Here is a 284,758-nt window from a genome sequence, read left to right on the forward strand (position 1 = left end):
ATGATGCTGAGCAACAGCCGCCTGGATCACAGGGGATTAGGAGGAGGTTAGAGGTCAGGGTGTTTGACGGCGAATGCTCATTCGAAGCGGAGGAAGTATGGGCAAAACGCAGCAGCTTGAGCAACTCACGTCTCCTTTATATTCCTAAAATAGTCCAAAACTGAAAAACAAAAGGCATCTTATAGAAAATAACAATTTAATTAAATGCAAAAATGGGTGATTTTTGCATTTAATATTCACTGAATTTACGTTTAACAGCTTCAAATGTGACTCATGTCAACATAAAAAGATTCTCACACTCCAGATGTGTTAAAATGGACATGTAATGATCCTACTCGTGTGATGATTAACAGTTAAAACTGAGTAAAAGATGGGAAGGAGCACAGAAATAAGAATCCTTCAAATATATGAAGAAATGTGTTAAATGTATAAAAAGTGCTTGCCAAAGGTTTTTGGGAGGTAGCTTATTGAAATAATTTTTCACATCATCTACATATTTTTTTAATGAATTTGTTGGATGTAGTGAAGAGGTATTTCAAGAAAAGGAGGAAGATAGGGTAACACATCATATGGATGGATGTTATCTCATGGTGGTGCCAGCTGAGAACGAGACAGGGTCTGGATGGTGGGGAACAGTTACCAGATGATTGGGAAAGAACAGACTCGCTAAAGGAGTCTCGGAGAGTAAGAAGAGGATGGAGGGAATGGAGATCAAGTGTACCGGTACAAGTTATTAAAGAACAGGGGAGCTGCAGTAACCACAGTGGGATAAGGTTATTGGAGACCATGAAGATGTGGGAAAGACTCTGGGGTGACTGTCAGTGATTTTTGCTTTGAGAGTGTTGATTGAGATGTATACAGGAGGTCAGAAGGAGTTGCATCTAGGAGGAATCCTGGAGAATTTTTTTTAAATATCTGCAACTTACTGGTGCCTTAGCAGCAGCAGCACTTGAAATGTCGCGTGGACTGATAATATTTTCTGTGAGCGTGGTGGGATTGCTCCTCCTGTCGGGCAGCAAACGAGCCCCCAACCCGTCCAGAATGGAGAACTCATGATTTTATTCATTTGACTCATAGGATGTATATCTACCTCCAGTTTCTGAAGTTTAAAGGTGTAGTCTGAGAATTTGGGAGTTATGCTTATTATGTTATCTCAGCTGAGCATAAAGACAGGAAATGGAAAGTAACAGCTCGCCTGCTCTCGCTATAAGGAAACCAAAATCACCTAAATTCACCCTAAAAACACACTCTGTAATGCCAAAGCTGAAGATGGTCACAATTTTGTAAGTTATGACATCATTACAGCTACATGTTCACAGAATAACCAGTTACTAATACTACTAACATGTTAAATTCAAAGTAGTGTAATGTTACTTTATCAAAAGTAACATTTTTACATTGTAAGTGTAACATATACACAACATTGTTCTGTAACACTGCAGTGACTCAGTGTGGGTTAGAAATAAGTGACTTGATATTTCAGCAGATGTAAGATGTTATCTGTGTGGGTGATATCTTCTGAAGATCAGTAACACATTTGTTTCTTTTATACAGTGTAAAAGATAAACATTTCTAGGCCTGTTGCAGACGGGAGTAATTTATTTCATCGGTGAGAATTAAAGTAAGAAATATGGTCCTGGGTGAATCCTGAAATGAATCCTGAATTACAGGAAAATTCTACAACAGCAAATATGGCATCAGAAACTTAACTTCCGGGAAAGGAAAAAGCTTTTTAAGGAAAGCTTTTTAACCCATTTTCATCAGATTGGACTGCTGATTGCAAACATGTAGTTTTTAATCCCGCCACTACCTTTAAAATTAAAGCTCATTTTAATTTTGCATTGCAATAACTGCATGAACAGGTGGCCAGAGGCATTTCAAGATAACTGTTGAGCCCTGAGAGAGCATACAGAGCAGGACAGCTGTTTTCAATCTTCATGGTAAGCTAAGCATCCAAATAGTAGTAGTGTTTAAATGATTGATCATTTTTTAACAGTAAATCCAACATTGTGCAGGACTTGTTCCGTCAAGGCGTGATGTATTTTTTAGTTTAATCTGTTGTTCCACATTTCTGAGTATTATCAATTGCAACTAAAAGAGTCAGTGAGTCCGTGTGAATGTGAATTTTACTGTCTTTTTTTCTAGTATGTTGACCATGTAAAACCTTTCCTGTAAATAAAAAAAGTGAGTCATGTCTTACTTTCATAAGACGTATGTGGAAAAAATGTTCAGTTGTTGCAGTTGAAGGTATGTAATTAGTTTCTAATTTGTTTAATTAAGGTAGCAGTTTTTTATTCATTTATTTCTCATCCTTATTATTTAAGAGCAAACATAAAACTCAAAATTTCCCTTGCAATCAATGGCAATTCTAGAAACCTTTGTCATTACTAAATGCTTTATTTTCTTTCTGCTCGGCCTATAGTTGCTGTTTGCTTGTGGGTCTCTCTGCTTTCAGTTTTGTATTTAATACCTGAAAAAACAGCTTCATTGGGTTGAGTTCAGGTGATTGACTTTGCCATTGAAGAATATCTCATTTTCTGCATTGTTTGGGTTATTGTTCATGTATACCTATCAGCTGTCACATTATCAGTAAACACCAGTTTCCACTGGTTCCACTGGCAGCCATACGTGCCCATGCCATAACATTACCTCTACAATGTTTGACAGACAACATGCTTTTCTTCGGATCATGGGCTGTTTTTTCTCCTCCCCCTCTTTCCTTTTTCCATCATAAAGGTACAAGGTAACTTTGATTTCTTCTGTCCAAACACTGTTTTTTGTTTTTTTGTTTTTTCCAGAGTTCTGCAGTTTCTTCTAGATGTTTTCTGGCAAAGTCCAATTTGACCTTCTTGTTCTTGTGGTTTGCACCTTTTTGAAAACTGGCTCCTTAGATGACTGTCGATTTTATAATAACATACCTAACTCCACAAGAGTTTTCTTGAGTTGTGAAGCTGATTTTAAACCTGGAAAGAATTCAGTTATTATTTCTTCTTTTTAAGACTTTACCAAGTAGCTAATTTCGCCACTCCTCAAATTTTTACATTTACCCTGTTAGGTTAGTTTTGTTTTTCCAGCCTAATGGTGGCCTCCATTACTTGGTCCTCATACTGAGGATTCCAGTGAAAAGCTACTAAATGAAACTTCAACACATGGAATCCACTCCAGATCTTTTATCTTCTTATCTTCCTAAGAACCAATAGAAAGGACACAATGAAAAGGATGGGTCTCATGTCTCTAGTCCACTAAGATAAAGTTCTTGTATAATTTAATACACTTTATTTTTTTTACTTGCATACTAGAAAGTAAAAATAGTCAAATCATATTATAGTTTTTAAACGATTGACTGAGTTCACAGAATCACCAGCAGGGGGCACAACAGACTAGAGTACAGCTTTTCCTGCACTGCTCGGCTTCTCAGGACTGAAGAAAAGTGGTCACTATTTAAGAGACAGGTGATTAACACAAGAGTAGGAGTCATTAGTTGGGAAAGCAAACAATGTTGGGATTAAAAGCTAACACACCCTGAAGTTGAGCTGCAGCAGCAAACAGTGAATTTTTGTGGTTTCACTCGCATTATCTCCCTGAGCCCTTAAAGCCAGGGCTGTAGCTTTCTGCTCTTTTAAGTGGGTGGATTTTCAAACAGGTCCAGAGCTGCCTGAAGTTTCACAAAACAAAGTGTACACGTTTTACCTGGAGGAGGACAATTTGGTTTTGTTTTTTGCCTTTTTTGCACAATGTTGCTGGTAATTAGACACACCTGTTCAACTCGGTGCATTCAGGTAAAGACTGCAGTCATCGTCGAGAAGTTCAAAATGAGCATGAAAGTGAGGCAGAAAGGCGATTTAAGTGACTTCTGGGATTTTCCTGCACAACCGTCACTACGGTTTACAGGAAATGATCACGAAAAAGAGGAAATATCCAATGAGCAGCAGTTCTGTGGGTAAACATTAAAATGAAAGAACGGGAAACTGGTTTGCTTTCACCTCTGGGCTGGAAAAATTGTACAAAAAAAAAGAAAGAAAGAAAAGAAATCAGCTGAGGTGGGAGTCACAGAATGATTTTGTGATCGATTTACATCATTTCCACAAGGGATCAATAAAGTATTCTGATTCTGATTTTTCATAGAAATAACTCATAATAAAAATGTATGGAATATATTTTGTTAATTAGAAAACAAACGTAGCGTTAGAATAATATATTTCTGTTTTTTAAATGTGTAAGCATCTTTAAAAGTCCTATGAAGCGTTGTATTAGGTTCATACTGTGAATAGTAAAATCTTAAAATGGGAGAAATAGATGTTCAGCACTCAACGCTTATATTCCTTGTGTAGTTTTAAGGGATGATCTTGACCACCATGAGCGATTGTGGCAAATGCTGAACATGTGATTGAAAGTCATGCAGCTGGTTGTGGAGCTTGTTTACAGTCTGTACAGTCCGCACTTTCTCCAATCACATGAAGAACTGTAGAAGTTCTCCAGGACAGAGGAGCAGAGGTGTGGACTCGAGTCACATGACTTGGACTCGAGTCAGACTCGAGTCATTAATTTTATGACTTTAGACTTGACTTGAAAAAATGTTCTAAGACTTGTGACTTGACTTGGACTTTTACACCAATGACTTGGGACTTGAATTGGACTTGAACCGGTTTACTTGAAAAGACTTGATATTTTACCCCAAATATAAAATTTAACATGCATATTATATAGAGATTGAAAATGTGACGTCATTCACGGGTAGAACCGCAAAGGATTCTGGGAACTCGTGGCAAGCGGTCAAGCGGTACAAGCGCACGCAGGCTTTCAATTAAAATCAGTTATACAGCGATAAAAAGAAACACAAAAATGTCAAGAAGCTGTTGTATTATTAACTGCAATAGCCGGTCGCATGACAGCCACGGGAAGCCGACGGGTAAAGAGATCGGTTGTTATCGGATTACGTCGAGCCATGTTTCCGAAGTAACAAAGAGGCGACTGGATTGCAGCCATTCAAAGATCAAATATAACGTCCTAGAACACTCCAGCTCACAGGTTAGTCTGCTCCAAGCATTTACACGAAGGTCAGTGTTTTTTAGTAGTTAATACGTCATTTTCATAACATAATTGGTGATATAGGTTACAAGCAAGTCTGGCGCTGAACAGAAATTGTCGCGCTATGCTCCTTTATTTATTGTGCATAAATAGTGAATTGTCCTGACACAATATTGCGTTTCGCTTCTGTTATTATGGTACATTGACAAAAACATATACTTTTATTCACAGGATAAAACAGGTTTTTTGTATCACTAATTGCCCAGTACGATTACAGCATACAATATTATTGTCACTGCTACATTTCTGTGATGCTACCAGAAATTATTTCCACTGCTAATTAATTACCATTGAGCTCAAAGGTCCTATTAATAAACGGTTAACGAATGTGTATTTATGACGACAATTTGTGAGACTGGTAAACTTATGATACGTACGATGGTCTTTCGTTCTACACGGTGCATTTCAAGGTCCTGCACCCATCCGTCGGTAAACTGTACCTGGGCTTGTTGCAGTGACCTGAAGTTACTAAACTTCATGAGTGTATGCACTCACTCCAAGAAGCGTATAATTATAAATATGCATATAAATATGCTAAGATGAGATAGCTGACTTCATCTAACTAGCAAATGTTGTCCAGGCTACGTTGGTGATACAGTTTTTTTTAATGTGTATGATATTTTTGTCATGCGATTTTAAAGCCGGTCCTACAACCGCATCCAAGAATAACATGCAGCTTATCTCAGAACTGTCGGTGAAAATTATTCTTGGAGCTAGGTTTAATTGAGCTGCATTTTAAAGAGGTGCAATTTCACAATTTGTGTATATTTTCTAAGTTCACTATTTTGTCATGTGTTGAGAAAAACACAGATTTAAAAATTACATGGTCTAATATTTACATTTAGCATAACTGCAACATGCTTTTTTTCGGGGTTTTTTAAAGACTCGAAAGGACTTGAAATTCAAAGTTTAAGACTTGTGACTTGACTCGGACTTTTACACCAGTGACTTGAGACTCGACTCGGACTTGCCTGACATTACTTGAGACTTGACTTGAGACTTGAGGATAAAGACTTGAGACTTACTTGAGACTTGCAAAACAATGACTTGGTCCCACCTCTGCAGAGGAGCCTACAAAAGCTTCTCCTGTTTTAAAGGATGGTCACGCCCAGTATTGGTTAACTTTGGTTTTCACTGTAAAAACATGTGAGTGATGACGTTATCCTGTAATCGCAATTTTAAACATTTTAAAACATTATCCACTCCCCCAGAGACTGAGACTGAATGGTACCACCACCAATCCCAACACAGAGACCCTCTAACTAATGGGACAAAGCAGAAAGCAGTTAGACCCAGTTTTCCCAGAGTATTGTTCACAGTCTGCAGGTGGTCTTACAGTTGAAAAGCTTCTGGAGCTCTGGCCTAATGCACCATGTGAAAGAAAGACTCACAGTTTGATGGAGCATGTAGTGACGGGTGAGGTCGGCATGACAGATTTGCAGGTGGTTGACTATACTTTTAAGTAATAGTTAGTAACGGACACTTCGGTGTAGTTTCAAGTAATCCTAATATATCTGTCTAAACCCCCACACCATTACGCCACCACCAGCACAAAAACTCTGACCCTACCGTCTGAATGTTGCGGCAGAAGTTGAGATTTTTCACAAACAGTGTCCAGTTTTGGCGAGACTGTGTGAATTGTAGCATCAGTAGTGGCACCAGGTGTGGTCCTCTGCTTCTGTGTGTTCAGAAATGCTCGTCTGCATACTTTGGTTGTCACTATTGGTAATTTGAGTTACTGTTACCTTCCTATAAACTCAAAGCAGTAAAACCATTCTCTTCATCAACAAGGCGTTTTCACCCAGACAGTTGTCGCTCATTGGATATTTTCTCTTTTTCTAAATGATCATGTAGGAAAATTCCCGATCACTTTCCCTTCCCTTTCTGCTCAGTTTGAACTCAGGAGGCCGTCTTGACCATGTCTACTTGCCCAAATGGATTAACAGATAACAGATAGACCCAGTTTTGTGGGTTTCCAAGAAATGAGTCACCGAATAAACACTTTAATCAAAAACACCGAGTGTAACTGTAATTCAGCGGCTCACAGCTTTTGTTTTAATTCAGAAAGAAATTTTAGAGTCAAAACCAAAACTCAATTCACCAATTCCACAATCGGAGTATTCATCAGATTTTGCCAGTGTAGACTGTTTCTACACAGAACATTTCATGGTTTGTCCTTGATGTCTCACTGGTGTTTAATCTCTGGAGTGTTTAAACATTTCATTCTTTTTATTCTTCAATGAAGTAAAAAAAAAAAAAAAAAACACCACACAAGTAAAATTAAACGTACACTAGCAACTTTTTAAACTCTAGATGTGCAAACTGTCACTTAAAAGTATCTTCTTTTATATTGATGTTCTCTCGTGGTTCACTTTCTTACTTTCTTTTTAAAATGTGTCTTTGCTCTGCTCGCTAACCTTTATCTTAATTGATGTTTTTAACAAATAGTGAAAACTGTTATCACTTTTCTTTGAAGTTCAATGAAAACATGCATGTTTTTGTTATAGCCAATTGTTGGAACTATTTTTACAGGCTATATAGTTCAAAAACAAAACAAGGAAACTTTAAAAGTAATTTGGAATCACAGAAACGTACATAATTTGGAATAAAATCAGAGTACAAGTAAAGAAACTGTGGTTTCTTATATTTTGGGTTGATAAAGAGACAAGAAGTGTAGGTTTTACACTCAGTTGCTTTATGTATTTGGAGCTAAACAACGGCATCACTTAATCAGGAGTCCAGAGGATAATCTCAACTCTACTGAAGGTCAGTCAAGTCTTAAAAATGTAAATAATTAACATTTAATTTACCCGCTGAAAGAGAAAATGCGCTGACCCTGTGGACCCTGAAATGATCCCCTTGAAGGCAGAAATATATGATGTAAATTCTCAGAAGAGCTCAGGGAGAGGGAGCCGCCCCGAGGCCGTCAACACAAGGCTGCTGTGTGTACACATGCCATGTCCTCGCGGATTTGTAGATTTGTCTGTGATACAGGTTGACATGAAGGATAAACATGTAACAATATTTCTTTAATGAGTGCTGCTGCATTTAATTCGAAGTTACGCTAAACAGAAAAGTAGAAAGCTCCAAGTTGGAGATTTTCAAAAGATTTTTAGAAGATTAAAAGTTTAAAACATCATTTTAAGAGGAAACAGGTTGTGTGATCGTTTTTGCAGCTGGGATTTAGTTTATTGCTGCAGTTTATGATCAAGTTTTGTTTGGAAAAAAACACAGGTCCAGTTAAACTGAAATTAATCTTCACTTTTCTTCCTTTTAGGTCAACACATTTATGATTTTTGCATGCTTTTGTGGACTCTCCAGGGCATGTAATTATTTGGAATTTAATGGTGATTCAGACCAAACATTAGCAATAATTTAAAAAGCATTATTTGCAGGTAAATTTTTAAAAGAAAATGTTTTGGGAACACATTAGCTAGTTTTAGGGGGAAAAGGTGTTGTCAATAATTGTTCATTGTATTTAACTTTTTGTAAAGAATTGAAACATTGTTACCACCTATATGTTCAAAATCTTTACTCATATTCTAGCATATGTGTGTTATGTGTGGAAGCTGGTCCTCTGGAAATGGTTGTAAATGTCAGTCTGTGAGGACGTTTAATTGACTTCTTGCTTTTGATCTATGCTTATAGATATTACAGTTGTCTTTATTTAGCAAGGCTACATTTGTTTCAAGCTTGTGGTCGCCTAGTTGAAGAAAATGGTGTGAGGTTATGATGAATGTGTTCTTTTCTCCGAATTTTGACTGCAGTCGTTGTCCATGGTGCTGATCAAAAGCTGGAAGGCTGCTGTTGATATTAAAGATTATTGGTGTATGCTATTATTTTTGCAGCACTCTGTGTTGTGTGTGTGTTTGTGTATGTGTTTACAAGTAAGACAGTACTGGTAAAGGATTCAGGGTTACCTGATCCAGCCCCAACTATAAGCTTTATGAATAGAAAAAGTTCAAAATTCCAATTGATAAACAACCCACAAAAACATGTCTCTGTGTGTGTTTTAGCTTAAAAGTAGTTACTGAGAGCATAAAGTGCTTACTGGCTTATTTGTTATTTAAATAAAACCATTTGCTTGTGAAAAAAGAACAACTGACTAGTTAAGTCATAAGTTATTACAGTTTTTTTGTTTTTGTCTATTATCACAGTAAAACAACATGAAACTCCAACTTTAGGCCACTACTTAAATATTAATAAGGAGACATCTCAAGACTTTAACCTGGTTTATTCAGACACGCAACACTAAACTTGTTCTAGAGGTAGGGAAATGTGGAAATTCCTTTTTAAAACAATGATTGAGGGCTAACTCATAACTTCAGTTTTAAGTTCAGTTCAATATTTTCTGTATTAGGATATAAGAAAAGAGAAAAAAACCCTGGTCCTTATTATTTTAATCTGCAATAACTTTAAATGTTTTTGCATGACTGTCTCTCACAACATTATGGTCGAGTTTTGACCTGCTCTTCTTTACAGCGTTGCTTCAGTTCATTGAAGTTTGAGCATTCATTTATGCACAGCTCTGCTAAAAATCCAGCATTTCAATCAGGTTGAAGTCCGGACTTTGACTGGACCGTTGCAACACTTTGATTTTCTTTTTAAGCCATCCTGTTATAGATTTGCTGATGTGCTTGGGATCATTGTCCTGTTGCCTAACCTAGTTTCAGCCAGGCTTTAGCTGTCAGACAGGAGGCCTCAAATTTGCCGCTAAAATCAAAAACACAGATCCATCCTGGCTTGCAGTAGTAGTTCACAACTATGTTTTTGCTAATAAGCACAAGTGGCATGTACATGAGTGCAATCTTTAAATTAACCAATATTCAGGTTTTGTTCTCAGTCTTAAATTCTGATCAATAAATTTGAGAAATTCAATATTTAGGCTTAATTTAAAATCTGAATATTTGAGCCAAATCCAAACTGCATCAACACAAAGATGAGCCTCATAGCTATACTGCTTCATCTTAGACGTTTAAACAAAAGACATAAGACAGTGTAAACTTTACACTTTTATTTTTTTTGGAAATACACTAGAAATGTTTACAAAAGCACTGTAGAAACATCTGTGCAGTGTAAATTATCAAAAACTAAAAATGAATATTACTTTGAAATCATTTTGCACCTAACATGACAAGGGAGATTGTCATTTTCAGCAGCAAAACAAATTAGTATATCTATAAAGGAAGTGTCTGTTAGTGACTTCAGGATATTGAAATGGTGAAAAAAAACAAAAACCTGTAACAACAAAAAGGATGGTATGGCACTAGTGCTCATCCCTGAAGGAGGGCTTCATTCATCTAGATATGTTACACAATATCGCCGCTTTACTAGGTCAAGATAATCAGCCTTCCAGTAAAAATCACTCCAGTTTGACAGAAATAATTCATTATTCCACAAGCACAAGTTCTCATACTCATCAAACACAAACACCCAAAACTTAAACCACGCCCAACATCGTTACAGACTCTTTGTTCCCAGTATGGCATACTGGGCCATCTTTTATACCTAAGTGTTTTTCAGTGTGGGGAAGGGAAAAAAAAAAAAAAAAAAAAAAAAAAGGCTAAATACAAAATGAATTACTATATTACAATACTAATAAAAAAAGAAAAGGAAAACAACATAAATATTGAAATATTCTGTGGCCACTTGCAAACATCCAGTTTATTTTACACAGCTTTGTATTGCTTTGTCTTATAATACTGAGATTTTTTTTTTTCTCTGCCCACAAAGAGCATTGATCACTTTTGTTTGTATCGCACTGGGTGAAAATAAAACTAATACCATTAAACATGAAAAATTTCCTTTTTTCCCCCCTCTCTTTACTCTTGCCTTGATGTAAAAGGCACATACACTCATTCAAGCTCCTGCAACAATGCTCAGATACTTTCACAAAAGTTGTGGCACATGTTTAAGGAAGGAGGGGAGGAAAAAAAAAAAAAAAAAAGTAGGTTTTGTAACATTATCGCGGAGAGTAAACACAGTGCCGGGGCAGATCTATAGGGGTTATCTTTGGTCAAGTTGGAATGAGCCAATGGGCTTAAAGGACCGGACTCAAAGGTCAGTATAGTACAGTGGAATGAGAGTGATGGGTCAAACACACAAACGCGATCCTCTGGATTAAGGTCTTTCAGGTTCAAGTCGATACATTTTTAAAAAGCTGAACAACGATGAACCGCGAGTTTGCACAGGGTGGAGGTCGCATGCGTGTGGACTTTTTTTTTTTTCTTAAAGGCCTTGAGTGAATTGATTTCACTTCAGAATGAGACTTCAACACTGTTGGAAATATTTGCTTTTGTGAACTGATACCACTATCTGTCCGTTGAGTCTATAGCGAGAAAGATGGTTAGTCTGACTCGGTGCTGAAACTGAAAATAAAGGGAAAAAGCTGACATGCGAAGGATCCTGACATTTGCCGAATTATTTTAATTTTTTAAATTACTTTTGCAAGGTAAATCTTGGATACCACAAATTAAAGCTGGATACAGGTGTTTTATATACTAAATCAGCCCATCAGCATTGTAAGTGGTTACCTTGGACAACTTTTCTGGAGACTTAGAAGGCTACAGCTACTCAGAAAGCATGACCAAGAAAGATTACACAACTAAATAGCAACAAGCATGGATTATAACTAATGTGGCTTTTCTTCATTGGACAGCGCAGAAAGGACCAACTGAGGGCTTAAGTGCTCTTAGAGTAGATATTCAGTCTGTGTTATCTAAATAATGACCGAAATGGATCACCGTCTTAGAAATGCTGAATTGGTTTTGTTACTGCTGGAAAAGCAAGACAAGCTTTTTTCTGTTTCCTAGCTTCAAGCTAAGTTATGCTAACTGGCAGCAGGCCATAGTCTGAAAGGACAGAGTGGCATTTAAATGTTCACCAGAAAGCAAATGTGTGTCTTTTCCAAACTTGCATTAAAGGACTCTCGACCACAGTGTTATTAAACCCAAACTCCGACTCCGGCCCCCTTCCAGGTGACAATGAAGTGGCTCGGCCCTTTTGAGAACCTCCAGCGAACTGTCTGCTAATAAAACCCTCAAAGATACATGTGATATGGTCATATCACCTGCCAATAGATGAAAGAGAGGTTACAAAATATCTCTACTCATAACTGTAACTGCTCTAATTCCAATAAATGGCAGCAAACTGTGCTCAGGTGTCAGAGGGTCGGTTTAAAAAAAAAAAAAAAAAAAAGCCCCTGTGGTTCAACCCGAAATTTCATGTGAGCACATGTGGACCCACATACAGATACATGTTCATAGGTTATGGCATTTTTAGCAGCAATAACAAATACAAAAGTATATCAAAAAAAAGAAGACACTCCTTGTGCTGAACACAAGTAACACAGAGGCATGGATGTCCGCTGTTCATTTACAACAACATCCATCAGAAACAATACTAGCCAGGACAAACTGTTGAAATGTTCTTAACATATGGACCACTTTGCATTGTCAGGACAAAACATGACAAAAAACACAAACAAAAAGACAAGAAGTGAAAATATACAGGGCACAATTTCCAGGCAAAGTGCAGGGAACTTTTCCACGCAGACAGTATTATGGCCTTAAATTCACTTCCCCACTGGCTTCCATCGCCTGTGGGCTGGAAGGCGTGCCTGACGTGAAACGTGAAATGTAAGACAGACAGTGATTCGAGCGCTGCGTGCCGAGTTTGCCTTCCGTGTCTATAGCTCCTTGGCAAACTGAATGAACAGCGAGTGGTCACGGCACACGACAGTGTCTTTGACAGATCAGGTGTAAATACATTTACATAACAGGACCAAAGGGGAAAAAAATACAACCCTCCCCCTCCCAAAAAAACCCCCAAAACGGTAGGCTTGTGTGAGGACTGGTTTTAGCAATCCAAATTGTGCTTTCTCTAATATGTAACAGTGTAGACGTGCAGGAGCGCGAACACCAGAGCAAGATTAGTGTCTTTCAGCACACCGAGAAGGACTGCTTGCTGGATTTGGTCAGAGGTATTTCATCAGTTCCCCTTTACATATGTACAAGATTTTTCCAGCTTATTTGAACGATGCACGAAAATAAAGAACACGCTGAACCATTGTAAGGCAGAAAACTGGTTCAAGACTCCCTCGTAAGTTCTGTGGGTGTTCATTTTTTTCTTCCTTTTTGTTTTGAAGTGTTCAGTGATGCTCAGTGCCATTTGTCCTATCGGTTTTACAGCTAACGAGTGAAGGTCTCAACCGAGGACTCGGATATAGCTGACGTCTGAATAATTCCATTTTTAAACCAGTGTTTTTTCTTCTGGGAAAGACAAATAAAAATGAGTCAAGGAGGAAGCAATTACAAAAAAACCATTTCCGGTGTTTCACTTTATCACGCTTATGTTAGGGGGAAAAAAAAATATTTGCACGTTGTCCATGAAAACAGGACACTGAAGTGTAAGATAAGGTCCACACACACGTTCACTGACTGATACTAGAAGTCCTGTGTGTGTGTGTTCGTGTGTCTCTGTACTATTCCATTATCTTAGGAAAAAAGGCAAATGGTTTGGCTCAGTCTGTTCCACGTATAAAAGAAAATACCAGGCTAGGAAAACCGTCAAGTCTTCTGAGCTCAGACTTTACTCTGCAGGGATTTTCTAATCTGTTGGCTTAAAGTTTTCTCCTCGGACAACACTGACTGACAGGATAGAGAAGGAATGCGACAGTAGCAACACCCCCACTGTTGTTCGCGTGTATGCAAAATGCTCTGCGTGTCTTGTTAACCGTTAAATTTTTGCTCAGAAGGTCATGCGTCAGAGTGCTAGAGTGACACCTATGTATGCTACCATGTTCCCTCAGAAGAATTACAGGAAATAAAGAAAGCCGCGTCCTGGCTGAGCCCACCCGGCCAGTCCCTTTATCTTTTAGGGCCAACCAGGACAGAAATGAGGATTAGAGTGCAGGGTTGTTGGTTGTGCTGCAGCAGGCATAGAGGGCCATGCTCAGCAGGTAGAGTGGAGGAGGACAGACAGTCTTAAGAAGGCTCAGTGAGAGGAGCAATGTCTTTGTTGACTAAACAATTACTGGGGTTTGTGTCCAACTGCTTTCCCCAACCCCCAAAGTGAAGTGAAAATGAGCCCACTGTTTATGCAACCCCCCCCGCCCGCCCGTTATAACGTGAAACCCTCGTTCTGCTTCCTCAGCCCCCTTCCTGAGGGGATCCTCGATCAACACTTCTGTGCCTCCACTGGAGACATGGCAATGTAGGAACCGTTCTTCATTGGCTGGCTGGCCGGCGTCTCTGACGATTCGTCTGTTTTGTCGCTGACCGGAGTGTAGGCCGTGTCATCTTTCGCCGTCTGCGCGTGGAGAATCGAGGATAGACGTCGTCAGTACAAACAACAGAAGTGGCAAAAAGTCTGCTCATTAACATTAAAGATATGAATAAATGCTCTGAAATGTTTACACTACAATGCAAATGTGCACCAGTAGTACAAAAACAAAGCCACCACAGAAACATTAACTTAAATTAGGGATAATAATAATAATAATAATAATAATAATAATAATGACAATGACAACTACTGTGAGGTGAGAAAATGTCCCATAATGATAATTAAAATGATAACAATGAGAGATGGTGGATAACAAATTAAAAAGGAGAACAGAAAACAAGGCAAAACTGAAGACTTACAGCAAAAGAATGAAAAGCTTCAGCAAAATCAATACGTTTTACTTCATTCTAAAACAGAAAAGGAAAAAAGGGGGGTTACAGAAAATTAAAATTAGAACATGGTTAATACAACATTTCTTCACATTGCAATTAAGCATCAACATCCTCTTTGTGCCGACATATAAACTTGGATGCACATGCGCATGTTCAGGAACAGCTCTTGGAAATATTTGCTTTTGTAGATGAGACAGTGCTCGGCTTAGCACAGGGGTGCACAGCTGGCCTGGCTCCATCTCCAAATCTCTCAGATCATTTATATTGTGTAATCAAAAGCCAGAGAAGTAGGTGCCTGCAGGTAAATTTCTGCTTCTATTTTTTTCTGCTAAGCTAGGCAAGCTGTCCTCATGATTAAGTTTCATATGTGGCCACGCAGAGACGCACACAGTGGTATCAATCTCATTTAAGAGATTAGCAACAGAAGCAAATAGTTCTTCAAGCTATTCCTGTAACATGTAGCAGGCCTCCTTCTGCACACAGAATAGCAAACTGTAATAATCTGAGAGCTGGGGCTTCAAACTAGCAGTCCTGCACTGTTAGAGATAACAGGGGGAACATGTGTTGTACATCATCTCTAGGCTACTATCGTTCAATGAACTGCAGCTACTACGCTACATTCATGTCTGGTCTGACTGAAAGGAAATGTTGGACAACTTTTGCTTCCTGAATTCAAACATGCATCAGCTGTTAGGGAACGTTCAACAAGGGAAAAAAAAAAAAAAAATCCCAACCCGCATCACGTGATCCATTCGTATTGTGGAAAACTGCTCATGCTGACTTTGCTGCACAGATATCATGCAATGTGTTAGTTAACATGCACGCAGCTGTGGGTTAAACTTGCAGCTCCTCAGGGTCAATGGTAGAGGAAGTTGTTGTCCATGCAAGAACCAAATGATCAAAACCTTTAAGACTAGTGTTTACTGCAACTTATGACTAACGTCTAACTACCAGACTTAGTTATACTGTGAGATAATGTCAGTGGGCAGCAAACACACCTCAAAACAGAGTAACTATCATTACTGCAGATTAGTTCACGGCAGAATGTGGCAGTCCCTACCTTCTTCTGGCGGTTTCGGCAGAACAAGACGAGAAACACGAGCAGCAGGATGATGCCCAAGCCCACGATGAGGACGGGGAAGTTGGACACAAGAGTCACGATGAGGAGCAGTGACCTCATCTGGGCTGCTGACTCATCGTCAATAGTCGCCGTCTAGAGTTGTGAAAGATGACAGTACTGACTAAGCAGTTCACTCACGGTTAGTCAAACACGTTAAGCTATGCTAAAAGATTAGATCCTCACCTCATTGACGAACATGATGGGGAAAATGGTCTCGGTGATGTTCTTCGTTTTGCTGCGGGGCAGAAAGACAAGCACGGCGAGGTCAGGGGGAGACATCTGGCTCAACATGTGGCTGAAATGGTGTCACAGTGCATGTGGCAACAGTAAACAGTGGATCAGAGTTCAACAAAGCCTGACTTACGGAAAGCCTTGGACTCTCTTCAGAATGATGTTGAGCTGAGCTCTCTTACAGGCACGAATGGGAACTCCTGCCGTCTACGAAGAGGAGAGCAAAGACAAAAATTGGGGAAGAAGTTTAATTTTCTCTTTTTCTTTTAAGAAAAACTGCAGCAACAAGCATGAAAACCCCCGAAAAACTAAACAACAGAATTTAGAGGCCAAGTTAGACAGTATCAGAGAAATATGTGTTTATAATTCCCAAACTATGAGATACTTTAGCTATTGTTTGAAAACTTTCTTTTCCTTGTTTGGATTACTGTACGCATGATATCACATAGATATTCTTCTCCCCCCATCGTCAGAAGAATGCGATCGCTGTCGTCTTTCCATCTTTGTGTATTATTTGAATCTTTATTTAACCAGGAAGTGAAACTCTTAGCCACCAAGTCACAATGCTACCGCAAGTATGTGCTCTGAGCATTTCTCAGCAGAAACAAGGAGGGTGGTGGGACCATTCTGATGCAAAAGTAGATCACAAAAAAAAAAAAAAGCTAAATCTGTTATTTTAACATCACGTGCAATTTGAAAAGTGACTTGTGCAAACACTCAAGTAAAAGACTTAATTTAACTCACTCAATGTTAAAGTGATGCCCTGTTTATGTGGTAGGGATGATCAGTACAATAGCAATAACAATTCAGACTATAATAATTATAGTAGTAATAATAATAATAATAATAATAATAATAATAATAAAGCTGAACATTATTATTATTTTTTTTTTTTCATAGGAGTGAAAAACAAAAAAATAATGTTGCATGCGTGTTGAGCACTGATCAGTAAAAATACTTACAATGAGCCGGACACAAAATAAAATGAAGTCCGAACAAAAACAAATAGAGGGATTAACCCCCCCTCAAAAACAAAAAACAAAAAAAAACATTTATAAAGCAACCACTCTAATTTGGAAGGACAGATCGAAGTCCATTACACACCCATTAGTCATGATAACAGCACTGAGTGTTCAACATACCGGCTGCAGATCAAGATACGTCTCGTGCTCCTCCTTGTTGGGGTTAAGGCCATCAATGGCGTTGATGTAAGCGGGGTCAGCCTGATAAAAGTGTGGGAAGGACACCACGATGGGAGCGCCTTGAGGGAAACAAATCAGAGTCATATTTCTATCTAAAGATTAAAACAGCAAGGGTCAAGGAAAAAACGATAAAAGTAGTAACTTAAGATAACAGCCAGTGCTTTGTGTGACGGAAACATGCACTCGTGACTAAACGATATAATAGAAATGATAGCTAATGAATGTGTGTTTTAGGTTTTATTGAGCGTTGGTAATGATTAGCTGAGAACGCTGCTTTTCTTTAAAAACAAGAAAACTAATGTGATCAGTCGTTTAGCAAAGAAGACGTTACTCCTTAAAATGACGCATTAGCAAAACAGAAACACGAAGATGCTCTGTCATAGGAGTAAAGTATAAATAGTAGTTTTCATTTAGTCAATCAAAACGAAACTTTGATTTTTTTTCCCCCTTTTTTCTTTAAAACATATTTAGATTTTAGAAAGTGTTGAGCACTAAATATTTCTCCACATCAGATCAAAAAAAACATTTAGATGTGGTTTGAAATGCAACATCCTCATCTTTTCGTCTTAGTCTGGACCCTCTGGCAGACAAAGTGTCGGTACAAGAAATGCTGGAAGAAAAGTCACGTTGGAAAGCCGAGTCTCCAATTATGGAGATGGGTCGGTGAAGTCTGCATGCACAAATCTTGAACACTTGCAGCATGGACAGTCTGTGCTAAAGATTTGATTTGAGAATTTAATCTCATTTGATTGTAGCCTAAACAAATTTCCTTTAATTATATTAATTCAACCTTTGAAAGCTGCTGTTTCTAAAAAAAAAAAAAGAAAAAAAAAAAAAAAAGGTGGGTGCAGGTTGTAACTGTCACATCACTGCTACAGTGAATAATGTTTTTTTTCTTGTGGTTACAGCACTCAGACAGTTTCAGGATGACACCACTTTGCATATCACAGCAGGCCTTGATGTTGATTTGCTGAAATGTCACACCACAACAGAGTTTCCTTTACATTTGAATTGCAGGAAGTGATGCCAACAGCCAATTGTGTTCGATTACGGCTGAGTTTAATCAGCAGCAGCCTAATATAAAACCATAAAACATTTCCTATTTAAGACTTACAGTGTGGATTTTTTCACTCAAATGTAATAAAACTATAAAAGTAATTAATCAAATGAACAAACAGGAAAGTTTAGAGGTTACGGTATAGCATCTTTCCTTAAAGCCCAGTTAAGATCATGTTATCAGAACAACTGTACTTCCCTTAATAACCACCATAAAATAGTTCAATATTTTAACTGTGCCGACTGCAATCTCAGTCGGCACAGTTAATTATTGAACCACTGAGTAAAATCTGGCCTGCTCAAACAGTGGGAATGTCAGATAGCAGCCAGGGCACAGGGTTGCTGAGTGGAAGGACCTTTTTTTTGAGGGGTGGGGGAAATGAGGAGAAAAACAAAAATGTGTCATGGGGCCAGTGTGTGGGGGAATTGGGTAATTGGGGCAAGGGAGAGGCTGATGGTGGGATGGCTCGGTGCTCCTACCTTCTCGACAAACGCTGACTTTAAGCACTCCGGTGCCGAGACAGTCACCAGCTGGCACACAGAAGCCCGCGTTGGCGGGGTTGTTTTTGGGGCTCATGAGGACGTCATTAGGGGGTGCAAAGCGGTACGCTTGAATCCCTTTCACCTCCACGTCTTCCACATAGGCTAAATGAATAGACCTGAGGAGAGAAAGAAAGCACTCATCACTTAAGGACTTCAGGATGGGTTTAATAAAGACCTCAAGTGCCATTCAAGAAGGAAATAGTTCTCTTTATATTTATAAATCTTCTAAACAGAATAAAGAATGACAACGCTCATTTCCTGTTCAATCTTGGCATGTCTGGGCCTAACTCTTTCCAACTGAGTTTCTACTGGATGCCTTCTCAGAAGTTGCCCTTATCAGTGTGTTTGTAAGCACACACTGTGCGACTCAGTTGGCATTTCCTTTCATTAACCTCGGTTGAAGTTCTTGTCCTCACCCCACCAGGTGCTTTGCCTGTAAACAAATTTAAAGCCACATAAGGATGCACACCTGCAGAGATCAGCAGCGAAGATGTAGAGCAACTCGTTCCTGTTTATCAGCGGGTGGAAAACTGCGCCATCGGTGCCGTTGATCATGTTGCTCTGATTGGATGACCACCACGACATTTCCCTGTTGATCAAGAAGAACCAGATATTAATTTGTACAAAAAAAACAAACAAACAAGTATTAGTACTGCTCTAGTTTGCAATTCCACAAAAAAGCAAATATTAAAAGAAATTATACTCATTTAACCCCCCCCCCCCCCCCCCCCCCCCAATTCTCCCTCCGAATTATTTTGCAACTCGTTCTCAGCCTTCACCTTCTACAACAATACAATCTTCCTGAAAGCTGAAATAAACAGGGGAAACCCATAAATATTTCACATCTCTCACAGCTGAGAGACATTATGTTTTTGGCATTTGGCCTTACTCACATTTCCGGTATTATACGACAAGTGAATAGAAAGCAGGGAATTATCAAGGTCTCTCAAGCTGAAAAATCAAACTGCTGACTGCGATTACACCCATACCGCCACTGTGCTACAGAGTCACTACAACAGCAGCCATTTTGTACCAACAAGGAATTTCAGTATAGTTTGACCGTTTTTGTGTCAGAAACCGAGTATTTCTGTATTGCTTCATCAAAGTGAGTACTTTTTTCAGCACACACAGTACTCTAAACACACATTCAAAGTGCAAGGTTGATGTACATATCCAAATATCCATTTTGCAACCCCTCTCCCCCTAAAGCCAGGGAGCAAAGACTTTCCCCTCTGGACTTTCGGATGAACATTGCATAACGTAGTAAATGCTATTAAGGTGCGTGGAAGGAAGAGGAAGCCATTTGCCGGCTAGAAAGTGTTTCCTACCATTCAAGAAACAATGAAAATAAAAGAGTTTATATAAAGACAATTGAAAGTGGCCTGTATGAGTTTTTACCTCAGGCCGTTCCACGTGTCGATCTTCCCATAATCCAAGTAATTCTGCTCACCGGTGTGGAACACAAACTCTCCTTCATGGGTGCCGTTTTTCTGTTGAACAGACAATAAAACTGCTGTCAGCTGCTGTGATAGAAAACTGTGCAGGATGGTAAACAGATATTCTGCTGCTATAAGAACATCAGCAAAAAAAAATGTGATTCAGCTTTTGTATTTGTCAGCGCAACCACAAGTAACCAAGTGAAGATTAAACTTCAGTTTAAATCAATATTTTGAACAACAAACTGATCAGAAATCAGTTCAAACACAAAAAGGCCAAATACATAAATTTTCTGTTACCAAAAAAAACAAAACAAACAAACAGACTAACAAATTAGTAATTGTCTTTAAGTCACTCTAAATGCTACACTCAGGATCACGTGGTTGTGGCGTCGCTAAGATGCGAACAATACTCTATAAACAGGAAATAAAAATGTCATCCATCAGCATGTGAGCATTCAGAATTTTCTTACATGACATTACCACAGACTTCCTCTTGTGTGACTAACCCCTAAGAACAAGAGAAACAAAAAAATCTCTGGAAACAACAAAGTGAGTAAAACTTAAATGGCAGCTGAGCTTACCTTCCACATTAGCCCAAAATATTCATCTACTTCAGGCTTCATGGAGTGGACTTTTGTGAGAAGAGGGTCTTTAAAGCCCCACAGAACCTCGTGCACAGTGCGGGTCATGAACAGTTCAACACCCAGGCTGTTTATGTACATGGAAACAATAGTTCGCAAGAAGAAGGAGTAGGAGTTCAGCTCGTTCATTATTGCCTAAGGAAGACGGACAAAGAGAACAATGCTACCATCAGAAGGCTGGAGGCAAAAGGTGAGAGTGCTCCCATCACACACAGTGGAAAAGATCACCGAGTCATTAGTTGCATCTTCCTTGGCCTGCTGCCTTCTGTTTATCCGTTCAAAAAAATGAAAATGCTACAATGAAAATTTTGGGAACATGCGTTTGGATGTCATCCAAAATCTATATGACCTTTCTGCTTCTAGTCATAGAAATCCATTCGCTCACCACAAACGGGATGTTGACAGTCCTGACGATGTCAACCTGTGGGTCTCCGACGGACTTCTCAGGCACAAAGACAAAAGTCTTTGGGTTCAAGGCGTAAACCTTGGTGCCATTTTCCAGGAAGGTTACATTTTCCCGTGGCCTGTACTCCCTGGTGTGGACAGGACATTTGTCAGTTATTCCAAGTTTCTTTTGTTTTGATTTCACACATCAAAATAACTTCAGATGAGTTTCCTTAAACAGGGCTTTTGCAAACCTGGCTAAAATATTTCACTTTTCCAACATTACATATTACAGACGCATTTAAATTTCTTCACAAACTAACCTGTAAGTATAAGGTCCGATCTGTTTAACAGATGCCTTCCCACCTGCCATGAACACCTCTGGATTGGTGACGTTGAAGAAGTAATACTCCATATAAACAGGTGGAGGTGGATTCTTCCATGACTCGAACACTTGGCTCTTCTCTGTTAAAGTAATTTCCTATCAACAAAAGAAAAGAAAAAAAACATTCAAAAAACAGGAATAATATCTCCCAAAGCATGAAGTGATGAGAATGTTGCTGCGCTGCATTTGATATTAGGAGTGCTTTCTTTTTCTAGTCTCAAAGAGGGCCATCTGAAAGAACACACGGCACCTTTCAGCAAGGAGCTGGTGACGGGCCAACACCTCAAAACCCAGAGGGAAGCAGAGGAAAGTCCTTCACAGCTGAAAAACCATCAGCACAGCCAGCCAGTCTTAGCAAAAACTGAGCACAGTCTTCCAACTTCAGCAAGCCTAGGCAAGAATCTGACAGTGGGTTTTCAGTCCGCCCACGGTACTCGCATATTGGAATGAGAAAACATTGCACTTAGTGGCGTTAGCCATCATACTGGATGCAGGATGTCAGGTAAGATTTGTAGCCAAAATACAGAAAAACAAAATGACCACAAAAATGCTGAAAACAGCTTCAGACATTTCCCAGATTCTTTGGCTAAACTCCTATGGGAAAAAACCTAAACAAAAATGAAGGGCTCTAGTACATAAACCGTCTGTAAGATTAACCTGGACACCACATGGCTGAACATGAGGAACGGTAACAATTAACTTGAACTGCCAGCTGTAAAAAGAAAATTAAAGACCTTCAAGTATGTTGACCATTCGTTGACCAGAAAAAACAAGAAAACACTTTTTTTCCCCTCCCATTCCTGCCAGTTTTCTAAACTTAGTGTGGAGAAACGACCCTCTTCCGTCTGTGTCTTTCATTCCTCAAATGATTTGTCGGCTGAGCGGTGCTCTTTAGAGATCCTATACATAGTCCTCTATGGCTTCTCACGGGCACTTACTGTTGTGAAACTATAGCTTAAGGTGTGGCTGCACTTCCTGTTTGGGTTAACATCTTGTTTTACTTAAAGCTATTGTTTTCCGAGCTTTGTTACATCAGTTCCTCTTTTCCTGCTTAAGAAAACCACATATCAGATTATCACAGGGGTCAGCTAAAATATCTACTTTGATCAAGTTAGACAACTGATTAAAGAGGGGAACATAAGATTAAAGCAAACTACAACTGAGTGAAAAAGACAAAATTTAGCTGATTTAGTGTTGATGAGATTAAAGATTTTACCCTTTTTGTCTTCTGTTCATACCTGACTACAATCAGCAATTAGTTTCTTTGCCGATTAGTATTTATTCTGTGAAAAATAGTGCAATGTAAATTATTCAGAGACCGAAATTGTGAATAATTACTTTCAGCCTGACATCCCAGGCAGATGACTATCCAGTATGTGGAAGAACAGAACTTGAGGTACTTAAGAAGTGAGACTCTCTTGAGTTTTGAAGATCCTGTTTCTTAATTAAGAGCTCGAATAACACTGCATGAAGTGAGAAAGAGTGCTACCATCATAAGATGTGTCCACGCGCTAAACAACAAGCAAAAATGACCCAATTTGTTCCCTTTTAAAAGAAAGCGTCTCACTTTCGAAACAGGTTTGAGTCAACGTCTGGCTTTTTCTGTGTGACAGCCCGCATGGCTCCCTGTGTTTGCCAAACCTTGAACAAAGGTCTTTGGAAAGTCCTTCATGAAAGTTGTATTAACATAATTTATCTCCAGAAAAACCTTGAAAAAAAAAAAAAAAAAAAAAAAAGATAGCCAAGGGACAAAGCAGGGAGGTTTTTCAGTGCACACAGACACACTGCGGTGGAATTTGCTAGTGGAAAAATTGAAATGAACTGGACCTTTGCCAAGCAACTTCAGGTACAACTAAGGTGTGGCGTCACAAGCTCCTGCTTTGATCAGCAAAAGAAGAAAAACAAACATTGTAGGCATTGTGAAAATAAAAGCTTTTGTAAATTTCTCTTTGTGCTTCCACAATGTTGAAGCTTTAACATTTAAACTGTGCCACATTTTGAGTTTTACCAACACGACCTTGGTCTTGGAGGCTTTTATGCTACAGTGAAAACACAGCTGAGGAGTGGCGTGAGTGGGTGTTCTCTTCTTTTCAGTTTCGTCATCTGAGCTCAACGACTTGGGCTAGGCCAAGCCCGGAACAACAGCAAGGAATTAGGAGAGGTTGCTCCTAAACAAAAATCATACCCCTGGGGGCAAGACGTCTGTCAAATTCCTCACATGGCTTTTATGACTCTTCCTCCACATCCGGCTTAACTCAAGAGTTTGTGCCTGGAGGTAACGCAGACTTGCCCCAAACACATCGGCTGCTTCTTATTACAAAGAGACGAATTTAAAGTCAGATTAGATAGATTTGTTTGGAGTTGGTTCAACGCGTACAAGACAGCCTAACTCAACGGGAAGACTGTGGTGAAAGAGGATTAGCTATGCTGTCATTTCATGTAATCGCCAGCCACATCAGAATTAGGTCCCCTGTTGATGAACTTTGACTAACTCTCTTAATTTGGGTCCCCTGGGATGGTGCCGTGACTGCAAATGAGAGAAAAAAAAATGCGACCCCGACCTAAATTTAACCCCAGGAAGGGGAAACCATGTCAGTGAGGCAGCTGTTATTGAGCCACCAACTTGAAACAAATAGAATGTTAAACCTTTCTGCTGAGCTGATTTTAGCCTTTTCCTCCTTAACATGAAGATGCAATTTTTTTTGAAGCAGGAAAGAAAAGGCAGAAAGGTTTTAAAGTACTGATGAGGATTTGCAGATGGCATTCAACACAATTTGTGTCAGTAAGAGGAATGTGAGGCATTTTAAAGGGCAGAGAGCAGCAGGTTTATCTGAGAGAGGGTGTCAACTGGCAGCACCCCTGCTCCATCACCCCATTCATGTCCTAAACTACAATAAAAAGCAGACATTCATGGTTCAGGCTGACCCACCCCTAATGCCCCACCAGTCCGCAAGCATGCAGACACTTAACTGCAAAAGTGCAATGGTGAAAGCAGGTTTTTGAAGCAAAAGCTGTTTCTGTCTAAATTTGAATCCAAATACAGTAAAACACAAATGTTTAGCCTGAGTTATTTCTCAAGTGAATGTTATTTTGTAAAATCACTACACAAAACTGAAACCCACTAAAATTAAGCATTTATGTTGAGTAATTTTTACCCAGATAAAATTGCACAAGAAAAATTTTGCTCACAGCAAAGACACAAAATAAAGCAGTGCTGCAATTTAAGAAATGTACAGGATTGGACTGCGTGCAGCTGTATTTTAAGGACCTACTTCACCAAAGAGCCAATTATCTTTGGCAAGATGTGAGGATTTATCAATCAAATAGATGCAGATTTGCCTGATTTATACAAGTTGGATGCTTGATTTTCAGAAAGAATGACAAGTTCTACAATATGCAAAGAGAGATATAGATCCACCACTCTCAGTCTCTCCTGCCCGCTCACTCGACTCCCTTCCCCCCATATCCCTCCAGACCTGCAGACCACCCCCCAAAACTAGATTTCTACTACTACTACTACTACTACTACCACTGATGATCCCTCTCAGAAACCTAACACCTGAAAAAGACAGTGCATGGTGCCTGTATGAATAGAAATGTGCCATCAGGTCATTGACTGGTACTGGAAAGGTTATGAAATGATATACTGATGATAGATTATATATTTCTCTCATTTCACCCAAAAATCAGCCGCATCTAATATAAGCAAACTGATGCAAAAAAAAAAAAACAAAAAAAAAAAACTGTTCAAGGTAGCCAACAAATAAGAGGAATCATTATGAAATGAGATAAGGTCATGACAAGCTCACCTCATCATATTCCCCCTCACTGTGAGAGTTACAGGGGATTTCTACCTACAGCGGTCTTTGTGTAAAACGTTAAAACAAACCGAAACACGTTAAATGGCCTGTCTTAATTGAAGCTTGTAAAAAACAAAACCCTCGAAATCACAGAGCATTATAAGGAGACTTAAACAAAGTATAAGCCTCGGATCCTGCGGATTCGTGAAGGTGGGCAGGCTCTGGGTTCATCCCGCATCGCTGGAGGGACAGAATGCAGCAAAAAACAGCCCATAATAACGTGAACAGTTGAATCTATACAATTTACTCGGTCGTGTGACCCTGCATGTGCCATCACAGGTGAGATGCTGTAGGTGCATGATTGGCTACTGCAGACGAAACGCTAACATTTGAACCCCTCGTGTGTGACATATGTGAAGAGTGGCAAATGAACCGAAAACGTAAAGAAATCTTCTTTTTTAAGAGATTCAACTCACCTTTTTTAAGCGGCTGTGGATCATGGTTTGGAAGACTTGAGCCACGACCAGGGCGATTCCCACTATCAGGAGATGAGCGCAGATGAAGCCGGTGGCGTAAATGGCACAGGATCTCCGAGTCATGCTGCCGGGCGTCTTTTGCTGTCCTCTTGGCACACAGGAAAAAAAAGAAACGAAAACTTTTGGACGGTATTCTCCAAAAATCTTCAACTAGAGACGGCGAAGGGGAGGTGTGGGACGGTGTAACCCCAGTCTCCTGAGCAGCAGCTAGGGTTTAAACTTCTCTCTTAACGGCTCCGGCGTGAGCTCCAGTCAGGCAGAGGCGAGGTGGAAATATGTATCAAAAATGTTGGCACTTCTTCATTAAAATACCAGATACTACTAAAATCTGGTACCTAGAAAGAGAGAAAACGGAGCTGCTCGGAGGCGGTGATGAAATGAAACGGCAGCTCTCGGTACACCGGGACACAGAAAAGGAGCTGACCTCCTCCTCCCCTTGCTCTACGTATTAATGTACCCGGTCAGGCGACAGGCGAACAGCGTCGTTTGGGTAGGCTGCAGGGGCGGTGGGCGTGTGCAAAGAGAAAGAAACGGCGGTGATGATGTTTTTCTTACAAGACCGAAGTCACATAAAAACACAGCAAAACACGTACACACCAAAAACAGTCTATTTTGTCTTTCTTTTTTATGTTTTTATATTTCTCTATATATCGATTTTTTTGTGCGTCTTAGCGCACACTTTGTTTGCTTTTGTTGTAGCCAGATGACCCCAGACAGCTTGTCTTTGAGTTAATGCTTAACAACTGTGATTATATTTTAAGTCACAGTGAAACACGAGCTGGCAGTAGTACACCCAGTGCTACCAGGGTTATGAATGATTTGGCAGCAGCGTGCACATCCACACGCCGCCGGTAGTGTGACACCCGGTGACTTTTTAACAAGCTTACTGGGACCGAGCTGCACCGCACATACTGACGGTAACCGTTTTTGGGAAAAGTGACGTTGGGAAGGAAACACCTTCAGCTCGCTTCGTGGCACATCACATCAACTGTGCAGACAGCTAGGACCCGTTACTTTTTATACGGAAACCGCTAGCTCGCCTCATCTTACCTCCTTAAATACGAACCGCGTGGATATGAATAATGTCCCATTCAAGCAACCAACGATTGTTGACGCGAGCCCTTTGTCCGACCAGCACACGTTTTCATTGGTTATCGTCCTCCCGGACCACCGTCTCGAGACCACCCCCTCGAGGCGCTGATTGGTCAGACGCTGGTGAGTACGATGTTGAATTCATCGACTGATTTCTGGGCGGGGCTTCTATAAAGGGGGAACCGGACGATGTGACGCTCTCCGCCGGGAGGAAAGTGGATTCTCAGCGGCTTGTGAGGACACGGCTGAGCCCACGCATGATGCTGTGGAGAACAAGAAGAATGTGGAAGATTTATTGCTTGTATTGCACAGTTATCGTGAGGCAAAGTACGATTAAATACCGGCAAAAGTGTAATATTTTAGGTCTTTTATACAAGCAAAAAAATATCGTGTTGAAAAATTTATGTTTTTACTTTATTAACTACACTAAAAGCACGTATGAATGACCTTTATAGAGCACGTACAGGAAAGTACAGCTGTTTTCAAAACAAAACAATGAATAATGTTTGGTTTAGTTACATGCGGATGTGCAAGAGCTGTAAAGCCTTGATTTCACACACACTGGGGCATCTAAATAGATCAGTGTATTTGTGTAGTTGGGAAATTATTTGAGTAGGAGCTTCCTGGATTCATATTGTTTTTTGTCTGAGGTTCTTCTTGTAAGTTATATATCTATATATAGAGACTTGAAAACGAACAATTAAAATGACTGGCATGCAAGCCATTGTCAGTTTTAACTTCCCGAGGAAACACATCAGTTTTGTTTGGTATTTTTTGTTTGTAGACATGTTTCATTAAACATAACAACACCAGGACTATACAAGTTGTTTTTTTTTAATGATTTAAAAATGTGTTCCCTGAAGTTCCTTGTTTGTAAGTTTATTTGTGTAGTTTAACTAATTAAAAGTAATAAAATGTTTGAAAAAATAGCTGTGTGGAAGTAAAAAATTAAAGAGTTATTTCTTCATACCTCCTTCTTGATGCATAATGGATTATTGCCCATTTTATAAATGTGCAGGCCCACTTCATGCTTGTTCTAACAGTTAAGATGTTAGAGCTCGATAACCACCCATCATGAGAAGCTGTCCTGGCATCGTCTCTTGCTATTTACCTAATGTAGTACTGTTTACACTCTGTGATCAGCCTCGTACATGTGAAGTTTATTGTCACACCCTTTTTCTCTGAACAGGAATGTAAGGGGACCATGACATTATACTTATGCTTATGTGTGTGCAGTTCCACAAACAGGGTAATTGAGCAACTTTTCATCAAAAGGCCCTGAAGGCCTATTTTCTCAGTAAGCTCCTTCCAGTAAAGGCACACTACATGTACTGGTATTTTACAGAATACATTTTTAGTTGGTTTTACACAAGGTCATGTTGTTTTTAAGTATGCAGGGCTTTGCACCAATTACTATTTTTAAACATTCAAAATATGATGACATTTGTGGGGACACTGATCACTTTCCAGGGCCATGAACTTTGCAGCTGCACTTGAATAATTTGGGTCAGCACTTTAAAACCCTTTTCTACTGCTGTACATGTATTCACATGACATCTGTTCATGTGAATGCTGATTCTGTATGTATGTATGAATTAGTCCTGGAAGTAGGGACAGAGATAAACAGGTAGCACTTGTTGCAAAACAATGCCAGGAGGGTTGACTAATCTCACTTTAAATATGTTAAACTTTCAGCCATGTGTTATGACCAGATGAAATTCGTGAAAATAAGATTCTTCTCAACGTTTTCCTGAAGTTTTCTGTAGTTTTTCTAATGTTTGTCTTTTGGTATTTTACAACGTTCTTCTCAAAATGGACCTTGTGCTAGCAGAGTCTGTATGAAATGTGATGATGTTTTTAATCAGAAAAGGTCAGAGATGACATTTCTTTAGTATGAAAACAGCATGAGGCTGAAACAGGACTGGCCAGTGTGAGCCACCATCACCCTTATTTACAGGCAACACCAGCTGTAAAGGAGATACCAGTGCAGACACCAGTTTACACATTAAAAAGAAAAACCTGGCTAAATCTGACTCTGCTTCCCAGCTCAATCACCCATTCACAAATTTATCCCAGTGGTTGCAGCTCTTCTCTGCAATAAATGTGAAATCTGAATGACCCCTGTGAAAGAGATCCAATCTCTTGAGTAATCTGTTTGTTATTGATTAGATGTTATTTGATGTTTGGTCGGTGGCCAACAGGTTAGGATTCACCCTGCTATAAAAGGCTGTCTATGCAGTAATGGACAGCCTGTAAGGTGAGCAAGGTCATGCAGCGGCCTTTTTCATAATCCATTCATAAATAAAACAGGACAAAAGAGCACAGGTTTTTCTTAGGAAGAGATATACATTGTTTGATGTTTGTTAGTGGAAGGAACTTACTGGACCGGACTCTCACCATTAATGAAATTGAGTGTTACCTCATTGTGCTGAGCCTCATGGCAATCCCAGAGGATGGGGGCTACAGGAGGGGGCAGCATCTGTTCAAACAAGCGGAGTAAAAAATGCTACAGAAAATCATCAGGGGGGAAGGATAACAAGTAATGCTGCAACATTGTTTCTGCCAAAAGAAAGGCTGGGAGGGTGAAGCGGGGTAAAACAGTTCAACCTTTGTAATGGTCTCTTTTTATGTTCGGTCAGCAGAGCGACACTGATGTCTTTTTTTTTTCTTGCTGGACTTGTTGGAGGCAGAAGACATCAAACTTTGAAAGCTGACAAAAAACTGTTTTATGCAAATAATGGGGCTTATGGTAAGATAAAGGAAACTATTTATACATGCCCCAACAAGAAGCCTCTTATCTGTAGGGTAAATAATTTCAGACAAGTTCTTCAAACTAGTGTCTGTTGCCCACATAGATCATTCACTGTATTCTGACACATTTTTGAGCCCCCCCCCCCCAATCCACAGGGCTACACCAATAGCTTTTGGTTTGTGCTTTGAAGACATGGCTAAAGTTCAAATGTGGTTGAACAGCAAGCCCTATTATTTTTAAACAAATGGCCATTCATGACTTTGGAAAAGAAAGTCTTCTATGAACGTATCTGTCATTCTGCAGAGGCAGCTTGGTCTGTGATTACATGGTGAAACGGGACTTCACTTCACATTGTTTCCTGGGAACAACTTCAGGTCACCAACCTCACACGCCCAACAATTATAATGAGTCAGTCAGTTTAGAGTCAGTCACTCTTTGGCCCCTGTTTAGTCTCATATTGTGAACAGAAAGTTGTTATTAAGTGTGGTTCTATTGCAAGTATGGGCACCGCTGAAGAGTAAATCCTGTCTCATATTTGTTCACAGGCCAATTGTAAACACATCTTAGCCGATAAAGAAGGTGTCAGATAACACAGGCGGTATGCAAACAATGATTCACGTCTTTAGACTGAATTTTATTTTCAGTGTATTCATCAGCAGCACTGTACGAATAATACAGCCAACACCCTCACAACTTCACAAAAGTAGCTGCAGGTTATATCTTCACGTGTAAACAGGGACAAAGAGGTGTGTCTGAACTAAGACCGTTGTAAATGGAAAACTAAGACTGTCCTAAATGCCAACATCAGCATGCTAACATCCTCATAACTTTAGCTAACATGCTGACGTTTACTGTGTTCCTGTTAGTTCAGTATGGTAGCCTTGTATGGTTTTATGTGCTAATTATTGCGTCTTGCAACCCTGAACTTGATAAGCAGCTAAGACAATGGGCGGATGGATGAATTGAGCTGATGTAAATGCTTTTGGTTATGTTGCAGATATTACACATTGGAAAAAAAAATGGAAATGTGACTTGATGATTGAGCTTGATGTGAAATCAGAGGACCAGTAGTTGTCAGTATATTGTACCGAATAAAACTAGGAAAACTGGGGGAGATTACCAAAGCTATTTATGCTATGGGTGCCACGAATGTAAACTTAATTAAATTGCTGGGATATTTCAGTCTACCATACACTGAAGTCTCTAAACTAGTCATGCTAGCATGAGTAAAATGACAGTTTAACTGTTCAAGTAATCTAAATGTTTTAGAATACTTGAAGGTCTAAAGACTTTAGGTTTAATTTGCTTCATATGCAACATTTGAGAAAGTGTGATTTTGAGTTTGGAAAGAATTTTAAAGGAATCTTATTTGCTTTCCTTGTTTTTATTCATCTTCAGTTTTCCTCTCAGAAGATGGAGTAATATCCCCCAGACTCTCATTTGGAATGGAGTAAAATGTCAAATCTAAAATGATAAACTCCGTTATAATAACTGTAAACAAAGCTGTGGCAGTTTGTTTAAAAACACAACATTGTTACGCTGTGAGAACCATCAGGGACTTCTTAAACACTACAGCAGCATGGTCTACATCACCCTTTAAACATAATCTTAAAAAAAAAAAAAGATAACTTGAGCTTTTAGATGGTTAGATGGTTAACCGTTTAGTTAACCCAGGCAATGTTAAAGCTGCTTGGTAATAAAACAAAATGAAGGCAGCTTTTCTTAATTATTAAAAAAAATAGAAGCACGGTATAGTTTTACTTGACAGAAACGATGTACTTTCTGTAGATTCAAAAAGTAAAAACCAACCACACCATCCACCAGGCACATCTTATCATCTGTGTTCTGCACCTCCCTCCTTAAAACTACACAACAGAAACACCATTAACTCCTTCTGTAAATACTGCTTGACATAAGCTGACATAGGGCCGCACCATAGTGGAGCCTGGTACCAAACATTAAGTCATGATACTAGCGAGGCAGAGACAGCCTTTGTAAGGCTCGAGCCGTGATATACAGGCATAGTTGTGGGCATGGGGTCTTGTGAGGAGTGCTGGGAAAATTTCGCTGGAGGTAATTTAATGCAAACAGAGCCATAAAGTACTATGGGAAGAGGACTGAACACTAAATTTATTTCATCCATTCCTCGTTCTCTTTGTACGGACTCACAGTGACTGAAAGTGCGCTGTATCAGGAAAAATAAATGTTAGGTAATCGGAGAAGAAATCCAATAACTGCTGAAGAAGCAACACAGAGATCAAAGACAATGTCCTGTACAGCAGTGAAAGCACACAATTTTGAAGTATTTTAGGTGCTTTCTGCAACTTAATACTCTGACTCGACTATTTTTCAGATAGAAATACTGTTCAACATGGACCTAGTAGTTCCTAAATGTGTGTACTGGTGAGTATACAGCTTTAGCAATTCCACCAAAGACTCAGTTTCATTTAAACTTCTCATGAGATTTCATGTTCACAGCAGGAAAGGTCAGGCAACACAATTCCAATCAAACATCAATAGTCTATTGATTAAGTGAGTAGTTTTTGAGTCTCTGAAGAGCGCCACACTTCTAGGTTAAAAACCACAGGACTAGCTCCACCTTAAAAAGTGACAAATTAATGCAGTTTTACATTTTTTTTAAAGTAATTAAAAAAAAATGTAATGAAAGTACTTTTACTTTACTAGGTAGTGCAACCTAAGAGACAATCTTCCTTTCTCACTGTATGAATGCGTGTTCTCATGGTATGTTACCATAGTTTATTTACTCATCTGAGTTTAAGTGATGGACTGACCACAGTATTTCTTTGTCTGCCTAGGTGTGGCTAATTTCCCACCATTCAGCTTAATGTGTTTTGTTAACTGGAGCCAGTGACTCTTTGTTCCAGAGCGTTAATTTAAGAATTCAAGGTGGCGCTTCTCTCACATTACATCACAATGGCTGAGAAATAATCAGTGAGTTTTCACCTGGTTTAAACATATACTGAGTTGACCCGGCTTAGTCTCTGGGCTTTAGAGGAAAGTCATGCAACAATGTATGCATTGTGCTTTAGGCATAGTCTGACAAATCCAGCCCACAATCTGTTTCACTCAGTAAAAGTTGCAGGACTGCAGGATGGCTTGGAAAGGCAGCGGAAAATGATAGTTGTTTTGTAGGGGTGATAAGAAATTATTTAATACCAGGCAAAATGAACAACTTGATTAATATAAGGACATTTATTATTTCAGCTTGTTGATCAGCAATTTGCTAATGCCTCTCTGCGATTTGGGACTGTGATGAATAATTGTCCTATTACAATTTATTGACTGAATTTATGAATTTATTAGCAACTTATGGAAAGTGAATTCCAGTGTTTATCCATGCTGAAACTAACTGTCATTTGCACCCTGAATTATGTATTCTCTTAGATACAGCCTAACTGGAAACAGGTGTCATTAAAAACAATATAAAAATGAATACAAAAATATTTATATAGAAAAATAGCATGGTCAGTGTTTTTTTCCCATTAAAAAGCAGTAACCACTGCTTTAAAAGCATTACTTTAGATGTGGAGGTGGTTATATGACAAAGTGTGAGTAAAGTTCAGAGAAATTCACTCCCTCAAAGGCTGACAGGACCTTGACCACAGGACCCTGAAGATGAGCGATGACCTATCGTGCAACAGATGTATTGTACTCCTTACAAAGAGCATGTTGGGAGGTTTGCACATCCTCTTTGGTGTATTGTTTTGTACGGTTGCTCAACATCCTAAAGGCTGTAAAACATTGTTAAAATTGGCAGCAAAGACTTTATAACTGGAAAGCCAGCATGCTGGCAACCCCTCTGATTTCACTGTAAACAACAACATTTCCTATTTATTGTAATAGTTTCCCTCAATTGTACTTTTCCGATTCCCGTTGATGAAAAATAGAAACTCTCTGGAGGAAAGTTAATGTTGACCTGTTGTTTTTTAAATTTTATTTTATTGTGCATTTGTGCAATAAACAAAATAAATATAAATGCATGCAATCGAACAAATAATAAAATCAGTTCTTTTTACTTTTGACATATCTGGCCAAGATAACCCCCCTCCTCCCAAAAAATAAAGAAAATTAAGCAATTCATCTGAATTATTACTTCACCATTGTATTGGATTTGTTTATAGATAAATTTATGAAAGTAGGATTTGTTTCAGTAATGTAATAACAAATGACTCTTTCACAGATCACAGCACACACAGTATCTTAAAGATTGAATGTGTAAATACTGTAGACACACTGGTCCACATCCCAGTGTTTGCTCCAAGACGTTTTGTTTTTTTTCCAAATGGGGCTGAACTTTCTAAAGTCAGGCCATCTCCGTCCAACCATTTAGAGAGCTCTTTGCAGACAATGTCCACTCACGCCAGTGCAATTGGTCATTGTCAAACAACTTGATAAGTTCGAGTGCATGGGAAGGAAATTCTTCTGGAGAATAAAGGTGCAGCATGTAAAACTTAGAGTGCATATGGTTTCAAGAATTTCCTCACTGCCGGCAAAAGATTAAACAAGAAAATATGTTCCCAGTTAAGAAAGAAAGAAAGAAAGAAAGAAAGAAATCAGTATTCAGTGACTTTGCAGCCCCTAAAAGCAGCACTAGAAACTAAATAAGACATAAAACTTTCAAAGAAGTAAAAGGCAGCCTAAAAAGGCAGAGATGACTGAATTTTCCTGCCCTTGAGACAGACAGGTAGTGCTTCAAGTCTGAGATAGGAACATGGAAAATATTCTGATGCCAACTACAGTTAGCTTGGTTGCACTTACAGACAAAAGTAAAAAACACATTTTAGGTAAATGCCAACAGCAGGTCAAAGCTGTCAGTGTCACAGTGATGCCACACACAAACTGGAAAGTTCAAAAGTCAACAACTATGCTAAAAATTAGTAAGGGTGACAATTTTGTTGTATGCAACAAAAGGGCGTAGATTTGGCATGGACGGAAGGGACATGTCCCCACCAATAATTTAATCTCTTCGAGTAAAGAAAAAGAAAACAGATAGAAATTAAAAAAAAAAAAAAAAGGCGATCTGTCAACGTCTCATTCACCCAGCGGTGCAGAAAGAGTTAAATTACGTTCTCTACTGGAGTCCTATATCATGTGACAAATATGGCCAATGTGATTGGCTGTGCATTTCAGGGAGCTCTGTTTAGTTTTAGCAGCGGCAATCCTGCGCTGCGAGCAGGGGAGGAGGATGGCAGCAAAAAGAACCTGGATATAAGAAAGTATTTTTCAAAGAAACCTGTAAGTCACTTAAAGTCAAGTTCACTCATAAAACCTGTCCATCATAATAACGTTACAGGCAATGCAAGGCAATACATGCCAACCCTCCCGTTTTTCAGTGCCCCTCTTATTACTCTTTCTGGGTTGCAAAATAAACTTTAAAAAATTTTCAGGCGAGAATGTAGCTGTGCAAACTTCAAATATCTGAACCGGGGAGAACAGCAAACTTCCGGCACATCGTTTTAGGCTTTGGCCCACATCAGTCTAAAATTGTATGTAACCATGAATAACGTGTTACCATGTGCACCAGGAGAGACTGGACAGTATAGATGTAAAACAAATATGCCAGCAGTTTATCTCAGTTAATGAGAGGAGAAGGCATGTGTTTGGCTCCTTCACATAGTGGACATTGAGTTGTTGTATGGGACACCAGTAGTCCATGTCTGTTGCTGTAACAGTAGTTCATGTTTAGAGTAAAACACCCCAGCTCACTGACTTGATAGGGGCAATAGTGTGCCTAAAATGTTGCATAATTTTGCTAAGAGATCTTTTACTTTGTGGTAATCTTAGATGAGTAGTTTTATGGACAAAAACCACCAGGTCATTCAGTGTTCCCTTAGTGCTAATGTATCAGAGATGTTGGTGTAATATAACTGAAGTAATGTTGTTAAGTCCTTAAAGTCATATTCTTTTATTGTCATGACTGTATTTTAAGCTATTTTTATTTTTGTATGATATCTGATTTATATGAAATATGGTTGAAGTAAACTAAAGTATAAAATACTTAGTCATTTGTTTAATAGTAACTTAACATTATATAATTCACATATAAAACTATGAATTGTAATTTTAAATGGTTTAAAAGCACGTAGAATAGCATATGTAGGCAAGTATATTTCTCCTTTTTTTTTATTATCAAAAAGCAAAGACGAAAAGGAAAAAAAAAAGAAACAGGGCAGGGTTCGGTGGTTGAATCGTCCGTCCCCACCAATGCCAAAACCAAATCTACGCCCTTGATGCAACAGAAAACTCAGGTCATAAGCACGAAGGAAGAGGACACTCTGACCTGACACTTGACCTTTGCAGTCCACTGAATGCCACTCAATCTGACTGATGTATGCAGAAAAAGCTTTTAGGACACCTTCTGGGTGGAGCAGAGTTGCAAAAGTGAAACTTTACCTACGGCTATAACTCTAGGCATAAGATGTTTATGACCAACCACTTACTGATCAGTGTTGCTGCTGATGCATCGTGTCTAAAGTGACAAACAACCCATTCACAGTCTGTATCAGCTCCAACACTGGTCTTACTGAACGCTATACTTGCTGACATTTAAATTCCAGCACAGTTTTTAAATGCTAAGAATTTGTTCCAGTCTAGTGGTTGCCTTTTCCATCAGCTGATGGTACATAGCTCCAGCCAAAAGGTCTATGGAGAAGTACTTGCTTTCAGCACCAAATTTAATTTAGTATGAGCACACCAGGTGCTGCTCCATCAGCAAAGGGGCCATGTACTGTATGCACCTGTGTACATTTTAACATAGGCAGGTTTCTGGTGTCACTGTCACATGGCTGCATTCAAGCGGACTGTGTTGCTGGCAAAGAAAACTGAAACTGCGCATTAGACAGTTCACTGACTGCATTTGAACAGCTTACTAACTCAGTTTGTTTCTATAAATAGGGATCATCAGAGCTCAAAGAGGGGAAACAGAAGTCTCTCTGTCCCAGCAGTCTTTTCCCTGATGTTTAAACAGCAGGAGAGTCCGGGGACCTAAACTGGAGCTAATTAGCTAATTCATGAGGCCTGAAGGGAGCAACATGTGATTTAATGCAGTCGGCAGCAACAGCCATGTTTCTAAACAACAGGTTTTGTCATTAATTTCTATACAATCTGAACAATTTCTCACATTAGCAGAAAAATATGGAAAGTATGCTTTAAGAGTCAAGTACAAATGTATCCTGGGAAACACAGAAGGATTTTAGGCAACTTATCTCTACTGGAGATGTGTGTTGTATCTAAAGATATGTTTGACTTTGTAGTTGCAGTAGCACATATGAAAACAACATCTACTGATCCACACTGAGGGGACATAGGTTTGTTTTAAATCAACACCTTTGATTAGGCATGGCTTGTTACACACCCACATTATGTTGATATGTAGATTAGTTACACTGGCATTCTTACTGGGACAAGTGACATTTCTTTTTCTGAATAAGGCAGCGACTTGGCTTATAAGATGTCAGTGCAAACTGAAGACAATGGTGAAGAGGACTGTCAATCAGTGAACAATGACAGCTGCTTTTTTTTTTTATCGAGTTTGTACGTGAAAAGCTTGATTCACATGTGTATGTCGACCCAAACATAACGAGCATGACGACTACTACTTTCTTAATGTTAGGAAACTGGTGGGTGTTGACATCAGTCCAAAACTCGTCAGTGGAAGGGCTCACCGCAAAGCCCCCCACTGTTACAACACCACGAGTCCATGTAACCGACCAGAAAGCTTCTCTTTCAACTTCGCTATGAAATCAGTCATCACATCCACGACTTGGGCCGGTGATGAGATGCATTTGCGGAGTGTCGGAAAATGCACCCTCTGCTCAACTCAGTCGAAAAGAAGGTTAAGCTTGACTTTAGATGTACACAGTGTTAATGACAGTTTTGGCTCTGTAGTAAAACATTTAGGTTATTCAGTTATTATTTCTGTCGTACAGAAAGCAGACATTGGCCATAAAGCTGTTGTCCAGAATGTGATTCAAGTGTTTCTGATTTTTATCTTTTTTTTGCCTGCTACTGGGGAACAAAGTTGTGATCTCCTCCCTTTGAACACCGCAACACGCTCACTGCAAATTAAACACATAGGTTGGGTATTTGGATTTGGCGGTAAAATAAACAAATACTCGTCGGTACTTGTTTGCTGTACACCTTAAATGTGACACAGCGGAGACATAATGAAAGCAAAAGTTATTTTAACCTGGGTTCCTTTCATATGAAAATTAGCAGTTTTAGCAAATTAACTAGAGTTTTTGCGGCTTCCGCTGTTACCATAGTTACTGAGTAACAAACCGCCGTCGAACGTCACGAGTCAGCAAACGTAACGCTTGTTTTTCGTGGGGTTTTCCAAAACTCATTAACAGATAATATTTACGAAGATGGAGTCTAAAACCAAACAACCAGTTTTTCCTTGGTAAGTCACTTAATTTTTTTTTTTTACTGTACTTTTTCTTTTATTTACAAGAAAATATTTGCATTCGCCCTTTTTAACCACTGCTAAGAGAAGTGTCATTGCACTGTCTAAAAAGATGTACTTGTAATGTAATAGTGTTAACTAATGTTACTTGTAAATAGAAATCGAACTAATACATAACATCCCCTTTCAGACTGCTTTATTTCTGGCAAACAGCAATAAATGCATTTACTCATCTACAAGTAAAATTATTTCAGCTTTATGCTAATGTTGTATTGCAGTGCAGCAGGCCTGCATGCTCCAGTTAATTTATATGCTGAGTAACCTTATGCGTATAAAACACCGTATAAGTAACATAAGGGCTTATCTAATGAATTTAACTCCATCTCACATAGGTTCAACAATAAAATATAATATTATAAAATGGCTACAATAGGACAGTTACATAAAATACTAATTTCCTACTCATATTTTGCTTCTACGCTTGAGGGACAATTTGCTTCAAAGAGCATTTTTCCTAGTTGTATTATTGGCAGTATTTTATGTGTGCATTTCTAATACCTATTTCATTTTTACTTTTCAGACCATTGCACTGGTTTAACCTCCTAATTTCTCTTTGCTATTTGGGTTGATTGGGACCTGATGAATGTAAAAACAAAGAATTACCAGATTCTTTTTTAACCTGATTTTTGTATCTGAGAAAAATTTGATCCACATATGAGGACATTCGTTTTAAATTTTGATAGAACAGTAGCAGTATACGGTCCTTGTGAGTGGATATCAGGTCCTTGTAGAGCAAAATTTAGTATTTTGGTCTAGACAACCCAAAATATGATGTCCACATATTGTTCACCATCACTGATGCTGCCTCTTAGACCTACTTCCTGTGTTTGCCCACCTAACCTGAACAAGTATGAGGGCAGGGATGAGGAGACTTGAGAAATACATAGAATTCAGATGAGGAAGAGGAAAAGGGAGAGGCAGGACTAGAGAAGACAAACATGGTACTCTACATCACCGCACGCATGGAAAGAGTGCTATTTAAAATTGTCACTGAGCTGCTTTATTTATATCTTTATTTATATTCTAAAGGATGAGAGATGTGCATGTAAGTGGGGGGGGGGGTTGATGTATGCCATTATGCTGCTGAGAGAGAGGCGACACAGCTGGACGCTTTACCCTGGTTAAGAATTTCAATATCTCTGAAGGGAACTAGAGAAACACAAATAACAAAATATAATGCCACTGTTCTTAAGCGGGTAAAAGGATTAAATGCTGGCATGCCACAAGAATTAATAAATAAACAATAACATTTTTTCAAGTTAGATAGAGAGTGCTTGAAAAGTTTGCTGGCTATGTCCCAAAATAAGATTTTTAATCCCCAACAAGATATACTAACACCGTCTTTGTTGATAGATTTTCGCATATATTGTCTCTGTAGACATCATGCAAATGTTATGGCACATTAACTCGGACACTCCTCACCTGAATTTTTCATAAAGATCTGAACAACCAAGGAGACTCTTAGTTAACAAAGGTGATGAATACAGTTGTCATACAACTAATAATACCCATGGAAAGCTTATAAAGGTCACACTACCAGAAGTAAACATTGCTTTCTTTGCAGACTGTAGCATAATATATCTGAAACTGGTAAAAGTCATACACCAGACTACTCCAATTTCCCTCAGTAAGAATCTGAAACTTGAACTTGCTTTAAACTGCGCTATGCTACAAAATATGATATTGCTACTGCCAAAAGTTTGGAAAGACAGATAAGGGTGTTCATGTAGGAGAATGTTTTTGCAGTATCAAAAAGTCTAAACACAAGAACATTTTGTTGAATTCCATTCCAGCAAATAATAATAATAATTAAATAAATAAATAAACTATCAAGCCTTTTTAAAAAATAAACCATTTTATCATTTGAGCAGATAAAGAAGGACATGGGAGTTAGTACAGACTACATAAGTGTCTAGCTGGCAGAGGTAAATATAAAGACAACTCAGAGAACAGAGTGCAAGTATGTGAAGCAGAAGCATGTTACCTTTTCAAATACACAAAAAGTGTCTGCTTACATGATGAGACACTTTAATTAAAAAAAAAAAAAGTTTCATTCCTGAAGGACCAGGCTCCATGACATATTAAAGACTTCACATTACCAAACTTTAGAAAAGCTCCTAAAAGTAGAATGGGAGGCAGAGCCTTCACTTGCCACGCTCCTTTCCTGTGGAACGAGCTATCTGTCTATGATCAGGAGACAGACGTTACCTACTTTTAGTTTTTGTTTTAAAGCTTATAGGTAGGGCTAGATTAAGTGAGTCTGAACCATGCCTTAGTTAGGCTTCTATACAGTCAGGCTGCTGGGAGATTTCCCACGATGCACTGCATGTCTTTTATTCTCCACTCCCACTACAGCATTCTCTCATAAACTATGAGAGTGTTTTATACATTGTGTCTTTCCATTCACTTCCTCCTTCTGCTTGATGTTTCTTCCTGTTAAAAAGAGCATCTTCCTCTCCACCATCACTTCCTGATTTCCTATTTTTTGTATGTTTGTCACACAAAAATGTTTCAAATTATCCAAAATATTTAAATATTAGACAAAGACAACACAAGTACCGTAATTAAAATATTCAATTTCTGAATGACAGTATTAAGGGAGAAAACAATATCTAAACCTACATGCCCCCCAAATCTAGTAACTGGTTGGGCCAACTTAGCAGCAACAACTGTGAAAGAGTCTTTTTCAGCACTGAGAAGGAATTTTGGCCCACTTATCTCTGCAGAATTGTTGTAATTCAGCCATGATGGAGGGTTTTCAAGCATGAACCGCCTTTTTAAGGTCATGCCACAGTATCTCAGTTGCATTCAGGTCAGGACTTTGACTTTAATTTCTCTTTGCTATTTGGGCTGACTGGGACCTGATGAATATAAAAACAAAGAGTTACGCGATTTTTTTTTTTTTTTTTACCTGATTTTTGTTTCTGAGAAAAATAAGATCCACATATGAGGACATTCGCTTTAAATTTCGATAGGACATTGGCAGTATAATGTCCTTGTAAGTGGATATCAGGCCCTTGTAGAGCAAAATTTAGTATTTTGTTCTAGACAACCCAAAATGTGATGTCCACCTATGTGGACACCAGGTCATAGGAGGTTAATGATAAACACCGCGATTTAGAAACTGCATTTTGTGTTTACTTGTGCTATCTTTGTCCAATATTTAAATTCTATGATTTGAAACATTTAATTGTGACAAACATACAAAAAAATAGGAAAGGGGCAAACACTTCTGTCACAACTGCTGTTGTGATATATATAAATTGCACATTTTCAACCTTCTTCTTAACAGAATATGAAAAACAGCTTCTAGAAAAATATCTGTGTTGTTCAGCAGGAAATGCACAATGAGTGTCTGCTTTGATATATCTGCTTTTGTTTCTCTGAACAACACAAATTCGCTTTTACTGGGTTGTATTCATGTTGTTTCACAAAGTTTTTACGTTTCTCTAAATCCCCAGGTACAGGGAAAGGTTGCAAGCAAAGTATCTTAAAGCCCCGGATAACAAGCTGTCATCTATCAGGTGTTGGCGTTTCACAAACACCAGTATCTGCTCATCAGTGACACCTGGGGTCTACACAGGAGTCTCACCTCTTATTTTCCCGGGGACTCAAGAGCACAACTCCAGTCAAACGCCTAGAAAGAGCATCTCTAAAGAGCATGCCTGCTTCTCAAAGCAGATGATCCAGAAGCAGATTCGCAGTACGTATGTCGCTTCTGTAGAGGAAAAACTCAAGCAGCACCCTCTGGCTATGTACCCTCACTATAAGGATCACCTGACTCCTGAAGTAAGCTCCTCTATGCCAGAATGACATAGCTTCAGGTTAGGCAGATAAATGATGCCTGAATGAAGGCAAATACCTTCACACTGTGTTAAAACATATTTACATTGTCTTATTGTTCTCTAGTTATTTAATCGGGTGGTGGCTGTTTTGGACCCAGATTTGAGTGTGAGCAATGCCTCTGCACTTCCTGCACCTTCAGAAGACCTCGCAGAGGAGGAGGTCAAAACAGGAAACAGCCAAACTTAAAATGTAGGTACACACGCAGCTTAGAAATACCTGGCTATTTTAGTAATGCCCAACATGACTTCTCTGCTTAAATGCAGAGAAGTCACGATGTCCAAAATCCAACTCCAAGAAACCCTTCTATATAATAAAAAAACACATATAAAGAGTATCAAGAGAGACCAGTTGGTCTCAGTAAAACTGAACACAATTAAGGACATCAAAGTATAGTTTTCAGGAGATAGTCTGCCTTCCTGGTAAAAGGTTTGTTATCTCAAACTTTTCAGTTTGAGATAACAAACTAACAAGAGAGCACATTACTGTTTCGCAGAAGTTACAAAATAACTATTATAATGACATGATACTTATGTTTGACTTTTGCAGGATGAATGCTTCTGATGGTGCTCCTCCTTCAAGTCTGTTTGCCACCAATTGTGCCCATTCAAGCACACAGCAACTTCTCAGGTTTTTGTATAAAATCCCAACCAGGAAGGCTATTCATATTTCCAAAGCAAGAACAAAATTCAGTACAGATCACAAATATAAGTGAAATATAAATTTTGATATCTTTTACTTGGGGAGGAAAAAAACAGTTATGTGCAAAAATAAACAAATTCAAGAGTCTGGCAACAGGTCCAAGTAGCTGAACTAAAATGTAAACAAGAGATAGAATGGGGACTTGGATCTGGCACAAATCTCAAGAAAACCCATCGTCCTTTCCCGTCTAACGTAACAAACAGCTGGTTTCATGGCAAGTAACACAAACCATCAAGAGTGAAGAGGATACAAAATATTTGGATTTAAAGACCTCTGTGTGGTAGGTCCACATCGTTTGTATATGGAAAAAGCTCAAGAGGATACAAAGGACAAGGGTGTTTAAGTATGACTTTATTTCTAAAGAATCTCCTTTTTTTGAAGAGTAAGATAAAGATCAATAACAAGAGGTGTGTATATTTGTTATCATATAAAGGAAATATGGATAATTAAGTAGTGCTTATAAACAAAGGATGGCAGAAGATTTCCAGAGTCCCTAAAAGCAGCCGGAACTGTACTAGATGTACTGTATGGGCAGCATGTGTCCCAACTACTTGAATCACAGCTTTTATTGTAAATTTATTATAAATCTATGCTATGAATAAAATAATTATTAAGAGACTTCACATTTTTCAAGCACTTTATTTAAACATGATAATACAGCTGATTGTTTTTTCAAATCAATCAAATCAAATCAAATCACTTTTATTGTCACATCACATGTGGAGGTACACTGGTACAGTACATGTGAGTGAAATTCTTGTTTTTTCAAAACTTTCTGCTGTCAGAGTTCATTCTTGTGACCTTTGAAAAATGAGGCATCTGTAAGACAAAAAAGAAAAAAACATAAAGGTATGATATTTGACAGATTATGATCAATCAGAAACACAATGGAATGTTAAGCATGAGATGCTGTGAGATGCTAAAGGACAAGTGTAATAGCCTTTAACGCAGAACTGGATTTCAGCTGCTGTCACACCTAAAAGTCTTTTCATCTGTTACTGACTTACCTTTAACTACATGACTCTTTTTGTTGATGTTATTCAGCCTTTCCTACACATTCAAAGACTCTGAAATGGTTGCCTTGATCTCTCCAGTAAAAGAATAAACTATAAATGACTCAATCTGTACAAACAGTTGACTCATGTCATGATATCGATGTAGAGTGAACAATGCTTGTAACATGTTTTTTAAAACAATGTAACTGTAACTATCATCAACAGCAGGAAACAGTTTTCAAAGTAAAAGTGTTCAAATCAGTTTGGTTTGTTCCTGACTACTGTCTGAATGACCTCAGTTTTGCTCAGTTGTGATCATTAAGAACTTTAAGAACTTACTGATAAAAGAAGAGGGGTTCAGAAGCATTTTGACGTGTCTCTGTTAGTTGTTGGGGTCAGAGGTCAGGAGAGAGTGGACTGGTGACCTGCGACCCAGTGAGAGTAGCGGTGGTGAGGAAGTATCCCTCACTGCAGTCTCTGGTATTAATATAAAATTGCCTAAAAAGCAGAGTGTCTGTTACAGATTTAAACCAAATCTTATTTTATTAAACTGCTCTATCTTGCATTATCTAGAGTTATCTATTAAACTATCTATTAAATATTTTCTTGATGATTTTCTTGTTCAGTAACTTAAAAAAACCTGCGTATTTAACCAAACAACAACCAAGACCAATTAATAGTGATAAGAAACTGTTGCAGGTCTAAAATTAAATTAAAATAAAATTAATTAATGCTTAGTAATAAGAAATTAGATATATTAAATAAAAACTGCTTATGAAACTCACTCTGACTGAAGGACTTGATTATTTTCTCATCTGGTTCAGCTGTCTTCAGGAAACATAGCTCGCTGTACACAGTGTGTGTGCAAACAGAGATTCATTACATTGCTTTACAGGCCTGTAGCACACTGCAGGACCTTTCATGAGAGGTAACAGGTCACATGGCTATATGGTGGGATCATCTCACAGCCTTAGGGCAAGTCACACTCACAAAGTCATGCAAAATATTTAGAAAAACAAAAACAAGGGGCACTTTCCCTACCTGCTGAAGGTATTTCTCCTCAGTTTGTAGCCAGTATCGCAATGATCAGTTCTGCGTCACAGACAAAAGAAATATTACAATATGGGTAAAGTGAGATATAACAAGAGCGTATGAGAGTACAGCAGAAATTTGGGTACATACAAGCATTTGAATGATAAAAGGCAATTTTTTTACATTTTATATTACAACATAGACTTTGAAACTGTGTGGTCAGTGAAAGCACTCACCACGTAGGGCTCATCTATGATTTCTTGCTCACTTAGAAATATCACATGATTTCCATATGTGACCTAAGTCGGCCTAAGAATAAAGCTAATGCTTGGGGTGTGTGGGAACTGAGCCAGACGTACAATGCGGTTCTGTGTACTCTCTCTGGTGCAGACCTCCTCCTGTGGAAGCTGCTGCCAGTGGTGCTGTTATCGGTGTGTGGTCCAGGGTTCTCCAAAATCCCTCCTCTCAGGATTTTGTCAAGAGATCTGAGCTCACAAGTGGGGCTCTCCAGCTGCCTCCTTGACTTCAGCAGCCAAAAAGATGTGCATGACAATGTAAATGAAGTGATATTTGGTAATATATTTATTAAAATGTTCATTTTTAACAGTGAAATCAAAATATATGGGACAGTCTTCTTTTATCTGAATTAAATCAATAAAAACACATAAAACTGTCTCCGCAGTCCAACACAAATAGCATTTCAACCCTGTGTTGAAATTATTTACAGTCTGTTTTCTTTCCCAGCTCCAGGAATGCAATTCAAAGGCTGAGCAGATGTCTCGTGTCTGTACAGCCAAATAAAATGATTCACACTAGCACTTGACAGACTGAAAGCAGGAGGGATAGGCGAGATATAGGGAGTTTCTCACTGTACCTTGATCTTGGCGTTGAAGGCATGCTGGGAGGAAGGTGGAGCAGTGTGTGCAGATGGGATCAGGGAGTCCAGATCAGGTGGACACACTTTCAGAGCTGTGTGCAGATTTTGACCTTGGAGCTCCTACAGAAAACAAATGTGGTCATGTCTCCCACTGAAAGATGTGCAATATTTAAAAATTATAGCCTAGCCTAACACACAGCTGAGAACCTTAGCATTGAGCACTTATTGTGTTTTTTTCTATACACAGACATAGAATACAGCATATTCTTGATTATAAAAAAGCTCTGTCCTACTAATTATGTAGAACAGCTTTACCTTCAAGTGGAGGGCATGGTGGAGTTTTAAGCGGAAATATTCCTGCTCCCGCAGCTGGATAAAATCCTGACAGTTTGCAAAGCTCTCCGACATCTTTTGAAATACAAAAAGAAACTGCGGTCACACTGGGACACAAACAGAGATACAAGAGGACTGACAAAGTTCCTTTTTATACTTGTCTCTATAAAATTTTGAACTTTTAATTCAAAAGGAACACAATTATTCTTTGGGAAACAGGAAAGTATGATGCTACCAATTGTAGAATCTTTTAATTAATTTTTATTTAAAAAGGATAATGAACATTAACAGAAGCATGTGGGCCCATCATGTAAATGGGGAAGATTATGTACTGCTTCCATAAGAGTCAGCCAGGTGCTACTAATCAAAATGCACTGGATTTTCTAATCATCAGACTTGAACACCTGTATAAAACCAGAATTTTGGCAGCTTGGTCTGGTGCATTCAGCTGTTTAATTAACACAATGCCAAAATCGTCCCATGAATGGATACCCCAGCAACATCAGACTGCGCATTGCTCAGAGAATTAGGAAAAAACCCAAAAGCTACCTCTCCAACTCTACAGGCCAGTTAGCATGTTAAATGTTCCGGTGCATGACTATTGAAGAAAGCTGAACAAGTATGGCTTGCTTGGAAGGGTTTCCAGGAGAAAGCTTCCTCTCTCTCTAAAAAGAACAGGCTACACAGCTTAAGTGAAATCTGAACAAACCACAGGACCTCTAGAACGATGTTCTTCAAAGTCAAAGTGGAAACATTTGGCCATAATGCACAGCCACAAAACCAAACAGAGCATTATCAGCTTAAATACTTCATGCCAAGTCAAAGGGATGAAATGGGCTTGTTTTGCAGCCATGGGACCTGTAGTCATTAAGTCGACCATGAACTCCTCTGTATGTTAAAGTATTCTAAAATCAAATATGTGGTCATATATGTGTCAGCTGACGCTTGGCCGTAACTGTGTCACGGAACAGGACAATGATCACAAGCACAGCAGCAAATCTACATCAGGATGGCCGAAAAGAAAAGAATCAAGGTGTTACAATGGTCCAGTAAAGTTCAGGCCATAATTAGAAGAGTAAAGAGCATTTTATGATTTTATTAAACAGTGTCAGCAAAGGAAAAAAAAGCAAACAGGGGAAACTGTTAAAAAAGAAAACAGTTACCCCCTGAGGAGAAAGTGTATTTTAAAACATTTATTCTTCACCGCACACTGCTTACACTCAAACCTCTGCATGTTTCAGGCAGTCACCAACATATTCACGCTTCTAAAAATTGCAGGTGTCAAAAATTGTGTCATGACTAAAATGAAGTGTAAATGAATGCCACCTTGTGAAGGATTGCCTCCAGCTCACTGATCCTATCTGTTAACTGCTGATCTTTGGAGCGAAGCACCTCCAGCTCGTTAGCAAGTTGTCTCTTCTCCTCCCTGACGAAGGTTAGTTCCTGGAGCTGACGCTCGGTCTCCAAGTTCTGGCAGTCTTTCTCCTGGACAAGAAGAGAACATGGAGTAATGCCTATCTCACTTCAGATGAATGTGAAGAACTGGAAAAAGTATGAAAAATTAACTGCCAAAAAAGCAACAAAACCCCCCCCCAAAAAAACAGTTGTATAGTGTTGCATATTTGAAGACTACTGATTAAGACATTTTGACTGCTATGTCATCAAGAGCTAACTTGTCAAAAGTTAACATGGTAAAAGCTCACGTGATGCAGCTTCTCCACTTTCTCCTCCAGATGTTGAATTTTGCTCTGCATCAAGTCCACCTGCTCTCTCCTGCCAGTGATCTCCTTCTGCATGTCCAAGGCTACCTGGAGGCCTGAAGTGGAGTCAAACCATGGGACAGAAAGATGGCAACATAAATAATCACAGAGCTCTTCTTTAGGATGGATTACAGGGTAGGGAATTACAGATTACATCTCTCAGACTGAAATGAAGCACAGGAGGTCAGAAAGTGAATTGAATACATTTCACTAATATTAAATTTTTTGTTCTCTGAAATGCAAAATGTCTCTGTGATACTAAAGGTCGCTAACGTGAAAGTACTTCACTGTAATCTGTGCACCTGACCAAATATATATGAAAATCACAAGCAGTTCCTCAGAGTTTTATTTGTTCATGAAGACTTTTAATTAAGTTGCATTTTAAATTATAAACATTGATCAAACCATGTCTGTCAGCCCCTTTGAGGGTCCCCAAGGTGCTCTGGATCTGATCTAGCTCATCGTGGGCGTTCCTTATCTGACTCTGAAGATTCAGCACCACACCCTCATGCTCCTCGTTCTTACAGCTGTGCAGCCGTTGCAGCTCCTTGTGCTCCTCTGAAATCGTGCCCGGACAAACACGTGTTACGTCCAGAGAGAGAAATAGACGGTAACACATAAGCAAACACACACCACAACAGAAGGGCTTGGTTAACAGTGTAAACATACCAAACATAATTCTTTGCTTTCTTAACACAGCAGGACAAGAAGATAATTTGATTAGACTAAAAGCCAGGAGAGCTAAAGTTTTTCGAGAAACGCCTCCATGGTCTACACAGTAATTCCTGGTAAATGGAAGGCTTGACTTCAGCAGTTTATTGATTAGAGGTATCAGACGACCCAAAGATGGATGCTTAGCTTATGTTATACAGGGTTTACACAGTGTTCTTACACTTAACAAAACGTTTTGCATTCTCCTGTCGTTGTTGTCCATTTGATAAGAAATAATGTGTTTTAAAATTGAGAAAATTAAGCTGTCTTCAGTGAGGGTCGTTGATATGTGCAGGAAAACCCTGAATACAGTAAAAATGTACTTTGCCAGCTTACTATTCTAGGCAGCACATTTCAGACATGTCTATATTAACCTGGACACTGATACTTAGGTTAGTACTGTAATGAGGGCAAGGGAACAAGGTCACCCTGGTAAAAGAGATTTAATTTCAACAGGAATTCCTCTTAAAATGAAAGATAAAAACAAACAAACACATAAATAACTATCCATGTCTCCACTCAGTAACAGAACAGAGTCAGGGTCTATCATTCAAGGTAATCAAGCACAAAACTTCAAACACTTCTCTGTGCTTACTATGAAGGTATTTTTGAGTGTTATCTAAATTAAATTCAATTTCATTGGTTAACACCTGAATGTAACTGTAATAACTTTAATCTATTTGCTGGCTTTTCCCAAAGAGAAGTTTTTAAACAGCTTTTTTTCTCCCTGGAAATCAGACTCTTACCAAGATTACAATGCTTTTGCTAAATTCTCCTCAAAGTCTGAGTGTCTGAGTGGAATGCCTCTCTTACAAAACCTAAAGCCTTTTTTAAGATATTCTATTGCATAGTGTGAGACAAACTGCATGTCACAGACAGTAAGGGTGTAAACAATTCTCCTAAACCACAATTTGGTTAATTACACAGTTTTCTTTAAAGGGAATGAATAACAAGAGAAATGGCAGATTTGTGTTAACCACAGATCACTTAAACATTACTGTCAACAGAATCATCATTAATCAGCTGAACAGCATCTTTAAACTTTCATCAGACTACGCTTTAACCAGTCACCTTATTTCACTGATTGTGAAACAGGGTACATTCAACTCACTAGTAAGGCTAACTAACTGCACACGTCGCAGTTCCAGCTGGGTGGTAAGCTGCTGTTTCTCCAGAGTCTCCTCCCGGATGCGCTGGCTCTGCTCAGCCACAGAGGCCTCGAGCTGTCGTCTCTCATGCTCTACAGCAGCCAGGTGGGACTTATGGCGATCTACCTCAGCCTTACCGGCAAATGGTAATAGAAAAAAGAGAAAAGGTGGCATTAGGACAGGGGTGGGCAACTCCAGGCCTTGAGGGCCGGTGTCCCTGCAGGTTTTAGATGTGTCCTTGAACCAACACAGCTGATTTAAATGGCTAAATTAGCTCCTCAACATGTCCTGAAGTTCTCCAGAGGCCTGGTAACAAACTAATCATGTGATTCAGGTGTGTTGACCCAAAGTGAGATCTAAAACCTGCAGGACACTGGCCCTCGGGGCCTGGAATTGCCCACCCCTGCATTAGGACATGTCAACAGGAAAAAAGAAAGGGAAAAATGTGTTTTGACCTAATACTTGCTTCTGACCCTTAGCTGCTGCATCTCCAGCTTGTGCTGGTTGAGCTGGTTGCTGAGGAGGCTGTTCTCCTGTTGAAGATCATCGATGGTGCAGCTTTGTTGGACTGTCATCTGGATGCTGCTCTCGATCTGGAACTTTAGAAGATCTATCGTCTTCTCTCTGTCACTCAGCTTCAGCTTCAATGTCTCTTGTTCTATCTGCAGGGTCTGGCACTGACTCTGAGCCTCTTTTAACCTGTTAAGATGCTAAAAAAATATTTAAGCCTGAATTCACTGAAAATGGTGATCTCTCCCCCCACAAAAAAATTTATAAAAAACATTAAAAAATATTCTCTCTAAAGAAAAAAAAGCACCTGACACAAACACATTTTCTTAAGTGTATTACTTGATGAGTTTCTTGTTGCTTTAAGTGGAATTCTTTGTCTTTCTCCCACAGGAGTTCCTGGGATTTCCTTCCCTCGTGGTCCCTCTGCTCCAGCAGGGCCTCTAGGCGGGTTTTCTCCTCCCCAGCTTGGTGAAGCTGCTCCTTAGTCACCTTCAGCTGCCCTCGAAGGACCTTTAATCCCTCCTGGAGCTCACACTGCTGCTGGTCACAGCACCTCTGGATAAAGCAGGAAGCACAGTGAGTTGCCTGCACTGGAATGGGCAAAAATTATAATCTTTTGGAATTTTACACATTAAGGCAACCCTCTCTGAACGTTGAATCAGAATCAGAATCAGAATGGGGTTTATTGCCAAATGTTGAGCAGGTTTACAACATTAGGAAATTGCTGCGGTGCTTCAGTGCAAACATAGTGTCATAAATAGCACTTAAATAGACATGGAAAAAAATAAAAGTAGGGATAAGAATTAAAAGTGCTACGTGGAAAGATATGTGCATGAGATATACATGAGATATATACATGAGAATAAGAATTAAGAGTGCTACGTTGAAAGATATATACATGAGTGCAGGTGGTGATCAGTGCCAAACATGGAATGATGCAGTGAACACAGCGTAGGGTCATGTGTTAGTGGTGGGAACAGTCATATGGTTATTGTTCATGTGTCCAACAGCAGAGGGGAAGAAACTGTTCTTATGGCGAGAGGTTCTGGTGCGAATGGACCGGAGCCTCCTGCCTGAGGGGAGCAGGTCAAACAGACTGTGTCCAGGGTGAGAAGGGTCAGCTGAGATCCGAGCTGCACGCCGCAATGTCCTGGAGGTGTACAGGTCCTGCAAAGATGGGAGTCTGCAGCCAATCACCTTCTCAGCAGAGCGCACAACACGCTGCAGTCTCTGTTTGTCCCTGATAGTGGCTCCAGCGTACCACACGGTGATGGAGGAGGTGAGGATGGACTCGATGATTGCGGTGTAGAACTGCATCATCGTCCGTGTTGGCAGGTTGAATTTCTTCAGCTGCCTCAGGAAGTACATCCTCTGCTGGGCTTTCTTGATGACGGAGGTGATGGTGGGCTCCCACTTCAGGTCCTGGGTGATGGTGGTACCCAGGAAGCGGAATGAGTCCACAGAGGTGATGGGGGTGTCAGTCAGGATGATGGGGGGGAGTGGAGCTGTGTGCTTCCTGAAGTCCACAATAATCTCCACTGTCTTCTGGGCATTCAGCACCAGGTTGTTGTGGCTGCACCAGGACACCAGACGTTCAACCTCTCTCCTGTAGGCAGACTCGTCCCCGTCCGAGATGAGTCCAATAACGGTGGTGTCATCTGCAAACTTGATTAGCTTGACAGACTGGTGGGTGGAGGTGCAGCAGTTGGTGTACAGGGAGAAGAGCAGAGGAGAAAGAACACAGCCCTGAGGGGAGCCGGTGCTGATGGTCCGGGAGTCCGAGACATTCTTTCCCAGCCTCACATGCTGCTTCCTGTCCGTCAGGAAGTCAGTGATCCACCGGCAGATGGGATCAGGCACATTCATCTGGGAAAGCTTGTCTCGGAGATGGTCTGGAAGGATGGTGTTGAAGGCAGAGCTGAAGTCCACAAACAGGATCCTGGCGTAGGTTCCTGGGGAGTCCAGATGCTGCAGGATGAAGTGTAGGGCCATGTTGATGGCGTCGTCTACAGACCTGTTGGCTCTATATGCAAACTGCAGGGGGTCCAGGAGGGGGGCCGTGAGGGTCCTGAGATGGGAGAGAACTAGGCGCTCAAAAGACTTCATGACCACAGATGTCAGAGCCACGGGTCTGTAGTCATTTAGTCCAGTGATCCTAGGTTTCTTGGGGACAGGGATTATGGTGGTGAGAACTGCTCCTTACATAGTAAGATTGTGAGTATAGTAAATCATGAGGCCAAAATTAACAGCAACCTTGTTGAATCCACATGGGCTAAATAGCCAACTGGAAATGACAACTACTGAGTCCAATTAGCTTTTGTGTCTTTAGATGGAATGTGGGAAAAAACTTTATTCGTTACACAACACTAATGCCAAGCGGGAGATAGCAGTTGCCCAGTGTATGACCAGTGTATGCCTAAATAGCTTGTTTGGGTGACTGAAAAATCACCAGAGTTGTATAAAAAACACTGTATTTCCTTTCCTCAGCCTTTGGCAACACATTTTATTTATCAAATAACAGGAAAATACACAGACTTCGTTTAACTGAGGTAACACAGGCTCATTACCTCAATGATCATGCTTCCATCCTTAGCTAATGCCCAAAGGCTAACTTTAAGACAGAAAAAAACCCAGGTCTCTTGGATAGTGTTGTTGCTTTGTAATTTGCATGCCCAGTTACATTGTTTTTTACATATTGCCTCACAGCAACAATGAACTCCAGCCTTCTAGTGTTGGCATTACAGAAAGACCTGATCAGTCAGGATGTTCAAACTTCAGTTGCTATAAAGGAAATTGTTGCCCTATTGTATAGATGGCGGTGCAGTACATAAGAACAGTATGAAAATATTAGTTATTACAAGAGGGGTGGTACAGGCTCAGTTTATACTGCCTTAGTAACCTTAAAACCCATCCATTTATAAAAAGCCTCCTTCTGGTTTTGCTAATTGTCTTTGACCACTCCCACCTACAGCTAAAGAAGTTTCACAAGCAGATTAAATAAATTACATAATTTTACCTAAACTTGACACAAAGTTTAATCCGGCATAACCACTGTACTTTAATACACCGACATAACAGTTTATGCACAGAAGCAAAACTGTGGTACCACACCTTATGTTGTTTAAGCTGAGAATGAAGTTCCATTGCCTGTTGCAATGATTTGTCTTTTTCTTGCTGAGCACTCAAGAGCTGCGTCTGAGCCTCACTTAGCTGCTGCTCTAGACCACAAACCTACAACATGACAAAACACATTCACAAACCACATAAAAAAGACGCACATACTGGCCATTTACTGGTGCTGCTTCTCCACATCCAAGCAGCACAGTTCAGAGAAGCGAATTTATATGTGCCTTACTTAATAACTTCATCTTTTCAACATCATCTTTACCTTATCTTTAAGGCTGGAAAAGGTTGACTCCAATTCTCTGGCCTGATACTCGTGCAGTGAGGGCGGTCTCACGGTGAATTTTCTGGGTATACAAATCATGAGTGAATACTTCTCATATTGTCTGACAGGTTTACAGTAATACAGAAACCAGCAGGGAGTTATCACTGCAAACTATCTGATGAATAATAAAAAGAAGACATTTTTTCACAGCCACTTACTTGAGCAATTCCACTTTGGCACACAAGTTGAAGCTGTTGTCTTTCGATGAGCTCAGTATATCAGTCAACATCGCCATCTCCTGGCCAAGAGTTGAAATGAGGTGTTCCAGTCTAAGTTGACACATTTTGCACAGGGTTTATTTACACGGTTAAGGTAGGGCACAGCAACTTTTTAAGTTTACTTTGTTTCTTTGATGTAAATTTGCTGCTTTACTTTGTACTTCGTGTGAGTGAATGGAAAATCTTTAGCTTTTGTACAACAGGTTTGACAAACCCAGCTCTAAGAATCTGTGATGGGCAGTTGTTGCCATTCAGTAAATGACAGAATTCACTGATTAGTTAGGAAAATGATATACCTTTCTTGTTCAATTGCTCCACTGTATTCCTTGTTCCCCATCTGTTCTTCTGACTGATATGAAACAGAAAGAAAAAAATCATGAGAGTCATATTTTTTTTGCAAAATACACCCATTATTGTACTCTACTGAATGCTATCACTTACCAAAAAAGGCCTCCCCTGTAGCTTGTCATTGAGATCCACATTTGCCTTATTAGGAATAAATTGCTGCGTTTTGCGATTCTCATGTTTAGTGCTGGTAACTGAGTGCTCAGATTGTTTCCCATCCAATGTATGATACACCTCCTTTATGGTCTGCTCCAATGTTTCAACTTTCCTATTAAGCGCGACTGCCTCATTCTCCATCTCCTGCAGCTTCTTGTCCCTCGACCTTTTGAGTTTCTGAAGCTCTTCCAACAAGCACAGCATCTTTTCCATCTGATCAACGTGTTTCCTCGAATCCTTTAATCTATAAATCAAAAGATTTGTGGGTCAAAGTGATTCAGGCATTTTATTTTATATATGTAGAACTGTATCTGTGTTTTCACCTCAGGTCAGACAGGGCATCATTCTCCATCTGGACTTTATGCAGCTCAGTTTTCAGGTTTGTGATGGCTTTCTGAGGACAGCATGTTTCTTGTTCAGCTTGATTAACTGTCTGTGTTTGGGGAGATGAAACATAAAAGATACATAATGCAGAGAGTGCACTACCCTCCTCTGCTATTAACATCACACATGACCAAACTATTACATAAGATTTCATGGCTGCAATAAAATATGAACCTTGTTGAGCTGCAAGTCTGACAGCTGCTGAAGGCAGTCATCCATTGCATTTTCTAACACCTGCTTTCCAGGAGAGCTGATGTCCCTTTGGGCTACTTCCTGGTTTAAAATATCCAGACCAAAGACCAAAGGCTGAGTCACTGCCTGCTGGTGGGTTGGAAGAAAGGAGGAATCTCCAGGAGAGTCATCTGCCAAAACAGCAACAGATGTTTAAAACACTCAGAGCGTACACTGTCACTGTTAAGCTAGGGTGTTTGTTTATGTTGAATTCTTTCCCTTCATATCTGTGTATGCATGCTAGTTATTTGGATTTAAACATTTTCTGAGACCCAAATAGCTTAGAAGAATTTGAGCTTCAGTACTTCTGTGCCTTTAGTTTTCAGCCATTTTATTCTACTCTGGATTTTGTAAAACAATAATAAATAAGCCATTAGATAACACATTTCCCCCCCATCTTTCAAGTTAGAGCGGCATAAACAAGATGTGTGGAAACACTTGTACTTACAGATATGAGGTTTAATATCATGGCAGCTTTGTCCAGGTGACCTACAGCTGCCGCCAAATCTCTCCAGAACCACCTTAGTTGCATTTTCCACCTCTTCTTGTAGTCTCTGGGTTTCTTTGGTGCGGCGATCAAGCTCATCACTGTCAATACATAGAAGCTCAGGCTTAGACTAACTCATACAGTGAATTCAGTTCAGATTTGTTTACTAATGGTACCCACTGCAGCACAGCCTGATTTATTTTCTTTGATCAAAACAGAATGTTTTAAGCCTAATCGTTAAAGCTGTGAGGAAGACTGCCATGCATCAAAACCAGGACCTGGCTCCACAGGAGAGGATAGCTGAAGGCTCTGCCTCCCACTTTACTTAAAGCACAGTGAACCACAAGTAAGCCTGACAGGGCAGTCTTACAATGAAGTGCTCTGTTAGGATAATATGGTACTATGAGGTCTCTAAGATATTCAATTTTGGCTTCAACAGGGAGCCAACACGGGACAAATGCGATCTCTCTTTCCAGTCCCTGTTAATACTCTTGCTGCTGTGACTTGGATGGCGATTTGATGATTTGGATGCTTTTTCAGGGAGCTTTTAGAACAGCCGGATTAATAGGAATTATAACAGTCCATCCAAGAGTGGCACATGCATGATCTACCTTTCAGTTCACTGTGAGACAGGACATTTTTAATCTTGACAATACAGTGCAATAGAGTGAAAGAAGCAAGTCTAAGTTCTTTTTTTTAATGTTTATCTTTCATTGGGTCTGTCCTTTAGCATCTTTGGGACAAAAAACGTAGTGCGCGTCATTTTTTCAGTGCAAAAGCTGTTAAGTTATGGTGAGGAACCTTACCTCAGCTCCTCCAGTGTCACACTGTTGAATCTCAACGGAAGAGGGCCATCATGGGGATCTGTAAAGTAAATAGGAACCGTCCAAGTTACTGAAACAAAGTTTAGCATACTAACAGGCAATACTTTGCTTATTTAGCTTACCAGCGGTTCCAGTTCCTGCCGCTGTTGCTGTTCTATCTTTCGCTGTGTAATGATATCGTAAAACGTTAGTGGCACTATTGATGGAAAGCCTATAGCTCTGGGGCTCAGAGGGCTGGGACCCCGTGGAAGACATCTCATTTTTTATGTCAAGTCATTGATTAAGACATTTACAAGAACCTGGAAATGACAACTGCTAACGAGTTGCTAGAGCGCGCAGTTTCATCACCATGGAAACAGCATCGGTGGTAGTGACGTGTCATGCGCAAAAGCATCGGCTCTAATTGGAAGAGCCAACTCCCATCATATTTGCCAAATAAAGATAAAATATGAGGCTACAGATGGTAATATATTAAGAGCAATTGGGAGCCAAAAGAGCCAGCTCTTCTTTGGGAGCCGTGCCACAAGAGCCATCACTAATCCGTAGCTAATTTGGTCGACGTAGTTGAGCGGTCTTTGAGTGTAACCGTTAAAATATAATGACAGACTTGTATGTGAAAGTCAGAACCGATGAACTGCAAGTTTATCGGTTAAGTGACCGTAAACCGTAAACATAAGTACTGCCGACGACTGTCACCGCCAACAGGCGCCTTTTTGTGCCACTTTGTGACGCCAACAGGCAAGACGTTGCGTTTCTAGAGATGCATGATGGTTAAAGTAGTTTTCCCCAGCAGGTCCGGAGCTGCTTGTTTATTACGGGCGGCGGGGAGGGGGTCGTCGCTCTTCGACGGTGATCGAGGTCTTATTTTATTATTTCTCGTCAATCATCCCAATCAAAATGGAAACATGGAGGAGTGAAATCTAAATTGAAGTCACGGAGCTGTTACTATCCTGCACGCCTTCCGCTCCTGGGCAAGGTAAAACGACTGCTTGATTAGCGCTAGCTAAGTTAGCTTACGCTGGAGTACTTTGTGTGGGTGACGCCCCCGAATGTTTTTTGGGGTTTTTTTTGGCAATTATTGATGTTTTTGTTTTTCAAAACACAATTTCTAAAACCCAAAAGAAGGAAATAGCCTAGCTCTATTAACTCTGTAATATGAAATCATCTCCCTGTTTGGATTAGCCCGGTGACCTAGTTTCAGGTCAGTGGTCATTTAGCTCAAATATCTACATCTACTTCGATTTGGTGGTGGTTTAGTAGTTGTGCTTCGGCATATTTTATGCATTCACTTAATAAATCACTTATAATATTGTAACGATCGTCAGGTTATATACCAGATTAGTTATTTATTTATTTTTTCGTAGGGATACCGGACAGCCTGTAGGTGTGGTTTAGGAGGCAACAGTTACAGTCAACATAGGGTTACTCTGACAGTCTCTTGGATACAAATATTACACTGTGTTGTTTTCCAGATGAGGGATCTTCAGGACGTTGACAGTTTGCTCTTGAAAGAGTTGAAGTCATGCTGTGCGACAGAGTACAACTTTCTTCCCAGGGAGACTGGCCTGAAGTTGATGGAGTCTGCCTCCACAGAGGTAGCCCACTGACCTACTTTTGTTTTTGTGGAGTTTTTTTTAAAGCTGTGTTTGCAGGCATATGTGTTTGCTAAAATGACTGCTATTTTCAGTGATGCCTTTCTAATATATAGTGGTACATTTGTAGAATCACAGCGGAGTATCTGCAAAATGCAGAGACACCAGAGTGGAAGAACTGTGGAGCCTGACCAGCTTCTTTGGCTACTGCACCCAAACTTTTGTTCAAGCTGTCAATTTACTTGATAGATTTCTCACCATTATGAAAGTAAGAATTCCAAGTTAAACGCCAAGACTGCAACTGTGCATGTTTAATGCCCTTTAGTCTCCTTTGACTTTGATTCATTGGATTTTGGCTCATTTCTGTTGATGATAGGTGCAGCCTAAGCATTTGCCCTGTATTGGAGTTTGCTGTCTTCACATTGCTGCCAAAATGGTTGAGGAGGAAAGCAATGTCTCACCCACTCATGAGCTTATTCGCATCAGCCAAAGCAAGTTCACCGTGTCAGACCTGTGTCGTATGGAGAAGATCATCTCAGAGAAGCTCAGTGTGGAGCCCAAAGCAGTGACAGCCTTAACCTTTCTACACCTCTACTACTCCGCCTTCACATCCCTGTCTGCTGGAAGGTAAATATTTTTTTGTATTTACTTTTTCTTGTTGCTAATGCTGCTCCAGACTGATTGGAGCTGGTCAAATAGTTACTGCTGACTGAGGCTTGTACTAGCAGATCACATTAGGATTCCCTCTATATTTTAAGGGAGGAGATCCCAAGCATTGGGAGACTGGAAGCCCAGCTAAAAGCCTGCTTATGCCGGCTTGTTTTCTCTAAAGCAAAAGTAAGCAAGGTGACACTTTTACAGCATAGCAGCATTAGTTTGGAGTATCAGGACTAATTAATCTGTTCTTCTTCACAGCCATCCGTGCTGGCGCTGGCCCTCATTGCTCAGGAATTTGAAGCCCCCCAGTCAGTCATGTTGTTGAAGACTGTCCAGCAGTTCCAAAGACATGTAAAGGTATGAAGAGAATAGGGTGCAGCAGCTAAATCCTCTCTCAAACAGTCAGTATTATTCCATCATAATATATTAGTAACAAGGGTATTATCAGGGTATTATCATATTAGTTTTTAGTTTTTATAGTGTACTTTTCACAAGAAAAATTTTGTTTGATGATATTTTAGCTCATCGAGCTGAAGGTTTAATGTACTTATGAGTCAGGAGTCCGTCATCCATCCATGCATCTGTTCACAGTTCACAAGAATTGCGACTCCTGCTACAATATTGGTCATTATTTAATCAGGATTGCACATAATTATCACCTAATGCGTCTTCACCCAACTTTTGCCCAAGGTCAAGGTCACATTTTTAATTCTTTTCTTTCTTTCTTTTTCTTTCAATGGGAAGCAACTCGGGAATTGTGATGGAGCCAGATGAGCTTCCACATCCCTGATGTTGTGGTTTTTAATGTTTTGGCAGTTTCACTGTAGTCTTATCATAGCTGTGAAATGAGAATTTGAAGCTATTTATATTTAGACTTTTTCTTCCAACTCGTTTGGCACCAACTTTTCTGTCTCCAGCCAAAAACATGTTGTCTTTGTTTCACCTATCCCTGTGTTTGGAGGAGCTGTCTCACCCCACTCAACATGAAAGTCCAAACAGAAAAGGTGCGACCAGACATGACTGCAAAACAAGTCTAATTTTTATTAAAACTGAAAAATTTACAAGCAGCAGACAAAGTCTCTCCCTTAGAGACATGGTGACCACTAATATGCTTTTAAAACCCTTAAAAATCCAGTCTAAAGTCAAGAGTAAATGTTACTCCCCCAGATGAAGCACCTGTATCTGGTGTGTAAACGTAGCCTGTTATATTTTTAAAGATAATTGTGTTCATAAAACTTGTTTGCAGTTTGGCCGGTGTAATCCCGCGGAGACTGTAAAATGTGTAAAATTACTTATTGTTGCCTGGCCAAATGCATGTAGAGTGCATGGGAAAACTGTTAAAAAATATATATTTTAAGGCCATTCCTGTTTGTAACCTCTCAGATGTTTCCTGTTTTTCTTCTTCTCTTCAGATCAGTGACAGTGAGCTACTCCACTGGAAGGAACATGTGGCCAAGTGCATGGTGGAGTACCGCTCGAGCGAATGCAACAAACCAGACAACAAAAAGCTTGTTTGGATCGTGTCAAGGAGGACGGCTCAGAATCTCCAAACTAGTCACTTCAGTGTGCCCGGTCTGCCAACTATTCCCGAGAGAAGCTGGGATGAAAGCGAGAGGTTAATAGTTAATCTTTTCTACTTTCTTTGTGTTATAATGATTTCTCGGGTGTGCTGGGCTCCTTGGAAAACTAAATGGGATAATTATGGTAAAATCAGGTCAGAATATTTTCCACAGCTCATGTGTAGCACACAGCAAATGTATTCACATTAATGGAATGCAGTGGTTTAGAAGAGGTAACTACAGGAAACAGCACAGTCGATAGCAATGAACGCTTAGGAGTTTTAGCCGATCTCTTCTCATATCAGTGCAATCTAACATCGCACGGACTTTATACTAGGATACAGTTTATGTTAGACTGCTATGTTTATCCTTTGATCCTCTGTCCTGCATATTGACTCTCTCTAGTGTACATAATTTGACACAAATTTCTCACAATAAAACATGCCCTAAAAAAGAGATGTGTGCTCTATGGATGCAACTGTATTAAAAAGTGATGATAAGATGGATCAGCAGGTGAAAAAATAGATTCGCCTTTTATTTTGCCACCTAGCCTCCATACATGCTTATTGTATTTACTTTGTAAGAGGATCTGTAAAGCTGCATTCAGATAACACAAATTTGTCCTTCACATATTAGTACTAACATGCATACTTTGTATGTGTGTGTGTTTTGTTTTGTTTTTTCAAGATCCAGCAGGTTAGAGCCTGCAGAACTGCTGTGTACAAATGGCTTAAGAAAAGTCAAAACGTCATTTTTCAAGTTCTAATTTTACAGCAGAATTGTAAAAATGATTGGTTAAATATGTGCTGAAGAAGAATTATTCTCAATTAACTTTCAATTAGGTTATGGTTAGCATTAATAGAACTCTGGACTCATTATTCCCTTAGTTGATTTCACTACTAAACCAAAACCAGAAACATTAAAAGAGTGAGGCGTGGCTCTTGGAGAGCAAAGATGGTGGTAGAAATGTAGAAACTTCCAGAGGAAAATAAAAACAAAGACTAACTTTACTCTGTGAGTTAGGACTCTGCATTTTGAACCTGAATTCTAAGGGTTTTAGCAACCGCTGTATCAAATATGTTTTCTCTTTTATTCCTTTTTGAATGTTTTTTGCTCACACTAGCAGGGAAGCTACATCTACAAACTGTAGACAGAAACACACACCCAAAAATCTTATTATTAGTAGAAGGTCACCTACAAATATGATAAAACATCAGTCCCAGAAAGTTAATTCTGTTCATCTGGACGTAATGTTTTCTGACGCCGTGTCCAGATGAACAGATTCAACTTTCTGGGATTGCTTTATCTGACTGGCTGAGCATGCATCAAAATGTAGAACATTACTCACTAAAATTGAACAGTGAAGACTCCACTTCACTGAGTCACATTAACCAAAGTGAGGCAGAGCGATTGGCTAAAGCTGCTTATGATGGGACACTGTCCTATTGTGTGAGGCAGCCACACCCATAATTCCACCATCAGCTTCACGCAGCCACGAGAGGCACTTCAGTTTTTCTGCTGCGGAGGTTGCTGCTTGTTTAAAACCTTATTTTAGGTCAAATCAGGAAAGCTTCTAGGTGTTTTTCTATCAGATATAACAGATTCTGTTCAAGATTAAGATTTTATCTAGCAGTAACCAATGAAATCAAAGTCAATTTGGAAAATGCTATAAAAATAACGGTGCTGGTGCTGTTTCGAGTGGGACTTTGCTTAAATCCCATTCAAAATGACTGTAAGTAGGGTTGTAACGATTAAACAAAGGAAACATTGAGTATTAATGCTGTCTTGTCTCATAGCGAGGACTCCTGTGAGGACATGAGCTGCGAAGAGGACAGCCCATGCGGCTCATTAGGAAGCGACGGTGAAGGAGCCTTCTTCCCTTCCACTTTTCTCAACTGCAGAGAATAACGACTCCCAGTTGTGCAGTAACACCAGATGTGTATTTGTCCCCTGAACTGTAACAGATTTCAGGGCAGACCTGTGTGTTTCACTTGTGTATCGTGTATCGTATGTATGCCAAGTGACGGGTTTGGATTATTAAGTGCCTGTGTTAATTCATTTTACTGTTATTCTGATGTAAAACAAACTAAAAAACAAAAACATATCATAATAGTGCAAAATAGAAATTTGCAATATCTCGGCAGCTCAATGGCAATACATGTGAATGTCTTCTGTTTGTGTCTAAACTCGACACATTCCAGGAAAACTAGTGAGGCACAAGTAACAACTTTAGGATGTCAGTAATTAGACACCTTCACTGTTGAGTACCAGCTAACACACTAGCACATCCACATCCTTTTATTGTTTCTTAATATATATTATATGCCACACATACTCACAGTATTCTGCAGATGTCAGTGTGCTAACTAACAAATGTTATTCTAATGTGAAATATATGACGTTGTGGTGGGAAAATACCAGCCTGTAAATGCATGGATGATTTTTAATATGTGACAGTGAATGTTTTCATGTTTACCAAGATAAGCTTACTGAAAAAAACATTTTAAAAAAATGTACATAACATGTAAAAAAATAAGAAAAAAACATGGTGCTCAATGTGTATTGTATTAAGATATAATGTGAAATATGTTGGAAGGTCAGTAATAATCCCTCCAATTAAAAAAATACTTTTTAAGTGTTTTGTTCTGTTTTTATTTTCTTACTTTTTGAGGTTTTGTCAAGTCTTATCATTTTGACCTCTAAGATTAATTCAGTTAGATTTGTTTTTGTCTCAAAGTGTATTATGAAGACCCTACAACCCTTATAATGGCAAAAAAAAAAAATCCCCCAACCCAACATTCAAATGATCACCTTTGAGCAGCACTTTCGGACAGTGGGGAAGAAGAACTCTCTTTTAACAGGAAGAGAGCTGCTGTCTTGGGCTAGTAGGTGAGGGGAAAGAGAAGAGACAAAATAGAAGAACAAAGCTATAGGAGAGAGTAGACATGCAACGCATGACATGGAGAAGTGGCAGATAACTGAAAGACTGAGAAAAGGGTTTTAATTTAATCTTTTAAATTTTTAAGAATATTGAAAGAAAGCAGTTCTACATATTTGTTTAATGTGGATGTGAAGATTCTACACCGGGAACAGGCTCAGTATTGTCCAAATTTAGACGTAACCCTGAACTGCTGGTTTGTTTATTTGCGTGTTTAAAAGTGGAATCACGGCCCTTGAGGGGAGTTTTCTGTATTTTTAGCTTTTTTTTCTTTTTATTTTGTGTTTACTGTGTTTTGTGTCACAGAATCACGTGATGCCTTCAGATTCCATAGTTTAGGGTGACATCAATAAGGGGGTATAGCTCAGTGGTAGAGCATTTGACTGCAGATCAAGAGGTCTCCGGTTCAAATCCGGATGCCCCCTTCTTCTAGCAAAATAGATGTTGCTATGGGAAATAATCTGTGACAAATTAGTATTTTGGCTTGCTGATATTACAAATAGATATATCTATTATAAATAATAATGCACTACAAAACTTAGCCTGAGCACCCCAAAAAGTTAATTCTGTTTAGCTGGCATGACTGAAACTAGCCCACAGAATGATCAAGAAACTGACCTCACAGCTAGTTTCAGTCATTGTGCAAAGGTACTGTTTATAAGGTTGGGGGCACCTGCAGTCAGCTGAGACTGATGAAGTCACTTGGATGAGTGACGAAACGTTTCTCCCACTGAAAACGCTACGTCCAGATGAACAGAATCAACCTTTGGAGATTTACTTACCTGGATGATTGAGAATGCATCAAGACAGTTCAACACCTCCAAATTTAGAATTATGTTCTTTAAAGCTTGAATTTGACATGGAGTTTTGTCCTTCTTACCACTGACGTCAAAAGTAATTTAAGATTAATTTTAGAAGTATGTACCTTGAGGAGCTTCAAATAGTATGAAACCCATGCTATCCCTCTACTGCACAGCGTTGCCCTGAGGCAACAAACCACATTTTCATGCTTTACACTGGCCCTTCAAAAAAACCCTTCTTTTTTTCAAATAATGCCACCAGGCACATGTCTTTCCAATAAAATGATGAGTTGAAGGTGGTGTGACTTTTAATTGGGGGGGGGCAAGCTGCACTACATGAAAGCGGAACCGGCTGTTCAAACCCCCACAAGGCTGCCCGCTGGATTCGAAGCGACGGGACGAGGTGCGACCTCTCACAACGAACGTAATATGGTCAACACCTTGGAGACGCTTACAGCTGCTGTGAAGGCTCAAAACAACAACATTGAGCGTATGAGGGGAAACATCAGAGAGAGGCCTGCTCAAAATGAGACCCTTGAGCGACAGTTGGAAAACATCGCGGAACGGATCACTGCAGTTGTGAGGTCTCAGAATCAAAAGACTGACAACACCACGGAACAGAAGTTTGATACCATCATGGGGAGGCTCGCAGCTCTTCAACGGGAGATCGAGAGACCAGCCTCGGAGTGCTAGAATTCGAGCTGCTCACAAAGAGAAATCAACAATATTCAACATTTGGACACCACGGCCCCAGCTGCAGGCCCAAGGCTGGAGCCCACCAAAACAACTCCCTGATAACGACTGTGTGATGACTATTCTTCCCGCCCCATGAAGGACACCTGGATTGGCTGGAGGACTGTTTACTTAGCCTGATAGGCCGAAGGACACTGTCTTAGCTAAACTATGGACACGCACACACACACACTTACACTGATAAGCACTCACTCATCCCCCTCCCTTTCCAACGCCTTCGATGCTTGTGCCCTACCGGGGATGATAGCAGTCAACTGGACCAGCACAGATGCTGCAGGACCGGATGCGCTGTCTACGCCGGCTCTCTCTTACCCTTTACCCACCCCTGTTGCTTGTCTCGTGTTTCTATGGTGTATTGATAGTCATGTGCTTTTGTGCTGAGGTGTTTTTTCTTTTATCAAACTGTTCTCCCACTAGGAGCTCAGTCTGAGTGGAGTTTTTTTTCTCCTCCTCTTACCTCATGTAGTGTATTTTCGTTGTTTTTTTCCTATCAGCCTACCTTCTGACATGTCTGCCCAATGTGATGTTTGTGTAAAGTTGGTCAGAAGGTTCCTTTGTGAGTGCGCATGCGCCATTAGCGTGCTGCCTGCTGTAACCCCTAATTTCCCTCGGGATGAATAAAGTATTCTGATTCTGATTCTGATGAGAGACATCTCTATTAGGAGGCAAAGATAAAGATCACTATTTTACATGTTTATAGTGAAATAAATGTATATTAAAAAATACTTGTATGTGCACGAATATGTAAAGAACCATATTTGATTGTTTGTTCTACTTTTTAAAATGTATTTATACTGTGAAAATGTTAATTTTCATTCGTTGCCTCAAGGCAACACTGCGCAGTTAGCCCAATTTTTTCAGGCAATATAATGCATTTGCATATGTGTGTAGAGATGTGTTTGTGTGCATTTATATGATCATAGTCAATGTTTTTTACTTTACAATCTACTCATAATTACAGGACATGGATGTGAATACCTTTTATGGAAGGAAACCAAGGGAATGTGCACTTTCTGTCCTCAGAAAGTGAGGACAGTGAGCTTTCAGGGAGTGACAGTGAAGTAAAGGAGTGGATCCCTGAATGAGGTTTGAGGGACACTTAGGAGCTCAGGGGTCCGTTGGTAAAGTAACTGTGTCTGTGTGTGTGTTAGTGGCCACATGGCAAGCAGGTCTGGCCCGGATCTAGTATCAAGTGGCACTGCTGGCTGACTTCTGGCATGATAAGACGTATATCATCCACATATGGGCCAGGCCTGGCATAGATGGCACTGTCTATGTGATGGCATGCCATATCTGGCTTGGTTGTGGTTTGGTTTATGAGGCCCAGGCCTACAGAAAACAGGTCTGGCTCAGATCTGGCATCAAGCTGGCATTTCTGACTGACTGGTGTTTTGGCTGAGTGTATATCAACCAGATGTGTGCCAGGTCTGGCAATGATGCCACTGTTTATGCGATGGCATGCCATATCTCAGGTGGTAGAGCAGGTTACAAACTGATTGAAGGTTAGTGGTTTGATCCCTGGCTCCTCCAGTCTGCATGTCAAGAGTGTGAATGTGTATGAATGTAGTTAGGAAGCACTCAGTTAAGCGAAAGTCGGTGAATGTGACATGTTGTATAGAGCACTTTAAGTAATCTGGGAGAGTACAAAAGCGCTATATAAAAATCAGTCTATTCACTGTCTGAACAGAACAACTGTCTGTTTGGGGTGTAGCTCAGTGGTAGAGCATTTGACTATAGGTCAAGAGGTCTCCGGTTCAAATCTGGATGCCACCTTTTTTTTTAATATCACTTTTTAAGTATTAGGTTGGTACTACAGGAACTCTTTAGCTTAAACTATATATCTATATCTATCTATGTATTTATCTATATAGTTCCTGTAGTACAAATCTGATACTGTTTGTTAAACAGTGATACATGGTGCATATACATGGTCAATAAACGCAATTCTGATATTAAAAAAAAAGGGGGCATCCGGACTTGAACCAGAGACCTCTTGATCTGCAGTCAAATGCTCTACCACTGAGCTATACCCCCAAAATCCCTGTTAAGCACTGCTATTGTAGAGAGTCATTGAGAGGCACACACTATAGGTCACTGCAGATCAAGAGTTCTCCTTTAGAAGACTGCCTAGATGACAAAAACCACACTCTGCAGATTCATTAATCTAATAGCACTTAGGTCTCTCTATAAAAGAGTAAAAGTAAATCCTTCCTGCCTGTCAACCTGTAAAAACATCTCTGAAAGGCAGATAAAATTCTTAATGTCAGCTGCTGTCCAACAGTGTGCCAGTGTGCTAACACTGGCTAAAGAAGCAGGACATGCAGAGGCTTTATTGTGACAATAAGGATATGATGAGATGTGAGCAGGTGATCTGCTCCTCCCACACATTTTAGCATTTATTTTTTGTTCTAAATTCTGACCTGTGCTTGCTTTTGTTTTGTGTACTTTTCAGCCCCAAAAAGACAGTAAAGGAAATTCAATCAGTTAAAACCCAGTATATAAAACCCATTAACTTTATTTGTATGACCGCAGATTGTTTTCACCCTAATAAATTACTCAGCTTTTACCTGCTTTTCATTTGAGCTTCAGTGTTGAGATTAAATATCAGAATGCATTAGAAAACAAGCCCAGAGCGCCACAACTGAAAGATGAGACCTCAAGTTCCACACTGTGTGCAGTCATACACAGGGGGGATAACTCAGTGGAAGAGCACTGCAGCTTAGATTGTCTCCAGTTCAAATCCAGATGCTGTTGTTTGTGTTACTGTTTAACAAACAATCAAAATCGACAGTATCAGGTTTGTACTACAGGAATACGTTAGACTGGATAAACAGTATATATGTATATAAACAAACAATTTAAACACGTGAAAGGGAATAGGGGGTATAGCTCACTGGTAGAGCATTTGACTGCAGATCAAGAGGTCTCTGGTTTAAGTCCGGATGCCCCCTGTGTTAAATGCATGCTGCAGTCTATTTACCGCTCTATTTACTTAGAGGCTGTTAGGCATTTACCATCTGACAGCAATACCTGTACATAGTAAGTGAATTGATGAAGTAACACAGGTGGCCCAGAAAGTCTTGTACAGTAAGAAAACTCCATAAAACGAAAATACAGTTAAATACTAAAATGTATGCCCTGCCGGGATATCGAGATTAAATTCCAGTGCGCATGACTTAACATATTAGACTGATGCTCGGAACTTTTAAATCTTCTGCCAGCCCCATTCAACTAATTACCGAACAAGCGTCTCTTTGTGCCGAAAGCTGCATCAGCGTGAGTGTGAGGGGGTGGGATTGGAGGTGGTGATGCTGCTGGTGCAGCTGGTGCTGCTGAAGTACGCGGCTTGCGGTGGAGCTGTCTGGGATGTGTTGACACGCATTTCTGCTCCCATCTCCTTGATTAACCCGGCAGCCTGGATGGTTTCGAGCCGCAGAGGAGAGGAAGAGGAATGAGCGCGGACCGAGCAGCGGCATCCTTATCATGCAGCCGCAGAAAATCACCACCCGTCCATTTTACACGATTATATGAGCCGATGAGCGCCAGTTTATGTGTGCTTTTCAGACGGGCGGCAGCGCTGTGCAGACCCGGGAATAACAACACAGGCCAACACCTCGCTGCAGCTACATACAAGGAATGAAAACGCTCCCAAGATGGTCCGCATCGCCAAGGCCCTGGGTTTGGTTATTCTGTGCGTCGCCGTGCTCATTTTATCCCTCATCAGCTACGTGTCTCTGAGAAAAGACAGCCTCTTCTCCTCCTCCAAATACTACATGGGAGGCCCGAGGATTATGTTTCATGCAGGCTTTCGGTGAGTGAGATTTTTTTTTTCATCACAATGAGGATGGATGATCAGATGCAGAATTGGGTTGATGTAAACAGTGTGGCCTTTTGTGCACGACTCCAGACTTCATACTTTACCTTCTATATATACTTGCTGTCTAGGTTCAAACTTTAAGTGGGCCTCAGCTTCCAATCATAATGTCATTCACGCAGTACCTTGTAATTAATGTTAATGGAGTATGCTGTTTCCAAATGTAATCAATCCTTTTCACATTTGCAAACCTCCATTTAATTGAATAAACATTACAACGTTACTTTCAAAAGCAACCCAATTAATTGGATGACCTATTATAGTGTCTAAGTGTAGTGTCTAAGAATGAATAATTTAGAGTTATTGATCAGATTTTAATCGAATCCACCCGTTTTTAAGGCGGACTCTTTAGTTATCAAACTCAGGCAAAGGCTCTGTCATGGTCCCGGGACTTCTGACCCAGTGTTTTGAGTTTTGTGAGTTTTGTCATTCTGTATTAAGTTCATTTGCATTCTTAAGATCCCTAAGTTGTCTGTTCAGCAGCCTATGGTTGATCAGATTTCCCCTTATGTCTTTGCCCTCAGTCTCCCTTTGTGTGTTTGTGTTTATTTAAGTGTGAATTCGTGTGCCCTTTTCCCCTTGTGTTTTATTCCATCATGTTTATCGTGTTTCCCCAGCCTGTTATGTCTGTGATCTCCCCGTGATCTCTCTCCCCCCTCCTGTCTGCGTCTCTGTGTCCTTCCTGTGTTGCGTTTAAGGTCCGCGTCTTGGGTCAGTATTGTCAGTTCCGTGTCCTCCCTGTCTTGTTATGTGTAACCCTCATCATCTGTGCTCCCCGTGTGTTCCCACGTCCCTCATTACCTTCTGTGTATTTATGTCAGAATCTCCCTATGTTCCATGTCGCACCGTCCCTCATGCTGTGTGATCCCTTGTGTGCCTTTCGGTAAAGTTTAGTTTATATTTTCCCAGTCTAGTTTAGTTTGATATCTTTCCTTTGAGTCAGTAAATAAAGCTGTATTTTGTGTGTTGTGGGTCCTGCATTTTGGGTCCAATCTCCTGCCTGTACACAGAGATTCATGACACACTCAATAACGGAGAAACATGCACAACATTATTTCAGTTCACCAAATCATCAAGCATTTAAAGTATCATTATTCAGTACAGACACTAGAAAATCACACAAAACAAACTGATAATAGAGTTCTTTTATGTAAAGGTTTCTGAATTCATACAATACAAACTCTCTTTTTTAAGTGTGCTACTGGAAAGCACAACAGCCTCCATGAAGAGCTGGGAGTTCGCCTTGTAATCGGAAGGTTGCCGGTTCAAGCCCCAGCTTGGACAGTCTTGGTCGTTGTGTCCTTGGCAAGACACTTCACTCATTGCCTACTGGTGGTGGTCAGAGGGCCCGGTGGCGCCAGTGTCCGGCAGCCTCGCCTCTGCCAGTGCGCCCAAGGGTGGCTGTGGCTACAATGTAGCTTGCCATCAGCAGTGTGTGAATGGGTGGATGACTGGTTGTGTAAAGCACTTTGGGGTCCTTAGGGACTAGTAAAGCGCTATACAAATACAGGCCATTTACCATTTACATGAAAAACTGCATATGAAAAATAACTTTTGTTTTTCCAGCTACCTTGACTATTTGCTCCCTCCTTTTTACTTTTCTTGTAGGATCTCTCTGTCCTCCCCCTCGCTCTCCATCCCCCTCACTCAAATAGAAACTGGAAAATGACAAAAATATAATAATATAATAATTATTATAAGAGGGTTAGGGGGTTAGGGTTAGTTGTCGACAAAAAGACAACACACTGCTTAGTTATGCGAATGTGGGTAAAACAGAAGCTACAGCTTTATCATTTTTGGTGAATTGTTATAGTGAATGAAAGACAAACTGATCCATATCATTTTATAGCAATATTCAAACTGAATACAGGCTGCTGCAGGACATAGACAGGTAACATCCTTTTGACTTGCTGCCACCTGGATCTGGAGCATATCGTAAACAAACACTGAAACCCAATTTAATCAGAATAGGAATCGAAATTTTTAACAAACTAAAATAATAATGCACATGGGTTTTATAAGTCATGGCAATGTTTTGTTGTATTTCAGTTAAAGTGTGTTTTAATTCTGCATCACTGATTTGTGTCACGTAATTATCTCTTCGTGTTCTTTCTGCTGCAGCAACAAAAGTCTTATTATTCTTGAGAAGCCACGAGCCACGCCTGTGTGTGAGCGCTCTGTAACATCATGACATCAACAACACTGGACATAAAACCTGTTTTCATTCTTTCCTGTACTGCTGTCAATAGAAAAGTTAGGAAAACAAACCATTAGAAAATAATTCCAGAAAATAATAATAAAATACACCACAATTAATACTAATAATAGTTTTTAGGGGCTGTCTACAAAATAAATAAATAAAATAAAAACCCAAAGGGGTCTAAACTCATTTATGCCTCCTTTAAATCAAACATAAAGCTGTCCAAGGTGCTGGACTTGTTGACCATATACTACGTATACAGAAAAATAACTCAAGGTAACTTACATAAAGGGAATGGAAATGTATTAAGTGTGATTTCCACATTTCCTTTATTAATACAAAACTAGTGCCCAAGTCTTAACATGAATCCAAGTTTTAACTAGAAAAATATCTAAATATTTTCATTTTTCCCACTCTCCTCTTTAAAGAGAAAAAACAAAAAAACAGTTGAATCATTTGAACATTTTTAACTGTAATTATTCTAAACATGAAAGTCTTTTGAGGGACTGATATGAAAAGCAGATTGACCAAAGTGTGCCAGGAGCAGATCTGATTGGATCTTTCTAAACCGCAGCCAGTATAGCTGCTGCTGTTATTACATGATGACTCAGCTTCCAATGTTTTGTGGACATTAATTTCAGGTCTCAGTTCGCCATGAATTTCCTGGACCCCTCTTTCATCCCCTTAACTAATGCCCTAAACGAAGAGCTCCAAGGAAAACCGTCCAAATGGAAGTTCAACAAGACAGCTTTTTATCATCAGAGGTAAAAGATTTGACTCCTAACTGAATTCTGCTTGTCTTCTTTGTGAAACTTGAGTATTTTCTGGTCTGGAAATCAGACAGCATAAAACATCCTTCCTCTTCATTTTGTCTTCTGTTTGCTTGTGTTGTCCAACCAACATTCAAAACCAACAAGTGAATTGTTTGTGTGTCTAATTTTGCATATTTGTTATATGGGATATATGTGTACACATATATATGTATGCATGTATGTATGTATGTATGTATGTATGTGCCTGTAACATTCTGTAAATAAAAAAAGGGATGTAGTCGCTGTGATTGGTTTTGGACTTTTTTTTAACATCTTTTTTTTTTTCAGGAAAGATATCTTCAACTACATCGACATTCCCAACAACTTTTCCCTTACGAAGAACAGCGTGCGTGTTGGCCAGCTGATGCACTTTGACTACTCCAGCCACAAGTATGTTTTCTCCATCAGTAACAACTTCAAATCCCTGCTTCCCGACACCTCTCCCATCCTCAATAAGCACTACAGCATGTGTGCCGTGGTGGGAAATAGTGGCATTCTTACCGGCAGCCACTGTGGCCCTGAAATTGACCAAGCCGATTTTGTCTTCCGCTGCAACTTTGCCCCCACCGACATCTACTCCAAGGATGTAGGCAAGAAGACCAACCTGACCACCTTTAACCCCAGCATCCTGGAGAGGTATTACAATAACCTGCTGACCATTCAAGACAGAAATAATTTCTTCCTCAACCTAAAGAAACTGGAGGGAGCCATCCTGTGGATCCCTGCCTTCTTCCTTCATACCTCAGCTACAGTAACTCGGACCTTGGTGGATTTCTTTGTGGAGCACAAGGGACAGCTGAAGATTGAACTGGCCTGGCCAGGAAATATCATGCACGACGTGAACAAGTAAGATCTGATTCTGTTGAGCTTTGCAGGGATGGAGGATTTTTTAGGCAAACCTGGAAACCAATGTGATTTTTCCATAGGCTTTTTAATTATCACAGAAAATGAAACATTTCCGCAATAAAGAATTTTTTATTATGCTTAATAATCATCAGAATTCACAATTTACTGCAGCCTTTATAAAGACTATCATGCTACTGTACTGCAATACTGTACTGTAAGTCTATGAATAAATGACAGTAGACTATAGACCTATCATAGGTCTGTAGTTTTAAATTTTATACTATGGGACACAATGTTAAAATAGCTAAAGCTTCTGTTAACCAAAAACCTTATTTCCTTATTTCAAACCACACATCCACTGAAAAATCCCAGGTCAACCAGTCATGCAAAATCCTCAATCAGTTCCAGGTTCCTGCAGCTCTTTATATTCACATTCCTTGTCACCCAGTTTCTGCTCTCCACCTGTTGCTCAGAGAAATGTTTATCGGTTAGGTGTAGAAATGCTTTCTAACTTTATTGACTGAACAGAGAGGTTTATGTCACACTGAAGAAAAAGAAACAAAACAAAATAAAACAGGCTGCTTCTATTGGCAGCCAAAAAGCCTAAAAACAACTTAAATCCATGAAGAAACATCTCAAAATGAGAAACTAACATAAATCCCAAACACAGAAATCTAGCAGAGAAAACACAGGGTTTGCAAAAACTATAATCTTACTAAAACCAAAAGGAAAGACAGCAACTAAATACACAGTACGAGTGAAGGGACACTAACAAAGCTGGGAAAAGAACAGAGGAAGGCAGTAAAAAACACACACACACACACACACACACACACACACACACACAGACAACCACCTGAGGATATGACCTTCAAAATAAAACAAGAAATAAGTGAAGGAGGGACCAGGACAAAACTCATGCAGACAAAGAAGTGCACACAGGAACACAGGATGCACATGGAAAAGGAAAAAACAGGATAACAATAACTGGAATGCCAGTGATGTTTTAGCTCATCCGACTCATGATCCATCACAATTGACAGGTTATTGTAATATGTGAATCACAGAACCTATAAGTTTTGTTGTTATTGTTTGGCTGTATTACACAAACTAATGAGAACTGAAATCCACTGAGAAGTCAGGGAGGCTCCTAAACAGGACAAATGAATCGTGTTTCACTAAAATGTGACCAATACTCTGGGAGCAAGTAAGTGATTCTTTGAAAATGCATGTGATCTTGACCTTGATCACATTCAATTGTTGATCATTGCGCAATCTCACAAAAACCTGCGTGGTAATCTTGAAGGAATAATAATTATTATGAACTATGAAATGGACAGATGGAAAGACACCTGGCCGCTGTCCTTTGGCCAGATGAGCTAAAAATCAGAGAATTATTGGATGTCTTGTTAATATGTAACAAGTAAAACTGAACCACAGGCAGTACAAAGACCAATTTAATCCACCGCTAATATGAAAGCATTGATATGACACCACCGACTGATGTAAATGTGGGCATATTGTGGGAGTATTTCTGAAACCCTGGTGTCACCAACATGGTAGTTTTATTTAAAGTGTGGCAAACACTAAAACCATGACCACACAGGCCTATAATTAGTTGGTGAATGACTGGTTGTACTTTAGTTACATCAATACTTTTGTTAAACCGCTTGATTTAAAATGGAAAATCTGCACCTCCATCACATCTTGACTATTTGATTTAAAACTCATTGTGGTGGTGAACAGACACAAAATCACAAAAATTGTATCACCATCCAAACATGTATGTGCTTAATTGTACATCACATGATAAAATGTTGAACAGACAACACAAAGTTACAGTCAATTTGTGATCTATTTGTTTTCTTCTCAGATACTGGAAGACTAAAAACCTCTCTCCCAAGCGTCTCAGCACTGGTATTCTCATGTACACCCTGGCCTCAGCAATATGTGACGAGATCCACCTCTACGGCTTCTGGCCCTTTGGCTGGGACCCCAACACAGGCAAGGATCTGCCGTACCACTACTACGACAAGAAAGGGACCAAATTCACCACTAAGTGGCAGGAAACCCACCAGCTGCCCAGCGAGTTCAAGCTGCTCTACAAGCTGCACAGGGAAGGCGTGATCAAACTCAGCTTGACGCACTGCTCTTAGACATTCGATGAGTCCGGGATGGTTTAAGACGTGACTCCAGAGACCATTACCAACATACATCAGCTCAGTTCAAACTTCTGTTGTGGCACACATGATAAGCATGATAAGTGTTTAGGCAGTTTATGATCATCCTGCAAACACACACTCGTGTCACGTTGTAATTTTACATGAAGATGTCAGGCTCACTCGAGCTGCAGATCCCAGCGTTGTTATTCATTCAACATGTTGTGTTCAGCACCACAGTTAGGGGCTTTCATGCAGCTCAGTTGCTTTCATTATTCTCCTTTGCATGACTGCTGGCTAAATAGTTTGAGCCAAACAGACATCTATTTTAACTGGAGTCTACGGGGGATTCAGCTGTGGGGACGCAGTAAATTTCCAATTCTGCTTGAAACAGATCGATTAATCACCTTTACAACAGTATACCAATTCTGTACACTGAAATCACTGCCTAATCTCAGGGAAGGAGTTAGATCAGTGTTTTTTGTAATCAGATTTAATGCCTCCAGAGAGGTGCAGTTCCTGTTTTCAGGCCTTTTCCCCCACGAGGTGTCAGACAATCTGCACTGCTCTAGAAGATGGTATTTGTTTACAAGATTGTACTCTATATAAATATATGTGTGTCTTTTTTCTCTGTAGACAGCCTGACTGTCCACTTCAAAATTTTTGGAATAATAATCAACATTCCAACAATAAGCCATAAATTCATGGAGAGGTGTTTTGTGATCATTAGATCAGAACTGCAGAACGTGTTACCGGCCTTCATTACGTAGGTGTTGAGAAAATGAGACATTTCCAAAATCTACCAAAAAGACTAGGAGGATAATTTTCCATCAGTAACAATGAAAATATACAGTGGGGCAAAAAAGTATTTAGTCAGCCACCGATTGTGCAAGTTCCCCCACCTAAAATGATGACAGAGGTCAGTAATTTGCACCAGAGGTACACTTCAACTGTGAGAGACAGAATGTGAAAAAAAAAAAATCCATGAATCCACATGGTAGGATTTGTAAAGAATTTATTCGTAAATCAGGGTGGAAAATAAGTACTTGGTCAATAAGAAAAATACAACTCAATACTTTGTAACATAACCTTTGTTGGCAATAACAGAGGTCAAACGTTTACTATAGGTCTTTACCAGGTTTGCACACACAGTAGCTGGTATTTTGGCCGATTCCTCCATGCAGATCTTCTCGAGAGCAGTGATGTTTTGGGACTGTCGCCGAGCAACACGGACTTTCAACTCCCGCCACAGATTTTCTATGGGGTTGAGGTCTGGAGACTGGCTAGGCCACTCCAGGACTTTCAAATGCTTCTTACGGAGCCACTCCTTTGTTGCCCGGGCGGTGTGTTTTGGATCATTGTCATGTTGGAAGACCCAGCCTCGTTTCATCGTCAAAGTTCTCACTGATGGAAGGAGGTTTTGGCTCAAACTCTCACGATACATGGCCCCATTCATTCTGTCCTTAACACGGATCAGTCGTCCTGTCCCCTTGGCAGAAAAACAGCCCCATAGCATGATGTTTCCACCCCCATGCTTCACAGTAGGTATGGTGTTCTTGGGATGCAACTCAGTATTCTTCTTCCTCCAAACACGACGAGTTGAGTTTATACCAAAAAGTTCTACTTTGGTTTCATCTGACCACATGACATTCTCCCAATCCTCTGCTGTATCATCCATGTGCTCTCTGGCAAACTTCAGACGGGCCTGGACATGCACTGGCTTCAGCAGCGGAACACGTCTGGCACTGCGGGATTTGATTCCCTGCCGTTGTAGTGTGTTACTGATGGTGACCTTTGTTACTTTGGTCCCAGCTCTCTGCAGGTCATTCACCAGGTCCCCCCGTGTGGTTCTGGGATCGTTGCTCACCGTTCTCATGATCATTTTGACCCCACGGGATGAGATCTTGCGTGGAGCCCCAGATCGAGGGAGATTATCAGTGGTCTTGTATGTCTTCCATTTTCTGATGATTGCTCCCACAGTTGATTTTTTTCACACCAGGCTGCTTGCCTATTGTAGATTCACTCTTCCCAGTCTGGTGCAGGTCTACAATACTTTTCCTGGTGTCCTTCGAAAGCTCTTTGGTCTTGGCCATGGCGGAGTTTGGAGTCTGACTGTTTGAGGCTGTGGACAGGTATCTTTTATACAGATGATGAGTTCAAACAGGAGCCATTCATACAGGTAACGAGTGGGGGACAGAAAAGCTTCTTACAGAAGACGTTACAGGTCTGTGAGAGCCAGAGATCTTCCTTGTTTGAGGTGACCAAATACTTATTTTCCACCCTGATTTACGAATAAATTCTTTACAAATCCTACCATGTGGATTCATGGATTTTTTTTTCACATTCTGTCTCTCACAGTTGAAGTGTACCTCTGGTGCAAATTACTGACCTCTGTCATCATTTTAAGTGGGGGAACTTGCACAATCGGTGGCTGACTAAATACTTTTTTGCCCCACTGTATGTAATGGTAAACTTACTTGATTTAGGATCAAATTTAGCCAAGTAATTTCTGATAAGAGATCATCAAGTTTTGTTATCATCATGTATAAAAGAACCAATGTTTACAATTAAAATATTATCAAAATACATGACAGACTGGAGCAACAGCTCCATCGTTTTGCCAATTCATGATTAAATCCCAGATTTCTCATTTGTGGGATAATAAAGGTTTATTCTAGGTTTATTCTATTCTATTACCAAGTTTGAATATCGTACCTAAGCTAGTTTAAAACTTAGCTTACTAAATTGGGACCTCAGGAAGCCACTGGTCAAACCCAAAACATGGTAATCCCTGACCTAACCACTCTGTAAAACTGCAAATCTTTCACACATTGTCTAAAAATATTTACCCGTGCAGATGCAAGATGCTATTTTGTGAGTTTTAAAAGATCTGCCAACCAAAATTTATGATCCTTCAGAAGAGCCAAGCTATTTATTTCCGCTCTTTCACCACTCTTAATCAAACCTAAGTTATTAGGTAAAAATATTTATTTCACAGTTAAAGGCACGAGTGTTGCCAGAGTGGGTTTTTCACACAGTTTTAAGCTTAACCTTGATGGTTAAAATAATGTCGGACAAAATTTAGGCTGTTTTGGGATCCTTTTTGATGATTTAAAAAATATGCATTTTAAGTGATAGTTCACAACAAAACCCAAGAGTGTACGTATTTGACCTAATCCGAAATTGTCATGGCGGACTGTCTGCCATGACGTGAAATACTAAGACTGTATGTTCCAGTTGCTGCTATGTTATGTCAGATATCAGTGAGAAGATGCTGCCACAGTGGGTTAAATGTATACATATATAAACTACAGAAAGGAGTGGGAGAGTGAGGTGAAGCATCTAAATCAAAGCTTATATGAAAAATAGTCAGTCATGCTATTTTTAAATAAACAGTCTGAAATATAAAGTAAGTATAAATGCACCTACTATATAAGTGGGTAGAGTGTGTGGATGCCTGGGTGCGCTAAATTGACTATGGGTATGTGCAAAATGGAGCACAGATGTGCATGGATTGTTACTTTGGTTGGTTTTAAGTGATACGTGATAATTGTTTGTGGTTGACAGCAAGTGTTTCCCTGCAAACTGACAGGAAGAATAGTAAAAGAGGCTTCTGCTTCTCTCCCTCACACTCTCTTGTTTGCGTTTGTGTGTTGATATAAGGATTTCTGTTGGGAGCCATTGGGCACCAGCATGCATTGCTCTTGAATGTGGTGCAGTGCAGTGTTGGATTGCTACTTACTCCCAGAGTATTGGTGAGATTTTAGTGAAACAAGGTTAATTACCCCTGTTCAGGAGCCCTGCTGACTTCTAAGTGGATAAATGAGTACTTGGTAAATACTTCAGAGGGTTAATTACACCAGCGGTTCGCAACCTTTGGGCCACGGACCGGTCTCCGAGTCGTTTGGTATCGGGCCGCAAAAGTTGAGGCTTGGGTGTGATTTATGGAATTTATGGTTTTCAGGGTTTTTTATCGGTTTTATTGTTAACTCGGTTTCCTTGGGTCTTTTCCCGTGTGTTATGAATAAATCTTCTTGTTTTTTTGGTACCAGTACTGGTTTTATTTTGTTGTATTTATCCGCAACCCCTGAAAGACTGGTCCGTGAAAATATTGTCGGCCATAAACCGGTCCATGGCGCAAAAAAGGTTGGGGACCACTGACCTACACAACCAAATGCCTGAAGTGTTCATGAGCAACCAACCAACTGCTAAAAAAATGCTCAGTGAGGAAGTTGTATGTCTACCTTAAGTGTACCAGGAATTGAACTCTTGAGATTAAGAATCGCTTTTGCGAGGGTGTCCTAGGCCAAAATAGAAAGCACTGACCTAGCAACCTTGTGGAAATATGTGAAAATGTTGGTCGTTTCCAAACAGAAAAACCCCAAATCATCATTAGTAAAGACTTTATTATTGAGCTGTAACATATCTTCCAAATCTGAACGGTTTCGTGGTTAGCACACTGTTAGCTTAAAGGGAGTTGTGCATAGTTGATTATGCTAGCCTACTTAATGCTGTTTAGTGGAATGTAGTTTTGCTTTTACATGATATAATTTCAGATCTTGTAAGTTTATGTTTACACATTCAGATTGTTTCTTTTTCTCCTGCCTAAATGGAAACATTAGGGAGCTAATGTTAGCTAGCTAGTTACATGAGAGAGTCTAAGTGGGTTATGATATTTATTATTTACTAACAACATATTTATGCAACATGCTTCAATATGTATGCTTAAATTCTCACTTAGTAAACACAAGCTTGGTTTAAGCATACAAACAAATGTCAAAAATCATTTTTGACCAGGGGCTACCAGACTCGGACCACCTTGTGATGTAAATCATGGCTCAAGTGTGGCTTAAAACATCAGGAAATAAAACTTTTTTTAAATAATAACCGATCTTGAGGTTTCCCACTATGTCCCAAACGACGATTGAACTTCACTATTTTGTTGACTGAAGAAATTTTCTTTATTCCGACCGTAACTGTATCAAATTCAATATTCGTGATGCAAGATAAAATGAATGAATGTTATATGGCTTATTGCATCTTGTACAAACAGCATGAAATATTTAAGTGGTAATGCATGTGAGGCACTAACAGATCTTTTAGGCTAGTTTTATACAACCTTTTTGAAGGGTAAAATTTAGTCATTTGCTATTGTTTGTATTCCTGGTGGTGTATTCCTTAAGAATATCACTGGTGTCTTTGTATGAGAGCTGTTTGAAGGCTAAAAAGAACGCTGTATTCCACATGGGACCAAACTTCTACAGATCAACTTAAAAATGAACAAGCTTTATTTTTTATAACTGTAGATAGTCCTGGGGTCTTAAACAGTCCACCTTATCGTGCCAGACTGAAACAGACTGGTGGATATGGGGGTGAGGAAGACTGGACCCAAACAATAAAAGCTGGCCACATGACCATCCCATGACTCTGCAACATGTGCTCCTTGTTGCAAATTCCAGCTTAGGCTGAGGTTTAACACACAGAGAAATGCAGTCATGCACATTTACCATATGTAGTGTCTGTTCTTTCGTCTTGTTCAAACGAACTAATTCAAATCGTTAACTTGTGTGTCTAACCTTTAAATCACAGTGCAGTCACGACATTAAAAGCAACAACCATGAAACTGCACATCTTGTAAAAAGACAGCCAAATTTTAGGACTTTGATTGTTATAGATGTGTAAGAATAATTTAAGCAGTCCCTTCACTGAATGTTTTGTAGGTACACCAAAGACCATGTGCTTAAAAGAAATAATGGAAACTGATTTGTGAAAGCTCTATGAAAACTAATGGCAGTAGACAGTATAAAAAATGAAAGTGGCAGCCCTGCACACCTCCACTGATTTGTAAAGTCTGAATATGAAGCCTCAAGCTAAGTGTTTTCGCCGTGACCACCTTGGTGTTTTGAGACTGCCTGTGGCAAGTGAGGGCTGGATCTGGCTGCGTACATGTATTCTCATTGGCTAACGACTTGCAATATCCTGATCATGACTTACAAAACTAAACTATTGAGTTGATTAAGTAATGATAAAAATGTTTATAAATGTCACAGACTGAAGGAGCGAAGGGTGTTTTTCCATATTTCTATGTAATAGGACAGGAAGTCAAGGGAGTCGCCCCCTGCTGGATGCAAAAGGAATACAAGTTTGAGGCACTTTGGCTTCAGAACACTAGGGTAACCCCACAAACATTTGAGGTTTTTAGGGCTGACACTTGCCTAATGGCCACTGCTTTGCAGAGATTTCCCTAATTAACTACATTTGTAGAATTTCCTTGTAAAGCTATGAATGTCCTCCTTCAGAGTTATTTGTTGGAAATATCCAGTGGTATACTGCTGGGCACTTCCTCCTCTAAGAAAATTTCTCGTAACATTAAAAATCAATGTGCAGAATGTGTGTAAAATATGCTGATGCCAAGAAACTCTGTGATGATTGTATTCCAGTCAGAGTAATATATATTTTTTGTGCATTACAGTATGTTTAAATGACCAGACAGTGATGTGCATTACCTAAACATTAAATGTGTTTATTCCAAATTGAGCACTATACAGGATTTGTTCTTTAACAACCCTTTAACATTTCTGTACTTGTGTTTGATCTGCATGGCGATTTTGTTCCATTATGCTGCTTATGTACATGTTGTATAAAAGTCATAAATCATGTAAGTGACTGTACTATCCTGGTTGTTCGATCAACAGCAATCATCCAAGTAAGAAACCATGTCCTACAGTAAATGTTTTTTGATTATATTCCATGATAAATATACATTATGTGCCTGCATATTCCTTCCATCAATGCCTCAACGTGTCAAATAAACAGTATTTTTCTCTGGTATGACCCATTTGGAGATTAAAATATTTTTTTTAAAAAGTAAACTAACAACAACTACATAAACTAAATGAAATTGCTGGCTTTGCAATATATTTACACACACAAAAATCTTATTCTGCTTGAAATAGTGGCTACACATAAAGTCACATATACTTTACATGTAGAGACATTTTTATTGTCCCCGAATTTCAGCTTCTTGCGTTTTTACTACTGTTCCATGCAAGATTCCTCTATTTGCAAGATGCTAAAATGCTCAAAAGTTTTATTGCATAGACTATTTCACACTGTTATTAACCCTCCAACCGTTCCTGAGTGGATTTGCAGTGGTGCTTAGGACACACATAGACTGTATGTAAGTGGCTAGTGAAGTCCTCTTGTGAAGCCCCACACTGGGTATTTTCACCATTGCCATCACACCTTTTTAAAACTACACCTTACCAGCCCAGTGTTGGATCTGACTACAACAGGATCTACAGTTTGTAAATCAAAAATCTTTAATCACAAATGTTACATTTTAACATATGAACTTCTGGGTGTGTTTAATATAACTGGAAACTGCCACAAGCCCATAAATTAATCAAGAAAATGTTTATTGAAAGCCAAGGGCCTTTTCCCCCCAAAACGTCTTTGGAAGGGGAAGTCTTTTGGAATTGGCATTCAGAGCCAGAGACTATGTCCATCTTTTATATACAGTTAGTGGATTTGGATAATTTTAACTTCCACTTTTAGACAACTTTCCTCATATTATCTGTGACTGAGTGGAATCATTGACTACCAGCTACCTGAGGCAGCAAAGCAACCCCAGACCAGATAATTTCCAACATCATGCATCACACTTGGTATGACTTTCCTCTGGAAAGCACCCTTTGGTCTTCTCTTTCCTAGATTTTGTATGCCCAGAGAAGGCTTTTGTCTTTATCAGCATTCTGAGCCTCTTTGGAGAGTAGACATGTACGCACTGGCACCAACAGTTACCTGCACATACTACGACTGAGTTTTGGGGACTATATTTGCCACTGGTATATGATTTACTTTACAGTGGAATGATTATTTCAAAAGATTTCACAGGATTCTGTAGAAAGTCTGAGAGTTCTTCAGATACTCACACTGCACATTTCAATGACAAAAAGAACAACACACCCAAGATGTCAAAGGTTTAAATAAGACAGACCACATGTTTAAATATCACTGCATAAAGTTCTTCAAAACACTAGCAACCCAGCCACCTAATTTTACACTTAAAGAAAGATAAATGTATCAGTGTGTACTTACTTTTTCTATCTGTCTTGTATCTATCTATATTTTTAATCATTTTATTGAATTATAAAAATTACTCTGGGGCATTTGTTTGAACCCATATCTTTATCTGTGGTGTGTTTGTACAAACATGTCAAAAGAGCCAATATTCGACCTGTTCACAGAGCTGTGTAAGTCTTTGGACCACTACTTTACTTGAAAATGGGAATAAGGGCCAGGAATGTTTTTCAAACAGACATGTATGGAAATGCAGTTTAAAAAGTAAGAAATTGAGTTTTCAATCGTAAAGAAAGAACTTGAAAGACACGGGTATTGACTGGTTATTTGCCAAGTTGTTTCCTATGTGTAGACACAATACTGGCTCATCTGTTGAGTTGCATATTTTCCGGTGAATGATTATAAGTCAGGCTAAAGTGGCTTAAATAAACATTCTTCAGATAATGTGTTAAAAACAGCCAGTGTCCAAAGAAAAACTTTGAATGACCTTCAGAAAGTAAAGACCAACATAATAAGAAAGTTTGGCTCCTTGGATGCAAAATATAAAGAAATAAGGGGTTCAAGACTTTTACATAGTACTGCAGTTTTTTATAAGTGGACATACAGTTGTTTCATTTTGCAGTTTTCTTTTATGTTGTTTCTGACAATACAAAGTGTGTGAATAAATAACACTAGAAGACGAATTTATACTGTAACAATAATAACGCTTTAAATGAAACTTTCCAAAGCTCTTCTCCTTTCATGTACAGTATGGGCTTATATTTTGCTTGGTTTTAGGATCTCAAATGTCTCATTTCACAGGCTGTTGTAGATCTCGAGAAAATGGTAGGATCTCAAAATGCAGTGATATATGGTGTAAAAGAGAAAAGAGGAGCTGATGGTTGCAACATCAGCAGGCACACCTGCTCCTCACAGATGCCTCCTCCACTTCATGGCTGGAGACGGGGCTGCCATTGGGTTCTGAGCCTTGGCCCCCGTATGTGCTCTGCTCCATCCTCTTCATCACCAAATTCAGCAGGGTGGTCACCGCCAGGTCCACATCAGCACCCGTCACTGCACTCGTCTCAAAGTACGGGATGCTTAGGAGAATGTGGAACAAAAAAAAACAAAAACATTAGCTGATCTTAAAAATGATTGTTTTACAATCCAAAATAAGTCTTTGCTGTAAAAGTTTTTTTTACAGATCCAAGATCAGGGAAAACTGTTGACCAGCACCATCTTATGGTGACAGAATTAAAACTAGATTTCCATCATCTTCAAGGAAAAGAGAAAATAATTTCTAATCTGAACTCATTAACTCATCATGAACCTGTGGAAAACACAAACTTCTAAGTCACAGTTACCAGATGAAGCTATATAAATATAAAATGATATTAAATTTAAAATTTAAAATGGCACCAGAGTAGTGATAGAAAACAATTTTAATAAAGTGTCATTTCGTTTTGGTTTGGCTAATAATGTCTTTCTCAGCAATTAGGCTATAAAAATATAATGATCCCACTGTCAGTTTGTATTTGTAGGTCATGCTGAAAAGCCCCTTTGGGCTCCAGCTTGGAAAATGGGGTCTCGTTTGGGATAATTCACACTTCTGGCTCAAATGAACTCATCAGTTCAGGCAACCACTTTCATCTATTCATAATAATGGATATTGTGTACAAATCAGCAAAAAGTCCAAAAGTCATCCCCTTCTCATCTGTCATTTATAAATCTGTAGGAAATCTAGTAGGACACACTGGATGTCTTTTTTATGTTGTACACTTGGCATCGTTACTAGAATCAGGTGATAATGTATGAAGGCCAAGAGAAAGTTTTTTGAGAGACCTACTAAAATTGGAGAAGCTAAAATGAGTAAAAACAATTCATAAAATAATAATTTACCACAAAACAATAGCAATAAAAAGGTTACAGTAACCTTATATTTAATGTGGTAGAACGTCAGGTTTAATAAGTCTTCTGAATATTAAAAAAATAAAACAGGACATAAGATCAATAAAAGTCATACACAAAACTGTAAACTGTTGTCACATGAAGTTTGGTTATTAATTTAATACCATGGCAGTATTGATAAACAAACAAACAGCAGCCATAATTATGTTTGCGCAGAGGAAAGAAAAATGAAAAAACAAGTATGAAAGTACACTACTATGTCTCTTTATGGGTACAGACATATTTTTATGATTAATACAGTGTTTGTAAGGCCTTACCCATATCTGTCTGCCAGATCTCTGGCTTGCCTGGCGTGAACACTTCTCATGTCTCTGACGTCTGCCTTGGTACCCACCAACACCACATCTGGACTCTCACAGTACGCGTTGGCCTGCAGCTGACCTGAAACACAGAGGAAGTCACGTAAAGCCTCAGCATACATGAGAAGAAACTCAGAATCAGTCGAGATTATTATCTGTGCAGCAACATAAAACTAAATATATTGATTGGAAGCAGAACAGGGGGCTCAGTGGAAACATACTCATCCAGTTTCTGACATTGAGGAAACTTTGCTGATTGGTCAAGTCAAACATCAACAGGAAGCCCATGGCATCTCGGAAGAAAGCTGTGGTGAGGCTGCGGAACCTAAAGAAAAAGCAGATTTTTTAGAAAGCAGATGTCAAACTGACATGTCTAAGCACCTGCTGAATGGATTTAAATACAATACAACATTCATGGTCCCAAGAATCCTACTGCCGTTTGGGATTTCTGTAACTGCATCCCCAGCAGACCCACAAGGCTAAAATTGTTTTTTCTTAGCACAGACTGTATATAAAGGATGGAAGATGTTACTTGCATTGTTTCTAGGAGGTAACTACTCTGGTTCCAAGAAGAGAAAATAGCTTTCAGTTTGGTTTTTCAGTGGCCTCAGCAAAAGTTATTTCAGTTTATGGTCTTTATCACTAGTTTCAAGTCTTAGCGTAATATTACGTATGATGATAAAAGCAGAGTATGCTTTAGCCACTACCTTATGAACGTGTGGGTTACTTGATAAAGTCTGTGCCACCTTGTACACATGGTGTCTGGTTTCATAAAGCTATGATGGAGAGGGCTCAAAGAAATAGGACTTCAGTAACAAGTGGGTGACATCAGAGTGGCTACACTAAAGTAAGAACTATGCAGTCCTGATTACACCTTTAGTGCTTCTACAGGAAGGTAAGTAGCAGCAGGGGGCTGCTAATCAAATACATTTAATCAACTGATCATCAGCAAGTGTGAGGATCTCTTTAAATGCAGAATCTATTGCATTTTGCTTGTCTGGAGCATTGAAGGGTGAGTTAGCACAATCCTACAACCTTTCTCAGATCAAACAACAAATTCAGACAAGCGCCAAATTTCAGACTCTACAGGCCTCAGTTAGCATGCTAAGGTTTACAGCGTTGGGAAGGTTACTTTTAAAATGTATTCCACAACAGATTACGGAATACCAGCCCCAAAATGTATATTGTAACGTATTCCGTTTCATTACTCAATGAGAGTAACGTATTCGGAATACTTTGGATTACTTAATATATTATCATGCTTTTTACAACTACATGAATGTACTATTGCTGTGTGATTTATTACTATTACTGAAGGCTACTCGCCATACCAATACTAACTAGATTTTTAAATCTTAATATAAAATGAGAAACAGTAGGGTGGACATTAGGTAAGGCTGCATTTTTTGCAGCGATCTCATATAGAAAACTATAAAACAGGTCAGCGGCTCCGAACCGTAGTAAAGGGACCTCTGGCTAATTTGTTGGGTTCTGTGTCGGGCTCATAGCCGAAAACTAGCTTTACTTTGTTTTCTGGGTGAACTTTGCGAGAGACAGAGAGAGGCGTTGAAACGCGGCTCCAACTGAACTTATTGTTGTTTCGGAGGAAAACACGAACACAGTGTACAGTCGAGCCTTAATAGCTTACTTACAACTGGGCTCGTCAGGCACTCTATTTGGCTGCAGTGGTTATTTTTATATTTACATGCTTCCAGCTCCTGTTTCTGGTCGGTGACAACTTGTACTTTTCCACTCTTCTTTTTCTCCCTCCCTTGCACACAGACAGATAATGAGTATGGCAGTCCATTCTCCCTGCAGCACGGACTACACTGCCCATGAGGCTACATTCTTTAGGGCTATGCCTGTAACACTCTGCCTGTTGCCTTCATATTAAATAATGTTTTGAATAATAAAGATATTCCTTCACATCGTTGTATGGGGCTGCAAGTAGGGGTGACATGGGTCGTGAGATTGAGACACAGACAGAGTCTCTTAATGTGATTTGTTTGGGTTCCCACCAGTGTGGAATTACCAAAAATAGAGAGGGCATAGCTTAACATATAAAGCAGGAAAAGACCGCTGTGTAATCCATTTATTTCAACAAAGTAACTGTATTCTGAATACCGGCACATGTATTCCGTTACTCCCCAACACTGAAAGTTTGTGACAATACAATTAGCAAAAGACTGAACAAGAGTTGTTCTCTCTAAAAAGAACATGTCAGAACAAATGACAAGATGTCAGGAACAATATCTTTTGGACAGATGACACCAAAGCAGAGATGTTTGTCCATAATGCACAATATAGTGTTTAGCTTGGAGGAAACCAAACACAGTATATCAAGGCAAACACCTTATACCACCTGTCAAGACTGTTAGTGGAGGGTGAAGAATTAAGCTGGTTTTGCAACCACATCATGTATCATGTGCCTGACAGCTAAATTTGGACATTCCGGACTACATAAACCAGGTGTGAGGAATTAATTATCAGGTGCAAAGAGTTTTAAAATGATAAATAATGCTTCGATCCTCCACACACACACACTTATTTATGAAATATTAACTATGAATTATGAAACAAAGAAAAATTTCATGATTACCTCTCTTGTCCTGCTGTGTCCCAGAGCTGAAGGTGAACTTTGAAGTTCTTCTCAGTTGCCCCATCTACACCTGTCCCCGTATAAACCTAAAGCAATACACAGAGCCCAGTAATCAACTCAAAAAGTTCAAAATGCTCCACATGCAAACCAAATTACACGATTTCTATTTTACGTTTTGTGTCATTTCTTTGGATTAGCAGGATGCGTGGACGGATGCAACACAGTTACACTTGTGATAGGGATCAAGCAAAATAGATAATTTGATATAACAGGTCTACTTTATGGACAAAACTCAACGTGACCATAGCTGTACTGGCAACATAATACCACACTAATGTTTTAGTTTCATATAAGCAGCTAATAGAGACGTCTTTTTTCTCTTGGCTACAGACTTGACTACAGAGATTTTCATATAACATAAAAACCTAGCATTTTCAGTATAGCTGATTACATCAGGAAAAATACATTTAGGGTTGCTACTTCAGCTTCAAAATCGTGGTTTTACTCACTAAGGATTTACAGGATTTCATTTTGTTCTTTGTTATATTTTTTCAAGAAGAAAGTATTAAACTTTTGGTCTGTAATTCTCTACTTTGTTTTAATTATTTCCCTAAGACGAGTTTGGCATGTCTAAGTGTTTATTAGACATTTAGTTAGATTTTCTTCAATAGATTATTACCATGTTACTAACAACCTGAGTTAACACATTTTTTCTAACAGACGATGAAGCCAGAAAATAATTTTACCCTCTATATGCATACTTTTTCTTTATTATTGTTTTAAGTAAGAAGAACACTCTCAGATTGAGATAGTTTTTTAGTCCAGTGAGTATTTGCAGATTTTTCTTTGTCTTTCTTGTAAAATTTAAAATAGTTTCAATAAATGTGAAAAGTTCTACTAAAATAGAGCAACCTGAACGCCTCAATTTATTGTGACTTGCTGCAAGAAGTCAGTGAAACAAACAAACAAACTAACTAACAAAAAAAGACCACATATGACTGTTAACACAAAGACAACAAAAACATTTTAAATAACATTTGATATTAAAGATGCAGATTTCACTGGTGGGGATCAATATTGGAGGGAGTCTGGGGGTCATCCCTTCAAACATATCTTTGCTTCTTTTATATTTCCTACAATATATCTCCACTAGAATGCTTTCTTGACTCTAGTGATCCCACATTAACCTGACAAATAATAATTTGTTGTGTACTCTATTAAAAGTTAATGGCCACTTATTTCTGTATCAAACATTATCTGCCAATTATTATAAAATACTTAAAAAGATAAATGTGTAAAAGGCTTACCTGGCCTTACTGAGTTTTTGAAATGTTTTTTTCCCTATAATTTAAATACCATTAACATGTACTCACCACTCTCTTTTCCCTGAAGTCGATGCCCACTGTGGTTGTGAATTTGCGGTTGAACTTGTTGTCAGTGTACCTGTAGAGGAAGGTGGTCTTTCCCACTCCTGAGTCCCCCAGAGCCAGCAGCTTGATCAGATAGTCATAGTCCCAGTTAGCCATTGTACAGCTGAGTGCCGAACCTGCCACAGAGTTTAGCTCACAGTACAACACTTTGCTGGTTTTCACATGTCCCAAACCATGAGAGCTGAGACACATGTGGGAAAATAACAACTTATAAGGTTAAATTCTTCAACCTAAGCTGCAGTTCTCAGTCTGAGGCTGTAGGACCATCACACAGGCTTAGCAGGACGTCATAACTCCCCACTCATTAGGCACTGATCAGAGAAGGACTAGCACATGACTGGAGCTGGCTTCCACATGAGCAGTCAAATGCCTCTCCAGAGTTTTCTCTAACTTTGCTTAGCAAAACCCAGCTTGTTTGGCACACAGAAGTCCTTTTATTGACTTAAAGAGCTATGGGCAGACAGCTCAGCAGTGCATGACGCAACTATGTCATCGCAATGCTTTGCTTACACTGTCAGCTGGGGCTAGTCCAGTAAAGGCAGGATGGGAAATCCCATTTAATGATGCCAAATAGTTAAAAGTATTTTTCTTACTCCCTTATGTACTTAAAAAAAACTACATTAAAAGAGATATTACTATATCTTACTCTGTGCAATCAAGTGACAAGGATGCTGCTTAATTAACCCTCTAATGATTAACAAAAAGACTGACTAGATTAACACAAAACATTACTTTAGTAATTTTCTAAATAGTCCAAACATCAATACTACACCCTCAGCACACACAAACCATTAAAACTTTAAAATCTTACCAGTCTACGTGGAGAAAATGAAAACATCCGTTCACAAGTTGCACCGCTTGTTCTTATTAAATAACCACTATCATCATTTGATGGTACATTGCATAGCCTGAACCTTTCCCCTGTGCTACATGTGATCCAGGGAGGAGTTTAATACCAGCTTCTGCTGTGTTTACAGACCCTTGTGTTTTCCGCTGTTATTTACGAGGAAAAAGGGCTCTTTGAACACTGGATCGTCTGTGGATTTAAGTGGAAATGGTCCAACCAAAAAAACGGGCCTCACGTCTGGAGGCTCAGTGAAGTAATCCTGCTTCTAAAAACAAAGCGGCCTGTAGACGTTTTTAAGTTCTATAAAAGGTTTTATTTCTAAAAAGGAAAACTATGTCACTTATATGTGCTGTGGTACAAAAAAAAGAACTTTAAATATATATCAATTGTCAGCACTGTCAGGTTAATCAGTAATGTCTGAAGTGAGGCTTTCTGCTCATACTCATTTTTAAGGTTATAGTTTAGTTATTCCATTATTGAGCTTAACTACTGATCATTGATGGAATCAGTTAATTTCCTCCTTTATTGCTGGGCAGGTTCTGTATCTTTTCTATATATACTTAAACAGTTAAAAGCAGGATTAAAAGCTTAGTATACCCCTCCTTTTAAAGTCCCCCTTCCTTTACGTGAACTACATACAGATTGGTTGCCTCTCACAAAAAATGGTTTGACCATGTTTAATATGAACATCTACCATTATAATATGTTGTATGATAGAAAATATATTTTATACACACGGTAAAGATATCACACAGTATTAGATATCAATTATTTAATGCTTAAGAAAAACAAACTTTCTGACATTCAAGGTCATCTGAGTCAATTTAGGTTATAAATTACTTAAGAAAAGTTGCTCAGTTTGTTCAACAACCCAACATCAAGAAAACTTTCATTTATCTTCGTGACATAGTTTCTAACTGGGTTTGAAATACTTGAACAAGTTGTTGGCCTGGCTGCCTTTTCCTGGAGCCTTTCTGTCTTTGGACATCAAGCTTTTTCCTGGTTTCTTAGATGAGGAAGTCTTCAGAATTGGCTTCTGCTGTTTCCACTCAGACATCAGCTCCCTTTGAACATCTGGCGGAAGCTCAGAAAACACCTTAGGGTCCACATTTCCCGGGAACTCGCAGTCAGATAACCGGGGGAATGACAGACCCCCTTCTTCCATGACTTCTTCTTCTGGGAATGCGCTTGTACCTGCCTTCCCCTGGTGATTGACGGTGGTCACTCTGTTGGAAGAGTTCAACTTGTTTGCAGCATCTTTTGTGTCACTAATACTTTCTGAGTCTGTAAGTGTCTCAGGAAGTTTGCTTTTTGATGTGCTGGGGACATCAGTGCCTGACTGGCTGCTAGAAGTGCTGTACAGGGAGCTCACATAAGCAGGAGATAACAGCTCCTTCTGGATGTCCTCTGGAAGAAGCTTGAACACCTCCGGGTCAACATTGGGAGGCAACCGTGTCACAGCGTTAGCAGTTTCGTCAGGGTCGCACCCAGCTGTACTGCAGGATGCATTTCGAGTCTCTTCTACAATGACAGCAGAGTTCTGTTTCCATCTTAACCCGTGTAATGGTGCCTCAGAGCTAGAAGAACTAGAAGAGCTTTGTATGGCGGGTTGTTTATTGTGTTGAGTAATCATGCCATCTGTGCCAAACTGATGATCCATATCAATACCCTGAGAGGAATCAACACACTGGAGAATGAAAGAGGAACAAAAGTGAAGTGAGGAAATTCAGAGTACTAGCACATTCCTTCCAGGAAAGAAAAATCCTGCATTAGGTAACTGGGCAGTGTGAAAGAACAGCCTTTCTACTGACCAACATTAATTATTTCTTAAGAACCCTTCTAATACCACTTTGACTTTAATTTAATACCTATTTCATGATCATGATGTTCAAAGTAGAGCCAATATGGCCTTAAATACATTTTTCAGGACTTCCCACTGCTAACACAAAGCAGCGTTTTCATGGAGTTTGGTTACATATGAAGTCCACTCAAGTTAAACATGTTTCATGAAAGCCCATCAGCTCAGACCACATGATCTGGATAAATTATGTCTTTAATGACATTTTGAGGCAGAACATGAAGGAAAGTTTCAGCTGTCATTACTTATTTAAACACAGTTCAGTTTTTCTTCGGAATAATAAATTTGGCACCTAACAAAGACGTTTTGTTGCTACCTAAAAAGAAAATCGCAGGGGTTGTAATATTTTAAGTGGGCTTTCATTTCCTCAAGCATGGCCAGAAATAATGTGCGGACCTCTCTTACGTATGGTTACACACACTTATTGCCTCAAGAATATGATGACTAGTTGTGCTTACGTCCATACTTGACCCTGAAAGGCTAATTTTAAGTCAGGAAAAACTCCTGAAGTTGCTCTGGAGTGTTTTTAGAAACCCACAAATATTTGCCCCTAACAGCCAAATAAGAAAGAGGAATACTGCCAATGGTGGTAATCAGGTTACAGTAGCATATTTTTAGAACAGGAAATCCAATGATTTCATTACATCAATTTGCCTATAGTGATGTGCCATGGTTTCCATGGCTGGCTCAATATCTCTGACCCATCAGAGTATGGACAAAAATCCTCTGGGTGTCTATAACATTAGGATGCTGGCAGTGGATCCTCAGTGATCCAGCTACTGCAAATCGTAGTATTGAAATTGTCGAGTGCAACTCTAATGGCGCTTAGTAATAGGAATGAAAGAAAATGATAAATAATTCCTGCCATTCAGACAAAATTAAGAAACTGTACAAATGGTCAAGTCCTAGCTTCTCCTTGTCACAAAGAAAGGTAAAATTAATTTCTTTGGGCTGTTGAGACAAAATAAGACATATTAAGAGTGACTGATTTGTTTTTTTTCCATTATGGTTTGACATTTTATAATTAATTAATTCATTCATATACTAATATGATAGAAAATAAAGTTATTTGCAGCCCTAATCAGACAGAAATCAGATCCAACAGTTTTTATGAGTGATTCTGAAGGCCTTAGCGGGCAATCCAAAAAAATTCACTTTTATAGGCTACAGTTAAAAGATTTTACTATGTTTTTTATTACAACCCCTTTCATTTTCCTTTTTATGGAAAAATCAAACTAAGATTATCTAACAGTGTTGACAAGCCACGTTACATTTTACCTGGCACTGCGATAAGACGGCCTGGGATTTTTTGGGAGATGTGCTCTGTGAAAAGAACGATGTTATCGAGCCCTTCCCGGTGACGGCAGCTGCTCTGGTCTGCAGATTACTGAAGCAGACGTTAATGAGGGTGAGGTGGAAGGGGGCGCCGCAGTCCACCATCCTGTAGAAGAGTTTCATGGCCAACGGGAGCAGCTGCATCACAGCATCATCACTGCTGCCTATAGACGCATTAGAGAAAAACTGTTTTAATGGAAAGAGTTTTCCTAACTGAGCTGATTTTAACTGCTTTCATTAACCAACTAATTAACTGATTAATTTAAATTAACATGATTGAAGACATTACCAGATATTACAAAGGCTCAGTAGATATGGTACATCTAGACTTCTAGTTATAGTCAGACCTGGATGACTAAAGCTTTTCATTATGTTTTTGTTTAGCGAAAAAGCAAGAAATCACTGTAAACCGACTTAAACTCAAAATCAAAAAAGTTTATTTATGCTCTGATTTTGACTTGAGAAATCAACTTTAGCAACTAAAGTCTGCAAGGTTAAGCTCCTTCCCAGCATAGCCTGTTTGTGTTGGGTAAAGGCGCACAGTGAGTGCTTGACATTTTTGTCTGAAACTAGGAATATTCATTTATAGTTAGCCTGAGGGGAAACTGCTGAATGCTGACAAAATCTCGGGGAAAAGGATGTAGTTTTCAAAGGCAGAGAGCCAGGACAAATATATTTTTAAAAAATGTATACATTGTTTAATATTTTGGCTACGTTTTATTTTTTGACTCTATTAGAGAAGTTTTGCATGCTTCACAGTTCAAACTAAACCTTATTTTTTCCTCTAAAAGGAGGCGCTTTGTTAAGCAGAAGGAGGAGGAGCCTCCTGTGTGATGACCATTTATAGAGATATCTGCTCAGAGTGACATTGTAAAACTCTAAGTGGATGATAAACAGCTTTTAACAGAGCATTTGGAGCAATCTGAAATCTGAAATGTTGGATCAAAGGGCTCATCTAGAAATGATCTTATTTTGAGGATCTACCATTTAGCAGTACATGTGTGACAGAACATAAGAAAAGGATCTGTAAAACATTTATGAGAGAAGATTTTTGAAAAAACAAAATTTAATTATTGACAAGGGATAGACAGAGTGGGTAACTCTTGCTCTTTAGGCAAATGTGTAAACCACTATAGTGTGGAAGCACATTTTTCAAAAATTTATACACACAGAAAATTAAAAACCTGATAAAACCTCTACAGATATCATTCTGAGCTCTCCCTGACACGTGAGCATACCAGAGCTGATCTTCTGTCCAATGTGGTTGGGGATCGGACACTGCCGGCTCTCCCGACTGAACCACTTGTTGGTCGTTGTGTATTTACGGATTGTGAGCCTGAAGGTTTGAGGCTGCCTGCCGTCTTTGCGCATCCTGCTTTCAAATATAAAACCAAAGGTAAGATTAAGGAAGCCATCCCCCTGTGGCGATTCAGCTTTGAGCTGGTAAAACAGACCTTTCAACCAGACTGCTCAGAAGTTGTTGTGTCTTCTCTGAAACTTCTTTTGTTGAGGACATTTTTTTGAAAGAGTCTTCATCACTGAGAGACTGAAACATAAAGAGGAGAGCAATGCAGCCAAGAAATGTAAAATCGTTTCCCATCAAACATGACTAGAATTAAAGGATTTCTACGGCAATTTACATATTAAAAACACAGGAATCAATATTATTTATGAACTTCCATTTTTACTCTTCATCTGCTTCCTTAAAGGTCACTTCTGGATTTTTTTCCTATATTTTAAAACTAAATAACTATGGTTCACTAAACTGAACTGGATTGCTTAAACTCAAAACGCCAAATTAAAACCAAGTCACTGATGTTTTGTTTGAATACTACTAAAACTTATTTATCAGTGAAGTGTTTAAAAACATACAACCTCACACTATATAAGCTGTAGATAGCAGTAATTAAGTTCCAATAGTTTCTTATCTTGTAGTACTGCAAGAATGGGGGCCTGAATAAATGGAGCAAACACCCATTTATTCATAAATCTTTATACTGCAGCCGCTCCCTGCTGATCATCAGAAAAAATGCAGGTTGTAGCTACAAAAAAGAAAAACTCATACAGCTTCCCGACCTTAGCTTTCTTAGATACCGGGAATCTCAGATGTCGCATCCTACCTGAGGGGCCCCAGTACAAGTAACAGGTGAGTCATCAACACCGAGGGACAGATTCTTCAAACGCTGAGCAGTGGGACTTCCAAACTCCTTCGCCAGGTCATTCAGAGGACACAGCTGCAGGTCTTTTACGCTGACCAATCCTAGGGCTTGAAGTCTCTTAGCAGTTTGGTGACCCACCCCTGAGAATACAAGATGGCACCACAAAATATATTGTCAGGCATATTTAACACATGTGACACACAACAAAAATGCATCAGTGAGTTTTGGATAAAAGCATCTTTAATTAAAAATGCTCCAAATGTTAAGGACAACAGTGTAACAACTATACTTCATTAAAACTCAATCTCGATGCATATCATGTTATGCATTTCTGTTCACCTACCTGCCATCTACTGATGATTAACTATCTTTTAGAGCATCTATACCTGGCACTTTGCGGACACTGCTTAGGCAGCCCATGATGTCACTGATGTTTTCTGGGAGCAGAGTGGTTTGCTGGTTGGGTTTGAAGGTGCCTGAAACCAGTTTGGCTAGCAGCTTGTTTGTGGCGATGCCAGCACAGCCGGTCAGGCCCAGTTTGCTGTGGACGGCTTCTCTGAGCTCTGCTGCAATGTGTGAACCTAAAGCCAACCTTGGGTAGTTACTGGCTTTAACATCTGCACCTGAACAGGAAGGGGAAAAACTGTGGGTATGAGCACACGCGATACAGTTTAGGATCTGCAGGTGAGTTGTTCATGAAGAACAAAACTGAAAGCACTATGCAAATATCTCACGAGTTTGAGCTATTTTTACGAGCCATTTCCCAGTTTCAGTGGGCCAGATGTACATCTACACTTGAGAAGCACAAATGTGACTTACTTGGATGATTGTAGACGTGTCCTTTAAATGAAAAGTCTTCAGACTTCACTAGCTGTGCAAGCCTTTGTTCTACCATCTCAGTGACGTCCATGAAGTTTTCATCAAATCCAAGCCTTTCCACGAGAGGACAATAAGACATCAGCAGCTCTGGATGGCAAACAAGAAAAGGTAAATATATACAAACGGTTATCAGATGAAAACATCAATTCCATTTAGTTTCTAATAACCAACAAGGAACACCAGCAGGGTGGTGAACCAAACAGTGGGTTAAAAACAGTTTACATTCTTGAGTAAAACAATTGCTGAAATGTAGGAATTAGAGATTTTAGCAGTTTAGTCAAAAAGGGTTGTTTTCATTATGAATTGTGGAATTTAAAAGTTGACCAAATCATGATTTTCTTTAAGAGACCGACTCCAAAATTTGATATCTTGTTGCTTTAAGCAGCTCACTATCTAATTTGCTTGCTACAAGCTGAAAATAAATCCATGTCATAGAAACAAACACTAGTCACCGGAGAAAAACGGCATCCCAGATAAACTTTAAGGGTCACGTCACCATCTGGCATAAATGGCTAGTCAAAAGAAGTTACAGCAAGGCCCTCTTGTTACCCACATCTTTCAGTCATGTGAAAGGTTTTTACAGGACTGCAAATCAAATGCAGCTGATTATTTTTTCATCACTAAGTGTGACAACCTCTATAAAAAGCATTCGGCACAAATCAAGGATGACTATTTTTTTCCAAAGCGGAAATATTTGGCTGTAAATCACAGAAACAGCATATTAGCACAAACATCTTATACCAGCTGTCAAGCATGGTGCTAATCTGGGCTTGTTTTGCAGCCACAGAACCTGGACATCTTGGAGTCACTGAGCTGACCACGAACATCTCTGTATACCAAAGTATTTTAGAGTAAAATATAGCATACACAGCAAAATACAGCAAAAGCCTGGCTAAAACTGGGTTATCAACATCATAATAATTCCAAGCACAAATCTACAGCAGAATGGCTGAAAAAGAAAAGAATTAAGATGCTGCAGTGGACCAAAGTCCAACCTGATTGCTATGGTGCGACCTTAATCTCCATGTTTAGCCTGACCTTCCAAGCTTCTTTTATTGCAGCAACTACAATTTCATTTTCTCAGAGTGCACCTTAATATCATACTGCACACTACGACAAAAATTACTTTATTTACTACAGAGCACTATTTTCATGTCACACTGGTGTGATACACTGCTTACCTGTCATTTTATATGACATCTCTCTGTAGTGTGTGAGGTCTTCTCCTTTAACCAGCACCAGCTCAGGACATTTCTCCTTAGCATCAGTCACAGACATCAGCTTGTTGACACCCCTCTCCCTTGCCACATAGTTACAGGTGACTATGATGTACTTCTGCTGTATACCTGATGATATGAGAGTCATTTGGAAGCTTTGGCACAAATGTTTTTTTTTACACTTTTTTCTTTTGCAGCTTTTATAGCATGCAAGTTTACCTAACGGGACTTCTCTCAGTGCAGGGTTTCTGATCATTTCCACCTGAGCATAGAAGCAGTCCAGGTCAAAATGCAAAATGACTTTGTGTGCAGGTACTCGCGTTTTACTGATGCTTGGTCCTGAAACACACATTATATGTACAACAGTTACCATATCTCGAACTCTGAAAGTCACATGAAAGCAAAGAGCAACTGTCAGATTTCAGTTTCAGACTGCCTAGCTTAAGTTTCCAAGTTTACCTGAAGCAGCAGCAGCAGGGGGGCTATGTGTCGGTGAATCCACGAAACTGTTCCTCCACTCGTTTTCATCCTCCTCATCCTCGCTGTTTTCCATCTCAAAGCTCGTAAATGTAATACATTTTGCTGAAATATAGACTGCTACAACTACTGCTGCTGTTGTTGTCGTAATAGTTCTTTCATTGTAGGTCCCAATTCAGTTACGTGCAACGTTGCCATCTCTCGACATGGAGGGGTTACTGCAACGCAGCAACTACCAAAAAAAGTTTCTATAAATGCATTTTTTTTTTTAAATTTACAAACACAATAAATAAAATTAAAATTTTAAATGTTACGGAATACTGTGTTATTTGAAGGTATTAAAATTGGTTTTTCGACAGTCGTCACGCGACCTGACCACAACGTATATAAACAAGGCTGACGTCACCTGATGTCGGAGGCTTCAACTGCTAACGTCCGTTTGTTAATTATAAAAAAATCTGAGGAAAAAAAGTGCGGAAAGTAGCTAATGTTTCCTTCTTCGGGCTTTTTTGCTGATATAAACTGTCCCTTCTCACAACATGGGCGTTGTGAGCGGCCTCACTGTTTATACAAACATCCTACAAAGCAGGCGCGGGACTGGTTTGCTGTCTCATTTGAATCATCCAAAGTGGACTTCACAGGTCAGTGCTTCAACTATGCCAACTGACTTCGAACAGCTTGTGCATTAGCTTGCCGTTTTACCTGTTAAAAAGGTTTAATTGTTTAAGAAAAACCCCATAAACCCTGGGAATTATAAGAAGCTTTTAAATCGATTAAAAGGGTTTTAACGTTACAGGTGTAAGGACAAGTGTTTTCTTAAAAAAAAAAAAAAAACTTCTACCATCTACCTTGTGTTCTTTAAAAGTTCTATTTTGTCACTAAAGGGGCACGATAGGATCTTCACACATCAAATAGCACAAAAACTAAATGGCAAATTATCAAGCTGTCACTTACATTTAAGTAAATACTTATCCTGTTTCATATTCACGTTGAACAGAAGAACAGAGGCCTTATACGGGCTGTGGAGATGACTGCCTTCATGAGCTGGAGCGGATCAACAAGGAGATTGAATCTGTAAGGCATGAGGTGGAGCAAGAGCGGATGCGACTGTCACGTTACCAGACTGTACAAGCAGACCGCATAAACAACAAGCCTGCTTCCAAGCGTGAGAGTAAAACTGTAGACAGAAAAGCTTATGGGCCATCGTCTCGCACAGATTTTACTAAAGCACACCAGCGAGGAAAGAAGTATGTGGTTGACAACTCAAAACCGAGGACTGATTTGGAGTATGACCCACTGTCCAACTTTTCTGCAGACTTGCTCTCTTTCAGCTCATTGACAAAGGACCAGAAGTTGAAAAGTAGACAAGTAAAAGACAAAAGTCCAAAAAACACTGCCCCATGTATTGATAAAGAACCATTTGCGTATCAGGCTCCGATTTCCCGATCACCATCTCCGGAGGCACTTGATGTTTCTTCTGAAGGTGAAGACCTAATTATTGATGTTCCTCCTTCTCCTGACAAAACTGGTCAGAGAACTGCTAAGTCTGTAGCAGGTAAATCCTCTCAGGTGACAGCAGTGGAGGTAACGGAGGAAAAAAAAGAACCTAATTTACCTGATTCTCCATCACGACACTATAAAATACCTCTGTCTTCATCAGATTCAAATAAAACTCATCATTATGTTGAAAACAGTCAAGCTTTACTAACTATACTTGCTGACAAAGAGTCTGAAGATCTAAAAAATGGTGGCAATGTAGTGGACTTAGCAGAAAGTCCAGAAGACCTTGTAAATGAATGTCAAAAAATTACCAAATCTGTATTGGAGAAGATCCCCGAACAACAAGATCACAACCTGAACAATCCTCAGTGTGACCTGCTCAGTATCTTTGAGAAAATTAATCAGCAGGAGACACCCAGGAATTTACTTTTTTGTAAATCTCCAGCCTCTAACTCATCACGCAGGCAAGTGCCTCAGGACAGAGTTCAAAGTCACAGCTGTTCTGAAAAAAGTACACCGTCAGCAGTGATAGGAAACCAGAAAAAGTCAAGCAAAATGTCAGGACAGACACAGGGAATAGCTGCTGACGGTCCTAACCTGCCTCTAGAGCAAGCAGAACAAGGGTCGGAGAACAGCGAGTTTGAGGGTCGGCATGTTTTGTCAACTTCTGTCAGCTCACAACTCGGAGCCGAACCGTGTTCTGAGCAGAATTTGGTGACGGTAAATACTGAAGAGATCATATTAATCAACTCCAGCTCTGATGAAGAGGAGGAGGAAGGGCTCAACCATTCAGGAATGGAGCTCTCAGACAGCGACCCAATGGAGGAATGCTACAGGATCTTCATGGAGGCAAACAATGAGGAAAAAGGAACTGAAGAGACTCCTGGTGCACATGTAAGTAGCCTGTAGAGACTGCAAATTCATTATGAAGAAATTCTTTTGAGAATATAAAGATTTTTTTTCTCTCCCCTTGTATTTCTTAGTTAGGGGCTGTGGATGCAGAGAAGATGGAGGTAAATGTCACACCCAAGGGATTACCAGGAAGGAAAAGAGTGGCTCATGAAGCCAAACAAACAGAGGTAGGTACAGTCCAGTCTCATAGCAAAATGTGTTTTTTAAAGACAGGAGATGTCTTTTTTTAAAATCCAAAACACTGTTTTTATTGCCTAAACAGTATTTTAATACCCAAGCCTAACCTAGTAGTTTTTAATAATGATAACAAATTTTAATTGAATAACGTATTAAAAATAATATGACAGAAATGTGGGGGAAAAAAATCACCATGCTTGGCAGATGAAAGGTCACACTCAGGAACATTAAAAAGTAGGGTTGGCCATTTATGTCCATAATGACTCACTAGAAGTCGTGGCCTTTTTCTTAAGATCTGTTGTGACATGATGTAAGTTGACTAATCTTTACCCAGGATTGCATAATCAAAGTTAAGCATGTGTTTTGAATGACCTCCTCTGTGCAGCAGCCAGTAGCTAAGAGCAGGCCTCAGCCGCAGGTTTTGGTTCCACTCTGTGAGCCAGTAACTTCAGGATTTGGCTCTAGACCCTCTGTCAGTTCCAAAACCCAGCAGGTTCAGCAGAGAGCCTCCACTCCGACTGTTTCAGTTAAAGGTGGGCAGGCTTTTGTTTCCTCCACCTCTCAGAAGAAACCAGAGACCCAGTTTACACCTTCTGTTTTAACTCAAAACCCTGCAACCCTCCAGCCTGTGCGCAATGGTAAGTATCTGTTGGCAGTAGTAGTGATGATTGTTTAGTTCTTAGACACATTAAGAATAAAAAATGCAAGAGCATGATAACGTGTAAATTAGATTAGATCCAGATTACTGTCATTGAGATAGTATAACTCAAAAGATGAAATGCAGTTTGGCATCTAATCTGAAGTGCAAACAATGTAGGTACATATGTATATACAATAATGTATACAAAAACCATTCCAATAAACAAATGAAAGCACTTCATTGAAATTGTATTTTTGTGTTTGATATAGAAAGTTTTATCACTAAAGCATACTTGCATTGCTCTGTGTAGCTCTATCATCCTTTCTTAAACTTCTGTGCAAGTTGTGTATTTTTTTTTTTTAAATTATTGGCACAGTACAAGTAAACCATGTCTAGTATGAGTATGCTCTTACTAGCTTTTCCTCAGTACACATTTTTTCTGTTCCATAGCTTTTGTGAACTATATACCTTTGGGACCAGCTGTTATTGAAGTGGGCAACAACTTGCATTTGATCCTTCCAGACGGTGCCTTCCCTGTGCCCATTTCTTCCAATTCCAATCCAGTTACTCCAGTTTTAACTCCAATAAATCAGGTTCACACAAGGGCCCTTGCTATAAAACAAACATACCATCCACATGCAGTTACTCCTATGCATCCTATGCAGCGATGCCGCCTGGCAGCACCAGTGCTCATTCCTGCTGTTGCACGCAAACCTTTACTAAACTCTACTTTTACATCTGCATCTTTACGTTCAAGTTCAACTATTTCTACTGTTCCTCAAAATTCTGGTCAAGCTTCTGCAAAGGTAAGAACTTCAACTAAACCTGGATCGTCAGTACAAGTTAGAAATGCTTAACCCACTTAATAAATATTATGTGGTTCTGTCCCCACAGCCGTTGCCTGCTAAACGAAAACTGAAGCAGCAGTGTGAGGCTGCCAAAGACAAAGTGCCCCATGATGTCAGACAGCGGTATGTCAACATGTTTACGGAGGAGTTCCTCAAAACGACACCCAATGTTAATGATGCCTTTGAAAAGGTGAGCATATGTCACAATCCTCCTCAGTAACAAACTCTAGTGTGGAAAGAGAGAGACATATGTATGTATTTTTTTTTTTCTCTGATCTTTCTGTTGATAGGCTCTTGCTGAAGAGAAGACCGTGTACAATCGGAGTGTGAACAAGCTCAAGTATATGAGTGTTGCAGTGAATGCACTCAAGAGGCTGAAGAGTCAAAGCACTGTTGCTGCTAAAGGTGAGCACTTCATGGAAAAAGCTGTAGGAAATTACCTGTTTGTAAAATATCTCCAGAATCTCTGTAGATGTTGGGCATACAATTCATTCACTGTACAATTATTGTACTTTTTGTTCACCGAATTACATAAAATAGTCAAAATGTTCAACTCATTGATAATTCATTCAGTGTTACAGACTTTTTGGGATAATTTATTTTAAATTCTTATCCAGGGCTTTAAATAAGGAAATTCCCTGTTGCTTTCTAACTGTACTTGTTTAGAGCAGATGGACCGACATCTCCCCATTCACAGTACTAGCAAGAAAATTATACTACACTCCTGAAATCTAAAAATACTTGAAACATTTGATAGGTGGCCTCGGAATAAGGACATGTACTACGGGGGGGACTGGATACAGTTCCTCAAGTAGGGTCTTTCAGAAATCAATTACCTGTCTGATTAGAGTGTTAAAAGGGATGAATGGGCTACTAGATAAACCACATTATAATTGGTATGAATATCTCGTAATTGTAATTTTGTGCTTATTGTTTTTGATATATCTTGAGTTTTTTTGACTTAAAAAAAGATAATAATAAACAGATGTTTTGATCTGGTATATAACGGACATTTAAATATTTGTTTTGCAGATGAAAACAAAGTCTACAGTCAAAAACGGAAAGGGAACATGCCTCTTAACCCAACAAAGTTTAAAGGAAATTGTGAGCATTAGTTTCCTTTGTACAAATGTAGACTTTATAATTATTAAATATTTTGACAGTTTATGAGTGTTTTTATTATTCCAGCAGATGACATGGCATTGTATGAGAGTCTGAAGGATTATATTTTGACTGATGAAAAGCTAATTGAGAGTAACTATCCTGTTCAACACCCAGAGAAATGTGGTTCTGCAGTTCTTTTTGCTGAAAAGAAAGTTAGTCCAGATGGTAAGTGGAAATATCCAACCATGCTCCCTGGTATTCCTATATTATTTCACTAGAGGGCGTGCTTGACTAAAGTATTTGGACTCTGGGTTGGTTCTCTCTGTTAAGTGTTGTATTTTATTTGTTAAAAGCACTGAAGAGGATCTGTTGTCGCTGTGGTGCTACATACTCTGTGAGCCAAAGTGGCAAACACATTCGCAAGGAGGAATGCAACTACCATTATGGGAAAGGAGTTGAGAATAGAGGTTAGAAACCATTACCAGGTTATTCTTGACTATTTTATAAAATATTTTGACTGGTGTCTTTTCACCATCTTAATGTTAAATCTATGTGCTATATAAACATGCTTGAAGGTGCGCACCGTCCTAGTAGACCATCTTTTTAGGAGCACCATACTGATACTAGTTCAAAGCTCTCCTTTTGTAAGCAGCAGCCTCAAAACAACCTGAAGACTTGAGGGCTGTGCAGTAACAGTTTTTAAGCATTGGTACATTTTTAAAACTTTAATAAAATTTTCCAGTGCCCGGTGGAGTGGAAACTCGCTACAGCTGCTGTCAGGGAGTCATGGGAGCCCCTGGATGTCAAGTGTTTAAGGTAAAAAGGAGGAAGGAAAAGTCCTCTGAGTTAAAGGAATTCTTGTCAAATATTTCATATGTACCAGGACCACTTTGTTTTGTCAACCAGTTACATGTCCATGATGCCCTCAGCCTGGATGGGTTTGTGTCTACCATCTCCCGGGGTCCCTCAGACAGGAGCTGTCCTGGTGTCTATTCCTTGGATTGTGAAATGGTGATGTTGGATTTGGGGATTTACATGTGGCTTTATTAAAATGTGCAGTTAAATAGATAGTTTTATAAGCTACACTAACAGAATAAACAGCCTCACCTCACTATATACTCTACCTTTAACTCTTGTGCCCATGGGCTTTATGTCAGAATTTGTTAGTGTGGAAAAAGATTTCTGAAGTTTGATTTTTGTTTTTAATCAGTTTGCAATGAAAACATGTTTGCTTTTGTAGTGCTACACTGTTCATGGTTTGGAGTTATCCAGAGTGACAGTGGTCAACTCGAGTCTGGAAGTTGTATACGACACCTTTGTTAAACCTGAAAATGAGGTCATTGACTATAACACCAGGTAATGTGATAATATATCTCTGTGCACTACATAAACTATACGAACTCGCTCTGTTATTACAGAAGTGTGGCAGCAGTCTGAAAATTGTTCTGTATAATGGAAATTTAGTCAATGCTAAGTTCAAGGTTTAGCCATTATTTCAAAGATGGGGAAGATGTTTTGCTTTATGACACACATGATGAGGATGATGGAATGAAGCTAACAAGACCAGTGCAGCTGTGCTTAGAGCCCATGTGACACCTTACTTGTCCAGATTTTCAGGTGTTAGTGAGGAAGATGTGAAGGGTCACCATGCTTCTCTAAGAGATGTCCAGGAGACCTTGTTGAGCTTCATAAATGCTGACACCGTTCTGGTTGGACACTGCCTGGAAACAGACCTCTGTTTACTCAAGGTGACTTCTTGACTTCCCTTTTCACACATATTCTTGTTTATTTTTATTTTTTTAAGTGCACAGCGTATTCCACATTTTACAGCTGCAGTCCTTATAGTTATAGTTTATTTATTTATATAGCACATTTAATTACAACAGGAATGTTGACTAAAGTCCTGTACAAGAATACAAAATGCCTAGTAAAATACCTGATAATATTGATACCAAACATCAAATATAAATGAACAAATAACTCACATTTGTATTTACTGGCTTTTAATACAGCATGAGTTTTAAGATAAGATTTAAAAAGATTGACAGTAGGAGCCTGTCTGATGTGTAGGGGTAAATTATTCCACAGCTTAGGCGCTACGACTGCAAATGCTCAATCGCCTCTATGAACCAGCCTCGACCTTGGTATGGCTAAAACAAAAGATCACTTGATCCTAAGAGATCTAAAGGGCGCATAAGGCTGCAAGAGGTCAAACAAATACCCGGGAGCCTGTCCATTCAGGGCTTTGTAAGTCAACAATAAAATTTTAAAATCAATTCTGAAGTGGACAGGGAGTCAGTGAAGAGAGGCATGCACCGGGGAAGTATGTTCACGCCTTTTAGTGCGTGTCAGAAGACGAGCTGCAGCATTTTGGACAAACTGCAGTCTTGCAAGGCAGGTCTGGCTAACTCCTACATATAAGGAGTTACAATAGTCCAGCTGGGATGTAATAAAAGCATGAATCGCCAGTTCAAAGCTTTTAAAACATAAAAGTGATCTCACCTTAGATAAAAGCCTCAGTTTGAAGAAAGACTGCTGTACAACTGAGCTTATCTGTTTTTCAAAGGTGAAATTGCTGTCAAATATAAGACCAAATTTTTGGCATGCGATTTGATAAAAGGGGTTGCCACTTGGTCCAAAAATTATCACTTCGATTTTGTTCTCATTGAAGTTAAGAAAGTTAGAGGCCATCCAGGATTTAACTTCACCGAGACACTGATGTAATGGTTCTAGTGAGTTCATTGAGGGTTCATCTGGATAGCTTTTTGTTTTAAACCAGAACCATGGAAGAAGTTTGTAGCAACTGTTATTGAGAGAATCTCAATTAGACTCCCCTTTGTGCAGCACATGGGGACTGCAAGGACTCCCTTTGTCGCTTTAGATTAATCAATGAAAGATTTTTAGAACACTTATTGAATGAACAACTCTGTAACTACATAAGGCATTTCTTACCACCCAGGCGGTTTTATAAAAATAAAAAAAGTGATGGGGTATTTTCAACACCCTGCTGGACAGGCAGCGTGGACACAGTTTGTGAATTGAGTAATTCAAGATTGAGGCAACGTAGGAGTTTGAAATTGATACCCTAGGTGTAGCTATTTAAAAATCTGAATGTTTGAATCCCAGTGACCTTAACATCAGATTTTCTGAAAATCTTGTAAATGTTATAAATCAAGAAAGAAGTCACCTGGGGTTTTCAAATACATGCATAGGTGAATTTGTTAATAATATTTTAAGACTTTGAAACCCCGTGGCCTCAACATTAAGGTCAGAGGTCAGCTATTATGAAAAGACCTAGGATTTTCAAGTTTTTAGAAAAATGTTACCTTTACAACCTTCCGAGCTATTCGATTGGATAAGATGCTATACACTACTGGGTGTTCTTAAAAAAACAAAAAAAAACAAACCTATTGGTTTTACAATACTAATTTCAGGGTTTTTAAAAAAAAAAAATTTTTTATTGACAATTATGCAGTTTAATGTCTCATTGCCATCTGAAATGAAAGCATAGTAGAAACAAACAATTGGAGTCAAAAAAGAAATCAAGGAATAAATTATTAGACCCAAATGTATTCTAAATTTTTGACTCATCAAAGTAGCCACTTTTGGGAGATATAACAGCTGAACACACCCATTGCGTTCTTTCTAGAGATGGACCGATCCGATATTGCGTATCGGTACCTAAATTACTGGATCGGATATCGGAGAGAAATAAAAAATGTAATCCGATCCATTAAATATCACAAAAGCACCTCAGAAAACTTGCGACATGGCGTAACTCGTCGGAGCAGTATGCGTCATGTGATAGAGCGGCTGTAGCGTGTGAGACCTGTCTGTGGTCAGGTTGAGCATTTGGAGCCTCGCTACCAAACCGGCATTTCATTTCCGAGAAAGTTATCCCAGAGAGAAGTAAAGCAAGTGTGTAAGTTCATCTCTGGATGTTTGTAAAGCATTCCCACGTTAAGCTTAACAACCGAAATATGGAGCGACTGCCTCTCTTCAATCATGAAACTGATCAATAATCAGCTGATCGGCTTTTCTGTCGCGAGTTCGTCTCTCTTGTAAGTTTATCGCCCACTTTGTACCAGAAAGAGGAAACCAGCACCAGGATCCTTTTCTACTGTGCAGGGGCGGGTCTAGCAAAGTTTAGCCGGGGGGGCCAGGTAGGGCATTAACAGGGAAAGGGCACAAAGAAATACTTTTCTTTCTTATTCTCATTTAAAATGTCTCGCTTTAATAAATAATTATCTGAATCTTACAACCAAAGTTTTAATCTGATGTAAAATGTATAGAAGTCCATTACTGTATATAGTAACTATTAAGTCTAATATACCCTAGTAAGCTAGTACTTTTTCCTTCAGAAATGTACCATCTGTGCAGTCTGCAATTCTGTTGAAGTAAGATGTTGAAGCTATTTAATTATTGTGGAAAAATAATCTATTTCTGAGCTTTTTATTTTTTTATTTTTTTATGCGTGAGTTAAATTAAAGTTGATTATGTCGATTAAGCATCACGAGACGGAGGGTGCTTAATATTTCTGAGTACTCTTTAAAATACCAGAATGGGGAGGTGGTTGCAGGTTTAAGTGTATTAGATTGATCAGTTTTGCTGAACTATGAAATATTTGGGGTGCAGTGTATGTTTTGCATACAGGTTTAACAGAATAGCTTTAGTTAAAACTTGAGTATGAACTTATACAAAATGCAGCAAGATATTTAAAAAAATAGTTTTATTGATTAAGAAATACACTATTGGATTCATATCGGTATCGGCAGATATTCAAATTTATGATATCGGTATCGGACATTAAAAAAAAAAAAAAAAAAAAAAAAAAAAAGTGGTATCGTTCCATAAATGTGTGGCACTTGTAGGTTGCTTTGCTTTCACCCTTTTGTCCAGTTCATCCCAAACCAGCTTGATGGGGTTTAAGTCTGGAGGCTGTGCTGGCCACTCCATGTTTTCAAGCTTACAACCTTGTTCGTTCTCCTGAGGTACTTCTAGCGTAGCTTGGAACTATGTTTTGGGTCATTATCTTGCTGTAGGATGAACCCCTGACCAACTAGGCACATACCAGAGGGTACTGCATGGTGCTGCAGAACGCTGTGGTAGCTGTTTTGGTTCTGGGTGCAAAAAGTCCCAGACCTTCACACTTCCTCCATGTTTGACAGTTGATGCCACCACTGTGGAACGATCCTTGCACCTACTTAATGGTGTACAAAGATCCTGTGTGATGAAGCCAAGATTTCAAATCCATTTTCATCAATCCATTATACTTTCTTCCAGTCTTCAGTAGTCCAATGTCAGTGTTTCATGGTCCAGCCAAGCCTCTTTGTCTTATTCTGAAATCTCAGCAATGGCTTTCTTGTTGCAATTGGTCCTGTCAAACGTGCAGCTTGAAGTCTTCTCTTCACAGTTGCAACTGAGACTTAAATACTACGACCACTATTAAGCTGTGTTTGAAGCTGATGTCCTTTGAGCAGCCTATCAGCTGTTAACACTCAGAAACTTGTCCTCTGATTCAGTTGTGGACTTTGGGTCTGCTAGACCTCTTTCTGCCAGTTTTCTCCAGTTTCTGAGTGCCTTTTGATGGTAAAGGAAACTGTACGCACTGAAATTTTGACTTTCCTTGCAACTTCTCTGTAGGAAAGACCTACATTTTTAAGTGTTATGATGGTCTGTCCCTCTTCCATTGTTAATTGCCTTTTTCTCACCATTTTTGTAGAAACAGAGTACTTTCTGCAGCACAAAACTGTTCAGCTGATGCTCACGAGGGTATGGTATCACAGTGTGTTCCAACACTGCTTTTATGCAGACAGGATAGTTGTAACTAATCCAGAAAAGTTGGAACACCTCTAGCTTTCAAGGCCTGATCAACCTCCACTGCTGTAGAACAGCTTTAAATTATTAACCCATTTTGTGGTCTCGGATAGCCGGCCCGTCGTGACTTTTTGTAGAATTCTGAAATGGACATTATTTTTCAGTTTTGGGAAACCTTTCTTCCTTTTTTTTTTTAAATTTTTTTATAAATTTTATTTAAAACCTTTGGCAGTTCAACACTTACCTTTGTACCATTTCAACCTGTTCATTGGACTTGAACAACATAAATTGCAGTAAATAATAGAGAAATTTGGGTGTTCTAAACTTTTGACCGGCAACGTATTTCAAACACATAATTGACAGAGACCAACCGATATTGAAACTACATCATGGTCTGGTTGTCTTGTATACCCTAGATTTAATTTTTTGTATGACATTTGGACAAAAGGGTCCAAATGTCATAATACAGTAATTTCACTTCATTTCTCTCAGATGTCCTCCAAAAGTATTTTATTTTGACCATCTTAATTGCACTATAGTGGTCCCTCATTTATTGCGGCAGTTACATTATAGGTGAAATCTGCGACATAGCCAACTTTAATTTTTACAATTATTATAGATGTTTTAAGGCTGTAAAACCCCTCACTACACACTTTATACACTTTTCTTAGACAGGCATGAACATTTTCACTTTTTCCTCTTGTTTAAACACTCTGAAACTTAAAACCTTTGTAGAAAAATAAGTCCAGTATTATAGAATGAAACCAACGGCCCCTGCAGGTGCCTTTGACAGTGCAAAACATTTCATTGATATTATGTTTGTAAGTTTTCTCCCCAGCAAACAACAAAGTACAGCACTTTAGTCACACTGGTAGAAATTGAAGACTTATGTAAATTTGACAAGCTGAACGCATTCTCTACTGGACAGCAGACACGGCACGGGATTGACAATGGTCTACAGCTAATCAGGACGCGGAACACAAAGTGCTGTTTAAATGTAATAAAAAAAATAAATAAATAAAAAAAGCCCGCAAAATTGCACACAAAAAAAATCCGCAAAACAGGTGTTATAGCGAGGGACCACTGTATTTCTAATTAGATAAAAATTTGGTTTGGGTAAAGTTTTCACCAGCAGGTGGCAGCACATTACTGGAAAGTCTTAATGTAATGTAGCTCCCAACCCCTCTCAAGTTGGGAGCTACATACAAAAAAAGTCACCATTTGCCCTGACTTAAGCAAATCATATAAAGGAATTGTTTTTGTATGAAAAGTTTCTCACAAAAAGCTACCTTAGCAAACATATATGAACTGGTAGAAACGGGAAGTAGTCTCATTTAAAAAAAACTAAACAAAACAAAAAACGACAAACTCTGTAAAGCTGCTCTGAAAGCTGCTCCAGAGTTATTTTCTCCTGAACGGAGCATGGTGTCGTTCTGGGAGGATCTAGTGGTGATGACGGGGCCACCAACCTGTCCCTTTGACTAGAAGGCCAGTACTTCCTCTGACTCTCCATTATATTTCCTACACCTTTCAGGGCAGAGAGCATGCTACATTGAGTCACTGCACCATTTTATGGCACAAAGTGGTATTACATGAAAGTACTGCTGGGCCCCATTTCAGCTTCAGCTTATATATCCTCTTTAAGTGTTTTGGGCAGTAAGATTCACTGGTTACTTCTCCAGATTTTATTCATATTCTGTAGCTATAGTTCATGTTGAAAGTAAAACAGAGTAATTTATCAAGTTTGAACCTATAAGAAAAGCTTGAGATATCTTCCTGTTTACTGCAGCTGCTCCACGGGATGGTGGTGGATACATCGGTAGTCTTTCCCCACCGCCTGGGCCCCCCTCACAAACTGACCCTCAACAAGCTCACAGCTGAATACCTCAGAAGGATCATTCAAGAGAGTGGTGGGTTACCACTATGCAAATGGTTTCTGTCACTATAATATCATTACATTCCAAATAAAGATGACTTATTAATATGACTTATTATAACATTAAATGCCACCGACTCATGCAGCAGATATCAGATTTATTCCTGAAGATACTGACTTCAGTTGCATTGATTTTTTTTTTTTTTAAAGATTATTTTTTTCCCCTTAGTTTGTGGCCATGACACTGCAGAAGATGCTACTGCCTGTATGGAGCTGATGCTGTGGAAAGTCAAAGAAGATGGAAAATTGAAAAAATGATGGAAATAAAATTATTCCTGTACACTTCATGTGGGGGGAGGGGGGACAAATACTAGCAGTGATTCAAATGTATTATTTTGTGTAAACCTCGTTCAGGACACGGAAGGCAGTTTTTTGTTAGTGTGATTTATGTTAATGTGTTCTGTATGTAAAATTTCAATTTGGAGCCCATCTTCCATATATGTATAAATGTTGACCACATGTAGTGCCAAGAGGACCCACAGTGGTGACTTTTCATGAGCAGTACTCAAGTAAAGGCATAGAATGAATTTTGTGTTTTCCTTTCTTAAAAAAGCAAAACTCAACAGCCAATCAGCATTCTGTTTTTAATGTGAGATTAACTTCAGGTACACTTCTGCAAATCATTACACCTGTCTTCAGTTAAAGTAATCAGTGGTGATGCATAAAGAATAAGATGGTGGGAAACTCAACATACATGAAAGAAAGTCTCATGTAGGTAACAAATATTGCCCCGGCACAACACACTCAGCACCTTTTTCAGTTGTTATTCAGCCTTCCTTTTGGTCTTTCCTCTCCTGACACAGCACTTGTGCAGACAGAAACTGCAGGTCTTTATGAAGATGAATATGAGGAGTAAAACTATAGTGAGGATGAAGCCCAGGACATCCAGGCTGTGATACTGGTACCAGGTGAGCTCATGGGCCTGGACCCTCAAGTGCTTGGCCCCTTTGTTTTTCAGTGTGAACTCGATCCAGAATACTGCCTCTTCCAAAGCACTCATGGGTCTGTCGTGGTGGATGCTGGACAACCGCATAGCATTTTCTTTGTACCTGTGAATGTGTATAAATTAGAAAAAACATTGTAAAAATGAATATCATTCATTATGGGGCGATCGTGGCTCAAGAGTTGGGCGTTCGCCTAGTAATTGGAAGGTTGCCAGTTCGAGCCCCGGCTCGGACATTCTCGGTCGTTGTGTCCTTGGGCAAGACACTTCACCCGTTGCCTACTGGTGGTGGTCAGAGGGCCCGGCAGCCTCGCCTCTGTCAGTGCGCCCCAGGGTGGCTGTGGCTACAATGTAGCTTGCCATCACCAGTGTGTGAATGGGTGCATGAATGGATGTGTAAAGCGCTTTGGGGTCCTTAGGGACTAGTAAAGCGCTATACAAATACAGGCTATTTACCATTTCTTTGCTTTTTCATTAATGAAAAAGCCATAAAACTCCAGACCATAAAAACTCCAGAAATTTGTATACAGAGGTCATTAAAGTTCTTCTCTCGCCACATCCGGTCGCAGCAGATGGCTCCGCCCCTCCCTGGACCTGGTTCTGCCGGAGGTTTCTTCCTGTTAAAAGGGAGTTTTTCCTTCCCACTGTCGCCAAAGTGCTTGCTCATAGGGGGTCATATGATTGTTGTTGTTTTTTTCTCTGTATCTATTATTGTACGATCTATTGTACAATATAAAGCGCCTTGAGGCGACTGCTGTTGTGACTTGGCGCTATATAAATAAAATTGAATTGAAAGTTCAGCTCAGCAGGGCTTTTTTGTGTTAGCTGGCTTCAAGAAAAAATAGTTTAAGGTAGATTCTTCACGTTTCATACTCTGAGCCTGCTCCATTTTTTTCCTTTTAAAGCCTGTTTTCAGTGCCTAATTTAAAGTGCAGATAGTTCAGAGAACTCACGATTTGTCATCGATGACGGTGTTGACTGCATCTCTTAGGTCGTCAGCTGTCATGAAGTTCAAATTGAGAATAACTGCAGTTCCTTTTTCCTTCATGTGGATCATGTTGTCTGGCTGGTCACTGAACACGGGTATGCCCACCATGGGAACTCCGTGGTAGATGGCTTCATAAATCCCATTTGTGCCTCCGTGAGTGATGAAAGCTCTAGTTTTAGGGTGACCTAACACATGCCAAATAACCGTGTGACATTGAAAGTTAGTTTTTCACATGTGAAAAAAAGGAGAATTTCAAGAACCTGGAACAAGTTTTTTGAGCCAAGATTGATTTGCACGTTCTAATACCTCTGTGCATTCAACTAATCTTTAGTGCAACCTCTTGGAGAAAAAGAATTAGCCAGGGTAGTTTTGCACAGGGTAATGTAATCAAGATCACATCTGCTAGAAAAGTAGTAATATAATATAATTTCCTTTTGTTAATAAACAGAATACTAACAACTTGCATTTAATGTTGAATGCATGTTTAATTTATGTCATTGCAGATTTAAGAAAGTCTGTGTTTGGTACCACGTTTGCGTACCTAGGAGGTCATTCTGAGGGATCCAGTCATATATTCTAGTGTTGGCACTCAAGGTTTCTGGTTTTTCTCCTTTGTACCTCCACAGCACCTGTAAAAATAACATTTCTTACTTTACAGTTTTTCTTTTGTAGTATACTGACAGCCCAGTATATTTAAGTAATATATCACAACGTATTATAGAAAAACTAGAGAATGTGTAAATAACCCTGAATGCCTTTCCTTGCAACTTATTTTGGCACTCATTGCTGTCTTCTACTACCAACTTCCTGTTCGGGTGTAGAAGCTTTTATTTTGATGGGACGATTTCCTGTAAAACTGTTTTTGGCGCAGTTTTCAGCGGTAGTCGCGGGAGTTTTGAAATGTGATGGCTTAACGGAGCCTATGGAGATTTCTTTTGTCATTAGCAGCCCCCTTGATAGAGGCACAAGGTATGGTTATGATATAAATAAGGACACGTTTAGATGTTTTTGTGACAGTCGCTACATTTGTTAAATGTTACGTTGAAACGAACTTCATGTTATAAGGTTTACGATTGTAAGAGTGTGGATTATTTTTGCTTACACGCTGTTTCTATGTATACATCCCCAGCTCTTACGGTGAGATTGATGGTTTACTGCCATTAAACCTTCAAAACGTCATCAGTAAAGTGTCATCCTTCATTCGGGGGGGTTCGCTACAGAATGCATTTCCTGAAGAAAATGCAGTGTGAATGCTGATAGTTGAATGTTTTGAGCTGGATTGTGATGATTCCTGAATGTTAAGTTAAAAATGCTGAATGAGCTGAAGAAGAGAATTTTTCACCTGAAAATAAAAGTGCTAAACAGTTGAAAGCTGACACAGAAGAAGTTTCAAAATTGAAAGGTAGCTCAACATGTTTAAATACACATTAGAAAAAGCTGAGTAATGACAAAAGAAAATTTAGAGTCAGAAAACATCTGAATGAATATTGAAATCTGATATTCTTTAAATGACTTGGAAGTACATATGTGAAATGTCAAAAAAAATTGAATCAGAACAAATCTAGATGAGTGTTGACAGCTTATATTCCTTAAAAAGTAGAAGAGTGGAATTATGTATTTTAAATGTCTAAAATCAAGAATCACAAATGGCAAAAAATGTTTCTGCATCTGTGCACATATCTGTCTCTGTGTTCGTGTGTGTCTGTGTGCGTTTATGCACGTGTGTCAAAGTAATAACAGAGATATTAAATTAGGTTAGATGAGTTTAATTGTGGGTGAATCCACTACAGACAGGTAAATAGTTTCATGTCTGATCATCCAGTCAGAAAAGATGATTCTAAACTCGATCAACTGACTCCAACTGCCCAGATTTGAACCACCTGTCTGCTGTAAAGAAATCCTCCAATGAACAACAAGCTTGGATTTAACAGGCCAATCAGAATGCTCTATCCAGTTGGCCTGCACTAACTACTGGAATACTATTACTCTATAGCAAAACCAAGTCAAATCTCCCTGACCGCACCTGTTGAAAAACTGCTTCTAAATCCAAAACCGTAACTCCTATCAAAAAGACCCTTTGAACCGTGAGGACATGTCTACACAACAGTGTGTTTTTATGTTCCTGGTGTCAAAAATGGGTTCACAGGAGCAATTTAAAAAGTGGGGTCATTCCTGCTGTTGATACAAATTTCTGACAGACTGATTAATTTCTTACTTTGGACAGAAAAGCCCACAAATAGTAACTGAAAGTCGCTGCAGTAAAGGCCTGACTAGGGATGGGTATCAAAAACCGGTTCTTGTTGAGAACCGGTTCCCACTGTTTCAATTCCTTGGAATTGTTTGACATTTTTGCAAACGATTCCCTTATCGATTCCAGTCGCCCCGAATGAAGTCACCACGTTGCGGAGCGTCATTTACCTGGCAGGAAACACGGCGCGTAAGCGGCTCAAATGCTCAAAAGTTTACGAGAACGGATGACAACAGGGCAACTTGCAATACTTGCAAAGTAGATACTTAATTTAAGGGAGGAAACACTACGAATATGCAAAAGCATTTGCTCACAAAACACGTGATAACCTTAAATGAATGTCATGTTTTTAATTCCGCTCCGGACCCGTGAATCTCAACCCAGCAGCAGCGGTAACGTTTGCACGTCCTCTCCCGTTAATGCGGCAGGTAAATAATCAACTAACAGTGCATATTATGTTAGCGCGATCTGCCTTATTACAAAACCATTACTGTGCATTTAGGTGACCATGATGAGACAGACAGACAGAGTCTGGCTGGCTCAGATGCTGGCAGTTCTCGCTGCAGTCTACCGGTAGCGTCTCCTTTCAGGCCAGGATAGACGAATGTCACCGAGCAGTGACTAAGTTTGTGGTAAAAGGCTTGAACCAGTGTTGCCAACTCCTCAGTAAGGAAAATCGCTATTGGTTGTCCTAGAAGTCGCTAGAAGTCGCTAAATGACGTCATCGCCTAATTTGCATAATTGGTCATGCTAATCTAATTGTAACCTATGTTGTTGGAGAGAGAAATAACATCGTGGAAGAGACATAAAGTGAGTAAAAAACTTCCTAAATGCATTTAGAGTTTATTTAGAACTACAAATTAAATTTATTTTAGCAATTATTGTTTTTTTTAATGTCACAATTCCAACCCTGCTCCTTTACCCGGGCTTGGACCGGCAAAAGTGACCTGAAATAGGCACTCTGGTGGAGTTACTTTGTGTGTGTGTTTATAAGTAGTTTTAAACCTTGTGATCCACAAAACAGCATAAGAGTAAAAGAAGAACTGACTGCGTTACAGCACCCGCTGCTTGTTGAGAGTAAAAGTGATACGCGCTTTCACGTCTTTTTTTAGCAACTTTTTTTCTAAAAAAAGTCGCTAAGGGGTCTGAAAACTCGCTAAATATAGCGACAAAGTCGCTAAGTTGGCAACACTGGCTTGAACCCATTTGCCACAGCAGATGCCCCCAATTTTAGGTAAGTGAATGTGTTTAATTGTAGGCAGGGACATTACTGGATATTCTTGTGTAATTGCTACTGAATAATTTATGTTATGCTTTGTTATTGCTACAGAAGAATATTTATTTTATTATTTTACATTTACAATTTTTTTTCCTGGGGACCCTGTGACACCCCATTGAAGAGCCGTAGGCTGGATCTCTTAAGATCTCACTGTTGGGTTTGTAAGGCCATGTTACTCCTAAATTTCTATCTTGTTCAAAGAGAAGATATAAAACAAAGTTCTAAGCTAATCGAACTTAGTGTTCTCCTTTTTTAAAAAGAATCGATAAGAGAATCGATAAAGAATCGAATCGTTAAACAGAATCGAAAATGGAATCGGAATCGTGAAAATCTTATCAATACCCATCCCTAGGCCTGACAGAGCATTAAAAAGGAGGTAACCCACTATCTTGTGATTTTCTTGACTTCAAGACTTCAGGCTGTCATTGCCAGCAAATGGTTTTCAAACAGGTATTAGAAATGAACATTTTATTTTCATTTTTATTCAATGAAATTTGTCCAATTACTTTTGAGCCCCTGAAATGAAGGGATTGTGTGTTTTCTTTTCTTTTTTCCTTTTTTTAAATGCTTTAGTTCCTCACATTTTCATGCAAGGTATTTGCATTAAAGCTGAAAGTCTGCACTACAATGGCATCCGAGTTATATCATTTAAAATTACAAAAGCCAAATTAGAAAAAAGATGTCTCTGTCCAAATATTAATAGACCTAACTGTATATTGAAGCGTGAGGTTAACCTGTCATTGGAAATCATCAGCTGTTGACAAAGTCTGATTTTTCGCACTCTGTATTAGGAAAACGAACATAAATATTGTGGAAATAACATGGAAATTGAACACTTGCACGTTGAAATGTCCACAGTCTGCAATGTAATTTAAAAAAATTTTTTAGTTTTTGTAGTTCTGGTAGTCAGAGGTAGAGCACTCTGAAACTGGTTATCTGAAACATGTAAAACTACTCCATGCTTTCAGGGTTTGCACAAATTGATTACAGCTAGCACAAAGATTATCCTCTGACCTTTTGTGGGATCTGAGCGAGGCCTGAGGCTATCATGTTTGCCTTCTCCTTGGTGACGTTGTTGATCATGGATCCTAAAGTGAAGATCACAATGCCATCATCTCCAGAACTCTGCACAAATTCCTCCAGATCCTGTAACAAGTCAAATATTATCCCACCACCAGCCAACCAGCTGTTTTCTCATTTTTGTTCAACATTTTGATGGCTTCACTGCTCCTGGCAGGAATATTCTGTGATGTAATGATTAATCAGATGGTAATAGTTGAGTGTCCTTACCTCTGGTAAAGGTTTAGCAGGTCTGCAGTGGATCCCACCAACATATTTGAAGTTGGGGAGGAAAGGACGAGGGAATTCAAAATCCCAGGAGGTTCGAATTAACCAGATGTCTGCTTTACTCATCAACTCACAGGCACTGGTGGGAGTTCCTGTTGCAATGCATAAGTAATGGACATCAATGTATCACCAATAGTTTATGCAAGAGATCATATTTTCTTAATTAGATCTGATGGGATATTAAAAAACTGTGCTTGTATTATTAGCAGATTTCAAATAGTTTAAGTCAGTGCTTCACGCCTATTTGCTCACCTTTGACATCAGAGTAATATCTGTCTAATACGTTCCAAAAAGTGTGATCAATCACGATGTCTTGGAGAGCGTAGAAGAGAAAGTTCCACACTCTCTCTGAGAAGTCCATGTTATCTGTGAGTTTGCTCATGGCACCGGGAACAAAGGATGGTGGAGCAGGCATCTGACCACAATGCCTCTCCCAGTTATTAACTGGGGAGCTGCGAAAGGACAAGACGAGTGGGATCCCCCAAAATATCTGCTACTAAGTCACTGCCAGCTTTGACGGGGTCCGCCAAGAGAAGATCGTAATTTCCCTCTTTCAACTTCTTCATGATGACTTCTGATTTCACCACACCATCCAAATACTGAAAAGAAATCTGAATTTGTGTGTTCACATATTTAACGGATCTGGTGAAGATCTCCCAGTAGCTCATATAATCCAACTCGTATAATACGAATTGGAGGAGCTCTTCCAAAAAATCTTCTATAGTCTCCAATGAGAAAGAGGCGTTGAAGGGCTCATAGTGAAAGCGGGCAGGTTCATTGGTTTTCATGTACATTGATGAGCTTGGGACCAGTACAGTTACCTGGTGTCCTCTGTCAACCAGCGTCTCTAGAACAGGCTTCATGTTTATCCAGTGGCTGCCATCAGTGTACCACACCAAAATATTTCCTCCATTTGCACTCCATGTCGCACAAAGTACCAGCAGGATGCAGGCAGAGAAACGCAGATTCATGGTGTCTGAATGTCAGCAGGAAAACTACCCGTGGTCTGATTCTTTGGTGAAAGTATATCAGGAAAGATAATTATTAACTCAATTAATCTGAACTCTGACTCATATCTGTCTGTGCTATCACAATGGGTTAAAAGGTAGTCACAGTAAAGTTGACTGTACTGAGAAACAAGACTGATTTCTAACCTAGTACCCTAGGGTGGCTGCGGATGACCCAGGTCTTTCTCTGTCTGCCTCTGGTTCCGGGAGGCATTATTAATTAAGTATAATATTAAGTATATCTTGTGACACATGCACAACACAGCAGGATTGTTGATGTGTGTAGGATTGCTGTATGACACTTCAGCTCACCTCATTATATACTCTACCTTTAACTCTTGTGCCCATGGGCTTTATGTCAGAACTTGTTGGTGTGGAAAAAGATGTCTGAAGTTTGATTTTTGTTTTAATCAGTTTGCAATGAAAACATATGTTTACCTTTGTAGTTTTAAACCATTCATGGTTTGGAGTTATCCAGAGTAACGGTCAACTCGAGTCAGCTAATTCTATATGACACCTTGGATTAAACCTGAAAATGATGTCATTGACTATAGCACCAGGTAATGTGATAATATACCCCTCATCTTTCTCTGTGCACTACATAAACTATACCAACTCGCTCTGTCACTACAGAAGTGTGGCAGAAGTCTGAAAATCTTTCTGTCTATTGAAAATTTGGTCAACACCAAGTGCAAGGTTTAGTCAGTATTTCAAAGATGGTAAGGTTTTGCTTTATAACGCATATTATGCAGCTCTGCTTAGAACCCGTGTGACAACTTACTTGGGCAGATTTTCAGGTGTTAGTGAGGAGGGTGTGAAGGGTCACCATGGTTCTCTAAGAGATGTCCAGGAGATGCTGTTGGGCTTCAGAAATGCTGACACGATTCTAATTGGACACTGCCTGGAAAAAGAACTCTGTTTACTCAAGGTGACTTCTTCACTTCCTTTTTTAAAAATGTATTCTTTTTTCTTTTTAAGTTTTTCACAGCTTATTTCACATCTTCCAGTTGCAGTCCTCAGTAGACTTTAATGTGCAAATAATTAACACAAAATCATCTGGATGTCTGTTTTGAACCAGAACCATGGAAGGCTTTTACAAACGTAAAATAAAGTACAAAACATCTGATTGGTTGTGAACATACCATTTGGGACCTTTTTGTTTTTTGTTACACTTATTTTTTTAAATGTTATGTTTTCTATTTATCATATACTCAAAGTATTCAACAGGATTCGTCTAGAAATTTTGCAGCTTATACAAGTTCACGGCAACGGGTATTGAATCCCAATAATCAGACCCCTATGAGCAGCACATGGGGACTGCAAGGACTTCCTTTGTCTTTTTAGATTAATCAATGAAAGATTTTTAAAACACGCATTTTTACCCCAGTGCCCTCAGCATTAAGGTCAGAGGTCAGCTGTTGTGAAAATACAAAAATGTTAGCTATACAAACTTCTGAGGCATTCGATTTGATGAGATACTATACACCACTGTGTCTTCTTAAAAAACTACCAGTTTTAGAACACCCCAATTATTCCAGTTTTCTATTGAAAATCATGCTGTTTAATGTCACATTGCAGTCTGAAATGAAAGCATAGTAGAAACAAACAATTGAAGTCAAAAAAGAGATCAAGGGAAACCTTTCTTCCTTTTTTTTTTAACCTTTGGCAGTTCAACACTTACCTTTGTACCATTTCAACCTATTCATTGGATTTGAATTACATAAATTGGAATAAATAGCTGGACAATTGAGGTGTTTCAAAACTTTTGATGGGTAGTGTCCCATATAGAAAAGATATATATAAATCTTATAAAGTTTGTATCTGTCTTGTGTGAAACTTGTATGAAAAGCATACAAGAGTGAAAACAGATATAAGATGCCTTGAAAAATTATATAAATGAAACTTGTATGTTTTGGATACTTACTAAACCAATATAACATATAAATCATAAGTTTTTACTATTTCTTTTCCATATGGTGTATTTCAAACACATAGTTGACAGAGACCAACAGATATTGAAAATTCGTCATGGTCTGCTTGTCTTGTCTTGTATACCCTGAATTTAATTTGTCATAAGTCATTTTTGGACAAAAGGGTTGAAATGTCATGATACAGTAATCTCACTTTATTTCTCTCTGATGTCCTCTAAAAGTATTTTATTTTTTCCATCTTAATTATACTATTTGTAATTACCTGAACCAAATTTTTATCTAAAGCTTTTACCACCAGGTGGCAGCACATTACCGTAAAGTCTCAGTGTAATGTAACTACCAATCCCTGTCTTGAAGTAGAAATAAAAAGTCACTATTTGCTGTGACCTAATTAAGCAAATCACATACAGCAATTGTTTTGTATATAAAGTCTCTCACAAAAAGCTACCTTAGAAAACATATATGAACAGTTATTAACAGGTAGCAGTCAAAAAAGATCTATTATTCAAGGATCATTGATTCATTTTATTCTTGAAGAGCTGTGTGCAGTGATGGAAAGCTGCTCCAGTGTTATTTTCTCCTGAACTGAACATGGTGTCGTTCTGGGAGGATCTAGTGGTGATGACGGGGCTACCATAAAGGTGTTTCATCCACTGTTTGCTGTCCCTTTGAATAGAAGGCCAGTACTTCTTCTGACTCTCCATTATATTTCCTACACCTTTCAGGGCAGAGAGCATGCTACATTGAGTCACTCACCAATAAAAGATTATTTTTATACCCCTTAGTTTGTGGCCATGACACTGCAGAAGATGCTACTGCCTGTATGGAGCTGATGTTGTGGAAAGTCAAAGAAGATGGAAAATTGAAAAAATGATGGAAATAAAATTATTCCTGTACAGTTCATGTGGGGGGAGGGGGAACAAATACTAGCTGTGATTCAAATGTATTATTTTGTGTAAACCTCGTTCAGGACACGGAGGGCAGTTTGTTTTTTGTTAATATAAATGGTAAATGGCCTGTATTTGTATAGCGCTTTACTAGTCCCTAAGGACCCCAAAGCGCTTTACACATCCATTCATCCACCCCTTCACGCACACATTCACACACTGGTGATGGCAAACTACATTGTAGCCACAGCCACCCTGGGGCGCACTGACAGGGGCGAGGCTGCCGGACATTGGCGCCACCGGGCCCTCTGACCACCACCAGTAGGCAACGGGTGAAGCGTCTTGCCCAAAGACACAAACACCGAAACTGTCCCAGCCAGGGCTCGAACCGGCAACCTTCCAATTACAAGATGACCTCCCAACTCTTGAGCCACAATCACATTAACATTTATGTTAATGAGTTCTGTATGTTAAAGTTCAATTTGGAGCCCATCTTCCATATTTGTATAAATGTTGACCACATGTAGTGCCAAGAGGACCCACAGTGGTGACTTTTCATGAGCAGTACTCAAGTAAAGGCATAGAATGAATTTTGTGTTTTCCTTTCTTAAAAAAGCAAAACTCAACAGCCAATCAGCATTCTGTTTTTAATGTGAGATTAACTTCAGGTACACTTCTGCAAATCGGTACACCTGTCTTCAGTTAAAGTAATCAGTGGTGATGCATAAAGAATAAGATGGTGGGAAACTCAACATACATGAAAGAAAGTCTCATGTAGGTAACAAATATTGCCCTGGCACAACACACTCAGCACCTTTTTCAGTTGTTATTCAGCCTTCCTTTTGGTCTTTCCTCTCCTGACACAGCACCTGTGCAGACAGAAACTGCAGGTCTTTATGAAGATGAATATGAGGAGTAGAGCTATAGTGAGGATGAAGCCCAAGACATCCAGGCTGTGATACTGGTACCAGGTGAGCTCATGGGCCTGGACCCTCAAGTGCTTGGCCCCTTTGTTTCTCAGTGTGAACTCAATCCAGAATACTGCCTCTTCCAAAGCACTCATGGGTCTGTCGTGGTGGATGCTGGACAACCGCATAGCATTTTCTTTGTACCTGTGAATGTGTATATAAATGAGAAAAAAAATTGTAAAAATGAATATCATGCAGTATTAATCAAAAAGCTATGAGACCATAAAAAATTGTTTACACAGGTCATTAAAGTTCAGCTCAGCAAGGCTTTCTTGTGTTAGCTGGCTCCAAGAAAAAGGGGTTCAAGGTAAATTCTTCACGTTTCATACTCTGACCCTGCTACATTTTTTCCCTTTAAAGCCTGTTTCCAGTGCCTAATTTAAAGTGCAGATAGTTCAGAGAACTCACGATTTATCATCGATGACTGTGTTGACTGCATCTCTTAGATCCTCAGCTGTCACGTAGTTCAAATTGAGAATAACTGCAGCTCCTTTTTCCTTCATATGGATCATGTTGTGTGGCTGGTCAACAAACATGGGTATGCCCACCATGGGTACTCCGTGGTAGATGGCTTCATAAATCCCATTTGTGCCTCCATGAGTGATGAAAGCTCTAGTTTTAGGGTGACCTAACACATGCCAAATAACCATGTGACATTGAAAGTTAGTTTTTCACGTGAACAACAGGAGAATTTCAATAACCCGGCATAAGTGCTGAGTTGAAATTGATTTGCACGTTCTAATACTTATGTGCATTCAACTAATCTTTTAGTGCAACAGATTAGATTTGCACAGGGTGTCTGTTAGAAAAGTATAATTGATCAATTTTTCCTTTTGTTAATAAACAGAATGCTCACAGCTTGCATTTCATGTTGAATGTGCGTTTAATTTATGTCATTGCAGTTTTAAGAAAATCTGTGTTTAGTGCCAAGTTTACGTACCCAGGAGGTCGTTCTGAGGGATCCAGTCATATATTCTAGTGTTGGCACTCAAGGTTTCTGGTTTTTCTCCTATGTACCTCCACACCACCTATAAAAGGTAACATATTTCTTAGCTTACATGATTTGTTTGTTTTCTGTTGTAGTATACTTACAGCCACACTTTAGGCAATATATCACAAAATATTATGGGAAAATAAAACTGCAGTATGTGTTTCTAGTCAGCTGTTTTCTACCTGTCATCTAAAGCTGCATAATCGGAGTGATTTGGGTATAAAACTCTTTGAATGCTAATTTTAGATTTTATTTTAAAGTTAGATTTATATATGTATTTACAAGATTGATGCAAGTTTTTTTTTCTTTTTACCTGTTTACTGAAACCTGTTCTATTTGTAGTTATATCATTTACATCGACATAATCTGTAGACTCTCAGATAGGTATCTACATTCAAATTGGATGAAGGTTTTAGGAGTGTTTAGCTCCTTAACATGTGCCATGCTCTTTTTTTAAGGGGACCAAAAGTAATTGGACTAAAGGGCCATTTCATCATGAGGTGTGGGCAATTCCTTTGTTATGTCATAATCAATTAAGCAGATAAAAGGCCTGGAGTTAAATTTAAGGGTGGTGCTTGCATTTAGAAGATTTTGCTGTGAACAGTCAAAGGAATTGTCACGGTCCCGGTGTCTCTCTGGCTGGCCCACACTGGTTACAGGTTGGGTTTTTGTTTCTCTCTCTCTTTCCTCCCTACTGTCTCCTGCTTGCCTGGGCAGAGTTCAGAGTTACTGGGCTCTTGCCTTTGGCTCGCACCTTTCACACCTGGGTTTATTGCCACCACCTCCTGCTGATCTGTCCTGATCACTCTGGCGCTATTTAAGGGTAGGGCTCTGAGCACCTCATCGCTGAAACGTTGAACCCGCATAGTTCATGCTCTCTGCTCTGTTTTAAAGTTGTCTGTCTTTAACTAACCGTTGTTTCTTTAAATAGATTTCCCGGACCTGTTGGTGGACCCTTCCTGAGATTCCTGTGTGTGGCAGCGTGAGTGGAATTTGAGAGTGAGTGGTCGAAGAGGAGCGAGTGTGAGTAGAGTTTGAGCGGCAGTGCGTGATGGATGTAAAATTGGAGATGGCTGATTCTCACAAACATGCAGCCTAAAATGTCCAAAGTCTGCAATCTCATTAAAACATGTAGTTTTTGTAGTTCTGGTAGTCAGAAGTAGAGCACTCTGAAACATGAAAAACGACTCCATGCTTTGCAGAAAATTAATTACAGCTGAAACAAAGATTATCCTCTGACCTTTTGTGGGATCTGAGCGAGGCCTGAGGCTATCATGTTTGCCTTCTCCTTGGTGACGTTGTTGATCATGGATCCTAAAGTGAAGATCACAATGCCATCATCTCCAGAACTCTGCACAAATTCCTCCAGATCCTGTAACAAGTCGAATATTATCCCACAGCCAACAACCAGCTGTTTTTTTTAAAATTATTTTTGTTCAACATTTTGATGGTTTCACTGCTCCTGGCACAAATATTCTGTAATGATTAATTAGTTGGTAATAGTTGAGTGTCCTTACCTCTGGTAAAGGTTTAGCAGGTCTGCAGTGGATCCCACCAACATATTTGAAGTTGGGGAGGAAAGGACGAGGGAATTCAAAATCCCAGTAGGTTCGGATTAACCAGATGTCTGCTTTACTCATCAACTCACAGGCACTGGTGGGAGTTCCTGTTGCAATGCATAAGTAATGGACATCAATGTATCACCAATAGTTTATACAAGGCATCATGTTTTCTTAATCAGATCTGATGAGATATTAAAACACTGCGTTTGCATTATTAGCAGATTTCAAATAGTTTTTTTTAAATCAGCCTATTTGCTCACCTTTGACATCAGAGTAATATCTGTCTAATACGTTCCAAAAACATTAACATATCACCAATAGTTTATGCAAGAGATCATATTTTCTTAATCAGAAAATTTTAAAACACTGTGTTTACATTATTAGCAAATTTTTAATATTTTTTTAAATCAGTGCTTCACGCCTATTTGCTCACCTTTGACATCAGAGTAATATCTGTCTAATATGTTCCAAAAAGTGTGATCAATCACGATGTCTTGGAGAGCGTAGAAGAGAAAGTTCCACACTCTCTCTGAGAAGTCCATCTTATCTGTGAGTTTGCTCATGGCACCGGGAACAAAGGATGGTGGAGCAGGCATCTGACCACAATGCCTCTCCCAGTTATTAGCTAAGGAGAAGCGCAAGGAGAAGATGAGTGGGATCCCCAAAATATCTGCTACCAAGTCACTGCCAGCTTTCCAGGGGTCAGCCAAGAGAAGGTCATAATTTCCCTCTTTCAACTTCTTCATAATGGCTTCTGATTTCACCACACCGTCCAAATACTGGATATTGTACTGAAGGTTTGTCTTTGAAATGTTAATGTATCTGATGTAGATCTTCCAGTAATTCATATAATCAATCTCGTATATGGAGAATTGGAGGAAGTCTTCTAGAAGCTTCTTATAAGCCTCCAATGAGAAAGAGACATTGAAGGGCTCATAGTGAAAGCGGGTGGGTTCATTGGTGTTCATGTATACTGACAAGCTCGGAATCAGTACAGTTACCTGGTGTCCCCTGTCAACCAGCGTCTCCAGAACAGGTTTCATGTTTATCCAGTGGCTGGCATCGGCGTACCACACCAAAATATTTCCTCCATTTGCACACGATGTTGCACAAAGTACCATCAGGATGCAGGCAGAGAGACGCAGATCCATGGTGTCTGAATGTCAGCAGGATAACCAGCTGTGGTCTGATCCTTTGTAGAAGTATCACAGGAAAGATAATTATTAACTCAAAGGTAAACTTCACGTTTATGGGAATAAAGTTTATTGGAATAAAGTTCATGGGAATAAAGTTGACAGGACTGAAAAAAGCAGGACTGAACCGGTATGAAAAATCCACTAAGAAATTATTAAAAATGTCAGAGCTCGACGTTATCGTTAGTCGGGTAGAGACGGAGTGAAGTAATGCAAAACAATGGTCATTTCAACTGTATAGGCTTGTACACTGTTGCATAATCTGAGGAGGACCAAAATATTTCCCCCGTTTGCACTCCATATCACACAAAGTACCAACAGGATGCAGGCAGAGAGATGCAGCTCCATGGTGTCTGAATGTCAGCAGGATCATCAGCTGTGGTCTGATCCTTTGGTGAAAGTATTTTATGAAAGATAATTATTAACTCAGTTAAGATGAACATTTACTCAATTCTGTCTGTGATTGTGTCTCTGAAGGTTCTCAGTCATCCAGGTCATCGTAGTCAAAGGAGCTTGCAAAGAAAAGTGTCTGGACTTCTTTAAGTTGCTTGAAGACGTTTCACCTCTCATCCAAAGAAGCTTCTTCCATTCTAATGTCAAATGGTGGAGAGTCCCAGATTTAAACCTAGTGGGAGTAACCCCCCACAGAGGGACAAAAGGACCCCCTGATGATCCTCTAATCCCCTTAGCCAAGGTGTGAAACTGGGTGTGGGTCCCAATCAGCCAGGATTTCGGGTGAGCTCATTGTGAAACCTGGCCCCACCTTATCATGCAAATTCCTGAGGTCAGATGGCCCAGGATGTGAGTGGGCGTTAAGGTGTCTGGGGAGGGAACTCAAAACTGGATTATAGATGGCAGACAGTTGGTCTGCCATCTATCTTGGCTCAGGCGATTAGAGGATCATCGTTAGTTGCTTCACTCAACAGCCCGACTTTAGATGAATGATTCTGACAATCTAAATTTTCTTTCTTATTGAATGCACCTGCTGTGGAAAGTCGTACAAGGACTGTGCATGGACTTACCCTGTACAGAAGGCGACTACAAATGTTACCCAGGCTTAATACACAGAAAAAATTATCCCTGTTGTCTTTGCTCAATGATTGGTTTAAGTGTTGACAATCCAAAATTGCTAGCATTGCATCTTTCAACGTGTTTATGGGTAGATCTGAATGCACCAGGTTTAAGTGCAGCCACTCAGCCTCTACTCAAGGTGGTCATAGAACCAGGTGCAGATGGTCACTAGTTAATCTGGTAGTAGTATGGCACTTGGCCACAGGTGGCAGTAGTGGACTAAACTCCATTTGAGACTGCCCCAGCTGCTATGTGATACGTCAGTAGATCAGCTACAAATTGAAGATCATATGCAAGTTTTGGAAATTAAACTATGAATATTCTTAACTTGGCTTTAAAACTAAAAATCTCTAAATCTCTAACCTCAAAACTAAAAAAAAAAGACACATGGCAAACCACCCGACAAATAAATACATAAACCCATTTCTTTGACCGTCACCAGTTAATTTACAATGCCAATTAATCTAGAACACCGGCCCTATTTCAACTTCAGCTGACAGTATCTCACTGTATATATTTTTTTAATGGAACAAAACACTGAAGATATGACACTTCGATACAATGCAAAGTAGTCAGTGTAGAGCTTGTTCAACAGTGTAAATTTGCTGTCACCTTTATATAACTCAACACACAGCCATTATTGCCTAAACCCATGGCAACAAAAGTTGTGCCCAATTAGCTATTTTCCTTTCCAGGTTTCATGTGACCTGTTAGTGTTACAATGTCTCAGGTGCAAATGGTGAACATGTGTGTGGGTGTTATTGCTCTCACACTCTCTCATACTGGTCACTGGAAGTCTAACATGGCACAACATGGCAAAGACTTCTCTGAGGATCCGAAAAAAAAAAAGAATTGTTACTCTACATAAAGATGGCCTAGACTATAAGAATATTTCCAACACCCTGAAACTGAGAAGAAGCACAGTGGTCAAGACCATAAGGCAGTTTAAGAGTACAGGTTCCACCCAGAACAAACCTCACCATGGTTAACCAAAGAAGTTGAGTGCACGTGCTCTGCATCATATCTAGAGGTTGCCTTTAGAAAATAGCTGTATGAGTGCTGTCAGCATTGCTGTAGAGGTTGAAGGCATGGAGGGTCAGCCTGTCAGTGTTCAGACCATATGCCACACACTGCATCAAATGGTCATTGTCCCAGAAGGAAGCCTCTTCTAAAGATAATGCACAACAAAGCCTGCAAACAGTTTGCTGAAGAAAAGCAGGCTAAGAGCATGGATTACCGGTACCTGTGATCTGATGAAACCAAGACAAACTTATTTGGTTCAGATGGTGTCAGGGGTGTGTGGCAGAAACCAGGTGAGGAGTACAAAGACAGTGTGGCTTGCCTCCAGTCAAGCATGGTGGTGGGATGCCATTGTTTGGGGCTGCAAGAGTGCTGCTGGCACTGAGGAGCTACAGTTAATTGAGGTAACCATGAATGCCAATGTACTGTGACATACTGAAGCAGAGAATGATTCCCCCCCAAAACAGTGCCCTGTTAAATAAACTGAGGTTAAAGGTACTTGACTGCCCAACCATGTCTACAATCTTAAACCCTATTGAACATCTGTGGGGCATCCTCAAATGGGAGGTGGAGGAGCACAAGGTCTCTAACATCTACCAGCTCCATGATGTCATAATGGAGGAGTGGAAGCGGACTCCAGTTTAGTTCCGGTTTAGACATCAATGGCTCTATGTTGAGTTATTTTGAGCAAATTTATACTGTTATACAAGCTGTACACTGACTACTTTACATTGTGTCAAAGTGTCATATCTTTAGTGTTGTACCCATGAAAACATATAATAAAATTTAAAAAATGAGAGGGGTGTACTCACTTTTGTGAGATACTGTATATAGCCACATTACATTACATCGTGTTCAGGACACCAGGATGTAGTGGTTGCTTTTTCATATTAATTTTTTTTATCTTTTCATATTCTGAACTATCGTCAAAAAAATGAGTTTTAGGACACCGCAGCACTTTAAGTAAAAACTTATTCCTGTACTTTTCAACATGTTCATACAAAGGAAATGTTTACGAAATTGTGTCATCCAAATGTATCAGCTTGTATCAACCTCTTTCATAACATGATTTAGTTTTTTTTTGTTTTTGTTTTTCCTCACAATTCATAATAACATAATTTATGTAAAATTTTAATTTGAACCTTTTATATCTATATAACTGTTGATGGCATGGATGTATGCCTAGATTACTAAAAGAGAAACTTGTGTTACTCAGCTAAAGGCATAGAATGAATTTTCTTTTCTTAAAAAAATATACTCAACAGCCAATCAGCATTTGGTTTTTAATGTCAGATTAAATTCAGGTACATTTATGCAAATTAACACACTTGTAATTAGTTAAAGTAATCAGTGGTGATGCATAAAGAATAAGATGGTGGGAAACTAAACATACATGAAAGAAAATCTCATGTAAGTAACAAATACTGCACTGGTCCCACATCTCTGTTTCAGTTCAGTCTGTTATTTAGCCTTTCTTTTCTTTTTTTCTTTCCTGACACAACACCTGTTCAAACAGAAACTGCAGGTCTTGATGAAGATGAATATGAGAAGTAGAACTATAGTGAGGAAGAAGCCCAAGACATCCAGGCTGTGATACTGGTACCAGGTGAGTTCATGGGCCTGGACCCTCAAGTGCTTGGCCCCTTTATTTCTCAGTGTGAACTCAATCCAGAATACTGCCTCTTCCAGAGCACTCATGGGTCTGTCGTGGTGGATGCTGGACAGCTGCATAGCATTTTCTTTGTACCTGTGAATGTGTATATGAATTAAAAAACATAATCTGAATTGTTACATTTTTATTATTTTTTCCTCTTTATTTATAGAATTTTTACATGTAGCTTGACATATCAGGGCTAATAAAATAAGTACCAAATGATACAAAGATATACCTCATTACAGTTCAGGCAATTACAATTTTTGAGAACTAGTGAACAGCTGATAACCAGTCCTGATCCAAACGTCCAATCCAAAAAAATAAATAAATAAATAAAAAATAGGCAAGGCTTGAGTGTAACACTCAAAACAGGAGAGAGCAGTGCAAAATAAAAAGTCCTGTATAACTGAAGTGTTGTGCAGGTAAAAAACACATGAGTTAAATACGAGGTGGATGTGTTGCCACTGTTACACAGGTCAGGAATGTCGGGGTATATTTTAGATAGTCTAGATCAGTCTTTCTCAAACTGTGGTATGCGTACCACTAGTAGTACTTGGGTTCTCTCTGGTGGTACATGGGAAAGCTCCAATTTTTTTAAGATTAAATAATGTGCCATTGTGGAGGCTCCCGACGTTTTCGGGTTGACTCCCGAGGCTCTTCTGTGAGCCGGAGTGAACCAGAAAACGTCTCTCCAACCGCGAGTCCTGTGTGAAGAGCAGCCTTTCCTTATCGCCAGCGGTCACGGCAACTACAGAGCGCTGGCAGGCTTGTTTCCCTGGGCCTTAAAACTGCAAAGATGGAACGGCACTGATGGTAAAAACACAGCCCTTTTCCGCAGTGCCACAATCCTAGCCACAATCGATGAGTTGGAGAATCCGTGGCGCGGGAGATGCCGTTGGTGAGTCGGGAACTATCACCTGGATGCCGAAGCTCTTGGTAGCCAGGAGAAGGCAACCTGCTTCTTCTGCGAGTGAATGGTAATCCTTTGCGGCCAGCAGTGGGGAGTTGGCGAGGTCACCTCGCAACGGAAACTGTCTGAGAAAGAGGAATCCAACGTCATCCGTTCCTAGCAAGGGCAGCATGCCCTCCATGAGCTTGAGAGCTGTACCATCACCCAGGCCTGAGAGAGGGAGTTTATCAGCAAGCTCTGCATCGGAGAGGGAGTAGCACCACAGCAGCAGTGCCTTGAGAGGGGTGTATTTCCCTTGGGTGGGGGGGATCACCATCATCATCATGGAGGGTCATCACACAGCGGGTGGACAGCGGATCCAGCGAGGCCACCACACGATAGTAATTCATGTTGTCAGCTGAAACGTCATGGAGAGCAAACTGAACTTCGATAAGCATGAACCACAAAGGAGGGTCGTGAAGCTATAATTCCGGCAGCTTAACCGCAACAGCAAAAGATAAAATGTACAGCTCTGCTATCACTTCCAACATAAATGAAGACTGAAAAATAAACAGCAGTGGCGTTTGTAGGGTTACTGAAGTTGGGCTAGCTGGTATATAATTATGTGCTGCACGGTGGCTAGCTGCACAGCTATGTTAGCATAACATAAACTCAGTGAAGCTGGAGTATGATAGCTAACTTTTTACAACTCGATAAAAGTTGACGCGAGAGTTCCTGATGATTAGGAACAAATTTAATCGAATAATGGTTGGATGCTGTAAACAGACCAAACTTCAGTCAGGAGAAAAACTGAGATAATCCATCCACAATCCAAGGTTAGTCATTAATATTCTGCTGCATGGGCTGGGGTGTAGTTACATCGTAAGGTTTTAAAAACTGAGCTTTAAAATGATTAGAAGTAATAAAAACCGAGAGAGGCCGACAGTGATCACTGACTGTTTTTAGGGGCTTGTTCAAAATAAATAGAACAAAATAAAAAGCATTAAAACCGCTTTAATAAATGCAGAGTAGTTTGGACCCAGAAGCAGGATTCATCAGGTAATCACTTAAAGATTGGATATCCCACCTGCTGTGAATGTTTTGATGCAGTACAGTTGTTATATTATCACTCGTCACATCTTGTTTATGAAAGTTAAAATAAATAATATTCATATAAGACATAAAATTGTCTTGTGTAAACTGTATGTAGGTGTTAAATAGGCCTATACTACTGTACTTTAATGTCGGTCATAAGCATGCTACTTTAAGAGCCATATATTTTATGAGGTGGTACCCATTGCAAAAAGTTTAGATCTTGAGAAGTGCAATCTGTACACCGTCTTAAACTGAATAAGAGAGAGTCTTGCACATGAGGACGAGGTATGAATTCTGTCAATTACTTTGTCCCAGTAATCTTTCCCAAACTTAAGGCCCAGGTCCTGTTCCCAACTTTTTTTTTTTTTGTTGGGGGGGGTTCAGTAATTGCCCCATGTCTTAATTAAGGTATTTAATAATAATAATAATGGATTGCATTTATATAGCACTTTTCGGGGCCCTCAAAGCGCTGTACAATTCCACTATTCATTCACTCTCACATTCACACACTGGTGGAGGCAAGCTACAGTTGTAGCCACAGCTGCCCTGGGGCAGACTGACAGAGGCGAGGCTGCCATATCGCGCGATGGGCTCCTCTGGCCATCACCAGTAGGCGGTAGGTGAAGTGTCTTGCCCAAGGACACAACGCCGAGACTGTCATAGCCGGGGCTCGAACCGGCAACCTTCTGGTTACAAGACGAAATGCCAACTCTTTGAGCCACGATCGCCCTTTTTTGTGTTATAAGAGCCTTACTGTGAGACTTCAGCTCAAATAATTCTTCCTACCATTGCTTAGGGGGCTGACTTGGAAACTCTGGCAAGATAGAAGATGCACAGTGTCTTATTTGACAATAGCGGAAGAAATGATACAAGTTATAATAATACAAATTATACAAAGAAGACAGGTCACTAAAGCTTAGAATAGTGTTATGTTTAAAAAAAAAATTAATCCTAAAAACATGTAATACCCATCCCTCGTGGACTCCCATATACACGAGTTCACGAGGGATGGTGGCAATAGGTGGTTGTTACAGATTGGGGCCAGAGCAGAGGCAGAGACTGAATTGAAGTGACACTTTTTTTGGATATATGGCGCCCTCCAGTGATTACTTACCTGATGATCTGAGGAAAACTATAGTGAGAGGGGCAGCCCCATTCCAATGGCAGGTTGGGTTTGTCAGGACAAATGTGTAAATGGCTGGTAGACCCAATTATTTACCATACTCTATTAGTTTTCCTTTTACATGTCTCAGACTGCTTATTTGTCATGGTTGACTGTGTGGCAGGCAGGCAGGAGTGGTGGACCCAATACGCAGGACTCTTGGAGACAGGACTTAAACTGAAAACGCAGCTTTATTGCTGGAAAAACTCCTCAAACTATGAGTCACAAAACTGAACAAAAACTTACAAACAGTGGTGCTGGAGAACTGGAACATGACAAACACACAGCATGGAGAAGGTAAGAGGATGAACAGACGTTAACGACACAACACCGAGTAGGGGAAGACACAGACACTAAATACAAGAGGTGAACGGAGCGAAGAGGAAACAGCTGGGAGACACGGCTGACGCTGATTACACTGACGAGACAGGGAGAGCACAAAGCTGAACGCACTGACATAGGACACAGAACTACAAAATAAAACAGGAAGCACACGACAGAGACACAGACGCAGACTCATAAGCAGGCATACCGAATATAACACATAGAACTCAAACAATAATAATCATCATCAACAAAACACCAGAGAAACAAAACGTTCATTCAAAATAGATCAGAACTCAGAATGCTGGGTCAATACTGACCCAGAACCGTGACATTATTGTGTTGTTTTTGTTGTTTGTTGTTGTTTTGTATCAAAAAATTCAAATAAAGAGATACATTTAAAAAAACAACAACTTTGTGGTACTTGAACTTTTATGCTCATTAGACCTTTATTACGGTGGCCCCGGTGTACAAACTCCAAAAACACTTACAAATTCCAAATATCATGCACAAACTCCAAAACACATGCAAAATCCAAAACACTTACAAAATCCAAAACACATGCAAAATCCAAAACACTTACAAAATCCAAAACACTTACAAAATCCAAAACACTTACAAAATCCAAAACACATGCAAAATCCAAAACACTTACAAAATCCAAAACACATGCAAAATCCAAAACACTTACAAAATCCAAAACACATGCAAAATCCAAAACACATGCAAAATCCAAAACACTTACAAAATCCAAAACACTTACAAACTCCAAAACACTTACAAAATCCAAAACACATGCAAAATCCAAAACACGTACAAAATCCAAAACACATGCAAAACTCCAAAACACTTACAAAATCCAAAACACTTCAACTCCAAAACACTCAAAATCCAAAACACATGCAAATCAAACACTACAAATCCAAAACACATGGCAAATCCAAAACACGTACAAAATCCAAAACACATGCAAAAATCAAAACACTTACAAAATCCAAAACACATGCAAAATCCAAAACACTTACAAAATCCAAAACACGTACAAAATCCAAAACACTTACAAACTCCAAAACACTTACAAAATCCAAAACACATGCAAAATCCAAAACACGTACAAAATCCAAAACACATGCAAACTCCAAAACACTTACAAAATCCAAAACACGTACAAAATCCAAAACACTTACAAACTCCAAAACACGTACAAAATCCAAAACACGTACAAAATCCAAAACACTTGCAAACTCCAAATCACAATGGAAGTGCTCCTGGACGCTAGGGGCAGTGTTGAGCTCGATTTGCAAAATAAACGGCAAGTTTGTTGGGCTGTATGGGACGGTATAGTCTCCGTCACACTGCCCAGGTTGCCTAGCAACCATGATACTAACCGCTGGAAACGTGTTATACAACTTTGTTTGACAGAAATGAAGGAGAACATATTTTGTTTGTTTGTTTGTTTCTGCAAGAGCTTTGTGTGATTTGATAAGTATCTGAGGCTGAGACCACAGGACAGTAAAACATGATTTTTGGGCTTCATTTCTGTACTGAACAGTCATTTAACATTAGTTAGTAAATAACAATTAGCTAATGATGTTCATGAGACTAAAGTCATATCACTTTGGTAATGTAAATATAATATGGCCAATATTATAGTTATTATATTAATCATTATTAGCTATTACAGCAGTGAACATGAACTCTGTGTCAAATACTGAGCCTCAGTACAGATTCAAGTTGCAGTTATTTATGTCTTATCACCTTAAATCTTCACTCAAAGACAAGTATCTTTGACAGTGCATATATAGGTGTATCATATATGCTTCAGGAAAATCTGCATATATATGCATATATATGCTTCAGGAAAAACTGAACAGGATGGAGGTGGACCCCTGCCTGGTCGCTTGGATCTCCGACTACCTCACCGACAGACCACAGTACGTCAGGCTGAAGGACATCACGTCTGACACAGTGGTCAGCAGCACAGGAGCACCACAGGGAACTGTGCTGTCCCCTCTTCTCTTCACCCTGTACACCTCTGACTTCTGCTACAACTCTGAATTATGCCACATTCAGAAGTTTGCAGACGACACAGCCATCATGGGGTGTATCTGGGATGATCAGGAAGAGGAGTACAGAAGTCTGGTGAGGAACTTTGTCGCATGGAGTCACACAAACCACCTGCAACTCAACACCTCAAAGACTAAGGAACTGGTTGTGGACTTCGGGAGGTCTAGAGCAGGTCCACTGCCGGTTCAGATAGAGGGGGAGGAGGTGGAGGTGGTCAACAAGTACAAGTACCTCGGGCTGTGGGTGGACAATAAACTGGACTGGTCATGCAACTGCAACCCGTTCTCACTCCCAAAGCGTAACATTTTACGCTAGGTGACAAATCGTCACCATATTACGTTTTCGGCTACCCACCACGTTCCTAAATGACGACCTCGGAAAAAGAGGAAATATGAGAACCGTCTGGACTGAACCTACACATGTTCGCTCTTTTTCTTCAAATCGCTTAGAAACACGCTATTTAACATCATTAAAGTCCTGGTTAAGGTCAGGAATAAGGTTATGGTCAGGGCTAGGGATAAGGTTAGGTTTAGGGCTGGAATACAGGGCTGGAACGTCTATTACCGCGGGAGCGTCATTGCACTGGATTCCAGCCATAACCCGCCGCGTACCATAAGAACGCCGAAGGTCTCCTTTCGCGTTCCTCAGGAACGCCACGGGACGTGACAAAACGTCGACATGTTACGCCTCGGGAGTGAGAACGCTCTGGCAACACAGAGCACCTGTACAAAAAAGCCCAAAGCCGACTGTACTTCCTCAGGAGGCTGAGGTCTTTTAACATCTGCAGGAAGCTCCTGAGGATGTTTTACCAGTCGGTGGTTGCTGGAGTACTTTTCTATGCTGTGGTGTGCTGGGGGAGCAGCACAGCAAAGAGGGACTCATCCAGGCTGGAAAAACTGATCAGGAGGGCTAGCTCTGTGGTCGGCATGAAGCTGGACACTCTGGTGACAGTGGCAGAGAAAAGGACATTAAAGAAACTGATGGACATTATGGACAATGCCAGGCATCCTCTGCACACGGCCATTAACAACCAGAAGAGTCTGTTCAGTGACAGGTTGCTTCTCCCCAAGACAAGAACCAACAGACTTAAAAACTCCTTTGTCCCACACGCCATCAAACTGTTTAACTCCTCTCTGGAGGGGAGAGGGAGGGGAAACAGGAGGACAAAGGAGGGGGGAACAACTAAGCTGTAGTGCCTCTGCACCTCACTGTACAATACCTTGTGCAATACTTTTTGTAAATAGTCAACAGTGCAATAGAATCAATACTTGAAATGTGCAATTCACTTGTATTTTTATTTTTTATTCCTATTTATTCTATTTATCCCCTTTGTATATTTTATTTATATTTGTCTCTGTATTTATATATGTGTGTGTGTGTGTGTGTGTGTGTGTGTGTGTGTGTATATATATATATATATAACAGTTCTGTAACTGTAACTTCGGTCGTTGCTGTGCTTTTTTTGGAAGTCGAATTTCCCAGAGGAACCCACCCGAGGGATTAATAAAGTTCTATCTTATCTTATCTTATCTTATCTTATCATTCACTTGTATTTTTATTTTTTATTCCTATTTATTCTATTTATCCCCTTCGTATATTTTATTTATATTGTCTCTGTATTTATATATGTGTGTGTGTGTGTGTGTATATATATATATATATATATATAATATTCTGTAACTCTGTAACTTCTGTCGGTGCTGTGCTTTTTTGGAAATCGAATTTCCTAGAGGAACCCACCCGAGGGATTAATAAAGTTCTATCTAATCTAATCTAATCTAATCTAATCTATATAAGAGACAAATGTTGTTCCTTCAGTATGTTGGCATTACTAAATTTGGCTCATTGTTTACATATATTTATAAAAAGAAAATGTACGAGCTGTGAAAACTGTTTCTGATAGAATGAAGAGTAGACTGACACATTAAATATTCCTTTATGGACCATGACCATGTCATAACTGCTTTAAGTCATACAGAATAGATATCAGAGCCTTAAACAGGCTGACTTCTGCTAAATGGGTCAAACTGGGCAGAAAGTATACAAACACATAACATCCTTATAGAATATGATGTAACAATATAGATCAACTTACCTCAGAATATATAAAGCATATAAACAATTACAGCAATATGATGCAACAAACACAGCAGTACTACTAATCCAAAATAGTCAAAGCTTCATAGAACTGGAACAAACATTTATTTTTAGGTCCATTCTGCTGCAGATACATACTTTAGGTTTCTGAACATTAAACTTGTTGCTGCCTTTCATGGTGTGTAACTTGAAGGCCCTGAGTACTTTCTCCCACACTGAAAACACTGGAATGATAAAATTATTTGAACATAACCTAATAAGACTGATTCAGGACAGACAATTAGTTATGTTAAACTTTTCTAGCAGTCCTTCACAAACAGGGAACAGTCTGTCTATTATCTCCATCTGTCAGCTGCTGCTGGCTCTTCTTCCTCCTCTTCCTCACACACTGCTGAGTTTGTCCTGGTGGATCATCAGGGGTGCAAAGCCTCACAGATGATGTGCAGCAGTGGGTCCCTCAGTCTGTCCTCACTCTGGACACTTGCAGTTGTCACACATGGAAATCAAATGTGTGATAAGCTGCAGGATTCAAACACAAGTGTAACTTATAACTACATGTTCATACTTTTATTACACAACCAGAGAGAAAGAAAAAGAGAGAGAGTGCAGGACGGACAGACAGGTGACAGTCTCAGGTGTATACACTGCTACAAAACAGCACAAGAGAAGGAGGATTTAGTATTTGTGTTATTACAGTGGTAAACAAGAAGAGTTCCCAGATGGTGCAGTGGACACATGTGTGACTCCTGTGATTAAAGCATCTTTCTTTCAGCTTAACGAGTGAACCGTCAGCTCGTTCAAACACACGTTAAAGTGCGTTTGGCTCGACACCACCGAACAGAGGCAGCAATACAACATAGCTAACATTAACAGTGCAGTGAATCCTGCTTGTGCCGTGATATTCAGGACTACAAACCGAGCAGCATCACTGACTTTCAGCTTGTTGTGTTTGTGGATATATGACTGACTTTGCATTTGCGATAATATCGCGACATGATCAAGTGCAATTTTCTAACTGCAAAGGCTGCGATTATACTGCGATTATATTATACAATTCATGGGCTGCATCCTCCTGAGGCCGCATTTGTAGACCGATTACGTCACAGCGACGCGCCGAAGGCTGTCCAAATTACTACCATATCCCAGAATTCATAGCGCGGCCCAGCCAAACTCCAGTTTCCAGCAATGGCGGCCGCTACTAAGTTTTAAAATTACTCATACTAATCTTTCTGGGTCACAAAATAAACTTTTAACATATTTTCAGGCGAGAAAGTAGTTGTGTAAACATCAAATATCTGCTCGGTTTATCAAGATATCCCATATTTGCAAAAGTGCTTCGACGTTTTCAGAGGCGTCTGCTACCCACCAGCTCGACAGCTAGCCGGGAGCTCGAGGATTACTGATGCGGCCGAGAACGGCACAACTCCCGGCACATCATTTTCAGATCACCGCGGAGTTTCGCTGCTCGGGTTAAACGTAATATATAAGTCACTTAGACAACCTAAAAATGTTATTGTTGGGCTTTTTTCAGTGTTTTGTTTGTTCGTGAGTAAATCGGTTTGGCTGAGATTAAAGTTATTAGATTAGATAAAATAAAACTTTATTAATCCCCCGGGTGGGTTCCTCCTTGGTTTTCACACAGCTGACTAAACGTCAAACAGAAAACTTATTAAACAGAAGTATGAGACAGTCGAGAATTTACGCCAGTGTCTGGTTATATTTTAGATAGCAAGAAGCAGACGGCCGAGTTTATTAAACTCCACCGAGACAGCGGTGACGCTAATCAGAAGGCTAGACCGTCCAATTTCACGCCTTTAAACTTTAAAGGCGTGTTTGTGTGTGTGTTTATACAATTGCTATTATGTTTGCACTTTATGTGTAATGTTACTGACTGCAGAGATCAGTAAGATGTGTGTATTTTTTATTTATTAGTTTTATTTATTTAATATTATTTTTTAATTGAATGACTGTCTAGTAGTTAATTATCCATAAAATCATCACATTCTCTGTAAGATTAAAGTCAACTATTGAACAGCGTATATTTTGAAGTAAAGGCTTTAAAACCAAGTTAGTACAAACATCGCTAATGTCACATAACTTTCCCGACATGTGGCCAACAGTAATGTTTTAATGTTCTCCGTTATAAAAACATTTGCGCATAAATAAGTGACATAATATTCAGTACTTACTTCTGAAAGTTTACTCTTCGGCCGCTCCGCTTCCGCCGTTTTTTTCGACAAAATTATCCACACCGACTGCCACGCTATGAAGTCTGGGATATGTTGGGCCATGAAGGCTACACCAAAATCCTTAAAATTCAGGGAAATGAAGGACGCATTTGAGGGCCGCATTTTGAGCAGCCTTTGAACTGGGACAGCCTTCGTCGTGTCGCTGTGACGTAATCGGCCTTAAAATGCGGCCTTTAAGGCTGCAGACCCTGAATTGGGATACAGCCCAAATCCGGTCATTGGTACTTCCTGGCTTGTGTAGTTACTAGGTAAAAGAAAGCTCAACACTGCCCCTAGCGTCCTGGAGCATTTCCGTTGTGTTTTGGAATTTGCATGTGTTTTGGATTTTGTAAGTGTTTTGGATTTTGTATGTTTTGGAGTTTGCATGTGTTTTGGAGTTTGCATGTGTTTTGGAGTTTGGATTTTGTAAGTGTTTTGGATTTTGTTAGTGTTTTGGATTTTGTAAGTGTTTTGGATTTTGTACGTGTTTTGGATTTTGTAAGTGTTTTGGATTTTGTAAGTGTTTTGGATTTTGTACGTGCTTTGTCTCTAGGGGCCACCGTACTTTATGATATGCTGTAAATCTGTCTTTTGAATTCTCCTATGAAGCAGAAAAACAATAGTTTGTACATAAAATATAGAAGTTGGCACTGTGACATCAACCACTGATTAGTGAAATCTTGTTTTGAAGTGTGAACCTGAGCATGGCCCTGAGAACCCAAGGGCATGTACATTCAGTGACTTGTGATTACTGTCTTTATCATCTTTCTATGTAAAGCTCTCAATTTCAGGCTCTGTGTGCGCTCACACAAAAAGAGGTGTTTTATGGGACATGTGACTCTGCTTCTGTATGAAATGATCCCTTTCATTGCCACCTAGTCCAGTCAGAGATGCTATCAGATGATGATAAAATTCTTAAAATTAATCTCTAAAGAACATAAAACTGCAAGAATAAACAGTTAAATGAGGCGAGAGATTAATGGTACAGAAAATCATTAATCTTGAAATTTATTGTAAAGAGCCCTCAACTCCAGTTAATAATTTAATCACTTTGTGCAGTCTCGGTGCTGCTGTTTATTTCTAAGGAGATGGCTGCACGTTAGAGCTTAAACTCCAAACGTTAAATGTCATGGTCTCAAAGCCTAATAAGAGACATGGAAATAACTTTAGTTTGTTGCAGATTTAAGTGAAACGAATTTGATTGTGTGAATGGGTATTCTTGGTGTGTGTTCTACTATTCCATCACTGTAAAAGAGGTTTAACAGCAAATTAAAACAAAGTACAAAAGGGTTGCTAAAACTTTTTAACACGACCAGCGTATAAGTACCCTGCACTTATGTGCAATTTGCAGGCAACAATTTAGGTTTTTGCAAGAAACAATAAAACAAGTACAATGGAAATATCCTGTGCTTTCTGGGGCATGGGTTGTGTTATGGTGTAACTAAAAAATGTTGCACAAAAAATTGCACTTAATTACAGGGTACTTGTAGTCTAACAATGTAATTATTTTATTATTTCCTGCAAAAACCTGACTTGGTACAAAACATTACATGTAATTAAAGGCTACTTGTGCCTTAGTTGTGGGTGCTACATTCACTGTAATTGTTTCATTGTTTCGCTGGTGACTCCATAATATGGTTTGCATTCCAGAAAGTACAGGGTACTTACAGTGTACTTCTTTCATTATATCCTGCAAAAACCTGACTTGACACAAAATGCACGTAAGTACAGCGTACTTGCACCATATTTGTAGTTTGTGTTATAAAGTGTTGCCAGAACATTTAAACCTTTTTTTTGTCCTGCTAAATTAATACATGCACATTCCAGTGACAATAAAGGGCTCAGTGGTTTTAGTAAGGTACAGCATAACAACTTACATTTATGAAAAAAAAAAAGCCTCGCAAAGGCTCTGTAAAGCACCCCAAAACATGCTGCAAATCAATTAAAAAAAATAAATAAACGAATGAGAAACCAAGACCAGATTGTGTTCAGTGTAGGTTGATCACTGTGACTTGAAATTGCAAATAATTCTGGTTTAAGGTATGTTATGCTTGGCCTTCATACTTTTCATACTCTTGAGCCCACACTCATCTTTGCTATAAAATCTATACTTTCAAATCCTAATCCAAAGTATACAGATAGTTCAAAGAACTCACGATTTGTAGTTGATGACTGTGTTGATTGCGTCTCTAAGACCTTCAGACGTCATGAAGTTCAAGTTGAGAATAACTGCAGCTCCTTTTTCTTTCATATGGACCATGTTGTCTGGCTGGTCAGCAAACATGGGGATGCCCACAATGGGAACGCCATGGTAGATGGCTTCATAAATCCCGTTTGTGCCTCCATGGGTGATGAAAGCTCTAGCTTTAGGGTGACCTAAGACATGTCAAATAACCATGAAACATCTGGAGTAAGTTTTTCACACTTGGACAGCAAAAAGGTTTCACTAAACCTGGACAAGTACTTAGCTTTAGTTTTAAGGTGACATAAGACATGCCAAATAACCATTAAACAAACCATTAAACATTTAATTACTTATTACACACTTGGACTACTTGGGAATGTCAATATATGTGAAGAAGTGATTTAAGTTGAAATTTAACTTGCCAGATGTCCAGACATCTGTTAAAGTGGAACAGCTTTGAGAAAATGAACTAAACAAAGTAGTTTAGCGCAGCGTGCAACTTGTAATCATGATTTCATCTGTGAGAAAATCATATTTCATTCAGTTCTCCTTGTTTTTAATATAACAAATGCTCACAGCCTCCAATAAAACATTTAGTGTTGAATGTGGCAAAATAAGCTCTAGGCTTTTAAAAACTTTTGTAGAAAAAATTATGTTCAGTGTGCAGTGAAAATTTGCCATCGTTGTGGAATCTGTTTTCACTAAGATAAGTTTTGATGGAATCAATGTTTCTATACTGCCCATCATCTATTGATCCGTTATTCATCTGTGATTGGTACCCACATTACTTACCCAGGAGGTCATTCTGAGGGATCCAGTCATATATTTTAATGTTGCCACCCAAAGTTTCTGGCTTTTCTCCTCTATATCTCCACAGCACCTATAAACAGTAAGATATTTGCTAACATGATTGGGGGGGGTTTGTATGCTAGTTTTATATTGTAATGCAATTTTTCAAGACTTGAAGGGTAGGGGACATCTCAAGACTTGTCATTAGAAATCATCAGACAAACAACAGACAAACAGACAAAATCTGACTTTTCGCAGGAAAAACTGAGTGATGTAAAATTTGAGATGGTAGAAATGGTAGTTTTGGTAGTCCTAGTAGTCTAAGGTGACCATATTTTGATTTCCAAAAAAGAGGACACTTGTCCTTAAAGAAAACTTAACTTTTGTGGGATCTGAGCGAGGCCTGAAGCTATCATGTTTGCCTTCTCCTTGGTGACGTTGTTGATCATGGATCCTAAAGTGAAGATCACAATGCCATCATCTCCAGAACTCTGCACAAATTCCTCCAGATCCTGTAACAAGTCGAATATTATCCCACTACCAACAGCCAACTGTTTTTGCATTTTTGTTCAAAATTTTGATGGCTTCACTGCTCCTGGCAGGAATATTCTGTGATGTAATGATTAATCAGATTGTAATAGTTGAGTGTCCTTACCTCTGGTAAAGGTTTAGCAGGTCTGCAGTGGATCCCACCAACATATTTGAAGTTGGGGAGGAAAGGACGAGGGAATTCAAAATCCCAGTAGGTTCGAATTAACCAGATGTCTGCTTTACTCATCAACTCACAGGCACTGGTGGGAGTTCCTGTTGCAATGCATAAGTAATGGACATATCACCAATAGTTCATACAAGGCATATTTTCTTAATCAGATCTGATGGGATATTTAAAAAACTGCGTTTAAATCTTTAGCAAGTTTTAAATAGTTTTATAAATCAGTGCTTTACGCCTATTTGCTCACCTTTGACATCAGAGTAATATCTGTCTAATACGTTCCAAAAAGTGTGATCAATCATGATGTCTTGGAGAGCGTAGAAGAGAAAGTTCCACACTCTCTCTGAGAAGTCCATCTTATCTGTGAGTTTGCTCATGGCACCGGGAACAAAGGATGGTGGAGCAGGCATCTGACCACAATGCCTCTCCCAGTTATAAGCTAAGGAGAAGCGCAAGGAGAAAACAAGCGGGATCCCCAAAATATCTGCTACCAAGTCACTGCCACGATAGATTGGATCAGCGAAGAGAAGGTCGTAATTTCCCTCTTTCAACTTCTTCATGACGACTTCTGATTTCACCACACCGTCCAAATACCGGATATTGTACTGAAGGCTTGTCTTTGCAATGTTAATGTATTTGATGTAGATCTTCCAGTAATTCATATAATCAATCTCGTATATGGAGAATTGGAGGAAGTCTTCTAGAAGCTTCTTATAAGCCTCCAATGAGAAAGAGACATTGAAGGGCTCATAGTGAAAGCGGGTGGATTCATTGGTGTTCATGTATAATGACGAGCTCGGAATCAGTACAGTTACCTGGTGTCCTCTATCAACCAGTGTCTCCAGAACAGGCTTCATGTTTATCCAGTGGCTGCCATCGGCGTACCACACCAAAATATTTCCCCCGTTTGCACTCCATGTCGCACAAAGTACCAACAGGATGCAGGCAGAGAGACGCAGCTCCATGGTTTCTGAATGGTTTCTGAAAGAGCTTCTAGAAATAATGGTTGAATGACTCACTACACTAGTTTTTGGTACAAAGTTATGAAACAGGATGTACTGCCGGTGTTGTAGATTAACTGGCATCGGTCAAACAGATGTGTGGTAGACTTGACACTAAATAACACTAATAACTAAATCTGTTACACTTGTGAGGTTACTATGGGCTCAAATTGTGGTCACAAATATTTTGTACTTGTAAATCAAATGCGTAGCTGTGAACTGAGTTTTGTAACCTTGTAAACCCAAATATCTGGAATTTTTATATTTGTGCATCTATAGATGAGAATTTTTGTTTGTAAAAATTATTTACACAAGTTACATACAGATACAAAGCAAAAGACTACATGTAAAACTGCTGTCAAGTTCCCTGGCTGTGTGTGGGTTTCAGCATGCAAGTATGAATTTTGAACTATGAATAGTCTTAACCTAAGTTAAGACTATTCATAATTTAATTTCATCACACAACCATGAGACTTTTAAATTAAATTATTAGATTTAATACAATTTTCATTTTGATTTGTTTTCAGAAGATCATATATCTAAAAGAGATGCGGGTCATCTTTATTGACCGATTTGGGGCAACATAAGAACAAATGGCAAAGTGCAGGGATGTAACAAGGTGAGCAAAAAGATTAATGTTAAGCACAGTTGTTTTGTACAGAGCTCTGGTTAGTTGGAACTGTCCAGCCACTGGCAAATGGACATGCTCAACTGTTGCCCATCCTAAATAGCAGGAGATTACATCCTGTGGTGTTTTTTTTTATGCAAGGTAGGTAAAATGCTCATGGTGTATTGTACTTGAATAAACAGATTCTAGATCCAGAGATGCAGACTGGAAGGGGAGAGAGAGAACATGGAGCACGAGGGAGAGAGGCAGACATGAAGGGCAGGGAAAACAAGATGGAATAAGACACAAGGGGAAACAAGAACTCACGCTACAATATAAACATAGACACACAGAGGGAGACTTAGGGGCAAAGACACAAGGGGAATTCTAATAACCAAAAGCTAAACTGAAAAACCTAGGCATTATAGAATAAACACAGTGGACCTAAAAAACAAATACTAATACCAAATGACAAAAATACAAGAGAACTCAAAACACTGGGTCAAAAGGACACAGCACCATGACAGTAGCACTTTAAATGGGTTACTTCAACATGACATGCCACTTTGATGCACCAACGGAAAAATTATACTTCAGGTAACCCACATGCCTTTGGACATAAAAGACACATGAAAACATTGAGTGATCCACAGATAAGACTTTTGCACAGAAATCTGCAGTAACTGCACATTGAAAGGTGTTTAGTTGCTTCACTCAACAGCCCGACTTTAAGATGAATGATTCTGACAATCTAAATTTTCTTTCTTATTGAATGCACCTGCTGTGGAAAGTCATACAAGGACTGTGCATGGACCCCTGTACAGAAGGCGACTACAAATGTTACCCAGGCTTAATACACAGAAAAAATTATCCCTGTTGTCTTTGCTTAATGATTGGTTTAAGTGTTGACAATCCAAATTGCTGGCATTGCATCTTTCAACGTGTTTGTGGGTAGATCTGAATGCACTAGGTTTAAGTGCAGCCACTCAGCCTCTACTCAAGGTGGTCATAGAACCAGGTGCAGATGGTCACTAGTTAATCTGGTAGTAGGCTATGGCACTTGGCCACAGGTGGCAGTAGTGGACTAACCTCCATTTGAGACTGCCCCAGCTGCTATGTGATACGTGAGTAGATCAGCTACAAATTGAAGATCATATGCAAGTTTTGGAAATTAAACTATGAATATTCTTAACTTGGCTTTAAAACTAAAAATCTCTAAATCTCTAACCTCAAAACTAAAAAAAAAACACATGGCAAACCACCCGACAAATAAATACATAAACCCATTTCTTTGACCGTCACCAGTTAATTTACAATGCCAATTAATCTAGAACACCGGCCCTATTTCAACTTCAGCTGACAGTATCTCACTGTATATATATTTTTTAATGGAACAACACTGAAGATATGACACTTCGATACAATGCAAAGTAGTCAGTGTAGAGCTTGTTCAACAGTGTAAATTTGCTGTCACCTTTATATAACTCAACACACAGCCATTATTGCCTAAACCCATGGCAACAAAAGTGAGTACACCCCAAATTGTGCCCAATTAGCTATTTTCCTTTCCAGGTTTCATGTGACCTGTTAGTGTTACAATGTCTCAGGTGCAAATGGTGAACATGTGTGTTGAATTTGGTGTTATTGCTCTCACACTCTCTCATACTGGTCACTGGAAGTCTAACATGGCACAACATGGCAAAGACTTCTCTGAGGATCTGAAAAAAAAAGAATTGTTACTCTACATAAAGATGGCCTAGACTATAAGAATATTTCCAACACCCTGAAACTGAGAAGCAGCACAGTGGTCAAGACCATAAGGCAGTTTAAGAGTACAGGTTCCACCCAGAACAAACCTCACCATGGTTAACCAAAGAAGTTGAGTGCACGTGCTCAGCATCATATCTAGAGGTTGCCTTTAGAAAATAGCTGTATGAGTGCTGTCAGCATTGCTGTAGAGGTTGAAGGCATGGAGGGTCAGCCTGTCAGTGTTCAGACCATATGCCACACACTGCATCAAATGGTCATTGTCCCAGAAGGAAGCCTCTTCTAAAGATAATGCACAACAAAGCCTGCAAACAGTTTGCTGAAGAAAAGCAGGCTAAGAGTATGGATTACCTGTGATCTGATGAAACCAAGACAAACTTATTTGGTTCAGATGGTGTCAGGGGTGTGTGGCAGAAACCAGGTGAGGAGTACAAAGACAGTGTGGCTTGCCTCCAGTCAAGCATGGTGGTGGGATGCCATTGTTTGGGGCTGCAAGAGTGCTGCTGGCACTGAGGAGCTACAGTTAATTGAGGTAACCATGAATGCCAATGTACTGTGACATACTGAAGCAGAGAATGATTCCCCCCCAAAACAGTGCCCTGTTAAATAAACTGAGGTTAAAGGTACTTGACTGCCCAACCATGTCTACAATCTTAAACCCTATTGAACATCTGTGGGGCATCCTCAAATGGGAGGTGGAGGAGCACAAGGTCTCTAACATCTACCAGCTCCATGATGTCATAATGGAGGAGTGGAAGCGGACTCCAGTTTAGTTCCGGTTTAGACATCAATGGCTCTATGTTGAGTTATTTTGAGCAAATTTATACTGTTATACAAGCTGTACACTGACTACTTTACATTGTGTCAAAGTGTCATATCTTTAGTGTTGTACCCATGAAAACATATAATAAAATTTAAAAAATGAGAGGGGTGTACTCACTTTTGTGAGATACTGTATGAAGAGAAAATCTCCGTCCCGGTTTCCCTCCAAGGCACGAGCACCGATAAGCAGAGTTCTGTCCTTTCTTTATTAGATTCCTAATTATTCAAAGTAACACTCAGGTATGCCGTTCAGCTGGGTTAGTTACAGCGCCGGGAGCAGCTTGGGAGAACAAGGAAACACAGACTGCTTCAGGTTGCCTTCCCAAATCAACTCAAAGGTTTATTTAGTACATAACAGCTTATATAGAGGAAAAAAAGGTTCGTGTGTCAGCAAGTTCTCAGTTCAAACCGGTACAGACCAAATAAGGAAACGTCTTCCTGCCTTGTGAGCAAAGAAGTATCCTGTGTGTAGTTTATCAGTTCAGCTACAATTTATGATCATCCCAGCAAAATACACTCCTAGACATAGAATACAGAGTTCTTTCATTAGTGAATTCTGAAACAAACCACCTGGCCTTTAACGAGCCTTTTTCTAAGAGATAAAGAAGGGAGGATGGGAGTAAGGAAGTGGTCTCGTCTCTGTGGTATTTTCGACCTTGGGGTACCAGCCTGTGAGTCTTACACATCAATTCTTGGGTCAGAGAGAAAGAGAAAAACAACTAGTAAATGGGCCTTATTGAGTAACAGTTTTCACTACAAAGCAATATCCTGTAAATGCTACCATGGTATCAAAATATCACAACACTGTATATAGCCACATTACATTACATCGTGTTCAGGACACCAGGATGTAGTGGTTGCTTTTTCATATTAATTTTTTTTCCTTTTCATATTCTGAACTATCGTCAAAAAAAAATGGAAAATTGAGTTTTAGGACACCGCAGCACTTTAAGTAAAAACTTATTCCTGTACTTTTCAACATGTTCATACAAAGGAAATGTTTACGAAGTTTTGTCATCCAAATGTATCAGCTTGTATCAACCTCTTTCATAACATGATTTAGTGTTTTTTTTGTTTTTCCTCATAATTCATAATAACATAATTTATGTAAAATTTTAATTTGAACCTTTTATATCTATATAACTGTTGATGGCATGGATGTATGCCTAGATTACTAAAAGAGAAACTTGTGTTACTCAGCTAAAGGCATAGAATGAATTTTCTTTTCTTAAAAAAATATACTCAACAGCCAATCAGCATTTGGTTTTTAATGTCAGATTAAATTCAGGTACATTTATGCAAATTAACACACTTGTAATTAGTTAAAGTAATCAGTGGTGATACATAAAGAATAAGATGGTGGGAAACTAAACATACATGAAAGAAGATCTCATGTAAGTAACAAATACTGCACTGGTCCCACATCTCTGTTTCTGTTCAGTCTGTTATTTAGCCTTCCTTTTCTTTTTTTCTTTCCTGACACAACACCTGTTCAAACAGAAACTGCAGGTCTTGATGAAGATGAATATGAGAAGTAGAACTATAGTGAGGAAGAAGCCCAGGACATCCAGGCTGTGATACTGGTACCAGGTGAGCTCATGGGCCTGGACCCTCAAGTGCTTGGCCCCTTTATTTCTCAGTGTGAATTCAATCCAGAATACTGCCTCTTCCAGAGCACTCATGGGTCTGTCGTGGTGGATGCTGGACAGCTGCATAGCATTTTCTTTGTACCTGTGAATGTGTATATGAATTAAAAAACATAATCTGAATTGTTACATTTTTATTATTTTTTCCTCTTTATTTATAGAATTTTTACATGTAGCTTGACATATCAGGGCTAATAAAATAAGTACCAAATGATACAAAGATATACCTCATTACAGTTCAGGCAATTACAATTTTTGAGAACTAGTGAACAGCTGATAACCAGTCCTGATCCAAACGTCCAATCCAAAAAAATAAATAAATAAATAAAAAATAGGCAAGGCTTGAGTGTAACACTCAAAACAGGAGAGAGCAGTGCAAAATAAAAAGTCCTGTATAACTGAAGTGTTGTGCAGGTAAAAAACACATGAGTTAAATACGAGGTGGATGTGTTGCCACTGTTACACAGGTCAGGAATGTCGGGGTATATTTTAGATAGTCTAGATCAGTCTTTCTCAAACTGTGGTATGCGTACCACTAGTAGTACTTGGGTTCTCTCTGGTGGTACATGGGAAAGCTCCAATTTTTTTAAGATTAAATAATGTGCCATTGTGGAGGCTCCCGACGTTTTCGGGTTGACTCCCGAGGCTCTTCTGTGAGCCGGAGTGAACCAGAAAATGTCTCTCCAACCGCGAGTCCTGTGTGAAGAGCAGCCTTTCCTTATCGCCAGCGGTCACGGCAACTACAGAGCGCTGGCAGGCTCGTTTCCCTGGGCCTTAAAACTGCAAAGATGGAACGGCACTGATGGTAAAAACACAGCCCTTTTCCGCAGTGCCACAATCCTAGCCACAATCGATGAGTTGGAGAATCCGTGGCGCGGGAGATGCCGTTGGTGAGTCGGGAACTATCACCTGGATGCCGAAGCTCTTGGTAGCCAGGAGAAGGCAACCTGCTTCTTCTGCGAGTGAATGGTAATCCTTTGCGGCCAGCAGTGGGGAGTTGGCGAGGTCACCTCGCAACGGAAACTGTCTGAGAAAGAGGAATCCAACGTCATCCGTTCCTAGCAAGGGCAGCATGCCCTCCATGAGCTTGAGAGCTGTACCATCACCCAGGCCTGAGAGAGGGAGTTTATCAGCAAGCTCTGCATCGGAGAGGGAGTAGCACCACAGCAGCAGTGCCTTGAGAGGGGTGTATTTCCCTTGGGTGGGGGGGATCACCATCATCATTGTTAGGTATTTTAGTACCATGGTAGCATTTACTGGATATTGTTTTATAGTGACATTATGCAGGAAAACTCTGTCATTCAATAAGGCCCCTTTGTTTTAGTTATTTTTCTCTTTGACCCAAGAATTGATGTGTGAGAATCACAGGCTGGTACAAGGTTGAAATACCACAGAGATCACTCCCTCAGCTACATTAGTTTCTTAATCTTTTAGACGCCTGTTGAAGGCCAAATGGTTTGTTTCAGATTTCACTAATGTAAGAACTCTTTGTTTTGTGCCTTGAAAATATGTCGCTGAGATAATCACAATTGTAGCTGAACTGATACACTACACAAAGGATGCTTCTTCACCCAAGGGCAGGAAGACGCTGCCTTATCTTGGTCTGTACTGGTTTAAACTGATAAATCTGCTGTCTCATGAATTTTACCCTCTATATAAACTGTTGTACTTGTGAATAAAGTTGAGTCAATTTGGGAAGACAATCTGAAGCAGTCTCTGTTTTCTTGTTCTCCCAAGCTGCTCCCGAGCTCGTACTAACACGCTGAATGGCATGCTTGAATATTGCTTGAGAATATATTTGACTGTGTTACAGACTAAGGGACATTCTCTGCTGATAGGTGAAGGTACATTCTCTGCTGATAGACGTCCACGCCTTGAAGGAAGTCGATCCACGGATTAGGCCTTGGAAACCGTTTCCTTCAATCATCATGGAGGGTCATCACACAGCGGGTGGACAGCGGATCCAGCGAGGCCACCACACGATAGTAATTCATGTTGTCAGCTGAAACGTCATGGAGAGCAAACTGAACTTCGATAAGCATGAACCACAAAGGAGGGTCGTGAAGCTATAATTCCGGCAGCTTAACTGCAACAGCAAAAGATAAAATGTACAGCTCTGCTATCACTTCCAACATAAATGAAGACTGAAAAATAAACAGCAGTGGCGTTTGTAGGGTTACTGAAGTTGGGCTAGCTGGTATATAATTATGTGCTGCACGGTGGCTAGCTGCACAGCTATGTTAGCATAACATAAACTCAGTGAAGCTGGAGTATGATAGCTAACTTTTTACAACTCGATAAAAGTTGACGCGAGAGTTCCTGATGATTAGGAACAAATTTAATCGAATAATGGCTGGATGCTGTAAACAGACCAAACTTCAGTCAGGAGAAAAACTGAGATAATCCATCCACAATCCAAGGTTAGTCATTAATATTCTGCTGCATGGGCTGGGGTGTAGTTACATCGTAAGGTTTTAAAAACTGAGCTTTAAAATGATTAGCAGTAATAAAAACCGAGAGAGGCCGACAGTGATCACTGACTGTTTTTAGGGGCTTGTTCAAAATAAATAGAACAAAATAAAAAGCATTAAAACCGCTTTAATAAATGCAGAGTAGTTTGGACCCAGAAGCAGGATTCATCAGGTAATCACTTAAAGATTGGATATCCCACCTGCTGTGAATGTTTTGATGCAGTACAGTTGTTATATTATCACTCGTCACATCTTGTTTATGAAAGTTAAAATAAATAATATTCATATAAGACATAAAATTGTCTTGTGTAAACTGTATGTAGGTGTTAAATAGGCCTATACTACTGTACTTTAATGTCGGTCATAAGCATGGTACTTTAAGAGCCATATATTTTATGAGGTGGTACCCATTGCAAAAAGTTTAGATCTTGAGAAGTGCAATCTGTACACCGTCTTAAACTGAATAAGAGAGAGTCTTGCACATGAGGACAAGGTATGAATTCTGTCAATTACTTTGTCCCAGTAATCTTTCCCAAACTTAAGGTCCAGGTCCTTTTTTTTTGGGGGGGGGGTTCAGTAATTGCCCCATGTCTTAATTAAGGTATTTAATAATAATAATGGATTGCATTTATATGTACAATTCCACTATTCATTCACTCTCACATTCACACACTGGTGGAGGCAAGCTACAGTTGTAGCCACAGCTGCCCTGGGGCAGACTGACAGAAGCGAGGCTGCCATATCGCGCGATGGGCTCCTCTGGCCATCACCAGTAGGCGGTAGGTGAAGTGTCTTGCCCAAGGACACAATGCTGAGACTGTCATAGCCGGGGCTCGAACCGGCAACCTTCCGGTTACAAGACGAAATACCAACTCTTTGAGCCACGATTGCCCTTTTTTGTGTTATAAGAGCCTTACTGTGAGACTTCAGCTCAAATAATTCTTCCTACCATTGCTTAGGGGGCTGACTTGGAAACTCTGGCAAGATAGAAGATGCACAGTGTCTTATTTGACAATAGCGGAAGAAATGATACAAGTTATAATAATACAAATTATACAAAGAAGACAGGTCACCAAAGCTTAGAATAGTGTTATGTTTAAAAAAAAAAATCATAAAAACATGTAATACCCATCCCTCGTGGACTCCCATATACACGAGTTCACGAGGGATGGTGGCAATAGGTGGTTGTTACAGATTGGGGCCAGAGCAGAGGCAGAGACTGAATTGAAGTGACACTTTTTTTTGGATATATGGCGCCCTCCAGTGATTACTTACCTGATAATCTGAGGAAAACTATAGTGAGAGGGGCAGCCCCATTCCAATGGCAGGTTGGGTTTGTCAGGACAAATGTGTAAATGGCTGGTAGACCCAATTATTTACCATACTCTATTAGTTTTCCTTTTACATGTCTCAGACTGCTTATTTGTCATGGTTGACTGTGTGGCAGGCAGGCAGGAGTGGTGGACCCAATACGCAGGACTCTTGGAGACAGGACTTAAACTGAAAACGCAGCTTTATTGCTGGAAAAACTCCTCAAACTATGACTCACAAAACTGAACAAAAACGTACAAACAGTGGTGCTGGAGAACTGGAACATGACAAACACACAGCATGGAGGAGGTAAGAGGATGAACAGACGTTAACGACGCGACACCGAGTAGGGGAAGACACAGACACTAAATACAAGAGGTGAACGGAGTGAAGAGGAAACAGCTGGGAGACACGGCTGACACTAATTACACTGACGAGACAGGGAGAGCACAAAGCTGAACGCACTGACATAGGACACAGAACTACAAAATAAAACAGGAAGCACACGACAGAGACACAGACGCAGACCCATAAGCAGGCATACCGAATATAACACATAGAACTCAAACAATAATAAGCATCATCAACAAAACACCAGAGAAACAAAACGTTCATTCAAAAATAGACCAGGGGCCCGTTCTTCGTACGTCGCTCACTACATCCAAGATCAAATGACACATCCAAGACCAAACCATCGCGCTAACCGTGAGCTCGCTAATCCGGTTCCCCGAACACACCTGCTGTTGACGATTAGTACAGCTGGACGCAGTAATGTGACATCACTGGGTGTCGTAAAAGGGGCTACGCATCGATAGTGGAAACATTGATCGGCAACCCTCTGATTGGTCGGCGAAAATGTCGACGGAGCGCGCTCGGCTCGGTATTTTTCGGCAGCAGAGCAAGAACTCTTGAGTGAGGGATTTCAGGAGTTTCAGAGTTTAATCAGAACGCAAGGGAACACTGCAAAGGCTGCAAAAGCAAGGAGAGAGGGCTGGCAGAAAGTTGCTGACAAATTAAACTCGTAAGTAATTTAATAATAACAATAATAATGGAGTGGGTTTATATAGCGCTTTTCAAGGCACCCAAAGCGCTTTACAATGGCACTATTCAGTCACTCTCACATTCACACACTGGTGGAGGCAGCTACAGTTGTAGCCACAGCTGCCCTGGGGCAGACTGACAGAAGCCAGGCTGCCATATCGCGCCATCGGCCCCTCTGGCCAACACCAGTAGGCGGTAGGGTAGATTTATCATATCACACTATATTATCCAATATTATATTACATTATATTATATTATAATATGTTATATTATATCCCCTTTCACATTAGAGCCACAACAGGACCCACTAGAACATGGGAACAGGTAAAAGTGAAATATAAGAATATTCTACAGAATGGTAATATTTATCACTTATATTGCTTTTCGTCTCTTGGAAAGAGACCCTGAAATAATCTGTTTGTTTATAACAGCAACCAAGAAAAGGGCAGAGCAAAAAAAAAAGACAGGTGGTGGTCCTGCACCCCCTCGTCAACAAGTTGGTTAAGTAAATAATATCCTCACGGGAAAATCGATATCTCTCTATGAGCACACTGTCGCGCTGAGCTAAAGGATCCTGTCTGTCCCGCAATATACGCTGAATTCTGAAAACTCTCCTTATCAATCTTGCACCTTCCGCAATGGGTGGCTCGCGTATACGGACAGGACATGGCTGCGACAGGCTTCCCAAATCCACCTTCGCTTTTATAGCCGTGGTCTCTCATCTTGATTACACAAAGTAATTTGCAATTGCTACTCTGAAATATGAATTACATCTGTAATAATCACATACATGTAATAGAATGTTAATAGTACATTTCCCTTTTTTAGGAAATGACCTGTATCTATCTGTGTGAAATCAATAAATGGATCAGGTGCTGCATTGTCTTTAGTTACATTGATGTTATTTATTTATGGTGAAACAGTGGTGGAATATCGCTGTTGCTTTCGTATAAATGAAGCAGACATACCTGCGTGGCCGCGATCTAATCCTGTTTACATAAAGTGAACCTGCTCCCGAGCAGGTTTACGCTTACGGCTCTGTTGCTATGACAGCAAGTCCCGGATGAGCTTCGGGGAACCGAACGATCCAAGATCACGCGAAATCGTCAACAATCTAATCCAGCTAACCTACTTAGCGAGGTACGAAGAACGGGCCCCAGAACTCAGAATGCTGGGTCAATACTGACCCAGAACCATGACATTGTGTTGTTTTTGTTGTTTGTTGTTGTTGTTGTTGTTTTGTATCAAAAAATTCAAATAAAGAGATACGTTTAAAAAAACAACAACTTTGTGGTACTTGAACTTTTATGCTCATTAGACCTTTATTACGGTGGCCCCAGTGTACAAACTCCAACACACTTACAAACTCCAACACACTTACAAACTCCAACACACTTACAAACTCCAAAACACGTACAAAATCCAAAACACGTACAAAATCCAAAACACTTACAAAATCCAAAACACGTACAAAATCCAAAACACTTACAAAATCCAAAACACGAGCAAACTCCAAAACACGTACAAAATCCAAAACACGTACAAAATCCAAAACACGTACAAAATCCAAAACACGTGCAAAATCCAAAACACATGCAAACTCCAAAACACGTACAAAATCCAAAACACTTACAAAATCCAAAACACATGCAAACTCCAAAACACTTACAAAATCCAAAACACATCCAAAACTACAAATCACAATGGAAGTGCTCCAGGACGCTAGGGGCAGTGTTGAGCTCGATTTGCAAAATAAACGGCAAGTTTTTTGGGCTGTATGGGACGGTCTAGTCTCCGTCACGCTGCCCAGGTTGCCTAGCAACCATGATACTAACCGCTGGAAACATGTTATACAACTTTGTTTGACAGAAATGAAGGAGAACATATTTTGTTCATTTGTTTGTTTTTTTCTGCAAGAGCTTTGTGTGATTTGATAAGTATCTGAGGCTGAGACCACAGGACAGTAAAACATGATTTTTGGGCTTCATTTCTGTACTGAACAGTCATTTAAGATTAGTTAGTAAATAACAATTAGCTAATGTTGTTCATGTGTCATGATCTGGCTGTGTGGCAGGCAGGAAATAGAACCCAAACGCAAACTCACGGGAAAACAGGACTGAACTCAAAATGCAGCTTTATTGCTGACAAAAGATGACAAAAGAAGACAAAAGATAACGGCGATATAAAATAACATGAAACTAAACTGGGAAGTACTAAGGAACGGACTTACGAGGAAACACACGGATGGGCACACAGTCATGAGGGAGAACGCGACACAGAACTGAGGGAGACGCAGACATAAATACACAGGGTAAACGAGGGAAGTACGGGGAACACAGGTGACACTGATAATCATAACAAGACACGGCAGGAGTGAACACTACACTGACGGGAGACGGGCAAAGTAAAACAGGAAGTACAGAGGTTCAGACAGGAGGAGAGAGAGCACGGGGGGGCACACAGACATAACAGGCTGGGGAAAACATGGAATAAAACACAAGGAGAGACGAGGGCTCACAAATACACAGAGGGGCACACAGGGGGTAAGAGTCACAAGGGGAAAACACATAAAGAACAACGTAACAGGGCAACCCAGGAAGCATGGCCTAAATAAGGAACAAAATACAAGAATAAATGAAAACTAAGAATACAGGGCCAACATGGCCCAGGACCATGACATCATGAGACTAAAGTCATATCACTTTGGTAATGTAAATATAATATGGCCAATATTATAGTTATTATATTAATCATTATTAGCTATTACAGCAGTGAACATGAACTCTGTGTCAAATACTGAGCCTCAGTACAGATTCAAGTTGCAGTTATTTATTTGTCTTATCACCTTAAATCTTCACTCAAAGACAAGTATCTTTGACAGTGCATATATAGGTGTATCATATATAAGAGACAAATGTTGTTCCTTCAGTATGTTGGCATTACTAAATTTGGCTCATTGCTTACATATATTTATAAAAAGAAAATGTACGAGCTGTGAAAACTGAGAGATTAATGGTACAGAAAATCATTAATCTTGAAATTTATTGTAAAGAGCCCTTAACTCCAGTTAATAATTTAATCACTTTGTGCAGTCTCGGTGCTGCTGTTTATTTCTAAGGAGATGGCTGCACGTTAGAGCTTAAACTCCAAACGTTAAATGTCATGGTCTCAAAGCCTAATAAGAGACATGGAAATAACTTTAGTTTGTTGTAGATTTAAGTGAAACGAATTTGATTGTGTGAATGGGTATTCTTGGTGTGTGTTCTACTATTCCATCAGTGTAAAAGAGGTTTAACAGCAAATTAAAACAAAGTACAAAAGGGTTGCTAAAACTTTTTAACACGACCAGCGTATAAGTACCCTGCACTTATGTGCAATTTGCAGACAACAATTTAGGTTTTTGCAAGAAACAATAAAACAAGTACACTGGAAATATCCTGTGCTTTCTGGGGCATGGGTTGTGTTATGGTGTAACTAAAAAATGTTGCACAAAAAATTGCACTTAATTACAGGGTACTTGTAGTCTAACAATGTAATTATTTTATTATTTCCTGCAAAAACCTGACTTGGTATTAAACATTACATGTAATTAAAGGCTACTTGTGCCTTAGTTGTGGGTGCTACATTCATTGTAAATGTTTCATTGTTTCGCTGGTGACTCCATAATATGGTTTGCATTCCAGAAAGTACAGGGTACTTACAGTGTACTTCTTTCATTATATCCTGCAAAAACCTGACTTGACACAAAATGCACATAAGTACAGCGTACTTGCACCATATTTGTAGTTTGTGTTATAAAGTGTTGCCAGAACATTTATATCTTTTTTTTGTCCTGCTAAATTAATACATGCACATTCCAGTGACAATAAAGGGCTCAGTGGTTTTAGTAAGGTACAGCACAACAACTTACATTTATGAAAAAAAAGCCTCGCAAAGGCTCTGTAAAGCACCCCAAAACATGCTGCAAATCAATTAAAAAAAATAAATAAACGAATGAGAAACCAAGACCAGATTGTGTTCAGTGTAGGTTGATCACTGTGACTTGAAATTGCAAATAATTCTGGTTTAAGGTATGTTATGCTTGGCCTTCATGCTTTTCATACTCTTGAGCCCACACTCATCTTTGCTATAAAATTTATACTTTCAAATCCTAACCAAAAGTATACAGATAGTTCAAAGAACTCACGATTTGTCATTGATGACTGTGTTGACTGCATCTCTAAGATCTTCAGTTGTCATGAAATTCACATTGAAAATAACTGCAGCACCTTTAGCCTTCATATGGACCATGTTGTCTGGCTGGTCACCAAACATGGGGATGCCCACCATGGGAACGCCGTGGTAGATGGCTTCATAAATCCCGTTTGTGCCTCCATGGGTGATGAAAGCTCTAGCTTTAGGGTGACCTAAGACATGTCAAATAACCATGAAACATCTGGAGTACGTTTTTCACACTTGGACAGCAAAAAGGTTTCAATAAACCTGGACAAGTACTTAGCTTTAGTTTTAAGGTGACGTAAGACATGCCAAATAACCATTAAACAAACCATTAAACATTTAATTACTTATTACACACTTGGACTACTTGGGAATGTCAATATATGTGAAGAAGTGATTTAAGTTGAAATTTAACTTGCATGTCCAGACATCTGTTAAAGTGGAACAGCTTTGAGAAAATGAACTAAACAAAGTAGTTTAGCGCAGCGTGCAACTTGTAATCATGATTTCATCTGTGAGAAAATCATATTTCATTCAGTTCTCCTTGTTTTTAATATAACAAATGCTCACAGCCTCCAATAAAACATTTAGTGTTGAATGTGGCAAAATAAGCTCTAGGCTTTTAAAAACTTTTGTAGAAAAAATTATGTTCAGTGTGCAGTGAAAATTTGCCATCGTTGTGGAATCTGTTTTCACTAAGATAAGTTTTGATGGAATCAATGTTTCTATACTGCCCATCATCTATTGATCCGTTATTCATCTGTGATTGGTACCCACATTACTTACCCAGGAGGTCATTCTGAGGGATCCAGTCATATATTTTAGTGTTGCCACCCAAAGTTTCTGGCTTTTCTCCTCTATATCTCCACAGCACCTATAAACAGTAAGATATTTGCTAACATGATTGGGGGGGTTTTGTATGCTAGTTTTATATTGTAATGCAATTTTTCAAGACTTGAAGGGTAGGGGACATCTCAAGACTTGTCATTAGAAATCATCAGACAAACAACAGACAAACAGACAAAATCTGACTTTTCACAGGAAAAACTGAGTGATGTAAAATTTGAGATGGTAGAAATGGTAGTTTTGGTAGTCCTAGTAGTCTAAGGTGACCATATTTTGATTTCCAAAAAAGAGGACACTTGTCCTTAAAGAAAACTTAACTTTTGTGGGATCTGAGCGAGGCCTGAAGCTATCATGTTTGCCTTCTCCTTGGTGACGTTGTTGATCATGGATCCTAAAGTGAAGATCACAATGCCATCATCTCCAGAACTCTGCACAAATTCCTCCAGATCCTGTAACAAGTCAAATATTATCCCACTACCAACCAACCAGCTGTTTTCTCATTTTTGTTCAACATTTTGATGGCTTCACTGCTCCTGGCAGGAATATTCTGTGATGTAATGATTAATCAGATGGTAATAGTTGAGTGTCCTTACCTCTGGTAAAGGTTTAGCAGGTCTGCAGTGGATCCCACCAACATATTTGAAGTTGGGGAGGAAAGGACGAGGGAATTCAAAATCCCAGTAGGTTCGAATTAACCAGATGTCTGCTTTACTCATCAACTCACAGGCACTGGTGGGAGTTCCTGTTGCAATGCATAAGTAAAGGACATATCACCAATAGTTCATACAAGGCATATTTTCTTAATCAGATCTGATGGGATATTTAAAAAACTGTGTTTAAATCTTTAGCAAGTTTTAAATAGTTTTATAAATCAGTGCTTTACGCCTATTTGCTCACCTTTCACATCAGAGTAATATCTGTCTAATACGTTCCAAAAAGTGTGATCAATCATGATGTCTTGGAGAGTGTAGAAGAGAAAGTTCCACACTCTCTCTGAGAAGTCCATCTTATCTGTGAGTTTGCTCATGGCACCGGGAACAAAGGATGGTGGAGCAGGCATCTGACCACAATGCCTCTCCCAGTTATAAGCTAAGGAGAAGCGCAAGGAGAAAACGAGTGGGATCCCCAAAATATCTGCTACCAAGTCACTGCCAGGGTAGATGGGGTCAGCCAAGAGAAGGTCATAATTTCCCTCTTTCAACTTCTTCATGACGACTTCTGATTTCACCACACCGTCCAAATACTGGATAGAAAACTGCAGGTCAGTTTTCATTATGTCAATGAATCTGATGTAGATCTCCCAGTAGCTCATATAATCAATCTCGTATATGGAGAATCGGAGGAACTCTTCTAGAAACTCCTCCATAGCCTCCAATGAGAAAGAGACGTTGAAGGGCTCATAGTGAAAGCGGGCTGGCTCATTGGTGTTCATGTACATTGACGAGCTCGGGACCAGTACAGTCACCTGGTGTCCCCTGTCAACCAGCGTCTCCAGAACAGGCTTCATGTTTATCCAGTGGCTGCCATCGGTGTACCACACCAAAATGTTCCCTCCGTTTGCACTCCATGTCGCACAAAGTACCATCAGGACGCAGGCAGTGAGACGCAGATCCATGGTGTCTGAATGTCAGCAGGAAAACCAGCTGTGGTCTGATCCTTTGTAGAAGTATCACAGGAAAGATAATTATTAACTCAAAGTTAAACTCTGACTCACTTCTTCTGTACAGTATTGCTCATTTCACAATGGGTTAAAAGTTAATGGGAATAAAGTTGACAGTACTGAAAAAAGCAGGACTGATCCGGTATGAGAAATCCACTAAGAAATTAGTAAAAATGTCAGAGCTCGACGTTGTTGTTAGTCGGGTAGAGACGGAGTGAAGTAATGTAAAACAATGGTCATTTCAACTGTATAGGCTTGGACACTGTTGCATAATCTGAGGAAGTTGTGGGTGCCTGTGCAACTGTTTCCATGCATGCCACTGAAACACAAAGGAGTCAGGATTGTTAGAATTCAAACAAGCTGTAACCCCATTGATGATTTGACTCTGCCAGTGTTGAGGTTCAAGGTTAAGCCAATATTTAAAAGGTGATGGAGAGTTATCATTCAAGACATATCTGGTAAAATAAAGGAATTAATAAAAAGTTTTTTATACAGTCTGTGTGATGATCTCTCCAGATTTTTTGAGGAGAATGTGAAGAATGAAGTTGAAGCGCCCTGAGGCAACTGCTGTTGTGATTTGGCACTATATAAATAAAACTGACTTCAACTAAACTCACCTTAATAAGAGAGGTCCAAAAGATCCTCTTGAGTTTCATAAATCCTGCCTCCATTCTAAGTGGATACAGCCTTAAAACAGACCTTTGTTTTATCTAGTTTACCTTTAAGCTTCTTTTTTATATTTATTAATACACAGCCATTTTCACATCTGTCAGTTACAATCCTCACTCAACTTTGGTACACAAGAAATGGATATGAAACCACCTGGATATTTTTGAAACCAGAAGCATGCATGTTTGTCACATCTGAAGACGGCACTCTGAGTGCTTGTCAATGAAATTCCCCCCCTGACCTCACCTTTTATATAAGGTGATAAGATACAAGATACAACATGCCAAACACAATTAATTGACTCAGAGCAACAGATATTGAAACGGCATCATGCTCCTGTGGTCTTGTCCCGCAGAGTCGGAATTAATTGATTATGAGTCGTTTCTGGGCAGAAGTGTAAAAATATACAGTAATGTTTGAGACAAAAGTGATTTGGCAAGAACATGCATACAAAAGTAATCTCACTTTATATCTCTCAGTCTTAACAAATTTCAATTTAACAATCTTAACTGTACTATTTGTAATGTGCCTAACCAAAGTTTGCCTACAACTTTGACCACCACGTGGCAACTGGAAAAAGTCTTGTTGTAGCTACTCGTACCTTTCTTGGAGTAGTAACAAATATTAAAGGATTTGCAACTAAGATAATCAAATAGCTTAATCATATTTTGTTATATGAAATATCTCTCAAAAACATTTTAAAACATGTTTGGAGTGTCATCAACAATTACATATTCGTAGATATCATTGTCTTTTATCAGTCTACAAGAATGTTGTTAATCATTGATTTATTTTACTCTTGAAGAGCTATCGTGTTTGGGTTTTTTGTTTTTTGATAGGAAATGAGCATGGTGTCTTTCTGGGAGACTCTAGTGGTGATGAGGGTCTCCTTCAAGGTTTTCATTCATTGCATGCTGTCCCATTGACTACAACACTGGTACTTCCTCTGCCTCTCCATTGTATTTCCTACATCTTCCAGGGCAGAGTTAATGCTGTATCTACTCACAAGTTGTGAAAGTACTGCTGGCTCTATTTCACATTAAATTGACACATCTATTGCATAAATGTTTTGGACAGTAAAATGTAGGTTGCTTTTTTTGTAACCAGTAAGAAAATCTTCAGATGTCTTCCTGTTTACTACAGCTGCTCCATGGGATGGTGATGGATACATCAGTGGTTAAAAGCTAACCCGCAACAAGCTCACAGCTGAATACATCATAATGATCCATTCAAGAGAGTGATGGGTCACCACCATGCAAATGTTTTATTTGTTATTACAAAATCCTTACAGAGTATCATCTCATTGTTGAGTTAATTTGATCCACATGAAGATAAATCATTATCATACAGTGAAATCTGACTTTAAATTCCACAGAATCATGATCCAGATATCAGATTTATTGATGAAGATGTTGATTGTCACAGTTCCTAGATTGAATTGATTAATAAAAAAATTTAAAAAATTTTAAAAATTAAAAAAAAAAAAGGGAAAAGAGTAAATAAAATATATGCATAAATAATGAAATGCTTTTTAGGAAAGTATTTCTGTATGCATTAAAAAACAAAAACAAGTTTGAATATACTGAATTCAATTTGACGTTAGTGTTTTTTCCAAACAACAAAAACAAAAAAAAAAACCCCACAGCCAATCAGTATTTGCTTTTTAATGTCAGATTAACTTCAGGTTCTGTTACGCAAATTATTGCATCTGTTAAAGTCATTAGTGGTGATACATAAAGGAGAAGATGATGGGAAATTCAACATATATGAATGAAAGTTTCATGCAGGTAACAAATATTGCCCCAGTCCAACACTCACAGCACCGTTTCTGTTTAGTCTGTTATTCAGCCTTCTTTTTTGTCTTTCCTTTCCTGACACAACACCTGTGCCAGCAGAAACTGCAGGTCTTGATGAAGATGAATATGATGAGTAGAACTATGGTGAAGAAGAAGCCCAGGACATCCAGGCTGAGATACTGGTACCAGGTGAGTTCATGGGCCTGGACCCTCAAGTGCTTGGCTCCTTTGTTTCTCAGTGTGAACTCGATCCAGAATACTGCCTCTTCCAGAGCACTGATGGGTCTGTCGTGGTGGATGCTGGACAGCCGCATAGCATTTTCTTTGTACCTGTGAATGTGGATATAGGTTTAAAAAACAAAAACAAAATTAACCTTTGAATTGTTATACTATAGATTTTTTTTTTTTTTTTGCCAGACAATAAAGGGATGTATTTCAAAACTCTAAAACTGATAACGCCTCAAGTTAAAATTGACATCTAGAGATATTTCAATCATTTTGTGGCCTTTGAAGCTTTTGTGGTACTTCAACGATCAAGCCCATTAGACCCTTGTTCCTTCATGACCTGCTATTATGCTATATACAAAAACCCTTCAATATGATGTATAAAAAGATGAGCCATAAGCTTTGAGACATGAGCCCCAAGATCATGGCAAAGGTTACTGAGTAGAGGACAGCTTCTAAACTTCATGTAGCTCGCTCCACAAAACTTAAAACCCAATGGGATGACGTATCACCACAATGGTTATGAACTTTCTTTGTTAAGCCAGGCCCTCTGCTTGAGGATCTGTGTGCGCTGAAATACAAATGTGTATTTTGCAGGTCATTTGACTCTTGTTCTGCAACTAAGTGTATTGAATAACAATTGGAAATCAATGAATTAAAGTGTTGACATCTGTTTTATTTTAAATGTGACCATAATTTAGGAACGCTTTGTGTTGAAAGAGCTATAGGCTTGTATATCCTCTTGTATGGATTTCTGCAGAGGCAGACTTCACTTTTCAGACTCTGAACCTACATTCATCCTTTCTTTGAATGCTTTTTTTGTTTTACAGTCTATGCTTTCAGTGCTTAATCCAAAGTACAGATAGTTCAAAGAACTCACGATTTGTCATTGATGACTGTGTTGATTGCGTCTCTAAGATCTTCAGTTGTCATGAAATTCACATTGAGAATAACTGCAGCTCCTTTAGCCTTCATATGGACCATGTTGTCTGGCTGGTCACCGAACATTGGGATGCCCACCATGGGAACTCCGTGGTAGATGGCTTCGTAAATCCCATTTGTGCCTCCATGAGTGATGAAAGCTCTAGTTTTAGGGTGACCTAACACATGCCAAATAACCATGTGACATTGAAAGTTAGTTTTTTACATTTGGACAACAGGCAAAAAGGTTTCAATAAACCTGAACAACTAATTTGAGCTGATTTGAGTATTTTTTGTAAAAATTCTTAGTTGGCAGTGTTACTGTGAACTTTACCGTCTCTGTGGCATCTGATTTCATTAGGATTATTTCTCATGGAATAAAAGGCAGACATAGAAAGAAATAACTGTGATTGGTACCAACTTTACTTACCCAGGAGGTCATTCTGAGGGATCCAGTCATATATTCGAGTGTTGGCACCCAAAGTTTCTGGTTTTTCTCCCTTGTATCTCCACAGCACCTTTAAATAGAAAGTTCACATGGTGTTTTTTCCATTACATCTTATGCAGGTAGTACTTCAATATGTCACATTGAAAGAAGGTTTGCTGTCTCCCAGCACAGTGTCGTGAGCATGGAGGAGTTTCTAGTTACATGATAGTTTGGGGAGGTATATCCATGGAGCGATGCATAGACCTACAGACTAGGCAACAGTACTTTTACTGCATTTAGGTATGTGGATAAAATCCTTGGACCCATTTTCAGACTCTACACTGATGCAGTGGGCTCTGGGTTCTTCTTGATGCACAACAATACACAGGCTCATGTGGCAGGAGTATGCTGGCAGTTTCTGGAAGATAAAAAATGGATACCCTTGACTGTCCCCCACACTGGCCTGACCTAAATCCAATCGAACATCTTTGGGACACTATGTTTCAGTACATCCGACACCACCAGTTTGCACCTCAGACTGTAAGGATCTAAGTCAGGGGTGGCCAACTCCAGAGCTGAAACTGGTTACCCTAAAACCTTACAAACTACTCCATGCTTTCAGGGTTTGAACAAATTGATTGCAGCTAGCACAAAGATTATCCTCTGACCTTTTGTGGGATCTGAGCGAGGCCTGAGGCTATCATGTTTGCCTTCTCCTTGGTGACGTTGCTGATTACGGATCCTAAAGTGAAGATCACAATGCCATCATCTCCAGAACTCTGCACAAATTCCTCCAGATCCTGTAACAAGTCAAATATTATCCCACCACCAGCCAATCAGCTGTTTTCTCATTTTTGTTCAACATTTTGATGGCTTCACTGCTCCTGGCAGGAATATTCTGTGATGTAATGATTAATCAAATTGTAATAGTTGAGTGTCCTTACCCCTGGTAGAGGTTTAGCAGGTCTGCAGTGGATCCCACCAACATATTTGAAGTTGGGGAGGAAAGGACGAGGGAATTCAAAATCCCAGTAGGTTCGAATTAACCAGATGTCTGCTTTACTCATCAACTCACAGGCACTGGTGGGAGTTCCTGTTGCAGTGCATGAATAATAGACATCAACATATCACCAATAGTTCATGCAGGTTGTATTTTCTTAGGCAGGTTTGATGGGATATAAAAACACTACATTTAAAGCTTTAGCAGACTTCAAATATTGTTGTTTTTTTCAACCGTGTGCTTCATGTCCATTTGCTCACCTTTGACATCAGAGTAATATCTGTCTAATACGTTCCAAGAAAACTGATCAATCACGATGTCTTGGAGAGTGTAGAAGAGAAAGTTCCACACTCTCTCTGAGAAGTCCATCTTATCTGTGAGTTTGCTCATTGCACCAGGCACAAAGGATGGTGGAGCAGGCATCTGACCACAATGCCTCTCCCAGTTATTAGCTAAGGAGAAGCGCAAGGAGAAGACGAGTGGGATCCCCAAAATATCTGCTACCAAGTCACTGCCAGGGTAGATGGGGTCAGCCAAGAGAAGGTCATAATTTCCCCCTTTCAACTTTTTCATGACGGCTTCTGATTTCACCACACCGTCCAAATACTGGATAGAAAACTGCAGGTTAGCTTTCATCATGTCAATTAATCTGATGTAGATCTCCCAGTAGCTCATATAATCAATCTCATATACATTGAATTGGAGGAACTCTTCTAGAAACTCCTCCATAGCCTCCAATGAGAAAGTGACATTGAAGGGCTCGTAGTGAAAGCGGGATGGCTCATTGGTGTTCATGTATAATGACGAGCTCGGGACCAGTACAGTCACCTGGTGTCCCCTGTCAACCAATGTCTCCAGAACAGGCTTCATGTTTATCCAGTGGCTGCCATCAGTGTACCACACCAAAATGTTCCCTCCGTTTGCACACGATGTCACACAAAGTACCAGCAGGATGCAGGCAGAGAGACGCAGCTCCATGGTGTCTGAATGTCAGCAGGAAAACCAGCTGTGGTCTGATCCTTTTTTTAAAGTATATAAGAAAAGATGATTATTAAGTAAATAAATCTGAACCTTGACTCACTTCCTTTTTATGAACCATGTCTTATTTCACCATGCGTTAAAACATAATAACCGTAAATTTGACAGTGCTGGAAAAAATAAAACAAATAAATAGGAGAAATACACTAGGAAATGATAAAAGTTTTCAGAGCACCAGTTTGTGGTTGTTAGTATAGTAGAGGTAGAGTGAATTGGAAATTTCAGTAGAAATTTCAGTTATATAGGCTTATACATAACTCCCACACCTTATGTGGAACTTGAGTTAGTAATATGATTACTCATACTTCTGATCGCTTCCCTTTTTAAAAAAGCCTCCTGCGTCACATAAAGTCTCTGCACAGCCTTCTTCACTACTTACTGCTACATCTACGATGTAAATCTGGATTATGGAAGCTAGAGTTTAATATCTGCCCTAGGAAAATGTTGCATCGGTGCATCCCTAGCTTAAAACTAGTGGTTAGTTCCAGCATCTCTGCAAGTTTGTGTGTTCTTTGTCTTTGTTTAGTGACTCCAAATTAACCCCATCATTGCCTGTGACCTGTCCAGGTTACATCCTGCCTCTCTCCAAACGTCAGTTGGGGGACGGTCCAGGCTACCAACACAACAAGTAGTTAAGAAAATAGGTAAAGTTTTAGCTCTCCAAGAACTAACTCAGATCCTTATATTATTATGTTTGAGTTTCAACTTTGGTTTTTGACCAAATACTTTCTGATCTGACAATATTCACTTGTGCCTCCAGTCCATATTTGGATAAGAGGCACGTGTGCATGTCAACATGATACACTACGACAATGAATTTTATACCATTAGCACTTAGCTGAAAGTACTACAGTGTATAACTACACGTCTCCCAACATTTTAAAGACTCGTAGTAGAAAGATATCCAGGAGCAGAAAGAGGCAGCTGATTTCAGAAACCTGCTGAGGCCAGAAGGGTCGCAAGAGTTGTCAGCCACGCCTTCAGGAATCGTTGTTGTTCTTGGGAAATGTCACCGCTGACTGTTTGGGCGTGTAAATCTTAACTCTGGGTACTTTGTCCCCCTCATTAACATTGTAGATTCCTTTTGACGCTGGATTCAGGAGCGTCTGGAAAAACAATAAGCATTTGAATATTGGATTCAATGCCCTGCTGAGGCAGTCACTGGCCATTCAGTGTGCGAGTGTGTACTGTTTTCAACCTTAGACCTCCCCTGGTGGTGCAGTGGATGTGTGAGAGTGAGTGATCAATGAGTGATTAACCAGCAGAATCACTGAGCCCCTAACTGTGCTTTTGCCTTCATATTTAATTTTCTCTGGAACTCAACAATCTACCATTTCCTGTTTGCATTTCTACTGCTTCCACTTCTTCCTTCCTTGCTCTGTCTTCCCACCACAGGGTAAGGGGTTACAGCGCAATGCTTTTTGAAGTAGACATTTGCATAATCAGATTAGGATGTGTGATTGTCAGTGGGCTCCCCCATCAGAGGGTGCTCCAGAGGAGAGAGGGTGCTGTCCAGCCCAACAATGGAAGACTCCCCTCCTCTCACTATCCAACCAGCCCTGCACCTGCATCCCACCCAGCCACCCACCCGTGCTGCAGGTCGGCAGCTTCGCAATTCTATGCTTGGACTCGGAAGGGTAAGAGAGAGAGCGAGAGGAAGGTGCAGGGGGAGGAGGAGGGGTTCGAGTGCGTGATGGGAGTGGGAGGGCAGGGGTTGAGCTGAGATATTTAAACATGCAGAGTGTGAATTGGCTTTAAGGGGATAAAGAGCTCAGGGCCTATCGGTTGGCACCCAACTCCAGAAATTCTTTTTCATGGGCGCCTCAGCCGAGAGAGCGAGGGGCTGCCTGCACTGATCTGGCCCATTGTGATAACGGATTCAGACAGTGTGCTAGACGCTGATAAGGAAATGTGCTCTCAATAGACGATTGCCCACATACTTGGGAGAGAATAGTCAATCAGGCAAATATACTTGGTGGAGGGAATGAGAAGCGTACAGATTTGTTATTATTTCTCAGTGCATGGTTTCATAATCCTTGTGGAAAGTTGAGGTCAGAGTTATGCTCACACTGCTTAGGCGTTTTCTGTAAATAAGGTGGTTCAACAAAATGCTTTTTCACAGCCTTACAGCCTGTACGGAAAAGGCTTCACACGCCTTCCTCCAGTGTCAGATGACTGAATTATGAAACATCATGATGATTTTCACCAAAAAGTTCAGCCCACTGAGGAGTCCCCTGTTATTTTAATCTTTTTTGCATTTTACCAGAAAGTTTCTCAATTTCCTGTTAAATTGCTCAAGCAGTAAACACTTCCTAAATTCATGTTATAGGTGAGCCATAATGTTTGATTGAAATATTTGTCATTCTGCCTCTACCATAGAATTCATTTAGTATTACTGCAGCATCACAAAGAGTCACCTGTCACTTCCCACAGGCCTGCAGTCACTGTGTCCAGCTGCCCTCTGCTCCGTTTACACACCATTAGCCGGAGTTTAACAGCCGGGGTGAAAGCGCCTAAAACCGACTCAGTGTTTACTCTGCAGCTCAGTTAGTTGCTGCCTCTTGCCTGAAAACGGGGCCCATTTTCTGTAGTCACAATAGGCGATTAGACATGTAAATGTCTGACCTCAGTTTAACCGGCTGCCAAACAAGAAGACTGTTGATATTGTAGCTAGAGGTGAAAGAAATAATCCATTAATAGGTTTGCTGACTAAAAATTGATCTGCAGCTATTCTGATAATTAAAAAAAGGCCTAATTATTAATTGGCAGCAGTAAAAATAAGGGCTGCTAAATACCTTATGAAGCAACAGAGTGATGCTATCCTTTAAAAAAATAAGAGAGAGCGAGCAAGAGCGGAATTTGCACTCTGGTCATCTCGACAGTGGTTGACTCCAGAGCGACCTCTGACCTCAGGGGTTGCAAGTTAAGCGGTCACATAGAGCACTCATCCCTCAGGCCTCTGGTCAGTAGACAGAGAGCAGAGGTCAGTTTTGTGTCCACACGGTCATCACGGGCGCTGCTGAAAGCAAATGTCTCTGGGCTTACTGAGCAAGAACAAAGAGCAGCAGATTTGCTCTTAATTTCCCATCAGCTGTGTTTCTGACATAGTGTGAAACAACTTAACTATTCCACTCCACATGTCACTATTTACTGTGCATTGTATGAGTTTGTTCCATTCACAGCAACTCTGAAAAGGCAACTTATATTGTAAAAAACTATATATCTATCTATATGAAATTATATATAGTATATTTATTGGTTATTGTTAACTATAGGTTATTTTTTGGGTTTTTTGAGTGTTTGGGTGTTTATTTTTTATGTTTATTTATTTATTTATTTTTTACCTCAACCCACAAATTGACCTTTTTGTAGGAGTGTCCACTTTTCTGCTTCCTCTACCAGTTTAGAATAGTGATTACCAAGCAGGGTTACAAATATCCCAGAGATTACTTAATATTAGCATGAACAAAACAAAAAAGGAAACAAAATGTAAAAACAAAAATTACTGATAGCTAAAAGAAGTGCATAAATCATTTAAACACGGAGGGTGGATGGGTGAAACAACTAGCTTTGAAAATAAAACTGTTAGATAAAAAAAAAAAAAAGTTTGAAATGGCAAAGTAAATTAGTTAAAAGATGTAGTTTATTATCTAAAAGTATGCAATTAAATTTTTGGTTAGCTGCATTGATACACACCTGGGGAAAGATGGGCAGAAGTGTGGATAATCTTTGTAACTCCTCTGAGCAGTTCATTTGTTGCATTATCTGAATAAACTTTAATTTCAGTGGTCACACAGACGACGCTACAATTTAAAAACTACTTTTCAACCAGGATTGTTGTTTTTACTGAACCATCCTGAAAGATTAGATTTCATATCAGCACCTGGAGTAAATGTCAGACTGAAACTATCGTCCAGATCCCCTTTTCTATAATAGGTTAAAATGATAAAATGTATCTATGTCTATGTGATTCAATATTTGCTTACTGGGGGCTTTGAAACACTTTAGTGAAACAATTACTCATACTTAACAATTCAGAAGGTAACAAATCATTTATTAAATAAATAGTTCAAATAAATAACATACCTTATATTCACAAACAAACCAAAATAACTTACAAAAGAGGTATCAGAAGATCATCGGCACACTCTTAACAGGAGACAATCAACTTATTATTATTATTATCATCATCTTTGGCTATATGACATGCGTATTGTACAAAAAATGACCAAGTGAAAACACAGTGAAGAGATTTGTGTACAGTTACTGAAAGAAGATTGTCAGTTTTGCCAAAATCCAACCTGACTAGTAACAAATACTGACGCTGTTGTGTGAAAGGGATGAGAAAAGGGGGGGAAGGCTTTCTTAGGATTGAGTTTTGTGAAGTGGTATAACCTTGATAATTGAAAAGAAAGGTCACATGTAGTCTTCTTTCGGAGGACGGGGGTAGCATGTCGACTAGTGGGGAAAAAGTGCCCTTGGTTATTTTGAGATTATTTGCAGTCTTGGCTGAACCATTATCTATTCAAATTCCTTATTCAATCTTTTGCTCGGAATGAGAAATTCCTTAATCCCTTCCATTTTTCCTCGTTGGCAAAACACCCCGATACTGCAAAACGAAATTAGTTCAAGGCGGGCCGGCAACAAGGAATATTAACATAAAGACACGAGAGGAATAGTACATCCAGGTTTTTACACACCCATGCAGAACACAAATCAATTTCACCTGCAAATTATATTTCATAACTTCAACACAGAGACGGTGCTCACTTTTCAGCCACGTTTGACTATCACACACTCTGCCCTGAAGGCAGACACACAACAGTCTTTACAGAGGACCAGATCAGAGCAGAAACCCCGGGGAAGAAAGAAAGGGTCCAAAAGTTCACTCCAGAGTTGCTTCTGTTAGATGAGCTGTGGCTCTACCAGGCCTCAGAGCTGTCACAGCTGGATCCGGGCGACGGAGCCTCCGTGTCACTGGTCAGGGCCCAGGGGTGAGGAGGGGAGTGCAGCTGCTCCATGTTGCCTCTGAGAAAGGTGAGCAGGGCGGTGGGGGAGTGGCCGGCCGGCTGGCCGCTCTGGCTCTCCAGCAGCTGGACTAGGAAGTTGATGTAGCGCATGGCCAGGCGCAGGATCTCGTTCTTGCTCAGCTTCTTCTCCGGAGGATGGGTGGGGATGAGCTTGCGGAGCTCGGCAAAGGCAGTGTTGACGTTGTGCTGGCGCCAACGCTCCCTCGTGTTGGTGAACACCTTTCTGGTCATGGTGCTGAGCTCAGCTGCAACAAGTGACACAATGTTAGGCCACTTAATACAAGATATGAGAGTAATTTGTGTTTATTTTGAGTTTTTGATTCCAAACTCAATGCAAAACAGAAAAAAGCTTTAAAATAAAGAAAGAAATCATCAGCGCTGGGGAGTGATAGGAGGAAGGTGGAGGCACCAGGAGCATGGTGAAATTTGCAAACTGTTTTAAACCCCCCAAAAGCATTTATCATAATTGATTCATTTGCTACCTATTTCTGCAATACGCAGCCTTTGTGTTTTTCTTCATATTTAAAGGCATATTCAAGAGTATTTTTTGGCCGGCACAAGTGACACATCAAGTTCTTCTGCAGTGTTTACCATTTGCAAGTGATGAAGCCTTTAAATCATTAACAGATGGTATTTTAAGCTACATTAGAATCTATTTATTAAACTTCTTTTGCACTTAATATTTTGATAACAAATATCTGCAGCTATCAACTATAAATTACAGCACATTAAACATCTACTATGCTACTATAATTGGAAATATTGCCTCGGAGGAGGGAAAATCCTAGAGAATGAAGTAAATGTCTCACCTGTACCTGTGTGTGGGAAATGTGCAGAAATCTCAGAGGCAGAGGTTCCTTTGTCATTGACGTGTCCTGGAGACCAGTGTGAAGGTCCACTTAGACGCGTCTCCTCATGCTCACTGAGCTCCAAGTGAGGAGAGGGGAGAGCCACAGAGAAGGAGGGAGGGATGAGAGTGCCGAGTGCTCGCATCCCACATTTTTATAGCAGCGCAAGCTCCATTGTCTGACGTGTGCTGTCGTGGAGCCGCTGCGTGCATTGTGTGAGGTTGGTGTGATTGTTAAAACACGTAACTCCTCCTTTTTCTGTCACTTGGAACAAGTGTGTGTGTGTTTATGATGCTGCTGTGTTTAAATGATTTGTCTTTTTTGTGGGGGCCTTTCTGCCGCTTTTATGATTTAACAGCTCTTTAAATGACTATTTGTGCTGCTTTTATGATTCATTGCTCATTTAATCCTTGAAGGTTAGCGCTAAAGGTGACAAATAAATTCCTATTGAAGTGAAACTGAGACGTTCATCTCTCTGATCCTTCTCTTACTGCTGTGGACACTTATTCCTTTCTGCTTCTCTGACATTAGGCATGGACAACCCACCGTCCCCTCCACCGAGGAAAAGACCTTGATATCAGTGGCTGCTCTGCTTTGAATCCGGCCTGATTGGGCCACAAAAGGTAAAAATACCATATCCAGATTGACAGTCGGACAATATGGGTTTTGTTATGACTACGGTAATCTTGTTGAGCCATTCCAAGGGGCCACACATAAATTAGAGCGGAAACACGGAGAGCACAGCGTCTAACTCACCTCTCTGCAGCCACTCCTCACTCCCCCATCTCACCCCCTTCCTCTGCCTCCCACTTTCAACCTTCGTTCAGACAGAAAAACACATCTAGTTTAACCAATTGTCACTGTTCTTTTTACACCCTTCAAGTGTTGTTTCAAAGACGCAGCCTTCCATAAAAGTCTCTGTGTGGAGTAGGAATTTACATAATCCGATTAGGGGCCGGGATTAGCCCCGGGCCTGGAGAACAGGCCCGATGGGGGCCGTTTTCTGAATCGGGCATTCATGAGACCCCGCTGCACGTCCAAGAGGCTGCACCTGCAGGCCAGGCGCCGCTGCTCGCTGCCTCCGTCCAGCCTCCACTCCAGGTCTGCAGACTCACTTCTCTGTGTGGTGGTTTGATGGCGGAGTGTACCTGCTGTAAATCATCATCATCTGGGAGCAGAATGAGGGCAAACTCGTAAAATAAATTCAACTGAATGAAGCAGCATCTTGTGTTTTTTCAGGGGGTTCTGCAGAGAAAATCTAAGCCAGAAGTCACTGCAGAATTCATATAAAAACAAATGTTGTAAATGGTAAATGACCTGTATTTGTATAGCGTCTCACTACTCCCTAAGGACCCCAAACACTGGATCTTTTTTTAGGAGTAGACCAAATTGCATTACTTCTTCCTACACTGTTACAACACTGCCAAAGTTCGGAGAAATTACAGTAAATTAAGTCTGAGCTGTTTGGATACTTAACATTTTTAACTACATGTATACTAGTATATATAACGTAATACGTCCTGCTGATGCCGTCGTTCAAACAGCTGACAAAAACCACATAATCAGGCGTTTTATTTTTGGAGTTTGTCCCTTGCAAGTTGATGCACTGTTCCTTTTAATTTTACCTGAGCACCATCTCATTTCGACAGTTGGTACCATGTGAGGGGTTTTCATCAGAAATGTAAAACAAAGCAAACTTTAAGTAGCCTTGTTGATTGGGGCTTAGTTTTGCTTAGCCTTAAATACATTTTTGTTAATCATCAGGAGGCATATAGTGGTAAACTTTATCATTTTTTATCAACTAAAGCAACCCATTCTACCTGGAAAGGTCCATTTTTGTGGGACAACACCCTGAAAACTGAAGGACTGGAACCACATTTTGTACAGATGGACATTCATGTAGCATTTTGGTTATCCTCTACAGCACCATTAGTTTAAACAATTTAGATCGTTCAGTATAAGCTAACATTCATACAATGTTATCTTATACAATTATAATTTTAGCACAACTGTGACACCATGTGTGCAGTGGATTGCTAAGTCAATGATTCAAGGTTTGTCAAAGTGTGACTTGACTTGAACTGACACATGACTAAATTGTTATCTTGATGATCACTGACTGACTAGTTATTATTTCACGAACTGTTTCCCGGAGGCAGTTTTTTTTAAATTAAAAAAAAAAAAAAAAAATCCTAATCTTAAATTCACTTTATTTTCAAATGTATTTGCCTTAAAAAATTATGTTATAAAAACCCTGTGCAAAACTCAGCACCGGCTTTTTAGATTGTGTTTTTTTTTTTTTTTTTAAGAACAGGAATCCCAGAATATAATGAAAATGTAATAAACCTTATATATTAAAACTAGAACCAGGTGATAAACTACAAGATAAATCTACATTTGGATTATCAAATACCAACACATTACTTATACTTCAGAAAATTTTATTCTTACCATGCGAATCATTATTCGTTGATTTGTTTCATGGCGCTTGTGTCATTTTCATTTTACTCAGCATTTTGAGGTGCTGCTTTTTGTGCCCAAAAGCCCCCCGACCTTATCTGTAATCACTATCCAACTATAAAGGTGCTTCTGCTGGGGCTTCATCTCTTCTTTAAAACAGAAAACTCACAGGTGACTCTTAATTGCAGGCTGTGATTAAAGATAACAGTGTGACCTTTACAGCTGAAGCCAAAATAGGAGCCAGACTAAAGGATGCTTTGGTTTAAACAGCCTGCTCCTTCCCACAATATATCTCCTGTCCCATTCAGTGCAGGGCTCCAGTGTAGTCAGGGACCATTACTGCACCATTAGGCTACTGTTTGCCTCGCCTTCATAGGGGGACTCCTTTGACCACCCTGCTGACTGCTTTTGTTCCTGTGCCATTAAAAAAACAAACCATTTCTCTCTTTGTTTGTCCACTGCTTCTAAGCAGGCAGCAGCCAGGGAGACGGACACGTAGGGAGAGGGATACATTTAAAAAAAAAAAAAAGAAAGTGGTGGGTTATTGATGGTGGTAGTCAGTGCTTGATATGGCTGTCCAGAGGCAGGGAGGCTTGGAGTCGATGTCCCTGGGGTCGTCTTTGTCTGGGGATCATTCCTGAGGGAGCTGGCTTCACTCTGCTGGCTCGTGAAGATAAGCACTCTCTCCACATGCTGAGAGAGCACGATAAGGGGATTGCTTCACTAAATTATATATATAAAAAAAGAAGCCCTGCCATTGGAGCTGCTAAAAAGAGACTTTATCAGGTTAACTGGGAAACACCCTCCATCCCATTCCTCCAGCCATAAATCACAATTTGTTTTTCCTCAATTGAGCATGCTCAGTATGGGGAGGGGGCACAGCAAACATGTGCAGATAATTATAATTATGCTTAATCTTGTTTTGTAAGAAGAACCTGCCAACACCTTCTCCTTGTTACTTAGCAGTATTTAAACATATAATCATTTATAACACATTATAATGTAGTTGTAAGCAGATTTAAGGCGTTAATCAATTTAAAATGCTACCATGTTATTAGTACTAATCATTGTCTGTTTCTATACCAGCCTGGGAAACTTCAGGGACACTTACAAAAAAATCATCAAACAAATTTTGAATTTTGATAAATTACAAATAGATAATTATAAATAGAAAAGGAGCAGCGTGTCCTGTAAAACAGCTTAAAATAGTTAATACTATAACATGAAAAAGTGCAAAACAAATTTATACAATAAACAATAGTTTAGATTGAAATAATACAAAAATCATATGATATTGCTTTGAACTTTAATAAAATTAACTGTTCCTCCTTTTTTAAACATTAACAGTATTTTCGGTGACAAAAAAGGAATTCAGAAAATCACAATTGCTTATAAACATTTAAAATGTAGACTTTTAGGTGAAAAACTAAAAATGTAATCTGAGAAGAAAACCCCCCCACCGCAAACTATGCCATGACTGAACTTTTAATGTTTTAATGCATTTTAATATTTTTTATTCCTTCTCCCATTCTTTTCTAAAACAATCTAAGCCTCGTCTGTCCATCACCTCTGCCGGGCACCCTCTCATAGCTCAGCCTTCCCTTCTTCGATGGTGACAACACTGCAAATGTAAAAAAAACAACAACAAAAAAAATAAAGTAAGAACAAATGGGCTATGTTAGCACCTAAACGTTTACCTGCAAAATAAGAAAAAGGAGACTATAATGTGCATTTCCAACCACAAACTCTGTTCAGGATCATTTTCTCGTGCAGCTCTGAACATGGGATCTATAAATTAGATCACCCAACACAACTCCTGTTATGCGCACTTATACTTGTTTGCTGGTTCTCGTGTGACTAGTCAACTAAATTTTTAATTATAAGATGTAGATAAAGGACCTGGGAGGAAAATCGAGAAAGTTAAAATTGCTGAATGTTTATTCTCAGAGACTTGGGGATGTCACAGCAGAACTCCACGCTGACAGTCTCACCGGGAGTAGCACGGCATTATGAACGTTGCCATAGTTTGTCATGATTTAGAGGGGTCTTGTTTTTCTGTATATAGTGGACTTTTTTTGTTGTTGCTTTAGTTGTAAAGCAACAACAACAAAAAAGGTTAAAAAAAAAAAGATTCTGAGCATGCTCCTCGTCTTGCTCCTCACCTGATGTGCTGTCTTCAGGCTTGGAAACTATTGACTCTTGAAGTAAAAGTGACTCAGCTCACATCACCAGCATAAAATTCAGGTTAGTATGCCAGACAATAAAAGTTGTTTGTTCTCTGTGCAAGTTTGAGGACCATGGTGTAGAATGCACAATGTACTTTATACTTTGTTGCATTTTCCTGCCATTGTAAACTTGTGAATGGTCAACTATACAAACTACATTCACTTTCAAAGTAAAAGCTCCACCTTTTTGAAACAACTTTTACTCTGAAGGCAAATGGTCTCCATTTGCGACTTGTGGTGCACTTTTCAGTTTTACTGCTGCTCAGAGAGATTTTGATGAGTATTTACAGACATAGACATCTTCCACAAAAACTACAGGGAACCATGGCAACGTAAGTATAGAATCAAAGGTTGTGTCAACAGCTAGTATTGTGCTAAAGACCTGAACAGCTTCTATTTCTATTTTTCACCTGATCCAATCAAGCCTGCAGCCTCTCTGTTCCTCTTCCTCTCCTCTCCTGCCCAGCATCTGGAGCCATAGTTGGCTGAAAGTGATGTCATCCCTCCCCCAACGTGATCATGACCCCACAGGATACCTGTAGGTGTGCTAAGACTGTAGGTGATGTGCTGACTGGGAGGATTAAAGTCCTTGTAGAGTGTAGGGTATGTGGACGTTTGGGGGCTGGCTGGCTGCTGCAGGTTGGTACTGTAACTGAAGGTAGAGTCCAGTTTGAGTGGGCTGTCAGCAGGGTGTGAAGAAGTGGTGTAATCGTTTAGCGGAGTCTTGCGTGTCCACTCATTGACTGATCTTTCAACAACCCTCCCCACTGCTCCAGCTATGCTCCTCCAGCCAGAGATCTTCCCATCCTCTCTCCATGGATCATTGATGTTCCAGCTTCCCTGGAAACAAACATCTGAACTGCCAAAAGTATCACTCAGGTCAAGTTTGAAATCTGAGTTGCCATTCTCGAATATTGGGTAGAAGCTCTCCTGTGGACTCTCGAACAGGAAGCTGGTGTTCTGGTTGCTACAGAGAAGGTCTGGATGGGGGGACTTCATGCATTCATAATCCCCAGTGTGAGTCTGTAGGCTGCTTTGTTGGTTTGTCTCAGTGGTCAAAGTTTGACGGTCTTTTGGATCTGCTGCCAGTGGATACAGGGAGGTCGTGTCACTGAAGAGCTAAACTCGGAAGAGAAGGAGGGAAAAAATCAAATTTAATTTCTTAACAACTCGGTTTTTTAATGTATTTATTTTCTAAATATTTTGGGGACTTTTTCAGCTTTATTTGATAGACACAGTGAAGAAAGGACAGGAAAGCAGGGGCAGAGAGAGGGGAAGACATGCGGCAAAGGGCCACGGGTCGGACTCAAACCCGGGCCGGCTGCTCTTAGCCGTATGGCATATGGTCACCTGCTCAACGCATTGAGCTAAACCGGCGCCCGGAACTCTGTTTATTTTTATTTGTAATTTGTACTTCTGTGTAAAGTAATAAGCTTTTGTAAAACAAGTGTTCCAAATACAAACATATTTACAGCACATGATCACCTTTAGCACTTTATGTGGCACCTCAGGAAGCAGCTCCTTCAGCTGACACAATGAGGCCCCCAGGAGCCACTCAAAGGATGGCACTCTGCTCAGCATCAGCTGTCCAACCAGGGGGTTAATGCAAGGGAACTGTGACAAACATTCTTCTTCCTGGAGGAAGCAAATGGGAAAAAAAAGAAATGCAATCAATGACAAGACATGTAATAGATTTTGATTCATAAAAAAATAAAAAAAATAAAATCACACAGCAGACATAAGACAGTTGTAAAAGGTGCATTTAGTTTTTGTCTCTTTGAAACTTCACAACCATTTATGGAATAATTTCTGTTTCAAACCTATGAGGTCCTGACTGGTCTCTCAGTATAAGTAGTTAATGAAAAAACATTCTGTTTACTGTGAATTTCTGTCTATGTAGATGGCATTTTTCCCTGATTTATCAGTATTAATTATCACAGTTAATAATAAAATATCTTGGTCTCCAACCACTGTTTTCTGCAATGTGACTACAGAAATACAAAAACAAATCTACACAGAACCTGTATTTTCTAACTGTATGCTGTCCAGTTATCCCTCTTGATTACAACTGGACCAGCTTATAATTAACCATAGAAAAAAAATGTATCCACATGCTCTTAAGAATAGAGTCAAAACACTGCTTTAATTCATCACTGAAAACAGTGCAATTTATTCTAGACCTTTCTGTATGAATAGCTTTGATTTGGGGATATGAGTTTCACCTGTGAGGGCATCACAGTCAGCCAGTCTCTGTTCAAGAAGCTGACAGGGTCTCTGTCACTGGACATCAGGCTGTGGAAGCAGATCTGACTGATGGACTTTGCCATTTCCAATACATCTGACACTAACAGCACCTGCAAGACGATGTACAGAAATGCCTGTATCCTACTGTTGTTTATTCTTTTTTATTACTTTTGGTCTTTTTGTTTAAAATATTGGTGAAATGTCTTCAATATCCTGGAAGGATATTAATTTGACTTGAATGAAGATGATAATCATAATAATGATCTGTTACAGAGAGGGGCACCACTTATGTTCTACCTTCACATCCAAATCCTCAGACTTCATTCTCAATAGCACCAGAGATGAATAGACTAGCACCAAGTTGCTGAAGGCCTCACTGGAAAATCTGCACACACACAAAATCAAGCCTTCTTATATACTACTACTGTTTAGGGGAGATAAATAAGGACCCTTTTGGAAGACAAAATCATCAGGTTTTAGGGTCAATACTTGGTTCAAAGTTAAATACACTCTCCAAGTGAGGGTGTAGGGTTAAGTATATGTGGACACCCACCTTCCTCCCTGACCTTCTGGACAATGAAGGATGAGCCAGCAGCAGCTGTACTGAAGAGAGAGAGCAGTCAGCCTCATCACCACTCCCTCACTGGCTCGCTCTTGACATAGTTCATCCTGCTCCTACACACACACACACACACACACACACACACACACACACACACACACACACACACACACACACACACACACACACACACACACACACACACACACACACACACACACACACACTTTTTTGCTGTGTGTGTTTTTCTTTAAGTAGTTGCAGAGTTTATTGGTCAGCATTTTCACTTAAGAGACTCATTAGAGCATTGGGACTAAACGCAGAGGAAATCCGCCCCCATAACAAGTCTAACTGTGTATATTGTCTTTATGAGGACTGATTGGACTGAAATGAAAGTTACATAATGCTTCAAAATAACTGCCCAGAAGTGTATCAAGATGGTCGTCAAGTGGTGAGAGTGGGATCTAAAACAAATTGGCTAAAACCAAGATGTTTAAAAAGCTGAAACCATAAAACTAAGTATGGAAGCACACTTTTATCACTGATTTTGTCTGTAAGTCAAAAATTTGAGTTATGCATGTTGAAATTTCAACTTAAAAACTCAAAATTTTGAGTTAAGTATCTCAAAAATTTCATCACAATAACTTACCAGTTTAAATTCCATGTACATTTTTTCTCAGCATTAGAAAAAAGCTTCCATACCTAAGTGAAACACATGTTACCAGTTCCCTTAAAAACACTGTCAGACATCGGATTTTTATTTTATCACAGACATTTACAAACCATGAAGAGCCTGAGATGTGTAAAGAAAAATGTTTCCTTTCCCACATTTGTGGAGTCTACTGTTATTAGATGTGCTTTAAAATTTACAGCTACCACCGTATTACGTGAAGTTTCCTCACAAAGATGAAGTGTTTATGTGTTTCCTGATACCTGAATTACGATGGCGGTGCTTTCATCCACTGTGATGAGAGTGTAATTGTGGATCCCTCCGAGCCTCTTCAGGGAGGGACAGTGGCTCCTCTCCAGCACCATCACATTAAACCTGTGACAGACATGTTTCACCAAATGATCAAACAGTGCTCTCGTCAGGACTGGGAGGTCAGGTAAAAATGCTAAAAAAAATGCTGTCTGAAGGTCAGGAAAGTCCAAGGCAGAGGCAGCATATTGATTGATTGATTTTTAGCTGTCAGAGTTATAATTATCTGTTAAAATGTCAAAAGTGATACAGCAGAACTAGAAAATAAGTTTCCTCCATCCATGATATGAGTAAACTCTGTGATGACTACAACAGCACTCAGACTGCAGGCTTACTTACAAGGCTTACAAGGATATTTAAAAGTACAATTGGAGGCAGAGTCTTCATTTTTCCGTGGGGCCAGCTCCTACTTTCAAGATTAGGCTTAAAGCATATAGTTATAGGCTTGATCAGGTGACTCTGAGTCCTCCTTTAACCCTTTAAAACCGGTTGGAGCAGGCACGTTCCGTTTTGCTTAACTATTTTTAAATCCCTGTAGAACCGGAACCACGTAAGCTACCGCAATAAATTTTTTTGCATATGAAACCGGAGGAGTTGTACTTACATCTTATGCCATCAGCTTGCCCTGGGTCATGGTTTCCTTCCACATATAGCTTTGCAAAAATTAGGATTATAATATTTATTTTCATTTTTCCTGCAGTATATAAAAATTGACTATGACTATGAATTTAATTTCCTGTTGTTGGAAACTATTTTGTGCAACTTTTTTGTATTTACAGTTGTGAGGGATAAACCTCTTAAATTTCTTTAACTAGAAATATATGTAAAAAACCAAAAACAATTTTCAATTTTTTGTAGTTTATTGCATTTTTTTGCAATTTATGTAGTTACTATGGACTTAATGCATACATATTATTACAATTTGGGCTATAACGGTTGTATTGATGTATAGCAACTTGAAATGCTCTCAAAAATGGCACTACTGCGTGTAAAAATATAAAGATAAGCTCTGGCGGACTTGGTTCTATGGTAGGTCTTAAAGGGTTAATTACCCTACAATGGATTTAGGCTGATGGGGCTTTGCCATGATGCACTGTTCCTTTTTCATTCATGCGCTTACATACTACTCTGCATTAACTGTTATTAAAATCTGGCTGTAGTTTTCTGTTTAACTTTAAATTAAAACTTCTTATATTAGATTATGTGATATGTAACCTGATGTTAGTTATTTTTACTATTTTTTCATCTCAGCTACTCAGATGTAAAACATTTAAAAATTATTCTGATGTAAAGGCTGGTCATAATACTCGATACTTGAACACAGTTGTTTTTACTTGTCTGGATGAGGAGGAAAACTCACTCTGACTCAAGCATTTGCAGTAGCAGCGGATAGTTAATAAGTCCCTCCGTCACAAACAACACATACGGCACGTTGTCCTCCAGGCACCACAAGATATTCTCTTTAGGGAAACAAGCACATTTAAAAGCATTTAAGCGAACATATCAACAATAATATGAATACGTGGAATTTGGTGGCAGCTGACCTGCATCAGAGACGGTGGTGTTGAACGTTAGGTGGCTGATGCTCCTCTCCCTACAGATTGCAGACCATGGAGACTGGCCCGGATGGTCGTACTCCACGACTAGAGAGAAACAGGTCCAAGGGAAGTCGGGGCCAATATCCTGTTCATACACCACCACGCACACACTATCATGCATGCTGTAAAAAGGATAGAGGTGTGACAACAATGTGTTTACTTATACTCAAGACAGTGTGATGAATGGCTCCTAATCTGAAAATATAGCTATGAGATGTATACATTTTGCTATTGCCAAAATATAAAATAATAAAATAGATATTATTTACCATTTGAAACTGAAAATACGCTTTTCAAATCTTTCAGAAACAATAAAATAAAATAAAGAATGTATGTTAATTAAAAAAAATAACTTGGAAAGCAGGGGATGGGACCTCAAGCACAGCTTTATTGTGTCTCTACAATATCATGTAATTATATATGACTTCATATCTCTATGTACCAATGTATCACACAGGCCTAGATGAATGAACTATGATACACTTTTACCTGCTGACTACGCTTGCACCATTGAGCTTTATCTTGTCCTGCTCTGGACAAACTGCAGTTGCGCCTCAAACAACAACAAAAAAACACAAATATAATTAACTCTATGACACAATGACAGTCACCTGTTTGTCTTATTTCTGCATGTTTTGCAGCATTTAATTTTTCTTTGAATATTTTTTAGTTTAATAACCTTTGACTGAAATGACTGAAATGATCAGTGAGCTGCTTACCTGTCACCTGGTTCAAGCTGTTGATTATTGTTGATCTGCTGCTATCACAGTGAACTGATACGATAACAAGAATCTGCACAAAGGTAAATAAGCAACTCTTATCAAGTGTTTTTCACATAAGGATTTATGACTTTAACGAATATCATATTTAGCTTATAGAAGTATATGATTGATTACACAATACTGACTTTATCTGTGCTGTTCTGTCCTTTACTGCTGTTCAGCCACTCAGCCACCAGGTGCTGGAGCTCCTGCAGTTTGAGGCTGGACTCCTGGTTTTTCTGAGTGAGGTAGAGGATGATGTGCAGCCTCTTCAGCAGCTGCTGCAGACTCTGCTCTGCACATCCCTTAGCTGCCTTTGTCAGGTACTCTGTTGTCCAAGAACACCAGGTTAAAAATCTCACAACATGGCATCTGTTTGGTTAAAACCTCAGTGTAGACACTGAAACTAAAGTTAAGATTTTGGAAATTCCAGCTTCCAGTTTTGAGTGATGGGATCCCACATGATTGCATAATTTCTATCGTACTGTTTTAGAATATTTACAGGGGATATTTCTGTATCTTACCCAGGTTCTCTCCTACTGGCTCGACAAAGTCGTTACTTATATGAAAGTAAAAACAATATCATACTACGTTATAATAAAAATAGCACAATTATAAAATTTACTTTCAGTTAACTGTTTGAACTTTTAATTTATTACAATTAGATTTTTCCCACCTTTACAACTGCAGCATTTTGAACTAACTTAATAAACTTTAAAGGTTGGGTGCTTGTGTGACAGTAGTTCATCTCACCCAAACCCGTACTGAGGTCGCACTTCAGCAGCAGCTCCTTAAATGTCACCAGCACATGAATCAGAGATGCAAGGTTGAAAAGCGCTTCCTGATCTGCAACACAGTGGGAGAGGGAGTAGATAATTTACTTCTGTCAAATCTAGGTTTAATACATTAATACAACAACATGCAAATTAAAACATTAACATGGCATTTCCTACCTTTGATCAGTTCTGCAGTCTGTGCAGGGGCCCTGCAGAGTGCCCTCTCCTGTTGTTTGAGAAGGAAGTGAGTTTGGTCTGGTGCCAGGCTGCTGAAGTCTCCACACCCTGGGAAGTTGAGCCCCAGCTGTCTGGCAGAGCTCAGACAAGGCTGAGCGAAGGCCAGCAGCTCACAGTAGGCTCGCTGCTGGCTGTCTGCACAGGGTTTAAAACACTAATTTAAAACACCATCTGAACCACCATGCTTTCCAAACAGACCCTACTACAGTCTGGTCAATGAGACATGCAGTCAAGCAGCCTGACTCCCAAACTTTGCTGGCCCCCCATGTGGTCCCTCCTGTCAAGACCTGTCTCTTTTTGTCATATTTTTCAAGTAACCTATATTGGAAATTCTGTTTTTGGTCTGTGACCCCAATATTTTTAGTAGCCCCAATAGGGCCACCCCTATGAAAAAATTATGGAGGCGCCTGGCTTTCAGGTCTCCATTAAATTGCTGCTAATGATACATTTGTAAAAGTGTGGAATTACTTGACTGAAACTCAAATGTGAACGTAAGGTGTGGATATTTGTAACTTTACTTCACTCTGATAACTTGTGTCGCACCTGTAGGTTTGATCTTAACTACTTTGCTGTCCCGTCTTTGCTGTGATTTTCCACTGAGTTGACCCATCCACTGATTAGCAGGTTCTTCCTCTCTGTTTGAATTTCCTGGCCTCACGTCCAGTGTTTGACTCTGCACTGGAGAAGGCTGCAGCTCTGATAATAGTGCTTGGTGGTTCACCTCATGTGCTGATAAATAAAAGGATGAGCTTAGGTAAAACATGTTTTTATTAGGCTACATTAGTTTTTACAGGCGTACATCTGGAGTCATAGCAAGAAAGTTCAGGTCAAGGGTAAATTTATTGGATCTGTTAGGGTTTTTAACTATTAAAAAAAAAATCAGCTTACCTGAGAGCTTTAGAGCCTTCTTAGAAACAATGCCCTCTTTATGTGAGTTGGATGAGCAGAAGTTTATAAACTTATCGGGATTAAAAGATTAGCTGAAGAAATTATGATGATTACTGAGGAATCTAACATGAAGAATCTAAGAGCTTTACAGTGCATTGATGCGTTTTGTTTTCTTTTGTGGGAAGTGTAGGGATCTGTGGCTACACACGGTTTTCCTGTGGAGACTTTGACTATAATACTTCATTTACATTTTTCACATAATAGATACAAACATTCTGGTCTTAAGTTCAGAGAACAATGTTTGAAAATAAAGCTGCAAAAGCATAAATCACCTTCAGACTATGCAAGAACAGATAGTAAGCATAGTGTACCTGCAGTGCTGCCTGAGCTCTGAGGTGATGCAGAAACAGGAGCGATCTGCTGAGACCTAAGCATCATGAAGGTGGCCAGGGGGTCAAGGTCCAGCTCTGGTGGATTTCTTGCCAACAGCAAACCTCTGTCATCATCTCTAGTATTCAGTGTGGAGGCGACAGCCTCCTCAGAAATCTTTGCACTCAGCTCCATCTGACAGTCATGTCCTTGTCTGCTGATGCCTTTTTCATGAGCTGAAGACCAGCTTGCAACTTCTGAAAACTTCTTGCCACCAATATCATATTTGGTGGTGACAGGAGCTGGTTTGACATCTTTATTCACTGTGTTGAACGCAGGCATCTGGGAGGCATTCAGAGATGAATCATCAGTGGGTTTCTTTTGGAGAAGAGTTTCAGCTGTGGTGCTCAATAGAAAGGAGTCGACTGAAACCAGAATAGAAGGAAAATAGATGAGATCTGATGATACTTAATATAAATAATTTTTGCACTTCAACTAAAAAAAACCCCAAAACACCTGAAACAATTAACCTGGTTTTGACTGGCATTTCGGCATTTAAACCAGCTCCAGGTGAGCTGCCAAAAAACAGTGATGGACAAAAACTATCATGCAAACCACCAACCACCACAGAGTGGATAATTCCTAAAGGGGTCTGAGCCCCACCTGAGACTGATTACTGCTCTGCATCAAAAGGAGCAAGCAGAGGAGGTTCTGGCATAGAATCCTTTCAGGATACCACCTAGATGAGATATTTCGAGCATGTTTAGCCAGCAAATGCCCAAGCAGACCCAGTACATGTGGAGACATTACGTCTCTCAGCTAGATGGGAACATTTTGGTGTGTCCTTGAAAGAGATGGAGGAGGTGGCTGGGGAGAGTGAAGTCTGGGTATCTCTACTCAGACTGCTGCTTCCAAGAAATGGATGCGGAAAAGTGTCAGTAAACCGATAGCTTTGTAATTAATTATCTACATATGTTTAATACAGCTACACATGGACTCATGCACATCTAAAAACCAAAAACACTCACCCTCCACATGTTCAGGTGGCAGTTTACTTAAGTCTTCTCCAGTTTCCTCTCTGATGGAGGGAAGATCAGACTTCATATTCTCTGTGAAGTCGCAGCAGCAGCACAAAGATAACTGCGGGACTTCCGTCTCCATCTCGGACTGCAGTTTGTCAGCAGCGCTTATGAAACTTTCTTTCTCTAGTTTGATAACTTTTAAGGCTTCCCACAGAGGCTGGAAGTCAACAGCTGGTTCATACATTTGAGGCTCTGTAGGAAATACAGCAATTTAGTGACACAGTTCAGAGATTTCTGTGTTCAGTACGTCTGTAAATGTGATAGATTAGAAACAAAAAAACAAAACAAAAAAAATCTCACTTTAAGTCCAATCATGACACAAAAACATGCACCCCAGAGTTTTCATGATAGCAACATTCATTTGAATTGACTTTCTCTGCATGGTAAACGGTCACATTTTGTCAACCCCTGTCCCTAGATTGTGATACATTACGTTTTAAGTCTCTACATCCAATTTGAGACTCCATTTAGAGCTGCAAACCCATCAGAAATGTTTAAGTAGATGGGTGGTTGAAGACCAAGATGTTTTGGGGCCACAGTGACATCTTGTGGTCTCCAAAAACATCAGCCTTTTAACTATTGATGCCAAAGCACTGCAGCACCTCAGTGAGTTTTAAAGTCCTCTTAGTCAGAAGTGCTGCAGCAGATTCACCCCAAATTTTGCATAATAAAAACAAAATGTGTACTCATATGATTTAAACTTAATGGCTTTTGTTCCCCCTGCTGATTCCCCCAAAGTCACTTTAGCAAAACTGTCACAGTGAACAAAGTGGTTTCTAAAGAGCCAGTGGAGGCTTTGGCACTTTTCCACTGTTAATCAGTGTTGAGTATTTAATGTGGAAAATTTGTGGAGTCTTCCTTTAATTACAAAATTACCTGACAACAGAAAGCCGACCACAAAGTTCAGGTGCTTCTCTGCCTTCCAAAGCACCGCCTTCATCTCTTTCTGAGCTCTCGGCGACACCAAAGATCTAGATGAAAATCATTATTGTTTCAAAAGCTTCTCCAATTACCATAAAATGGGAATCACTCATATTTTCTCATCATGCTGTAGCAGTTTATACGAATGTTAATCCAGATGACTTACAGATGACATCTCTATGTGTGCATCATGCTTGTTCAGTTAATGTGAAATCAGTGAAAGTAAACAAACAAACAAAAAAAACCTATCAGAACTGTTTAGTTAGCAGCTCAACCTGACATTACTCACATTCTGCAACAAGGAGACATCTCTTCCTTCTTGAGCTCAGAGGTGGACAGACAGATGTCAGTTTGACTTTTCAGGGGAGTCGGGTTGAGAGTCAACTCCAGCTCCATTTCAGTGGGAAGCACCGCACATCCTTAAAGACACAGTAAACTAAAACTTACATTGAAAGAGAATTAGACACCTCAAACAATCGAAGAGACATGGTGTGCCTGATGTAGCCTCTGTATATTTCTCTATTATTGGATGAAAAGTATAACCAACAAGTTACAGTTTTTATCTAAGCTCTCTGTACCTGCAAAATCTGACTCAATCAGGCCTCCATTCATCTTGGTTTCTTCACTGGCTTCATCTGGTACATCAAACTTGGAAATATCCACTGAAGGATTTGAAAGGCAAGCTGAAGAAAAGTCAAATATATCAGTTTATCTTTTAATAGTGTTTAAAAAAAATATTTTTTATTTCATCTTAAAGGATTTTGGTCTTTGTCACCTTTTCGAAGCACATCTAGGACTGGAATCTCCTCGTCCATCAGCTCAGTGGAAACATTCACATGACTGTAGATGTTTGAAAACCTTGTGAACTTTTCTGTGCTCAGCTGAAGAGTCTCCACTACAGCAGGCAACAGCAGCAACTACAGAGAAAAAACTATTAACAATAAACTGAGCAAATAGTCTCATGTTTATAAGGATTAGTTACCTCTCCGTTCGTGAGTGGCTGTTTAACAAACTCCTCTTGAATGTCTACGCATGTCTGAACATTAGTGGTGTCCACATCTGCCGGTTTTTCATAAGATGCACAGTGCTTGAAACAGCTACAATCCAACAGGTTTAACATGATGGTTAGTGGGGCCATAAACACACAAAGGTTGTTCATTTGCAGGTTTTAAAATGCACCTGAACATGTTGTCTTCTGAGATGGAATTTCCTGATGAGCTCAGCAGCGGGTCAGCTACAGGAAGCATCCTCAATCTGGACAACTTGACTCTCAGTGTAGGCAAATGTCTCTTAAACTCTGCCAGGTGATCGACTGGAATGAGCTCTTCTGGCAAGAAGAGGTCTTTCACAGAACACAAACATGTTTTACTAAACATAACTGATTTCCTTAAGAAGATTAGAATTACAACTTTATTGTAGTATACAGAAATGGTTCACCTTCACTCTTATCCGTGATCGCGTCAGGTGTCTGCTTAAAAAACGATTCCTGACATGGACCATCAGTCTGTGAGTCTTTTAAAAGGGAACCATACAAATCTTCATCTAAATCCTGAAGTGAGTCAGGATTAGAGCTGGGTATCACCTCCACCTCATCTTTCACATCAAATCTGAAAAGTAACAAGTATTTATGATATCTCTCCACAAATACAAAATTCAGTGAATGGATTGTGTTTTTAAACAGGAGAACCTTTCTGTTGAATTTACTGGTGGATTTTTTTCTCTCAGATTATCAAGGACAGAGCCACCGACATTAAGTCTGCAAGTGGAGATCACCTGTCCTGTCAAGGGAATAAATATATAAGCAAATTAACTCATATGGCAGGCATGTGAAGATTACCTGTATCATCAACACACTATTACTGGTTTTTTATGATTGCTTAAGTACTTTCAAAATTACTTTAGTAATTTTACACGTTGATTTATTACAAAGCCCAAAGAGTCATGCTGACAGATTTCTTTCATTAACTATGGCAGCATTTCTTTATCATATATAAAAACTGAAATGTACTATTGAAGTTGCACATCTTTTTCTTATATTAGGATTAAATATGCAGTCAAACTTCTTTGCACTAACAGAAATGAGATTTTCACTAGTCTGGTCCACTTACATCCCCGCTCTACAAACTTAAGTTGTTGTTTTTTTAATACCTCTGACCCACGGTTTCCTGTAGGTGTCTTCAAGCAGCTTTCCACTATGTGGATACAGGTCACTGGCACCTGTCAGGTAAGGTGTTGGCAGAGCCAGCAGGTTCATCATGACTTTCAGACTGGTGCTGGCCTGAAATACACACACAAAGAATCAGAACAACAAGCTTTTAGAGAAATACTCCGGGTAAAATGAACAAGCTCACCTCAAAAACATAGTCAAGAGCTTTAAATCTGATAGCAGGGAAGACTTCAGTCTGGGGAGAGTTGTCCTTTTCTGGCCTGTGCACACAAAGAAGCGGAGTTACAGGTAACATGTCTGTACCTCGGTATCTTAAATCACACCAACTAACTTAATGTCTCGTGCTATAAACAAATATATTTATGTAAACGGATAAAAATAACTTTCACGTGGAAATCTTTCAAGTTTATTAGCTTGCTTAGCTAGCAAGTGTCGTACTATAGCTAGGTAACTTTTTTTTTTTTTTACACATTTTTACTCTAAATTTAAAGCTTTAAATATGGAAAGCTGACAAAAAAAAGTAAATAAGAGCACTGTGTGTTTCAGTAACAGCAAACTTACATGATGCAATTAAGTTTTAGTGTTGCGCGGCTGTAGTGTCCAAGATTGTTTTTTCAGGATGCATTAACAGGTCACCAAAAGGTGAAACCGTCACGCATGCGCTCTGAGGCATATGACCAGTAAAGCTAGGATCAGCCTTTGAAAAAAAAATATCTGGATAGTATTTGCCTAAAAAAAATTAGAAAACCTAAAATATTTCTGGGACCCCAACAAGCTCTTTGTAAATCCTGGAAAGGCCTCCACTGAAGTTATAGACCCATGGACACAAATATTTAATGGACGCTGGCCAACGTTTTTTTCTGTGGTTGTGTGGATGGCAATGTTAATACCTAACATAGGCCATCAGAGGCGCTAGAATAAATGTTTTTGGTCTGGTAAGGAACTCGTTTCTGCAGTACAATGGTCCACGAGTCCTTCCTTTCTTCTTGGTGACGAAGCATTTCTATGTCAGGATGTCACCAGATTTCAGTTTGGGTCAGTGCCTACAGGTCTCATTATGCCAGAAACACACATTTATGTGTCAAAACGCCCCTTTAAATTCCCCAATGGACTGAACAAAATAAAAGGTAAATTTAAAAGTCATACATTATTTATTCCTGTATAAAGCCAGTCCACCACGGATAACATCAACTAAGATGTTGACTATGGACTGATTTTAATCACTTAAATCACAGATAACCATAAATAAAGCTCACTGTAATACATATTTCTTAGCTATTTATTCATTATTTTCCCGACACAGTATTTGTGTTAATGTGCCATATTGTGGCACAATGCAAATTGTTTCTATATTAAATATGGAAAAACTGGGTTGCAATTTCCCATACAAATCAACACAATAATAGTTATAGTGTAATAATGAACTAAATGGCTTCTGTGTTTTCTGCTTTTCAATTGCATGTACACTCTACTTTTCACCACAGGAGGGCGCTCTTCAACAGCAACATCATTCAAGGAAGTACAATTACCAATCCAATTCTTCTATATGCCTACAAGATATGGGCCCTCCGGTTTTCACTTTCCAAACACGTGATGATTTTCAATCATACAGAAAAGAAAAGAAAGAGAAGAAAAGAAAAGAAAAGAAAAGAAAAGAAAAGAAAAGAAAAGAAAGTGAAACAAACAGCGAGGTGTTTCCATCCTCTCTATTATCTTTCCCCTCATTAGAAAAAATGGGTGTTGACAGTTTTATCTTTGTGTTGTCTCTTCTGTGACCCTGTAATTCTTCTGTGTATCCTGATTGGATGAACTAAAAGTTATTAAACGCTTAAAGGTTTATGTCTGGAGTTCACTAGTTTCTCATCAAGGTGACAAAATACCAGCATGCTTTACAGGCTTCGCTTTAAGACAGCAGATTCTGCCGATGTGTGCTTTCTCACAGGAGTGATAACATACAGAAAATTCACACTGACATGAAACTGCACTAAATGTGAGCTGGAGTTTGTCTCGATTTCTGGATTACTGCCTCAGGTATTCACAGAATGAACTGAATGTTCTTCCATGATTTAAAACATACAATATAAACAGATGAATATAAACAACCTTAATATAAGGCACAAGTATTTATATAATTTCTAGTTAGAGTCAACTGTATTATAATTATAGAAACTAGTAAATATCATAGCTTTCTATAGTTTGAACTTACAGTAGGTTGTGTGTTGTGCAGTGTGGCTCCATGTGGTGACAAGCTGCCTGAACAAGGAAGACATTAGACTGTGAGACTTCATGACGATGTGAGAGGGAGCATGAGTGTCACAGGGCTGCTGAACAGACATTCAAACAGCTGCAGCAGACTTCAGGACAGTAGCTGACATCTCCACAGGCCTGTCAGACTGATTCATCATAAACACAACCCTTATTCTGATGTTTTATTTTCATGTAGAGGATGTTTTTCATCCAGTCACACTGTCAGTGTTTAGCTCAGTTTGGTCTCAGCTACTTTATTCATAGTATATCATAGTATATAATTATATGTTTTAACGTTTGTCCATTATCTTCAGCTTTTTCAGCAATATACACAACATATTATGACTCTTTAGCTCTTTTATTAAATACTTATAACTTTATAACTATATTTACTTACATGGATATTTATTCCAGATAGCTAATTGTTATTATATGTATTTAAACTTATAAAAATATTGCCACATTTATGTAACTATTTAGTTTTATTCTTTTACTTAGAACTACTTTTGCATTATACAACAAACTTATTTGTACTTATTATACAATCTTTTATGGTTTATCCATACTTTGAAATACATAACCTATTCATATTCACTAAGTCCTCTAATTATATTGTAAGTAAGGATTTGTTTAGTTAGTTGAGTGATATTAACCTGCTTACTCTATCACTGGGTTAGGAAGTAAAATGGCAGCCATATTATCAATGACACTCAGTTTAACTAACTATTTACATAGCCTTACATTGAAAACAAGTTAAATTGCTTATGACTTGGTAAAGATTATCTGTCATGCCCAGACAGTGTGGAGAGAAGAAAACAGAGAATGTATTTAGATCAGGTGAAGTTCAGTGTTGTGTCTCTACAAGACCACAGGACTGTCAAGGCTGTGTGAGGGTTTTATGGGCGATGCCTGGGTGAATAAGAATGCTCCCAACACTGAATTAAAAGATGACTCCTGCTCTCCAGAAGCTTGACAGGAGAGGAATTAGATGAGGATGCCAAACACACTGCAACAATCACATCCAGTGGTTTTTATAGGAGAGCTGGTGGTTTATTTTCTTTGACTGGAATCCTAGAACCCCCTCTGTCATAGAGCAGCTGTGAATAATCATCTAAAGGACAGAAGAAATCTCTACATTTTAACAAAAGAACACTGGTCCATCCAAAACATGTCATTAAAAATAAAGGAAAACTGAGGACAGTCCATATGTAGAACATAGAGCAGAGGTGTCACAGCAGGTTTTAATTAAAAGTTTTTTTTCAGTCTGGGGAGCTTTAAGGGGGCTGCTTCAATGTTCTGGACTGAATCCCATTTAACACATCACCTCTACCCACACAAAACCCACACCACACACTGAGCCACAACAGTCAATGTGGGTTAAATAACTCACTATTTACAAGACAAGAAGACAGACACTGCCCCTGTGGGAAGCCAACTCAGTCCCCAGAGTTCTTGGTCATAACAGAGCTATTTAAGCAGTTTGAATTTGAGTTTTTATGTCCAAGAAATGCTCAGCTAGACTGCAAAAATACAAAATGAAAACAGAAATGGTTACACCGAACAAACCAGGTACAGAAGGGAGCAGCCTCCAGGCAAAAATGTGTTGACATGTGAGTGGAGGCAAGTGGAAATTATGGGTGAGATCAAAAGGTTCCCCATCAAAAAAAATGATTGTTCTCCTCAGTGAATGGTTGTAAATGTATACAATAACACTGAATGAGCTGAATACTATTGGTTAATTATTCAAACTGTTCAAACAAATTCATTTTTTTAAAGTGGGCTCTGCCTCATGGTTTGGTCCACAGCCTACTCCTCCTCCCCTCCTTTACTTTGCAAACGGTAAGACATTATTAACACTCAGTAAGTTAAGCGGCCTGACTAGTAAAGCCTTTACTAGTCCCTAAGGACCCCAAAGTGCTTTACACAACCAGTCATCCACCCACTCACACTGGTGACGGCAAGCTACATTGTAGCCACAGCCACCCTGGGGCACACTGACAGAGGCAAGGCTGCCGGACACTGGCGCAACTGGGCCCTCTGACCACCACCAGTAGGCAATTGGTGAAGGACACAACGACTGAGACTGTCCAAGCCGGGGCTCGAACCAGCAACCTTCCGATTACAGGGCGACCGCCCAACTCTTGAGCCACGATCGCCTCTAACATCAGAATAAGTTAATCACATTTACTGTTCTAACCAGGCTGCATTTTAGCTTTGATAGGTCTCCATTAAATGTTGTGCTTCGGTTTAGGTGCCATGTTAATCTTAATGCACGTTTATGGCAGCAGTTGGTGTGTGCAAATACAACTCACTGAACTGATTTTATTTGGTTTTAACAGTTTCCTCAATGTCCCCCACGCCAGCCTTTTTTTTAACAAGCCTGGAAACACCCCTGCTGCACACCTGCCAGCAATCCTGACTATTCATTACTTTGTGTCCCAACTGCCTGGTCCTCAGTGTTCCTATATTAGAGTCATCCCAAGAACACACATTTTTGAAATGTATTCAGTATTTAAATGAAGCCTCCTCCCTCAACACACAAACACCTCTAAGAAAGATAAAATCCTTCAGCGACCAGACAACAAAAACTCAAAGTGGCTGAAATCCCCAAATGACATCCTGACTGCACACGGAGCACTTTGTTTTCACAAGGAAACAAAAGGAGGAACATTTCCCAGTAAAAAAACCCACACAAAAACAAAGACGAATCCTCTGGGTAGACACCCAAGTATCTTTTACTCGAGTCGCACATACAGCAAAAAAGCCCAAAACAAACTCTGATACGATTCTTACCTGTTCCACCTGTTGCACTTTGACTGTAGGCTCTTTGTTTCTGCATTGACATCTGACTTTTTCATACACCACCACAGCAGACCACATTAAACACTGCAGGAGCTTGCTCTGCCATCTTTTTTGTAAATTTTCACTTTAATGTGAACACAAACTCACAGAAACACACACACAAAGGTTGTTACCCGACACTGCTGGATTCAGGTTTGGTAATTTCTGCTCTGTAGGTGCAGAATCACATTTCGTTTTTGTTCTCTGAGTATGAGTCAAGGTTTCTGTTTGAAACAAACCCAGAACACAAAACACATTTTAATCACTGAGTTTTATTGGCACTGTAAAGCCGCTTTGGTTAAAATGTTTATTTGGATATTAAAAGTACATAACAATACTTTCAGTAGTTTTTCACAGTGAAACTATCACACAATAACAGAGTTGGTACAGTCACTTTATGAATGACATTATTGGCACAGTTAAGACAAATATTTAAACACATTTAGCCTCCAGTGATGATCAAAAGAAAGGATTTAAAGTTTAGGAAATACTTTCATTTTCACTTTTCACATATATTAAACCTTTAAAATATTGGAAACCGCAAAAATACATGATCATGTTTTTTCCTGGATGTTTCATTTTAATGCAATTTGAGCAAAGTCATCTATGACAGCATAACGGGAATAACATGCTGTGGCAGATAATTTCAAAAGAAACTTTTCTAACAGCTCAACAAATATCAACACAAACTGTTTGCGGGCAGTGTGTGTGCTAGCTAAAGCTGCCCAGAGATGGAGAACGACGTAAGAAAGACAGGACAGAATAGGAAGAACAGGGGTTATATTTAAAGGTAAGGACTGCTCAGTGATATTTGAAAATTGTAAACTGTTACTATCATGTTTTATAGTATCATTTTTAATCAAACAGTGGGTCTGTTTATGATGTGTTCTGATAAATTATACACTTTCATATTTTTTGAAACATCCTGCGAAACACACTGAGGTAAACTAACTAATTCAGATTTTTCAGTGTTACGCTGATGGATTTACAGTGAGGCAGTGTGTTGGACCAGTGTTGGACTGTTGTGTTCATGGTCAAATTGGGTTACATCCAGTGTAGCAAATTTGATTTTAGGCAGATGATGATGTGTCCTACATAACAGATTCAAGCTGACTACATTCATTAGAATTGGAATACAGATTGGAATTTTGTTTGTAGTCTCACATACTAACATAATTTTATGATGATGATGATGATGATTATTATTACTACAAGCTTCAGTTAGCTTTGCACAAAAATCGCTGGTAGAAATATCCTCTAAAAGTACTTTTAGTACATCTCAGAGCCTGCACTTTTACCGGAGTACTTTTTAAACACAGGTTTCTGTACTTCTATTTACATAAAGAATACTTTTGCCACCTGTGATGATACTGGAAAAAGAACATTTTATGTATATTATTTGCATAACTGGGTCTTAATTAATAATTTCTAAAAATATGTGAAAATCTTTCATGCTGCAGAACTAGGATATATCAGTAATTCCATTTTATTTTAGAAAATAGTGACGAGAAGTTGCATTAAAAATGGGTTGACCTTTTCAAAGACATTTTAAGAAAATTAAACTTCATGGATTTGATTTAAAGACTGAAAAGCACAACAAAGACCATCACAGTGCATCATTTTCTAAACTGACTGTAACCCTCAGAAGTGTGGAAGCAATTATAAATCTTTAGTCAGACTTATTTTAGTATTGAAGAAGAAGAATCTGGTCAGCCTTGTTCCAATACACTGACAATAACGTGTGATAATCTTGTGATGTCTTATTCATCACTGCTGATCACCACAACCCTAACCCTACGGTAGAAGAATATGCCATTTTTGCTTCTTTTTTCATATTCTTTGCAATCGTGGGAACAAAAAAGTAATTTTAAGTGATGTGTATAAACTATTTATTTAAGACTATTATATAGGAAAGAAGATCTTTTTATATATCTCCAAAATACAGGTGTATGGTCACAGCTGGAGCCATTATTTAAACCTCACAGGGCTAAAATTAGCTGTGATTAAATAAAGTAAATAAAGAAAACAATAATTTGATCCACAGTCAGCTAATGCTTTATGAAACATTGCTTCCGTACTGATGCACTTTGGTTCATTTTTTGCGTTCCTCGATCTCCTCCACCTCGCTGGACTCATCGACTACTTTGCCATTGATCATTGTTTGAGTGACGACTTTCACAATCTTCCTAGTCCTCACATCGGGGTCTTCTGTAACACAGGAGCGAACAATGGTTAGTCACACTAATGCTGCTAATCTAAAGCCACAGAAAGTGTCATTAACAGTGTAACAACAGTGCTATACTCAGATAAGAAGTTTATATTGAGGCTACGAAGCCACACTGACCCCGAGAAAAGGGATTCCTACTTTCCCCGAGTGAGTCATGTACTATTTTGATTTTTTTATGATCCCGTGTGAGTATCAAGTGAACACATGTTCACAAAAGAGTTTGAATAGCAAAGGAAAGGATCAGATTTTCCTGCATTGTTGGCCTACTGGAAGAATTTAAGATGACTAAAATTACCCAGCTTTACAAGAGAAGACTGTAACAGACATAAAGGACAACAGCACTCAAGTTCGTTTTATACTGACTTCCTATAGAAGCCTGTACTGAAACATGGGACCCTTTTGCAGTAGTGATGAATTCTGGCCTCTGGTATGACACTGGATACCATTCAATAATGGTTTTCAAACTTTTTTTTGCCCAGAGCGCACCAAAGTTTCGAGGCACACCTGTATTCAAGTGTGTAAAAATAGATTCTGTGGCCTCGATCATGCCTGCTTGAGGATAAGCTGCAGAAACTGCTGATGAGTAAGCCTTCCTTTTTTACATTGGTTGCATTTGAGTGATGTACATTTCATCACCAATGAGGTGAAAACGAAGCTCCAAACTCTAATTATTTGTCCAAGCAAAGCTTTACTAAAATTTTACCAAATAAGAGTGTGTTGCTCAGAGGGACTCCATAATAGTGACAAGACGTCCCACCTCTGCAAGCGATAATATCCAGTTAAGTTGGCCTTAAAATGCATTGCGATTGGTGGATTGTAGTGTGACATTGTGCCGCAGTGAGTCACAAAACATTTTCAGAAACCCGAACATCTGCATCGAGCCTTGAATTTATGTCACTCTGTCCCAAGTCGCTTAAATTCTCAAATGTTTGGAGCACAGACAGCAGCAGACACCGTGGATAAATATCTATTCTATTCTCTTGTAAAGTTCTCTAGAGTTCTCTTGTAGATCACATTTTTAGTTGGTGCGTTGTATTAAATGGCTGACAAGTGGACATCTGCAACGAGTGTCACGATCACTGTCTCGTGACAAGTGACATCCCCCTGACCCAAGCAGACCTTAGCACACCTCTGAATGCAAAAACTATAATTATAAAAACCATAACTGTAAGATTAAGGTACTTTTAGTAACTTATTGGTGCCATCCACCTGTAGTATGATACCCACAATATTGTATTTATAACGGTTTCTTTTGCTCTACTAGCAAATAACTTCTGTTATGAAAGAATTTAACACAAACCGTCGACAGCCTTTATATCTCTGGTTTAAATTCAGCAGTTTTAAAGCATGTCAACTCTGGCTCGGAAAACTTGTTGGATTTCAAGTGCTTCTCCCAGACTAGCATTATCCAACCTAAACTTACAGATGACACGCTCAGATTTGCAACAGATTTGTTACATTTAATAATCTGAACTTACTTTTAAGAGGTGGAGGGGGAGTTTCTTTCACCCTGTAGGACAAAATTATAATCAGTGAAGGCAAAGCAGAAAGCACGTTCAAACAAATACAGTTCTGCATTGTGGGAAAAAACACTTTGTTCTCATGTTTTCTTTTGTCTAATTATTTATTGTATTTTATATCTATTCTTTTTTTCACTGTAGTTATGGGTATCATTTATTACACCTTGTCACTAATATTCATACCATTTAAGGTCATTAAGCTTGTTTATTAAAAAGTAAAGTACAAACTAAAAGTAAAAACATTTTAGTTAATGATTACATTTTTTTTAACTAACTGAAACATTTATGCTTAGTGTAGTAAAAATGTTATTACACCTTGCTTGATGAGGCATTGATGCACATTTTTATTGAGAGTCTGACCATCGGTCAGTTGCTTTTAAAAAGTTATGTGTTTTTATTAAATTACCTGCACTGATTTTTCTAAATTTGGTCTCAGAGACATGCCCTCCATACAGTAATTAAAAAGACTAAAACAAAACAATGAAACTAATAACAACTAAACAAAAACTAAACATTTTCAAATTCTGAAAACTAAACTGAAAATAAGTAAATCAACTCTGAAAACAAACTAAGAAGAAACTAGTTTAAAAACAAAAACTCAAATATGAAATAAAAATACTAACTAGAAAGCACAAAGCTATAATAACTCTGATATGAACAATCATAGTGAACTGAATATGATGCTACAGTTGCTTCTGGGTAGCTTAATTTTAACTCTGTCCAAAGTTTAGTCTATACAAACGTATGTGCAAAAGTAAATAACCAAATAAAATATAAGGTGTTAATAAACTTGAGATTCCTGGTACGCTGATTTTTCCGTGTAAATGCGACCCCTGTTTCTAATCTATGCTCATCTAAAACAAACTGTGGTTAAATTTACTGGACGGACATGATAATCTTATTTCTGCTAAAAACAAAATGCACATATGTCCCAAAATGGAGAACAAGTCCTTTAATTCGAAGACTAATAAATGTACAAATGCCTCCTTCTTGTAGAAAGTATGAATAACTACAAGAGTCATTTGTTTTTTTGATAATATTCAAGTAAAAAAATATGCATTTGAAAAGGAACTGGTCCTGTGACTGTTGTTATTTTGGGACTGTGCATCCCTTAGGCTTAGATTTGTTTTTCTACTTGCTTACATGTCCTCTCCTTCCAGCAGCCTCCTGTAGGTGGCGATCTCCATCTCCAGGTTCTGCTTGATGCGTAGTAGCTGCTCGTAGTCAGTCTTGTTGCGCTGCATGTCCAAACGCAGCTGAGACAGCTCATCCTCCAGCTGTGTCAGAATGGCCTGAAGACGGTCCATGTCCACAGAGTACTTGTGTCCCGATTCTCCGAGATTTCCCTCTAACACGCTAACCTGTAAACACAGCATACTGATGCTGAATAGCCACAACAGATAACATATTCTCCTCTGTGTTACATAATTACTAAAGCTGGCTTGAATATTCAGACAGGTCGCCTCCTTCGCTATATGTCATCAAGAACTGCGTTTAAGGAACAGCTTCATCCTGAGAAGCACAGATAACAGTCTGAGCATGCATGGTTAAAAACACATAATGTCTTTGGGAACAATAATCAAATTTTGAGTTAGTTGTCTAAAATGTCGTCCTTTGCTTACTTAAGATGGGACTGCCCACTCTGATATTAAAATATATATATTTTTTATTAAAGTGAAATAATTAATGCTCTAATGTCTGTGTGCTAAAGATGAAGCATCAATAATGAGGGTGCTGGCTTAGGGTGAAAGTAGAATAGACTTGCCTTTTGGGGAATTAATTACAGAGGAATCACAAATAACAAAATAACAAAACAGCCATTTAAATATTTAAAACTGCATGAACATTTTTTTTGTTGCTCTTAATGGCATTTAAATTGTCATCGATTGTGTACACAGTGATTTCCGACAGTCAGAAAATTTTAAAATGACACGTTATTCTTGATTTTCTGACTTTCTTTAAATCTTTAACTGCTAAATCTCATCAGTAGTGCAAATAGCTAAAATGAGGCACTGGCTATAAGAAGCTGAAATGAAGCCGTTACTGTAAAGGATGCTCAGCACCAGGAAGTAAATCTTTAGGAGACTAAAATGAATCAATTAAAAAATAAAGAAGGATCAAAGCTGTGTTAAAGGTTTGGCTTTGTTAAAGCTTTTCACATTTCAAAAAGTAGTATAGCAGTCTTAATTTTGGGAATGGCTAAAAAAATATTAAGTTGTAAATTTATAGTCTGATACTCCTGCTCTAACGGGCTGTATGGTCTTCATGCAACAGTAGAAACTTTGAGGATGGAGGTAAACACAGTGAGGATGAAACGGTAAAGCCTCCATATTAACTCACTGTTCACACGGACCATAAAGAGTGTCACCACTGTCAGAAAATCAGTCAAAAACTGCTGCTTTGTAATTTTACCTATTAAGAAGTTTTCCTGTCAGCACTATAATACGTCTGCATTCATTACTGTGCGATCAGGCTGAGCAAATATCTGAAAGCTACATTTGCCTCCAGTGAACATGTCTGCATGCTGTACATTATTACTGAGTTCACTGGAAGTGGAGACAAAACACCAGGTTTTTGTGTCTTGTCACACTGATTGATTGTGGAAACATTATTAACCTGCTGTGTACATTGTATCTATACAGCAGCAGCTCTTAACTGACAAAAAGCTAGTCTCGACAAGTGTGCGGGGGAGGATGTGAGGATGGGGTGAGGACCAGTCATTCATGTGCCCTCATACAGGGTTTCTAATGTCTCCGTCTCACGGAAACCTCACCGCTGAAGAAGATAAGTAGTCATTCAAATGTATATGAACAAACTGTACTGTACCTGTTTACGAACGCTCTCAAGCTCAACTTCTAGAGCCTGAAGGAAACGCCGCCTCTCACTGAGCTCACTTTGGGCACAACGCAAAGCCTCGTTGCTTTCTTTGACCTCCGACTGTACTGCCTCTAACTGTAAACACATAAAAACATAACATTCAAAACAATTCAACACAGCACTCAACTCAGGGTGCTTCATACTGTAAAGTAAAGACCCGACAACATTAGGTAGAGAACCCCCAAAATCAGGCAATCCCTTATGACTTGGAGACCTTGAAGAGGACGAACGTGCTTTAACAGGAAGAAACCAGAACCAAGATCAGGGCGGAGCAGTTATCTGCTAAAACTGATTTGGTGATGACAGAGAAGGGAAGGGAAAAGAAAATTAATGTAGTAGCATAAAAATGCTCGATGAGTAACAAGAGGTGAAGTACTTGATTACTTTCTAGCTGCCTAAGCTGGTTAACTAAGCAATGTTTCAGGTCAACCTGATGCAGCGCTAACTATAAGCCAAAAGTGAAAGTTTGAAGCCTAATTAGTATATCATTGAACCTAGTTAGGGAGGTGGTTCTGGTAGCTGAAGGCTTTGCTTCCAGTTCTATTTTGAGAAACTCTGGGAACCAGACGTAGGCCTGCAGTCTGAGAGTGAAGCGCTCTGATGGGATAATATAATGCATTAAGGTCTTTAAGATGTTATGTGGACTGACCCTTCAAGACTTTCTATGCAAGAAGGAGGATTTTAAATTAAATGATGAGCTTAACAGGAAGCCGGTGAACAAACAAGGGACAAATATGATCCCTCGCTTTCTCTCTTTCTCTACTCGTTTGGACCAACTGACAGCTTTTCAGGGAGTTTTTAGGACATGCTGATAAAAAGGAATGGCAATAGTCCCGACTAGCTGTAACCAATGCATCTAGTTTGTTAGGATAGGATAAATTGTAATTTTTACAATATTGCAGAGATGAAAGAAAGCAGTCCTACATATTTATTTACTGTGGGGAAAAGACAGAAGAACAAGAGCTGGTTTGTGCAGTTACACACCTTCTTCAGGTACCAAGACTCGGCCTCCTCCTTGTTCTTGCGAACAATGCCCTCATATTGGACCCTGAGTTCAGCCAAGATGGCCCCAAGATCAGGACTTTGAGCCGCATCCACCTCCACGTTCACCTGCTCATTGTCCAAACGGGCCTTCAGGGAGTTCATTTCCTGCAGACATTTAAAGAAGGAATGGAGAGAAAAAGCAGCATCTTACTGTAGATGCACTGTAATGTAAATCATGGTTATAACAGAAATATTTTGATGTCCACCTATTAATCCACCAACTTCAACTTCAAGTGGTTTTACTACACTTAGTACTGCCTTTTGATAGAGACATTGAGCAAACAAAAAGAAGTTGTGTGCTAAAAGAGCTGCTATATTAAATGAAAACCATTAAATGCCTCTGGTGGATTAAGCTTGTAAACTGAGATGTTCAGGGACCAGAGCTGAAATTTAGAAAAAGGTCTGATGTTCAGATGGAAAAAACCTGTTGTCTGCTTGTTTTGTTTGTTTGTTTTAATAAAGGAAGAGCTTTGAGGCTTCCTTTTAACTGGTGTGAGACTGTTTCAGCAGCGTGAGACTGAAGGTGAAAGTCATGCCATCAGCGCGAGAGCTGGTAAACCTGCTTTAACATCATCCATGTTGCCTAATTGGCTGTTTGTTTTCAATGAGCTAACCTATTGTTACAGCAGATGTAGGTTAGAGTCAATCAAAACTCTAATGTACTTTGTTAAATTAGCTTTACACGTCTCCCCTGTGTTCCCTGTGACTTCTTGTGAAGTCAGTCTTGTTTTGGTGCTTGTTTATCTTTCTGTCTTTGTGTCATGTCTGAGTTTCTCTTTCCGTGTTCCGTTTCTTCCTGTTTCATTTTGGTGGTTTGTCGTGTATTCAGTTCTATTTGCCTGTCACCTGTAATTAGATGCAGCTGTTCTCACACCTGTTGCTTGTTTCTCGTTATCCTCTGCATATATATGTGTTGTCTCATTCATCCCTTGCCCTTTATCACATCCTCTCTCATGGCCGTGTCCTTCCTCGTGCATTTCCCCAGATGAGTTGTACTTTCAGCACCTGACCTGCTGCTCTTTGTTTAGTTAAGAGTTGTGCAAAATAGTTGTTCTGGAATTTTAATTCTCGCCTTCCTACTTTGACACCCATAATAACATCAGCTACATGTGCAGGAGTAATCCCACAAAATCAGCTCAGCTTTCATATCACAGAAACTTCACAGCTCTCCGATAACTATTTTACGCTACCATTTCTCACTTCCTTTAAATCTTTACAGTAGTTGTAAAGTTTTTATTCACAACATATGAAGCCTCAAGAAAAAGCCAGTGCCAAGTGATAATCTTCAGAGGACTAGCCAAATATAATAAGGTTTTTTTAAAGAAAGAATCCCACCGTGAATTAAAAGTTATTACTGTATTGTTCATAAAGCTCACAAGATAATTAAAGTTTAAATGAGTGATCACTGTAGCTGCCTAAAAGAGTGCAACCACAGGTTGTGTGTCAGAAGGCTTCATCTACTTCACCTTTGCTACAAATTAATTTCTGAGACATTTATATGGTAGCTGCATCAACACCTCTTGGGTTTTGTAGTTCTTACTGGCTGCAACAATTATGAATTTTGTTTTGTTTTTTAATTCTCGATTTAAGAAAAATTAGATGTGTTGAAAAATAACAAAATAAAAAAGCTGCACTGTACAGTTATGATAACACTCTAATTACAGTCAGTCAAATTTTATACATTTTTAAGACAAAATAAAAAATTCCCTCTGTGTAAAATTCAGTCTACATCCTGGACACCACACCTGACTGCCTAAACACACACAGACTGTTGCGATGACTGGGCTCAAACACTCCTGCTTTGTGTACATTGGAGTTACCTCGTTATCTTGAAGCAGTCTGGTTACAAAGATGAAGGGTGTGTCCCTGTACTTATATTATCGTATTTCAGACACCGGACACTGTTTAAACCTTGTGGGAGAAAACACAAACTGACCTGGCAGAGAACTAGTTTATATGAACTTGTGTCTTGTGAAGAAGATAATAATAATGGATATGTAAACACTGTTTAACCTCTTGTAACCTTCGTTTTGGCAGCAGTCTCACCTCCTGGTGATTCTTCTTGAGGAAGTAGAGCTCCTCCTTCAGGCTGTCCAGGTCTCCTCGGAGAGTGGCGATGATCTGGTCGTGGTCTGACTTTGCTCTCCTCAGAGCCTGACAGTCCCTCTCCACTGACTGGCACAAGGTGGCCTCTGCCTCCCATCTGCATTAAAAAAAAAAAACAGCATTAAAGACAAGATTAAATCAAATAAATGAACTTTCACACTTGTGCTGTAGCTCTGCACTTGAGAACAGAAATATCTGATGTAGTCAGGTTGGATATGAGCAATCAACAGAATAACAGCTGTGACTTTATTTCCAAAAGACCCATGTGTTGTGTTGAAGAGATTTCATATATAGAAATATGTACCACAATTTTGTGGCAAGTCAGCCAGGCAAATCAGTAAGAATGCACACATACATTACCACAACATTCTGGGAAAAGCTAAAATTTCTTGAGGAAATGGGGGTAAATGCAGAAAGTAATCACAGAAATTACTTTTAACCTGCCAGCTCTTCCTGTACACTATATCCAAGTAACCACGTTACCTATGGTGCATAGAGCATTTCTAGTTGTGTCAATGTGTCTGAAGTGGCTACTTCCTGCTGTCTGTACATGTGGAAAATATCCCAACACGATTCCCTGTAAATTCTCACAAGTTCATGTTAAGAGAAAAGGAGGTCATCAGTAAACATGTGCAATTTTAGGCCAGGTTTGTACCTTTTGTGTACATTATTGAAAAATACTCATTTTCATGAGATCTGAAAATACTGCAGATTATTTAATACAATCTTTCTGTACCTATAGATCAAAAATATTCCTGCTTCTGCATAAAGAAAAAGACTTTTGAACAAGTACCAGAAGTGACACTTCCACGCTATTTTCATTTTTCCTCAAGTACCTCAGGAGGCAAGTAGCTCTTAAAGAAAATCAGTTCCCATGAACTTCTACATTAAAATATCCATCATTAAATAGCAGATTTACAGCCTGTTAACTCCTTCGTGTGGATACTGGTGTTAGGGGTGTTGACACTTTGATTAACAGGCACCTGATAAAGGCAGCTGGAGCTAATTAGTAACTCTTCTGTGAATTTGGCACTGAGGCCACTCAGGAATGGATGCACAAATGTGAAAAATCGCATGCAAACTCCTGCAAAGCTCAAAGTTATTAAGGTCCACACTCACTTTGCTGTAAATAACATGAATCACTGTCAGCTGACATATTACTCCCTCACATTAGACCACAAAACATACTATCAACACACTGTGAAAAACACCAGCAGCAGGTATTTCCTGACTCTGTCACCTTTAGCTTCACCTTACCAACTGTAGAATCTCCGTAAGGGGACGATTCTCTTTCTGGCCTGCACCATCTATCATATTCCCCTCTAACTAATGTTGCCATTGTTTGGTACTGGAGCACCCACCGTGGGAATAAGGCATTTATTTTGGCCCCTGACAGAAAGGTCATTTATTCATACTGTTTTGCAGTCTGGCGCTCCCATGTGAACACTCACAGCCAGGGAAAAGACTGCAGTGTGACACTCACTTGACCCTGAAGTCATCAGCCGCCAGCTTGGCATTATCAATCTCCAGCATTATACGGGCATTCTCCAGTGTCTTCTTTCTCACCTAAGTGAAAGAACACAATGCACAGCAAGTTAAAATTATGTGTAGTTTTAATGTGTCTAGTTAAATATTAATTTGTTAAGTTGAGTTCTTCCACCAAAACTGCACTTTAAATTAGAGAATTCATGACAGAACATCACGCACAAATATTATTATTTTTTTCTCAAGACAGGAAGTCTTAAAATGAATTGTATAGTCTAAAGCACTAGACACTGACCTCCTGTCCAATGGCATGGGCCTGTGCCATCATCCCCTCAATGTCGTACCCTTTTGGAGCTCTGTCCAGCATAAGCTGCTTGATCTTCACCTCCAGCTCAGCATTGGATTTCTCCAGTGACCGCACCTTGTCCAGGTAGTTGGCCAGCCTGTCGTTCAGGCCCTGCATGGTCTCCTTCTCGCTGACGCTGAGGCCATTGGAGAGGCTGGAGCCCAGCACGTTGAGGCCATTGCCCAGAGAGAGGGAGCGCGACAGAGTGGCGATCGAGGAAAGATTGGAGACAGAGGGTTTGGAGCGGATGCTGCGTCCACTGCCCCTCACAGAGATGTTGGAGAAGGAGGGCTGCCGCACTGAGCGCACAGAGAGAGCAGATGCCATGGTGTCCACTACACAGATAGTTAGATACATTCAATAAGGATCAATAAGGAAGACAAAAACACACCTAGAGGTTTTTTATGCCTATCATACACCAGAAAACTCTGAAAGGGCTAAAAGTCAAGGCACCCTGTCATATCTTAAGGTAGTATGTCATTAGGCATTGTTCAAAGAATGGAGTCACTATTTACTAGGTTATAACTAGTTTCCTTTTGAGATGATTTCCCATCAAGAAAATAAAATAAAAATATTAGTAGATTGATACATGAACAGGCTGTCATGGCCACTTCTGTCTTATTTTGTTCTCAAAATCACCCAAAAGGAAAAAACAGAAAGTACTTCAGAATAGACAACAATGGTTAGGAAAACAGACAGTGCACACCTATTGGTTCTTAAAGTCACATGATTAATCCAGCAAGATCAGCCATTTGATTTGTCTTGTTGGATTTGATAGATCTGAAACAACTCTGAGTTTTATGACTTTCTACTAAACGATTGCCAAAAATGTAACAATAAATGATTTTCTTGAGATCCTGAAAAACTTAAAAAGTCACTTGGATCACCCTGTAACATTTTTTGTCATCTTTTGTCTCCCTTTTCCAGGTTTCTGTTGAACATTCAAGCAGGAAATATTACCAATCATGTTTCTGTTCTACTAAAGAAACACTGTGTTTGAAATACAAGTGCTGGATACCAAGCATCATCACTCTTTCCTCGTCACAGAGTTATTTAAGAAGAACAGCAATGACGTTCTAGTAAATTTCAAGTCCTTGAGAGCTTTACATCATCCAGAAAATGTGTTCCCTATTCAGCTACTCTGAGCTGTAAATTGATGAACAGAAACAGAGGAAAGGGACAAAAACAGTATTTACCTGGAGCTCAGTTGTTCAGTTGGTCTCTTCTTGTCGCTGATGGTGAGAGTGATTGTTGTTGCTGGAGCAGCTTTCACAGGTGAGTCCGGCTGTAGAGGATCAGCTATCCTGGCTGGGGAGGAGCCAGTCATGTAACCAATCCCACAACAACAAAGGAGAGGATGCAATATGACACCTTGTGGAGGACTGAAAAAATACAGAGGTGCACATGAGTTTAAATCAATGTGTCCTTTCATTTGAGGAAAAACTGTACTGCTACTGTCAGTATAGTTTATAGTTTAACCTGCTTTTTTCAGGTAATATAAGTATATCTAAGATGAATATGGCAGAAAAATCGTTCAAAAGAGAACAAATGTAATAGGTTGTTGGGGGAAAAAAGTTGCATTCACTCAATATTGTTACATAAAAAACAAGCCAGTCCTGCCCAGCAGAAAATTTGGCCTTTACTTCTATATTTGTCCTCACAATAGCTTCCTCAGACTTGAATCTGACCTGTCTCTTTCCACAGTGGTTGTATTGAGAGCAGACACAATGGCTTTAGAGTGATGTGAGAAGGCTTCACCTGAGGACGGCCAGCCAGGATGGGAAGAAACGAGAGGAAACGGGAACAATGAAGAGAAAGAATGAAAAGAAAGTGAAGACCCCTGAGAATACACAAAGAAATGCAGGGCGTAGTTGTGGATGAACTGGAAACCTGGCTTATATTTACACACTCACAGACACACACACCCACATCAACACGCACAGGCACCATTTTATAAGGGTGAATTGTCTCTCAGCCCTCTATTTCCATCTTAGAGCATATAATCCCTTGTTACTGTTGAAAACATGTATGACTTTTGATTTCTTTGGGCTTTATCATGCCAAGAAGATCAGAGCTCTCAGTGACAGTGACCTGATTTAGTGCTGTATGAATTACATCTCACTGCAGCCATCCCCGCCCAGCGCTCGTCTGCATTGGCCAGCTACATTCTGGGACAGCTCACGGTGGAAACTTTCTTTTGTGCCGTTTCTAAGCTAACCGTAAAAGTCACCTATAACCTGTCTGTTTCTACAGGCTGCAGGCACAGTAACATTAATGACTTAAAGCTGTCCAACTTGGCCCAGAATGAATCAAACAAATGGATATTAACTTAAACTGAATGCAGTCTTAACTGCAGGACAAGTGTGTCTGTATTACAGTGTCACTACATTATAATGTAATACAACTGGATGCATACATGTTGTACAAATACACTTGTGTTGATATTCGTTACATTTTTCTGATGTATGTGTGGGATCTTTGTTCCTTAGTCAAAGGGGAAAAGCCATAAAACTGATTCTCACAAGCACAAAAGCAAGACATAGCAAGGATACAGCGACATCATGTGGCTTAAAACACATACTACAGCAGAGAACTTAAGTATTTTTAAAGCTCAAATTTTCAGACACAAGTTACTTGAATTATGAAGAGACATGGTATGAAAATGAAACGTTATATAGAAATAAAGATTTATATTCCAATAAAGTGCAAAACCCTTGAGCTACTCCTGATTTCTTTATGACCCAGACGTTCTTGTAATTTTTTAAAGCGGTCTTGAGCTGTAGGTCTCTAGGCTTTCTGAAAGGCACCGGCTGCTTGTTCACTCATTTTTCAGTCCAGTCTTTGTATTTGACCATTTTCAGGGGAATTATGTTTAAGTTACTTAGAAATGATTTATAAATCATTCAAGCACAAAAAGGGAACCTATAACTCAAGGGATGAACCAGTGATGTGTCTACACACAACAGACAACTTGAGGATAACTTTAAGTATTCTAAGGATATCTCAGCATGTTCAGTGTCTCCTTGAAAAATTAAGTAAATATGACAAATGGAGGTTGTAGGCTTCAAAAACGCTATCTACAGCAGATGAAAAGCATCTAAAAGTCCTTTCCTTGAGAAATATTGGGAGAAATACAGCAAATCCCTGACATAGGTCCAGTCCAGGTCAGGGGAGTGTCTAAAGCCATCTGTGAGCTAGCCTCTGTCATGGGTTGGGTCTGTATTTCAGACAGTGGTGTTGGAGGATCTTGTCAAATTTAATGGAATTATGAATAATCTGATCAGCATACTTTCGCAGTAAAAGCCGTGCTGGTGGCAATACTGTCAGTCATAGATCAGCGTCCCCAGAGCCCAGAGCGCAACATCCCTGAAGCAGTGTAGGATCAGCTTGACAGAAAACGGAACAAAAAGCAGTCGACATAAAAAAGCTTCTTCTTCAAGAGGCCTTCAAGACTAACTTTAGTCTTGAAGGCCTCTTGAAGAAGGCCTACCTGAGAGTGTCCATAAAAGTGAGCATACCAAATATTGACTTTCAAGCTTACTATAAATTGGCCTTATTTGCTTTATCCCATGTAGGTTTGCACAAGTTTAAATAAATCACTTAAACTATTTCCCATTTTCATGTCAAAATATACAAAAGTTCAAGACAAGTTTAAGCTCAAGACACAACATCTTTTGATAAGGGTAATGATTTATGTGATGTTTCTGTTTAGCTCACAATGCTGAAAAACTGGAGAAAAAATGGAAAAACTGGTTCTTAACTTGCAGACTTTAAATTAGACTACAGCCAATATAACCTATAAATAACGTATAAAGTGATTGCACATGTTGTCCTCATGCTTTTGATATCCCATGGCCTGGAATAAGGACAACTTTAGCCTTAGCAGGCATCTCATTCCAGTATGGCAGAAGCTCGAACTGGATACGAAACAAATATAACTTTTTCATGTTGTCTTTCCTATATCGTTATCAGGCCATTACCATGAGACTGATAAATTATTCTAACTGGTGATAGACTTTATATGATCAAACCTTTAAGTGTACTACTACAAGACACACAAATAAGTGTACTGGGTGTTACGGAAGCGTAGAGCTGCCACCCAGGCAAAAGAAAAATACAAGTGTATCACGTTATAACGTGAAAGGTTTATTGTTCTAACAAGATACTTTTCCTGTTTGTACAATATACTATCATGTTTGTACAATATACTTTTCACGTTTGAACAACATAATATCACGTTATTACAATATACATAATTATCACGTTCGTACAATATAATTATCACGTTCGTACAATATAATATTTATATTGTACGAACGTGATAATTATATTGTACGAACGTGATCATATATTGTACAAACGTAAAAAAAAATACCATTACAATAACATTTTTTATTGTAAGAACGTAAAACGTGTTGCATTCGGAAACCCAAATCCATGGTAGTTGTGGAGAGTGCACGCTCGTCAGAACTGGCACTTAACTTTGAATGCCCTGCTTTCAACATGGACACAAACACTGATAGCCCACTTCTGAGATTTCTTCGGAATCGTGGTGTACCTGAGGACTGTCTCTTACGAATGCTACAAGAACACGTAAGTGCACTCTTGAGGGGGAAACTTGTAAAACTCGCTTTTTACGAAGTTACAGCGTCTAAAAATGTGACATATTGCTAAGTTAGCAACCACAGCGGTTTTCGCTTCTCTCGCTTTGACTGCGTAAGGACGTAACGGTAGGCTGCATTGGTGTGGATCTTTAATATGGAATGGAAAATGTAAAACAAATTAACCCGCTGTATAAAACTGGGTCGTTGTATGACCACATGTTACTACTTAACCCGTATGCAGATTCCAGGTTTCTTAAATATATCGCTATATTATGTGATGCACAATGTTTCCTTGTTTATCTAAAAACAAATGAATTAAACTGTGTTTATATTGATATTTGTCTTCAATTAAAAAAAAACAGTGAGTTCAACCCTTTGTGCTCTGTGCAACTGAAAGATACGTGAATACTAATTTACTTTTTCAAAGGTGGGCGTTGTATATACTGTAATATTTCTATTAATAACATGTTAGAGAATCTCATTAATGTTGCTGCCATAGAGAGAGGAAAAGAATAAATGCTAAATATTGATGGCTGCCACTAAAATAATAACAGACAATTATCAAAACACATGTGAAATTTACATACATTTTTTTAGTGAGGTACCTCATGTGGTGTGGCAGCAGGTATACCTTGTACTTCTGTATAGTAATAAATATCCCTGTTATTACAGATTGATGCCACAGTGATTGATTTCATGGATGACAAGACCCTGTCTGATTACATCCCAACATATGGTGACCGGATAGCTGCCAGACGGTTCTGCTTGGAAAACAGTGGTGCAAGTACTAAGGAATCAAGAAAAAACTCATTGCTCGAAAAATTGAAGGAAAAGATGGGAATCAATGAAAATGAGAAGAAACCTGATCATGAGGAGGCATTTGTTTCTAAGAGAAAAAGAACATATGCAAAAAACAACAAATGGGCTGAGAAAAAGACACGAAAAATTGAGTTAGGGTGGATCCATGAAGGTAAGCAAGTGAGAAAGCGCAGAGGAGGAGGAACAAGGACCTTTGATGTGCCCAAAGACTCCAAAAAAGCTGACATATTACAGTATGCTAAAGATCTTTTCTTTCCAAGTGGAAAAAGCAAATTTGGAAGATGGGAAGTGTTCAGTCATGACATATTAGACTATCAGGAAGAGGCCGTATTTGATGAAGATGTCACAGTTGGAGAACTCTATTCAGCACTTAAAATGGGAATGTTGAGATTTTACTTGTGCACAAGAAGATTTTCCAATGATGAAGATGATGAAGAAGTTTATGATAGAGGGAAAACACATGTAAACAATGTTACACAACTGACTGACTCACATCAAGGAGATGAAGAAGCTTCTCACACTGTTGTGATCTCATCATCAGAATCTAGGAATGCTGATGAAGATGTATTATTAGACACATCTGAGGTAATGATTGGACCCTACCTTGGAGAGCCTCTGCCTTGTCAACTTGATGACACTGTAATAGATGAACCATTCCTGCAGTTTGAGGAAGATGATCTGGTCATCACATCCATTACACTTCCTCCAACAAACACAGCAGTCAGTAGTCCAGAAACATCTATAAGCAATGAAGCAATAAGCTCTGCAGGATCATATGATGTTGTCTGTGTTACCATCAAACTTCACAGGGTTACTATTCTGGAGGAGATGATCAGCCAGTTCAAAGATCCAACACTCCTCATACACCCTCTAAAATACACCTACATTGATGAAAAAGGAGCTGACGCAGATGGCGTATCAAGAGATGTGTATGCTGCATTTTGGTCAGAGTTTGTGGACAACACAGCTGAAGGAGAGGAGTTCAGAGTGCCATCACTGTCTCCTAAATGGCAGGAAGAAGAGTGGAAATCCATGGGTAGAATTTTACTGAAGGGATTTCAAGACCATGGATATTTCCCTTGTCGCCTTGCTCCTGTTTTCACAGTGGCACTCATCTTCGGTGAGAATCAAGTATCAGATGATCTGCTGTTTGAAAGTCTTCTCTTTTACCTAAGTCAATCAGATAGGGATCTGATAACAAGGGCACTAAAAGAAGATCTTTCAGATGAAGACAGGGATGAAGTGCTGGATCTCATGGATCGCCTGGATGTATCAGTGCTTCCAACCAAAGAGAACTTAAAAGGCCTTCTTCTGAAAGTCGCACACAAACAATTAATCCAAAAACCAGCATATGCCGCAGAGAAAATGTCCTTAGTTGCAAGCTACTTCCTAAAAGAAGCTTTTCAAAGCCCACAAGATGTCCTACAAATGTATGAGGATAAAAAGCCAACAACGAGAAAGCTTTTGAAGTTGCTTACTGCCTCTCCCACCACTCAAGCAGAGAAGCAGAGCTTCAGATTTCTGCACCAGTACATCAGAGGACTTGACGATACAGGGCTCAGAAGGATGTTCAGGTTTCTTACTGGGTCAGATGTCATCTGTGTTGACAAGGTTGAGGTACTGTTCACGCCTGTGGATGGACTGGCACGACGACCTGTGGCACACACATGCGGCCCTCTTCTGGAACTACCATGGACATACACGTCCTACCCAGAACTACGAAATGAACTGAACAATGTTTTGGCTGCTAAAAGCTCTTATGAGTTCAGCATAGCTTGATTAAAGTCCATCATGTTTAAACCAAAGAATGAAAGGTTTGCACTAACAATGACTGGCTATGAAGCTCTAAAGTTTGTTAAACCCACAAACAGGGAACACATCATTGTATAAAAAAAGAAAGAGCTTAAATTTCAGGGAAGTGTTTTATTTCATATTTGAATTTATTTTCAAAAATTGTGGATAACATCAATTTGTTTCCACCATGAAAAATGTAAATTTCAGTTTAAATTTTCATACTTAAAAGTTTTACTAGTTTAAATGTTAACTAATTATGTTTAATAAGTTCATATGGTTAGCAGCAAGTGGTGAACTATGCTTATTATTAGTTCTTATCATGTGTCAAGGTCCTTTTCCACAGGTCTGTGGTGCAGTTTTGTAGGATACAAGATGTCTGCTAGAGGGGATGTTTTGTTTAGTAATAATTCAAAAGACTTAATATTAATTATTTTCAAGTATATTTTTTTTACCTTTCCACCAGTCATTTGTTTAGAACATATTTTAAGGGAATAACTTTGGAAGGCAATGTGTTTGATGCAATAGTTGACTGGAATAAAAGACAGAAAATTGGCACATAAGTTAAGTTTTGTAGTGTTTATCAAGAGTCCGTGTTTTCTTCTCCTTGAACACAAATAAAAGGGAGGTTAACATCTAACACTATTTGTTAATTATTAAATAATGCAGAATTTGTACATTTACCAGTTTACAAGAAACTGTTCGTGGATGAATAGCAGTTGCACAATGTGTTCAGTAAAATTGAAAACAATATTTCATGAATGATAATGTATAGGATCAGCAGTTTAAAAAATGTTTTTTTGACAGTCTTAAAACAGAAATCAGATATAATAGAAATTCCGTTAAAAAATAATTGGAAATGCCAAAAGGTTGGAGTACGCAGATTTGGTTAAATATATTTAGACATGCTTGCTTGCTACTATCTTGAACCGAAAATCCAAACAAAATAATAATGAATGTCTTTTCTATTGTTTATTGCACAAATAAAACATTGTACCCAAAAATATATGCGTAAAAATTCCCAAAGCCCAATTATATTTAGGTTTATAAGTCCTTCAGTATATAGGCTCTCAGGAAGAGATACAGTTCAATGGATTCATCTGCTGTGCTTGGTGGAAGTAAGAAGTTCTCTGACATTATAAGGCAACACAAGCTGAAAACGGTTTCATCACAGGTATAAGGTCCTCTCTGTTGGCCTTCTTGCTTACAAGCATCCACTGCCTCCCGAGAAACCTCTTTCAGATGATCCTGTCCTCCAAAGAGATGAGGGATGGTGTACATGAGAATCGGACGTCCACTTGGAGCAACTGCATTTCTGCTTCTGCGTATTATGTGGGTGTTCCACATATGTGCAACTTGCTGCAGCTCTTCCTATTAAATATTAAAAATTAAAAAATCTCATATCAGTAAAAGAACACATTTCTCTTGGCTCAACATGTTACCCAAAACGGCGCTGGCACGGCTGGCAACCTTAACCCAATTTCCCTCGGGATGAATAAAGTACGATCAATCAATCAATCAATCAATCAATCAATCAATCAATCAATCAATCAATCAATCAATCAATCAAACAATCAGTCAATCAATCAATCAATCAAAAGCACCACACAATGACAGTCGGAAAAACAGAGTTTATCAAAAATACTCAACAACAAGAATAACAGTGGTAGACACGTGATACTTTGGAAAATTTTAAGTAATTATTAAACGTGAATTGTTTTAGACAGTGCGATTTTATGTTTCTGGCCAGTGAAATATGCATTTTTTTTCATATCCTCAACGGAGTGATAATAGGGATGGTGCATGGTAGGTGTTAAAGCAAACTTTTTATTCTCTCTCCGTGTCTCTCTTTCTCTCTAACACACACACACACACACACACACACACACACACACACACACACACACACACACACACACACACACACACAATGACTCATTAAAAGAATATAAACATGGTTACATACCTCGATGACATTCAGGCACGTAAACAATATGAGCTGCTTGTCCAAAAAACATCCAGAAAAGCAGTCATGGTCTTTTAGTTCCTGGAGACGATTTATCCAGTGCTGAGCATGATGTCGTCTCAGAAAGGCCCACCAGCCTTCAATACGCTGATTGTGATTGCTGGATCCAGTAATAAAACAGTTTCTGACATTCGGATCCATAGTCCAGCGCAAGAATCGTTGCATCTCGGCCATTATGACATTTTCTGTTCCCAAATCAGAGCGAATCCTAGCAGGTGTTCCCATCCTCTTTTCAACTTCTGCTATGAAATATCCAGCAATGACTTTGGGATCATTGTTTGTTGAATAGGCATGAAGCCAAATCATAACTCTCGAAAACCCATCAATAGCTCCATTTATACAGATTCCAAAAGGCTTCAGTTTGTCATAGGAGTCAACATGCCACATGAAATTTGGTCCAGGATTTACATACGTGCGTCGCATTAGGCGATTTCTGCGTCGTTGCTCAACACCGTAAGGGTCAAGATATTTCAGTAAATGTCTCACAGTACTCTGCGTGACAACATAACCTGCCTGAATGCAGTTCAGGTGATGTAGTTTGTATCCATGGAGCCTCCCATGTCCCTCCAGTTGATCAATAAGAAATCGTGCCACCTCAATCGGATCGGACTCATTCTTTCTCCTGTACAGTCCCATGCGTTTTAGGTTTCTTCTAAGTGTCCGCATGCTTATCACAATACTGTCCAAACTGCTCAATAACAGCAAAATCTCCCCATGCCTCAATCCAAGCATAAAATAGAACTTAATTAATTCCAATAAACGAGCCATTTTCTCGCACTCTGATCTGCACTGTCACCCACTTCACTATGTTTTACACTTCCGTATCTTTACGGCAATATATCATGCTCGAACAATAAAATATGTTATAACGTGAAAATTTTATTGTTCAAACAATATAATTATCACGTTCGTACAATATAAATATTATATTGTACGAACGTGATAATTATATTGTACGAACGTGATAATTATGTATATTGTAATAACGTGATATTATGTTGTTCAAACGTGAAAAGTATATTGTACAAACATGATAGTATATTGTACAAACAGGAAAAGTATCTTGTTAGAACAATAAACCTTTCACGTTATAACGTGATACACTTGTATTTTTCTTTTGCCTGGGTGGCAGCTCTACGCTTCCGTAGGGTGTACTTTCGTAAAGTTTGGGGGGTTTTTTGTTAAAGGGGAGGAAACAGCATTAAGCCCACTGGTCACTGTGGCCCATTTTAAAGTCTGAAAATTTCATGGTATCCAACAAAACCTTTCTCTGATCACCTCTGAGCTGAAAATGAAGCACTTTCTTCTTTGTGTTTTTATCAATTCACTTATTTGGGAATCTCCATTAAAACAATAATCTGTAATTTTAAAGTGCAGTACCTTCATCGCCCACAAGGGGCCGACAGACCACACTTGGGGAATCACTGCTCTAACAACTTTTAAACAGCCATCATTAGCAGCCATACGCCACATAACCAGAGATGGGCAGTAACGCGTTACTTGTAACGCGTTACTGTAATCTGATTACTTTTTTCAAGTAACGAGTAAAGTAAGGGATTACTATTGCAAAATCGGTAATTAGATTACCGTTACTTTCCCGTAGGAACGCTGCGTTACTGCGTTACTAAAACCGTGATTTTTTTTTGCGAGAATGTCTCATGACAGTGACATAAGCAAGTGCGACGTTGGTGACAGCAGCTGTGTGCAGATCAACAATGGATAATATATCGAGTGCGGGAGAGAGTATGAGCGTGCAGCGTTTAAAGTGTGGAAGTACTGACCTTACTTTGAGTTTGATTCCATAAAAAGTGACAAAAACATTAGCGTTCATCGTGCGTGGGAAGAAAACTTCTTTTTACAGCGAAAAAAACCCCTAAACTTCCGAGCAAGCACCGAGTAGCTACGACGTGATGGGAAACTCACAGAGACACTCGCGCGGATTCTTCAACTGACCGCAGCACACCTACACCAGGGTAACCCTCCGCCTACCCTGCTCCTGCTTTACAGGTGAAAATAGAGCAAAAGGACCGCTGAGTCTTTGACTTTATTTATTTTCTGCTGTGTTTTACTTGCATCTGTTTGAAAGAGTGAGTGAAAACACAAAAAATATTTTATTTTATGTGCTGGAATGTGTAGAAAATAGGTTTAAATGTTAAACTAATTTATTCAAGTCAGAGAATGTTGCATATAATTAAATGTTTTGCTTGATGCATAAAGTTAAAAGATTAAAACTGATAAAACAAGTTAAAAAAAGAGACTTTTCCATTTGATTACATTTTGTATGATGGATTATGTAGAAAAAGTAGAATTGGGCTGAAAGATCTATCACTTTATCACCTCTTCAGGTTGTAAATCGTGTTTTTAAAAAGTAACTAAGTAACTAAGTAATTAATTACTTTTGAAAATAAGTAATCAGTAAAGTAACGGGATTACTTTTTGGGGGGAGTAATCAGTAATTAATTACTGATTACTTTTTTCAAGTAACTTGACCAACACTGCACATAACTGATATGGAAATGGTTGTGCAGAGATTAAAAACATTTAGATCTTTATTGTAATACACTAAAGTGACTTCTTCTTTACTTTATGTATTTAATATTTGTCCAGGACTGAATTATAGGAGAATTTGAAATTTCTGAATGTGTCTGTGAACCTGTGGAAATGGAAGAAGCTACATGATATACAGAATCATTTGATTTAAGCTAGTCTCCATCTGATAGGGTGAAATGTAGTAATTCAACAGCATTCTCAGCCTTCAGGTGTGCTTTAGTGCCACTGTCTTTATATGACATGCAACACCTAGGCATATCAGTCTCAGGAGATTGATTCAGAATCTGCTCCAGCTTCTCATAAATCAAACTTAAGTGCAGTGATGTTTCAAAACCAGTTGTCATTTCCCCAAAGTAAACACTATCTGGGAACCTGCTGTGGAGTCCTATGTTTATTTTTGCATGGTGCGTGGTTGGCCGTCAGCCTGGGTGAAGTGAATCATAAGTTTCAGCTATTTCCTTGCCTTTCGTCAGGGCCCCTGCTCTCATGTGCTACTGTAAGAGTTATCGGTTACACACACAAAAAAAGGTTCTTTGTTTATTTCTATGACTTTCTACAGCGCACTATGCAACGGCCCAAAATCCAGAGTCAAATAAATTCCTGTTGCTTTGTTTTGACTTTGTTTGGAAACACGATACCAAATACAGTTGTGCAGTGCTTTTATAGCCAGGGTTAAATGGTAGGGCTGTGCAGTATCTATATTTAAACAAAACACTCTAAGCCATAAAGTAAATTCACTGTGGTCCAGTTTTCCTAAAGAAAGGACATTTCACCTAAAAATGCTCACTGGTGTAGTGTTAACCATCATGCTGTTTGTCGACGTGGTCTAGCTCTGAAGCCTCAAATAATCCACTTTTGAGGTACACATTTAGAGTCTTAGAATAAAAAAAGATGAAATTGTTGATGGTTGATGACATTACATTTACAAGTGAGGCCTCTGCAAATAAACACCTGTTTTTGGGAGGAAATTAGCAAAGTCATTGCTGTTTGGCTGACAGCTGGAGGACTGCAAAAGATGAGAAAAGAAAAGAAAAGAAAGAAAGAGAAGGTTATTATAACCAGATCTAGGTTCTAGAAAGGCCTGTAAAATGTTTTCAAATTTTTAAATTCTTATATTTTTCCCCGCCATAGCAGCCCTGGTTGCAGGTAATAAAAGCTAATCTAATCTAAAAGGTGATCATAAGTTTCAATCTTTAAAAGATATTGGGGCTCTTAGACACTCTGCAACACTTTTGATAACACCCAACTATGCTAAGGCTGAGCAGTATCAATAGGTTTACAACTGAAACTTTGCAATAAATGTAGCTAGCAGCGGAGTAGCTACCAAACCTGTTTTCCTTGTAACGTTATTGACAAAACTGATAATAAATAATAAGAATATAAACTGTTATTATATAAAAAATATAACAAAAAACCTAACATAATGCATAACTGAAAATAAATAAATACAAAAAAAGTCACATGATGAAGTATCTTCTCAATTATAGCTGATTAGCTGCTTAAGCTAACATTAGCTTAAAAGGAAAGTTTAAACATGATAATTGCTATATAAATAAAGTAAACTGTCAACATAATAGAAACTTAATTTGAAGCTTCTTATGCTAAAATGTAAGAAAGGCTACATTTTAGCATAGCAAAGGCTAGTTGACATAAATCAGTCAATCACCAGTCAATCTTCCAGTTGTAGAAGGAAACATTAAATTGAATAACCACTTGTTACAAAAGAGACATGAAGAACAGCATCTCCAAACAAACCTTGAAGCAGATCGGCTGCAGCAGCAGAAAACCACAGTATGTGCCACTCTTGTCAGCTAATAACAGGAAACTGAAGCTATTCACTGGGGCTTAACAAAATTGGACAATAGACGATTGGAAAAACACATGTTCTGGAGAGTCTTACGTTTGCTGTAACATCCAGATAGTCGCTCAGCGTTAACAAAATGAAAGCATGTGAGGGATGTGGAAGCATTCGTGGAGGGGGTATTTACTTGGAACTTTTTGAGCCTCTTGGTACCTATTGAGCATCATTTAAACTGTCCAGCCTAGTTGAGTGTTGTTGCTGTTATGTCCAGCTCTTTATGACCACAGTGTATCTGTCTTCTTATGTTTCCTTCCAGCACATCTCAATCTGGTCACCTTTGGGACGTGGTGGACCTGGAGATTCCTATCATGTAAGATGTGAACACTGGGAATCATCATTTACATTAAATTCGCAGTTGATATAGTCTGATTTTATTATGTCAGCATAGTCAAGAGTCTTGTAAGATGTTTGCAAGTAAGGAATTTAACTTATACTGAGTCAAAATTAAAAACAAAGGTTTTAAAAGCTTCATGTAAGAATCAAGAACATAATGAAAGCTCAAAGCTGTGATGCCCTGTCTTGCATCTCCTCAGTACCCCTGATCTGAATGGTGGAGAAGGAGAAGCAAAGTTAGAATGACTTTTAGAGCCAAAGTAGCAGCCTTAATGGGAAATACATCTGATTGAAATACACCAGAATGATCTTTTAATATGCTTAGCTGATGTTTTAACTGGGAGAGTCTCGTGCTGCTCCAAGCTGTAGATAGACATCAACTGTGAGTCACAGAAGACTTTCTGTGGGAAAAAATAATTGTCTTCCAGAATAAGGGACATCAGAAAAAAACACTCTTTGCTCATAGTAACTATGACTGGAAAAAATGTCCTTCTTCTGGGATTGAGTTAATAATTACATGACTAAGTACACGAAGAACAGAAAAAAAAACATTAATAAAGATATTAGGGATACATGACTGAACAACTTAAGCAGAGAATCTGCATTCATGTGTAACTAAGGACAAGGGTTCAAAGAAGCAAAGAAGACCCTAATAAACCTTTGGGTACATTTTTCTTCCATGTTTTTACAAACTGATACACAAGGCTTAGCAAATAGCAGTAAATCAAAAGACAGCTGAACAAAACTGTACTGAATTTGTTTAGAGCCTGATCTGCCAGGCTACATCAAGAGGTTTTGTCAAGTTTGGATGCTCTGACATGGAGAAATGTCAGTTTCAGTTTTACCCAGAACATTACTGAATAGATGTGTTAGTTTCATCACTCTGTTTCATGTATGCACACGGATGTCTCCACAACCAAGTATTGGTTTACTCAGCGGGAACTTCATTAGGGACACTTTACTAGTACAATGTTGGACCCCCTGTTCCCTTCAACTGCATTAGTTCTTCATGCCACAGATTCAAGAGAGTGCTGGAAAGATTCCTCACACAGCTGCTGCATTTGGTTGGGTGTATATGAATTTCCCATTCCACCACATACCAAAGGTGCTCTACTCGATTGAGTTTGACTCTGGTGGTTGAGCACAATTAACTCAGTGACATGAGAAACCAGTTTTAGATGATTTGGGCTTTGTGATATGATGCGTTATCCTGCTGGAAGCAGCCATCAGAAGTGGGTACACTAATTACAAAGGTATAGGCGTGGTCAGGAAATCATTTAAACAAGCTTAGTTGATACTAAAAGACCTAAAGTGTGGCATGAAAAACCACCAGCATCCTGAACCACTGATACCGTGCTTTCATATTGTTTATGCCAAAACTGACCTTACGATGTCACTGCAGAAAGTGAGACTGATTTGATCAGGCAATGATTTTCTTGTATTGTTCAGTTTTGATGCAACTATATTGCAGCCTCAGTTTTCTGTACTTGGCAGACAAGAGTGGATCTAGGTATGTTTTTTTTTTTTTTTTGCTGCTGCAGCCCATCTGCCTCAGGGTTTGATGTGTTGTTTATGCACTTCTGCATGTAACCATTGGTTATTTGAGTTACTGTGCCTTCCTATCAGTTTAAAGCAGCCAGGCCTTTCCACTCTCTCCTCTGGCATAATTTTCCCCCAAAGAACTTCTACTCATGGGATATTTTCTCTTTTTCAGACCATTATTTGCAAAACCTAGAGATGGGTGTGCAGGAAAATCCCAGTTAATCAGCACACTCTGAAATACTCAGACCTGCCCACCTTGCATAAACAACCATCCCACGTTCAAATTAAATAAATAACCTTTGATCCCCATTCTGATGTTCAGTTTGAACTTCAGCAGGTCATATTTGCTGTAGCGAACGATTGAACAGCACTAAAAGAGACATATTACTGTGGTATTAGGTACTACTACTGTACCTAATGAAGTGGCCAGTAAGTGTACAATTTCATTGGTTCAGGTTTTGTACATTCAATGAGAACTATTATTAGTGGGATATTTTAACATGCTTAAAAAAAAACATGGAACTTCCCAGTCAGATCCAGGGTCAAAGAGGAGGTCAAAAGGTCAAAAGTAGAGATAAATGTTGAAATTTGAAAATGCAGTTTTATACTTCATAGAGTTTTATTGAAATTGGATAAATAGTTAAGGAAGAATGATTAAATGAAAATTACCTTGACTTATGCTGGCAATTTTTTGGCCAAATTTCAGTGGTCAAAATGTATTTGAGTTTTTTCTGGTTTCAATTAAGAACTGACTCACTGACTTAGGTGCATGTCATGAAATCAGAGCCAACCAACAATTTTAAGCATCATTTTTAGTTTCTTGTAAAATTAGCAAAGTTTGACTACATTTATTTGTAATGCATTTGACTGTAGACCACTGAAGTAAGAAAAAAACACAAAACATCTAGCTTCTTTATTTAAACTGAACTGAGCTATTATCATGTTCATCAGCCTTTCAGTTACTTTGTATAACATCTTCAGTGCAATCAAATAATATAATCTAGTGAAGCAGGAAAAATAACACACACAAAAAAAGACCCTGCCAGCATATGGCAGTCTGATAAAAAAAACTAGAGGAGGAGGAGGGTGCTGATGAAGATGGCTCATGTTGCAATCTTCCACAGAGGTTTTGTTGACTGTTGCGCAGGGGAGCGCTCATCAGCGTGAAGGAGAGAAATGTGAATACGTGGAGACGAGGGGCACTGCAGTGTATCTGCTCATTAGGCGGCCGACGCTGTAATTCAGCGAGCGAGCAGCTCTGCAATCAGGGGCCTATTCATTAGCATGGGGGGCCCGCTTTCATCTGCAACCACTTGAGGCTGCCAATCACAGAGGCGGACGCATGACAGCATGACAAAAATGGGTCGACTTTAGCGTTCGGGGATGCTTGGCATGGAGAGAGACATGCCTAAACGCTGCCTTAAGCGCTCGCGTCTGAGAGGGGAAGAAATGTGCGTTTTTACAGTGTAGTGCTGGCAGGTGGCCCAAGCTGTGTCAGCCTGATAATCATCTCTGCTCAGCATGAAGACAGCTTTTGTTCTGAGATTTCACAAGGAGCAGCGTCGTGTCAGTGAAAAGGTTTCCTCCTGGATTGAATTGATTGGAAGCGATTGATTAGAGGAAAGTTTGATTTAAGCGCAAAGTTTAGGAAAGAACAAGAGCGCTGAGATAATACAGCACTTATATATACATTAAAATCAACCTAAATAGACACTCAAACACACCTGGCCCAGCCAACATATGGACATCTTTAATTAAATCTCTGAGGAGTATGAAGGAACCATTGTGTGTGTGTTTATCTGCTGTCTGCTTAAAGGCAGCAGGGGCTCAAATGGACTTTCCTGCTTCTTTTTTACAAGCAACAGGAGGAAGACTACCGTCAATGGAAAGTATGTCAGTTCACTGATCCCGGTGTTTCTGGATTTTTGTGCAAATAGCTATTTCATTTCATGAGATAAAATGCAAACTAGGAATCAAAATAAACAGTTATATACTGTGCATTTGTCCTTTAAATGGATCATTCTTTATGCACAGAAAATAGCTTTTCACTTTGGTTGTAAACAGCTAGCTCAATTTCCGTAGGTCTTCAAAACTTACTACTTATCTGAAAACGTGCTAATGCCATCCTAAATATATCTGTATCTATAAACCACATCAGAAAACTGGTTTAATACAATAAAAAAATCTCGAGTAAATCAATACGCACCCTATTCTTTTTAACTGTATACTGGTCACATGGTCACACATGTGATCTCTTATGTGGTTTGCTAAACTCTACAGAACCTGACAGGGGTCTTCCTTAGCAGGAATGTGAAATTGCACAGGTGCTGCACTCTTGGATTTGCTGTTAAAAAGCCCCCACATTGATCCGGTTTGGAAAAATACACATGTAACGATATGCTTTAGCTCGAAGTATCCCATTCACTCTTTGCCAATCACGGCGCCTTAAGTGCTGTCAATCAGTATAACAGCTGTAGATAATCTGTGCTAGAAGAGCTCATAAAAGCCGACAAACTGCCCAATCGATGGCCACGCTTTGAGTGAAAACGGTTATAATCGTTTTCGCAGTGGGATTGATCACAATTCTGTAAAGTACAGCATGTAAATTGGAGATGATGTGCAGGTTTGTCGTGGGATATTGCTCTTAATAACAGGTTACTTTAGGTACTTAGCCTCTGACAGGTGACCTTTAGATTTAGTGGTTTTGAGTGTAAAAATAGTGTCCTCATACAATATCACATTTTTCTACTCCATCTTCGAGAAGCTGTTGCATTTTCAACCACCCACCCACACACACACACACACACACACACACACACACACACACACACACACACACACACACACACACGTATAAACACTTTACTCCTTGCTCTTCAAGTCAGCCTGATTGTCTATTATTCAAACACTAAAACCTTCATAAGGGATCTGATACATTTTATTAAACCATGACCGTATTTACAATGTACAGTAACTGAATTTTTCCATTTCAAGACACATTCAAAAGTGCGTTTTTAAAAGTGAAGTTTTGCTCTGAATAAATAAGAGTTTCCATTTTCTGACAACAATACAACAACAAACAACAATAAAGCTGCAAATGTGCTCATCACCAGTACAAAATGTAAAAAAGAAAAATGCTGAGGTTTTACTGTAACACTGCTACAACCACTCCTCTTTTCTTCTTTTCTTTAAGCTCATGTTGGAGCAATTAAAATATCTTGTTTGAAAGTGAAAACCATTTCCAACTTGATGCAATGTTTCATGTCCCGTGGAAAAAAAAGGAAAATAAAATAAAAGTGGTCTTCTGCATTATATAAAAAAAAAAAACAAGACAAAATTAAAAAGTTACTCCTGTGTTAGCCTGAAGGCTTCACCACAGTTTACTCAGCAGTCTCACAATGAGAAACCCGACTGATTAAAAAACGCGGTCCTGCCGTCACCCGAGGACTTGACTTCCAAACGGAGCAAATTGCTGACAGGGCGTCCCAAAGGATTTTTTTCCCTCCACAACATCATCAGAGTGTCGACGGTGGAAAAGTAGACACAGCAAGTCAGCGGCTGATGGGAAGCTGTGGTAAAGAGATGGACGGGTGGGTCAAGTGGCCCGGAGCAGCGAGGACAGAGAAGGGATGAGCTGCACAAAGAAAGAGAAACAACATGAGCTTGGCAAGCAACAGGACCACGTTATTATAATGAAGAAATATGCTACTGATGACTGACATAAATACTTAAAGCATCAAAATAATGAGATAAACCACAGAGAAGAAGGCTCAGAGTGAATGTGAATACTTCAAAATCACAAAATATTCCCATATAGGGTGTTAAAACCCATAAAGCACACCTTGTACTATTACAGCATTTTTATAAAAGTGTAACTTCACTGGATGTAATCTGTACCTATGAAATACCTACATAGTGTACAGTGAATGTTGCTGGTTTTGTCACCAGCAACGTTCTGCACAAGCTGTTCACAAATAACTTCCACCCACCAGCAAATTTGTCCTGTGGTCAGTCTGAAGAACCTGGACTGGGTGGAGATGAGGTGGGTGGATGTTTAAACTGTAAAACCCTCCCAGGAGTGATTAGTTATTTATAGCTTTCTTCTCCCAACCTACACTTTTGTAAACAACATGTTTTGAGACTTGAGTTTTGGCATCCAGTTTTTACATCACCATTCCTAAATGTTATTATTTCTAAACTTTATTTCTTTATTATTGCTATTGTTTTCTATTTTACATATGCAAATATAAAGAAATTTCAAAATCAGAAAGATTTTTTTTTAATTTTTACTCAAAACAAACATTTAAGTCTGTCATTGTTTTAAAATGCGAAGCTGTTTTGGGTGCAAATATTTATAGCTAGTGTTTTTTAACATTCACTTTAAGTTCAGTGCACAAATAGAGTAATACATATTAAAAATCAGTTGAACACGAAAGAAATTAGGCTCCTTGTTATTTTTTATGTAGTAATTTTTGTGACCACAAAGATGTGCAGGCTAAAAACTTTCTTTACTTTACAATGCTAAAAAACTAGCACAGTTTTCTCTTTTAACTTATTTTCTAGTACAAATGTTTAATAAACAATATTCTAAGCCACATATTATTTCATGGTGCTTGAACAGAAAGTTGTTTTTGTTTTGTTTTGTTTTTTGCTCAGCTAGTTTAAAACTTGTGTGCAAAGCGATTCCAGTGAACATTTAAGTACCATGAACACAAGTGGAATTTACCAGCAATGACTGAAAGTCTGATGAATACATTTTTCTGTTTTGTTGCCAGAAATCAAACCAAAATTCTGATGAGAAAAAACAAACGAAACAGACAGGGGATCCCTCCTTCACAGTCCTTCAAATTTCCATGTTAGCAGTCAAATGTTTCCATCATATTACTTTAAAGCTTCCCTTAGAGCTTCAACACTCTATGAAATTTTCAGCTTCCACCCCAGAATAAAGCACCGTTTATCTCTCATGTAAATACTCATATTGCAAACATGAAATTTGCCATTATTCACAAGAGGTCACCAGAGTGGATGGCTCCCCATATTTCATTTGGCACGATCCCAGAGTGATTTGTGTCTCCTCCAGGTCTCAGACCAGGAATTGTTTGTGTGTGGGTGATTGCGTAAACCACTAGAAATATTCTTCTTTTTATTCTTATTATTTATCAAACATGGACACATTTAACAATCCACTGCACTAATCACTGCACTAATCACTAATAAGTAATAGTTAAAATTAAGTCCTGCATTAAAAATAGTGTTAACTGAACTTAATGAGACACAAATATTATCGATCCATAACATGACACAGCTTCCTCTATGCAACATAATTTAATGATAATCACTGTTAAACTACTACTGGTGGTTTAACACTGCAAACTGCTATTTTTAATGCACAATCTGTTTCACATGTAAAATAATTACATCTTTCATGACTTTCCTTCCTTAAAGGAAGCACGAAGTAGCCTCCTTACATGCTTCAAGTTCCTACTTAAGCGCTGGACTTGAGTAAATTGGCTTCCACCTGTGCACTAGTTTATGATATAAGAGAGAGAGATTGAGGTAAAATGTCACATTTAAGCACTGAAAGCTGAACGTTCACCTGCCAGCAGTGGAAAAAAGGGCCCTGCATTAAATGGCACTAGCAGACGATTAAAGACTTGACACTCACTGTCCAGGTATCCATGCAGGGCCAGCAGGTGTGGTCGGTCTGGGCTGCTGAACGGTGAATAGTGGATATCTTCTGGCAGCGACGGGGGCATCCTGGACAGCGGAGCGCTTTGAGAGAAGCTGCTCTGAGGCGGCTGCTTTTTGTGTCGCGCCCGGCAGTTCTGAAACCAAACCTGTAAAAAATATTACTGATAATGTGATCGTGCAAAAAGCAGGTGGATATGATCAAACACTACAACAACGCCGAGCAGGTCCCGGGTTCAGATTCCCCTCACCACACCCCATTAGTTTCTTCACCTAAGCCAGGTGATAACAGTTTGATGTGTGAGTGTTTTAGTCTGCAGCTTAATGGTGTTAGTGTTTAAACTGGCTTCTCTGTGAAGTACAACAATTGTAATTGTGTTTTATTGGTCTTAGAGTTGAAATGGAATCATTCCCAGAGGGGTCATGTTTTTAAAGCACTAACAGTGAAAAGAAAGGAAAGCTTTCTCAAAGATGTCTGCTTTTTCTTTTGGAAACCCTTAAAATCAAAAACGTTTGGATAAAAATTAAATCATAATAAGACAAAGCATCATCAGAGCAAATTGCAAGAAAAGTATTGTGAGGTATGAGTCTGTTAGCATGTGAAGTTTTAATGTAAGAATAATGGGATCACCCTTTTAAAACTCTGGATACTAAACAGATAATATTATACCCTGATTCCTCAGTTTCTTTAACTTATGATCCCAAAAGATCAAGTTACAATCACAACTTTGTGTTATTAAGTGTGATTATTAACCAGTTTCCAGGAGCCTGAAAAAGAAAAACCATCCTTCTGATCTTTTCTATCATGCTAATATTACACGAAAACTTTTTTTTTTAGTTTGATATAAAGTAGAACTTGAACTATATAGTGTATCACCAGATTTGACCATTGCCTACCTGTATGACTCGCCTGCTCAGTCCCGTCATTTCTGCCAGTTTCTGCAGCGTCTGAGCATCGGGGTTGTTGTCCTGGGCAAACTGAGTCTGCATCACCTGCAAACACACAAAGCCAGACACAGAGGGCATGAAATGCCAAGTAACACTGTGCTGTAGACACACACGTATTAGAATGGTGCTAACCTGCAGCTGCTCTGCAGTGAATGATGTCCGTGCCCTCTTGGCTGGTTTTGGTTGGCAGTCCTGATCAGAAGGTAGCGCTCCTTCCAGAGTCAGTCCTGTGCCTTAAGATAGACACAGTAATCATTCACTAATTAAAATGCAGTCATCAGAGTGCAAAGTTACACAAAGCGAGTTAAAGGAAAAGAAAATCTTATTACAGTGTCACAAAATGGAAGATTTACTCAGTAACATAATTAAAATGTTTTCTTGCCAGCAGCCGCACTATCCAAAGTATTTACACTACTATGGGATACGTTTGAATCACTGAGAGCACAGCAGAGTGAGAAATGAAGGAATTATTCCTCTATTTGTCTTTCATGTAAAGTCTCTTCCTTCTTTCCAGGCTCTCTTAACCTCTACACTCGCTCTGTTTTCAGACCCTCGCAACTTAATTTTAGTCCAACAAATTAACAGGAGGGAATTTAGATAGTCAAAGTAAAGCAAAAGCAATTCGGAAACTTTACACCAGTTAAAATGGTGCATCCAAAATCCAAAAACATCAAGAAAAACGTTCCTTCCAACTGATTATTTGCATTATATCACTGTTAAAAGGGGCTGAATAGCTTGAGAGCAACTGAAGTAGAAGAGCTTTAGAGCTTGAACTACTCCTTCTGTTACTTAGGCTTAAACCAAGGCTGGGTTACAAAACAAGTGAAGTCATAACTGCACAGGGGCCTCAAAAGCCCACTTGGTTTACTCCAAATTATTTAATTAATGACAAATATGTTCGAAATCTGAACCACTGAACCAGCATGTCAGCTATGTTGGTTCTCCAGTCTTGCAGCCCGATTCTTAACGATGTTTGGACCCATTAACACTCCAAAAGACCTGTGTGATCTTATTCCACAAACGGATCGATGATGACTAACTATCAGTAAGACTGATTTTTCTCTCTAATTACAGATTGTTTAGTTTACAAAAAGTCAGAAAAGGTCCATCATTAAGCCGTGCAGACCGAATAAAAATCTTCTTATATGTTGTTGTGTTTGACCAACAGTCAAAAACCACAAAAATGTTTCATTAACAAAAAACAAATCCCTCAGAATTGCACACGTGGACATCATGTATGATTAAAGTTTTGCCATTCATCAGTCATCAAACATCTGCATTTCTAGTGTGCCTAAATACTAACAGGTACTTTCCCCCCAGAGTTTTTAGCTGGTAATCCAACCTCAGACATTCATCTTCGGTGTCTGTGAGATTAACTCTCACTGGTTGGGTTACCGTTCTCTGCAGCTCTGCGTAGATTGTCCAGCATGATGTCGTAGTGGCTGCGGCAAAGCACCCTGCCCTCCACCAGGCCGAACTCCTCCCCGGTCGACAGCTGCCTCTTGCAGGAGAAACAGGCGAAACAGGCCAGGTGGTACACGCTGCCCCGAGCCCTTCGCACCCAGTCACTGGCGTACACCTGTCGGCCACACTGGGCGCACTTAGTGCCGAACCTACTGTGAAGAAGAAAGGCACGAGCAGGTGAAGGCTGGCTGCAGGTTACAGAGTTCAAGAAGGGATATTCTGGTGTCCAACCAAACTATTATATATTTGTTAAATTTTTTAACACACAGAAAGACTAAAAAAACTGTTGGACTAAATAGAACAGCAAAATATGAAATAATTAGTTTTACTGTTTTGTGTAACATCTGTGCAGAGGAGTCGTATTACTGATATGATCTTGCATCATCTGCTCTCAATAAAGCTTTAGGTTTTGAACATGACTTATCTTAGCATGATCCAACATCTCTGTTTGGGGTGATTAAACATTGCACACACAATCAAAATTGCTTCTCCACCAAATACAGTCTGCATTTAGCCTGAAAGGTACAATCTGGGACAAAAACAGTGATTCAACATGATCTCACTGAGTATATGAACATTTCTGGTGCAGAAAGAAAAGCCAGTGAGATTTTGGAAAACTGGAACCGTGAAAAGTGAAAGGTGGAGGCATTCCTCCCACCACTGGAAACTAAATGTCCTACGCAGAGATTTCTGTGAGTCACACGGTTTATAGTAACTCGACTGAAGAATAAGTGAGTGTAAGATAATAAGTGTCCTCTTTATCGTTGAGTGATTTGTGTGAGATGCTGGGTAAGAGAATGTGGGAGAGCAGGCAGTGGCAATGGACTGCTACATCTCAAGATGATTGAATTTTTAAAAAAGTCAATAAAAAGAAGTTCAAATTAAAGTAATAGCCACTGCTTCCATTAGAAAGAACCACAAAATCAGTCAGTAAAACTGTTGATTTTGCACATTTCTCCAGTTTTCTATCAAATTTTCAAATAGTCAAAAGGCCAAAACTAACTGAAATGGAAAGGGACATTTAGGGCAGCCGGCTGGTAATCAAGCTCTTTCCTCTGGAGGCTTTTGGTCATTAGGTTTTATGAGAGTAAGCAGATAGAAACACAAGAAGTTATTTTAAAAACATTGTTTTACTGGTGATTTATTCTGTTTTGTTTTTTTGTTTTTTTCCAATTATGACTTTGAAGCCAAATCATAGTGAGACCAAAAGATCAACTTGGAGAGCAAAGATCAATGAGCTGTAAAAACAGCTAGAACTTAATTTAATTTAGGTGCAATAATTTATCACATAAGCACAATAATGTTTTATGGGAAGTTTTTTCTACTCTATTAAATGAAGGATTAAATGTAAAACATTTAGGGAAAACTTTCCACCCTTTGAGCATTTTAAAAGATTATTTTTTGTATTTTTTCCCCAAATAATTGAAGATATGTAGATGCCCAACGAGTCTGGCTGTGTAGATTTCTATTGATATGATAAGACAGGCGGGTACTGTTAAAAATGGCAAGATAAATAATCTGTATCAGCATTATGCTTTTAGTGAAATACACATTTTTCATTTGTGTATTCTTTTCCGTAAAGAGGAAATATTGCCCCGTGTTGTTCATTAATAATACACGTTTTTGGATATTCTCAGTTAAATCGTCGTATTAATTTTTCTGAATGATTTTCATCGACCAGGCAAAAAAGCGACCTACACTTCACTAAATGTTATTTTATTATCATACATCATTCTTCAATAATTGCCAAATTTAATATAAATCCCATATAAACGATAACTGATGATTAATAAGTTTCAGTTCGGGCCTTATAGAAAAATAAACACATTTCAGTGCTGTGACTGTTATCAAATTACATATCGGAGTTTTTATTTTTTTTAACGGTCGAAAAAGCTCTAAGAAAAAATAGTAAGAAAATATTAAGAAAAATATTAAAATGTTAAGTAAATCTTATAAGACTCTTACAGGCAGCTTTGGAAAACTACAGTCGTTGTAAAACATCAGAGCTCTTACCTGAAATAATCGAGCTTGCAGTAGATTTCTTTGTTTTTAACGTAGCAGCTGCTGTGTTGGCGCAGAGACGCTCTGCACACTGAACACTCCAGACAGCCCAGGTGCCAGTTCAGGTTGTTGACCTGAGTAGATTCAAACACACACACACACACACACACACACACACACACACACACACACACACACACACACACACTGACATATCACACTCCGATAGCTCTCTGAATCGAGATGCTCAACTAGAAATTAAACAGCGTTAGAAAAAACTAAAACTAAAAGCATTTGACCAGTTCTGTACAGTCTTCTGTGGAATTCTACACTAACTGGGATTTTTTTCGAAAAGAAAACGTTTGCAGGATGATCATTTCTGTCATTATCAGTGATTTCCTGAAGACAGGGATGTGAAGAGAAGCTTACGCTTTAAATAAAGAAAACAAAAACAAAACAAATCTTACTTCTCACTGTAGGATTTATTATGGGTTAATTTCGCACCTTCAGCAGGTAGCGGTCTTGGATCTCCATGCCGCAGCTCGCGCACTGGTTCTTTGCCGCCGGAGGAGGGCAGAGGCAGGCGGCCTCCGACGGGCTGGACTCCCCAGACTCCTTCTTCACCTCCGATTTAGACTGCGCAAAGACAACAAAATAAAATAAAATAAATTAAAATAAAATAAAATAAATCACTTTTATAGCAAATACAATTTCATTGCATCTTGTAGATTTAAAAATAAAATAAAACGTCAGTGAAATATGTAAATCCTAACCAGAGACGTGGTGCCAACATGAAGATCCAGTCCAGGAAAAAACATTGATATAAAAAAACAAAAACAAAACAAAAAAAAACTCGATCTGGTAGCTAGTGAGTGCTAACTATTTCTGTGTATATTTACTAATAATTTACCCGTATATGTTGTATACAACATGCAATTTCAAGTTTCATAAAATTACATGAATCTGTATCTCAGCCCAGAACCGTTGCAATGTGTGAACTCCAACCGCAAAAGGAAAGTGAATAAACTGAGTTTTGGCGTCTTTACGCTTCATCTCCTCCCGATTAAACCTGCGCTTCCCCCAAATTAACTCTATCCCGTTACGAAAATAAATAAATAAAATGTGGAGAGTGAATGAAAGACAAAGAAATGAAAAGGTTGAAAACCAAACTCGTCCAGATGTTTGTGACTCACCATTTTCGGATCTTGAAGGCTGCCTATTTGGAGAAGAGATGGAGCTTGCTCTGCGCATTACGCATCTCTGCCCCAACCCACACTATATCCGGTCCAAAACAAGGAATAACAGTTTCTCCTGCATTTAAACCCTGGCAACAAAAGAAATTTTGATGCAATTAGGAGGGGAAAAACTATATATGATCGATCATTCCTCTTGTGCACGATAGGAGGCTGTATTCCCATGCAATCAAACGCAGTGAAAAGAAAGGATGGCACTATATCTGCAATTAGCGGTAGATTGAAATGCTTCGCTTGATAAGAGGCAACCCGAGTGTCAATTTCATCTGTCAATCAAAAAAAAGGCAACCAAGCCACCAAGCTAAGAGAGAGAAAAAAGCGGCACATCCTAATTTCAATAGCCGTATAATCGAAAATCGAAAAATCTCAAAGTGAAGAGGCTCAATTGGAGATCGGTCTATTCATAACAGACAATGTGCCGAAACTGCAGCTGATCTTGAGACATAAAGGAGCTTGATTGTCTCTTTCTCATGATGGACCCATTTAAGTACTTGAGGCTCCCCTGCGTGATTACAGCTGCATTCATAAACTGCCAAAAAATCTGCGTTTGGGTGGCAATCCGGACTTCGTGTTGTCCTTCATTCCTCGAAATTAACACGAATGCAAGATTATGTTAATTACCAGCTACGGTATAAATATTGGAGGCAGTAAAATGAGGCGAGAGGGCCTATGGGAACATAAAAACATATTCTTCATACATAGAAAACCTCCCAAAAGCAGAGAAAACATCGTCCGATGAAAGTTTTTCCAAAACATCACAGGTAAAATATCCAAATAATTCCGGGGACCATGTTTCTTTTGTTCTCCCAAGGGTTTCCTTCTGTTTTTCTGCATTCAACACAAAATAATAATAATAATCCAACTTCATTCACTCTGCAGGACAAACCAGTGGCTCTAGTGACCCTCCCATACAGTCTCACAGTTCTGCCGTTCCTCCCCGCCTCGACTCGGAGTTTACACCCAGTTTAGTCAGACAGGATGTGATGCTGCACGCTGGACCAGCAGACCTCCTTTCTCACAGGAAAATGTAGATTTAGCGCATTAATTCAAGAAAAAAAAGAAAAAAAAAACAGCGAATACCGGCTAATTAACTGAATTTCTTCGTTTGGATATAAAGGTCACAGCTTTGAGGCCACTTCATCAATCAGCTCTTATACATGGAAGTGATTTCACACTTCCATGTATAAGAGTTGATTGCAACGTAAGGAGTTTAATGACGTCTGCAGTGGTAATAATTAGTCATGTAGAAATTCTCTTAATTTTTCTAAAATGGTTTAAGTGGTATACTTTTTTTTGCATTATCAGAATGGGGAAAAAAAATCTATTTGTGATCCTATAGGATATAGGAAATGCTGCTCTACAGAAATTTAAGGTCTATTTAGAGTTTAAAGCATATAATTAGCCCCAGAAGATTTCTATTCATACTTTTAGAGAGTGCATGTTCAGCGCTTTAGCAAATAAGTGAATACTGTTCATAAAAATATACAGTTGGGGTACAAAAGTATTATTATTATGTGAGTTAAAAAGTTTCAGTGAAAAGATGAAGTCCTTCTGCTTAATGACAGACTTAAGTGACGCCATACATTTTGGGGATATTCTAACAAACATGATTTCCTCCAGAAATAGTTCAGTGAGGTTAACAACTACTCTTCAAGTTGTATTAAAACTGTTTTGGGGGTATCTTATATTTGCACTAATATGAATCATGTTTTGCAGTAATGCAAAGCAGAAGGCGGAGGATGTCATCATAGAATAGACCACTTGATCGTGATGAAGGAGACTTTGTAAAAATGTCTAAGCAAAGCACTGAGAAAATACCCCCAGACTTAAACAGTCCCACCACAAAGTTTCACTCATACCCTGCAGGATAGTAATTCTCCAGCTCTTTCTTGGACACCTTTCTATTGCCTGTCAGAAAAGAAACATGCTGATATAACTTTGTTCACCTCAAGCATTTGGCACTGGTCTCCTCCAAAGAAGGGGTTTTGTGATGCTTCTCCTCCACCGATACCAACGATAGAAAATGATCCAATAATCTACACAGTATTTTTACAGCGCCTTGCAGTGAACCCATGATTTGGTGCTGAGAAAGCCCCTCATTGCTTAGAATAACAGTTTTACTTCCAACACTTAAACTTAGTACTGATGACATGTTTCCCAGCATCACAGTGCTACTTAGTAAACTAGAGAGGCAGCTCTTTCTTGACTTTTTTTTATCCCTGACTGATGGTTTCTGTTGATCTGCTGCCATGTTTGTCACCTGCACTGACATTTTTAGGCTGAGAAATACCACAGGAAATTAAATATAATGTTACTGGCCCAATTGGCAGTAGTTTAGAGACAATATTAAAGTTTGATTGAATCTCAGCAACTCTGAGGTAATTTAATCAAACTGAATGACAGACAAAAACACTTGAATTTAAGGGACTCTGCAGTACTGTACTCGTTGTGGAAAAGATTGAAAAGCATCGGTAGTCAGATACCTATTCTTATGCTTACTTACACATTTGAACAATGAAGGGACGTGCAGAGCACATCCTCTACCAAGTCCACTTTAAAGAAAGTGAACTGAAGCAGTGCCAACATTTTATGGTTTCTTCCTTTGGCTATGCTCCACCTCTTCTGTAAGTTTCATGAAATTTAGCTTGGTCGTTTTTACGTAATCTTACTGACAAACAGACAACCAGCACCGATCACACACCTCATTCTGCTTGCATCTCCACAGGGATACTTAAGAGGCTTTATTGTTTAACTGCAGTCATTTATATGATGTTTTATGTTGTTTCTAAATATGTTAAAATGGCAACATGTTACGAATTTGAATTTGAATTTGAATGTTACGACTGCCACGTTCACTTCAGGGTTCCCTGAGGTCATGGAGGACGATTAACGCCTTGGTTGTTGTGTGAATATGATGATGTAAACATTCATGTTTGATTGGCTAAGCTGATAAGTAAATGTGGTTTATGAATAGCTCCCCTGATACATGGCAATATAAAATTGAGTTTCTGTAGAAAGAAAGTTTTGTTGACAGATGTTTAACTACCATTTGGGTACTTGTACTCTTTATGTATGTTCATAACAAAATATACTTTTAAATGTTTGAAATGCTTTTTATCTTTCTTTCTGTGCTTGACGTAATGTGTTCCCTAGAGATTTCACAGCATCGACATCAAAAATATATCCCTTTGTCTATGTGTGTGTGTGTATATATATATATATATATATATATATAAGATTTTACTCCAAACACCTTCAGAGAGGGGAACAAACAGAACAAAAGTAAAGGTTTCCACAAAATCAATGACTCTTAATTTTTATTGATCACTTAAAAAGCAACCCTGGTTGTCTCAGTTTGTATTGTCAGTGTAATGCACTTCAGAAGCTCTCTGCGTTAACTGTAATTACTAGATGGAGCAGGGTCAGCTTGAAGTGGGCTGGTCAAGCTGTAAGAGAAAAGAGGTTCTTTAATGATAATGTGACCGTGTTTTTGGAGGGTTTTGACCAGTTTCTGACCATGTGAACACTATGAGGTTTTTATCAAAGACAGTGATGTTTGACAGATGATCTGAAAGGACCATTTTCATCCTCGAAATGAGAAGTGGCAAACAATGATGCTTCCTGGAGTGTTTACTTAGTGTGAAGCCAAAAACTGAATTCTGTATATCACCCAACTGAAACAGTGTCGCGATAAAAGAAAAGAGATGTTGTAAACTAGCAATAAATGAGGCAATACTTCATAAAAAAATATATTACTTATAATATTATAAGCCTGTATATGAATAAAGGTGCACTCCAGAATTCTGATTGCCAACATCTGTTTGTCCTGATGTGTGGTATATCTTACTTCTCTTGAAATTTTCAGCATCGCCAGTGTTGATAATCTACTCAGCAGCTGTGTGTTTTATCGTCATTTTTGCTAATATTTTACTAATATTTCTACAATAACTCATTAATGAATTTCAAACATTTAAAATGTCAATATTTTGAGCAATCAGATGAACGCTGTGATTCAAAAGCAATAAAGTGGGTCTTTTAGTTTAGATGACAGATTTTGTCTAGTTTGCTGTTCAAGAACTAAAGTCAACATATAGACCAAAAAAAAGTCATCAGGGGTTAATGACAGATTTGTTACCTGCATTTCCAAAAAGGTATGTTTTCCAGCAACTAAGAAACCATCGAATACCTATATGAAAGTAGACTGTAATGACAACAAAGTCAATCTGGTGACAAAACTGTCAGCATTAGCTTGCCTACATGCTGTGCAGCTAACTGGCTTTTTATTTAGCTATCTGGCTCACAACACCACCTTTGTATTGCTTGTAGACGGCAAGCTTACATGATATATGAACCGTTAAAATGTTTTTTTGTAACAGTCTCAATATAAATAACATTTGTTTTATTTAGTCCTTATTTACTAGTAATTTTCTACGCTAGCCACTTGTCTAAACTAAAAGGCAAACTACTTTTACTTTTAATTAGCCAGAAGAAAAGTGTCACAGAGTTGTTTGAATGCACTGACAATACTAACTTTTGTTTCTTCTGCCATTTGGCCGAATATGATTTACTGGAAAAAGTCATGCACAGTATAAACGAAGCACAAACCTACTATTTCTGAAAACTGAAGCCAACACTAAAGTCCCTTAAACCTGCAGTGTTTTCAGTGGCCACCAGGGGGTGAGCCCTGTGGCTGCAGAAAACCTTTTGTTTATATAGAGCTTTTGCAGACATGTGAGCGCCAACCATTTGACATAAACATGTCAGCCATTTTGGGCATGACAAATATAATGACAGTGTAGAATCAAAGCTGGTCAATGGTCATTTGGCAGGATGCAATGAGGAAAAAACAAGAACTACCTCGCCAGTTGCAAGTGGTTGCTGGAAGCTGATGGCAGCTGTTGGCACTGGCCTAAAGATGGTCAGTGACCCATATCTTTCCCTAGTGACCCAACTATCACAAGCATAAACCTCCTTGTGACTGTATTGGTTCTCCATTTCCGGTTTTACTACCAATCAGCTATTACTTAGTGAGTGTTAGCAGACAAACATGAAAAACTACAGGAAAGAGTGTAAATTTGCTATCACTCAAAGCCAAGGAGGTTTTTGGTCCAGGAGCTACTTTGCAATTGATTTCGCCCAGCGAATGCAGTGAACCACTGTTGGGATTCACTGGGAAGTTACTTTTTTCCTGGCAACCAGTGGCTATATCATGTCCATTATCATGGAAAAATCTCAATAATGTGCGCATGACATCACATGAGAAACCTTTGAAAATATTTGAAAATGCTTGCTCTCTGAACTCAGCAAACACTCTAGTTGCTAGTCATACTGAATAGAGCATTAAGACCATTTGGCAAATTATGAACATTTTTTGAGTCAGAACTCATCTCATTTCAAGGCTTCTTATTGGGATTTCACTATTGCCACTAACATGGGTGACATCATGCTGAGCATGCTGTATATGCTGTATATGCTGTATATGCTTAAAACTGGCTTTCTTCTGTTAGATAACATGTGCTAGTCACCTCACATTACAGCTCACTAGCAAACCTTGGCTTGCATCCTTGATCATGTGTGTGGCGAGAAAAAAATCAGAACCCACATTAGTGGTCAGTGTTGCTGGGAGATGGTTTTTCTTTTCAGCAATAAGTGGGTCACATTTCCAAGTTAGTATTTTGCATGTTTGGCACTGCAGGAGAGCAAAACAGAGGCATTTCATCAAGGCGCTGTGGAGCGACCATACACGTCAGACTGGATTGGATTTCTGCTGATGATCTTCTACTACTTCTTTCCATAGAAATTAGTCCACAGGCTGTTAGAGGCAACCTGAGAGAGAAAAGGAAGTGAGCGTTAAAATAATTTGCACTATGCAACAAGTTTATTTTACACATGTGACTTCTCATTTCTTTGTCCTCGCCTCCCCCCACCCCCCGCTCACTGTACAGAATTTCCTCCTTGAAGATCTGGCAAAAAGAAATGCACAGCAGCCTCTTGACAATGCAAACATCTGATGATGGGTCACCTGTTGCATCCTGTGCAGCTTTGTGGATGTAATGATTTCACACCACTGCTACTATACAAACAATAAGAAATCGGCGTAATGCCATAACAAAAAAAAAAACTGCAGCACATGCTAAAGTCATTAGACTCGGTAGGCCCCAGAGGATTGTTTTATAGCTAGTATGTCAACAACGTATGACGTCTGTTGTCCACTCGCAGTGGACGTGCAGCAAGGTTCACATGAGGGCAAAGTCTAATTTAAAGTGAGGAACGCTGGGAAGCACCCGATATTGAGGTGGGGTCCTTTTGTCATAACCCAATAACAATGCTTGTGTAACGTACTGGCCTGTAGTCAATGAAGTTATGAAAGATAGACAATTCTCACACACTTGGCACATAAATCATTTTTTTCCAAGTTTTCCACACAAGATCTAGTTGTGCTCTCAACAGTTTTTTTTAAAGGAAACTGTAATGTATATTTTCTCTCAGTTTCCAACTTTTCTAATATCAAAACAAATGTATGAAACCCCTGATTGGTCTATTGAACAGAATAATTTATTAATGTACAATGCACAGCTGTCTGCCATATGTCTGGTTTTGCCCTTTTTTCTCTATTCTTAATACTATTACACATTGTTTTGCCTATTGAAGTTTTGTTTATCTGATACGATTCACTAAAAGGTCATCTCAGTCTCCAAAATATGAGTCTTAGTGCATTTTTAGTATGAGTCATTCTTCTTGTCGAAGGACGAATGTGCACATGCAAGTTTATGAGTGAGGAATGCTTTTTACTGTCTCAGAGTCTGAGGAAAGGAGTCCTGCAGTACCCGAACAAAATATATTGTGCTAATCTTACACCCTGTGGTAATTTCACATGAGAGATATTTGTTTTTGCAGTTTTGTCTGCGGTCTTTATACATTGGTTTGAAGTGGGCGAGTCTCACTTTTGCAAAGGGCAAATACTCTTGTGCACCAATAAGGATTCAGCAGCATTTGACTCAGGATCAGAGGACGGTTCTGGGTAGTTTGCTTATGTTGTCCATGAATTCTGATTAAATTAAACCCGTATGATGGAGAATATGTTTTTTCACTGTAAAACTCCTATTTAATACTTTTCCCTGCAAAAGTTTCACTTTACTGGTAGATTGTTTAGTGAAACACATTAAACAGAAGATCTGAAATAAAGTTTTAATTTGTTATGATGATTTTCTTTTAGTTATTATCGGTGAAATTCCCAATTTTATATTGTAGCGTTTATGTAGTAGAGTAAAATGTTATGAGATACACTAAATTAAATAACTTTTCTTTAATCTCACTAAAGATGTGGTTGCAGTCTCACACAAAGCTGTAAAACCCCACAAAATTTGTCACCTTAAACCAAAGTTATCTTGTTGTACATCGACCATCTTTCTTATACAGAGCCCGATTTTTGAAGAAGAACCTAATTACCAGAGATGGGCAGTAACGCGTTACTTGTAACGCGTTACTGTAATCTGATTACTTTTTTCAAGTAACGAGTAAAGTAAGGGATTACTATTGCAAAATCGGTAATTAGATTACCGTTACTTTCCCGTAGGAACGCTGCGTTACTGCGTTACTAAAACCGTGATTTTTTTTTGCGAGAATGTCTCATGACAGTGACATAAGCAAGTGCGACGTTGGTGACAGCAGCTGTGTGCAGATCAACAATGGATAATATATCGAGTGCGGGAGAGAGTATGAGCGTGCAGCGTTTAAAGTGTGGAAGTACTGACCTTACTTTGAGTTTGATTCCATAAAAAGTGACAAAAACATTAGCGTCCATCGTGCGTGGGAAGAAAACTTCTTTTTACAGCGAAAAAAACCCCTAAACTTCCGAGCAAGCACCGAGTAGCTACGACGTGATGGGAAACTCACAGAGACACTCGCGCAGATTCTTCAACTGACCGCAGCACACCTACACCAGGGTAACCCTCCGCCTACCCTGCTCCTGCTTTACAGGTGAAAATAGAGCAAAAGGACCGCTGAGTCTTTGACTTTATTTATTTTCTGCTGTGTTTTACTTGCATCTGTTTGAAAGAGTGAGTGAAAACACAAAAAATATTTTATTTTATGTGCTGGAATGTGTAGAAAATAGGTTTAAATGTTAAACTAATTTATTCAAGTCAGAGAATGTTGCATATAATTAAATGTTTTGCTTGATGCATAAAGTTAAAAGATTAAAACTGATAAAACAAGTTAAAAAAAGAGACTTTTCCATTTGATTACATTTTGTATGATGGATTATGTAGAAAAAGTAGAATTGGGCTGAAAGATCTATCACTTTATCACCTCTTCAGGTTGTAAATCGTGTTTTTAAAAAGTAACTAAGTAACTAAGTAATTAATTACTTTTGAAAATAAGTAATCAGTAAAGTAACGGGATTACTTTTTGGGGGGAGTAATCAGTAATTAATTACTGATTACTTTTTTCAAGTAACTTGACCAACACTGCTAATTACAACTGTTTGTCACAACATTAAGATTTTTTTAATGACATGAAACTGAAGTAGAAAATTGATAATGATCATGTGGTTCATCTCTTGCATGCACACTGTTTTGTTTTTGTTATTTTCTTCCTAAATCGATTTCATTTATTTGTTTGCTGGCAGCACAGTTTAAAGACTAAACACAGACAGTCAGTATTACATGTTGCATCACTTCTTTTGTATTTCTCCTGCCATTGTTGAAACAGCAAGGATATACATTTTGATTATAGGATTAACCAGTTAAACATGCAAACTTTCTTCTTTAGGAGACAGTTATCTGTGCTTAATGATTTTGTCTGTTTTCTGTGATTCTTTTGGGGTGAGCTGCAGTCACAATGCAGTGAGCATGATTCGTGACTCTCTGTATCTGGATATTACAGAGAACAGGGCCAAAGTCACATTACAGGGATGATTGATGCTCTGCTTGGCATGTTGGCCGAATTTAAAATGTTTGGAGAAGGGTGGAGTGAGCCCTAAATGCAACAGTAGGTTCTTATCTTGTTTCTGTAGAAACTCTGCTACTCTGTGTGAGTATTGTTACATATCCGAAGTTTGAGTGAGAGCAGGGCTCTAAAATGTTGTTGGAAAAAGATTTATCTGCTCTACTAACCAGTTCAACAGGGTTACTTGTGTAGTCACCAGAGTGACCCCCGAGTAAATGTGGAAAGCCCTAATTTCTCAACCGAACAGAGAAGTTGTGAAATGTAGTTTATATGTTTACTTATGGCTGCTAAAGATAAAAACGTGGTTAAAAAATGGCTTAATAATCATCTATGTTAAAATTTCAATAATTACAAGCATTCGTCAACATATTTAACAAATTAACATCATGTATTGAACTAAAAGACTTGGAAAAACGTAAAATATTGATTGTCCACTTCAGGGTGACATGGGAGTTGGAGCCTGTCCCAACTGTTATAAGGTGAGAGGCAGGGCACACCCTGGACAGGTCACCAATCTGTCGAAGTGCTAACATAGAAAACAGGCAACAATTCACGGTCACTTTTACACCTACAGCCAATTTAGGCCATTACTGTTACCCTGTGCATGTCTTTGAACTATGGGAGGAAGCTGGAGCACCTGGAAAGAACATGGAGACAGGAAGAACATGCAAACTACAGGCAAAAAGCACAGTGCTAACCACCAAACCACCCCCACTGTTAAAGGAAGAAGCCACAGACTGATAGAAAGAGTTTGAAAACTGACCAAGAAGAGATATCTATGGCACAATGATTTCCTCAGTTTATGAATTCAAGCATTTCTAACAGGCTGATAGGCTCAATAAATAGTTTAAATCTTCTTTAGTGCAGCACAAAAAGCTGTTCTGTGGCATGTTGGTGCCCTATATGAGGTGGCCAGTCATCTGTAAGATGCACACTGGCCACACTAAGGCATCCATCTACTGTCACCAACACTATGCTGACCCTTTTTTAAGAAAAAGAAAGAATACAAATAAAGAACATGAAGTAATATAACGCATAAATATGACACCACTCATAACATCCTGTTTAGTGCAGCAATATCTGACTAAGCAGGGTATATTTTAGGGAGTGCCTACCATGTGATTTAAAGTCAAGCGTGCCAAATTTGGGTCAAAGACTAGGATGCTGAAGTGAAGTGTTCAGAACAGTTCAGTGGTGGATTTGCCTTTATTCGTACAACTGCAAGAAGTCACCTATGTAAACATTGCTCATTTTAACCCCCAGTTGCTCTCCTAATGAGGTCGGGCAGCGTTTGGAACGTGATAAATTAGTTCAAATTGAAAACTGGGAACCAGTGCTAGAAGTCTCCTTATATGTTTGTTTAAATGTGAGAAAAATTATGTTTTGGGATTTTTTTTTTTTTTACACAATGAGTAGTGAAAATGTGACGATGCATGAATAAAACAAGAAAGACCAAGACAATACTCCATCCAGCTAGTGAATGTTGCAGGTCAGTTTTATGTTTAAAGACTTAACATCCAGCAGCAACCATTGTTCAACAGGCTGTGTCTACTCTAAGATCAAACCCATCTAGATTACAGTCCTGCAGCCAAGCTTTCAACAAACAAAGGAAATGGCACATTACACCATCCCTCTCTCTGAAAAGTTGCACTGGGGAGGAAAAAAACCCTCTCCAGTTATTTAACAAATACAAGTTTATTTGAAGTACAGACAAGGAAAAATGAAGGGCTTTTTTCAGGCCTTGCACTCCATATGACAGCAATTTGGGAGTATTGTGTATTTTGGCCCAAGCGTGTGGTCTATGATAGATGACAGGAGAGAAAATCACGAGCCGCTGGCTTGAGCACAGACATGCAAATTGCTTTCAGCTGATTGCCGTATTCTCCTTGATATTTATCAAGTGGGTTACAGTATGCCTCTTTATTTACAGACAGGAAGCAGCTGATCAATTCCACTACAGGAGGGAGGAAAGAGACCAAAGCCTTTTCCTCTGCTAGGTGAAAGTAGAAACCCCTCTAGTAGCCAGTGAGCACCTGGTTTACCCGACTAACAGGGACAAAAGGCAGAGATATACACATCACAAGTTTATCCCAAACTCATATTGGTTTGTGGTGAAATTTCATTTACAACCAAGAGATCTTATAGCATTAGTAAAAGTAGCAATTTAAACTTTTTTTCTTTTAACTCATTCACTGCCAACCATTGGCAGTGAATGAGTTAAACACAGTGACTCATTCACTGCAATTGACGGCTATAGACGTCAATGGCAGTGAATGAGTTAATTTTGTGACGTCTTTGCAGCTGTGCAACAAGCTGTGACTACAATTCATGCTGATTGATGCAAGACTGCCCAAGGCTTACACCTACAGCTCTACTGTCATTCAGATTATATTCGTGAAAATATATATGTTGAGTATTAGTAGTACAGGCTAGAATTTGCTGGATTTACTGTACATGAAATCTTCTGTTAAAAATAAAAGTTTATTTTATTCATTATGGACAGTGTGCCATGATGCTGGAATCCTTTCAATTAATTTCCTGTTTTATATTATTATTATTGGGCTTCGTGTATCCAAGTTGGTTTTGCTTCCTGTCTCCATAGCGTTTTCCCTCCTTTGTGACCGTAGGCCTAACTAATCTTACCTGTGTTGTCCTTCACACCTGTGTTCAATTAGCCTAACATGTTCTGTTCATGCTACATATCCTCCTATGTGTTCAATTAACACTTTGTTCTTTCTACCATTGAGTCATCTGTGGTACTTCTCTTGTGTACTTATTTTACTGTCAAGATCAGTAATTTTCAGGGTGTAGGAACTGATCTTCTCTCACTCTGGTGAAGCTTTTCAAATTTTGTGAAAGAAACAGTGTTGATGTCATCAGGCTTTGGGTTCACATTTCAAACGGTTTGACTAACTATTAGCATGATGCTGTGGATTTTTAACCTTTTGATGATTCTGACCTGGATCCAACTTCTCCACTTCGTGAATTTGACCCCTCTCCTCCCTGAAGGGTTTGTTTTTTATTTGTTGTCTTCTCTGCTGACAATAACAAACATATGTACACGCATCTGTGTGAAGGAAGTTTCGAGGGGTTTTCCCTGCCCTGGCAGCTACTCATGACAAAAAACAACTCACTGAGAACAAACAGGAGAAAAGTATTTTAATGTAGTTCAGTTAAATTGCTTCAGGTGCAATAATTCCATAGTTCTCTAAAATAACAGGAAAAATATGACAATTATCTACAAAATCTTTAATTTTATGAGCACAACATATTAATCTACCCCAAATCTTGCCTCTAAACAGGCTCCAGCTCAGCTCTAGATATGTTAGAGGACTTGGGTCAGTGTCAGAGATCAGCTACTTACCCAATCAGGTAACCAGCTCCAGAAGGAAAATTACTTCCTTCCGACCACTTGTACTCACCTGCAGTGACCCGCAGCAATCAGAGGTGTACGAGACTCCTAATCACGAAAACCCCTTTAGGTCAGCATATGCACACCCCACCACAGCCCACCCAGCCTCCTTCAACACCACCACCCCCGAAAGGGGAGCTTTGAGTTCAAGTGTTTAAACTGTCGCATCAAATAGACTCAGCGTGGAGATTACTTGTGCAGGATGCATTGTGTGTTTAGTTTGATGCCGACTGCAATATCCTGAAGCTCTATTGATCCCAGCAGCCCCGGGTGCAGGGCAGCACTTTTGAGCCATGTCAAGTGGGGGTGACTGGCAGCGGGCACGCTCATGCTCTGATGAACAGGGTGAGGTGGGCAGGAAACAGAGGGGTGTTTTAGCAGAGAGCATTGGAAAGGATCTATGACCCGAAGCACAAGCAGGACTGCCAAAGAGTTTGTTTTCATATGAGTGCGAATAAAGAGCAGAAGAGCGTGGTAAAGCAGAGGGTGCCAGGGATGAGATAGTTTAGACAAAAAGATGGTTGGCACATTTACCAGTTCTGAGACAGTTTCTGGTAGAGTGGCAAATTTGCACGCAAGCTTTTATTTTCTCGACCATGTGTGCCTCTAAGTGTAAACACTTAAAATGTGGTCTAACTACAGAGTGGCTGCATTACAGAGGGGGCACACTGTGTTTTTCTATGGTGAACTGTGCCAGCTCGTCGACAGCTGATGAATGACTCCAAATCTGGCCCCTCCCACAGATCCCAGATCATTTGTAACAAGTAGTGTAAAGGCCTCGGCACTATGACCACCTAAACAGTACTTACGAGAAACTATGCTGACCCAGTTAGAGATGATCTCTACAGTATAGCGCTATTTTTAAAAGGAGACAGGCTCTTTCTATTTATCTCGAGTACCATTAGGTAGTAATAATGTTGATATGTTTTGTATGCATATAAAATCCTTATATAGGAAAGAAATATAGCATTTCTATTTCAATCAATTTGCAGCTTTACATGAAAATATATCAAAGCAGCTGCTTTGAACCACTTGATAGCAGTAGAGCAAAACACAAAACTTCCATCATCATTTGGTTATTACATATTATTAATATATATTATACAAGACAATGAGCAAAATTATTATCCCTTTGTAGACCTAATATTTGTACCTCTTTGTGCTCCGAGTGAAGACACCATTATCGAGTTTTTGTCCAAATTCAAACTTTTCAACATGTCCCTTTTCAAATGAAACATTTTTACTTTGGTGATCACCTGACTTTTCATCTTGTCGGGGGATAGCTTGAATATAGCGTGCACAAATAATGACATTTCCATCAGTTTCACTTGTAAATTGTTTTCTCATGCCAACTGCATCCAACTGTCTGCAGGACAGTGGTATGACTACAATACACGCTTTACAAGTAATACCTGGTAGCCATGCATGTATTAGTCTAATCCAGCAACCTAGGCAGAGCTAATCTGGAGGAACACTGAGCTGTTCCCAGATCTCTGCTGAGTGTCTACTCCGGGTCTACCCTGGGGCCTCCTCCCTGTAGGACATGCCCAAACCACCAAAGCTGGCTACTTTCAGTGTGGAGGAGTTGTGGCTGTACTGTGAATCCCTAATAAATGAATGAGTTCCTCACCCTGTCTCTAAGGGAGAGCCCAGTCACCCTCTGAAGAATGCTCATTTCGAACACTTCCATCCATGATCTTATTTGTTCGTGGCTATAAATGAGACATAGCTCGACCAGAAAATTGACAGTTTGGCTTATATGCTCAGGTCTTTCATTACCAAAAGGAAAGTTCAAATTATGAGAGCTCATAAGAACAGCAGCTGAATGTAATGTAAAAAAGTAAGGGTTTTTTGGGGGGGGTTTGCCCTATATGAAGAACTGTTTGAAGCCAAGTGTTGTTTAAATGCCCAAACCTTTGGAATAACAGACTGACATTAGCTGTTTGTTTGTTTTTTTCATTTCAATCTGCTCTTTGTACCTGATCATTTAAACTTTTTGACCATATAAAGAAATTACACGTTGGCACTTAAACCAGCTAGATCCTCACAGGATGCTGGCAAACAATATTTTTTTAATTTTTGAAATTTATTCTTTTAACACAATTTGGCTAGTGACTAGCTAATGTCAGCCCATTTGGTCCAATGAGTAATGTACTGTACTGTTTGTACTGTACACAAAATGTTACTAGTACAGCTGGACGACTTAAGTAATGTAGTAACTTAATATGGACCACCACCTGACTCCAGAGGAGGTCTGCCCTCCTTTGCAATCAGCTGCTTCTTCTAATAAGTTGATACTTTCAGGATCCATGCTGTGTGGCTCTGTCAGAAATCCCATTTGAGATAACACATGATGCCATTGCCCATACACCTATTGCCTCTCCATCAGTTGGTTTGGCTTATTCCACAACTGGACAGGAAGTCTGCTAATCTGTAACCCGAACCAGGGGAAGGAAGAAGTCAGGAACCAGCCTTCACTGCTTTCACCAATCGTATTCATCACCAGAGCTGGGCCGAGGCTCATTTAGAGCGGGAGCAAGGCTTAACTAAACATCTTCTCCATAAAATAAATGCTTCCAGGTTACTCCCAGTCCAGGTTCCACTGAGAGGAGCATCTGATCTCAATTACCAGGAATGCTGTAGGAAGCAGCGAGCCTCGGTTGCAGCCTGCGCCAACATCTCCATGGCAACCTGCGCAGATAGGTCCTTTTCAGGCACTTGTAAGGCGGGAAAAGATGATTTGATAATTAGTTCCTGATGCGTCTCATTCTTCTTCATATCGATCATGTCTAGGAAACAGAATGGAACCCAAATACAGTTTGAAGCCTCGGACGTTGGTTGGTTGGTTTGTACGCTTAATGCTGGCTGAAGAGTGATCCTCAGTTTTCACTTACAAAGCATCAAGATGCTAAACTCTGAAAAACTGTGAAAAACCCTGCTCAGACAACTGTAAACAATAGGTGCGCTGATTTCCTCTAAACAATAAGTTGTTTTAAATTGTGCATTTTTTTCAGAAAGCACCACATATAGGCAGCAGAATGAGCTGGATTAAATTATTTCATATAAAATTAGTGTTTTCATTTTGGTTACAGAACAGTGCTGTTTTTGATGAACTCGGGAAGAATATAAAGCAACCGAATGCAGAGAAGACAACAAACTATATATGGAAATCTAGCATGTGTGCCATTTTTGAGGTAATCAAAACAACAGTGGAAAATAGATTCTACATGAAGTGGACTTTTTACAGCACTCATAACATTTTAAATTGAAATGGGAGATTTTAGCTAGAGCAAAGAAGGCAGAAGTTTAAATTCCTGGGGAATAATAGTTTAAACACCTTATTTTGGGCATAGTCAGCAAAAGTTTCGATTTGTGACTCTATACATTTTTATTCTCCAGTGCCCATTAATTAATTTAATAATAATAATATAATAACTGTCCAAATTGGCATACAGTCGCTACAAGTAACTAAGTTCGTGAAGGAAAACCAGCTTTGAAGACTTTAAAATGTCATCTTTTGTTGTTGTTTTGAATTATTTTGTTGCAACTTTTAGAAGTCTGATTCTCTGGTCATTTTAAAGTAGACCTTCAGGAATCTTTTTGGAAACACAAATATATCACTAGAAAACAGTAATATTCTTCTAACTTAACAAGTTAAATCAATAAGTTAGATTAATGCAATCACAATATAACAAATTAAAAAGTGACATTAATTTCACTGAGGATTTTGGAGAAAATGGATAAAGTATCTGTATGATTTTAGCAGGCATTTACAGCTACAGAGCACATGTTAGATATAAGGCTAACAAATAGCTTATATCGTTATCATTTTACAACAGATTTGATTAACTTCCTTCCGAGACACCACAATTAGAGAAGTATGCAAAGTGTAAAAGACTTAGCTGAATTCTTCAGTCTAGATCAAACTTATCTGAATAAGGACACTACAAACAGGTTAGCTCTAAAATTGCTACAGTATGCAGGGAATTATACAAAAGTGCTTTCAAAAGGCTAAAATCTCACAAAGGTTTGGCTCAAATGGCATCTCAACTGGAAGGTATCCGAGATCGGAAAATGGAAACTCAGCTGCATTTGTTTCTTTCCTTCCTTTTCCCCAGTGATTCAAACCTGGCTACACCAGTGACAGTGTTCCTATCTTTATGGTAAGACTGGTGACCTCAGCCTTACAAAAAATAAACACAGCTCTTACTTTCTAAGGTCGCAGCCTTTTGTTTCATGCACATGAAAAAATTTGGCAGAACCCAAAAGATTTTGACCTTCATCCAAATAAAAATTACCAGGACTGTGATTTTTGACACATTTGTTTTATAAGTGTGATTTAATTTACTCTGACTTTAAAAATAAGTTTTTGATTAGAAAATGACAAAAAATGTAATATTAACGTTTATGGAATTCAGTAAAGTCAGTGAAGTCTTTCCTTTAATTATATGCAGACTACTTGTACTTATGGCAGTTATATTTTGTATTGTCAATACATATGTTTATCCAATAGTAGATCCTTATAATCATTTCTTACTTCTCGGACAACTAAAGTATTCACAATAATTAAAAAGAAACACAAACTTTATCTAAACACAAGGGCCAATAATAAGTTTAGGAGAAGCCCATATTCTGGTATTTTATTTTTATGTATGATGATTAGGCAGTCTTAAAGTCTTTACTGGTAATACAAGTGAAAACAACTGAAGAATCAACTTTTTACCTGAGTAAACTACTTTATTTATGTTTGGGGCTGTACTGTACGTATGTATTAATGTATTTGGTTTTTGGTTAAAAACCTGCCTGAATGGATGTTGATGTTTACCATAATATATATAAAATAAAATAAATACAGTGTGTCATTGCCTTTAAGCTCCTTAAGAGCAAACAATACCAAATTATGCACCAAATAAACCAAATAATACAAATTTATCCAGCAAAGATATGGTTCTAACTTTGTTATGAAAATGTTTGTCTTATCTTTCTAAAAGATTGTTGTGTGGGTGCAGTTTCAGAAGACGTGTACCACTGTTTCATTATGAGTTTTATGAAGCACACGAACCACTCCACAAATTACACCCCTGTGACTCCACTGTTTCCTAGTCATACTTCAGTGAGTGAAACATCCTGGGTTAGGTTTAGGGTTGCTTAAGCTAACAAAGTAACTATGCACCCAAATTCAAGTTTTTAGAAAAAACAAAACAAAACAAACTATTTTGCTGTCAAATTCTAGCAGGCTATTTATGTTTTGATAGGTGCAATTAGACTACAGAACATACAACAGGAAGTGCAAATAATTGTGTATGCTAATTAAAAAAAACAATGGCGGCTTGACTACAGTTTTGCATCATAATTGTCACTGAAATGAAACGTAATGCGGTGTTAAGGTTGTATACACAGTATGCGTTGATTTTACAGAGCTAATGTCCCCTGTTAGTTCACACAATGCGGTGCTAAATAAAATTTACCAGCAGGTGGGGATATAACACCTTGAAACTTTCTCAAAGCGGTTTGGTTTCACGGCATTGATCTGAACGGTATATATATATACATATGTGTGTGTATATATACACACACATATGTATATATATAAAGGGTCTATTTCAGTTTTTGAAGTTAGAATTTCTGCCAGTCTGTGTAAGACTGTCCAATCAGAAAGCTTTGAAGCCAGTGGTACACTGTGGGTTTTCTATGAAATTCTAAATAGAGGAAGTGGAGGATGCTTTGTTACCGCCCATTTCCCGATAGTTAATTATAAAGCCAGTGAAGCTGCATCAGCATGGTCTCAATGGCACGTTATGAAGACAGCAGCCTATCTCTGTTTCTCAAACATATTAGAAAGAGCAGAATAACACTGTAATAGAACATTTAGACTCTTATTTAGCTCAGCATGAAAGGTAAGTTCTAAAATTATCTAAACTTAATGCTCGTTTTTAAAACATCAACTCAGTGTCATTATTATTATTATCTTCTGTAGCATTTAGCATCTTCATCTGGGTGTTCATCACCCTGCTGCTGTTGCTGCTGCTGGAGAGTTCATCATGTGCTGGTGACTCAAGTGTTGGTAAGCAGTTTCTTTAATTACAACATGGGACATGATGATTGATTATCCTGATGACCTTTTGATTTTCAGTAAACAATCATTTCTCCCATATCATTTCTTGTTGTGTTAGTCTGTTCATTTTCTACATGAAGGTTAATCAAGCATATTAGCAACCACCAAACCAACTCTAATATTTGCTGATTAAACATTTAGCACATAAAGAGTCAAAGCTGGGGCCTGAGGGACCCAAAATTAGCTTTTCCATTCATTCCTCTGCAGGGCTCTGGAAAGTTCACATTGGAAAGTGCACTGATACTCCTGGTATTCCTGCCAGAAAGTAACACCTCACAAAACTTCAGCTGTTCACAAACATCTCAAGCTGCCCGTATTGTGTTCTCTCTGCCAGTGGTTTGCTTATTAAACAATATTTATGAAAGTATCTCAGCATTTCTGAGTAACATCCATTCTTCTATCATGACTTTTAATTGATGTGCTGCAGAGCACAGTTGCATGGTAACAGTCATTACCCACACATGATGGTTAGCAAATTATCTGTTTCCTTTTTCATTCATCATTCATTCAACAGCAGAAGACGATGGGTGCAGAGAGAGCTTCAGATCAGGAGGAACTATTGAGAGCTTGACAATGCTTTAAGTTCCACTGTTTAGTATGTTTCATATATGGTTGAGAAGGGTTTTGTATGCACATGTGAAATTTGGCAGGGTACTCTGCACAAAGAAAGAAAGAAAAAATGGTTTAGAAAGCCAAGATAAGGGAAGGTATTTGGGAAGGAAGTCAACAAAGGCATACAGATTTAAACTTCTTGCAACATAGTTACTATAGTCAGCAACAGTAAACAGGGAATCTCCAAATGTTCTTATCTTGAATGTGCTTCCATGCATAAGAAAAAACGAATTATTTAATAACCCATCATGAATTAGGTCAACTTTGGATCAGAGGGATGAAAAGAAGGCTTTTTCCTAAACTCACAAATGTTGACCCCTGTTGGTTTCAGACAAGGGCATTTTCTTTACAGACGTACACAGGGCAAATTAATGACTATTCGGACATGAATTTATTGATCGTGGGGAGACCTTGCTTTTTTCCTCCAGTACACTGGGGAAAAGGGTGACATTTAGAGCGATGGCACTAACAAAACGCATTTCGCTATCATTGTGTGCACATTTAATGTTGTTGCCACTGTGTAGATTTTTACAACTCATAGCATTAGAATTTACATGGTACAACCTCCTTGTGACCTAAGGGGAAGTTCTTTGTGCTGCCAAACTCATGCGGGAGTAATGCGTTATACTTCCTGTGCAGTATTTTTGTAAATTGTTAAAGTATTTTAATAACTTTATTGTTAAAAATAGTGTAGAGCCACCTCACACTTTTTTGACAAAGTCACACTGATACGCCTAAGTCTATCTGTTGTTCATTCAAGGGTAGACATGCTTAACTATCCACTCATTTCCAACTAATGAGGAAAAAATGCTTCAGTGTCACATTATCTCATTGAACTTCTGCAAGCAGGAAGGGGGGGGAGGAAGCGATATTACAGCAAGCGTTAAAGTCACAGTGAGGTTGCTGGGTTTATTCGTAGACATTATATGCTTAGAAACCATTAAGTCAAACTTTAGTTTCACAGTTCATACATGGGATGTTTTCTATGTTAAAAGCTAAATGCAAACTCTGTCCTTTATTAATTGTCCTAGGACACCCCAATTCACTGATGTTTTGTTTTTGGTTCTTTTGCTGTATGCCTCTGGTTACATTTTTGGGGAAGTGAGTTCAGCAAATGTTTAGCTTAAGGACTGTGAAAAGCTTAGTGAGACATGCATACATTAACAAGCACAAATACAGCTGTATTTGAATTCATCCTGCACTTTCACACTGTCTGTGCCTAATTAAAATGGGCTTTTAAAATCATATTCAGTGGGTTTTCTGAAGCTATTTGAATGTAGGTGCAGATAAAGCTCAAGTCTAGTTCCGTTTCTCAGAATTAATTAACCGTAATTTAAAGACTTTTGTTTAGTGTAATAAAAAAACATCCAAATATTGTAACTCCATGTCTTCTACAGACATACCTACAGTACATGTACAAAACTGCTCACTACTAAGATCTGAGACGCACCAACCCTGATATTAATTGCTGGTTTATTTGTAAGTTTCAGTGGTATTTTTACTCTACAGTGAAGTAATTACAGTAATTAGTAGCATCTTACTGTTACCTCTTAATGCACTTAATTTTCCCCATCTGTATAGAGTCATGCAAAAACTTTATCTTTCACAACACTGTATATGCATTTAATTGTTTGAATGTCAACCGTTGCTTCATATAGATATCCTCATGTTAATAAGCCAAGTATCCCTCACACTCTCACCCCACGAATCATTTAGCTTAGCTTTTTTTTTTTTTATTTCAAGTTATTCATTGATTTTTTTTCTTGTTTGCAGTGAATCCCTGTTGCTACTACCCTTGTCAACATGCAGGAGTGTGTGTGCGATTTGGTACAGACAGTTTCAAATGTGACTGCACTCGCACTGGCTTTTATGGAGACAACTGCACTATTCGTGAGTACAACATTTTTTTTTACAAACTGAGCAAGTTGATCTGGAGTACACAGCTAACCCTTTATCTTAGTTTTGTTTAGATAATCCTATCTGTGCACAGCTATGATAGATAAGTCAAAAGGAAACACTCATGAGTAACTAGATAAAAGAGCTGATGTTTTGCATTTAGAAACCATCTTCTCAATATTTGTTTTTGGTTGAGATGAGTAGGTTTAGGTTTTGTGTGAAGGGAGGAAGTCAGAGTCACTGAAAGAAACAAAATGCAAAACCTGTTTGTTAAGCGATTCTTACTGATATTTATCAACGTTTTTAGTTGGCATGCATGTGTCACATTCGGAAACATCAATTTTCAAAATGTCAACCCCATTGCTTAGATTTTATGAAAGTTGTTTTAGAGATAGATTTTTGGCTAAACCTGCTACATGTGATGAATAAAGAAAACGAATGTTACAAAAGTTATACATATACATTTATTTGTTTCCCATTAATACAGGCATTAGTGATATATTTATAAATGGCTTACAATTGGCATTTAAAGGATGAAAAACAGTTTTGTTTTTGTTTTTTTTTATTTTTACTTTTATTTTTTTATGCGTAGCGGAGTTTTGGACCAGAATTCGACTCATGCTGAAACCCAGTCCTTCCGTGACTCACTTCATCCTTACTCACTTCCCGTGGTTTTGGAGCCTGATAAACAACTCTTTCCTACGAGACACCTTCATGAGATTAGTGTTGACAGGTAGGTGAAATAAACGTTCTTAAATGAGTTACTCAGTCAGCAGACTATAAAATGTTTAGATAATTCCTTTACCAATGAGGAACGTCCCAGAAAATCTCATGACACATAAAACTCATTCAAAATTCACGTTATAGGGATTTGACAATTTCCTATTTCCAGATAAACAGCTGCAAATAACAAAGCCTGCAAGATATAAGAAGAGTTCATAAAGCTAAATTTATGTATCTAATAAAGACATTTTACCTATGACTTTGACATTTATTCCTAAAGTCAGGAGTGACCTTATTCCAAGCCCTCCCACCTACAATACCAAATATGGATACATTAACTGGGAGTCCTACTCTAATATCTCCTACTACACTCGGATCCTTCCTCCTATACCTGAAGACTGCCCTTTGCCTATGGGTGCTAAAGGTGAGACCTACACAGCTAAAGAGACATAACTGTGTTTCTGTGGAAAGCTTCAAGAGTTTCTTTCTCTGCAGGTAAACCTGTTCTTCCTGATGCCAAAGTCTTAGTTGAGAGGTTTTTCAAGAGACAGAAGTTTAGGCCAAATCCTCAGGGAACCAATTTGATGTTTGCTTTTATGGCTCAACACTTCACGCACCAGTTCTTCAAGACAGACCATAAAGTTCAGGGGGGCTTCACCAAGGGTTTGGGGCATGGTGTGAGTTTCTGACATTCTACATAACAAAGATGTGTGTTGTACATCATTTCATTACACCAAATGTAAGCCTTTTTTCCTCTTTCTTTTTCTTTTACCCACACAGGTAGACGCAAGCAACATCTATGGAGAAGATCTTGTGAGACAACATCAACTTCGGCTTCATAAAGATGGAAAGCTGAAGTATCAGGTGTGTCTGACATAGCTGCATATAAACACTAAAGGGAGAACCTTATAAAAAGTTAGAGAGAAAAAAGAAAGTGCTTGAGCTTTCTTGCATACATAATTAGTATGACTAGCTAAATGCATACACCTATCTACAAACCTGTAAACACTGTCATATACATTCATAGTTATATACTCACAGTTAAATACTTAATTTCATTTAGAAAAAAGATTTTTTTAAAAACTTGAATGAAAACAAAAACCTATTTAGCTTAGTTTTTTAATTAACTTCCAATAATACTTGAACAGGAATACCATTGTTTCCATATTGTGGAACATCTCTGTGTTCATAGTTTCATCAATTTTCATGAAATCTCCAAAACCACTGGTTGAGCCCCAGACCATGAAAGAGCATCCACCATGCTTTACAGAGGGGTGTAGATACTTGTTGTATCTCTCATCTGACCTCCTCCATACATATTGGCGAAGGTTTGAACCAAAAACTTCTAATTAGCAGTAACTGCTCCATACGACCTGTTGCCACAGATATTCCGTCCAGTTCTTTGGCAGTTTGGCATAGATCAGCCTTTCCTCCCTTTAAGAATGGCTTCTTGACAGCCACACACTGAGACTAGTTCTGATGAGGCTTCAGCAAACAGTGGATAGTCCTGTATTAGATCTTTGTTGGATTTTTTTTCCTTTCTTTTTCCCCCTAGTTTTTAAAGGACATGACTTTTGTTTTTTGAGCCTGACACTTCTTCTGTTTTCCACTTGCCCAGTTTCCTCAGATTTTTAAGGATAATGACCTTCAGAAAGCATGAGGAATATAATGCTCACTTGGTGTTCTCACCAGAAAATGAAGCTTTGTCCACACATACACGTGTATTTTTTTTAAAGAAAATTTCTTCACCCACATGAAAAAGCAGAAAAATTATAAGTGCTATCAAGACCATGCCACAGCAACAAGATGGCAATATAACCGAAATGTTGGCCTAACCTAAATTAGCTGAGCTGTCTAACATGTCAAGCTTTATCTTTTTATGTCTTTAGGTCTTTCAGACATTTTTTAGATTTCTGAGTCTCGTCCTTTTTAAGGTGAAAATCTGTCAGCCTTATATGTTAGAAAATTAGACATTGGGTTTTGAGTCTTACACTTTTGAATTTAGGTGGTTAGAGTGAGTATAACATCACAGATGAGATTTACACTGTCACCGTGAGAACCATGACCACCGACAGTCTTGGAAGTTAATCTGATCTAATGTACCAGACAAGCAAAAAATTTCTTCCAAATGCTGAACTTATTAACTCCAGTCAGTCATATTTATTTTTCAAGTAAAATGTTTAAAAAAAGTAATACCTGTAAGTTTCAGCAATATCTTGTAAGGGTTGGTACCTAATACGGGTAACATACTACATTCAAATTTACCTCCTCATCTTTAAGAAAACTCTCCAGAGCTCTGTGTTGTATATGTTCACTGAGTCAGATATAGATTGCTTGCACTTCCTTTAGCATGTTAACTTGTGAGAACATCGTGTTGGATTTTCTAGATGCCTGTGGTAAGTGGTTAAAACAAAATTTCAATCGGTGACCATTTTTTCACTGCCACCTTATCAGCATGTCTTCAGAACAGTTTAAGAAGCCTCTTTATTTTACCCATCTTCATCTAACAGCTTGATGTTGTTGCTTTACAAATATAGTCCATCAGATTTTTGTTTTTGTTTTTTAATTTTATTTTACATGAATTCCACTAGTATATGTTAATTTCTATAATATAGTCGGTAAACATAGTAAAGAAATCACTGGAATTAACTCTTCTTCCACCCACAGCTGGTAAATGGTGAGGTGTACCCTCCTACAGTGTCTGAGGTCCCAGTGCACATGGTGTATCCTGAAAACATCCCAGCAGACAAGCGTCTGGCCATCGGTCAGGAGGTATTTGGCATTCTGCCGGGTCTAACCATGTATGCCACCATATGGCTGCGGGAACATAACAGAGTCTGTGACATCCTAAAGGCAGAACATCCCACCTGGGATGATGAGCAGCTTTTCCAGACAGCCAGACTCATCATTATTGGTGAGTAAAAGTAAATATTTAATCAGAGAATGACTGAAACACACAAAGTAAGTGAAACACAGTAAATTCAAAACACTAGTCTTTTCACTTTTTGTACATCTTTATCAGCTACTTGTCTGTGAGTTGATATCTTTTGTTTTTTTGTTTCCTTTTTGGCTACAGTGGTAATTGGCTACAGTTTGTGACTATTGTTGAACCGCTGCTGGTAAAACAGACTGATATGAAGTTTTCTGCAGACATTCATAGCTAAATGTCCTAAATGGCTCTGCTTGAATATGATTGAATCAGTTGAATAGTATGCAATTCTGTACAGCCTGGATGAAGCACTTGAATGAAAGGTTATATTTTAGCTTGTCATTTTAGGGACTATGCAAAGTAATTATCACTTGTCTACATTAAGTCAAAATGTTAAGTCAAACCTAATTTATACCTTAAATTATGTATAGAAATATTATTGTGTCATCAATTTTATCACCTGAGCAGGATTATGATTTTACTTGAGTGAAAGGGCCACACACCAAAACAGTTACTCAGCACAAAACATATTTCAGGCTCTTGGCCAGTACATTTTTCATATGATACACATATATTAAGATAAAAGGCCACATATGAGCTTGGGTGTTTTCTGATTCAATTCTGAGGCATAAATCAGAAAAATGTCCATATACTCTCAGTATACAACAAAAGGCAGGTCTAAGAGTTATTTTAATGTTTATTAAAGTCATTTGCTGTGTCTTGTTTATGGCAGTGCTTCAGCCTTAGAGCTGTGAGATTTGAAGTTTGAGGTTGTAAATTTAAAGGTTTGTGCTCTGCTTTGAGAAGGTGATGCCACGATCACTACATGTGCACGGTTGCTGTTCTTTTTCTGGCCACAAGAAGACGCCATTTATTCACCAACAAACCACTTATGAATTTGACACTGTTCACTGTTTCAGTGTTTCGTTAATTACTAAACATGAAGATAAATAATATTATTTTTCCACAAATCTAAGCTAATTTTTGTATTTCTCCCTCAGGTGAGATCATCAACATTATAATAGAAGAGTATGTGCAGCACCTGAGTGGCTACATGCTGGACTTGAAGTTTGACCCAGAGCTGCTCTTCAATACACGTTTCCAGTACAGCAATCGAATCGCCCTGGAGTTCTGCCACCTGTACCACTGGCACCCTCTGATGCCCGACAGCATTGTCATAGAGGGAGAAGAAATACCATACTCTCAGTTTTTATACAACACCTCCCTCCTGATGCATTACGGGGTGGAAAGGCTGGTGGATGCATTCTCTCGACAGATTGCAGGACAGGTAACAGAATTATAGAAGTCAGAAAACGGGAAATGGGTCATGTATATTTTTATCATTGCTGCTGTCAATCAGTTAACAGAAAGCAGCACCATCAGCCTCATACACTTTATCGTTTTACAAATAAAGATAAATCACAATAATCATCGGTTCTCACTGTGTTATGAAACTGCAGCTACTTATGACAGATGATGCAGTGCAATACATTTTCACAAACACTGAACGTCTACATTTCATAACTCTCAATTACTTCCTAAATTGAGATTAGTGATAATGCTATCAAGTTATGTCTTTTAGCAGCATTAGATTAATGCAAAGTGGTATAGTACTTCTGTGTGTTGCAAGGCTGAGAATGTGTTGCAAGCTGTCATGGAACAGCAGAGTTTGTCACTCACTGCTCATGAAAAAACATTTTTGTGGCTTATATTCACACTTTTAGATAGGAGGAGGTCACAACTCTCATCAAGTGGTGCTTAAAGTTGCAGAAATGGTCATCAGAGAATCCAGAGCTACACGTGTGCAGCCTTTCAATGAATATAGGAAGAGGTTTAACCTGAAGCCTTACACGTCCTTTGGTGAATTAACTGGTAAGTTAAAGAAATATGAACACATGCATGCCCCCTTTGTTACTCATTACACATATGTGACACAAAATGCAATATACATGCATTTTCGTCAACCACACAGCAGCATAGCACATATGTGTAAACAGCACTGGACTGTGCTTTTCAAGGCACTGTCTGCATTTTCACACAGCATTACTAGATATATTTATTTTTCCTGTGTTGAACATATGATCAGTAAATTCACACATCCCATATAGAATGATAATTTGATTCTATTGTGATACTTAGTAGTTGGGGTGGCTGTACTTCAGGAGGTAGAGCAGCTCATCTAATAATTAGAAGGTTGGTTGTTTGATCCCTGGCTGCTCCACTCTCCAGTTTGCATGCCAAAGTGTCCTTGGGAAAGAAACCTGCATTCACTGAAGTGTAAATGTGGGTGTTAGATAAAAAACACTTTAGAAGAAAGTGCTTATAAAAGGATATAGTGCTCAACTAGAGTAGAAAAGTGTTATATAAGCAAATACTCACTTTTGAAACTTCTTTAATAAAACCTTTTGCAGTAGTCCCAGCTGAGTGAGAGGCAGGATACACTTTTTGACAAGAAAAATATAAATTATAAACCAAAGCAGCAGAAATATTCAGCTGATAGTGCTGGATGAAAAAATTATTTAAACTAACTTAAATGTGTGCCTGAAATTTTACAGTACAACCATTTAGTGTATGTTGAGTAATTTGAGTTGCCTCATGTAGATTGCTGGAGAATCAGTGGATTTTGAGGGTTTCGTGCTTGTATGAATGTTTATATACAATTAAATGAACGCACCAGTAGCTAATGAAATCAGTGTTTGACTAGTTTCGAACTGTTGGCATTAAGACTATGGTAAGTGTACATAAAATTGGTTCAGCAACAGAAAATCACTCTTTTTATTTTACATTTATAGCAACACAAGAATTAAATGAAACCACTGCAGTAATTTCCTGCCATTTTTCTGTTTCCAAACAGACAACACTGAAATAGCCCGAGGTTTAGAAGAGCTCTATGGTGACATAGACGCCCTGGAGTTTTACCCAGGCATAATGCTAGAGAAAATCCGTCCTAATGCCATTTTTGGAGAGAGCATGGTGGAGATGGGTGCTCCCTTTTCACTGAAAGGCCTGCTTGGAAACCCAATCTGCTCGCCTGAATACTGGAAGCCCAGCACCTTTGGAGGAGAAACCGGCTTTAATATCGTCAAGACGGCCACTCTGAAAAAACTGGTGTGTCTCAACAGCAAATGGTGTCCATATGTGGACTTCCATGTGCCGCGCAATGAGGACGAGGCAAAACCGAGGAAACCGTCCACTGAACTTTGAATTCCGACCTGAATTATTACTCAGGCAGAGTTTTTTGGCTTTTACTGAGAAAGGATGATTTTAATACTCAGTAGGTGTAACCCTGCCAGCAGTGAATGATGTGCCAAAAATTTAGGGAGGTTTACCTCATAGAAATAAAGATGACAAACCATCGAATCGGATCTGGTGACCCATATATGACTTGATACTCAGCACCACAGTTCCTCTAAACCTTGATTTCTTTTTTTTTTTACATGCTTTAATTTGCAGGCTTTTGAATAAGATTATATTTTTTACATTTTAAAAAGAAGGAAAACTTGTGTATTTTTAAAGTGCAAAAAATAAATGTGAGAGACACCAAAGATTGATGTGTTATTTTTGATCAAAATGAGCTTTTAATCTCTGAGAAACACTGTCATTCAATAATAACAGGAGATTTTACGAATAAATCAAAGTGTTTTGGCAAACTATGTGTGTTTCTTTCTTGAGTACCGGTAGATTAAAAATCACAGGCTGCGTGTTGGTGGAGTGGTGAGTGAAGGAAGCTTTTGGATAAAATCGCAATGTGGACGTTCTGTGGGGAGTTTGCATGTTCCTGTTTGCCTGCTTTCTTCGGGTACTTTATCCTCTTTGCAGAGTCCAAAGTCATGGATGTTAGGTTAACCATTGAGTCTAAATTAGCTATGGATAGTTTATGAAGTGCTGTATGAAGATACGGTTAGAATGTGATTTATAGTCAAAATTTCTTTGAGTGGTCAGTATGACAAGAAAAAAGTCACAGCAAGCAAAATTTAAACTCCTATTAAAACGAGCCAAGATCACCCAGCCTCTGGTTTTCAGGAAGTGTGTGCCACAGGTGGAGGGTTGCTTTCTTTTTAATCCTGGCAACACTGACTAACACTGACCTGTCTGTCATTACCTACGGGGTCTGGTGCTACTATACCTATTGTAGGATTCACCTCTATGAAGTAAGAAAGCTTGACTTAATTAAACCCTGAGTAAAAGTTGATTTAAATCTTTTCAAAGGCCAAGATTAATGGGTTACATTTTATAAATGTATTTCCTGATAATGCAAAGTAATTTCTATTACTTCTGTTTTCGATTCTCTGTGGCAATAAATAGTATAGACTGACAGACAGCATCAACCATAATATAAGTTTTATCACCATGACATTTTATTCCTCTTTCTCAAGATTTAAAGACATCCTCAGTACATTTAGGCACATAAAATCTGCTCTGAAGCAGTTTGTGCATATTGATACTTGGGGTGTAACTTCATTCTGTGGTTCTCTGTGCAAGTCCTTAGATGTTTTTTATTTTTAAATGAACACATAGATTGTTTCAAGTTCCAGTTTGTTCAGATAAACACGTGATTTTGCAGGCGCTCACAAACAAAAGTAGTTTTACCGAATCAAACTGCATTTCTGGCAGTAAAAATGAAAGCCTGTAAATGAATCATACAGTACTGTGCAAAGGTCACAGGCCACCTCTCAGTTGTTTATATTATGCCTCCAAGAAGCCAGACTTTCTTGTATCATTTTGAAACAGAAAACCTTGAGGTTAGGTGGGGTTTTTTTGTTTTTTTGCTGAAAGCTTAACACTGACCTATGAACCATTCAAGCATAAAAAAGGAACCGAACCCAAACGATGAAACAGTTTTGTGTCATATACATACTTATACATAGCAGACAACTCAGCAAAGAAACAATTTTAAATGGTATCTTCAGGCACTTCATTATTAGCAGCCCAATACCATTTCATTGCATAAAATCTTTGGATTTTTCCCAAAGGACTATTGCCTGAAAACTTGCGAAGTCTCCCAAATGAAGGACAAAGGAAAAAAACAGCAGGCCTAAAAACATATATAGCAGATTAACAGTTTAAAATAGTCTTTAAAAATGAAAAAAACTAAATCTAGCAAAGACCTGACACCCGAGAGATGCACCTGGCCCTGCAGTCTATCCATCAGACTGAAAATCACCAACAGTAGGTCAACTGCAATCACGTGAGTCATTAAGGGTCACAGCAGCAGCCAACGTGTCATGAAAAGAGGCAAAGACATTCACTTTGCCACTTTAACCAGAGAGAAACAGATTAACAGATGATCAACAGTCTTGTTCCCTGTGTGGCTGATTTCTCAGCGAAACCCAGGTGGATAGATAACTTGGAGAATGAGAAACAAGGGAAAGAAGTTAAACACAGATGAAGACAATTGGGACAATCACAAAGGAGGAAGTAAAACTAACACAGAGCATCAAAGTGAAGTATTAAAACATGAAGCTTAACACAGACTCACTGAGATAGAACAGGAGGACAGTAAAACTGATACAGAAAGACAGAAGGAAGAAGGGGCTGCATATTCCACAGAAATGAAATCATGACTCAAATATGTAATCCTTCAAAAAACTAGAATCAACCAAAAATCTCAATCCTAGCAATAATTTAAAATTAAAATGATTCCAACAGCAGTAAAATCAAACAGAAGTCAAAACATAACGATAATAAACACATCTAAAGCTTCGATGAACATACCACAAAACCCCTCATGACATTGCAGTAACACATTACAAGTTGCTACTGTCTAAATGAGCTTTTAAGTTGCAGTCTTGCATGCTATCGCCACAGGTCTAAGGTGTTCTGTTTGCACACGATGGCTGACAGGATGCAGAGGGTAGCGTCTCGTCTTGTGAGAAACGTACTTCCACTCTGCTGTGGTTTTTACCCCATAAAAGGTGGCCAGAGTTACTTCTGTTTCATGTGTGAATTTAGTGGTTAGATTTAAAAGTTCTTTGCTTTGAGAAAAGAACTGCTGTATCATAACAGTACCCAAGCTGAATAACTGAGCAATAACTGAGGTTCAAACAATATGATAAATAATTATAAATAGTTATTTATATTACTATAACTAATACTGAATTCAAAGTTATTTATAGTAATAGGACGCTGCTACTTCTGTGTATCAACCTGAACTTACTGAATGAAAAGCTCCATACTGGCTTATGTAACCTTTCAGACATGCTGTATTTTTCCACACAGAGTATTACTTTGATGGTACTTTTAACATGTCATATGGTTAGATTTCTCTAGAGTGAACAGCTGCTTAACAATTAACGATTTATTTATATTAGATAGGATATTTCTGTATATATATCTTCTGTAAGCTCGATTCCACCACCTGGCCGGGGCCTTTCTGTGGGGAGTTTGCAGGTTCCTCACGTGTTTGCGTGGGTTCTCGCCTGCTTCCTCCCACAGTCCAAAGACCTGCAGTTAGTGAGGTTAGGTTAGTTGGTAATTCTAAAGCAGCAATAGGTGTGGATGTACATCTCTCTATGTGTTAGCCTTGCGACAGGCTGGCGACCTGTCCAGGGTGTACCCTGCCTCTCGCTTTCTGGTAGCTGGGACAGGCTCCAGCCCCACCCTGTGACCCTGACAAGGATAAGCAGAAGAGGCTGGATGGATGGATATTTTCTGTATATTATTATTGCTAGCACATGCCCATACTACATTAGTGTTGGGCCTTTTTGCACTGATGAATAGGAGCGGTAGATTTTAATAATATGCTTTTAAAAATTTGCCCATTGATGACATAAATTAGATGTGGATATAAAGGAGATGTTTTTGTCGTAAAATGAAAATAGTACAATACATACAATAAGGTGTTAAAGGTGCATAAAGGCTAAAAACAAGTCGTTTTCATCTGTTGTTAGGTGGCTGCAGGGCAATGAGATGACATCATAATACAGCATGCATAATTCAACTTCTGTGAATACAAATTAAATGTTACTGTCACGAAATAATAATAGTATAAAGCATAAATGCTTAATACTGATCATTTTTCCTCATTGTTGATTGGCTGCGAGGCAACATTTTGATGTCATACTGCCTGCAATAGATAAGAACCTTCAGGGGTCTTTTTGGATGTACTTTTGGTTACTCCAGTCCTGACCCTGTGGGATGAGTTAGCTATCAAAGACACACAGATTTTATTTATTATAACAAGATCAGAAAATATTTTGTTAACCAGTTTAAAAATCAAATTTCACATATAAAAATCATGAATATTTTACAGGTTAAGCTATAAGGATCGAGGCTTGTTTTTAAATCATCTTGGTTTGGCAGCTCCTTTGATCACTGTTGAAAGTTATTGATTCTATAAAAATTGCAGCATATATCTAAAGTCACTTTTTTGTATGGTTTTTCATATACAATCATTGTTCACTACGAAGAGGGAAGAATTGAGGCTTGATTAGCACTGTGTTGCTGCAACAAGGTGGCAGAGATCCTCAGTGGCCATTGTTGCAGAGCAAGACCAGAAAATTGCACCACACAGTCTGTCTCAAGAAGTTTCTTAACTGTGTTGAATCTATTGACTTTGTGGATCTTCCCTTTTCCTTTTTTTTTTTTAAATAATTTTTCGTCTTCTCCCTCATGCTCTTTATAATGTGTCTTTTCATATTTTTTTTAACAATGTATTTGCATGTTTTTCTTTTTCTGTTGCCCTTTAAGCATAATTTTTTACCTAAACAGTTCCAGATAAACTTTGAATGACTACTGTCTCCTTGCCGAAAGATATGAAAACAATATCATGGTGTGCAGAAAGCTTCTTGCTAGCATCTTGTCAGAGTGGACACACAGTGCATACAGGATATGGACTCATGAAGCACATGGTGACAGTTACAGCGTTTTAATAAAGTAATGCAACTAACATTTTAACAGCATGAAGGTGCTCCTCCAGTGTAACTATTTTTGGTGTACTGCCTACATGTTCACTGACATACCAGTTACCATCCTTTGGTTTCAAAAAGGTGTAACAGTCAACCTCAACATAATGATGAGTCATGAACCAAAACAGGTTTGCAGGACTGGATCACAAAAAAATTGCAAAGCATGTATCCTTGGCTGTTTAACAGAAAAAGACACAAATTACAGTATTTTTACTCAAACTACCCTACATCCATTTAGGCCTGTAAAACAGATAAATTCATACTACATATACATTTTCTCTTTCAGGGTTAAAGAACAAAACAAAACAACCTGACAGTAAACGTAGCCAATTAAGTATAACACATAAATTGTGCCCTAAAGCTAATAAATACATATATTAAGAAAAACAATGTGAATGCTAATACTGAATATTTGCTTCCTTAGTCAGCTGTTTTACATTCATTTTGGGAAATGTATTTGTATTCCTTGGCAAAAAGTGTGCATGAGGATTCCACTCATGCATCAAGTATGCAGCTAAAGCCAAGAAAACATTAGCACTGTTTGGTTATGACAACTAGAAACTGGGAAATCTGCTAACACTTACCTCTACTCGTCAATATTTAACAGATTTAATCTAGGTGTGTTAAATCCTTGCACAAACATAAAAAACTGTTTCGCACAATTGCTATGAATAGCACCTGTGACACTGCACAGATGTGTAAGGTGAACTGATAAACTGGGGTTTCATCAGCAACTACTGATGATGGCACATCATTATCTATAGCAAGTTTAGCTGGCCTTTCTGCTGGTTCTAGTTTCATACTTAATGGCAAAGAGAACTGAGTTATTATAATGTGTTCTTTTGCAAATTACTCAGGTGTCATATTACTTTGTCTTTTGCTGCAACTTTCCTCACTTTGTCACTTGCGGCATTTTCACACCTATAGGTGTTTGACTCTGGTCTGCATCACTTTTTTTCACATTTGTTTTTTTTTTTTCACACAGAAAAAATCTCTAAATGAACTCCAAGAGAAATATAATATTCTGCTTATCACCACTGGTGTAAAACACTCTTAAATGTGATTTGGATCAGCTAGACAGCCCGTTAGTAATCTATGCATTCCTATCTCCACACCATCAAGCTAGCCAAAGCTTTGTTCCCATTTCACTTAATGTGTGCCAGCACTGAAGATGATTTGTCCTATAATGTAGCTATTTACACTGATGCAGCCTGGAAGCTGACTGATCATTCTCCTGGCTGTTAGCTAACGTGGGGCTAAAAAGAGGTGCAGTCACTGCTGAGGAGTTTGAAACTGAATTAATGTGAGTACTAGTCCCTACTGCCATTGGAGCAGTAGCTGCAGGGTAAAAATGGACATCAACAGCTACTGTGGTGAGGCCCACAGAGACGTTGTGAGACAGCAACAGTGGAGGGATGCCATGTGAAATGCTGAGACTGTGGTGGATAGGTGCAACGCATGGCTCAGCACTCTGCAGTGTTAAAGAAGAGTGCACGCTTTCCTCCCGCCTGGATGGTGGTGATGGGGAAGGAGAACGGGAGATTAAGGGTGAGGGAGGAGGCAACGTGTCCTGGCATGGGCTTTGGTTGTCTCCTCTGTTACTGGTCCAATCCTCAGTACAGTGCACCTGAATGCTGGGCTGGGACAAACTGCACCCTTTCTCCTCCTCCAGAGAAGGATCAATCTGAAAGTAGAGAGGATTTGTTAATAATAACATAGGGAAAAATGTTTAAAATGCAGTGAAATCATTACACTGTTGCCACATTGTTATCTTTAAAGACAACTCTGATGATTGAGCATTTTATTACTATAAGGCTGTTGGTTTAGTCCTTGCATGTGCCAGTTTAAATTAAATGGAGACATCATCACTGTTTTCAGTGCAGTACTTTTTTTTATTATCTTAATGGTTTGTTCTTTTTATTAAACTGTGCAAACTGTGACCGTTTGTACACTTATATAGGGTTTTAGCTCCCCCTATAGGTTATATAGTATGCCACAGTTGTTAGTTAAATAAACGAAGCTGGATATGCTGTTTTCATAACTAAATATAATAATTTCTAATATTTATCATTAACAGTGTGACCCATCCAACCATCCTCTTCCAGTTATCCAGGCTGGATGGAGTGGGTTGAGATGAGTTTCAGGGGTGATTTGTGACAGAAGGATCCTTCTGTCACAAATCAGCAAGAGGCAGCAATCAGGTTTTTATCTTCTATGTAAAGCATATGTGCTATTTAAATAAAATTATCATTGCCAAGAGGGAAAGCACTGACAAAAAGACAAGAGGCAGAGCGAGAGGTGGTAGACGTGAAGATGCTCAAATTTTGACTGAGAGTTACCAGGACAAAATTTGAAATGAGTATATTGGAGGGACAGCTCAGGTTGACCAGTTTGGAGACAAAGTTAGAGAGGGTAGGGTGAGATAGTTTGGATATGTGCAGAGGAGGGATAGTCAATATAGTAAGCAAAATATGTTAGTATTTTATGTTAATATGGAGCTGTCAGGCAGGAAGAAAAGGGGAAGACCCTAGAGAAAATTTATGGAGGTAGTGAAAGAGGACATAAAGAAGGTTGGAGGATGTAAGGGATGGGCTGAGATAGAGGCAGATGATCTGCTGTGTTGACCGCCTAAGAAGTCCAAAGAAGAAGAAGAATCATCAGTGGTTGTTCTGGACCCTATCCCAGCTGTCACAGGGTGAGAGGTGGGGCACACCTTGGATAGGTCACTAGTCTATCTAGTCTATCAGAAGGCCGGAGAACATGCACACTCCAAGATCCACACAGAAAGGCTGTTGCTGTGGCTCGGTGGATTCAATCCCAGGACCTTCTTGCTGTGGGACAATGGTGCTGACCACCATACTATTGGGTTGCCTCAATAAATTTGTAACTTTCTTAACTTCCCCTTAAACACGGATAAAAATGTCTGGATACATTTTTTTATGGTAAAGTGTTTCTGTGTTACCAGACCTTGATGTCAAGAATAGGCTCAGGGTACGTCTCTACAGTGACTGAGTGGTTGTCCAGAGAGCGCTGGGTATCCTCTTGTAGTTCATCAAACGTGCTCTCCATCTGCACCGTAACCAAGCTGGGCCCTGGGGGTCTGGCTCTGGTTTCTGATGTGTTGGGGCTCTGTTCAATCACTGCAACACAGTCGTCATCTTCAAACGCTCTGCATAAGACATACAACACTTGGTATTAGAATGCAGAAAGATGGGTTGTGAAGGATAATTTATTTTTCTATTCTGAGAAGTAGAGTACCTGTTTTCATACGTACGTCCTGCTGCTCGACGTTCAGCATGTCGTATGGGAACACCTAAATTCCTCTGAGCTGTCAAAGACATGTAATGTGGTTTTGACGTAATAATAAAAAGTAACATTTGGGTTAAAATGCTCTACATATGTGCTTTCTGGTAGAGTGACACAAGTGGATCAATTACCTGTTTAAAATAAAGCTAATTTAGCTTACCTTGGCAAAAAGATATAAGAGGTAACCAGACTGTGTTCAGTGTTAAAAATTCATCTGAAAGCACATGTAGAGCTCAGTTATTATTATGTTATATCATTTTTGTTTGAGCCAAGTATATATGGAAAACCTGCAGTTCTTTAAATGGCCACTTGAGGGTGGCTCTTTAAGCGAGTTAATTCATAAACAAGTCAATGTTAAAATGCCCAATGTATTGAAAGTCAAAATACAAATGTTCACTTCCTAAGTAAATTTAAACTATAAACTAAATTATAGTTTAATTTTACTAGCCAAACCTAGCACTCTAATACACAGTTAATTACAACTTGTTACACTAGCACCTCACTTGCTAGCCAGTGCAGTGTTGGTTAATAACTTTCTATCAATTCCATCAAGATCCATCCTCTTTCACTTATCCAATGCAGGGTCGAGGGTGGGCTGGAGTCTATCCCAGCTACCATAGGGTGAGAGGTGGGGTACTCCCTGGACAGATCACCAGACTGTCGCAGCCTCACCACCCCAATCATTTCGATTTTGCCAAAATATGGTCATGATTTTAGGAAAACCAAGACACTAGCATTTCATGCAGGGCGGATTGCTGACCTGCTCGGCTTGTTGGTGCGGGTTCATTCTTTTGTACCACAGAATAGAAGGTAACAGTGATAAAGATGAAAGCCAAAGATACACCCACTCCCACCACAATGGGGATGTCATGTTTTTCCAGCACAGGCAGCCATGATGGTGATTGCTGCTTCACTCTGAAATGGAGAAGATAGTGACTTATTGATGTTTTATTACTTTTGTTCCCTAAATGTAATAAACTCAGGTGAAATATTTATCAATCTATCATATTTTTATTTTGCCTACCTGGGATCATTGCTAGTCATGGGTGACTGGGAAGTGTTCCTTTTCAACCAGTCTGTGAGCTCTGGCTGAACTGGATGACTTTCATGAGTAGTATTCAGCCAATGTGACCTGTTGACCTGTTGGACTACCTCAGCGTCTAACAATGAAGGATGGAGTGACTGATCTGAAGGGCGGATGGTGGAGAATGGAAGCTGTGAATTTTGTGTTGGAGATGATTCAGGTTGGGTTTGAGAAAGTTTGGAACTGGCTGAAGGTGTTGTTGTTGAAAGATGAATTTCGGATATTGGAGGCGTGGGGATTAAAGAAGATGGAAGTTCTGTTGAAGGCAGATTATACTGAATTGTAGAAAGCTCAAGATGAAACTTTGGTAAAAAACTTAAGGTAGAGGAGTGTTGAGGATCAGTTTGAGTTGTTTGTGAGAGGGTTGGTGAAGGTTGCAAAGGCTGAAATGATGATGTTTTGTAGGCAACTGTCAGGGTGACTGAATCGGAGTGTCTCATCTTAGCGTGGGTAACAGGATTTGGTGTTGGAGTTGCCATGAAGGGGTCCGATTTTAGAAAGCCAAAAGGTCCAGTAACACGTAGCTGAGATGGTTGCTGAGTTACTGATGTCTCTGCAATTTGATTAACTTGAGGCACAGAATGGTCCTGAGAACTGGGCACTATAAACAACTTGTTACTGGCTGAATGCTGAAATTTTGATGGCATTTGTCTCAAATGGGATCGACTTTCACTGAATGAATGCTGAAGGGTTTCGACCAACACTCCACTGGTTACTTCAGGTGCCAGGCTCTGTGTTGCAGCTGGTTCACTGTGTGAAATAAAATGTGGTTTAATGGTCATTGGTACTTGGGTGTGTAGAGCTTCTGATTGGAGGTTCAGGTGAAGAGGAGGCTTGATCTGACTGAGTAACGACTGGGTAGAATTGGTTGTTGGCTGTTTCAAATGGTGATGTAAAACATGGGCAAGGGTCCTCAATGGCATATCTAGCTCAGCCCCGGCTTTTCTTAAAAATGTTGGAAGTGTAGTTGCACTGACTGGGTTGGTACCTGTAAATATTAAAAAAAGAGTTTGTGCTTTATTTTCTTTAATATATCCTAAACAATTTTATGTTGTGTGTTATTATTATGTGTCATTCAGAGGAAAAAAAAAATCTGATTTCATCTGAAGGGATCCAGCCATACATAATGTAAGCAGTTCGATTAGTAACGTGCGCACCAGAATAATGCCTCTCATAATTGTTGCTTTACATTTATATTTACTAATATTTCTTGTAACTGAATCATAAAGTAGCATTAACATAACACAGACACAAAAATATGATTTATTACTTTTTTAAACAAAATATTTCCATGTCAATTTTGAAATCTGAGCAGAAAAAACTCCTGCAGCTCTTATAGCAGGATTATTTGGCATTTAGCATTTTTTTTTAGCTTTTGGATGTCCTGACACATCTTTTTTGTCTTGTGGCAATGGTAACAGACACAAAATTGAAATGATACCTTTATCCTGGAAAGTTTGTGAGAACTTCTGGTTACCCAACTTCTAACTCTACCATCGCCTGATCTGAATCCCTCTTTGTGACCAATTTTACCTAGCAACTGCCAGCAACTACTAAAAACTTCCAAAAACCACTCACCAGCTGATCTGGGAATACACATTTTTCCTTAGTGACCTGTGGTTGCCAGGGGTAGTCACTGACTGGTCTCTAGGCCTGTATGACTGAGACCTTACCACTGCTTTCAGCCATATTCATTTTACCTTATAACCTTATAGCACCGTGTTTTAGCCTGTTAACTTGTAACTATATATTTGTTATGTTGAATGACCTACACAACACATGACTGGAGCTAAGTATTTTTTTTTAAATACATACATGTTGTCTCATTATGCTTTTCCTGTACATGTGGATAACGTGTTGTTTTAAAGCGCTGCTCGGCTACTGAGTCGCTCCACTTGGAAGCTGGACGTTGTTCATTATCGCTGGTGCTCTAAAAAATATTCAAAACACTGATTATTTTCAGAGGAGACACATTTGACACAGTCAAAAACGAATAAGTCCATACACCAAATAATAAACAGGGGTAAACAATGCATGACCATCACATGATCTGTGCAAAAAAATGCACTTAGAGAATTTGCAGCTTCTACACTGGAACTGCTTATGAAAATAAAACCAAGGTCTAGCAAAATGATTTGAGAACAAAATACATAAGCAAAGACTTCCACATCCTCAATACTCACAGCAGACAAAACCAGTCTTGTCCGTCTCCCTCTATCAGAAGGTCGATCTTCAGCATAAGACAAAGGATGACATGAAAGAGAATCAACAAGCAAAAGAAACTTGGGTATATGGGGTCAAAGAAGTATTTTGTTGTTTAAGTATGCACTGAACTTCACCCACTCTAAATGACCAGAAGACAGTTGCGAATTCCCCTGAGAGAAGTATCTGAGTGACCCACATTTATTATACTGATCCAAACATACACTGATAGTCATGAAAAACATCTCAATGTCCTGAAAAAACTAGTCTGACCCCTCACAGGGGTCAGACTAAGCCTTGATCTCAACACATTGGAGTCTGTCACTTCAATTAAATTGCCAAATTGTTCATACATTTTACATCTTCAGTTTTGTTCATAGAGCTTTACCATTGCATACCAAATGCAGGTATGATTTTAGTAATATTGCCACTGAGAAGAAATAACACGAGGTGGTAAATCAACACACCTGTGATGATGAGGATCATCCGTTTCTGATGTCGTCCTGCTCGGTTCTCAGCAGTGCAGTAATACTCTCCTGCATCAGAGTACTGCACACTGGAAATATGCAGGGACCCATCTTCTGCAGGCCAGAAGACAAAACATTATAAAACACAAAGAGCTGAGATCTCACATACCGTTTAGAAATTAGAAAAAAAATTCCTGTATACTTCCATCTCTGCCGAGAATGCTACTTATTTTATATGCTGAAAACAACTCCAAATGATGGACCTGGTGATTAAAATAAATGTTGAGAAAGTTCAAGCTGCAGCAACACTTGTGGTATATAGAACAACTCTACTGCTTGACTGGATCTGTGGCCTTAATCAGGGTCATCAAACAATAAAGTTGTTCTATGTGTTACATTAACTTATTCAGATTTTATTCTCTTCTACATACCTATGAAGTAGGGGACGTTGTGCCTGAAATGGTTACTCTGTTTTCATGATGAAAAGTAATGCAGAATGACTCCAGACAAACTAGACTCACCATCTATGTGTCTGCCTTCGGTGGTACTGATAGGGGACTGTGGCTCTGTTCTGCCCCTCGTCCAGGTGTATGTGATAGGGAGAATCCCCATTGCTCTGCAGGGCAGGACCACTAAAGTCCCAATCGTGTAGGTCACCTGATCTTTAAAGACCACTATTAAAGGGCTCACTGGCCCAAGCAGAGGGGAAAATTGAAAAGACAATATCAAAAAAGTCACATAAAGCTCATAGATCATAGAAGTGCCTTAAAGAAATAACACATACAAGAACTGTTCCCCTATAAAGATTTTAGTAACTATGTAAAATTTTGAGGACACGGTATGTTCTGCTACCTGGACTATGACTCTTTAGAATTAGTTTATGAAACTAGCAATGTGTGCAGATGGCAAATAAAATGACAATTTCATTCAAATGGTCTGTTACTTTGATCACATTTGCAAGACTGGATTTCAAGGTGATCTCCATGTCCTTTAATTTCAAATTTGTAAGACGTTTGTACTACACAAGAAGAATTTCTCAGTTTCTTTCCTGTGTATAATTCAGTTCTTTTAGAAGGACCTTGGTTGCGAGCATGTACTTTTCTATGATAGCAACAGGTTTTTTCTTTTCTTTTCTTTAATGCATTTCAGCTTAATACCTATTAGATAATTATTCATGATTTTTCATTTTTGCAGCCTAGTTTTCCTGCACTCTCAAAACAACACAGTACAGCTGACATGTTAAAATGAATGATCACACACACTTGTTGATCTGCCAATGAGGACCACGCCCATGCTTTGATAATATTATGTACACTATATGAAGATACCTTATAGGGAATTACAAATTCACTGCAACTTAAAAGCAATATTAAATAGGGGCATAAAGCAGAGGGACAACAATCCCTTTGCCTTCCAGGCTAGGGTTTGCTTTATTTAGTACACTTATCAGTGGGTCAGACCAAACTCATATCTAAATCCTCACCTTCATTATGATCTAAAAGGTTTGCATTAACAAGAACATATCTGTCATCATACTTAGTATTGAACCAACCACAACATCTAAAGCAGGGGTAGGCAACTCCAGGCCTCGAGTGCCGGTATCCTGGAGGTTTTAGATTTGTCCATGATCCATCACAGCTGATTTAAAGGGCTAAATGACTCCTCAGCATTTCTTGAAGTTCTCCAGAGGTCTGTTAATGAACTAATCATTTGATTCATGTGTGTTAACCCAGGGTGGGATCTAAAACCTGCAGGACACCGGCACTCGAGGCCTGGAGTTGCCTACCCCTGATCTAAAGTGTATAAATGCTTAGTAAGTATCAGGCACATGCTCCTGACTTGACTTTGACTCGTCTATTGATCTGAGGAGTAAATACATTGCAAAACAGCAAGGTTTAAAATTTACCAGCAACTCTCAGGAGTGCTGTGCCATGGCTTTGTCCCAGTGTGTTGGATGCCTCGCACACATACACCCCCTCATCGTAGCTCCGGACTGACTGGATGTAGAGAGTGGCATTTCTCTGTCTGAATAGGAAACATGAAAGCTGCCATATATTATGAACTGCTTGTATACAAAATTTTCAAAAAGTCAGAACACTATAACTTACCCCAATGCAATTTTGCCTCCTGTCTGCTTGGTGTGGCCTCTTTTCATCCAGCTGATGGACGGTAAAGGGTGGCCAGACACCTGACATTCCAGCACCACCTGAGCACCCAAAGGCACCGTCAATACCTGGGGCCATAGCTTGACGGATGGAGGGGCTGCCAGGAAGGGAAAGCACTGTCTGGAATATTATTATGCACCTATACATGTATATATATATGTATATATACATATATATATATATATATATATATATATACATATATATATATGTATATATACATTTCCAGTGAGATAGTAGGGAGGGCTGCCAGATGTCATACCCAAAACACTGAGTGTTGCTCGTCTCGAGGTAAGAAATCTTTGAAGATGGGTGTTTGAGGCCCTGCAGAAGTAGCTGCCACTATCGTGCTCCTGCACACTACAGAGAAAATTATGAAAAGGGTCAGCAGAGCTTTTAAAAACAAAAATCAGCTGCCTGGAGCTGTATTTACAGGCACAATTTTATAACTCTATGACTTCATGTTAAGCGCTAAACATACCGTAAACAATGCAAATTAACTAAACTTTTTTAAAAGTTTTGGCCCAACCAGTTTTAATTTATACACAATTTTTGTGTTATATTTAATTTATCTAGTCATATAATGAGGCATGAACAATAAAGACCTGTGGATGAAGAGGTCTCCACTGGGCAGCATTGTTACATTTTCAGTGGGAGTGAGAAGCCGGTTGTTTTTAAACCAGGACACCTGCGCTGCTGGTCTGCTGTACGGAGGCCTACAGGTTACCGTAACATTTTTGCCGCTCTTCACCGTTAGATTTGTGGGCTGCTGCACAAAACTCCAGTCCATTTCTGTAAACACAAAATGTAAATCACTAATAAGTTTGGACATCTGCTCTTATTGGATTTTGCTGATTTTTACAGCATGGAATCTGCTGAAGCAGAAACCTAAACGGTTTTAACAAGGCAATTCACTTGCTTGAGTTAAACAGTTCAGAGTTTACAATACCAGCTGGAAGTAGGAAGGCTGGCTGCGACCTGATTGTCTCTTTCTGGTTTGATGCTTCACAGTGATATGAGCCCTCATGCTCCTTGCTCACATTTCTGGAGAAGACAAACACAAAAAATATTTTAAATGTAATTTTAACATTTAGGGATTCTTTTTGATTTTGTTTGCTTTTTTTTTTTTTTCTTAGCCAGTTTAGAAACCAGTTTAGAAACACTAATTAATATTTGAACTGTGGGAGGAAGCCAGAGTTCCTGGAGGGAATCCCCCAGTGGCAGATTCAAACACAACAGTCTTGTTGTGAGGCAACCCTGCAGGGAATACAGAATATTTACAGAAATGTCTTCTTTCTCTAAAACACCCAGTCTTTATCCTTCCTCTTTAGCCTTCCTTCTTTTATGCACCAGTAAGAACCAGAAACTATTATAATTGTACCAGAAGAAAAAAGACAAAATCTTTGACTGTATCATCAACTGTCAACCACAGTTGGAGTTAAACAATAAAGAATTAATATTCCTGTTCTGCCATGCAGTGTTGGACCTGAATGTGAGCAGCTGTCCATTGTTTTGGAGGCTGAACGAGCCGGAGCAGTTCATCAGGAGGCACCCGTCTTTGAACCAGTGCACCATGGGAACAGGGAAGCCGAGAACACTGCAGTGCATGGAGACTTCAGTTCCTATAGCAACAGTGATGTTGTCAGGGCCCTGGATGAACTGCAGCCTCCGAGGGACCCCTGCAAGGCGGACAGTCACAGTAAGATACTAACCCTCTGCAAACACACACAAGTATGATAAATTAGTTTAGTTTTTTTTTTAATTAAAGCAGTATTTTTGTTAAAACCAGAGAGCTCAGGATTTATATTTAATAAACTCTCCTGGATCAGCTGCAATTTGAAAATTTGTCAGTGTGAATTAAAGAAAAAGCCTCACCCTGCACAGTAAGTCTGGCTTGTCTGCTCTTCTTGCTGATGTTCAGTGAAGGATTGTGTGTGACACAAACGTAAACCCCTTCATCTTCTAATGTTACGTTGAAAAGATGAAGAGTGCCTGACGTTTTCTTCTGGTGCCCACCTCCATATTCACCCTGAGCAGGATGACACATACAGTATGGAAAATATGTCCAATATCAAAGTTAAAAGCAACAACGTGTATTTTTCTGTTTTATTTTTGCCCTGAGTGAAATAAAAAGTGTTTTTTCTCATGAGGCTTTCAGAGTCTCCTTGAGGTTTGTGAGTTCTTCAAATCAATTTCTATTTGTAAGGTTGCCCAGCATTTAAGTCAGCACTGTGTTCTGTGTACAAGCTCTGCAGACAGAAAATTTTGCACCTACAAAAAAATTGCTATAGCAGTTTCAGTAAATGCTGTTTTAAAAAAAAGAAAAAGAAAAATCAGGGTAATCAAACTCCTAATCAATTAGTTTTTTTATATAATGAAGACGCCCAAGAGAGAAACTACAGCCTGATCTGATTATAGTAGTTTCCAGCAGTGCAGGTGGATGCCTTACACATGAAATTTATGTCCAACCATCAAGTTGAGGCTCAAACCATGGCTTTAAAATTCACAAGAAAACTGTTAAAAACATGAATTTGAGAATGAAATTGGCCTTTCTTTAGCCTGGATTTCTCTAAACTGCAGAAGAAATGCAAAGTGTAAAAACTGTTCTCCACTCTATGCCTGATTATTGTCTTGGAGTCTAATGGAGACTGTTACTACATTAATATCTACCAGATATATTTACTGCTTTTTGTCCTACTCTGCAAGAAAGTAGTCTTTGATGCCCTTCTAAAATCTGAAGTTGTTTTTTACCTGAATCTGTCTACCTCTTGTGACCACCTTTCCATCTTTGAGCCATGTGATGCTTGCAGGAGGTGAACTCTCCCCTGATACACACCGGAGGAAAACTCCCTCTCCTTCTCTGACTGTCTGGTCCTGCGGACTGAAGAAAACATCCTCCAAACCTGGAACACACACAGTGTATCCATTCAGTGTGCTTTGAATATGTTACTCAATATTTTATCCAGCACTAGTGGAAGTATTCAAAATATTTACTTAAGTAAAAGTATTGATATCACAGATATGGTCAGGCGAATGTTAAACTAAAACTGTTAAGCCTTACACTGCATCATCAGTTTGATATAAATGATGTGTCCATGTTGTTTTGCAGGGGACACCAACTAATGGTTATTTTCTTACTTGAATAGTAATAAATTGCTAATTTGCTGATATATTTCTTCAATCAGCAAATACAGATGATAAAATGTGAGCAACTTATCAATTTTACCCACAGCTGATAGTATCACTGTTGCTGAACCAGAAGTTAAAGCTTTAGTTTATTAGTAATTTCAATATTTGAACAGGATGGTAAAGGCATCTTCTTTAAAAAACCGGAACTATTAGTACTAGTAGTAGTAGTTTTATTATTAGTATATACATTTAAGAGTATATTCTCATGAGAGAATATGTCAGTTGCATGATTGTTTCCTTTTTTGTTTAAAAGTTTAAAAGTCATTATAAATGTAGTGTAAAATAATCCTCTGGAAGAAGAATAAGTTTAAAGTGCCATAACAGGCTACAGCACAAGTACATCTAAGCTTTACTTAAGCACAGTGCTACCACATTTCAACATTTTAATAAAAAAAATTTGTTATTTTTTTTTAATTTAGTGGCATTTTTATTGACCAACAACCCTTCTTTTGACTTTATCTCGTGGCCAAACTCAATAAAAACAAAAGAGTAGATGGACTCACCAAACTGGGATGAGACTGCCAAGCCAGACAGGATGAGTAAGCAAAGATGGGAAGTCATCTGTGGGAGCAAACAGATGGAGACACACACTTGCATCCTATTGCCGAGCTCCATGGGAGCCACTCGGAGACCATCCTGCAGCTTCATCCATGGTGTCAGCTGGAAGAGTGTGCACACATAAAGGAGCTCTTATTTCTCTTTACTTACTATCACTGATGGAGACTGCACATTTACTGGCAGCACTGAGGTGTGTGATCTTCATTTGGCAACAGACACGCTAAAAAGGATCTTCAAAGCATCTCTGCAGCAGAGGCGATGCATGCTGTGTATCGCGAACTGCAAAGGGTTAAGTTTAAGGAGGAGACAGAAGCAAAACGTGACTATAAACGGTTATGTTGTTCTGAAGGGGTTTTTATCAGCTCTGTAGTGCTGTTGTTAAGCTACATGCAGACACACAAGAAAGCAATCAAATAGGTTTTTATAACACAAAGTTATCAACCAGTAAAAAAATTTGGGGGGATGAGGGATGAGGTTCAGTTTGGATAAATATACTGACACAAAACTGAGTAAACCTACTCAGTTATATTAACATGGTGTAACTTTTATATTAATGTTGTCCTTTTGATTTAGTATTAAAATAATGACCCATTGTTAGACACAGTGGGTTAGCTCATACCCAAGACATCACTTACCATTAACAGGCAGTAGTACATAGCATCATATACTTCCAACTTTTAAATAACCAGAATATTTATTCATATTTTAAGGCAGTAATTCTCAGATTTTAAGTGTTCAATCTGATGTAAAAATATATGATAGTGTTCCAGAGATTCTCCACAGTGATATGACTTTTATTTTCATACACTACACACCACAGAGACTGAACCTGGTGTTGCATAGAACCATTTCTCATCAGTTTCCAGTAAATATATTCAGCAGATTAATTTAAAATCCCTCCCTCTCTCCCTCTCTTTCTGTTAACAGCCTCCCCTCCCTTTCCCCCTCTGCTTCATTCCTATTTTGGTTGTGAGTCTGTGGTGCCGCAGTGAGCTCAGCTTTGTCCTCTTTAGTCCCTTGAATGGGCCCAGCCACTTTATAGAGCTCGCACCGTGGCCCTCCACTCAATGAAAGTGACATGAAAAGAGGCTGCGGAGCTTTGTACTGTAAAGATCAGTTATTGGTCCCTGCGAGGACAGCTACCCGTCTGATCGTATAGGCTTTCATGATCCTCAGTATGGCCATGTAAGGGCTCACCCTTTATTATTTGAATGTGATGATGAAGTTCCACGAGTGAACAATTATAGTATATAGTTAAAGCCAGACAGTGACAAAGTCAAAAAGCTAATAATGGATACATTTATTAGTATTTTGGGGATGATTTTTTAAGACAACCTCTGTATATAAAAAGCAGACTGCTCATGAATATATTAAAAAAAATCAGAAAATACATTTTAAAAAATACAAATGATTAAGCGGAGCTTGATGTCTGGTCTACTGCCATTAAATTATTGCCGAAGAGTGAGCCATAAGAAAACCAAACGGCGAACAAGCATCAGGAAGCAACTAACTTGAAATAAAAATCAAAACAGTTCTATGATAATATTGACAGTGCCCGATTTTGCAAATTTGTCAAGAACACAACGCAATGAAAAAGTAGCAGATGAGACATTGGAGAGAGTTCACAGAAAATCGTATTCTAGGATTTTTCCTAGAATCACCAAAAAAGAAGACTCAGCAACAATGTTTCTTTCCACAATTCCTGATCTAGCTGCACAAAATAATAGTTCTAAGCAGATGGATTGGTCTACGTATTTCAGAAACTGTGGAACTCCCACACAACCATCTCTAGGGTTTGCAGAGAAAAAAGAGAAAATATCCAATGAGCAGCAGTTGCTTGGGTAAAAATGCCTTTTTGATGCCAGAAGTCAGAGCAGAATGGCCAGACTGCTTGACGCTGATAGTAAGACAATAGTAACTCAAATAACCACTTACTGTAAAATGACAGGATGCAGAAGAGCATCTCTGAACGCACAACACAGGAAAACGCACAACAGGAAAATGACGGTACAATTTATTCGAGCTATCGAAATTTGGACAATAGAAGATTATCATGACCTGATGAATCTCATTTTCTTCTGTGACATTTGGGACAGAATTTGGGATAAGAAATATGAAAGCCTTGTATCAACAGTTCAGGCTGGTGGTGTAATGGCGTGGGGGAGATTTCCTGGCGCACAAACTGAGCATCGTTCAAACACCACAGCCTGTCTGAGAATTGTTACTGACCATGTCTGAAAGCAGCCATGTTTAACACACCATGTCACAAAACTCGAATCATTTAAAAACTGCTTTGAACATGACATTGACTCACTGTACTCAAATGGCCTGCACAGTAGATTCAAGATTCAAGAAGTAATTGTATCTGGAACCTACAGAGCACCCTTGGAATGAATCAAGGGTGAATCAATGAATGAATCAATCTACATCAGCATGTTTAAGGAATGTTTCCAAACCCCTCATTGAATCTGTGCAACAAAGAGTTAAGGCTGCTCTAAAGCCAAAAGGGATGTGACCCTGTATAAGCAAAATGTACCTAATAAAGTGGTCAGTGAGCTTATTTTTACGAACTGATCCACCAACTGCAAAAAAAGAGGGAAAAAAAAAAACGGGAAGCTAGCAATTGCAGTTCAGCTTTGTGCCACAGACTTACTTTCCCGTTTCTTAGAAAGAAAACTGAAACTAAGTGAAACCGCTCAGCAGTAAGTAACCAGGCGAGTGCTTTCTGGTTCCATTACACTCTACAGTTGATATCTCCATACTGGACAATTTAAACCAAAAGCGGTGTGAATGGACAAACAGAACTACATGCCAAAAAAAAGAAGAAAAAAAAAACTATCAGTAAATTTAGTTTTATAATTATCACCTCAATTGCTTCTGAAGAACAAAAGAAATCACCAGTGATGATGTGCTTAAAGCAATGACAAAACAGACATTAGTACATTAGCCATCACTGCTGGTGAGTTCAGCGGGGCTACGGGCTGCTTATACTCACATAATGCTAAGAGCCCGGGGGTGTGTATTTGTTTGACTCACAAGGCTCACAATAGATCATTTACACTGTTTAGCATGTCATTAAGATGTTTCTAGCCCACACACTCACTTGTAAGCTTCCTTTCTACAGACAACATTTGGCACAAACACTGAATTTCTGTCACCACCACTGAGTGACACCAGAGTGAGATTTTTGGCCCCGCACTGTGTGGCACTACATAGAAACATTAATGATCCAGGTGATGATGTAGCAGTCAGTTCACGGTTGGTAAAATAAGATGTTATAGCTCAGGTTTGTATGAGGAGCTGTGACTGTAGTATGGTTTTAAATGGACATAAGTTAAATCACATGATCAGCTTCCAAGATGATAACTTTTGCTCATCTTTTAACAGTAATTCACATGTTCTGAGACATACAAGCAATACACAAACAGCTTTGCATTGTTTATGAAAAGCAACAATTACATATTACATGTAATAAATACAGTAGATTTAATATGATACCATGAGTTAATTCACTATTCCTACTTTTTTTATTGTTATGATTCCATTTATTTTATTACCTGCTGCCTACATCTCATCTTTTTCTTTGCTTATTGACACTTAAGACCATGCCTTCAGTAGATATACAATAGACATACAAATTCAGGACCTGTTGTGCAGCACAAGCACTTTCAGAAACTACAAAATTGCAGCTTTTAATGTGCTTTGATATTAAAAGCTAGTTTGATAGTTTAAAGGTACATGTTGTAAAAAATAAACCTCGGATACCCACACATGCTGTTTTCACAAGATTTCTATTAAAATGTATCCACCACAGGGTTAATGAAAGCTCATATAGAGAACTGATACTTACTCTAGAACAATTTTCTCTGCGCTGGTGCCCATTAATTTGCTCTCAGTCAGTTTCTGTGTGCCTCTGCTCTTTTCTCTCCTGATACATTTGCTGAGCTTCAAGCTGGGAGTGAACAGCAAGCAACAGCTCACATATTCTGGACACCCTCCACACCCACTTAACACACACAATCTGGCACACACACACACACATACTCTGTGTTCTAATTCAACGCCATCAGCTATAATGAGACAAAAACCCCAGTTATTTAAATTATTAGTATGATCATAAAATGACACTAGTGCAAGGAACAATGTCAAGCAAAAATATCCACACATTATAAAAAATAGTAGCTATGGTATTAAAACAGATGGATAGATTTAAAGACTTTGCATGAGTAGAGCACAAGTAAAAGTTTTTCCACTATAATATGCTGTCGATTCCCAAATAAGCTTAAATACTCTATATCTCTGTTCTTCCATTTCTTCTTTCAGCTGCTCTCTTTAAGAGTCACTACATTGGATTATCTGCCTCCATCTCACCCTGTCACTTGCATCGTCTTTGCTCACACCAACCCTCTGCATGTTCTCCTTCTCTCCATCCATTAAATTTTCTTCCTGCCTGGTAGCTCCATAATTCACATCATTTGTCCAATATATCTACTATTCCTCCTCTTCTAAACCATTTCAACCTCACTTCTCCAACTTTGTCTTCAAAACACTTCAAAGAGAATTGAAGTGATAAAACATCAGTTGCAACTATAAAGGTTTGACTTCTTATACCAGTGTCTGTATAATACAGCGACTGATTCTAATGAATGAACACCTTGCTTCACATGTGGCTACCATCCACACCAAATACCAGGAGGGATGCAGAAAGAGGTCAATGATTCACTAAAGCTACTTCAGCGGGACTCCGCAGTACCTAATCTCCTCCTTAGATTAACTAGGGGCCTTTCACTTGTTTTGTAAATGTGTAAATCACTTCTCAGATACCTGCTGAAATCAGCTTGCTGCTGTCTGAGTTTTGAGCATTGCTGGCACAATGTTGTCTAAGCTGACGTCACAGCAACACTTAATAAAGAGCACTATTTAGCTCGTTTAACATGCAAGAGGTGGTTGAACTGCTCCCTCTTAAATGTAGGTTAATGGGAATGATAATGACTGTTGCAACAGAATGCAATCAACCTATGTAGAGGATCTGAGTACTTAGGAAATAATTCCCTTTGATTTTAGTCAACCATATATTATATGCAAAAAATGGCTTTAAAATGATTAGTTCTGCCATTTGGTGAGACATGCTCAGATTGTTTGATGGACTCAAGATTTAAAGACAAATTTTGGAGCTGGAAGGAATTGAATCCTAACTATGTGTGTAATCCCTTGAATTTGCCTGATGTTTTTAGTGGTATACGTCAGGAAATGCATTTTCATCACCCTTAGCTTTAAATTTGGTGCTAATTAGCATGCTAACAGGCCAAACTAAGGTGGTGAACAGCTAAACCTCAAACTTAAAAGAATAAGTAGCCTGAAAGGATACTTATGTCTTAAGAGTTGCTAACATAGCTTTAGACTATTAATGTTGCCTAATCCACAAAGTGACCAATATTTTATATTAAAAAAGGAGAACAACACAGAAACTGTCCATATGGTGGCTTCTGTCTCATTTATTCACAAGGACATGTCTACAGCCAAATACTGGGTCCAGATGAAGTCCTTGCAAATGTAAATTGGCAATCCATTCAGCATAATCAAATGGAAATGAAAGTACAAATGCACCGATTTATAATCTATGCAGGAGGGGTCATTTTAATTAAGCAGACAAAGCAGACGTAGCGGGTGAAATGTAACACTGTTGGATTCAGGACAACATCAAACACATAAATCCACCAAAGACTCTCATAG

The 284,758-nt window shown here is 39.1% G+C and overlaps 18 protein-coding genes, 1 long non-coding RNA gene, 2 other non-coding genes and 2 pseudogenes across 40 annotated transcripts in view; 9 read left to right on the forward strand and 14 right to left on the reverse strand.

The window, feature by feature from the left end:
* Window positions 1-203, forward strand: part of ppef2a (protein phosphatase with EF-hand domain 2a) — an 11,080-nt gene extending 10,877 nt beyond the window's left edge. The window contains exon 18 of the mRNA XM_026188940.1: window positions 1-203. This exon is cut by the window's left edge and continues 356 nt beyond it. The gene's annotated coding sequence lies outside the window, so the exon portion shown is untranslated.
* A 10,577-nt stretch (window positions 204-10,780) lies between these two features.
* On the reverse strand, window positions 10,781-26,676 carry scarb2a (scavenger receptor class B, member 2a). 2 transcript variants are annotated; one of them, XM_026188942.1, is made up of 13 exons: window positions 26,043-26,676; window positions 21,705-21,862; window positions 21,383-21,530; window positions 20,938-21,132; window positions 20,316-20,407; window positions 19,387-19,506; window positions 18,855-19,033; window positions 17,259-17,377; window positions 16,250-16,323; window positions 16,069-16,120; window positions 15,826-15,978; window positions 14,733-14,780; window positions 10,781-14,397 (listed from the first exon to the last, which is right to left on the reverse strand). In XM_026188942.1, exons 1-13 carry the CDS (start codon window positions 26,163-26,165, stop codon window positions 14,266-14,268), a joined length of 1,593 nt encoding a protein of 530 aa, XP_026044727.1. In that variant the 5' UTR covers window positions 26,166-26,676; the 3' UTR covers window positions 10,781-14,265. The 2 variants fall into 2 exon arrangements, with proteins under 2 accessions (XP_026044727.1, XP_026044728.1); XM_026188943.1 differs by lacking the exon at window positions 14,733-14,780.
* Window positions 26,677-37,861: 11,185 nt separating this feature from the next.
* On the forward strand, window positions 37,862-43,692 carry fam47e (family with sequence similarity 47 member E). Its single transcript, XM_026188959.1, has 4 exons — window positions 37,862-38,368; window positions 41,893-42,220; window positions 42,341-42,466; window positions 42,824-43,692. The coding sequence occupies exons 1-3, from the start codon at window positions 38,334-38,336 to the stop codon at window positions 42,461-42,463; spliced, it is 486 nt and encodes a 161-aa protein (XP_026044744.1). The 5' UTR covers window positions 37,862-38,333; the 3' UTR covers window positions 42,464-42,466; window positions 42,824-43,692.
* An 11-nt stretch (window positions 43,693-43,703) lies between these two features.
* Window positions 43,704-56,794, reverse strand: LOC113034407 (coiled-coil domain-containing protein 158). Of its 2 annotated transcripts, XM_026188932.1 has the most exons (23): window positions 56,558-56,794; window positions 56,418-56,475; window positions 55,573-55,712; window positions 55,068-55,255; window positions 54,833-54,942; window positions 54,450-54,753; window positions 54,305-54,357; window positions 53,949-54,059; window positions 53,731-53,812; window positions 53,454-53,573; window positions 50,682-50,897; window positions 50,306-50,542; window positions 49,796-49,964; window positions 48,379-48,531; window positions 47,917-48,029; window positions 47,540-47,698; window positions 46,196-46,288; window positions 45,878-46,000; window positions 45,363-45,526; window positions 45,013-45,063; window positions 44,757-44,818; window positions 44,311-44,469; window positions 43,704-43,795 (listed from the first exon to the last, which is right to left on the reverse strand). In XM_026188932.1, the coding sequence occupies exons 1-22, from the start codon at window positions 56,688-56,690 to the stop codon at window positions 44,354-44,356; spliced, it is 2,955 nt and encodes a 984-aa protein (XP_026044717.1). In that variant the 5' UTR covers window positions 56,691-56,794; the 3' UTR covers window positions 43,704-43,795; window positions 44,311-44,353. The 2 variants fall into 2 exon arrangements, with proteins under 2 accessions (XP_026044717.1, XP_026044718.1); XM_026188933.1 differs by lacking the exon at window positions 53,454-53,573.
* A 424-nt stretch (window positions 56,795-57,218) lies between these two features.
* LOC113034417 (cyclin-G2-like) lies at window positions 57,219-62,751 on the forward strand. Of its 2 annotated transcripts, XM_026188947.1 has the most exons (8): window positions 57,219-57,411; window positions 57,908-58,030; window positions 58,158-58,295; window positions 58,404-58,654; window positions 58,786-58,864; window positions 58,943-59,041; window positions 60,097-60,299; window positions 62,040-62,751. In XM_026188947.1, exons 2-8 carry the CDS (start codon window positions 57,908-57,910, stop codon window positions 62,149-62,151), a joined length of 1,005 nt encoding a protein of 334 aa, XP_026044732.1. In that variant the 5' UTR covers window positions 57,219-57,411; the 3' UTR covers window positions 62,152-62,751. The 2 variants fall into 2 exon arrangements, with proteins under 2 accessions (XP_026044732.1, XP_026044733.1); XM_026188948.1 differs by lacking the exon at window positions 58,158-58,295.
* Window positions 62,752-63,534: 783 nt separating this feature from the next.
* trnac-gca (transfer RNA cysteine (anticodon GCA)) lies at window positions 63,535-63,606 on the forward strand. The gene has a single exon. It is a non-coding gene; the product is annotated as a tRNA-Cys (tRNA).
* A 3,090-nt stretch (window positions 63,607-66,696) lies between these two features.
* trnac-gca (transfer RNA cysteine (anticodon GCA)) lies at window positions 66,697-66,768 on the reverse strand. Its single transcript has one exon. It is a non-coding gene; the product is annotated as a tRNA-Cys (tRNA).
* A 1,228-nt stretch (window positions 66,769-67,996) lies between these two features.
* LOC113034416 (sia-alpha-2,3-Gal-beta-1,4-GlcNAc-R:alpha 2,8-sialyltransferase-like) lies at window positions 67,997-75,519 on the forward strand. The gene is made up of 4 exons (XM_026188945.1): window positions 67,997-68,545; window positions 71,450-71,572; window positions 71,909-72,466; window positions 74,340-75,519. Exons 1-4 carry the CDS (start codon window positions 68,388-68,390, stop codon window positions 74,620-74,622), a joined length of 1,122 nt encoding a protein of 373 aa, XP_026044730.1. The 5' UTR covers window positions 67,997-68,387; the 3' UTR covers window positions 74,623-75,519.
* A 3,215-nt stretch (window positions 75,520-78,734) lies between these two features.
* LOC113034418 (ras-related protein Rab-27B-like) lies at window positions 78,735-90,522 on the reverse strand. Of its 3 annotated transcripts, none has more exons than XM_026188951.1 (6): window positions 89,794-90,522; window positions 88,926-89,045; window positions 87,553-87,638; window positions 85,175-85,278; window positions 84,912-85,035; window positions 78,735-83,786 (listed from the first exon to the last, which is right to left on the reverse strand). In XM_026188951.1, exons 1-6 carry the CDS (start codon window positions 89,818-89,820, stop codon window positions 83,597-83,599), a joined length of 651 nt encoding a protein of 216 aa, XP_026044736.1. In that variant the 5' UTR covers window positions 89,821-90,522; the 3' UTR covers window positions 78,735-83,596. The 3 variants fall into 3 exon arrangements, with proteins under 3 accessions (XP_026044736.1, XP_026044735.1, XP_026044734.1); XM_026188950.1 differs by having other exon boundaries at window positions 88,926-89,098; XM_026188949.1 differs by lacking the exon at window positions 89,794-90,522 and having other exon boundaries at window positions 88,926-89,643.
* A 64-nt stretch (window positions 90,523-90,586) lies between these two features.
* poli (polymerase (DNA directed) iota) lies at window positions 90,587-98,755 on the reverse strand. Its single transcript, XM_026188941.1, has 11 exons — window positions 98,709-98,755; window positions 97,737-97,986; window positions 97,497-97,616; window positions 97,242-97,406; window positions 96,001-96,147; window positions 95,568-95,804; window positions 95,143-95,321; window positions 94,477-94,568; window positions 94,261-94,394; window positions 92,966-93,186; window positions 90,587-91,516 (listed from the first exon to the last, which is right to left on the reverse strand). Exons 2-11 carry the CDS (start codon window positions 97,828-97,830, stop codon window positions 90,743-90,745), a joined length of 2,163 nt encoding a protein of 720 aa, XP_026044726.1. The 5' UTR covers window positions 97,831-97,986; window positions 98,709-98,755; the 3' UTR covers window positions 90,587-90,742.
* Window positions 98,053-111,215, forward strand: LOC113034405 (RNA exonuclease 1 homolog). Of its 3 annotated transcripts, none has more exons than XM_026188931.1 (16): window positions 98,053-98,395; window positions 98,752-100,148; window positions 100,238-100,333; window positions 100,732-100,981; window positions 101,434-101,789; window positions 101,878-102,021; window positions 102,122-102,236; window positions 102,864-102,935; window positions 103,020-103,160; window positions 103,289-103,402; window positions 103,678-103,751; window positions 103,842-103,946; window positions 104,176-104,291; window positions 104,545-104,683; window positions 110,542-110,662; window positions 110,858-111,215. In XM_026188931.1, exons 1-16 carry the CDS (start codon window positions 98,242-98,244, stop codon window positions 110,944-110,946), a joined length of 3,483 nt encoding a protein of 1,160 aa, XP_026044716.1. In that variant the 5' UTR covers window positions 98,053-98,241; the 3' UTR covers window positions 110,947-111,215. The 3 variants fall into 3 exon arrangements, with proteins under 3 accessions (XP_026044716.1, XP_026044714.1, XP_026044715.1); XM_026188929.1 differs by having other exon boundaries at window positions 98,054-98,395; window positions 100,729-100,981; XM_026188930.1 differs by having other exon boundaries at window positions 98,054-98,395; window positions 100,729-100,981; window positions 103,023-103,160.
* A 43-nt stretch (window positions 111,216-111,258) lies between these two features.
* LOC113034414 (UDP-glucuronosyltransferase 2A2-like) lies at window positions 111,259-118,510 on the reverse strand (annotated as a pseudogene).
* Window positions 118,511-121,946: 3,436 nt separating this feature from the next.
* Window positions 121,947-126,032, reverse strand: LOC113033952 (UDP-glucuronosyltransferase 2A1-like). Of its 2 annotated transcripts, none has more exons than XM_026188175.1 (6): window positions 125,273-126,032; window positions 124,795-124,943; window positions 124,518-124,649; window positions 123,227-123,314; window positions 122,695-122,914; window positions 121,947-122,430 (listed from the first exon to the last, which is right to left on the reverse strand). In XM_026188175.1, exons 1-6 carry the CDS (start codon window positions 125,988-125,990, stop codon window positions 122,145-122,147), a joined length of 1,593 nt encoding a protein of 530 aa, XP_026043960.1. In that variant the 5' UTR covers window positions 125,991-126,032; the 3' UTR covers window positions 121,947-122,144. The 2 variants fall into 2 exon arrangements, with proteins under 2 accessions (XP_026043960.1, XP_026043961.1); XM_026188176.1 differs by lacking the exon at window positions 125,273-126,032 and adding an exon at window positions 125,100-125,159.
* Window positions 123,262-124,511, forward strand: LOC113033953 (uncharacterized). The gene is made up of 3 exons (XR_003274101.1): window positions 123,262-123,323; window positions 123,736-123,777; window positions 124,209-124,511. It is a non-coding gene; the product is annotated as an uncharacterized LOC113033953 (long non-coding RNA).
* Window positions 126,033-129,584: 3,552 nt separating the features above from the next.
* On the reverse strand, window positions 129,585-160,714 carry LOC113033097 (UDP-glucuronosyltransferase 2A2-like). Of its 2 annotated transcripts, XM_026186449.1 has the most exons (7): window positions 159,961-160,714; window positions 143,573-144,210; window positions 143,269-143,417; window positions 142,994-143,125; window positions 142,617-142,704; window positions 141,796-142,015; window positions 129,585-129,870 (listed from the first exon to the last, which is right to left on the reverse strand). In XM_026186449.1, the coding sequence occupies exons 1-7, from the start codon at window positions 160,668-160,670 to the stop codon at window positions 129,585-129,587; spliced, it is 2,223 nt and encodes a 740-aa protein (XP_026042234.1). In that variant the 5' UTR covers window positions 160,671-160,714. The 2 variants fall into 2 exon arrangements, with proteins under 2 accessions (XP_026042234.1, XP_026042233.1); XM_026186448.1 differs by lacking the exons at window positions 129,585-129,870; window positions 141,796-142,015; window positions 142,617-142,704; ... (1 more) ...; window positions 143,269-143,417; window positions 143,573-144,210 and adding exons at window positions 148,776-149,253; window positions 158,178-158,397; window positions 158,996-159,083; window positions 159,373-159,504; window positions 159,649-159,797 and having other exon boundaries at window positions 159,953-160,712.
* Window positions 160,715-162,874: 2,160 nt separating this feature from the next.
* LOC113033350 (UDP-glucuronosyltransferase 2A2-like) lies at window positions 162,875-167,337 on the reverse strand (annotated as a pseudogene).
* A 3,546-nt stretch (window positions 167,338-170,883) lies between these two features.
* tal2 (T-cell acute lymphocytic leukemia 2) lies at window positions 170,884-172,808 on the reverse strand. Of its 2 annotated transcripts, none has more exons than XM_026188069.1 (2): window positions 172,637-172,808; window positions 170,884-172,066 (listed from the first exon to the last, which is right to left on the reverse strand). In XM_026188069.1, the coding sequence occupies exon 2, from the start codon at window positions 172,050-172,052 to the stop codon at window positions 171,714-171,716; it is 339 nt and encodes a 112-aa protein (XP_026043854.1). In that variant the 5' UTR covers window positions 172,053-172,066; window positions 172,637-172,808; the 3' UTR covers window positions 170,884-171,713. The 2 variants fall into 2 exon arrangements, with proteins under 2 accessions (XP_026043854.1, XP_026043853.1); XM_026188068.1 differs by having other exon boundaries at window positions 172,631-172,808.
* Window positions 172,809-176,418: 3,610 nt separating this feature from the next.
* On the reverse strand, window positions 176,419-190,741 carry shoc1 (shortage in chiasmata 1). 3 transcript variants are annotated; one of them, XM_026188587.1, is made up of 29 exons: window positions 190,500-190,739; window positions 190,123-190,198; window positions 189,920-190,049; window positions 189,459-189,549; window positions 189,209-189,378; window positions 188,951-189,113; window positions 188,754-188,868; window positions 188,547-188,688; window positions 188,350-188,454; window positions 188,061-188,190; window positions 187,727-187,821; window positions 186,797-187,042; window positions 185,771-186,193; window positions 185,400-185,435; window positions 185,055-185,240; window positions 184,452-184,646; window positions 184,252-184,344; window positions 183,645-183,826; window positions 183,457-183,529; window positions 183,227-183,290; window positions 182,684-182,859; window positions 182,500-182,599; window positions 181,094-181,205; window positions 180,152-180,273; window positions 179,896-179,983; window positions 179,577-179,708; window positions 178,840-178,989; window positions 177,765-178,473; window positions 176,419-176,750 (listed from the first exon to the last, which is right to left on the reverse strand). In XM_026188587.1, coding segments are annotated over exons 1-29 (4,392 nt in total). In that variant the 5' UTR covers window positions 190,502-190,739; the 3' UTR covers window positions 176,419-176,664. The 3 variants fall into 3 exon arrangements, with proteins under 3 accessions (XP_026044372.1, XP_026044373.1, XP_026044374.1); XM_026188588.1 differs by lacking the exon at window positions 185,400-185,435 and having other exon boundaries at window positions 190,500-190,738; XM_026188589.1 differs by lacking the exons at window positions 185,055-185,240; window positions 185,400-185,435 and having other exon boundaries at window positions 190,500-190,741.
* Window positions 190,742-195,308: 4,567 nt separating this feature from the next.
* On the reverse strand, window positions 195,309-208,598 carry krt1-c5 (keratin, type 1, gene c5). The gene is made up of 10 exons (XM_026187850.1): window positions 208,320-208,598; window positions 207,828-208,013; window positions 206,581-206,966; window positions 206,284-206,366; window positions 204,741-204,897; window positions 202,635-202,799; window positions 201,600-201,725; window positions 199,917-200,134; window positions 198,732-198,763; window positions 195,309-197,234 (listed from the first exon to the last, which is right to left on the reverse strand). Exons 3-10 carry the CDS (start codon window positions 206,956-206,958, stop codon window positions 197,119-197,121), a joined length of 1,275 nt encoding a protein of 424 aa, XP_026043635.1. The 5' UTR covers window positions 206,959-206,966; window positions 207,828-208,013; window positions 208,320-208,598; the 3' UTR covers window positions 195,309-197,118.
* Window positions 208,599-210,982: 2,384 nt separating this feature from the next.
* LOC113033763 (uncharacterized) lies at window positions 210,983-214,485 on the forward strand. The gene is made up of 2 exons (XM_026187849.1): window positions 210,983-211,224; window positions 211,908-214,485. The coding sequence occupies exons 1-2, from the start codon at window positions 211,069-211,071 to the stop codon at window positions 213,831-213,833; spliced, it is 2,082 nt and encodes a 693-aa protein (XP_026043634.1). The 5' UTR covers window positions 210,983-211,068; the 3' UTR covers window positions 213,834-214,485.
* A 10,603-nt stretch (window positions 214,486-225,088) lies between these two features.
* lhx6b (LIM homeobox 6b) lies at window positions 225,089-234,424 on the reverse strand. 4 transcript variants are annotated; one of them, XM_026188820.1, is made up of 9 exons: window positions 234,210-234,424; window positions 233,452-233,582; window positions 232,763-232,894; window positions 232,271-232,392; window positions 230,189-230,409; window positions 228,926-229,026; window positions 228,743-228,838; window positions 227,823-227,994; window positions 225,089-225,791 (listed from the first exon to the last, which is right to left on the reverse strand). In XM_026188820.1, the coding sequence occupies exons 2-9, from the start codon at window positions 233,452-233,454 to the stop codon at window positions 225,709-225,711; spliced, it is 930 nt and encodes a 309-aa protein (XP_026044605.1). In that variant the 5' UTR covers window positions 233,455-233,582; window positions 234,210-234,424; the 3' UTR covers window positions 225,089-225,708. The 4 variants fall into 4 exon arrangements, with proteins under 4 accessions (XP_026044605.1, XP_026044604.1, XP_026044603.1 ...); XM_026188819.1 differs by having other exon boundaries at window positions 233,452-234,424; XM_026188818.1 differs by lacking the exons at window positions 233,452-233,582; window positions 234,210-234,424 and adding an exon at window positions 233,032-233,301 and having other exon boundaries at window positions 230,189-230,406.
* A 17,249-nt stretch (window positions 234,425-251,673) lies between these two features.
* Window positions 251,674-261,757, forward strand: ptgs1 (prostaglandin-endoperoxide synthase 1). Its single transcript, XM_026187347.1, has 11 exons — window positions 251,674-251,769; window positions 251,850-251,936; window positions 254,373-254,489; window positions 255,088-255,228; window positions 255,499-255,642; window positions 255,714-255,895; window positions 255,999-256,082; window positions 257,886-258,132; window positions 259,149-259,435; window positions 259,872-260,019; window positions 261,002-261,757. The coding sequence occupies exons 1-11, from the start codon at window positions 251,763-251,765 to the stop codon at window positions 261,349-261,351; spliced, it is 1,794 nt and encodes a 597-aa protein (XP_026043132.1). The 5' UTR covers window positions 251,674-251,762; the 3' UTR covers window positions 261,352-261,757.
* A 4,260-nt stretch (window positions 261,758-266,017) lies between these two features.
* LOC113034362 (hemicentin-1) lies at window positions 266,018-283,096 on the reverse strand. Of its 5 annotated transcripts, none has more exons than XM_026188847.1 (20): window positions 282,876-283,096; window positions 278,971-279,127; window positions 278,030-278,181; window positions 277,154-277,307; window positions 276,765-276,957; window positions 276,228-276,322; window positions 275,884-276,070; window positions 275,541-275,638; window positions 275,222-275,375; window positions 275,020-275,138; window positions 273,635-273,787; window positions 273,114-273,227; window positions 272,628-272,674; window positions 272,260-272,374; window positions 270,385-271,432; window positions 270,121-270,275; window positions 269,521-269,574; window positions 269,313-269,382; window positions 269,022-269,223; window positions 266,018-267,738 (listed from the first exon to the last, which is right to left on the reverse strand). In XM_026188847.1, exons 2-20 carry the CDS (start codon window positions 279,113-279,115, stop codon window positions 267,247-267,249), a joined length of 3,747 nt encoding a protein of 1,248 aa, XP_026044632.1. In that variant the 5' UTR covers window positions 279,116-279,127; window positions 282,876-283,096; the 3' UTR covers window positions 266,018-267,246. The 5 variants fall into 5 exon arrangements, with proteins under 5 accessions (XP_026044632.1, XP_026044630.1, XP_026044633.1 ...); XM_026188845.1 differs by having other exon boundaries at window positions 273,635-273,802; XM_026188848.1 differs by lacking the exon at window positions 269,521-269,574 and having other exon boundaries at window positions 273,635-273,802.
* Window positions 283,097-284,758: the final 1,662 nt, after the last annotated feature.

This window comes from Astatotilapia calliptera, chromosome 12, assembly GCF_900246225.1.
Source record: "Astatotilapia calliptera chromosome 12, fAstCal1.2, whole genome shotgun sequence".
Lineage (NCBI taxonomy): Eukaryota > Metazoa > Chordata > Actinopteri > Cichliformes > Cichlidae > Astatotilapia > Astatotilapia calliptera.

What these genes read in the sequence shown, in the direction of transcription:
- LOC113034417 (XM_026188947.1), top strand. Translation starts at nt 57,908, where the DNA reads ATGAGGGATCTTCAGGACGTTGACAGTTTGCTCTTGAAAGAGTTGAAG. An exon ending in TGGAGTCTGCCTCCACAGAG is followed by an intron (nt 58,031 to 58,157) that starts GTAGCCCACTGA and finishes GTACATTTGTAG; the next exon opens with AATCACAGCGGAGTATCTGC. An exon ending in ACATCCCTGTCTGCTGGAAG is followed by an intron (nt 58,655 to 58,785) that starts GTAAATATTTTT and finishes CTATATTTTAAG; the next exon opens with GGAGGAGATCCCAAGCATTG.
- ptgs1 (XM_026187347.1), top strand. An exon ending in TGGAGACAACTGCACTATTC is followed by an intron (nt 254,490 to 255,087) that starts GTGAGTACAACA and finishes TTTTATGCGTAG; the next exon opens with CGGAGTTTTGGACCAGAATT. An exon ending in CTCGACAGATTGCAGGACAG is followed by an intron (nt 259,436 to 259,871) that starts GTAACAGAATTA and finishes TCACACTTTTAG; the next exon opens with ATAGGAGGAGGTCACAACTC.
- LOC113033097 (XM_026186449.1), bottom strand. Translation starts at nt 160,670, where the DNA reads ATGGATCTGCGTCTCACTGCCTGCGTCCTGATGGTACTTTGTGCGACA. An exon ending in TCGCTCAGATCCCACAAAAG is followed by an intron (nt 142,705 to 142,993) that starts TTAAGTTTTCTT and finishes TACTGTTTATAG; the next exon opens with GTGCTGTGGAGATATAGAGG. An exon ending in ACAGTCATCAACTACAAATC is followed by an intron (nt 129,871 to 141,795) that starts GTGAGTTCTTTG and finishes ACACATTCACAG; the next exon opens with GTACAAAGAAAATGCTATGC.
- LOC113033952 (XM_026188175.1), bottom strand. Translation starts at nt 125,990, where the DNA reads ATGGATCTGCGTCTCTCTGCCTGCATCCTGATGGTACTTTGTGCAACA. An exon ending in TCGCTCAGATCCCACAAAAG is followed by an intron (nt 123,315 to 124,517) that starts GTCAGAGGATAA and finishes TACCTTTTATAG; the next exon opens with GTGGTGTGGAGGTACATAGG. An exon ending in ACAGTCATCGATGATAAATC is followed by an intron (nt 122,431 to 122,694) that starts GTGAGTTCTCTG and finishes ACACATTCACAG; the next exon opens with GTACAAAGAAAATGCTATGC.
- LOC113034362 (XM_026188845.1), bottom strand. Translation starts at nt 279,115, where the DNA reads ATGAAGCTGCAGGATGGTCTCCGAGTGGCTCCCATGGAGCTCGGCAAT. An exon ending in CAAGAGGTAGACAGATTCAG is followed by an intron (nt 277,308 to 278,029) that starts GTAAAAAACAAC and finishes CATCCTGCTCAG; the next exon opens with GGTGAATATGGAGGTGGGCA. An exon ending in CGCACCAACAAGCCGAGCAG is followed by an intron (nt 269,575 to 270,120) that starts GTCAGCAATCCG and finishes ATGTGCTTTCAG; the next exon opens with ATGAATTTTTAACACTGAAC.
- poli (XM_026188941.1), bottom strand. Translation starts at nt 97,830, where the DNA reads ATGGAAAACAGCGAGGATGAGGAGGATGAAAACGAGTGGAGGAACAGT. An exon ending in GATGTCATATAAAATGACAG is followed by an intron (nt 96,148 to 97,241) that starts GTAAGCAGTGTA and finishes TTTGCCATCCAG; the next exon opens with AGCTGCTGATGTCTTATTGT. An exon ending in ACACGTCTACAATCATCCAA is followed by an intron (nt 95,805 to 96,000) that starts GTAAGTCACATT and finishes CTTCCTGTTCAG; the next exon opens with GTGCAGATGTTAAAGCCAGT.
- fam47e (XM_026188959.1), top strand. Translation starts at nt 38,334, where the DNA reads ATGGAGTCTAAAACCAAACAACCAGTTTTTCCTTG. An exon ending in AAACAACCAGTTTTTCCTTG is followed by an intron (nt 38,369 to 41,892) that starts GTAAGTCACTTA and finishes CTAAATCCCCAG; the next exon opens with GTACAGGGAAAGGTTGCAAG. An exon ending in AGGATCACCTGACTCCTGAA is followed by an intron (nt 42,221 to 42,340) that starts GTAAGCTCCTCT and finishes ATTGTTCTCTAG; the next exon opens with TTATTTAATCGGGTGGTGGC.
- krt1-c5 (XM_026187850.1), bottom strand. Translation starts at nt 206,958, where the DNA reads ATGGCATCTGCTCTCTCTGTGCGCTCAGTGCGGCAGCCCTCCTTCTCC. An exon ending in GCTGATGACTTCAGGGTCAA is followed by an intron (nt 204,898 to 206,283) that starts GTGAGTGTCACA and finishes TTTTTAATGCAG; the next exon opens with ATGGGAGGCAGAGGCCACCT. An exon ending in TCCCCCTCCACCTCTTAAAA is followed by an intron (nt 197,235 to 198,731) that starts GTAAGTTCAGAT and finishes CCTGTGTTACAG; the next exon opens with AAGACCCCGATGTGAGGACT.
- shoc1 (XM_026188587.1), bottom strand. An exon ending in CTGCAAATGCTTGAGTCAGA is followed by an intron (nt 181,206 to 182,499) that starts GTGAGTTTTCCT and finishes TGTCTGTCACAG; the next exon opens with GTTTAATGTGATGGTGCTGG. An exon ending in TGCAGGCTTGATTGGATCAG is followed by an intron (nt 176,751 to 177,764) that starts GTGAAAAATAGA and finishes TTACATTTGCAG; the next exon opens with TGTTGTCACCATCGAAGAAG.
- LOC113033763 (XM_026187849.1), top strand. Translation starts at nt 211,069, where the DNA reads ATGGTAGTTGTGGAGAGTGCACGCTCGTCAGAACTGGCACTTAACTTT. An exon ending in TACGAATGCTACAAGAACAC is followed by an intron (nt 211,225 to 211,907) that starts GTAAGTGCACTC and finishes CTGTTATTACAG; the next exon opens with ATTGATGCCACAGTGATTGA.
- tal2 (XM_026188069.1), bottom strand. Translation starts at nt 172,052, where the DNA reads ATGACCAGAAAGGTGTTCACCAACACGAGGGAGCGTTGGCGCCAGCAC.
- LOC113034407 (XM_026188932.1), bottom strand. Translation starts at nt 56,690, where the DNA reads ATGTCTTCCACGGGGTCCCAGCCCTCTGAGCCCCAGAGCTATAGGCTT. An exon ending in GGCAGGAACTGGAACCGCTG is followed by an intron (nt 56,476 to 56,557) that starts GTAAGCTAAATA and finishes TTTACTTTACAG; the next exon opens with ATCCCCATGATGGCCCTCTT. An exon ending in AGGAGAAATACCTTCAGCAG is followed by an intron (nt 44,819 to 45,012) that starts GTAGGGAAAGTG and finishes CACTGTGTACAG; the next exon opens with CGAGCTATGTTTCCTGAAGA.
- LOC113034405 (XM_026188929.1), top strand. Translation starts at nt 98,242, where the DNA reads ATGTTTCCTTCTTCGGGCTTTTTTGCTGATATAAACTGTCCCTTCTCA. An exon ending in AAGAGACTCCTGGTGCACAT is followed by an intron (nt 100,149 to 100,237) that starts GTAAGTAGCCTG and finishes TGTATTTCTTAG; the next exon opens with TTAGGGGCTGTGGATGCAGA. An exon ending in GAAAGGAGTTGAGAATAGAG is followed by an intron (nt 103,403 to 103,677) that starts GTTAGAAACCAT and finishes AAAATTTTCCAG; the next exon opens with TGCCCGGTGGAGTGGAAACT.
- scarb2a (XM_026188942.1), bottom strand. Translation starts at nt 26,165, where the DNA reads ATGACTCGGAGATCCTGTGCCATTTACGCCACCGGCTTCATCTGCGCT. An exon ending in CTGTCAACATCCCGTTTGTG is followed by an intron (nt 21,133 to 21,382) that starts GTGAGCGAATGG and finishes CGTCTTCCTTAG; the next exon opens with GCAATAATGAACGAGCTGAA. An exon ending in GACACGTGGAACGGCCTGAG is followed by an intron (nt 19,507 to 20,315) that starts GTAAAAACTCAT and finishes CTTGATCAACAG; the next exon opens with GGAAATGTCGTGGTGGTCAT.
- lhx6b (XM_026188817.1), bottom strand. Translation starts at nt 233,076, where the DNA reads ATGTTTTTTCCTGGACTGGATCTTCATGTTGGCACCACGTCTCTG. An exon ending in ATGTTGGCACCACGTCTCTG is followed by an intron (nt 232,895 to 233,031) that starts GTTAGGATTTAC and finishes GTCTTTGCGCAG; the next exon opens with TCTAAATCGGAGGTGAAGAA. An exon ending in CCTGCATGGATACCTGGACA is followed by an intron (nt 225,792 to 227,822) that starts GTGAGTGTCAAG and finishes TTCTTTGTGCAG; the next exon opens with CTCATCCCTTCTCTGTCCTC.
- LOC113034416 (XM_026188945.1), top strand. Translation starts at nt 68,388, where the DNA reads ATGGTCCGCATCGCCAAGGCCCTGGGTTTGGTTATTCTGTGCGTCGCC. An exon ending in ACAGCTTTTTATCATCAGAG is followed by an intron (nt 71,573 to 71,908) that starts GTAAAAGATTTG and finishes TTTTTTTTTCAG; the next exon opens with GAAAGATATCTTCAACTACA. An exon ending in ATCATGCACGACGTGAACAA is followed by an intron (nt 72,467 to 74,339) that starts GTAAGATCTGAT and finishes TTTTCTTCTCAG; the next exon opens with ATACTGGAAGACTAAAAACC.
- LOC113034418 (XM_026188949.1), bottom strand. Translation starts at nt 89,174, where the DNA reads ATGTGTCTCAGCTCTCATGGTTTGGGACATGTGAAAACCAGCAAAGTG. An exon ending in CAATGTCAGAAACTGGATGA is followed by an intron (nt 85,036 to 85,174) that starts GTATGTTTCCAC and finishes TCTGTGTTTCAG; the next exon opens with GTCAGCTGCAGGCCAACGCG. An exon ending in GATCTGGCAGACAGATATGG is followed by an intron (nt 83,787 to 84,911) that starts GTAAGGCCTTAC and finishes CATTCTCCTAAG; the next exon opens with CATCCCGTACTTTGAGACGA.